Genomic DNA, 238,302 nt, shown 5'->3' with positions numbered 1-238,302 from the left:
TGTTAATGTTAGTTAATACTGTAAGAATAGAAAATGTCATTGTTAGTTCATGTTAGTTCAGAGTGCATTAAATAATGTTAACAAACACAAATTATATTAGTATATGTGTATAGTATATGTTAGTATATTTATTAGTATTGTATTACTATATGTTTAAATGAACATGAAATAAGATTAATAAATGCTGTAAATGTACTGTGCATTGCTAGTTTATGTTAACTAATGTTAACAAATTGAACCTTATTATAAAGTGTTACCTAATTTACAAGCATATAAGGGAGAGTGTATAGCTATTTTCTTGTATATATACCTTTTAACTTTTGCAGTTCACTTAAATAGTCCTGCGGTGTATCAATTATATGTATACATATATATATTAAAATATAAATATTCCATCACAAATAATATGAGGTCAGACCAACTGCATTCATAATAATAATAATAATAATAATGATAAAAAGAAGAATTAGACAATGCTGTTTCAGATTAAGTATAGCATGTCATTTCATTTCCCAGCTACTACAGCAGAGACTGCCGGACTGAATGAGTGAGACCATTTTTAAACATTTTTAAAAAGTCAAAAGTGATTTGATTAGCCAATATATTTAATGCAGAGGATATAGGTATGTTGATATTGCTTCAGAAAGTTTAGGTTATTAATAGAAAAACAAAGAATGTTAGCATATTTCCAGTATTTTCAAGCTAGATAAGAATTTTTGAAATCAAATAGAGATGTTTTGCTTTCACAACCAGAATCTATATGTTAGATTTATATGTGTTGGCTTGTTTGGCTGGGGAAAGTGGCTGGATATAAATGTACACATATGTGCGATGTAGTAGGAGGTGACGACTATGGTGAGAATGATGAGATCTCTGCTTTTCATTCTCATACTGTACTCTGGAGATGCTTGCTTCACTCATTAGATATTCATTGCACTCTTTATAAAAACACATTTCTAGACCTGTTTATAAACCATATTAGGTTAACCTCATTAAAGGAATATGCTGGGTTCAATACAAGTTGAGCTCAATTGACAGCATTTGTGTCATAAAGTTGATCACCACAAAAAAATAATTTAAACTTGTCTCTTCTTTTCTTTAAAAAAAAAGTACAAATCAAGGTCACATTGAGGCACTTTCAATGGAAGTGAAGGGGGCCAACTTTTGAGAGGTTTAAAGGAAGAAATTTGAAGCTTACAATTTTATAAAAGTACAAAAATTAATTCTTCTTTTAAAAGTTGCATATTATTTGAAAAGTAAGGTTGTTTAAATCATCGTTTACCAGGATTACAGGTGTTACATCATCATGGCAACGAAGTTGTAAAATTGGCTTTAACTTTACTCAGAAAATGTTAGTAAGCAATTTTATCACAATGAAATCATTTTAACACATATTGTTTTTGTCTTGTGGCTATACTTTTGAAATAGTGAGTATTTGAATGTTTATGGATTGGCCCCATTCACTTCCATTGTAAATGCCTCACTGGAACCCACATTTTTTACTTTTTAATTTTTTTTTTTTTTTAAAGAAGAGAAAAGTCTTAATTATTATAATTGTTATAATTTATAATTTTTTTTTTTTGTAATCACAATTATGCCACAAATGCTGCTGATTGAGCTTAACTTGTATTGAACCCGGAATATTCCTTTAAGATTTGGATGTTTCTTTTTTATGTTCTTTCTTTTTTTAAATGTTCTTTATCATTATTATGTTTATTTCATTATTGTTGTTAATACTGTGATATTTTTGGCATTAAAATGTTGCAATTACAGTAGAATAATATGTTAATTAAGTGCATTATTCTGAAATTTCTGAGGGCCATCAGCCCCCTGTTCTCTAGATATCGGCATCGGCCATTGAAAAACCCATATCGGTCGACAACTAATTTATATATTTTCTCATATGAAAAATTGTATATGAAGAAAAATAATGTGATTTGATTTATTAACAATAGCAGCAAAACACACTAACTGGCATTATGTGTGTAATATTTTTTAAAACATGAAGACAGATGAGTGAGAATTTGGTTTAAGAGTACTAATATGGGGATATAATATTCCTTCTCACAAGAAAATTGCTTCATATACAAGCTATTTTTGAATATTAATTTTTTTCTTTTTACACCAAAAAAATTTAGTAGATAAATTCAAGGACACTGATGTCTGCTTTCAAATGTTAAAAATGTGCTTCAAAAACCTCAGATACACTATACATGTAATTCATTACTGTAAATGTCATTACAGGTCTTCCTCTTGTTACAGCTGACTCATTTCACAATACAGCTCTGAACTTTTCACTAAACACTCTACACAGACACACACACAAAGGGCTCCATTCTGGTCTAATAGTCTGGTGAGTGTGTGAAGAGAGGTTCAGGGGAGGGCCAGATCTGTGTGTGTGTGTGTCTGTGTGTTAGTAGGTTTGACACACTCATTAGAGCAGATGTGCTGCTTCTGCAGTGGCGGCTGCCACTTCCTTCTCCTGGCTTGTGAACATGGGCAGCTGTTGAGCAAAGGGCCAACGTCTGCCTGACCCCTGACCTCAGCTCCACCCCAACCCCCAGCTCTAACGTGGGGCAGGGCCAGAGGCCCGCCAGATGGGGTTTGGCTGAGTTTAATAAGGGGGTGTTTATGAGTTTACAATACTGGCTGTTGCTTTTTGGGGGAAACTTGTGGAGTTAGTATTTGTATGTGGGGCATAAGGGGTGGGGGGTGGGGTTATGTGGAGCGACATTATGGACACAACACATGGCACAGAAAAACATTAGCCTGAGAGGGGTGTTGGAAGTGTTTCCAAAGAGGGGTGTACATTTTATTTGATCTTGCTGTATATTATAAGCCATGTGAGGCATAATTCAGTGCAGAAACCAGATACAATGACATAAATACTAAAAATAAATTATGCTTTTAAAGGTGAAGCATGTGATTTCTTTATGATGCTTTCTTCTATCCAAGTTTAATATGCATAACAACCAGAAGTTATCCATTCGTAGATTTGTTTGCCCAAAAAGTGTAAATACTGTGCTTCTGTGGAGCTATCAAAACATTGATCTTTTTATAGGAGCATCCCAACCAGCCTGACTTGCTCAACCAATGGTATGAGTTTGGGGTAGAACAATCTGTTTTCTGGTGGTTAGAGTGTTCGGGAAACCTTTTTGACCATTGACACAATTGACCTTTAAATTGTATCTCTTGTTGAAGACAAAACAACTGTAAATAAACATTTGTTGGCAGATTACCTACGCACATGCGCAATGGTGATCACTGCTGGAAAACAGAATACTTTGAAGCTGTATGGAAGTCCATACATGGAACACTTACTCTTCCCAGCGTGTCCCTCTATAAGTTTGTTGTCCACCCTGTTGCTTCAAAGTAGTGAGAGACTGTGGCCAGCTCTGCTTGGACATTTGCTTCTCCATGTCTCCAGAGCGGACAGGTGTCGGCGTTTCTGCAGCTGCCGTGTTCGTCCCCACACACACACAAATGCACTCTCATACACACCTCCCCCAACTGACAGATGTAGCCACACCACCCAACTAGCTTTATGGAGCCAGAGCTGTTTTGACTTTAAATATTTGCCCAGGAGGGATTGCCCTGTTTGGGCAAGGCTTGTAGAGCAGCATGTCTGGGTGTAATAGGACAAGAAGAACATGGGCTGGCCGATAAAAAGGCATGGCCTGCACAAACACATAAACCTGCCAACAGAACTGGAAGTCTGGACAAGTGTGAAGCTCTTGTAAAGTCTCAGTCTAAGTTCAGATGTTCGGCTATAGTGATATGTGAGGGATAGCTTATATCACTAACACACTACATGTACACCAGCAACTTATTAAAATGTGACAAGAGATGCTATCTGAAAATAGTAGATATTCCAAAGCAGCGGTTGTCAAATGGTTTTGTTTCAGCTGTGACCCAACATTATACCAAACCTGTTATCCATATTTAATGTAGTCTGGATCTTATAGTTTTGATCATGGTTTTCTAAGATGATGTCATGTGACGCACACCTTTTAATTTTTCCATCTGCCTAATTGCTAGCTTCGACAAAGTGACATTACCCAAACTACCACAGAGTTTGAATGGATGCACAACCTTTGATGTCAACAACAAAAGATTGTCCATGACCCTTTAAGAACAGATCGGTGACCATTTTTTTGGGTTGTGCCCTACGAGTTGAGATAGGCTGTTCTATAGAATACTGTCATTTATTTGATTTATATGTCAATTGAGAAATCTGTTTGTGGGTCATTGACAAATGAGTTTGTCTGAGATCTTTTAAAAATATAGTTTAAAACACGTGTCAAGAAGTAGAAATGTAATCTTTGTGTCCATGTTGGTTTTTATACATTTGAAAAACATTGATAGCATTTTCTAATATATATATATATATATATAGATATATATTTAATGACTTAAAAAGAACAGTTCACCCAAAAAATGTTAATTCTCTCATCATTTACGCACCTTCATGCCATCCCAGATGTGTATGTCTTTTTTTTCTTCTGCTGAACACAAACAAAGATTTTTAGAAGAGTATCTCAGCTCTGTAGGTCCATATAATGCAAGTGAATGGTAAGCAGACCTTTGAAGCTCCAAAAATCATCAAATAAAGGCAGCATAAAAGTTATCCATAAGACACCAGTGGTTTAATATATGTCTTCTGAAGAGATGCAATCACTTTGGGTGAAAAACAGATCAACATTTCAATTCCTTTTTTTTTTTTTACATTAAATCTCCACTTTCACTTTCGGGTCACCTAAACAAAATTGGCCTTTTCATAAAAAATATCAAAATATCTAATTTTCTAAAAAAAAAAATTAATGACCTTGACACTCAACTCTATGTTTTATCATTTTGTTGTCACATGATAAAAAATGGTTACCTGCATGTTGGTTACACCACCTGACTCTGATTTGGTGGACAAAAGTTTTTTAAATATTAAACATATTTTTAACCAAAATTCTATCACTGATTATTTTTGGTATAGAAATAGTAATGAAAGAGTATTCCAAACTTTTTACATAAACTTTCCTTTTTTCAAGAATTTCAGCTTTTCAGTCTCTAGACAGTTGCACCACTTATACACATATTTGACTTTAAACCCCAGGAAAAATATCAAAATGACTTTGAACTCTTGAACTATTCAGTTAACTGTTTTGTGTGAATGGCATTTTTTAAGTATTTTTGTATCACTTATATAATAGATAAAAAAGACTGTTACATCATTGACCCTTGTAACGCAAATGTAAGAAATTTCAAAGCTGCCCTTAAAAAGTGAAAGCTAATCCAGCTGGATTCATAGCCTAAGAAGAAGCGTTAAAAGTCTCACCATCTGGGCCAGTACACTCCCTTCCCATTAAGAAGCCACATTAAAGAGCAGGTACTGTAATTGTGAGAGCCGGCCAATAGGAGTGCAACCAGCAATACTTTCACTTGTCCAAAGAGAGAGGAAGGCAGAGGGGAAACAGAAAGGAAAAAACTTTCCTAGCACAGTGAATTCATCTTTCAACAGCTTCTAAGGACTGCCAAACAGATGCCAGTACAATTGCTTGTCTTTTTTCCCCTCTTCCCCTGCAATCTAAGTATGGCGCCCATATGGCTGCAGCTGAAGGAAGTGATTGTTAGTATTGCTCACTTTGTCAGTGATTCTGGGCGATGTGGGAGCAATAATGATAATGCGATGTGCAGATGTGTGTTGGGCGCAGACACCAACAGCTCATTGAAGTCGGTGACTCTTCACTTATTCAGTGTCTGTGGCCTGCTGTATCTCAGGCTGGGACAGTGAGTTAGGCCATACACACCCAGCAGATGACGTTTATTTGAAAGGAATCAACAGATGTATTTGTTGGTGGAACTTCACATAATGTACTGTATGTATTCACATGTGTAAATTTAGTTCTACACATTTCCACCAACAGTCTGTGGGTGAAAAATAAACTAGACACAGAGTCATTTAGAATATAGAAATGCAATACAGAAGACACAAAGCAAGGGGAAATCAAGATTTTCTGCCTTGAAAGCAGATTTGTGTAATTTCCAGATGTTAAAATACTTTCCTATCCCAGCTTAATATCCAGAGACATCTATAAGCCTTTCATAGGATGATTCCCCCTAAAAGTGTTAACATGGTGGATCTGTGGCACAGTAACATTGGCTTACCTAATGGTGTGAGTTTAAGGCTGGGACTATCTTGTTTTAAAACCGTCATTATTTTTGCAAATGAAATTTTGTACTCTTCAGCTTTAACAAACTTAAGAGTTGAGGTCATGCTACTGTTATTTGACAAAGTTGGGCAACACATGTTATTCCTGTGGTGTAACTAACTGTAAAGTCTGGCATGTGTCAAAATTTGAATACTGTTTAGTCTGCCAGTAATCTGATACTTAGAAGCGAATCAGTTTAAACAGCTGTAGGAATCAAATCTTTCTGTGAACTTGTGGCACTCGTCACAAATGGCCCATTACCTTACAAACACAGTAGCACGTTTTGCTAAATTACCTGCTACACAACTGTAAAATCCCAGAGCACTGCTAGACTCTGTTTACTGCAGCACAAGCCCTAGTAAATTTCAGCTGTGCACAAGAAAACGTTTTACTGATACGTTCTTGTCTAATGAAATGTAAGCGCAGCGTAGTTCTAGCGGGAAGACTAGCAGCTGTACATCATCGCACCATTAGCTAGGTAACTCCTAGCCAATCACATGTAAGCCAATGCTTTATAAGTCTGCTCACAATCTATCACAATGTTGTTCCAGTTGTGCTAACACGGCAACCTCCACCACCCCACCACCACCATTCGAGTCCCGTCCTGCACGGGGGTAGGCTCCTCGCCCCTGCCTCCTATCTCCAGCAGGATATGATGGTTCCGAGTACAACTTCTTCGGACCGCCAGACGGGGCTTACGCCAAAGAGAGACATTACATTTTCTGTTTTATATTCATCAAATAAATGTCATCTTGAATTTCACTCAAGTCTGCAAGTCTTCCTGATAGAAGTAGATTACCGTACCTGAAAAACAATTGTCGGCAATTTCAGCAATTATGACATGTGTTCCGTATTTCTGTCGGCTTTTTAGAATCAGAACAAGTGATTTCCATTCATGAATGAATCACTCTTTACAATTACAATTCTCTCATCATTTAATCACCCTCATGCCATCCCAGATGTGTATGACTTTCTTTTTTCTGCAGAACACAAACAAAGATTTTTAGAAGAATACTTCAGCTCTGTAGGTCCATACAATGCAATTGAAATGTGTCCAGAAATATGAAAGTCCAAAAATCACATAAAGACAGCATAAAAGTAATCCATAACATTCCAGTTGTTTAATCCATGTCTTCAGATGTGATATGGTAAGTGTGTGTGTGAGAAACAAATCAATATTTAAGTATTTTTTTCTTAACAATTTTCTCCCTGCCCAGTAGGTAGTGATATGCACGAAGAATGCGAATTGCCAAAAACAAAAGAAGAAGAATGTGAAAGTTATAGAGAAAGTGGTGATATATAGTAAAACAATTTATCTGTTTCTTACCGACACCTATCATATTGCTTCTAAATATATTAATTTAACCACTGTAGTTGTATGGATTACGTTTATGCTACTTTTTTGGACCTTAAAAGTTATGGCCACCATTTTTATTTGCATTTCTTCTAAAAATCTTTGTTTGTGTTCACCAGAAGAAAGTCATGCACATCTGGGATGGCATGATAGTGAGTGAATAATTAGAGATTTTAATTTTGGGTGACCTATCTCTTTAAATATTAATTTCATTAACAGTTTTTTTGGATGTGTACACTGGAGTACCATGTAAATACTATGGTACATGAATAAGGTAATAATTTAATACCATGGTACTTCCATGATAAAAATGTAAAAATGCTTCTCCCTCTGTGCTGTTTTTGAAATAAATAGATAAATAAAAATGACTCCCAGGGGAACATGTCCCTAGACCCCCTTAGATAATAAGAATAAACCTTTGTTTTTATATCATGGGGGACCTGTGCCCCAGTACTGCTAAAAGACTAGACATGCCCCTAATAAAATCTGAAACTTGTGTCATAATTTAAAACAAATTTTGTCAGCCAGTAATCTGATACTCAGAACCCAATCACTTTAAACTTATTCATAGAAATCAGACCATTCGTGGAGCTTGTGGCCCTCATCACAAATTCCCCATACTCTGCAAACACAATAGCACGTTTTCAAAAATACCTGTGAAATAAACTTAAATAATCAGGAGGCCTTTTGGAGGACACATCAATGTTAAAAGTACCAGTACCACATCCATCCTCCTTCAGGATTTCTTTTCAGCTCCCTGCCAAGGTTGCTGTGCGCGTGCGGTGGTGGATAATGCAGCATTGTGAGAGGGAATGTGGCACGTTGGCTGTGCCAGGTCCCACAGGCTGAGCCCACGTTCTCTCTCCCTAACCCAGTTCAGAATGTGCGCATTAATCCTGCGAGTCGGCCTCGGGCCACTCTGAGTTGCTGCAGGTTGGTGGAGGTGACAGATGGGGCCTGCGCTGCCGGACCTTGCAGTGAGCAGAGAGGTTAGCAACTCAGGCTGAGATGACAACACTCCTCATTGTACACAAACTAGCTACTGACAGAAAATGGTTCAAAGGTTACGTGGCATAAGATAACTAAGGCTGTATAGAGGATATTTTTTATTTCTTTGGGGTATTTTGGTCTTTTTATCATATAGTAGTTATTCATATTTATAAAAAAAATATACACACTTGATTAATCATTGTTTTTAAGGAATAGTTCACCTAAAAATGAAAATTCTGTCATCATTTACTCACCATCATGTTGTTCCAAACCCATATGACTTTTCTTCTCCTGTTGAACACAAAAGGTGAGTTTTTGAAGTATATCCTTCCCACTCTTTTAAATAGAATGTATAAAGTAAATGAAGACTGGGGCAGTCAAGATCCAAAATGACACCAAAAAGCAAAAAAGTGGTAAATATAACTTATATAGTCCATATAAATTATATATTCCATTATATTGGAATACTCAGTACACATATACACTACCGTCCAAAAGTTTTGAAACACTTACTCATTCTTTATTTTATATATATATATATATATATATATATATATTTTTTTTTTTTTTTCACATTTTAGAATAATAGTAAAGTCATCAAAACTATGGAATAACATAAATGGAACTATGGGAATTATGTTGTGACTAAACAAAATCCAAAATAAATCAAAACTGTGTTCTATTTTAGCATCTTCAAAGTAGTCACCCTTTGCCTAGAATTTACAGAAATGTACTCTTGACATTTTCTCAACCAACTTCTTGAGGTATCACCCTGGGATGTTTTTTAAACAGTATTGAAGGAGTTCCCATCTATGTTGGGCACTTATTGGCTGCTTTTCTTTATTATTTGGTCCAAGTCATCAATTTCAAAAACTTTTTATTTATTTATTACATTTTAGATTTATAATGAAATAAATTAATATGGTGGCACAATTATATTTTTGTCTACAAAACTAATTTCAAACATTTAAGCATACGCCTTCAGATCAAAAGGTTTTTATGATCATGAGAAACATTTCGGTCAAGTGTTTCAAAACTTTTGACCGATAGTGTATTCCAAGTGTTCTCAAGTTTTGTGTGAGGAACAGGCCTAAAAATAACATAATTTTTGTGGGTGAACTACACTGTAAAAGTGGTAACTAGCAATTGTTACCATAAATGGATAGTTTACCCCAAAACAAAAATTCTCTCATCATTTACTCACCCTCATGCCATGCAAGATATGTATGACTTTCTTTCTTCTGAAGAACACAAACAAAGATTTTTAGAAGAATATTTCAGCTCTTTAGGTCCATACAATGCAAGTGAATGGTGACCAGACCTTTCAAGCTCCAAAAAGCACATAAAGGCAGCATCAAAGTAATCTATTAGACTCCAGTGGTTAAATCCATGTCTTTAGAAGCGTTTTGATAAGTGTGGGTGAGAAAGTGATCAATTTTTAAGTCCTTTTTTCCTATACATTCTCCTCATTGCCCAGCAGGTGGCAATATGCATGAAGAATGCAAATAGCCAAAAACATGATGAGAGAATTATCATTTTTGGGTGAACTATTCCTTTAAGCAGATAGCTCTGCCTGATCTAACTGTTAAAAGTAAGCCATATCCCTTAAAACCCTTAAATAAGTTTTATTGGTGTAACCTTGTGTATTCAGGCTGATCCAGTCATGTTCAATAATATTTTTGACTCAAATCAAACCAGCTAATTTAGATGTTACCACATAAGCACATTTTTCCCTCCAGTGTATTCCTTTGAAATAGCCAGAGGGGTTGCAAGTAAACAAAATGTATTATATTTACTATAGTTTTTCTTTGACCATGTGTATTCATTTTATTATAAGGATGTTTCTATGAGTGCAGATATGATGAGTTCTGTACTGGCATTGCCATAGAGTATATCTGAGATATCCGAAGGTGTGCTATTCTGCTGTAACAGCATGTGTGTTCTCTGTGAAGAGTTTCAGCCACATGTGTAAATATACTGTGAGCCCTGCTGAGTCACACATTTGTGGTAGACAGGTGTGGGGTCTCCTTAGAGATGGCTATTGCAGGAACTGTGTCACAGAACACTATGGACAAGGCTTTATTACTGAACATACACACACACAACCACACACACTGAAAAGTGTCATCTTAGGGGTCCCACAGATCGTGTGTGTGTCAAGCTCACAAGAGCAGTGTCGACCATGTGTGAAGCATGACCTATTCATATTCTTTTGGAAAGTGAGGGCACCTCTGCTGACATCTCTTATTACTCATTCAAACTGCAAATTCATTCTGCTCATCAGTCACATTAACTTTTTATTTATTTATTAAAAGCCATTATTTACCCCCTGGAATTGATTATTAGTGGCATTTTTACCTATATGAAGAATGCAAAATACATCAACTGAATCAATTAACTGAAAAAAATCTGAACAATTATGGCTGTTAATGTTAAAATTGAACCATCATCAAATAAAAAAAGCAAACTGCTGTTTGATTGTATGTTTATTAATGTTAATGAAAGGAGATTTCTATCAAAACATGCAACAAGTAACCCAAATGTAATCAGATAAGATTACCTAAAAGGTGTGATTTAAAAGATTATGTTACTGATTACAATTTTAGTTGTGTAAAATTACATTTTACACAGATTACATTTCAGAAATACCCAACACTGTTGGCCGGTCCCTATGTTGGATTATATTGTACACCTCTCTACTATATACTGTCATATTCAATTTAAAAAAAAAAAAACTGTTTCAAGGTTTAGAGCTGTTGGGGATGTTTTCTTCACATTTAGTAATTGAAAAGATGATTTTAGCTTTATTTCTTAATAAATAAACACTTCATATTGTTTACACTTTCAACAACACCCGCATCTGAGACAGCAAATACTGATATTTGACAGCTACAGGTCACTGCAATAAACTCATAACTAGATAAGCCTAGAATCGAATATTATAAAATATATAAAATATTAGATAACATATTAAAAAAGAAGAGGCATTTTTAGCCCCAAATTTAAATATCTGGGGCATTTTTGAAGAACGCACTGTCCATTGACCTGTTAGTTAAACTTGATAACTCTTCTGAATTGGGTACCAATGAACTTTGCACAAAAAAAGAAGGTATTATTTAACAAGATATGGACACCATATTGTAGGTTTATAAACAGTGCCAGTTTGACCTCATAAGGTCACAGTGGTGAATTCTGGAAAAGTGCTGACTCGCTGCTGACTAAATCCTGCCAAGACACCCATATCGATATCCCATACCCTGCTGCCCACTTATCTACAGTGGGCAGAAGTGATACCAACAGCTGGTTCACAGAAAAAGAGACAGCCGACCAAACGTGCCACATCAAGGGTTTGCCATGCGTCCAATATGATGTGCTGAATGGCTGTATGGCTGGGAAATACTTCAATCATTTTATTAACCATGGTATAGGTGCAGAAAGGAATCCTATCTCCAGTCCAGTCTTAAAACATTTATTTTCAATATAATATCTAATGAAGTCTCGTATTACACTGGCCAATATAAGTAAGGCATAATGTACAGTTAGCCAGTCATTATCAGCTAATAATCATTGTCTGAAGGGGTTTTGTGATAATGACCAGAAGATTGTACATTATGTCACTTATTACACTGTTACTTACCGAATAAATAGACATGAAATATTGATTGAGTTGAAATTATTTTATTATGCAAGAAAAAAAAAGAGACTGCAGAGTGATGTGCAAGACATGAAACTAGTATAGCTTCTATGCTGGAAATCAGTTTCCTGCGGCAATGGTCAATTATACATTATAAAGTGGTCATTACACAGAAATATTTGACCGCAGAATGCAGCAATTAACCAATCAGTTTCAGAAAGCCATGTAAAAATTTATGTTAACAGAAAATGATATCATTAGGTTTAATATAAGTTTTTTTATTATATAAAAATATATGATCTAACTATATAAAAATGTAAGGCTTAGAATATTCACTATAAATTTATTACACAGAAAACCAATGATCTTCTGTCAGAAAAATAGTGAAGTGAAGGAGTTTCTGTTCATACTTTTTAGGAAACTGCTACAATCTCTTCACTTACATTCCAGTACCATTAAAGGCTTTAATTTGATTTCTGTAATTGTGTGCAAGACACTAGACTCATGTGCTAGATATGTGCTTCATGTGATATCATATAAATTAACTGGCTTGATTCACATCAAAAGCATTATTTAACATCACTAAATCAACCTGAATACATTAGGCTATACACCAACAAAACCAATTTTAATTTACATCATGTAGAAATCCTAAAAGGGATATTCCAGGTGCAATACAAGTTAAGCTCAGTCAACAGCATTTGTGGCATAATGTTGATTACCACAAAAAATAATTTTGACTCATCCGTCCTTTTATTTAAAAAAAGCAAAGATCGAGGTTACAGTGAGGCACTTACAATGGAAGTGAATGGGGCAAAATATTGGAGGGTTTAAAGGCAGAAATGTGAAGCTTATAATTTGATAAAAGCACTTACATTAATTCTTCTGTTAAACTTGTGTATTATTTGAGCTGTAAAGTTGTTTAAATAGTCATTTTAGGATTTGTTGACATTACATCGTCATGACAACGAAGTTGTAAAAATGGCTATAACTTTACACAGAAAAGGTTATTTAGTGATTTTATCAAAATAAAATCATTTTAACACATATTGTTTATGTCTTGTGGCTATACTTTTGAAACAGTGAGTATTTTAATATTTACAGATTGACCCCATTTACTTCTAGTGTAAGTGCCTCGAAACCCAGAATTTATTAATTTGTTTTAAAGAAAAGGATGGGCAATCAATATTATGCCTCAAATGCTGTCGATTAAGCTTAACTGGAATTTTCAATACAACTTTTTACATAGTAAGAAAGTTTAAAAAATTTTGTGTAGTGTACCTTATTTGTGCTTCATTTTTACTGATCTGTCTCCTTTATCATCTCACCCACCACTCAATCCAGACAGCCCCCCCAGAATACAAAAAAAAAAAAATTGTGTTTTAATCTCTGCACAAGTGAGCTCCACAGACCCCCAGAGTGTGCTTATGTGCTGGCTGGAGTGGAGAACCTTGTTCTGCACCCCTCGCGTTCTTACAAACAGCACCACATACTAAAGACACACAGACAACTATAAACACTCATACATTTAAGTTAGAGTTGCATCTTCTTTTGTTGGGGGACGCAGGGTGCACGGCGTACCCCTCCCTAAATAAAAAAAATTCCCCCATACAGACAGGCTGCAGGACCACTGCATTGTCTGAAGGGCAGAGACAGGCTGCTTGTTGCTTGCCTTCTGTCTGCGAGCGCAGGACGCTTGACAATGGCTGCCTTTTAAACTAAAGCAGACAACTGAAAAAGAGACTACGTCCTCCTTCCTGCCTGCTTTTCTCACCTTTTATCTGCTCAGCCCTTGTACATTTTTTGCCCTTTTTTTCCTTTCCTTTTTCCTTTCTCTTATGTAGGACTTGACGCTCCTTTCATTCCTTCAAAATCTTTACATTTTAATTTTCAACACTTTTTGGCTTATATTACAGTATGCTGTGGAGGCGAATCATTAAGTTTAGAGCGAATTTTCTTGAAGGAAATCATAGTGTGTACGAGTCTAAATGAAATATTTTACTAAATATTAATATTGAGAGTATACACTGTAAAAAATTTGCTTTTTGCGGTAACATCTAAATGAACTGTTTTTTTTTTTCAAGTAAAATATATATTCTTTAACGTCACTAAATCAACCTGAATACATTAGTTTACACCAACAAAAATAATTTTAATGGCTAGATCCGACAGAAATAGCTCCTTAAGGTATTTGGCAATTGCTGGTTACCACATTTACAATGTATGAAACAATATAATGCTTGATTATGTTTACCAATGTTTATAGTCATTAATTCATAAGATGACATAATGGCATAGATTGCTTACCTATCTGGTTTACCTCTTTTAGTTTAGCATGAAGTGTAAGTTAGTTGTGGCTTACTTGTATGTATGGAACGGACACCGCTTGCTTGTCTATATCAATTTAATTTTCATTATTACTTCTAAAGGGTTAGTTTTCACCAAAACCTGAAAATACTGTCATCCTTTACTCACCGTCATGTTGTTCCAAACTGACTTTTGTGGAAAACAAGAGAAGAAATTTAGAAGAATGTTAATGCTGCTCTTTTTTCCATATCCAGTCAAAGTGAATTATGACTGAGGATAACATTCTGCCTAACATCTTTTATGTTCCACAGAAGAAAGAACATCATACAGGTTTGGAACACAAAAACAAATGTATGAAACGCATCTGCAGCAATTCCTCTTCGAAAGCCACTACATGGTGCAAGCAAAGGCCATACGAGCATAAATAGTCCTCTTACTGTCTGTGCCCTAATCTTCATTATATTTTGAGCTGGTCACAGAGTATATGGTGACGCACTCCATAGCTTGGGCAGAATCAGTCATACCTCAGTGCAACGGCTGCCCTGTTGTGCCATATATGCTGCGCTCCCCCAGTAGGCTGGCATGCAGCTCCCTCTAACTTCTGTGGTGGAGCTACATATAGAAGGCCAAGCTTGTAATACACTCATCCTGTGAAGCCCACTACCCTTCGGCACAGCCAAATGTTTCCACAGCTGCCCCTTTTGTCTTTGCTCCTTGAGTAAACAGACAGATAGAAATTAATGACCTAAATTCATAATAAAAAAGAAAGAAAAGCATTAAGCCCTAACAAAACCTAAAATGTTCTGTCTTGCCAGATGTTAGGAACATACAAAATGTAAACGTATCCACCAATTAAATTTAAGCTCTCATGAAGTTAATTAAATGATCATTGAAAGAGCTCTACAAGTGCAAGACTATCTAGAAATAATCTTACTCAATAGAACAATAAGACACTCATCTATTCAGACAATAATATAACAGCAATGCACACCCACCGGAAAGGGGTTCATAAAACCAAAAAGCATTCAAAAACTAAATGCAATCTTGCACCAATTAGGAGGAGGTGGTGTGTGTGTGTGTGTGTGTGTGTGAGAGAGAGAGAGAGAGAGAGAGAGAGAGTGGGGAGGGGGCATTACAGCACAAGACCATCTGTGACTGTGGCCTGTTGAGTAATGCTCGCCGATTTAAAAGTGGTCAGCCTTTAGTGCATCTGTAGGCCAGGTTTGCCGAACAGCGAGACATTAGATAAAGCTGATTTGTTTGCTGGAAAACTGTACTTGAGGAGCTTTGGACGCAGGCTGTGTGTGTGTGCAGGGAAGGAGGGAGGCAGGGGGAGGGGCTGGTCTTCGACAAGCTGCTGCACATTTTCCCAGGTCCAACCCACGCCTTTGCTGGTGCACCAGCCAGACATTAAAGCAGAATATACACAAGCCATGTAAGATTGCGTACACACACTCATCCGGACAGTATACTCAGTGCATGTGGTTCACAGACCACACGCGCTGGAAATTTTTTTCCCACCCACTCAAATATCTACAGTAAATAAGATTATTTAACTGAAGGCAAATACAAACAGTCTCACCAATCTGTAAATCATCATGTCTTTGGCAATTTTGACAGAAGTTTTGACAGAAAAATGGCACAGCTCAGATATGAAGGTTCTTATAATTTATTGCAGTTTGCACACAATTTAAAAATTTCACCAACAGCACACCAAAAAGTACAAAACTAAACAGCCTCATAATTTACTTCCCTTGAAAAAATGAAACATACTATGATTGTCAAAGCTAAATGTCTAAATTCATAAAAAGAACAATGTCAACATAGCAAAAAATCTCAGAAGTGAAGCAATTACATGTGAAGACAAATCTTCTTTTTGAAACAGCAATTGTCCTTGAATTTAACAGATATTTTTTCTTCAATTCTATTCTCTCCCGTTCCCTACTCATCCACTACATTTGAATTGTTCTTCACACTGGGGTTCCCGGGTTTCAAGTAAACTAAAGGGGTGTCTAATTTATGGATATGCTTCATAGGCCATTTCACAGCTTAATTTCCATTGAAGAAAAGTCAAAGAAAAACATCCAGTTTTCCAGCGTTTCCAGTTTTCACCCTCTGAGTAGAAGTAAGCTGATAACAGTAGTTAAAGGGGGTCAAGTACAATAGTAGAAGCCAACATACAACATAAAGAAAAAGAAAAGCATAGAAAACAAATCAACCCCACAGTTGATATTTTTTTCTGTCACATTTTAGAGTGCAAAAGGTAAAAGTACCACCGTGCAAAATGCCATTAGGAGCGTGCGCTGTTGGCAAAGCTCAACCTTTTCACAAGCAGTTGCACCAGCCAAATACATGGTAGGCGAGTTCCTGAGGCCTTTGTAGGCCCATGTGCAGCACACTTCTGCGCTCCCCAAAACATGTGCGGAGCCCACGGTCCTCTTTTACTAAAGTAGTTTAAGCATTCCAGCACTATGTGAGTGACTCTTCTATGACTACAGCGCTAGCCCATATATTTATCCTTTATCTTGGCTTTTTATTTCTAAATTTGACATTGACAGTGTTCTTATTTATTTTTTTGTGAAACAACAAAAAAATAGAAATTTCACATTCTTAAAATAAAATAAAAGAAACCTTAATATAATTTTGCAAATGAAATGATTTTAAAGAAAGAAAAAAAAAACATTTTCAAAATCAATCATTTTATATACGATAACCATTTAACTCTTTAACAATCAAGTTTTTTGTTTTTTTAAAATGTAACAATGTTATTTCAGTAATTCAATTAGGTTTATAATTAGTCTTATCAATTACTTAAAGGCCTCTTTTGCACAATATTTTAATTTCATTAAGCTTCGAAGGTGCCACCAACCTTGCCAAACACGTTCTACCCAGAAAGAAAGTCCACTTATGCATTGAACACATACACACGCACACACAAACCACTCAGAACAGAGTGTGTCGAGCTTTATGCTGTTTAAAGATCCTTCAGCTTTCTCCATATAGATGTGCGCTGATGAGGACACCCATAAAGAGCTGTACCATCAGCCATGCAAAAGTGTCTACATGGCATTCGAATCTGAAGCAAGTGCCAATTGAAAGATAAATAAATAAATTACAAACAGAGCCGACATGATTCAAATGACAACAGCCAGTAAATGGGACATTCTGAGATAGACAGCAGTTGAAGACCTGGCACTGGGAAGAGCAGCGTGTGAGGAAACGCTAGCAGGGGCCACGCTAGCTTTCTAAACAATAACTATAGCAATTCAGCCTTTGCTGACACCTGGCCCCTCATTCACCTCTGCATCCTACAGTGAGCATAAACTGATTCACTTTGTGTGTGTAGATACTGCAGCCTAACATCAGTGCATTTCCACAATCTTCACAGCCCAGAATAATCACATCTTCCCAGAACCCCAAATTAATTCTCTAATGATCAGGAGTAAAATCAAATCTACCGAGGAATCAAATTAAGTCATTAATTCATTAAAAAATACACTCTCTGATGCAAAACAACAACGAAAAATTAAGCAATTAAAAATAAAATTCATGCAATTTCTACAGCGGTAATATTAAAGGTATTTTTCTTTTAACAGACAGGTGCCCTGACTGTAATGAATCATTCAATTACAGCGTACAGCAATACAGCAAGTCACATCTTTTTCAATATACAGGTCAGACATCATGCAACAACAGATTCCATTTTAAAAAACGAAAAAATCTTAAAACACTACAGAAATCTCTAGAATGCAGCCAATGTGAAAAACAACCTCAGTAGCAAACAAGTAATGGGGAGAGACGGCAACTAAAAACCAAAAATGACATCAAATGATATTAAGAAAGGATAAATGCAGTTAAACTGATATGAAAAAGGAGGCTATACATTGCATGAGTGCCTTTTTTGTCATCCATCAGTCAAGTTTTCTATAACAAGTGAAAAATGTACAAGAGCATAGGTAATGCGAGCTTAGAGCTTCTGTTGCAGACTTCCTTGTGGGAATTAAAGGACTGACCTGCTCACACACCGTGTGTATGTGTGTGTGCAAGCACATGAATACGTATGCACGCATAACCAGTCAGGTGTGATATTTGCAAATTATAGTAGTGCACTATATATACACACATACTCAAACATGAGCTGAATGTGTACAGGTAAATATATGACCATAGTACCCGTTTAGTGTGTCCTTAAGTTTTAAACTCCTCTATCTATTACCTGAAATCTTCACATGCTTTTCATGGCAGATGTTCCTTGAAAATTTAGGAGTGTATAGAAATGTACTGTAAATTATATACAGTTTAAATCCCAATGCGTTACTGAGACCAGCACCCATGTTTTATAAAAATCTCAACCAAAAAAAAAACCTTAAGAGACCAGAAAATATATTAAAAGAAAATCAGTAGTAACATTTTCATGTGCTAGTAAAGTGCAATTCCACAAGATTTGCAATGTACATACAAGAAAAATGACTGATTTAGACGCTTCTGCCATCATTCTGCCCCACTCTTACCTCTCTGCCCCCACCCACAAAATGCCACTCAGATCTTTCTTATTAATTTAACAAGCAGTTCAAACAGCCTGCCATTATATGAGTCTTCATTTCCAGAGTTCTTGAGAACTATCTTCCAGTGCCCAGTCTCTGACAGTGGGCAGATTGAGTGTCTCACTCTTCACTGAAAGCGAGTTGACAAGTTCGCAGTGAAATTTGCGAATGTGTCGGTAAAGGTCCCCTGACTGCGTGAAGCGCCTCTCGCACCACTTACAGGCGTGTGGCTTCTCACGCGTGTGCACGACGGCGTGTCGGCTCAGGTTGTGCGAGTACTGGAAGCTCTTGCCGCAAGTGGTGCAAGTGTAGGGCTTCTCGCCTGAGTGTGTTCGCTCGTGGCGCTTTAACGTGTACATGCAGGAGAAGGTTTTGCCACAGATAGAGCAGGTGGGAACATTGACGTCACCGGCCGGCTTGGCCCGTACGCCTTCCTGCTCACGAAAATGTGTGCTAAGGTGGATCTGCAGGATGTGGGGGCTGGGAAAGACCTTGTTGCATAAGGGGCACATAAAGATCTGAGTATGTGGGGCCCCCAGCATGCTGGAGACATAAGGCAAGAGGGAATTCTCAACCCCCGCAGCCTCCTGCACCCGCTCGCTGTCTCCTCCTAGGACATCCGGGTCTTCGTCGCCTCCTTTGTCCTCCCGCTCGCTTGCTAGCGAGGCCTCGCGCAAGGCGGAGAGGTGAGCCTCAAGGCCCAGTCTGCGTTGTGCTATGAGGCTGATGTGGGTTCCGTTGGTGCTAGGTGGCTCCTTCACACCGCTGTGCTCCATATCGTAGACTCCACTTACAAGTTCGTCATCCTCCGAGCCCGTGTCCTTCTCCACCTTTACCCGGACAAGGGTACTCTGAAGACTATCTGGGGTCACTGAGCTGCAGAAGTAAGGGTTACCAGGCATGGTCTCCCCAGGACCTCCGCCCAGGCTAGACTTCACAGAAAGGTCCAGCACACAATCTGCGTCGGCAGAGACTCTCCGAGATGCCGTTGAGCGTCGGGACAAGGAGCCGGTGGAGCTTCTGGGGCTGCCGGTAGGGGATTTGCCAGTGCGAGGCTCTGCCTCCCTGGGGCTAGTCGTGGGAGATGTGGTCCGATCTGAGGGCAGACGCATCCACATGCTGCCCGGCTCCTGAGGGCTGTCCCTCTTGTTCTCCATGTCCTCGTCGTCGCTCTGCAGCAGGTCTGCGGTGGCCGGTCGACCCGTGCTTCCGCCCTCAGAGAAGCTCTCCACCTTGTCCGAGCAGCTGGAAGCATCCTCCTCTCGCTTGGTGCTGTCTGCCTCGGTCGTGGCCTTCTGCTTAAGCTTCTTCTTGCACACCTTGACGATGTCGTACATGTGGAGGTAGCTTGCGGCGGCCAGCACATCCTCCACCGGAAGCGATTTGAACTGGAGCTTTCCTTCGTACATGAACTCAAGCAGTAGAGCGAAGGCTGGGGCCGTGACAATATCGCTGTTCAGATGAACAATGTCCCTTTTGTCTAGCTGGTCCTTGTAAAAGAGATGGAAGTACATGCTGCATGAAGCCAGCACTGCACGATGGGCTCGAAACTGGGCATCACCGACCAGCACAGTGGAGTCACAAAGGAATCCCTGATGCCTCTGCTCGCTCAGACACTGTAGTAAATGTCTGCTGTGATCTGGAAACTCCATGCTGTCTTCATAACCTGCAAAAGACCGCAGATGTTAGAGCGGCTCGGTAGAACAACAATTGTTTTGTCTGCAGCTCTGTGTGGAACTTTTCCCTTTCCCACCCACTCCGTCCCTCTCTCTCTCTTCATGCACACAGACATACTCTCACACTCCAATTCTTTCTCCCTCCCCTCCTTCCACCCCTCTGGGAACACTGGAAACATTTTCACCACAGTCCTAACATAAAATGATTAAAAAAAGCACATTCAAGGAGTATTACATCACAACAAATATTATGTTAATTATCTTTACCTCCCCTGGGCACTTTAATTTGGAATGTTTTATACCAATTTCCAAACTAATTGTTTTAATTTACCATGAAAGCTGGACAATAAATACAAAAATTTAAATGGAAAATATCATTAGTGAAAATTAAATGCAATAAAGGGAATCAGCCGTGTGTATCCCGCTGGAATTATTTAGAGTCTAATGGTGTGATGTAAGAAGCTGAGGTCCTGATTCCACAGATGCCGATGCGAGAGTATCTTTCCTGTTTTTGCACTCTGTGATCCTGGAGCAGTTATTTATAATAACCCACTTTGGCCAGGACACCAAGTATAGGTAACAGACTTACAGGTACACAAACAGCTCACCATCATGGGCACACAGCATAAGTATACTAAGAACCATGATCTCTAAGGTTATGACAGCTAACATCAGTGTGACGTGTGTAATCGGCCAGTCAACAAATAAATGAAAAACTTGTAACCTAAAAATGCAACCAAAAATGTAAAAATTCATATTAAAACAAACTAACTAAAACTTAAAAACAGAGATCAAATAGATCTAAAGAAATATAAAACACACCTGTTACCCGCCGAGATAGTTCCTGTCTAAAAAAATGCACAGGCATCATGTTCAACGAGCGGACTTAAATGAACTCATTTGAATCTTCATTTAAATCTTATTGGAATACCAAGCCAAACTCCCCGCTCCCCCCAAAATAGTATTCAGACCCTCATTAATGAGGGGCTTATGGGGTGACGGGGGGGATAACAAACCTCTCGCCAACCCTCCCCCTTTTTCCCCTCCCAAAATTTTTGGAGAAATTAAACATCCTCCCCAAAGAGGCGGTCCACAGCAGATTTACAATACAATCACTTTAAGTGCCCCGTAGTCCACATCAATCTTAATCCTTAAGATGTCTAAAAATAAAGATTGCAGGACAGCTCACAAGGTAGCAGCGATCAAATTAGGAGACTGAGAGGACAGAGAGGGACGGAGAAGAAGGCTTATGAACATCTGATCCAGCTGACTGAGACCATATGGCAGCTGCTGCCCAGATAAAGAGATTAAGACTAGGAGGAGTGCGATTACAGCTGTCTAGCCAATTCAGGCAGCGCAAATCTGCAAGTTCTAAATTAGTCATTACAAACAGAAAAAAAGGAAAGAGTTGAGCAAAAGCCTGGCAAAGGTAATTTGAAAAAAAAAAAAAAAAAAAAAAATCTATTTAAAAAGTTGCAAAAACATTTACTACACATTACTTGGTCGCTTTAAAAGACTTTTGTTTATATGGATGGAAAATCTTTTTTGCGGCACAAATCTGCCCCAGTCGGAGCACTGTTAAACAATATTTAACAGATTATTAGCATAGACCATAAACTCTTTAAACAATTTTTTACAAATAGGCCTAAACTACCAACACTAGTGTGCCGTCACAACAGAGCAACAATTTGCCATTGAGAATGAAGTAACCGACAAACCAGTAAACAATTCAATAATGAAAAGCTTGCCTGGAAACCTCTTCATGGCAATAAAAAGTGTCACTCATCCCCAGCCTGGTTACGCTACACCAGCACAAAATCCTACACTTCCCATGTCACACAACACACACTTAGCTGAAGGCAGAGGTGCGAAAAGACTTAACGAAAGCCTAGAGAGCTCCCTATTCAAAACACATCCCTGTTGCCCAGACCCCCTGGTACAGTACCTGCAGTACGCATCAACTTGATTAAGTCCACTGTTGTGGTAGTGCCGGCTGTAACTCCCTTCGCAGAATCAATGAAAGGGGTAGAGGGAGGTGGAAAGGAGAAGAGAGAGAGAGAGAGAGAGAGAGAGAGAGAGAGACAGAAAATCAAACTGTGAGGGACAGATGCAAAGTGGAGGAGATGTTGGAGGGGAATGCGATGCCTCCTCCTGCACACAGATCCGCACACACACTAACTCCCAGTCTGTGCGTTAGAAGAAAAGACTGGGGGATGGCAGCCTGTCAGCTGCTCTGACATCATGTTCAGATGGAAATGCTACCTCCAGCTGTGCTCCTTTTAGTGCCATATGCTACTCCTCTACACTCTTGCCACCAGCCTCTCCTTTATACAACTTTGTTTCTCTTTCTCTCCCTTTTAAAAACAGGGAGGAAGGGAACCGTTTTGAGGTGATTCTGTGGAAAACTAGCCAATTCGCACTTTACTTGTAATTTCTCAGCAATGAAGAACTTGGAAATGGGTCTGTCTGAAAGCCGACACTTTTTTTCTAACCTAGTTTCCTGCACAGAGAATTTAAATACCCTCAAGTCGTCGTCCCCCCTTCTTCCAGTAACCATAAACAAAGGCCAGCATTGCACAGTTGCAACTGACAGATCCACGCAGCTGATATTGTTTTCGACTTCTTTATGGTTCACTAGCCGCGCCATTACTGTCATTCATTTTACTAACCCTTTGGACAACTGACAGAGGACAAAAATTAAAGAAATAAGAAACAATGGGAACAATCATACAGGCCTTATACGTACGCTTTAAACAAAAGGCACTGTATTCCGTATTAGGCCAAGTTTGACTTACAAACCACTTTTATTTTTAGAAGTAGGCTATTCCACGTTTAGCCTATCCGTTTTATTTTCAGAAACTTTTTCGTATGAGCTTTTTTTTGTTTTTTTGTTTTTTACAGTTTTCTGTTTACGTTCAGACTCAACCACAACAACAACAAAAAAAGATATATGAGATAAACACGAATCGAGGTATCACAGTCATTAAATAATCTTTTTTTAAAAATAAGGATAAGAAATAAACGTGTATCTAACAGGTAGGAGTAACAACAAAAGAATGAATAGTTTCCTACATCTGTCAGGTATTCCGGAAGCGCACACAAACATGTAAATTGCACCTGGATTCGTTCACTCGCGCGCAGAGACTTTATCGAGAGTTAACGAGAAATGTTCGACCTTAATAAACAGGCTTGCTTATCAATAATATAATATATTTTGTTTCACAAATCCATCGGTCAAAACGAAAAGTGCATGGTTTCAAATTATAACATGTCGAAGTTACTTCTCTTGAAAGACTTATTTGAATAGTGCATAGTAAGCCCTCGACTTCTATCACTTGAACTCATACAACAATAAATAAATAGTTAGATAAAATCAACTCCAGATGTCCACCTCGTCTTCTAGGCAGAAATGATATTATAGCTACACTCGCCGATCCAGCAGGCTACTCCTACACAAACACACACACAGCACTGCCGACGGTCTTTCTCTGGATCCTGACCCAGTACATTCAGAAAAAGCTAGCTTGTGTGGCTAACAAATAAAAAGTAACCATTCAACCAGCGGTGTGACATTTCTGCAGCAGGCCCCGATGATGCCACGGCCAGTAACGCGACATGCTCTCGAGCAACTCATTTTGCGCGTGCAGACAAACAGTCGCTTGAAAAAGATCGTTACTTTCCCCAAAACAATCCACCCCGTGCCTCTAACCCCCCCTTCATCTGCTTAAAGAGGACCTCGTATCAAAAGCACTTACAGACAACAAGGTCCACCGTCTTCCTGCTTCCTCCGTCTAATCCTCTCGGCGAGAAAAATAACTCGATTGACTTTCAACAGCTTTCCATAACAACCTGCAGTGCAGGAAAGACGGAGCAGGCGAGCGGAGAGACGAGAGCTGCGGCAGCCAGATGTTTCCGAGCTGTTGCTACTCAACTCTCCTGTGAAGAGGAAGCGCTTGACTGGCAGCGCGAAAGCCAATGGAAGAGGCGATAAGAAACGCGAAGGCAAATTGGAAGCTGCCGCCGAGGGGGGAAGAGGGAGGGATGTCTCTTTCTCGGCGTAGGTTGACACCAGGCAACAGTGAGAAAGCAGAAAAAAAGGCCGAGCGAACTGGTTCCTCGAGCAGACTGGCGCAGAGCGCTGCGCGAGGGAGTTTGCGCAATGTTACGTGGGTACTGTAGTCACGGGTCGAGCAGCGGTGAAGAACAGGTGCACTGCACTTCCTTCTGCGCGGGCCGCGGCCACACTTGAAGAATGTTGCCATTTTAAAGTATTGTCTGTGGATGAAGCACATTTTATGAATTACGTGTAGGCTAGTCAAAATAAAATTAAAAGAAAAATAGCAAAGCTATAACAATTGCAGTTATGAACAGACAATGGAATATTTGCGCTTTTGTGAACAAACAATAATAACAACAACTATAATACGTTTATAATAAACAATACATTATTACTATTGTTAATAATAATAATATATTTATTATTATTATTATTATTATTATTATTATTATTATTATTATTATTATTATTAAGCAGGCTAAAGATGTCCAAATGGTTTACTGAAATGCTGCCAAGGTGTTTCCTTTGATGGCTACTTTAATTGCAATGCTACCAGGGGAGATCATTAATAAATTTATTCACTCTCCATCCGTGAGCAAACTGCATTACTATACATAGATAGAAAGCCAAGGGGGCACATGGGCATTAAGCTGTGGTTGTGCCGTTTCTGTTTACAGAAATAATGTGTTGTCGTTATGACCGTCATAATTTTTATTTAATTTGTAAAAAATAAAATAAATACATTTTTTTTAACATAACCAGTAATGCTCTTTATACTGAAAACATTAACCGAATTAATAGCTTCAATTTAATACAATTTGATCTGAGTAGATGGATCAGTTGATAAGGAATGAAGCTAATAAATGACCTTCCTAATTGGAAAAAATGACTGCAAGACTGTATAAAAATTGTGTACAAAGAGAACAAAACATAATCAAGTAATGAACTCAAGGGCAAAAATCACGCTTTTCTCCCGAGATTTCTGTGCTTATATTATATTTCATATAGCCTACAGTGCGTGTCATAAGCGTCAACAGGTGAATGTTTGCAATGCTAAGTATGTGCAATGGTCCACAGATGCGCCAAGTTCACTCAGGACCTTGTGAATACAGTCACGTGTTTGGCATATTTGGCTGCTAAACGCCAGCCCACCCATCAGCATCCCCGGTCCCACACTCACAGCGCTGCATTTGTCCCAGTAAACTAATTGGCGTTACTAATACATTTCAAAACAAACCACTGTCCTACTGGTGCTGGAATCTTGACATAATAACATTATAATATAATGCAAATAATGGCCTCATTAAGCTGATGTGGCAAATGAGTCGAGGCGCGTTTGTGATGGTTTTCAATGTCGTCGTCACCCAACAATGTATTCCTTGTTCTGTACCAGAGTTATCTGACCATCATCTCTCACCCTCATGTTACCTTAAATAAGTATTTATGCTTGGTGAACCCTTTAGAAAAGGTTTCCTTTAATCTTTGATTAGTCTGAAAGCATGAATACTATAGCCTACTAAATACTGAATTTTTTAGTCAATAAATCTATGGTTATGTATAATTTCAGAACAAAAGATGTTGTTCTGGTACACAAGGTACACATAGTACCTTTATTAAGCAGTAAAAAGCACTCCCCAAACAGTTTTTATGGCAAAAATGTGATTCATAGTTGCAACTATTAGCATAACTGTTGTTAGTTCTCCGCTCCAGTATAATAATAAGCATTTTTGATCCCAAATGTTTTTTGGAGATGACAGTCCCTTGAATATGGCTGTGCCATCAGCAAAAGCAAGGCTGATATTTGAAATGTTATTTACTGGCACTCTCTCCATCTGTTCAGACTTAAGTCAAAGATGTGAGGCCTCATCTACTGTGCAACTATAGAGCAATGCCCCGAAGAAGGATAGAGGACTATTAAAAGTCATTTTATTTTATTATTACAGTCATATAAATAGTCATTGTTCCATTTATCAGTAAATTAATATTTGAATATTTAGTCAAAATAGATAAAAATGCATACAATCAATTTTATTTGAGATATGATTACATTTTACACTCTAAATATGAGGGTTATTCCACACAAGTGTGTGAAGCGTAATTTGGAAGAAGTCTTCCAAGTGTTTATGTATTCATACTTATTACTTACATATGCTTGAAAAATGAATGCACACTCATTTAGAAAATGTGAATTCACAATCTATGTATTTATAGACTATAACGACTTATGCTAGGAGAGTTGCCGAATATACATTGACTAATCAGGTACTTCTGCATTCCCACCTCTTGAGGTCACTACAGAATCCATGTTTGTGCATGCTTTATTGCACCAACCTAAATATAGTAGCTAAAGCTTTGAATTTATTCTAACACACATATAACTGCGCATACTTTACAGTTTATAATATGCATATATTAAAGTAAGGATAGGAAAAATAAGGAATAATATAAGGTATGTGGCTATGTACAAGTTATTGTACATGCTCCTCCTAATTATGCTAATCAGTGTTGCCTGAAGGCAAGAAATTTAATGTGGACATGTGCTATAAAACGGGCATGAACAGATGTTTATACTCTGACATTTTTGATGGGATTAACCATGTTCATGTCCAGCCACACAGCTGCACCAAACCCTTAGTAGTATGAAATGGATAAATAGGACCCAAAAATGAAAATTCTGTCATAATATACTCATCCTTATGTTGTTTCAAACCCAACTGACTTTCTGCATTCAGTAGAAAACAAAATGACAGGTTATGCAGAATGTCTGTTGCTCATTCAACATTCACTTTCATTGCATACTTTTTCCATAATGAAAGTTTCTGATGTTTTGTAACGCAAATATGTTCTTCCCTTCCTTTGAAGAGTCATGAACAAAGACTGACTGAAACTATAAGGCTTTTTTTATCTTTTGTAAGCAGATTTGCAAGCAGACAATTCAGTTGAATTTTACAGGAATGTACACTCACTGAGCACTTTATTAGGAACACCTGTACACCTACTTATTCATGCAAATATCTAATAAGCCAATCATGTGGTAGCCGTGCAGTGCATAAAATAATGCAGACACAGGTCAGGAGCTTCAGTTATTGGTCACATCAACCATCAGAATGGGGGAGAGAATGTGATCTCAGTGATTTCGACCGTGGCATGATTGTTTGTGCCAGATGGGCTGGTTTGAGTATTTCTGTGACTGCTGATCTCCTGGGATTTTCACACACAACAGTTTCTAGAGTTTACTCAGAATGGTGCCAAAAACAAAAAAACATCCAGTGAGTGACAGTTCTGTGGACAAAAAGCCTTGTTGATGAGAGAGTTCAATGGAGAATAGCCAGACAGGTTCGAGCTGACAGAAAGGCTACGGTAACTCAGATAACTACTCTGTACAATTGTAGTGAGCAGAATAGCATCTCAGAATGCACAACACATCGAACCTTGAGGCAGATGGGCTACAACAGCAGATGACCACAACTGGCATTTTATTAGGACCATTGTGTTGTATATCCATTTTCTTTGCACCTACTGTAAGTATCGTATTATTTCAGTGCTGGTAGCCATATGTGCATATTTGTGTGTGTATGTCAGTGCAGTGATTGAAAACATTACTTTTAAACAAATCTGATTAAAATATGGGAGCTTGCAATCACAGCTGGAACTGGAAGAAATAGTTGGCTTTTGTGATGCACTGTGCATTCAAAAGGAAGGTTTTCTCAAGGAGATATAACAGTAAGTTCTGTTCTCAGAAAGGAACCCAAAAACCATCATAATATCTAGTTTAAGACTAGCTTATGAATATGAAGAACTGGACAGCTACCTCCTATACATGAATGACATGATGCTAGGATCCCAGGAGGGCAAGGAAACTTTACTTACTGATCTACCAGAACTAGTGGTAAGGTATGGTCGCACATACACAAACAAATATAAACCCAATATCACATCTGCAGCAGTGGCACGATGAAACATCAGTCTGGGAATGTCACCTTACTCGACACCCAGCACAGACAGGCAACAACAGAGAAACTTGCTCCCAGAGGAGAGGAAGAGCTGGAGAGATGAAGCCCTATCATCAGATGGGCGATCACACAGTCTCAGGAGAACAGTGGGATTGTTTATCTGGAGCTCAGTCTCTTTTCTCCTCTCTTGGGACGCTGCAGCAGCACATCACCCAGTGCACACAGCAGCCTCAAAATTATTATACCTCATAATAATTAGCATTTTATGAAGCACCCAGCCATATGGAGGAATTCATCTTTAACTGGTGAAAACATGCTGATAAATGAAGGTTAATGCTGTGTGATAAATAACACAGCTGGAAAAGGACTATGGCTCTGTGCTGAAGTACAAATGTGCAGAGCATGACAAAATAAATCATAACTATGTCAAGTTTTTATTTGCACTCAAAAAGTTGGGTAAAGTCGGTATACTTTTTCCAGTCGAAATAACTCTTTTTAACCCTCCGATGCATTAGTTATTAAATCACAAAGGAACAAAAATGCCTTAAACTTTACTTTAAAATAAAAATATTTTAATTTCTATATTTTCATTTTTCCCAAAATTTCACATTTTAAGAGTTACTCATTTGTCCACTGCAGTTAAGTATGGTAGCAAATATTCCAATACACTGAATAAAACATTTTTAGCACAAAAGATGTGCTTCATGTGATAACATTTAAATTAACTGGTTTTATTCAAGTAAAAAATATTAACTAACATCACTGAATCAACCTGAATACATTAGGATACACCATCAAAACTATTTGTAAGGTTTAGATGAGGTAGAAATGGCTTCTTAAGATAACAGGTTTTGCAAGATCATCATCCATGGTGGTTTGGATGTAATGCTGCATTCCATCCAAAGTCGGAAGTGGAAAATTCTGACTTGGTGCATCCCAAAATGCACACTTCTGCACTTTTCTACGTCATTTTGTAGTGTTAATAGCGTAATTGGTAACACTTTACAATAAGGTTCCATTCGTTAACATTAGTTAATGTCTCAGTTATTATGAACAAACAATGAACAATACATTGTTTACATCATTTATTAATCTTTGTTAATGTTGGTTAATAAAAAAACAATTGTTCATTGTTAGTTCATCTTAGTTCATAGTGCATTAACTAATATTAACAAACACAACTTTTGATTTAAAAAATGTATTAGTATATGCTGAAATTGACATTAACTAAGATTAATAAATGCTGTAAAAGTGAAAAGTCTTACTGCGTAATTAGTATGTTAACACTGAAAATACATAAAAAAAAAGAAGAGTACTATGAGTACATGGATGATGCACTTCTTCAGCAGTCAAAAAGGAGTCTGGAATGTTGGACGCTTATAATAAAAATAATAAATTAATAAACATTCATACACTACATGGCTGAGTGCATAGTTTACAGAATATTGTAAATGCATTGTGTATAGTGGGTCATTTGTAAGAGTTAGATCAGGTAGAGATAGCTCCTTTTTTTACTTATGTTGTCATACGTAAAAAAATAAATAAATTCCAATGACATATAAAGAGGACAGTCATTTGGAATTATTGGTAAGGGTCAAAGGTCATCACCCATGGTGGTTTGGATGTCATGCTGCGTTCCATGCAAAGCCGAAAGTGGAAAATTCCTACTTGATATCTCTGATCTCCAACCATAAAGGCATTCCATTGCTTGATGCTCGGAAGATGACGTATAAGCAAACAACACTGCAACCCTTCTGTTAGCTTAGCAAGTGTGATTGTTACCAGAGATGTCTCCTAGCAACTGTCACGAGTCCTGCTCAACATGCTCTGAGCAGGATTTGAACCAGCGTCTCTGGAATGGGAGGCGGGCACACTAACAAGGAGTCTAAAGCTTCTAGCATCAGTCACTAGTGTGCCTCTTGAGGCCAGGGGAGTGAGGTTTACACAAACCGCACAGCACGTACCAGCTGACTACCGTTACACAATCAAATTGATATACAGTGCTGCAGTGCTAGCATTTGTTATGCAGGTGTACGATTATCAAAAGACAGTATAATTTGCCATATTTTGAACACCTACTGTATCTCTGCAAATGTTTACCAAATGGGTGTTACTATCATGTAATTTCGGAGCTTTGACTCGCTAATGGATAATATTTAAAAAATTTAGACATTTATCATTAACTTTGTATATCTCCCTGGGGGCCGACATGCTTGTGTGATGTCACACACCTGCATCTCGGGAAAATCGGAGTTTAGGATTTCTGAGCAAGTTTTCCAATTTGGAAATTTGACTTCAAGAGGCGTACCATTGCACTTCTCCCAGTGGGAAGATGGAAATTCCGACATTCCGAGTTGAATGGAACGCAGCATAACATCACACCCTGATTGGTTAAAAATGGCTTGTAAAAATCTGATCACTGTAGTGGACACTATCAGAGGGTTAATCTCAAAATGATTGAACCCCAGACATCAAAAACAATACATAAAACATAAGAAAGCATATACAGTATGTAATAATAATAAATATGCATATTTTTTGTTTTGGAGATTGCCAGATTTCTTTAAGAGAAGAGAGACCCCCGTCTCTTTTCTAATAAGTGGAAAAAATATTATACATCATGATATTAGCAAACTTGGTGATGGCAAATCAAGGGCTCATACTCCATAATCTGCCAACACAATTTATGAATTGCAGCCTCCTATTCATAATACATAGTTAAGTGTAATGAACGTACCCTAAAGTCGCTTCCTGCAGCTCGTAGGATCCAGTGATATTTTTAACAGAAGCTAAGAACGATAACATTTCAAGTAAATAATTAATGACCTACCTGTCTCACTTGCAACCCTCTTATTAGGCAGGAGAACAGCTGTTCTTTCCCACAGCTCACCCGAAGCCTCTGGAGGTGCTGCATCTGTTTTGGGGGAGGGCACATCCTCTGGGGTTCAGGCATCAGGGGAAACTGCTGTGTGTTTAACTTGTTTATCCACAGATGGTGAAGATTGGGCCACAAAAAAAAAAAAAAAAAAAAGTTGAAATCCACAATACTTCTCTCTATCAAACAATTCCTATTTACATGCATACACAAGTTCTGATGACAGCAATCGAGATCGAGTTATTGCTCTTGGAGTGGATCATATCTGAAAACAGTGTAATAAATATTGCTGTAGGTCTAGGCTATTAATATGCGTTGGGTTATGATTTCAAGGTCTGATACACATTCACATTTGCTTGTCTAATCACATCTGCCTATAATTGAATCTGGAGCAGTGTGGGGTGCTCTATATGCCATTGGTATTTCCAGCAACCCTTCAAAACTCATGTACAAATATTCACTCTGCATATTATGTCCAAATCTTAAAGCAGGCCAATGTTCATTTGGCACCATCTTGTATTTCTTTATCTTTATAACATGGTCTTAAAACCCACATCCTGAAATGCCTCCCTCCAGAGTCCTGGTTTTGGACTCCAGCTTTTTCTCAGGCCTGTAGGGGGATGTTTTCCTAGGGTAGGTGGAACACAGATGCGTGGCAGCTCTTGCATTGCTGGGAGAAGAGATGGCTGACTACCTTTTGGCTTGGAGGCACCATTAACCAGTTTGCTATCCAGATGTCCATCAGTGAGCAGTGGCCAGCTTTGTGCCAGTCTGAGCAGTCCAGACACATACATCTGGGCAAGACCATTCACCATATTCACAGTCTCAGATTCAGCCCCCCCCCAATCTGTTATTGTTCTCTGTCTATGAATTCAAATGGATGGCTGTAAAAAAAAATTATATAAGTTAACTTTTTGTAAGTGTACTGTATAAGGTGGTAAGATGTAGTTGTTACCCTAAGTATCTATACCTCATCTCATCTAACCCCTAAAGTTTATTTTCTTGCTGGTGTAACCTATTTTTAGTGAGGCTGATTTAGCAATATTCAATACGATTTTTGAGGTGAAGAAACAACACAATACTTGACGCAATAATTTAAATCGTATAGGTATAAGTGTGTCTTTGATTTTGTTTATAATAGAGTTACAGGATACTCAATGGAGTTGAGCATTTTTTTTTTTTTTTTAAAATAGAAAAAAATAGTTTACTAATTACATCATATTCAAAGTATAAACTGTAAAAAGTTTTTGTCAGGTAACTTAAAAATGTGCTTAAAGTCATAACATCTAATTTAACTGGTTTTATTCCAATGCAAAATATTATTCACCTTGACTAAATTAATTTTATTAGGTTACACCAACAAAAGTAATTTATAATGGTTACATCATGTAGAAATAAATCCTTGAGGTAACAGTTCCACATTACCACCTTTTATAGTGTAATTCCCTGCAAAGGCTAAATGCAGTAACTACACATTTAGTCTAAACTGAGTAATGACCTGATTGTCTCAAGTCTCAGGGTGACATCTGTAAAAGTAAATTTGCATGGCTCCTCTGTGATAAAACTCATGTGTTCGGATGACAATTAAATCACGGGGACGAGAGAGTTTTGGGAAATTAGCTTCTCACATGGTCAGACACATATCTGACTCACATGTTCAACATGGCGGCGAGGAAGCGATACTGGATGCGTGAAGAAACTCTGACTTTAATTTCAGTTTGGGGTTATACAAAATTTAAGAAAGAATTCGACAAAACAATTCACAACCAATAAGTATGGGAAGCGATGTGGCGAATGTAAGCATGAAGTATCTACATCAGAAGTGACCAAACTAGGGCCCACGGGCCAAAGTTGGCATGTGATGACCTTTGATTTGGCCCGCCTTGCCATAGATGGGGTGGGGGGGGGTGGGGGGGGGGTGAGTGGTGGGGGGGGTGGATATGGCATTGATGCAGCTCTTAGTTTTTAATTAATCATTTTGTTTTAAAAATTGTTTGTTGTTTTTTTGCATACAAAAACTATAGCTTATTTGAAAAGTAGAGAGTATAAGTGATTTAATCACTGGAAGTTTGCTCTATTGGCCAACCCAGGTGCCACCCCAAAATCTTCACTATGATTGGCCAGCTCCAAAGTCGGAGGTGGCCATTCAATACCGCCAGACTAAACCTAGTTGGTTTAAAACGGAGCGGGAACTGAAGCAGTGTCAAGAAATGACAGGTAATTAGGTGGACTTGCGGAACAATGCATACAGTCATCCGAAATGATATATGACTTGAACGTGCACTATACGTTGTGCAGCATTTCACATCTGCGTGAACTCGACCACTGAAGCGCGTGAGGGAGCATTTCAATATAAACAACGGTTCCGTTCACTAATTAAAAAATATATATGTGTAAAAGGTTTTAAAACACTGTAAAAATAGGGGGCCTGGGTAGCTCAGCGAGTAAAGACACTGACTACCACCTCTGGAGTCGTGAGTTCAAATCCAGGGCATGCTGAGTGACTCCAGCCAGGTCTGCTAAGCAACCAAATTGGCCCAGTTGCTAGGGAGGGTAGAGTCACATGGGGTAACCTCCTCATGGTCGCTATAATGTGTGGTTCTCGCTCTCGGTGGGGAGCATGATGAGTTGCGCATGGATGCCACGGAGAATAGCATGGGCCTCCACACATGCTATGTCTCTGCAGTAATGCGCTCAACAAGCCACATGATAAGATGCACAGATTGACAGTCTCAGACACAGAGGCAGTTCTTCAAGTCACTACGCCACCACAAGGACTTAGAGCTCATTGGGAACTAGGCATTCCAAATTGGGGAGAAAGGGGGAAGAAAAAAAGAAAAAAAAAAAAAAACACTGTAAAAATGTCCAGAACGAGTAGAGAAGCGTTACATTCTCACTTTTATAAGTGAGGCACATTGATCATTTAAACTGTAACATACCAATTAGTTGATGTGATCTGGGAAGCTAAATGAACTCTGCAATCTCCTTGTCGCAGACTTGTGTTGTAACATCAGGGAATTTGTTATTGTTTGCCAGTTTACTGTCACACATTTGGCATGTTACTTGATTTTAATCCAAAGTAAAATACCAGCAAACAATACAGGTCTGGAAAGCAGATATGTTGAAGGGCTTGTGTGATTGCGAAACCAGATGAGCAAATGGAGCAGATTTACAGATGTTGACAGACTACAAAAGACTCAGAGTCAGGTTAATGATCATTAAGATGCAGTCATTTTATAATTCTTTTGTAAATTGTTTTAGTGCAGTTAAGCTAGGCTTCTGAAATGTGTAATAGTTCAGTGGTCAAGGAAATAAATACAGTCTAAAAATATCAGCCGGTTTCCCTGAAAGTAATCGACTCCAGCTTTGGAGTCGATTCCAGCATTTCAAGTCGATTCTCGATTCCCAATGCCTCAGAATCGGTTATTGTTGGAATCGATTTTCAGCCCTAATTATTAGACACAGATTGCACATAATGCTGAATAATGCGCATGCCTGATAGAAACTCAGGAAATAAGTATTATTGCTTAATATTATTATTGCAAAATATTGCTTTGTGGCTATTTGCGTCTTTGAGGCTTCTTTTGTGTAAAGGATAGCAGAAACAGAGCTTGTCAAATCATTAGGGCTGTTCATGTTTTCGCAATAATCTGCTGGGGAAGGAATTCAGACACTGTCGATATAAAGATGCTCAAAATTCACATAGAGTGAACATATGAGCTTTGACTGTGGAAAATAACCAAACCATCCTATCTGCAAAGATCTCTGCACTCTAAGAGGTATGTGTTTATATTCTTTACATTTGTTTACAAATATATTTCATGGTGTTGTGTTTATAGGCCCTATTTAAAATAGGCAATTTTATTTATACATTGCTGTAGTTACCTGATGTTCCCTGATGTTTTAACTTTTATTCACTTTTGCACACATTCTGGCCAAAAAATTGTTTTCAGTGATTTTGTTGCTCTAAATAAACATTTACATATATGTGGGTTGCTGAAATGGAATTTCAAGCATTGTCAGTTGTGTCCTATACTATTAAAAATATCTACAACTATTTTAAACAGCATTTTCTTATTTTTTGTTACTTTAATGAGTAACGCTTATAGTTGTATTTGTTAACATTAGTTAACTACATTAGTTAATATGAACTAACAATGAACAATACTTAATAATCTTAGTTAATATTAATTTGAATGATACCTAATGCAAACCTTGTTGTAAAATGTTACCCAGTAATTATCATACTTACTGTTTCCATGACCTCATTTTAACTGAAACACTGGTTTATTTGCACTTTTAGAAAAAAGTTGAAAGGTGATCAAAATAAGGTGATAAAATGGTGACTTGTCACAGCAAATATTCTTATGCATGCATGTACATTTTAACCAAACATCTTCATGTTGGGAAAAAAAAGCTATTGGACACGTTATTTGTAATCTACGGAGCTATACAGTATAGTGCTTCTTTTTTAGTGCTTTCTATTAAAAAGAACAAAATCTGCTCATCACATTTGCAGTGGTTCTAGGATGTTTTAAATTTATGACAATTTTCACACCAGGGGGCCCGTTTTCATGATTTCGCCTAGTGCCACACACACCCACGGGCTGGCCCTGGCTGAAAATAATTTAGTATGAGATACCTTGCAAGACTGTGAGTCTGTCATAATCAGACAAAAAAAAAAAAAAAAAAAAAAAATGTAGGCTAAAGAGAGCAGACATTTCAGAAAAGCAGGTAAGAATTGTAATTTCCTGAAAGGGTTAATGTTTTTCTGAAACTTTAACCATAATGCTTTTCCTGAATGTTTGATATGATACACAGTGTATAAATATTTAAGAGTATGCAATGAATATAATTGACTATTTATATGTGCATTAATTTGAACTGTTATATGCAATAATGTGTTGTAATGACCCCCACCCCCCCACACACACACACACACACACACACACACACAACCTCTGCCAGTGTGAACATTTGCCTTGTGGTACCAATTCCCAGGAATGCCTAACCTGTGCCAGCTGTTAGAGACAAGCTACCTGTGCCAATTGTGGCAGGAACCGCCCACCACATCATCTGTTCCAGCATTTCCATCTGTAGCATTTGTACCAATCCTCCTCTCTCTGCATCTGGACCCTTCAAAGAATGCTTTCCAATAGTGCAGGCCTTGACTATGGCTGCCAACCAGGCCAGATGTTCGAGCTGTAAGCCCCGGGCTAAATCAATGTAGTTCTCCGCTCATTATTCCAGGCCTGATGAATTGCAAGTGGCTGTTTTTTTTGTTTTTTTAGCTCACTCTACAACAAATCATCCATCAGCAAGAGAGAGAGAGAGATTTGAAGAGATGCAGTGGTGGAGCAGTCTAAGGAGGGAGTTGCAGATGTGTCTTTCTGGACATTTGGCAGATGATGTGAGTGCTTTTTGAAAAGAAAAGTCTTCCTGAAACACAAGGGAATATACTGGTATGTCCTAACACAGAAGACTAGGATGCCTATTTTTACTTACAGTACAAACAAATATTTTAAAGCATTATGTTAGCCATTTAACTAGCTGATTGCAGTACATTTGTTATATAGCAACTAGTTATGCAGGCAAACATTATGCTCAGTATTCACATTTACTCTATTTGGCTTTCATTTATCCCTTTTGTCATCTCTGCACCACTAGCGCCACATGGTACCTTGTTTTTCCATATATAGTTTTAAAGACCAGCTGTAACACAAGTATAAACCATCTCATGTTTCCAGAAATATATAAATATAGCATGAATAACATAAAATAACAATAATATTTTCAAGGGAATGATGGAAAGTGTTGGATATTTCCTCTGTCTCAGTATGCTGTTGATCATGGCAGAACCATATGGATACATATATTCACACTGCACAAATATTAATATGCGTACAATGAGCAAGTACTGTGCACACACATACACCCTTTAATGATATGCTCTGCAGATGCACAGACATAAACAAATATTCAATGCTTGTTTGAAGATCTGGATCGACACCTGCTCATGTATCATTATCAACATTTTCTAAACCTACAGAATCAAAATAATTAAAAGTGAACCATCAATTTTCACAGATATTCATAATTCAGTTAACCTGTTCTCACAGCTTTCTATACTCAGAGGCGACTTGTTATGCAAATTTCATTAAAATCTAAAATGGGAAATGTACTCAGTGGTGCAATAAAGAGTTAAAGATGCTTATTTGCTCATTTCTTTCTGTGAAAAATGCATAACATTACAGTTGGCTGAGTTATAGAACATTTGTCATAATCCCAATGTTAAAAAAACATTTAATAACTCATTGCTGTGACAAAGCATACAAAATGTGATCAACTTCCTGTGTGAAGATTCACTTGGTAACTCACCAAGATTTAGAAGAAAATATTCTCTGCATCACGGAAAGCTGCATGCGATTGTGCCTCCTTGAAGATGAGCCAAAACAAACATTTCTCAAGACGTGATGAAAAGAGAGAAGGGAGGCAATGTCATCCAGTTGTTCTAATTCAAATACAGTCTGGGCCTCCAGATGTGTATTTTTCAGCCCTCTGGTCCCCTGCAAAGGCGTGTTGGGCCCTCAGGGACAGTGAAAACCAATATCATTGTTAAACTTATTTGAGTCCAGCTGTTCCCAGTTGTGTTCATCTCGAGGAAGAACACATCACAGTGACTGAAAAAATATTTACAATGACAAACAGTCAATGCAAGAGAGATGCCATCCCTGTTCAAATCTTTGGTTGTTTACAAAATAATTTACTGTATAATATAAAAGGAATAGTCCACCTAAAAATTTTAATTCAAAAGTCATTATTTACTCACTGTCATGTCATTCCAAATCCATATGCTGTAATTTTTTTCTGTGGAACACAAAAAGAGAAATTCTGCAGAATCATCACACATATCTTATCCACACAATGGGCCTCATTCATGAAACTTTCATAAATATATGAGTAAATTTGGGGAAATTTGTGTGTAAAATTGACCTTCCAGAGAACATTCCCCCTGATTCACATATGCTGCGTAAACCTCAGAAATGTTCGGAGATGAGATGTATGTTAATGATTACCAATTATTCGTAAACAGGGTGCACGTGCACACTCATTCACAATTATCATAATCCATGCCCACAAATCACAAATAACACTCATATAATGATGACATCATATAGGTGAGTATTATAATTTCAACATGTCTACACAAAAGAGGTTAAAGAAAAAAATATTCTCGGATGCTGAAATAGAAGTTTTCTGGCTTTTAAGTTTTAAGTGCATTCAAAACGCAACATTTTGTTTTCAAGTGTGCACAGTGGTGCATCAGGTCCCAGAAAAAAGGAAGCTTGGCAGCAAGATGCTGTTAACGTGATTTCATCCATTAACTGAACTGTCCAGGAGGTTAAAAGAAAATGTTTTGACATGAAACTCGACTGTAAAAATCGCATTAGCTTACACAGACAAGAACTTGCACGAACTGGAGGAGGACTGCCATCATCAAGCTTATCCGTGTCCGATGAACGCATCGCCAGCATCATTGATGAAACCTCTCTGTCAGGTATAGCTAAACTCTCTCATGGTGAAATCGTAAGGATTCATACGACTTTGGCTAATTCATATGAATTCATCCGACTTTCACTACAGCTAATGGTGTCGCTGGACATAGTTTCCATCTAATACGTGACAATTACTTGCTTCTGTCACACAACAGCTTCCTATCATGTTTACACACTCTACTAATTGGTTAGGTTTAGATAAGGGGTTTGGGTAAGGGCATAATTTTAATAAGCATGTCTTTAACACTTCGTGCACGAAACTCGCGCTTCCGCATTAGACATCCAGGCATTTGAACGTGATGAAATCATACAAATTCATACAAACAAACTCGTACGAAATAGCCAACTCGTAAAATATGTAAGGATTTTTATGAGACTAGGTTGTATGGAGATGGAATTGTTTCATATTAACATACAAATGGAAAGAGATTCACAAATAGAAAGTTGGTTCACAAATAAATTAAATCAGATCCACAAATAAATGTAAGGAGTTTCACAAAAATTAAATGAATTCACAAATAAAAAGAATGAGATTTATAAATTAAAAGTTAACTCACGTGGACTGTGAAACCGGCTCCCGTCTCCTTCCTATTCGAACCCCTCAACACTGGTGCCGAAACCCGGGAATTGCAAAGAAGACTGGCTGCCATGGACACCTCACCACTGGGCGAAGTCATCCGTGGAACCGGGAAGCCTGGGCCGGTCTGTCGGAGTTGTGGGGAGCAGAGACACGTCCAAAACCGGTGTCCAGCAATGGAGGTGGATCCGAGTCCCCGACACGCCACAGACTGCCCCCGATCGAGCAGGGATGTACCATATACTGGTAAAAAATAAGGGGCGTACATACTAAGCCCTAGTGGATTCGGGCTGTAATCAAACCTCGATCCACCATGACGGGGCTTTGGGTACAAAACACAAGGTGATGGTGAGGTATGTGCATGGGGATGTTCACAAATATCCGGTAGTGACAACCGTCATTCAATTTTGGAAGGTAAAGCATAGAGTGGAGTCTGCGGTTAATTCCCGCCTCACCCATCCACTGATTCTGGGGACCAACTGGCCAGGGTTTAAAAGATTGTTAAAAGCGTTGTGTGTGGATGGGTCCTGCAAACCGAAATCTCGGTGTGTGATGTGTGCCACGATGGCTGGGGAGGCAGAGCCAGGGTCGTCCACGTCTGCTCAGCGTCAGGATGATGCAGGAGGGGAATCCTCTGGCACTCCCATCCTGAGAGAGTTCCCGGAGGGGGATTTCCCTCTAGAGCAGTTGCGTGACGAAACACTTAGGCACGCGTTTGACCAAGTGAGAGTAATCGATGGCCAGCAGCTCTAGCCTGATGTCGCCCTCACATATCCATATTTTTCAATTATTAGGGACCGGTCGTATCGAGTGACGCAGGACACTCAAACGCATGAAAATACAACCCAGTTATTAGTCCCGAGGAGCCGTCGAGAAACACTTTTCCAGGTGGCTCACCATAATCCGATGGCGAGTCAATTAGGACAAGAGAGAACACTGCACTGTTTAATGGCCCGCTTTTATTGGCCAGACATTCATGGGGATGTACGCAGATGGTATGTGGCATGCTGTGAATGTCAGTTGGTGAATCCACCGGCCACCCCAAGAGCGCCATTGTGCCCATTACCATTGATTGAGGCCCCCTTCGAAAGAATTGGTATGGACCTTGTCGGGCCATTAGAGCGGTCAGCACACAGATATCGGTTTGTATTAGTCCTGGTGGATTATGCAACGCAATATCTGGAAGTGGTGCCTTTACACAACATCTCAGCATGCAGTGTTGTGGAGGCACTCTTCAAAATTATCTCCCAGATGGGGATTCTGAAAGAAATCTTCACCAACCAAGGCACAACTTTTATGTCATGTATGCTGCGCGAACTTTATTAATTACTAGGGATTACATTGATTCGCACCAGCGTTTATCACCTGCAAACTGATGGGCTGGTGGAACAATTTAATCGAACCCTGAATAATATGATTTGCAAGTTCGTACACGAGGACACTAGAAATTGGGACAAATGACTGGAGCCCCTATTATTTGCAGTCAGGGAGGTCCCGCAAGCCTCCACAGGGTTTTCCCCCTTAGAGCTCCTGTATGGACGTCGGCCCCGCGGGGTGCTTGACGGGAGGCATGGGGGGAAGGACCTTCCCAAAGCAAAAATGAAATTCAATATGTCCTTGATCTTCGAGCAACGCTACATACACTGGGTCGGTTGTCACACGAAAATTTGCTCCAAGCTCAAGAGACACAAAGCCGGTTCTATAATAGGGGTGCCCAACTACGGGAATTTGCACCAGGAGACAAGGTACTTGTATTACTCCCCACATCAAGCTCAAAATTACTTGAGGTTACACAGCTAGTCGGGATCTCAATTATGAGGTTAAACGAACAGATAGAGGCAGAGCACGTTAAATTTACCACCTCAACCTCCTTAAATTATGGAGAGAGGCGGTCCCTTTGTCCATGGCGATGGTAGTTCCGGAGAGGGTGGCGCTCGGGCCGGAGGTGAAGTTCAAAGCCGATCCATTCACCCTGGTTCCTTGTGGAGACCACCTGTCACCGTCCCAGCTCGCGGGGGTGGCCAAATTGCAAAAAGAATTTGCAGACGGGTTCTCTCCTCTTCCCGGTCGTACTAACCTCATACAACACCATATCGAGACCCCACAGGGAGTGGTAGTGTGTTGTCGGCCATACCGCTTGCCCGAACATAAGAAAAAAGTGATTCAGGATGAATTGGAGGCAATGCTCGAGCTGGGGGTAATAGAAGAATCGCACAGCGATTGGGCCAGCCCGGTTATTCTTGTACCTAATGGGGCTTTTCCACTGCACGGTACAGCTCAACTCGACTCTGCTCGCTTTTTGGGGGTTTTCCACTGTGAATAGTACCTGGTACCTGGTACTTTTTTAAGTACCACCTCGGTCGAGGTTCCAAGCGAGCCGAGCCGATACTAAATCTGACGTCAAAACCCTGCAGATCACTGATTGGTCAGAGAGAATCGTCACTACCAGCGTCACTGGATTTACGACACGGGACATCAACCTGCTAGTTTTAAGTTAGCAACAGCGATAGCAGTATCATTTGTTCACACGACTTTCGAATTGTAAAAAGAAATGGCTGTGCGCAAAACCATGTCATGGTCAATAAACGAGGTGCAGACGTTCCTCTCGTTAGTGACGAACGAAAAGACACGAAATGAAGTCTTTCATTAAGTGTCTCAGCTGTTGGCCGCACACGGACCACAACAGCCGGAGTGGTTCAAACAGAAGAAAGTGGAAATTGTTCAACCAAATGGATGCTATCTATGGCAATAGACCAGCGAGCAATGGGAGGGAGAGTGCCCTGGACTTGGCCATGGCGTTGTTGGAGTCCACGATGGAGGATGATACGTTTTGTTATGTTAATTCTATATTCTGCTTGAAAGCTTCACTTTATTTAGTTGACCAGCTACTGGAAAGCTTGCTTCTAAAACAACCAGGCCAATTTAACTGTTACACTTGTGTAAAATCACCATGCAACAACTGCTTTATGCAGCACAATGAGCTAGTAGCTAACAGCTAGCGGTCGTGCTATTGTTTATGGTCAGTAATGTTTGTGTCGAGTTTAAGATGTCACGGCAGTAGAGGCGGCGCAACTATGACGATTAGCCTATAATCCCACCCACATTGAGGCGGCACTAAACTGCAGTAGAAAAGCAAGCTCAGAAAAGTAAAGCGAGCAGAGTCGAGTCGAGTCGAACCATAACGTACAGTGGAAAAGAGCCATGAGAGTGACAGGTCAGTCCGGTTCTGTGTGGATTACCGGAAAGTCAACGCAGTGTCTAAATTTGACTCATACCCAATGCCCCGAATTGATGAACTGCTCGATCAGTTGGGTGCGGCTCAGTTTTATTCGACACTGAATTTAAAAAAGGGATATTGGCAGATCCCCTTAACTCCCCTTAATTATCCCGAGAGAAAACAGCATTTTCCACACCATTCGGATTACACCAATTCGTCACTCTTCCATTCGGTTTGTTCGGGGCTCCCGCCACGTTCCAGCGCCTCATGGATAAGATTCTCCGAATGCACGCTGCATATCCCACTGCCTATTTAGATGACATCATCATATACAATAATGACTGGCAGAGGCAGATGCAGCACCTGAGAGCCGTCCTGAGGCCGCTGAGGAGGGCAGGACCCAGGGCAAACCCGAAAAACTGAGCAATTGGATGGGTGGAAGTATGGTATTTGGACTTCCACTTGGGTTATGGGCAGGTACGGCCTCAAATTGATAAGACCACGGCGATAGCGGCCTGCCCAAATCCCAAGACCAAAAAGGAGGTGAGACAGTTTATGGGGCTGGCTGGCTACTACCAAAGGTTTGTGCCTAGTTTCTCTGGTGTCACCAGCCCCTTGACTGATCTCACTAAAAAGGGGGTGCCAGGTCCGGTCCAGTGGACAGAGGCGTGCCAACAGGCTTTCACGAGAGTGAAATCTGCACTCTGTGGCGGACCGCTCCTACATGTTCCTAAATTCTCTCTCCCATTCATTTTGCAGACAGATGCATCAGAGAGGGAGTTGGGGGCCGTGCTCTTGCAGGAGGTGGAGGTTGTGGAGCGGCCCATGCTGTACATTAGTTGAAAGCTCTGTTTTTCTGGGAAACTAAGTACAGCACGATTGAGAAAGAGTGCCTTGCCATCAAGGGGCGGTCCTAACCCTCCACTATTACGTGCTGGGGCTGGCCTTCATCCTATGCTCGGATCACGCCCCGCTTCAGTGGCTCCACCACATGAAGGATACCAACGCACGAATACCTGGCACTTCAGCCCTTCAAATTTAAGGTGGTCCACAGCCCGGGGCCACAGATGGTTGTGGCTGATTTCCTCTCCAGGAATGGGGGTATGTGGAGCGGGACATGGTTGTGTGTCTGTCACTGGGGAGAGAGGAAGCGGTAAGGACCATGACCTGGTGATTGTTAACATTAAACACCTGTGTCTCATTTCAGTGACGATGGAGACGGGCTTTAAAAGACCGCCAGAGCGACAGACCGGGAGAGAGACCAGAGACGCTATGTGTGTTCTGAAAAGCCAATACTTTGTTGTGAAGCTGAAAAGCCAATACTTTGTTGTGAAGCTGAAGACAACTGCATTAAAAGTTGACTCACGTGGACTGTGAAACCGGCTCCCGTGTCCTTCCTATTCAAACCCCTCTACACATATATTTATAAATCTCATTCTTTTTATTTGTGAATTCATTTCATTTTTGTGAAACTCCTTACATTTATTTGTGGATCTGATTCAGTTTATTTGTGAACCAACATTTTATTTGTAAATATCTTTCCATTTGTAAAGTTGTGCTCAAAAGTTTGCATACCCTTGGAGAATTGGTAATATACTGTATGTACCATTTTAAAGGGAACATGAGTGAGCAGGCAAAACACATTTCTTTTATTTCTTATGGGATTCGTAGTCAACTGTAGGTTATAACAGAATGGCACAATCATAAAACAAAACATGGCAACAATGAAAAAAAATTAAATGACCCCTGTTCAAAAGTCTGCATACCCTTATTTCTTAATACTGTGTATTGCCCCCTTTAGCATCAATGACAGCATGCAGTCTTTTGTAATAGTTGTCTATGAGGCCCCAAATTCTTGCAGGTGGTATAGCTGCTCATTCGTCTTGGCAAAATGCCTCCAGGTCATGCAAAGTCTTTGGTCGTCTTGCATGAACCGCACATTTGAGATCTCCCCAGAGTGGCTCGATGATATTAAGGTCAGGAGACTGTGATGGCCACTCCAGAACCTTCCCTGTGCCTTTAGAGCTCACACACCCCCAAAACATCAGTGAGCTACCACCATGCTTCACAGTGGGGATGGTATTCTTTTCACTATAGGCCTTGTTGACCCCTCTCCAAACATAGCACTTATGGTTGTGACCATAAAGCTCTATTTTGGTCTCGTCACTCCAAATTACAGTGTGCCAGAAGCTGTGAGGCGTGTCAAGGTGTTGTCGGGCATATTGTAACCAGGCTTTTTTGTGGCATTGGCGCAGTAAAGGTTTCTTTCTGGCAACTCGACCATACAGCTCATTTTTGTTCAAGTATCATCGTATTGTACTCCTTGAAACAACCACACCGTCTTTTTCCAGAGCAGCCTGTATTTCTCCTGAGGTTACCTGTGGGTTTTTCTTTGTATCCTGAACAATTCTTCTGGCAGTTGTGGCTGAAATCTTTCTTGGTCTACCTGACCTTGGCTTGGTATCAAGAGATCCCCAAATTTTCCACTTCTTAATAAGTGATTGAACAGTACTGACTGGCATTTTCAAGGCTTTGGATATCTTTTTATATCCTTTTCCATCTTTATAAAGTTCCATTACCTTGTTACACAGGTCTTTTGACAGTTCTTTTCTGCTCCCCATGGCTCAGTATCTAGCCTGCTCAGTGCATCTACGTGAGAGCTAACAAACTCATTGACTATTTATACACAGACACTAATTGCACTAATTGATCAGGGCCATTTGGGTGATTTCTGTTATCATTATGATTTAAAAAGGAGCCAGACAACTATGTGATAATAAATGGCATCATATGATCACTATCCTTAAATAAAAGACAGTTTTTTTGCATGATCAGTCATAGTTTCAAAATCAATGCCAAAATTTCACAATTTCTGCCAGAGTATGCAAACTTTTGAGCACAACTGTATGTTAATATGAAACAAAAATAACCCAATAGGGCTGGCTTCAGTTGATCTTTTTCCTGAACAGTAGTCTAGATCAGTGTTTCTCAACTGGTGGCTTGCGACCCAAAACAGGTCTATTCAGACTGGGTCACAGACAGCAGGGAAAGAACAATGCCATGGTTCTCCAATTGAAGATATTTTGGTGGCTGCCCAAGTGTTAGCCTATTTAGGACTGCCGAGGCAGATTTAATGATAATCTCGCAATCAGCTAAAGGCTTCTTATCTGCACTTTCGCACACGTGTAACGGAACCAGCTCGCGATCATGATCTGCTCTTCTCTCTGGTGTGTGCGTGCAACAACTGGGCTTCCCTCGATATTGTGGAGCGCAGACCTCAAAAATGATGTGACCAATTTCAATTCTAGTGAGACTTTTCTAGTTTAAAGCATTACGGAGGAAGTCAAGTCAAACCTCTCAAACAGTAGGCAGCCCTGACATGCCAAACAGCACTGAGGAGGAAAAGAGCAACACTATGCTATGTGCTAATTTTTTTTTCATTATACATCATCACCTTTACAGAATTGTTTCACGATTTTACATGAGTAAAAGTAACTGTTATATTTTGACAAAATGTTATAGTTTCAAATGAAATAATCTAAAGGTAGAATCTATTAGACCTCATTTTATATCAGCTGTGGCAGTTGTAGTTAAAGTTTCAAGATGTGTTTCACAAATACGAACTTTTACATCAAAACTGTGATTTATGACAGTTCTACATCTGTCAAGCTCCAAAAAGGATAAAAGAGCATCAAAAAACACAAAAAAGTGAACAACTCTCATATTCTATAGACCGCAGCTCTCAGATCTTGTCCTTCATTCCTCATTTTCAAACCATTGCATTGTGCATTGCATTAGATTACAATACATGAGAGAACCAGTGTTTTTATGGTGTCAGTGATATCAAACCTGTCGCAGCTATTTTTTTTGGATCTGAACGAAGACATGAATATTTAAGAGCTGTGGAGGAGGGGAAGATTTTAGGTAGTGATATAACGTTCGACACTGAAGCTTCGAAGCTTGTTGAAAAAACAACACATTTCATATATGAAGACCTTTAGGGTTGAACATTCAATTTGTTATTCGTTTTTTCTTTGTAAACACTTAAGTAAATAAAACAAAACGACATCATAGCGCTGATAATACATTTTATTTCTTCAAAACGTTGTCAGCCACAGCGGCTTACTAGGTGCGCTTCATTTTTTTGACCTACAGATGGCAGTAAATTGAACCATGTACAGAAGCTTTGCGTTATGAACCTATTTTCAATACATTTGTATTGAAAGCCGCATTGCTTCAGGAAGATTCATTTTCCCATCACTAATTTTAGGTGTATAATGAATTAAAATTTGCTTCATTTCACACAAAAAGCTATCGATTGGCTTCAGAAGACATATACAGTATAGGAGTATAACGCACAAGTCATATGGACTACTTTTATTAAGATTTTATGGTGGGATATTTGTCCTTTTTGGAGCTTGTCTGTCAAGATACCTATAAAATTTTGTGGCACATGTGAAGAAGAGCTGTATGAAGATTCTTTAAACATCTAATTTTGTATTGTATGGAAAAAAGGAAGTCAAATGTGTCTGGAACAAAAATAGGATGAATAAATAATGATAGAATTTCCATTTTGGGGTGAACTATTCCTTGAATAGTTGAAATGAAACAACGGCAGATCTATTTAGTAAATTATTGACTTTCCTTTAAATTGGCTAGTGTTAAATGCTTCTCAGAGAAGGTACAATGTAGTTCTCTCTCTTACTCAGACATGACCTTGACATATGGCTTGGCTCCCAGTCTGAGAGCCTTGGCTGCAAGGCTGTGATATTGGATGGCACACCATGGCAACCCAGCATGCATCTGGAAAAGAAGGATGAGCAGGGGGTGTGGCCTAAATGTTGTGTGTGGCACCTAGGGGGGTTTGTGGCACCACTGGCATCATGACGATCTATCAAGCCCAGATTTCACACCCCAGTAACAGCTGCACTGGCTGAGGGCAGTGAGAGACTGCCTTCCTCATCCAGTGGACCTGCCAGAGGCCACCGTGTCAAATACAGAGCACAGCAGAGAGCACACTGAATCTGAAGAAGTGCCACTTTAACAAAATATACACTGTTTATGTCAGGCAGGAAGAATCCAAAAGGCAGATGATAAATTACACAAAACTTCATTTTAGAGCCAATAAAGAAGAACAGACTGGGAGAGAAATTATCCAATAGCGATGGCGATGGCAGACCAGCAGGGGGTGCTGAGGACCAGGGTGAGGGCAAGAACAGTCAAAAGAACCCAATGATGGGGGATGAAACAAGGGGTGAGAGACCCAAGGAAAGTGGGGGCCTTCACCAAGCTAGCAGGTAATGGGTTGATACCCCGCCTGGGGTTGGGCAGGCTGGGAGCCAGGGGGAACCAGATTGGGAGATAGGAAGAAGGGAATCCACTACTGAAGAGCTCAGAGGCAGCCTGGGCAGGAGTCTGGAGCTAGTATGCAGCAGAGACTGGGGTTGGGAACCAACAGGCAAGAACAAAGAAAAGAGAGAAAACAGATAGTAGTCTAACTTTGAAACACTGAGTAACTGATTAAATACTAGCAGACAAGAACTCTCAAGAGAGAGATGGCACTGATCAAAACACAGGACAATCTGGCACTGAACTGAAGAAATAAGAAGGTATATATAAAAGGAGAGGGGTAATTAGGGAGATGGGGAACAGGTGTCACTGAATGGGAAGCAGCCATGAACAATCGCCCCTACGAAGAAACCCCAGTTCATAACCACCACATGGCACCTGTAAACAAACACTGACATGTGAGGAAACACAAAGCACGCAGACAAACAGGGAAAGATAAAAACCAGGCTGATCAGTCTGAAACCCCAACAGCACCTTCCTCCCAGGAGAGCTACCTGGTGCTCCTAGGTGGACTGACCTCAGACGCTGACGGAACTCGTCAATATCCCAACATCTGTCCTCCAGACCGTACCCTTCCCAGTCTACCAGGTACTGATAGCCACAACCCCTCCGCCTCACTTCCAGGAGCCTCTTAACGGTGTAAGCATGGGCCCCTTCACTGAGCCAAGGAGGATGAGGGGTGGTGGCAGGGGGACACAGAGAGGAGCGAAACACAGGTTTGATGCGTGAAATGTGAAAGACAGGGTGAACACGCTTAAAAGATAGAGGAAGGCCCAGGCAGACTGCGACCGGACTCAGAACCTTGACTATCGGAAAGGGTCTGATATATTTAGGCGCAAGCTTTTTGGACTCTACTTTAAGAGGGATATCTTTAGAGGATAACCATACCCTTTGACCAGTAACATACCTAGGGGGATTGGAGTACCGCTGATCTGCCCAGGCCTTAACGCATTCCCCTGTTTTAACAAGAGCTGCCCTTACCCTCCTCCTGGTGCATTGGCAATGCTGGATGAAGGCATGGGTGGAAGGCACTGTGATGTCTGGCTCCTATGATGGGAAAATGGGGGGCTAGTAGCCCAGGCAGCATTGGAAAGGGAATAAGCATGTAGATGACACTGGCAACGAGTTATGGGTGTATTCGACCCATGTAAGCTGCTGGGCCCAGGAAGAAGGATTCTGCGAGGCCAGACAATGGAGCACCCATTCCAGATCCTGATTCGCCTGCTTGGTCTGACCATTTGTCTGGGGGTGGAACCCAAATGACAGACTAACAGTCACCCCCAGCTGTCTACAAATCTCCCTCCAAATGTGAGATACAAACTGGGTGGCCCTGTCAGAGACCACGTCCTCCGGAAGGCCATGAATATGGAAGATGTGGTCAATAACAGTGGCCACTGTCTCCTTAGCAGAAGTGAGCTTGGGCATGGGAATAAAATGTGCTGCTTTCAAGAACCAGTCCACCACCGTTTACACCACAGTATTACCCTGGATAGGGGGAAGCCCTAAAACAAAGTCCAGGGCAATGTGACCAGGGTCTCGAAGGCACCAGCAGAGGATAAAGCAGCCCAGCAGGGGATCAACTGGAAGGCTTGTTCCGAGCACAGACTGAGTAGGCCAACATGAACCGGCAGATGTCCACCATGGTTGGCCACCAGAACCATTGTCTAATGAGGACGAGTGTGCGTCTAACTCCTGGGTGACAGGCAACATTGGAGGAATGCCCCCACAAAATAACAGCAGACCGGACTGACCTAGGAACAAAAAGTCATCCCTCAGGACATCCCTCGGGCACATTCACTACCCGCAGCGCCCCTGAACCTGTGACTCGACCTCCCATGAACAACACCAACCACCCTGTCAGTTGGAAGAACAGTTTCAGGGAGGTCGGGACAGCTGGGTCCCGAAGAATAGGGCCCACCGGGCCTGCCGGGAATTGAGCAGATTAGCTGAACGGATATTCTAAATTTTTTTGGTCGGTCCAGACAACGAAGGGCTCCCCTGAGCCCTTCAATCAGTGGCACCACACCAAGGCTAATCTTACATTCAGCAGCACACGGTTGCCAATGTCATAGTTCCGTTTCACTGGTGTGAGGTGAAGGGAATAGAAGGCACAGGGGTGCATCCTCCTATCCCTAGGGGAGTGCTGGGAAAGGACCGCTCCGATGCCCACCTCTGACGTATCCACATCCACCACAAACTGACGTGTTGGATCCGGAAACTCAAGGACCGGGGCAGTAGTAAAATGGGACTTGAGGGTTTCAAATGCCAACTGAACCTGGTTGGACCAGAGAAAATCACACTTAGTGGAGGAGAGACTGGGCGAAGATCAGTATACCATCCAGGTACACAAACACAGAACTGTTTACCATGTCACGAAGCACGTCACTGGCGAGTGATGGAAGATGGTTAGGGCATTAGACAACCTGAAGGGCATCACCAAGTACTCAAAATGCCCAGTAGGGGTGTTGAAAGCCATCTTCCACTCATCCCCCTCCCTGATATGCACCAGGTGGCAAGCGTTGCAGAGGTCCAACTTCGTAAAGATGGTCACCCCCTGATACAACTCGAAGGCTGAAGACATCAGCGGTAAAGGATACCTGTTCTTAACAGTGATGTCATTCAGCCCCCAAAAATCAATGCAGGGATGCAGCAAACCATCCTTCTCCACGAAGAAGAATCCCGCTCTGGCTGGTGAGGAGGAAGGGCGGATGAGGCCGGCAGCCAGAGACTCCCTAATGTACTTCTCCATGGCCTCCCACTCTGGAGTGGACAGGGAGTAGAGCTGACCCCTCTGTGGTGATGTGCCAGTCAGCAGGTCGATGGCACAGTCATAAGGATGGTGAGGAGGGATAGACGCAGCCAAGGACTTACTGAAGACCGCTCTGAGGTCATGGTATATTGAAGGTACCCCAGACAGAATGACCAGCTCTGCCTGCAAGACAGAAAGAGAAACAGTGGGAGACAAGGCAGACTCAAGACAATGTGCATGGCAAAAGGAGCTCCAAGACAGAACATTATTACCTGCCTAGCCAATGTGTGGATTGTGCTTTACCAGCCAAGGGTGACCCAAAACCACAGGAGAAAAAGGGGACCTTGGCACGTAAAATGTAATCTCATCCACGTGGTTGCCTGACACCCGGAGACTCACCGTGACTGGAGTCTGGGAGATTTTGGCCAGAGGAGCCCCACTCAGAGCACTGAAAGAAAGAGGTTTCCGGCTCCAGGGGAAGGTCCGGAATACCCCACTTGCAGCCAGGTCTTAGTCCAGGAAGTTAACTTCAGCTCCAGAGTCAGCCAGGGCTGAGACATGATGGGCTGCTTCACGCCACTGCAAGACTGCTGGAAGGAGAATGTGGTGTGCAGGGTCGTTCTTCAAGGGGGTAACACTCACCAGTATGTCCTTCTATACTGGTGGGCATCCCACACAGCTGTCACCCACTACTGGGCCCAGCCTGTGAGCAAGGTTATAACATAAGCCATCTTGGAACTCTCAGTGGGAAAAGCAGATGGCTGTAATGATAACACCAGGGAACACCAGGAAAGGGTGGCCCGGCAAGACTTGGGATCCCTGGAATAGGAAGCAGGAGGATTCAGTCAGGGCTCAGAGGGCGGCGCACGGAGTTGGGGAACAGAGGGAGCCTCAGCCAGAGGGGAAACTTCAGACTCTGACTTGTTGAGGAGCTGTTCAAGTTGAGCAGAGAACTCAGAAATCTGCACCGCCATTGCCTCCATAGCTTGTTTGGATGCCACGAGCTGCTCGGCATGATGACCAAGAAGGGCTCCTTGCTGGGCTAGGGCTGTCTGAAGAGAGGAATCATCTGCAGGATCCAACTTGGTCAGATTGTTCTGTCAGACAGGAAGGATCCAAAAGGCAGATGATAATTACACAAATAAACTTTATTTTAGAGCCAATAAAGAGCAGACTGGGAGAGAAATAATCCAGGGCAGGGCAGTGGCAATGGCAGACCAGCAGGGGGTGCTGAGGGCCAGGGTGAGGGAAAGAACAGCCAGGAGAACCCAATGATGGGGGATGAGATGAGGTGTGAGAGGCCCAGGGAAAGTGGGGGTCATCACCAAGGCCAGTGGGTAATGAGTTGGGGCTGGGCAGGCTGGGAGCCAGGGAGAACCAGGCTGGGAGATAGGAAGAAGGGAATCCAAGACTGGAGAGCTCCGAGGAGGCCTGGGCAGGAGTCTGGAGCTGAAATGCAGCAGAGTCTGGGGTGGGGAACCAACAGGCAGGAACAAACAAAAGAGGGAAAACAGATTGATAATCTAATTTAGAAACACTAAGTAACTGAATACATACTAACAGACAAGAACTCTCAAGAGAGAGAGACGGCACTGATCGAACACACAGGAGCACTTAACTGAAGAAATAAGGAGGTATGTATAAGGAGAGGGGCGATTAGGGAGATGGGGAATAGGTGCCACTGATTGGGAAGTAGCCGTGAAAAATCGCCCCTGCTTGGAAACCCCAGTTCACTGCCACCACATGGCACCTGTGAGCAAACACAGACACGTGAGGAAACACAAAGCACGGAGACAAACAGGGCAAGATAAAAACTAGGCTGATCAGCCCAAAACCCCAACAGTTTAAGTTAAAGCTCTGTTAATTTTTTTAAATAAAACTGCCTTAAAGTGATAGCTCACAAAGAAGGGAAATTCTGTCATAATTTACTCATCCTCATGTTGTTCCAAAACCTAATGACTTCAGTGGAACACAAAAGAAGATGTTAGGCAATATGTTAGTGTCAGTCACCATGTACTTTCATTGCATCTTTTTGCCATACAATGACAGAGAATAGTGTCTGAGGCTAACATGGTGCCTAACATCTCCTTTTGTGTTCCATGGAAGAAAGTCATATGGTTTTGACACAACATGAGGTTGAGTAAGTTACATCATAAGTTTTTTGTGGTGAACTGTCCCTTCAAAGGTGAAGTGCATAATTTCTGCACCACAAGTGGCATAAAACAATATTGAAAAAATAATATAATATATAAATCTTGTTTTCGAACAGGTTTCCCGAACTCACCCTCCATCTGCCATTGGTTAGATAAACAGATAGCCCCAGCCCAAAATTAATCCATTGGCTAAGGCAATGTTGCTATGCCAGGCTTGTCAAAATGCTCCAACTAACAGAGCAATGTTTTGAAAGCACCAGAGAGCTGCAGTGTTAACGCTTAATAGGGGTTCAAGCACGAAGTGCCCAAACCGTAAGGCATAGAGACATGAAACTTGGTCAGAAGGTAGTACTCACTGTCGCTACTCAGGCACAAAGTCTCGCCCCGATCGGCCAGACGGTGGCGCTATAGTAAGCAAAACAAAATTTTTTAGAAAAATGGCCGTAACTTTTTAACTGTTTGTCACAAACCAATCAGCTTTCAGCAGCTATTAGACAAGGTTAACAAAGGTCGATCGGAATGAAACTCAAGTGTCTTATATCAATGGAATCTGTGGCTCAAGACGAAAAATATGCCATCTTGGATTTTTTGCAAAACCTACTTTTGCAAACTAGTCCTAGGGCATTCATCCGATCGGGACCAAACCAATGCCAAACGATTCTATGGAGTGTCACTATCAATAATTATTAGAAAAAGTCTGAACTTTCGATTCATGTTAGCTATGATACGCATATGGCTATAACTCTTGAACGAAATTAGATATCTTCACTAAACTTGACATACTTATATATGGGCTCTATCTGAGGACGCACAAAAAATATGCGCAGTTTTGGTGGCGCTATAACAGGGAAAAACATGAAAATGGCTGCAATTATAGAACCGTTGGTCCGATTGACTTCAGTCTTTGCATGCAGTGTCTTTGTCTCAGGTGCCATCAAGACATTTGCGTATGTTTAAAAACATGGCCGCCATCGGCCAATCAGCTTTCAGCAGCTATTAGACAAGGTTAACAAAGATCGATTGTAATGAAACTCAGTGGACCTATTTGACTCTTGGCCTAAGAGGTCAGTGCAAAGTTTTTAAAAACTGGGTAGTGCTATCACAATTTTTGTGCATGTTAATGTTTGTATATAATGCAGTGTTTTAAAAAACCACAAGTAATTCATATCATATGATAGCTCTTCTCATTGTGAACAACTTTGCCTCAAGAACCACTGGTGTCTATCAAACCGTTCATTAATTATTTGAGATTACGTTAAAAACCTACTTTTGCGAACTAGTCCTAGGTTTTCCTCTCACTCCCAATTAAACAAGTGCCACAAGTTCTCTGGAGTCTATTTATGAATAATTATCCAAAAAACAAATTAACTTTCGATTTTACAAGTCGATGGCATGCAAAATATAAGTAGTTGACTTAGCCACTGCTACTTAAATAGCTATAACTCTTAAATGGAATGAGATATTGTCACAAAATTTGGCACACTTATGTAAGGGATCATTCTGAGGACAAACCTATAAAGAAATGGGGCTTGGCCACTTGGTGGTGCTATAACAATTACAACATTTAAAGTGGATGAAACAACGTTACCGCTTTTCCGATTGAGTTGACATTTTGTATGCAATTTGTGCATTGTGTTTGTTGCATAATGTTTGAGAAATGCCTAATATAGTCCAAAACATGGGCTTAAAGGCCCTACGGCGCTTGAACCCCGATAATTGCTGCTTGCAGCTATATTTATAATTAATTTAGCAAATTAAATTGGGATAGGAGAAAGAACAGTACCTAAAAATCAAAATAATTATACCCTTCACTGTTAATTGTTGAGACCTAAGTCCTTCTACCTCCTAGATATGGGCAGAAGTTAGGATTTAAAGTAATATTCATGTCAGATCACTCACACCTGTGCTCTCCCTCCTGTAAAACAACACAGGCCATAAGTGTTCTTTAACGTACCATATGCCAATAGCACAATGTAAAGTCAGATATATTGGGCCATCAGGTCAATAGCCAACTCAAAGTATAATATAATATTGCTTTATCTGACACATAAATAGCTCTTGACAAAAATATTAAATAAAAAGAAAAACGAAAAAAGATCTTAATACAATAAGAACACCTTGGTAAATTGAGCTTTTTGTTCATAGCCATTTTAATGCTGACCTTTTAAATAAGTGGCATAATCACTAACTCTTTCTAAGTCAAAGTAAATCTATATGATATAATTTGCTCCAGTAGCACATATTATGGTAAATAATAACACATTATTAACCCTTTGTTGGAATATGGTGTTAAGTGTAGAAAAGGGGTCTAGTTTGTGACTAAGAAGAAACTGTTCCTAATCAAATAACTTTTTCGGTAACACTTTACCATAATTTTCCATTCGTTAACATTAGTTAATGCAGTAGGTATCATGAACTAACAATGAACAATATATTTATTACAGCATTTATTAATCTTCGTTAATGTTATTTAAAAAAAAAAAATTGTTCATTGTTAGTTCATGTTAGTTCATAGTGCATTAACTAATGATAACTGTGACGAGGAGGAGGGTTAATCAGCCAAGGAGAGGGATAAAGACAAGCTGGATATGGCAGTTTGAAAGAGAGAGAGAGCCACACGCAGCTGCCATGTGTGTGTTTATGTTTGTGTCTTTTTGTTTAAGTTTTCATTAAATATTACTTTGATGGTTCGTCTGGTTCCCGTCTCCTCCTTTCCCCTCTTAAATTGGTGCCAAAACCTGGGAAGGAGGAGGGATGCACTGTCGTGGAGTCCTTGCCACTGCCGGCCACCTGGATGCAGAGGAACGCCCATCGTCCGCCCATCGTGCCTCCAGAATGCGGAGGGGCATTCCATCCACCAAGGGTCGGAGGACTCGCTACTGTCTGCCCGGGGAGGAGCGGCTGTGGTCCGTCAGAAGGGTGGAGGAGTGGTCGAGGACCAAGCGACTGCGTGTCTGGGAACCGGCGAGCAATTGTTTTTCTCTCTCTCCTCTCTCTCTCTCTGTCTCTCACTGTTGCTCCACCTCACTCTTTCCCTCTACCCTGTTCACTCACTTGTCTCCCTCCCAGGTCACGAGGAAGGTGGGGAAAGCCTGCCGGCAGATGCGGCCAGAAGGGCAATGCCCCCCTCGGAAAAGGTGGGGGGGGGGGTTGTACGTCATGCCGGGAGTTCCCTGGCCTGAGGCAAAGGAGGGAGGAGTGTGATGAGGAGGAGGGTGGGGCCGGGCTGTGAGTGTGCAAGCCTGGGCCCTGATCGGGCTAATCAGCCGAGGAGAGGGATAAAGACGAGCAGGATGTGGCAGTTCGGGAGAAAGAGAGCCACACGCAGCTGCCGTGTGTGTGTTTATGTTTGTGTCTTTTTGTTAAATATTACTTTGATGGTTCATCCGGTTCAAACGGTGCAAACATTATATATTTAAAGACTAAAGTTATCGAGGGGGTCACGTGACGCCATGCGAGGAGCAGACGTGTGAGCAGCTAGCTCTGCGCAATTTGTTGTTTTTTTTATTATTTTCATGTTATAACCGGTGAGATTCGATACATCCAATTACATATTTATTCTTTGAGGTAAACATGGCAAAGAAGTCAAAATCCTCAGACTCTGGAGACATTAAAAGACACTTACGTGTTCAAGCTGAGGCCTCTGATGGGTCCGCGAGCCGGGGACTCGATTTGGAAGGCACGTCGGGAGATGAAATCCAGCATCAACTGTCCAACATCTCGGTGATGCTGATGAAGGTTGTTGCTGACTTGGAGGATCTCGCTGTAATACGTCGATCGATTACGGTGATGGAAACAAAATTTTCTGAATTGGTCACAAGAGTGACAGAAGTTGAAAAATGAATCGATTATCTGGAATCATCAGAAAGGGAATTATCTGCTAATCCACCCGCATCCAAAATAGACTTGGAACACATTTTGGGAAAACTTGAACATTTCGAAAATATGAACCGAAGGAATAACATACGAATTGTTGGAATTCCTGAGCATGAAGAGGGCAGAGATATGGTGAAATTCCTGGACGAGCTCTTCCTGAGTCTGCTCGACATGGCAGGCCATAAGCTGGAAATCGAGCGAGCTCACAGAGTCCCGGATCGCAGATCTGCTGGGGGAGACAGGCCCCGATCGATTCTGGCCAAATTTCTGAGATCATCCGATAAAGATCTTGTGTTGCGCCAGGCGAGGAGCAAAGGAAAGCTTTCTTGGAAGAATCACCATATTTTCTTGCTCCCGGACTTTGCGAATACGACAAGAGAGAAACACGATTGGTTCAAGGAATGTAAGAAATTCTTACATCAACTGAAGATTGCTTTTGAACTGATGTTTCCGGCCAAACTGAGAATAGACACCAAGGACGGCAGCAAAGTATTTTTATGCCCCAAAAAGGCACTGGCCTTCATACAACCTATGGGTGAGTAAACCATTGGGCGTTTCTTATGTGAGTGGACTAACTTGCTGTTCAGTGTCTCGATTGTCTGAGGAAGCTGGGCGCCATTTTTGTTTATTTCTGCATTGGCTCCGCCTGGCGGCTGGATTTTGTTTGTGGCATGACACTCCAAGAAACCTTTGCATTGATGGAAGATCACTTTTACACTGAAGTTCCCGGCCAGATTGAGAATGGACACTATGGATGACCGCAAAATATTTACATGCTCACATAAACGACATCTTTTATAAAGTTGTCGGACTGAGTAAGTCGTGATGTATATTTTTTAGGTGGCCTCCGAGTGAATTTGACTCGCTCAATACACACTTGATCATCTGAGGAACCGGAATGCCTGTTTTGTTTCTTTATGTGCTGGCTCTGCCTAGTGGCTGGAGTTTGTTTTGTGGAATAATACTCCTTCGGGTCAGCTGTGGATGAATCTGATCATTTTTTGTGCTTACACCTCCTGTTGGCAGGAGTTTGTTTTTGTGGAGTATTTTTAAGGGACATTAGAATGATTACATCATCTGCTGAACTCATAACATCCAGCTCACTGAACAATTGTCTGTCTGTCCGAGGAAACTGAATGGCTTTATATCAGCTGGAGTTTGTTTTGTGGAGGAACACACCTTCGAGACAGTTTTGTGAATGAATCTACACTTTCTTTGTGTTTATTCTGCCTATTGGCTGGAGTTTGTTTTACAGAGTATTTTCCATTATGCAATTTTGCCTCACAAAACCTGTGCAGAAGCACCAGACTTGAACAATCTGACGGCAAAGTTGTCGCCAATCAGAGGGCACTGATCTCGGAAGTGGCTCAGGTCTCCGCACCTCCAGCAAGCCGGCCCAGGCACTATGCCCGCACTTGCGTCGGCGGGCGCCCCCCCCTGAGGGGGAGAGTGGCAGGGCATTGGAGTAGGGGAAGGTGTCGCCTCCCACACCCGGGGAACTGGTCTCAGGGGCTGAGTTCCTCCTCGTCTGCGTGGGGTAGGAACGGGACCTGGAGAGAGAGCAGACGAGAGAGAGAGAGGGGAGGGGGAAGAAACAGAGGGAGGAGAGAAAAGGTAGGAGGGATCTTCCGTCCTCGGGATCGCCGCCATGTGGTCCTCCGCAAGTCGGATAGCTTCCTCCAACGATGCCGGGCGGTGGCACTGGACCCACTCCGCCGTTCCTTTTGGCAGTCGAACTATGAACTGTTCCAGTACCACCTGGTCGATAATTCCCTGGACGTCGCGATCCCCCGCTAGCAGCCATCTTCGGCAGGCGTCACGGAGCCGCTGGGCAAAGGGCGGTCAGAGCTTTCCAACTTCAAGCTCCGGAAGAGTTGACGACTTTCCTCCGGAGTGCGACCAACCCGTTGCAAGATGGCTTTTTTTAGATCTCCGTAGGCCAGGAGGCTCGACGCTTGCAGTTGTTGAGCCGCGAGCTGGGCTTCCCCGGACAATAGTGGGATCAGTCGGGCTGCCCATTGGCCGAGCGGCCAGCCCCAGATCTCGGCGTTCCACTCAAACAAATCCAGGAAAGCCTCGGGGTCCGCCGCCCCCATTTTCTGTAATGCTGGCGGGGGTAACGGCGTGGGTGTGTCCGGGGTCGCGGCTGAGGATGTCCCCTGGCTGAGGAGGCTCCGGATCGCCTGCCGGTCCTCGGCTTGAGCATGCATGAGCTCGACAAACCGGCGGTCTTGATCTTGTCGGAGCTCAAGCAGCGTTTGTTGGTGGTTCCGATGTAGGCTGGCGAGGGCTTGGAGGATCTCCGCCAACTGGGAGGACTCTACGGGACGACCTCCATCCATCTTCGACCCAAACTTCAGTCTTGGGTTTCGGCACCAGTGTAAAAGAGGACGCAAGAAGCAGTTTTCCTTTCTCAGGTGACGCTTTATTTCCCCTCTTCCTCGACACCACTTTACAGTTACCTTTATACACTCTTTAAACACTAACACACACACACTGTTTCTACAAATAACTTTCACTACTCGGGAATCGTTACTCTGGCTCGGCTCTGTCATATCCAGTCTCCCACACTGAGCGTTGTGTCGCTCTCTTTATGCCGCTCTCCCCGTGCTCACTGAAATTAGAGACAGGTGTTAGACAATTTAGCTCAGGTGTAAGCGCCCTTACCGCTTTCTCTCTCCGGAGAGATGCTTGACCACGCCCCCGCTGCCACATATATCAATATGTCAACTGTTAATGTGAATGGGTTATCTCTCTCCACATGAAATGTGAATGGGTTGGGGAACCCCATAAAAGAAGGGAGGTTATTTCTTTTCTTAAGCGTAAGAAATGTGATATAATGTTTCTTCAAGAAACGCTTCTTTCCCCACAGGAAGCTGAAAAATTTGGGAAGATATGGGGTGGACATATTTTCTTTAGTGCTGGCTCAAGTAAGAGCAGGGGCAAAGGTTGATTTTAGCTAATATTTACGCACCTAATGCTGATGATCAGGGCTTTTTTATAGATCTTGAAGGGATGTTGCAAACCGTTGGCACCCCTCATGATATAATATTGGGAGGAGACTTTAATTTATTGATGGACTCAATCCTTGATCATAGTGAAGCAAAAGTGTGTAAGCCCCCTAGAGCAACAATGAGTGTACAGATCTTGGTCTTGTAGATATCTGGCGACTTTTGAACCCATCTGGTAGGGATTATAAATTTTTTTCATCAGTTCATAAGATTTATTCTAGAATAGATTTTTTTTTATATCTAAATCCCTCATTCCATCTGTTGTTGACTGCTCAATTGGAAACATTTTAGTTTCAGATCACGCCCTGGTGAGTTTAGAGATGTTGCCACATACAGAGAAAAAGAAATCATATAGTTGGCGCTTTAATGTATCCCTTTTGCAAAATCCTGATTTCCAACAAATGTTAAAGGGTGAAATCAGTGTTTATATGGAGACCAACTGGTCCTCAGTATTCTCAGTGGCCGTGGCTTGGGAGGCACTTAAGGCTATTCTTAGGGGTCGGATCATACAGTATGCCTCATTCATCAAAAAATCTAAAGCACGAGAACTCATGGAGTTGGAAGGGACCATTAAAAGTGCCGAAGCAGAGCTGAAGCACTGAATGTCATCTGATGGCCTCAGAGAATTGACCCAACTGAAATATAATAGATATAATACTATTTTGTTGCGGAAAGTAGAGTTTTGGTTATTTAAGGCAAGACAGTCATACTTTGAGTCGGGTGACAAAGCAGGTAAACTTTTGACTAGATATATAAAGCATAAAGAGTCTTTGTCTACCATTCCCTCTGTGAAATCTGCTGGTGGTGAAATTTTTACCTCAGCCATTGATATTAATAATGCTTTTAAAGAATTCTATATTGATCTTTACAGTTCCACGTCTTCGTCTACTTATGACGATATTAGAAACTTTGTGGAACCATTAGTTCTCCCTAAATTGACGACTGAGCAAAAAAATTATCTTAATTCTGAGATAACCTTGGAGGAGCTTGATGAGGTAATTAAGTCCTTACCTACAGGCAAGGCTCCCGGGCCAGACGGCTTTGCCGCTGAATTTAGATCTTATGCTACAGAACTGGCTTCACTTTTGTTAGAAGTTTCTACAGAATCATTAAAGAATGGAAAGCTTCCCCCAACCATGACACAAGCCCAGATCAGTCTGATTCTTAAAAATGACAAAGATCCAAGCGAGTGTAAAAGTTACCGTCCAATTTCCCTGATCCAGCTAGATGTAAAAATTTTGGCAAATATTTTGGCAAAAAATTTGGCTAACCGATTAAGTAAAGTTATGACATCTCTTATACATATAGATCAGGTGGGGTTTATTCAGGGCCACAGCTCTTCTGATAACATTAGGCGTTTCATCAATATCATGTGGTCAGTAGTGAATGATCAGACTCCGGTTGCTGCCATCTCACTTGATGCCGAAAAGGCGTTTGATATGGTAGAATGGGATTATCTTTTTAAGATTTTGGAATATACAGGTTCGGGAATACTTTTATTGGATGGATTAAGTTACTTTATAGACACCCGGTAGTGGCAGTACAAACAAATGGATTAATTTCAGATTATTTTACTCTGGATAGGGGCACCCGGCAGGGTTGCCCTCTTTCCCCATTATTGTTCTGTCTTGCCCTGGAACCATTAGCAGCTGCAATAAGAAAAGAGGATGATTTTCCAGGGGTGATGGCAGGAGGAGTGGCGCATAAGCTTTTGCTTTACGCAGATGATATTTTATTATTTGTCTCTGACCCCACTAGATATATGCCTTGCCTCCACAGAATTATTCATTCCTTTCCTAAATTTTCGGGATACAGAGCTAATTGGTCTAAATCCGAAGCTTTGGCTTTGATAGCGTACTGCCCAGTAATGGCTTTTCAGCCGGGTGCCTTCCAGTGGCTCAAACATGGCATTAAGTATTTGGGCATTTTATTCCCAGCAAATTTATGTGATTTAGTCAGAGTTAATTTTGAGCCTTTAATAAAAAGGTTTTTGAGCGATGTGGGCAGGTGGGCTTCATTACATTTATCGATGATTGGGAAGGTTAATGTTATTAAAATGAACTGCATTCCAAAATTTAACTACCTGCTGCAGTCTCTCAGTGTAGATGTCCCCCTCTCTTATTTTAAGCAATTTGATAGCATAATGAAGTCCTTCATTTGGAATGGTAAGCGTCCCAGGTTACATTTTAATAAGTTATATAGGCCGATTGACAAAGGTGGGCTAGGCCTACCCAAGATTTTGTTTTATTATTACGCATTCAGTCTCAGATATTTGGCCCATTGGTCGCTCCCACTTGAGAGAGCCCCTCCCTGGTTTGTTACTGAACAGGAAGTTCTTGCCCCTATTTCGCCATTGCAAAGCCTTTCAGTCAAACTAATCTGAGAAGTTAAGCCACACCCACTCTCGCAAATGCACCTAGTTTGGACGAAAGTGTCCAGAGTGTTTAATTCGGACATTTATTTAAGTGTTGCCTCAAGCATATGGCTGAACCCTAAATTACACATTAATAAGTCACCTTTCTGTTGGTCAGAGTGGATTGGGAGGGGGGTTACTACACTTGGTGACCTATATGAGAGTGGAGTACTGAGATCTTCTGATAATTTGGTTCAACATTTTAAGATTCCTAGATTCCAGTTCTTTAGGTATTTACAGCTGCGCCACTTGCTCTGTATTATTTTTGGGAGTAGTGTACACCCCTCTAAAGTGGCAGATACTCTGGAAATGGTGATTACTGATTTTGGGAAAGGTCATGAAGCATCAGTGCATACTCCCTGTTGATTCAGAGTCTGGGGGATAGAGTTTTGTCTTCTCTCAAGAGATTATGGGAGAAGGATTTAAACTTGGTATTGGAGGATGGAGTGTGGGCCAGGATCCTAAAAAGCATCAAGTCAGCATCTAGAGATGCAAGGGTCCGTCTAATGCAATTTAAGATTTTGCATCAGTTCTACTGGACCCCCTCTAGATTGTATAGGTTGGGTCTTAAAGACACACCCACCTGCTCAATTTCTTATGTTGTGTTTGTATGTTTTATTTTTGGAATCAATAAAATTGTTAATAACAAAAAATAAATAAATAAATAAATAAAAATAAAAAAAGACTAAAGTTATCAGTTAGTCAGGGTTCACTATTTTAAGTTTTCATGTTTCTTTTTTTCTTTTTTTTAATGCAATGTCTAAAGACACATGAAAGTATTTAGAACACTCAAGTTTGCCATTGTGCATTGATCTGTCAATCACACACATATAAATACACCCATGCAGCTTCACCTGGCCAGGGGAAGGTTATATGTGGATCTCATATGAAATCCTCTTTTCTCACACACGCATTCCCCCATTCCAGATGGGCAGCACAGACGCACAACCCTTCCCCTGACAGTGCATCACTCCTGGGGGATAAGATGAAGGTATACCTTGCTTTATCACTCACCATTTACCCACCCCACTCCTCCCCGGTCCCACTCAGCCTCTGCCCCGTTCATACTGACCCTTCCCAATGGACAAGAGGGCACTTTGCCAGCTGAACCCTGAGAACATTCAAGGATGACAGAGAAGCTCAGAAGATTCATCCATAGCTGCTTTTATGTATTTTCAGGTCTGTGGTCGCCAGAGCCTCTCGTATGTGGCCCTGGATGGAGAGAGGGACAGCTGTAGGTAGAGATGGTACATGAGATCAGGCAGAGCAGCTGTAGCCCCAATCAAAGGTGTGAGGACAGCTTTATCTTTTCAGATGAGGAAACATACGGCCAAAAATGTCCATTCTGGTTCACCTAACTGCATTCAAGTGGCTAATGTGGCCCCAGATTGATGGATGACAAGAAAGTCAGGATACACCTATATTATGTTGACCTACAAACTGAAACGTTTTCTGTTAGAATGTCAGATAGAAAACTGCTCAGGTTTCATTCAATTATTTTCAAGAGTGAAACATGACACAAGAGTAAATGAATGTTGACATGTGTCATCACCTTTTATTTGAGGTGAACTTGGCAGTTCTGTTCAAAAAAGTAATTTGTTCAGTAGAAACTCAAGGTTCAAATCCTGATCTAACACACAGTGTTTGTCAGGATCAAAGAGGCTCATGACCCAAATGCAGAGTGAAAAATAAAGGTTTATTTAATACAAAAATAAAATACAAAAATCCAACATAAACCTCCCACAAGGGGTAAAAAACAAACGCAAACAATCCCGTAGGGGAAAACGTAAAGTAATTAATCCAGGCTGGGGCAGAGGTTACGGGGAACAGGACCGACCGGACCGAGAACAGGAACGGGGATGAAACAGGACCGATTAAACACCACCAGCATACAGACAAGACCGACTGGAAAACAAGACGAACTGGCACAGAACAGCAAATGCGAGGAGACTAAAATAGGGAGAGAAATCAACAGGTTAACAAGACAGGGCAGGTGTGACTAATAAACTAATAATGGGCAAACAAGGAGGCGGGGTATGATGTAAGACAGAGAGACACGTGGCAATGCAGAAACAAAACAAAGCCACATGCTCTCACAAGACACAAAACACCCGAATGGCATGAGCGCACATCACCAATGAGCGCACATCGACAATAAGGCAATATATGCACATGCCAACTGACACACAAGATGAGGGAATGCGTAGCAACACCAAACAAAGTGATGCCATGCATTCTCACACTAAACAAAACCTGAGCGTACATCTAAAGGCAAACACCACGCAAAAGCGCAAAGCGAGCGCAACACGCGTCCGCAATTATGAGAGACAGACATAGATTATTGCCGCGAGAGCATACTGCCAAGATGAGTGTCATGAGTGTCCGCATCCCGACACCGAAAAACCAAACCAGACAGAAGGGTCAGGATCCAGAACGACTGAAGAGCGCACGGCAGGGAAATCAACCGAAACCATGCGCTCACACCAAGACAGACAACGAAACACAAGACAGACATGGGACGATGATGTCACGGTCCTGTCAGACAGAAACCCAGACTGATAGAATGACAGGACTGTGACAATGTTGGCTTTCCTCTGTTACCTTACTTTTAGAAGCTTCTCACCTACAGCAGTGAAGTTTCTTGGTGTAACAGACTTTCATCATGAGTTCCCGTGCAAACCCATGTGTGTGCAGCAATGTCCAGAGTACTATGGGGAAACTACACTCTCTCTTTGTAGGCATGGACAGCTGATGGAGGGATGGACAGGGGGATGTCTGCCAGGCCTGCTTTCCTGTGGGTTTAAACAGGCCGTTCACCACCTGTGTCACAGCACAGGACTCTTGCCTTACCTCTGCTGTACCTCCCACTGCCATCTGGAACAGTCAGCATGGGCAGGGGGCTGAGCTGAGGCCAGAGCCTTGGACCGACCACTCACAAAACAGCTTTAAACAGAGATGCGGAGCACTTTGTCAAGTGGGATCAAAAGCCTGACAGAAATCTTCCATTTCAGCAATGCCCAGGTGATAACTGGACAAACAGTTCTGCTCTGAGAATTACTCTGGCCTCTTGTGCATTTAACAGAGAGAACAGAAACAATTTAACAAAAAACCTGCACAGAAATAAAGAAAAACATATATAAACCTTAAGATATGCATAGATATACACATAGGCCTAACATATTGATAAAACAACATTAAAACAACAGTGAAAGCAAAGAAAAACACGAGTTCAAATTATTAGGTTGAATATTAAAAGAGAGATGAGTAATGCAAGGCAAAATAATATTTTTGTGTATTAATGGACGTTGTATTTTACATTTTTGTTAAAACTCAGTGTAAAAGACAACAAAACATGAAACATCTAAAACTTTCAGTAATATTGCGGAAGTACAAGCATCATGAAATGACAGATAAGAGGGTGAGAATCCTTGTGCTGTCATCTTCTAATTCAGGTAATTACAGGTAATATTATCTTGTTCTAACTTCTGCTTCTGTGCCCTTGAGGAAGACACTTGACCCCTATTTCATCCAGAGGTGTCATAGTTTGACTTACTCAATAATCTGACTAATCAAGGTGGATAATTATACCTTTATTTAAAGTACAGTTAACAACAAAGTGAAATCATAAATGTAGTTACAACAAGGCTGCATAAAAAGACAATGGCGATGCGGTGGGCATAACTGACTAAAGGTCTCGAAATAGAACTTGCAATGCAAATGAACCACAACAACAAATAAATGCAAATGTGTTATAAAATGCACAGGATACAACAATGGTCAAGTGTGTTTAAATTACTGTATTTATTTATTTTTTAATCTGTTTTAGGTATTGTAGGTGTAATATAATGCTAATTTATAATTATTTCACTAATATGCAAACACACCAACACATGATTTAACTGCTCTGGTTCTAAACAGGTGAATTGCAAAAGGGTTTTGGCTTTCTTTTACCAAAAAATAAATAAAAATAAAAAACAAAAATAAAATAAAAAACTAATAAAATAGAAAAAAATGTCCTTATAGCAACAAATTCTTACAATGTGCTCATCTGTTGCAGTTCCGTCTCTGACCACTCCAATGTTTGGTGCAGTTTTGCCAGCCTAGTAGCCTACAGTAGAAAGTCTTTCGAGGAAATGGGAGATTTGCTGTAAGAGGTCCAGACACGTGCAGCTGTGATGTAGTAATCAGATTTTATTACTACATATCACAACACTTTAATAAAAATTAGTGGGTAGTGAAAATACAACAATAGCACAAAATATCACAAAAGCATATAGTCTGAAAACATACCTAAAACATACAAATATTATACCGTAGTACATAGACATGCTGGAGCACAGACAGAAAAAACTTTCGATACCACTCATAATAATCTGTTGTAGTGTAATTCCATATTTAAGGTAGTTATTAATTTATTTTAATCATCAACATATCTTAATTAGAAATAAAATAATATCTTAATTTGATTAACTGAATCTCAAATTCGTGCAGTTTCTCCCTCCTGCGCGCGCGCACACACACACTACGTACTAAATAAGGCTTGAGAAACTTTCAAAGCAATTCACACCCAGCAGCCTATTAATCTATTTTTTATTTCATTTCCACATTACAAAAACAAACAGTAAGCACTGCATTAAAGAAATACATGAAAATAAAAAGGCCAGTGCATCTAAACTATTAAATAAGGAATAAAATAAAATGTGTGTATATATATATATATATATATATATATATATATATATATATATATATATATATATATATATATATATATATATATATATACATATAATCAAACTAAATAACAGAAATGTATGAATCAGTAAGAAAAACAAGGTCATAATATCTTAGAAATTTGTTATTCTTTGTAATTATTTTAAGAGAGTTTAAGAGACTGTTTAGTATGAGATATTTCAACTAAAACGACTTCGAATCTGGTTAAAGAATCACGAAAAGTACTGCAAAGAGAAAAGAAAAACTCAACATTTCCCACAGCGTGGTTTTACATAAATAGGCCTAACAGAAGAATAATCCTTCGATGGCAGTATTAACTCACAGTTTATAAAAGGAGACACATAAGAACTCAGATACTCAGAATGTGCATGTTTACACCCATAAAACAAATGATGCAGACTTTCTCCTATCTTTAGTCTATGCGCTCACGGTATTACGTAACATAGCTAATTCAAAACACACTCAGCATTAGGTTGATGTAAATTAATGAGAGAGAGAGAGAGAGAGAGAGAGAGACATCTTATTCAGTAACCGGGTCTCAATTCATTAAATGCATCAGAATTCTCCTCCATCCACAATAATGACACCGAATGATGCAGAAGAGACGCATCTCATGTCAACTGAACAGCTCTCGCGAGATTTCCCTGAGTCTCACCGCACGCGCAGCCTGGAGCGTCTATGGAGCAGTGAGAGCGAGCGAGAGACGTAGCAACCGAACCTGGCGCGTGCACTGTAGCGGGAGACGCGGGGTGAGAGAGGGAACCGTGTCTGTGACGTCAGGAGCTGTCCTGAAAATCGTCAACTCGCTAACTCGCTGTGTTGGCGTGCCAGACGCTGAGAGTCGGAGGCAAGGAACTACCGCAGCCTTTTCGCGGTTAGTACCATCATACAATCCCCTTTCGAGACAACACTTTAGTAGTGACCACTTGAGAGCGTTCTCTCTCTGTAGGCGTGGTTCTCCGACTATTCCGTCCATCCATGCTCCATTCGAGCTTTTAAGGAGGACGCGCACATACTCAGGGAAGCTGCGAGGCGAGGGAAGCCCATTGGTCTCCCTACCAACGCCAGGTAAAAAAATCCCGCTCTAACTGCAACACGAATGTTAAATGTAACACTTGATGGAACGCCTGGCATACTGTGACGCAGCTTCGATACATTGTAGCATTAAATGACTCGATTATTCAGCGCATAAATACAAAGCGTGCTGATGATGATGATGCTGCTGCTGCTGCTGCGGCGGCGGCGTGGAGGTTTCGAAGCAGGGAGAAATTATAAGATGCAGCTCTGCTAATGGCTTTGCGAGATTATGCCTAAACCCACATTTTCTCCCCAAAACAGCCCTACCCTCCATTGGCAATTTAATTTGGATAAATGATAAAGCATCCACAACGCAGAAGCGCTATTTAAATTACTGTAAATCGTGACAGGTACAGCAAGCCAGTTGCTTATTGCATCAAATGGAATGACAGCTCAAGACAATAAGAAAACCGGCCAGCAGGTTGCAGTCCTGTAGTCCTGGCTTTTCAACGAAGTAAAAATCAAATTTCCCGCATTGGCTTTAATGTTAATGTTTCTAGGTGTCACGCCCTCTTGTTTACATACTGTGTGACGCCTCCCTCAAGCAGTATCTGTGGAATAATAATGATGGCATATCTGTGAATGACCATCTGTGTGTTCTGTTTCTGCTTAATACGAACATAATTCGTCCTTTTGTGTATGTAATTCTGTGTAAGAATGAAAAAATAGAAAAGTCTTATTGCAGCCATGGCAAGGTGTGTGTGTGCTCATGAGTAGTGATTAGTTTAGTGGTGAGTTTTTTGAGGAGCAGTGTGAGTACTTATATAAGGCTTGAGACAGAAACCTTAACACATAAAATAACTGAGAAGCACATAAGTGCATTCCTTGCTTGGACCAAACTTGACCTGCATGTATTATTCCAAGTTCACTTTAACGGAGGGATTATTTGCACTATGTCTAAATATCACCTGCCACACAGTGCACACTATTTGCAATCCAGTAGTCTGGTAGAAAAAGAAATTGAAGACAAAATTAGAGCCCGACCGATATGAGATTTTTGAGACCGATACTGATTTTAGAGAGGGAAAATTCACCGATTACCGATATGGTGACCGATTTAGTTAATTTTTGAGCTTGAATGAAAACAGACCTTTTCTATGTGGATTTTTCACCGATTTTGCACCGATATGACTATGCAAAGGTACTCAGAAGGCTGCTTTCTTAAACAAATATTTTTATCAAAGAACATTTGACATTATTATTATACATTGTCAACAAATTCTAGAAATGAACACTGAGAAAATAAAGAATAAATAAAAATCAAATAAATAGCTTAATAAACATCAGTAATGTTAGTATGTCAATTGCTGACCATTAAAATAAAGAATAAGTAAAATAAAAATCAGTACTGTATGTTTAGTATCAGTCAATTGCTGACCATTTAAATAAAGAATAAAAATGCAATAAATAGCTAAATAAAAATCAGTACTGTATGTTTAGTATCAGTCAAATGCTGACCATTAAAATAAAGAATAAATTCAAATAAAATAAATAGCTTAATTAACATCAGTACTGTTTAGTATCAGTCAGTGGCTGACCATTTAAATAAAGAAGAATTTAAAATAAAATAAGTAGCTAAATAAACATCAGGGGCCGGTTGCACCAGCTATACGTACGTTACAACTTAGTCTAGTTGTGGCATAAATGGGCACTAAGTCACAATTTACGCTCTACTAAATATTTGAGCGTTGCACCATTACATTTATGTAGGATGTAACCCTACGTATAAACTTAATATATATGGCAGCCTCCGATCAGGAGTAACTGATGGAATAAAAAAGCAGACTCATTTAATGACATCAATGAGCTCATGTTTTGGTTGACAGGCATCAGTCCTTTCAACATATATGATGGTGATGGCATTTACACTCATTTACATTTACGAGAGAGAGAAAAAAATAACCTTACTTTTAAGCGGCTCTTCAGCATGAAACAGATCTAACGGTGCCGTTTTTAGGGTGCGTCGCCCAGTGTCAAGTTTCAACACATTCAAAATATATATATAAAGGATATTAAAATGAATTAATGTCTATTTTTCCAGCCTGTTGTATTAGTATTTATCACCCCTTATTTATTTTAGATACCGTTCCTATATATTAATATTTACACAGGGCGAATATACTATTTATTAAATCACCTTTTATTACGCATCCTATTTTAATGTCTGGAAAACCAGACTTTTAAATATTACATTTTATAAATGCAACACCTGGAATTCGGTTGAAGGGGGTAATAAACTGTGAATCCTGAACAAAACAGTTTGGTGAATACATGTTTACACGCTGACAAGCAATGAATGTAGCTACGTGGTTAGCTAGTTAGCTGTAAGCTCTTTGTCACGGAGAGTAAAAGATGGACTTTATTTACTTTCCAGCATTGTGTCTCACCAATTAGGTAACAGCGAAGCATGAAATCAACACTCACCACACACAATCCACCACCGCACCGTTGTCTGCTGAGCTGCAAAAAGATGCTCTGATGTTTACCTTTCAATCTGTTACATTACTGACTGCACTGACAAAATATAGCTGGCTAACAGCAAACAGATGTGATAAACATGAGTGACATGATTGTCAGGGACAGGGTTAACGTTATATTAGTTATATAAAATGATGGGGTAATTTTTTATTAACTTTCCAGTATGTATTTCACAAACTAGTTAGCAATTTAAGGAGAAGAGATCACTCAAATCCGCACCGTTTAAATCCGCCCTGTCTGCAGAGCCACCGACAGCTCAGAGTCAGCTCTGTAAACAATCGGAGTGCACTCTGCTGGAAAAACTATGCTATGACACCAATTCTAAAGCTTTGTTTTCTGCATCATTTGTTCTGAAAAAAGTTTTCATATCGGCGCATATCGGTAAAATATATGCTGATACCGATATATTGGTGAAAGGCTAATATCGGCCGATATATCGGTCAGGCACTAGACAAAATGCGGCCACTATTGTTGAACAATATGTGCACTAGTTACAGACATTTTAAAACTTGCTTAGATAACTTGTCTTAGAGTATTGTTGGTTTGTTGTCTTTAATCAGCCCGTCTCATTTATAACTTTGCAATGTTGTGGTATCTTTCATAATTTCTATCAATATTTTGGCGTACATCAATGCAGCCTTTATGTATAATCTAGATTTTAAAATGACAAGACACAGGGGAACAGTTGAAATTCTTCTGGGTGCTATGTACTTCACGAAAGCATAGACAAGCTTGACGCGTTCTTTGAATGTCCTGTGAGCCTTATTAATGGAAGAATTATTTTGAAGGAAGTCTTTGAGTACCTTAATATAAAACAAGAGAAAAAGACATTATTATATTGACCTCACATTAAGTGCTGTCCAGCTGTATGGAGAGCACTCTTGATGGTTGCAGCAGATTAGCAAAGGTCCACAGAGTCTTTAGACATCCGCCGGTATTCATTCACAAATTTCTCATTTCCTCTTTTCAGGTTTTTAGATAGACCACAGGGTCCTTTTGGTTTCTGTTACAGTGTTTGTGGCTCCAGGATTGGCGGATGTCTGCAGACAAACTTCTCATTATTCATGAATCTCTCTGCAGTATATACAACTCTTTTTTTTATTTATTTATTTATTTTTTTAAATGTTGCATGCAAACAGAACCAAATGCTGAGGCTCTCTGTGGCTTCAAGTAAATAGGTTTGTCTTGTGAATCTTGGTTTGACTGTTCACTTTAATTGCAGTGATATACTTAGCGAGACCAGTCAGCATCAATATAATGATGTTCTGTACTCCCATGGGTGACTAGTATAGTATAACTAGGCCTACATATTCAGATTTAGGATATTCAGTACTTGATTGTTTTGAATATAACTATGCAGTACATTGCCATTATATTCAGAACATTTTCTTCTGGATGATGCATCACATTCTTTGCATTAGTTAAAAGAATAGCTAAAAGAGAAGAAAACATTTTTAAAGGGGCATTAAAAGGGCTTGTAAATAACTTATTCTGAATGAGACTTTATTGAGAGTGTAAATATCCATGTAAATGTAGTAACTGACCAAGGTTCTTGTTTACCTGTCTCGTGTGTTTAGTATTCTCTTTGAGGCGAAAACTAGCAGCAGTTGTAACGGGAGCTCATTTGCTTTGCTTAGCACTGATTAGTGAAATTAGATGTATTGCTTTGAATGGCCAAGGTTTCACCTTCAGCAATTTGCTGTTATTACTCGAAAGGAACTTAACCATAAGTCATAAACTCTTTCGAGAGTGGTTATAAACTTTAAATATTGTTTGTGGGGATTTTTTGTGGTAGAGATTCAGTTATTGAAAATCTTAATCCACTGTTTGCATTCCACTGTTTGTGGTCCAATAGTGCTGATATTTCTTATAACAGCACTGGAACATTTCAGTGTTCATATCCCTCTGCTTCTCGTATTTTCATAATGTCTTGAGACAGCTTGCACCCTGGAGTTGGTGATGTGACATTTGGAGCTGGAGTGTTGCATTGACAATCTTAATTTTTTCACTGCAGGAATTCATTAACTTCGTCTGTTTCCATAAGCAGCACTCTGTGTTTTCCTAATAATTTAGGATGATACTATATTGAACAATTGAATACAATTGAGAACAATATAGCATGGGTAAATCGTGTTGCTCTCTGGCATGCTGAGAATGATTGATGCTGTGTGTCTGTGTTTGTCTGGGCTTACCAGGAGAGCCCCTCCTTCTTAGGCCTGCTCAGGAATTAAATGATTATCTCAAGGGTACTCCCCTCATTTGTATGGAAAAATTGTATTTGGTGTCGCAGCTTTGGGACATCCCCAGATAGTGCTGCAGCGATAGGCAGTGATGCAGTGGAATTGTGTCTCCTGTCACTCAAAGGAAGCTATAGAGGAATGGAACATTTGTGTTACTGCCATAATGTAGAGGAGATGGAGGCTTGGTTGGTACAGATGAATAGCCCTAGTAACAATGATTTATTTTTGGGACACAGCTTTAGTGTCCTTAAATTTAGTGTCTTTTGCGTTTTTCTTGTCGCTTTATAGTGACTAGGCAATTTTACAGCCTTTTAGGTGACTTAGTGCTGGTGTAGTCTTGCAACTCAGTCTTGTATGTCAGTTGTGGATGGTTTTTGAGTCTGTTATTTCCTAGACATTTCTCTTTTTGTGGAGTTTCATTGTAAATGGTTGTCTTTCATTTAATATCAAACCTCAAGCTTTATTACGTTGAGGCATTTTTCTAGTTTTGATTATTTGTTTTGTGTGAAATATTTATCGCCCCCACTAGGAATGTCAAGATTCAGAAATTTTCATTATCGATCGTTGTGGAAATTAACGTTCAATTAATTGATTAATCGTTAACATCAGTACTGCAAGAGTCACGAGAAGGGCTCCAAATAATATATGCATGTAGCCTACTGTTTTTATTTATTTTATTAAAAAAAATAATAATTGGGGGGGGGGTATTTTCTCCCCTTTTCTCCCCAATTTGGAATGCCCAATTTCCAATGGTCTCTTAAGTCCTCGTGGTGGCGTAATAACTCGCCTCAATTCGGGTGGCGGAGGACGAATCTCAGTTGCCTCTGCCTCTGAGACCGTCAATCTGCGCATCTTGTCATGTGGCTTGTTGAGTGCGTTACCGCGGAGACCTAGCATGTGTGGAGGTTTCACGCTATTCTCCGCGGCATCTACGCACAACTCACCATGTGCCCCACCGAGAGTGAGAACCACATTATAGTGACCACGAGGAGGTTAACCCAACGTGACTCTACCCACCCTAGCAACCGGGCCAATTGGTTGGCCTGACTGGAGACACTCAGCACGCCCTGGATTTGAACTTGCTGAGCTACCCAGGCCCCATGTAGCCTACTCTTTAAATATTTTGAAATTAATAAGAAATGCAAGTATTGGCATTTTCTTAAAGCATTCTTAGTTCAGTGTATATTAATACATTTAAGGCTATGTTTAGTACAAATTTGTGAATTGTTTAATTACTGTTAATGAATTACTGTTAATAATAACTTGTATACAAGATATATAACATATATGGTATATCATATTTGAGTTTATTAAAACTTCACATTGTGGATCGTGGGATATTTCAGACCTTTGGACTTATTTTATTTTAAATTAAGTAAAATCATAACACACTGCATAAACACAGTAGCCTACATAATATGCCATTTCTCTGGTGCTGGTGAAAATTCAGATGAATGTGCTTTCCCAGCGATCACTGACGTAATTGTAGGTTGGGATGAAATGAGGAGAGCAACAGATCAAAAGTGCTTGTTGTCATATTGTACTTTAACACTATCACGGTGTATGCAGAAAACAAAATGTTAATTTATAGAGAAATGCTCCAACACTGATTACATAGAGCTGTTCAGCCATGACGTCAATTTGTAGGTGAATCCGGAAGTCTATTTTGCCACGAGTTCCCTTTCAAAACCTGGAGTGTGAAAAAGGTCTATTGAGCCCGCTTCATCTCTTCATCTGTGCATTGTCTACTGTGATGCGAAAAAGACGTGATGCAACATGCAAGCACCCTCTATCAGTGGATGACTGTATAGACAGCCTTATCAAAGTCTACTGGCATGATTACTGAACACATTTGTCCTGAAATTAATTAATCGAAAATCTATAAGCTTTGTAAGTCAAATTATTAACGACAATTAATCGATTGTCGATTAATTATTAACTTCCCTAGCCCCCACAGAGCCTGGATACATGCATTCCCTCTTAAAGCAAACAATTATGAAAATTGGGAAAAAGACAAAATTCAAGACAGTGTACTTTAATCTTTTAATGAGGCAATGAACACCTCATCCCATCAAGCACTGCAAATTATGTAATCGAATAAAAAGTAAGGTACAATATTAAATAATTGATTATAAGTTTATTGCAAATATCCACCTTTTTCCTGGGGGTCTTACTGGGGAAACGAATGTGGGTGGGACTTCTGCCGGAAGTCGCTCTACAGCATTCCCTAGCTCTGGCTGCAGTCATTTTAGACCCTGTTTACAGCTGGTAATGAGGCACGTTTCGGATGATCCAATCACAAATGGTAAGCGCTAAATATAGTTGTAAACAGGGTGGAAAATGCTTTGTGATTGGATCACAAAAACATATACAGAGGTAGTCAAAAGCCACATCGCATTTGAGGTTTAAAATGGCGTCCTGATGCGTCCTGGACGGCAGTGAAGCACCACCTCTCACCAGTCAATTACCCGCTGAACAAAAGTTTAAACTTACTTACGGATTTAAAAGGAAATAACCGTCTGATTGGAAAAATTGAAAAAGCAGTTACATACCCAAGTATGAGAACTTCCTGGCTCTTCCTCAATGTGTCTGTCTGATTTGAACATGCAGGGTGACAAGTACAAGTACACACATCTGAAGCTGAACTAACAAAAGTACTCCACTAAAACAACCGATAATTTTGCTCGAAATGTTGCGTTTGTGCTTAGATTAAATCTCAACTGCATCTGGGAGAAACAGTGTGCTGGTTTTGTTTGCGCTTCCTTTGTCTTTATTACTTTTTTTGCAGTTTATTCGGTAAAGTTCAGTAAAACACTGATATAGTGATTGATGTATGTTCTCATGAAATCAGACATGCTCTCCTCAAAATCCCAACACCGCAATGAAAGAATGAATGGACGAACACCGCAACAACAGCTGTATTAACTTGACAATGGAAGTAATGCCCACATTTCGCGGTAAGCATCACGGAACGTAGGAAAAAGGTGGATAGTTTGAGTGAAATCAACTCAATATTGTCATTCACAATGTTTCATGTGAGTGGGTGGTATAATAAATCTGTTTCCTTGGTAATAGTGACTTCTTTGATAGGTGGAGCTCGCTTAAGGATTATGAGTAGTGTAGTTCTTTTTAGGAAATTTGACTTAAACATAAAATAATCTCTAACTTCTACAGAAACATACTGTATATAATTGTTTAACAACTTCTGAGCTCATGGTAGGTCAGTCATAAAAAATATGATATGTTATTGTTAAAAATCAATTTCTTTATGGGACTGTTTTCTTCCGGAACCCTAATGTTACGTTCTATTATTATGATTATTATGACTTACCTCCATGGAGTTTCCTGCTTATGTTAAATGATTAAGGACTTCACTGATATCTCTTTGGTCCTTGAATCACCCATGCGCTCTCCTGACCATACTAACAGCAGATTAAATTCAGTTGGCACTGCATTAACTCTGACCTGTAAAGAGGCCCTTGATTTAGCATGCTCCATATCACTAAACTGTTCTTCTTTTTCATTTTTAATTCTGAGGTCGATTGTCTACTATTACCAAATGAAAGAAGAATGCTCAACATTTCTTTTCTGACCCACAACTTGTTTGACTTAAAAAGTATGAATTTCATAAAAGAGCCTTGAAGAGCATTTTCTTTGGGTTATTCTCATGACACTGAGGACATTGGCATGGTCTCCATATCTTTAGGGGCTGCTGCATATCCAGTGACCCAAAGATCTAGGACAAACATCATGTGTTAATTATCTCTAAATGGGTAGAGTAAAATGGGACTCTTTCAGACATTTTGTTTATAAGTCACAGAGGACACAACATCAAGATTTCATCAGGATTGTGCCTTCAAATTTCTCTTTAATGTGCATCACACTCAGTGGTGAGAGTGGTGTTGAGGGACACCTTCCTTTTTTCCCCTCAGAGAATGGTTGTCAAATGTAGAACAGTCTCTGATTCAGCTCAGGTAAAGACTTATTCTCTTTTTCTTCTCTTCTGTTTAACTATTGGACGTTTGTGCTCCTAACATGCTGGCTTCCCTTTTCTGTACTCACAAATTTGATTGCGTAGAGTTAACACGTATGGCTGCTACTGCAAAAACAAAACATTTTGACTGAGATAATGTTACCTTTCTACCGTTCAATTTAGCATTGTCAAGGCAAAGTAATGCAGGCCAATATCTCCTCAACCATATTTCTGTTTGAAACCGTTTGAATATTCTGTTTTAATTTTGTTTATAATGTGAATATATTTCTGCCGAAAAAAACCACATAGTGATGTGTGGATTGAAAAGTCTTCTAGTTTATGTCTGTGCATGAATTTCAGTGTTCTTTCCTTTTCATCTCATCAGTGCTGTTTAGAATGTCAGGCCCATTTAATAGGGTTGTAAACTAGTCTAATCACAGAGACATTGAGGTTTTCATGGGGGTTTGCAACAGAAAATTCTGTGCCGAATTCAATTGTGTTCCGCAACTCGTGCTGCTTCTCAGCTCTTCTCACTTCATAATAATTTGCTCTGCGTGGATAAGACCGGGTCACAAGTAAATGCACCTGCTCCACTTTTTTAGCTGCCTGGGTTCCGGAAGTTTTTTCCCATTCATTTCTTCCATAGACTTTTCATAAAAAATCCTTCACAAAAGAGTTCTAAGCCATGAACCAAACCAAACAGCTCTGAGGTGAATCACAACATAACAAACTTTGTTTTGAAGCAAAAAAGTATTTGAAAGTCGGTGAAAAAGACAAGGTAAAAGACTGTGTACTTATCTTTCACGGGGGCATGAACTACAATCCCATGAAACATTGCAAATGAGGTAATCGAATATAAAATGGAAATATATAAAACTCTTGATTTAAGGATGTTGACTATAATGTAAGCATAGAAACGATATAGTTTATGTTTATTGCAAAATATTCCCATATATACAAATATGTAAATAATTTGAGGGTGGAGGGAATTTGCATCATTTGTGTCATTCACATTGTCATGGGAATGGTTGGTTGCGCCCGGGCTTGTTTGGCAGGCTTTCGTGGTCGCAGTTTTCTCATTGGAGACTTTTTCTCTGCTGGACCACAGGTAGTGTAGTTTTTTTACTAGGAACTCTGCTATTAAAAATGATTTTTAAACAATGAAGTTGAAATAATGCAGACAGATGGCTTCAACAGAGGCATATACAATCGATGAACAACCTCGGAGCTTATGGTAGGTCTGTCTTTAAAGGTTTATAAATTATCTGTAAAAATCAATTAGTCCATGGAAAAACTGGAACCAGACTGTTGTGCTCTATTGAGCCATGCTGAAAGTTTATCAGGGTAGAGGATAGCGAAGTTTCGTTCCACTTTTGACATTGCTCATGCGCAACAGAAAACGGCAGCACACAATCAGAGAGAGAGCTGGCCAACTCTGTAGTCCCAACTGTCCGACCTATATCAAAATGTAGTTGCACCATCAAGAAAATTCAGTAGCAGTCTAGAGCCCTGCATGAGACTATGTTGTGGCAAACGCCATTTGTTCTCACGTCACGTGATTGATCGCGACAAGTTTGAAAAAACAAGCCTGCAAAATGAGAAATTAATTAGAAATGATGACAACATTTTCATTTTTGGGTTAACTATTCTTTTAAGCATGGTTCATTTGCTAGTAGACTCAATTCTGACACCATATTTTAAACAGCTTTGTAAATATAGGCCTGCAGTAGCAATCTGTTTGTGAGCTGTCTGATTTGATAAATGAAAAAACAACAGTGTGACAAAGACACTTTCATACAGCCCAATGCTCTCCTTCAGAAGAAACTACATCTACCTCGAGACTTCATGTTTGCTTATTTACTCTCACAGTCATTTGCCTCCCTAACTTTGTTTGAAGCAACTGTGTTGCTCGTAAGTGTTAAACCCTTGTGCATGTTGAGAGTGAGGATAAGAGAGAAAAACAGACACAGACAGGGAAATCAGAGAGGCAGCAGGGGGCTTGTATGTCTGCTTTTACAATGACTGTCTGTCAGATTGTGTAAGAATGAAGGGGGAGTTAAGAGGAAGAAAAGAGTGAAAAACCACACGTTCCTTTTTTTTATGTTTCTTCCAGGCTGAGTCACTGTCGAGGAGTGGGAAGATCTAGAGAGGAAGAGAGAGACAGCACCACGGAGAGAGAAAAGCAACGGAAGGAGGGAAAAACTGCTATACTGTGAGGCAGCCAACGAGTAAAACAACAGTGAGAGAGCAGTGAGGGAGGGAGAGAGAGACTCTGAGGCTGGGAGAGCTGACCCCCCCCCCCATCCTCTCCTCTCCTCTCCCCCCCCCCTTTACTCCTTCAGGAGCTGGTGCGTACGAGCGGCGAGTGCAGTGTGACTGAGCCAACATGAGCGATGTCACCATCGTTAAAGAAGGCTGGGTGCAGAAGAGGGGTAAGTAGCTTGTCTATCCCTGCGTCTCGTTAAAGTAAGCAGGTCGTGGAGTGTGTGTTTGTGTTTCCGCGTGTGTTTCTCCAGGTATGGCTCGCGCTGTCATGGGTGGGCCATACTGCTGTATCGTGCCACGGAGTGGTTTGAGTCTGTGTCTGTGGGAGCCGGCATGTGGGTGTGCCTCTTTACGCGTGTGTTTAAGATGCACACGTTGTGTGGGAGTGTTTTAGAGAACATATGTGCATGTTTAAAGGGATGGTTCACCCAAAAATGAAAATTCTGTATGAAACCTGTAAATGAAAGATGTGACTTTATCTTCTGTGGAATGCAAAAGGAGATGGATGAAAAAAAGCAATGCATGTGAATGAAGACTAAGGCTAACACCTTGTACTAACCAGACGCGACATAAGATTCCAGTGATAAGCAATCTGTCTGACCGTGATATTCATACACTAAAATGAGGATAATTGACAATAAAATTTAGAAAAAGGAGCAATCACAGACGGAACAGTCTGTTTATTGAACGCAACTCATTTTCTTACATAAGCGCCATAATGCTTTCTACGGCAAGCCCTGAGGGGATAAATACACAATCACACACATACACAGGACAAAGTTATGTTATGAATCGCATCCTTTTTTTTTAATTAAATTTTTTATTGATTCCATATAACATATAAAAAAAATAACAGAATATTTGGAATCACATTATATTATTTACAACCCTTCCTCCTGAACATTAACCACCCCACCCCACCACCCAACACGAACAGATACCCCAGTGGTCAAATACAGTTGACAGAGACACACAAACAAACAATAAAACAGAAGAAAATATTTAGAAATACATTTAAAAAAAGTATATATTCAAAAACAAAAAGGCTACAACATACACATTTAAAACAACACGTCTCCCTCCACTGCCCCTCCCCGAGAGCCCTCCAAAAAGGCCAAATAGCTGCCCCAACTCCTGATGAACATATCCATGTTGCCTAGCCTTCTATATGACAACTCTTCCCAAGCTGCCACCCTGCCCATCTCCTCGCACCACTCACGAAACGAGGGGGCTCCAGCTGACTTCCATCCTCTAAGGATAACCTGTCTGCCCACCATAACACCGGCCAGGATCCAATTCTTCATGTACTTATCTCCTACATCAATAACTGCCCCGTCACCCAAAATACAGAGCCTGGGGCAAAAGGAGATCCGAGTACCCAATACGTCAGCCATAAAATTCTGGACCCTCAACCAGAACTCCTGTATCTTACGACACCCCCAAAAAACATGGGTGGTGTCTCCATCTTCTAAATGGCATCACCAGCAGGTTGGTGTGTCCTTAAGACCAAGCCTATACAATTTAGAAGGGGTCCAATAAAATCTATGTAGAATCTTAAATTGCATAAGGTGCACCCTTGCATCTCTCCCAGAGTATCTGCCGCACTAGGGGGGTGCATGCCACTCCCAGAAACAGTGCAGAGTAGGTGGCGCAGCTGTAAATACTTATAAAATTGAGATCTGGGAATCCCAAAACTTTTAACCAAATTTTTAAAAAGTCTCAATACTCCACTCTCATATAGGTCACCGAGTGTATTAACCCCCCTCACAATCCAATCTGACCGACAGAAAGGGGACTTATTAATGCATAGTTTAGGGTTCTGCCATATGCTCGAGGCTACGTTTAAATAAATATCTGAATTAAACACTCTGGACACTTTTGTCCATATCGAGTGTAAATGCAAAATAACGGGGTGTGACTTAACTTCTCCGATTAATTTGATCGAAAGGCTTTGCAGAGGCGAGAGGGGCAAGAGCTTCCTTTTCAATACAAAACCAGGGAGGGGCTCTCTCATGTGGAAGCGACCAATGAGCCAAATGTCTGAGACCGAATGCATAATAATAAAACAAAATCTTGGGTAGGCCTAACCCACCTTTGTCAATCGGCCTATGTAACTTATTGAAATTTAACCTGGCACGCTTACCATTCCAAATGAAGCACTTCGCTATGCTGTCAAATTGCTTGAAATAAGAGAGGAGGACATCTATAGGGAGAGATTGTAACAGGTAGTTGAATTTTGGAATACAGTTCATTTTAATTACATTAACCTTCCCAATCATCAATAAGTGTAATGAAGCCCACCTGTCCACATCATTCGAAAACCTTTTTATTAAGGGATTAAAATTAACTCTGACTAAATCAGACAGATTTGCTGGGAATAAAATTCCCAAATACTTAATGCCCTGTTTGGGCCACTGGAAGGCGCCCGGCTGGAAGGCCGTTACTGGACAGTACGCTGTCAAAGCCAAAGCTTCGGATTTAGACCAATTGACTTTGTATCCTGAGAACTTGGAAAAGGAATTAATAATTCTGTGGAGATCTAGTGGGGTCGGAGACGAATAATAAAATATCATCTGCGTAAAGCAGAAGCTTATGCGCCATACCTCCCGCAATCACCCCTGGAAAATCATCCTCCTTTCTTATCGTGGCTGCTAATGGTTCCAGGGCAAGACAGAACAATAATGGGGAAAGAGGGCAACCCTGCCGAGTGCCCCTATCTGAAATTAATCCATTTATTTGTACTGCTGCTACAAGGTGTTTATAAAGTAACTTAATCCAACCAATAAATGTACTCCCGAACCCATACATTTCCAAAATCTTAAAAAGATAATCCCATTCTACCATATCAAAAGCCTTTTCGGCGTCAAGTGAGATGGCAGCGACCGGAGACTAATCATTCGCTACTGACCACATGATATTGATAAGATGCCTGATGTTATCAGAAGAGCTATGGCCCCGAATAAACCTCACCTGATCTATATGTATAAGAGATGTTATAACCTTACTTAATCGGTTAGCCAACATTTTTGACAATTTTAACATCTAGTTGGATCAGGGAGATTGGACGGTAACTTTTACACTCGCTTGGATCTTTGTAAAACAAACCCCAGCCAATAGGCAGAATAAACACAAAGAATGTGTAGACTCATTCACAGAACTGTCTCAAAGGTGTTTTCCTTCACAAAACAAATTCCAGCCGATATAAAGCCGTTCAGTTTCCTCGGTCAGACAAACGAATCTTCAGTGAGCCAGCTGATGAGTGCAGCAGATGACATAATCATTCCAATGTCCCACGAAAATACTCCACAAATCATACTCCAGCCAACAGGAGGCATAAGCACAAGGAACTAACAGATTCATCCATAACTGTCCCGAAGTAATGTTATTTAACAAAACAAGCTCCAACCACTAGGCGGAACCAGCACAAAAGGAAATGAAACACGCATCCCGGTTCCTCGGATGGTCAAGAGTCAATTCACTCGGAGGCCGCATAAAAGTATATCCCATGATTTACACAGTCCGCCAACTTTATAAAAGACATCCTTTGTTTTGGCATGTAGATATTTTGCGGTCATCCGTTCATTGTAATAGTGATCTTCCATCAATGCACAAGTTTCTTTAAGGAAAAGTGATAATCCACAAAACAAACTCCAGCCGCTCGGTGGGCCAACGCAAAAGGAAACAAAAATGGCGCCCAGCTTCCTCCGAAAGCCAGAGCATGTACAGTGAGTCAATCCACTCACAAGAAAAACACCTAATGGTTACTCACCCATTGTTTCAATAAAAGACATTGCCTGATTGGGACATGTAAATACTTTGCTGCCATCCTTGGTGTTTATTCTCAGTCTGGCTGGAAACATCAGAGCAAAAGTGATCTTCCGCTGATGTAAGAGTTTCTTGCATTCCTTAAACCGATCGTGTTTCTCTCTTGTCGAGTTTGCAAAGTCCGGGAACTAGAAAATATTGTAATTCTTCCAAGAAAGCTTTCCTTTGCTCCTCGCCTGGTGCAACACGAGATCTTTATCGGATGATCTCAAAAATTTGGCCAGAATCGATCGGGGCCTTCCTCCCTCAGCAGATCTGTGAGCTGGGACTCCGTGAGCTCGTTCGATTTCCAGCTTGTGGCCTGTTATGTCGAGGAATTTCACCATATCTCTGCCCTCCTCATGCACAGGAATTCCAACAATTCGAATGTTATTCCTGCGGCTTCTATTCTCAAGATCTTCAAGCTTTTCAAGAACACGTTCCAAATCAACTTTGGTCACGGGCGGATTAGCGGCTAATTCCCTCTCTGATGACTCCAAATAATTGATTCGTTTTTCAACATCTGTCACTCTTGTGACTAGCTCAGATAATTTTTTTTTCCATCCCTGTAATCAATCGACGTATTATAGCGAGATCCTCCAAGTCCGCAAGTACCTTCATCAACATCACCGACATGTTGGACAGTTGACGCTGGATTTCTTCTCCCACCGCGCCATCCAAACCGAGTCCCCTGTCCACAGGCCTGTCTGGGCTTTCATCTTGAACCCGTAAGTGTCTTTTAATGTCTCCAGAGCCCGAGGATTTTGACTTCTTTGCCATGTTTACCTCAAACAGTAAATGTGTAACTGGGTGTATCGAATTTCAGCAGATTATATCATGAAAATAATTAGAAAAATTAGCAAAGTGCGCAGAGCTGTCTCTCACACGTCTGCCCTTCGAATGGCGTCACCGTACTCATGAATCGCATCCTTATTCAGTCTGTTACTATTGTTTATGTTCACGCGGTACTCCTGTTGTTATTTCGCTGATCTCCATGTGACAGGGAAGCAGAGAGAAAGTTATGAGCCGGTATGTCTCCCCTCTGCCATTCTGAAACTGTGTGTGTGTGTGTGTGTGTGTGTGTGTGACTGAAGAGAACGAGACCTCAAGCACAACATTCAGTAGTTTTGTGAAAACCTCGGCCAAAACCAAGTTGTTCTGAACTGGCTAGTGAGATGCAGGCTTTAATATACTGTAAAAAGAATAATTTTAGATCCATTTTTTGACTGTGCTGCCTGGCGCGATGTCACAGAAGTAGAAACCATTTCAAAAATAGAAAGCCCTGTCGCTGTCGCTTGTTGTGTGTCATGGCTGGTTAGGACAAAATATCTGATTAACATGGAGAAGATTCCTTTTATCGTGTGTCGCAACATCACGTCTGGTTAGAACATGGTGTAACAGTCTGCTTAACATCTCCTTTTGCATTCCACCTAAGAAAAAGTCATGCAGGTTTGGAACAGCATGAACGTGAATAAATGATGACAAGAGTTGTTTTTTTGTTTTTTTTTATTTTGGTGAACTATCCATTTAAATGTGTCTGTCTGTGTAGGAACTGCATTCAGACTGGCATCCATCATTCCTCACTGCACTGCTCTGACACGTCGGGCTGCTACGTTTGATGGGGTTTTCTGCATGCCCGCATGCACTCACTCATTCTTTTATAGAATGATCTGTTTAAGTAAAGTATGGTAATGTTCTATTGATTTTCATCAGTATGTCTGGAAAGCGAGTTGTTTTGGTAATAAAGCTTGATTTATATTTGAGCCTTTTTCGTATTCCATTTGGAAGTATAGACTGCAAGGACTGTTGTGTAGAAAAACACTCACTCACTCACTCACTCACTCAAAGATATGTGACATTCATGTGGGAAGCCACTCTGTTAGTCAGACTTTGATCCATATATACTGACAATAGTATAGGGTACCTAAAATGGTGACTACTTTGGATACTCATAGTTTATCTGTGTTTTTGTATCTCCTTCCCTTTATACTTTCTTGTCTTTTTCTGTCTCATCGTCACCATCTTAATGCCTGTTACTTTAGCAGTATGTATTCTATGCATATGTGCACCGAAATTACCATGAGCAGATTTACTTGCAGACTTGTGCAAATATCTATACGTGTTTTCATACATTTGTGTGCATGCAGAGTTTCATTGGCTGTTGATGCCGCACTGGGCCAAATGCTGTGCCCCCCTGTTTGGATGAATAGCCATTGGACCATGTCTGACACACTTGAGTTGATTGAGATGTGCCTAGGTACAAACTGGCTCCGTCACTTTAGCAGCTCAAATACATTTTTTATGGGGAAAATACAACCTGCAAAGTGAAGGGTCAATAGCTATGTTTCCATCCAAGTTGCGAATAAAATGTATGCGTAAACCATAATATCGCAAAAACAATGTTTGAATAAAGCAGTTTCCATCCCATGTGTTCAAAAGAACAAAATCGTCACTTCCAGAGAAATTGTAGCCACTGTGACTCTTTTCTTAATAAAATATTACGGTTTAGAGCGCACAGACAAAACACTCAAGAAGAACTTTGTCTCCATGTCTTGGAGCGACATCACATCACACAGTTCTGTGAGAACTATGTGTGTATGTTCCTCCTTCCTTATGTCTTTGCTGTGAGTATATTTATAATATGTTTTTCAATAAACCTTGAAATAAAGTGTCAATAAACCTGCTCTTCAGCACAGTTCAGGTTTGTATTCAAGTTATTTGCTCTGCAAACACTTTGCAGGCTTTGGATTATAAGGACACTGTTATTTCAGGATGACCAGAGCAACATTTCAGATGCAATGATTGGTCGTCTGGTTAGTCCAGTTATGAACGAGTTATTTAGTCACATGCCTTTTTTATGTGCATCTTGTATACCTAATAAATTCAATAGAAGTTTATTCGGTGAATGCATTTCCATCATAGTTTATGCGCATTTCTTCTTATCTAATAAAAAATGTATCCACCTCAAGCGAGCATATAGGTTGTTTTTTTGTGTATATTTTATTCACAGCTTGATGTTTCCATACAACAGTTTTTATGCGATATCCCAAAAATACGTGGATTGAAACCCAGTTAATGGAGCTTAAAGGAGCAATATGTAACATTGACATCAAGTGTTTAAAATGGGTACAGTCCAAATTCAAAATACTGGAGAGAGTTGTCTCCCCCGCCCCCTCCTCCCTAGACTCGAAGCTCAAGCGGGTTGCCAGGTTGAGAACATGCAACAGGAACGAGCAAACTGACAATGGCAAGTGATGAGCCTTACACTGTAAATTGATCAGCTAATGTATACGTTTGCAAAGTTGTTATGTTTGCAAATGATAAACTAGCTCATGTGTATTTTTTAAAACTCTATGTATTGCTGGCTTCCATGGCTGCAGTGCGCTGTGTTTGCCTACTAACTTGTGTCAAATCTGGCAACCCGGGGTGTCGAAAATACTACTGGGAAATGGGCAGTGGGCGGGATCACACGGGCCAAAACATAAACAGAAATTCCGGCCTGGAACGGACATTTCAAAGTAGAATATACTGGCTGTAGCATTGTTTTCAGAGAAGCCAGTATTTCAACTTGGCATGTTTCCTTAATCTCTGATAATATATTATGATAATTTTATGCTTTAGTACAGTAAATATATTACATATTGCACCTTTAATGCTGGACGTGATATGTAGCTTCTTTCCTATTTTCCCCACATATACGTTATACCACTGCAACTTTATTTTCAGAAGTCAAGCCTCGTGTAAGCCACACCTTTTCTGTGTATCTTGATGTTCTCCTGATTAGTTCTATTTGAATTCTTCCTTTTAATTCAGGGTTCCCACGGTCATGGAAAACTTGGAATTTTATCAGTATCAAGGAATTTTTAAATTGTGATTCCTAGGAATGAGAAGGTCCTGGAAATTAGTAAAAGTCTTTCAAAATTAATGAAAAAAAAAAAAAAAACCAAAAAATACACATACACTGTATTGCCAAAAGTATTCGCTCACCCATCCAAATAATTGAATTCAGGTGTTCCAATCATTTCCATGGCCACAGGTGTATAAAATGAAGCACCTAGGCATGCAGACTGCTTCTACAAACATTTGTGAAAGAATTGGCCGCTCTCAGGAGCTCAGTAAATTCCAGCGTGGTACTGTGATAGGATGCCACCTGTGCAACAAGTCCAGTCGTGAAATTTCCTTGCTACTAAATATTCCACACTCAACTGTCAGTGGTATTATAACAAAGTGGAAGCGATTGGGAATGACAGCAACTCAGCCACGAAGTGGTAGGCCACGTAAATTGACAGAGCGGGGTCAGCGGATGCTGAGGCGCATAGTGCGCAGAGGTCGCCAACTTTCTGCAGAGTCAATCACTACAGACCTCCAAAGTTCATGTGGCCTTCAGATTAGCTCAAGAACAGTGCATAGAGAGCTTCATGGAATGGGTTTCCATGGCCGAGCAGCTGCATCCAAGCCATACATCACCAAGTGCAATGCAAAGCGTCGGAAGCAGTGGTGTAAAGCACGCCGCCACTGGACTCTAGAGCAGTGGAGACGCGTTCTCTGGAGTGATGAATCATGCTTCTCCATCTGGCAATCTGATGGACGAGTCTGGGTTTGGCGGTTGCCAGGAGAACGGTACTTGTCTGACTGCATTGTGCCAACTGTGACGTTTGGTGGAGGGGGGATTATGGTGTGGGGTTGTTTTTCAGGAGCTGGGCTTGGCCCCTTAGTTCCAGTGAAAGGAACTGAATGCTTCAGCATACCAAGAGATTTTGGACAATTCCATGCTCCCAACTTTGTGGGAACAGTTTGGGGATGGCCCCTTTCTGTTCCAACATGACTGCGCACCAGTGCACAAAGCAAGGTCCATAAAGACATGGATGAGCGAGTTTGGTGTGGAAGAACTTGACTGGCCTGCACAGAGTCCTGACCTCAACCCGATAGAGCACCTTTGGGATGAATTGGAGCGAAGACTGCGAGCCAGGCCTTCTCGTCCAACATCAGTGTCTGACCTCACAAATGCACTTCTGGAAGAATGGTCAAAAATTCCCATAAACACACTCCTAAACCTTGTGGAAAGCCTTCCCAGAAGAGTTGAAGCTGTTATAGCTGCAAAGGGTGGACCGACGTCATATTAAACCCTATGGATTAAGAATGGGATGTCACTTAAGTTCATATGCATCTAAAGGCAGATGAGCGAATACTTTTGGCAATATAGTGTATATTTTCTTATTTTACTTTGCCTTAAAATGTTGGATTGCATGTGAAGTAAAAAAAAGTTGCCTGCTAGCCTGTGTGGTAACATCAGTCTGTCGACAGTTTTATTGGTGAAATTTGTACACTAATATGTAATCATCTAATAATTCTAAAATATTTTTACCTGACCTACAATTGAAAATCCACCTCAGCAAAATGACTTTTAAAAATTCCTTATCCAGTAATTATAAACAAATTGAAAGGTCATGGAATAGTCAAAAGTGTGGGAACCCTGCCAAATAAACAGTTCTACATAGTTTCCAAATGTCAGCAGAACCACTTATGGCCAATTTTGTGCTTTCAAACGCATGTGTGCAGAAGCCATGTTGAGTTCGATTTGAAATTCCCGCCAGTTTGTGAAGTCAGGGCAGGGTTTCAGGATGGATAATTTAGAGTTTGTTATTGTGTATGTGTGTATTTGTGATGGAGGGGTTTGGTGTAGCTCTGGGCTGGGAAACTGGCTTCATTCTGTTTGCGTTGGCTGCCTGCCAGGACAACCCTCTTCTCTTCCTCTCTTTTTTCCATTTTGTCTCCGCTATTTCTGTTTCCATTATAGCTTTTACTTTCTCTCCCCGTCTCTCTGTCTGTGTCTGCTTGTACTTTTACATTTTGTTGCTGTCTCTCTGTGTCTCATCATCTCTTTCTCTAGTTCTCTCTCATCTTCTGTTTTTTTCTCTCCCTCCCTCCTAGTGGAGTGTAGAGCACCAGTGTCGCAGTACAAGTTTTTCGCCCTCCACCCCCTCTCCTCGGCTAGGACTGGCCGGTGCATCTTAGCTGTGTTTTTTAGTTTTTTGAAAAAAGGACTGTGTGTGTCAGAAGGAGAGCATAACCAAAAGGATGACATAATTTCCTGTTTACCTCAGTAATGAATGGGTCACAAAGAAAAGGGCCATCTTAAGACAGTGGAGCCCCTCTATTCTAACTCTGCCCCCTTTCAGACCTCTTTATCAATTCTTATTTTCTAAACATTCATCAAATCATTGACTGCAGCTTTTAATGCATCGGTCACATTTTTATTAGTCTGCTTTCAGAATACGTTATCATAGATCTAAAAATCATGAAGTTTTATTTTAGAGTCTTTAAAGTAACGTGTGTGCTTTGTGCTCCATTAGTGTCACCAAATGGAATTGAAAAAAAATCTAAATCAAATCAGTTTTCTGAACACTCCCCCTGTCTTCCATTGGTTGGACAAACACATAGTACTGCCACAAACGTTTGCCATTGGTTGTGCCAGTGTTGCTGTGTCGGGCTGGTTGGGATGCTTAAACGAACACAGAGCGCCACAGAGCCACAATGTTTACACTTCTTGGGGCAATCAACCTCCAAATGGCTTATTTATAGTTGTCTGTCCATATTAAGCTGGGGTAGGAGAAAGTAAATTAACTTTGAAAAAATTGCATTGAAAATATTCAGCTTTAATTTGACAGTTTTGTTTTCCTGTGCTCTGGTCTGCATTAAATTAGTGCTGATTGCGAACAGACCTGTTTATGAGAGTACTTTGAATGTCTGAATAGTTGTTAGTACTGCATTTGTGTGTATCTGTGATGTGGAGGTTAGCTGTCAGGCTCCATAGTTGAAGAGCAGCGCAGAGGAGTCACATGGTTACTCTGCTCTCTCCTGCAGGACCACTGGAACACTGTGTTCTGAGGAAAGGATATAGGCACACGAATGAAGCTGCTCTCACTTGCTCACATGATCAATGAAGCACTCGCTGACTCTTTCACTCACAAATACACTCACAATTAGTGATGGCCACGATGTTTGACAAGTTGCCTAGCTATCCAACTATTGCTGGTTGACTAGTTTATACTGTATATATTTATATTTTCTTCAAAAATCTAGATAAACTTTATTAAGCTTAATTTTTTTTAGTGTTGCCGCTTTAAAGAGGATGAATGTAGAAGTGCAAATTCTTATGTTTCTGAACACCAAGAATGCTTCACATGTGAACGGCACCCAGAATCGCATCTGATCAGGGTGTAGGGGACCCTATTTCGTTCTCTCAGAGTTATATTCGCTCTGTGTAAATAATAATATATAGGAACTGTTTCTAAAATAAATGAGGGGTGATAAATACTAATACAACAGGCTGGAAAAATAGACATTAATTCATTTTAATATCCTTTATATATATATTTTGAATGTGTTGAAACTTGACACTGGGCGACGCACCCTAAAAACGGCACCGTTAGATCGGTTTCATGCTGAAGAGCCGCTTAAAAATTTGTTTTTCTCTCTCGTAAATGTAAATGAGTGTAAATGCCAACATCATCATATATGTCGAAAGGACTGATGCCTGTCAACCAAAACATGAGCTCATTGATGTCATTAAATGAGTCTGCTTTTTTATTCCATCAGTTATTCCTGGTCGGAGGCTGCCGTATATATTTAGTTTATACGTAGGGTTACATCCTACATAAATATAATGAGGCAACGCTCAAATATTTAGTAGAGCGTAAATTGTGACTTAGTGCCCATTTACGCCATAACTAGGCTAAGTTGTAACGTACGTATAGCTGGTGCAACTGGCCCCTGATGTTTATTTAACTATTTGTTTTATTTTTTATTTATTCTTTATTTAAGTGGTCAGCCATTGACTGATACTAAACATACAGTACTGATGTTGATTAAGCTATTTATTTTATTGTTATTTATTCTTTATTTTCTCAGTGTTCATTTCTAGAATTTGTTGACAATGTATATAATAATGTAAAATGTTCTTTTGATAAAAATATTTGTTTAAGAAAGCAGCCTTCTGAGTACCTTTGCATAGTCATATCGGTGCAAAATCGGTGAAAAATCCACATAGAAAAGGTCTGTTTTCATTCCAGCTCAAAAATTAGCTATATCGGTCACCAGATCGGTAATCGGTGAATTTTCCCTCTCTAAAATGGGGAAATCAGTATCGGTCTCAAAAATCCCATATCCGTCGGGCTCTATTCTCGATACCGCAGTAAAAATTTGCTAATATGATAATGTGCTATTGAACACACTCCTTTAGCCTATTTTAAGTTACATTTCAATGTAAATAATAAATTAAAAGATATGCAGGTTTCCTTCAAGTATTTATAACACTTGTTCAGCAGGGCTTTGTGTCTTTGTGAGAAAAAAAAACAGAAGTTGAGAGAGAAGTAGAAAGAGATGATGAGACAGAGAGAGACAGCAACAAAATGTAAAAGTACAAGCAGACACAGACAATGTTTTATTTTTTCCCCAAATCATTATTTTTCCAGAATTCCATGTTTTAAAGTTTAATTTAATTTCATTATCAAAATGGTGTCTAATCAAAAAATGTTCCTTAACTATAAGTAAAAAATAGAACAATTACTTGTCAGCATTCCATTGCATTTTTTTTAACAACCTTTTCAGTACAAAAGCACTCTTGTTTGTGATATATTGCGTAATTATTCATTAATCATTATTTATTATTATTATAATAATCATTATTATAATTTCTACAGTGATGATTACATTTTACTATACAGTTATAATATATTTAATTTGCCATTTCTTCAATTTCAGGCGTTTAGCTTTTATTAATTGTGCTTTTATTTTGACGTGTATTTTTGACAGAAGTTTAACGTCTCCAGATAAACAGTTCGCTACATGGCTCATTGTTATCATTAAAGCACAAATGCTGTGATTTAATTATATAAATTGTATAAAAATAACACTTCAGAGTGGATTAGTGCTCTGCTCTGTCATCTCTCATTCAATGTGAATGATTCTCATAGTCTGTGGAGTTTCCAGTGTATGAGCGGTCTGCTTCACACATTCATTTAAAGCTCATGCAGCACATACAGACTAAGATTGCAGCATTTTGCGGTTTAAGAATCACACTAGGCCATATCACGATTTTAATTTGATTAGTTGTGCATTTCAGTGTAAAAGGAGTAACAGAGCACATGCTCAAATAAGTGTGTGAGCATTTTAAAGCAGCCGTGTGTCAGTCATAATGCATGCTGGTACCGGATAGAGTCTGTGCTCGGTACTACCGGTACTGTAGAACTGGTATCGTTACATCTTTATCATTTTAGTACCGACTTGTTACTGAAGTACCGGTACTTTTGACAACACTACACGTAAGATAGGTTAAAGAAGCTGCTTTAACCACTCGATGATGATTTAAGTAATATATATGCAGTAGATAATGTGTAACTTGTCATGTTTACATTCTGCATTCATGACGCTAATAATAACGCTAACATGCTGTGGCCATAATATGCACCAGTTATCATCTGTTATTGTATTTTATAGACCTTTGTCTTGGAAAATGTCTCTACATGAACGTACCAATGTAGTTAAATTTACACCAGCTCGGCAACTCTGCACGTCAATGTATTCATGTTAACTGATCTAGATTGAGTGAAGAAATCAACTGGAAAAAGACCTATGACTCCGGAGGCTGCTAAAGAATTTTCCGCGCCATGGAGTGCCACTCACATAGTTGTCCATTAAATTCAACCCAAATTGTTATTAAGGGACATTTATTATTATTTCATTATAAGATTATTTACTTAAGCCATGAATAGAAGATACATTGTCTATATATTAGGGGTGTATACAAATTTCATTTGAACAATCTTGAAATCGATTCTTAAATCCCAAGGCCGATCTTTTACTCTATGCGCAACCCTCTACACAGTGAGAGGAAATCACTCACAATTCCAACCAAATTTCGCGCTATCTGACTAAAAATGTATATACAGGTGCATCTCAATAAATTAGAATGTCGTGGAAAAGTTCATTTATTTCAGTAATTCAACTCAAATTGTGAAACTCGTGTATTAAATAAATTCAATGCACACAGACTGAAGTAGTTTAAGTCTTTGGTTCTTTTAATTGTGATGATTTTGGCTCACATTTAACAAAAACCCACCAATTCACTATCTCAAAAAATTAGAATACATCATAAGACCAATAAAAAAAACATTTTTATTGAATTGTTGGCCTTCTGGAAAGTATGTTCATTTACTGTATATGTACTCAATTCTTGGTAGGGGCTCCTTTTGCTTTAATTACTGCCTCAATTCGGCATGGCATGGAGGTGATCAGTTTGTGGCACTGCTGAGGTGGTATGGAAGCCCAGGTTTCTTTGACAGTGGCCTTCAGCTCATCTGCATTTTTTGGTCTCTTGTTTCTCATTTTCCTCTTGACAATACCCCATAGATTCTCTATGGGGTTCAGGTCTGGTGAGTTTGCTGGCCAGTCAAGCACACCAACACCATGGTCATTTAAGCAACTTTTGGTGCTTTTGGCAGTGTGGGCAGGTGCCAAATCCTGCTGGAAAATGAAATCAGCATCTTTAAAAAGCTGGTCAGCAGAAGGAAGCATGAAGTGCTCCAAAATTTCTTGGTAAACGGGTGCAGTGACTTTGGTTTTCAAAAAACACAATGGACCAACACCAGCAGATGACATTGCACCCCAAATCATCACAGACTGTGGAAACTTAACACTGGACTTCAAGCAACTAGGGCTATGAGCTTCTCCACCCTTCCTCCAGACTCTAGGACCTTGGTTTCCAAATGAAATACAAAACTTGCTCTCATCTGAAAAGAGGACTTTGGACCACTGGGCAACAGTCCAGTTCTTCTTCTCCTTAGCCCAGGTAAGACGCCTCTGACGTTGTCTGTGGTTCAGGAGTGGCTTAGCAAGAGGAATATGACAACTGTAGCCAAATTCCTTGACATGTCTGTGTGTGGTGGCTCTTGATGCCTTGACCCCAGCCTCAGTCCATTCCTTGTGAAGTTCACCCAAATTCTTGAATCGATTTTGCTGGACAATCATAAGGCTGCGGTTCTCTCGGTTGGTTGTGCATCTTTTTCTTCCACACTTTTTCCTTCCACTCAACTTTCTGTTAACATGCTTGGATACAGCACTCTGTGAACAGCCAGCTTCTTTGGCAATGAATGTTTGTGGCTTACCCTCCTTGTGAAGGGTGTCAATGATTGTCTTCTGGACAACTGTCAGATCAGCAGTCTTCCCCATGATTTTGTAGCCTAGTGAACCAAACTGAGAGACCATTTTGAAGGCTCAGGAAACCTTTGCAGGTGTTTTGAGTTGATTAGCTGATTGGCATGTTAAAATATTCTAATTTTTTGAGATAGTGAATTGGTGGGTTTTTGTTAAATGTGAGCCAAAATCATCACAATTAAAAGAACCAAAGACTTAAAGTCTGTGTGTCAGTCTGTGTGCATTGAATTTATTTAATACACGAGTTTCACAATTTGAGTTGAATTACTGAAATAAATGAACTTTTCCACGACATTCTAATTTATTGAGATGCACCTGTATTTAGCAACTGGCTGGTATATGTATAGATTTCACTCACCAGTAATTGTGTAGTATTGTGGTGGAGTATTCAGCAGCGAGATCCTTTCACTGCATGTTGAGAGTAAAAGTTGTTCTGTGTAATGTGTGTCCAAAGACGAGATCCATGCAACCCATTTGTCTTTGAGTAATGTCTCTTTTAATACCCTTTCTGTTCTCTACATTCAGTTGTTGATGACAAACAACAAATATTAATTTTATATAACATTAAGATTTAATTCTAATCACGCATAACATGAATGAGATAAAGCCATTCAAGTCTCTCACTCTTTACAGAAATGCCGGAATTCTTAAAGAGAAAGTACCGGAAGTTTCTGCAAACTTCCTTCAAACGTACTTCTCTGTCTGCTCATATGAATGTAACACATCATAAGAAAGTGTTTCATCGCTGTTCAAATGCACTTTGGATCGCATCATTTATATGTATAAATGTTTTCCAACTGAAAGGACTAAATATTAAATGAAACAAATGACAATAAAATGCAAAGTAATCTCTTCAGTAATCAAAATACTTTTTGAATGTAACTGTATTCTAATTACCAATGATTTAAATTATAACTGTAGTGGAATACAGTTACTTATATATAATCCCGTTATATGTATTCCGTTACTCTCCAATCATATCTAACCGGCAAACTCATTAAGTCACTTAGTTTATTCTTAAAGAATTGCAAAAAGCTTTGTAACCTTTATCTGTTTACGGTGACTAGATTCACAGTTTTTGACTGCCACCTGCTTGGCATCGATGCATCCTGTGTGCAGTACTTGTGGCTTGTCCTACCCACGGCACGACGTGGCATGCTGCTTCTTGTCCGCTGTGCGACTGGCTTTAAATGTGACATAAGGGACCGTTACATGACAAGCCAACATGATGTAACTTTAGGATTGCAAGCATCAGGGGTTTGTAGTGTTGGTAATCATATAACTTTTAAAAGGGACATGGAAAACAGGATTTCCTTGCTCTTTTAAAATAAGTGTTTCTTGTACTATGTAGACTCCAACGTTCATAACGAAAAGCTCCCTCGTCAGTCCACCTATATCATTTATGGAAACTAACACTGTGTCCTAACCAGCTGTGACTACGACAAGTGATAAGCAACTGGACATTTTGTCAGTCGTTTTGGTTTCTTCTACATGCCCCATCCACAGTGAAGTCTGAAAATGTTATTCAAAATGTAATTTAATTAAACATCAAATATGTTCTATTTGGTTGGGATTTTGTTCCGTTGCATTTTTTCTTTCAGTGTGGACAGACAAATTATGTGTTGCATCTGGTGCAAGCTTCAAAAACGTCATGGTATTAGTGTCAAAACCATACAAACATACAGTATTACTGTCCACTTTTACATATCAACACATAGTCAATAATTAAGCAACTTTGCCCACCCCAATGAACTACGTCAAAATATAGAAACCAATCATAACAGAGGCCATTTACTTAGAGAAGTATTAAAGTTCAGAGGGAGAGTGGAGAATGACCATGTAAAGCTAAATTAAGACTTTTTTTTTTTTCATAACAAAAATTCTACAAAAGTGTAGGATATGGACCCTTTAAAAATCATGTTTGATGTGGGATCATTTCACAGTTTTTGTAAATAATTCATCTTTAAAATGGATAGTTGAGAAGGTACATTTTGATGGTGTCTCATTTCAACTTTGTTTTAAACGAGTGCCAAATTGAGTCAGAGAGCTGTGGAGGATCATGAGCCGCTCCTCTGCATCATCCTAATGCTTTTTAATTTCACGTCAGCTTTACACAGTCATTCATCTGAAGTCCTCCCACCTCCCTCAGCCGTGAGGGAATAGCCTCCCTGTACCCAAACATATCTGCTGCTGTGTCCTTTGGCAGAGGCACACCTGCACTGTCTCTCTCACACACTAACGGCTGCCTTCCCTGCTCTCCTGCTAGTGTGTTTTTCAGACTAGCATCAGCACGTATGAAAAGAGGTACTGTGGCCCCCTCAGTCACGACTCAGTGGCTTTGTGTGTGTGTGGTTGTTGTTCTGTTGATTGTATAAGTGTGTGTTCAAGAACAAGGACAGGATGGCATGCTCGCAGAGGGGCTGATGGCTCTGGGGGTCAGACGGTATTGTAGCAGCAGGCCGAAGGGTCATGGGCTGACTCACTGTGTACCTCCAACTGACTGACTGACTGCAGAGTTAGTCATCTTACTAAATCGTGCAGAAACCAAACCCAGAGAGAGAGAGACAGAATGAGACCTTGAGGTTATGAAAAGCAGATGGAGAACAAATAAGGAAAGAATGATGAAGTGGATTAGGCACTCATAGGGTTGGGAATCAACAATCGTAAATACTGGAACCAAACAATTTTCATGACAGTCAGTTACACTAATAATTCTTAAACGTCTACAATTTTTTGCTGATGTGGACAGAACACTACCAAAATTCTCAACTGAATTTACAGCAAACACACAATAAGAACAGTCGGTGTGTTTACATGAACACCAAAACACTGATAACTACCAAAAATAAGCCCATTCAAAAAATCAGACAACACCAGATAACCAAGTTTACATGAGATTTGAAATCATCGGGTTATTCTCTGCTTTTGATGTAAAAACGTAAACAGGCATGCGCAAAACACTTGAGAACGTGCAGTGTCTTTAGCTATGTGATTTAAATTAATTGTTTCTTTTTTTTGTTGCTTTTAATCAACAATTGACTGTAAAGAAGAAAAAGGGTATTAAAAGATACATTATTCAATAACAAATGGATTGCGTGTATCTCGTCGTGCTAAACTTGTTGCCACTATAGGCTACTTCTCAATCACTAATGGGCGAAATCTGAAAGTTGACCAGCCAATGGCTATTCACACACATTTTTAGTCACATAGCGTTAAATTTGGTTGCATATGCAATTGATTTACTCTCATTGTAGAGGGTTTCTGCATGGAGTAAAAGATCGATCTTGGGATTTAAGAATCAATATTGTTCAAACGAAGATCGCAAAACATTGGAAAATCTATGTTTTTACCCAGTGCTTTTGGATCGGCCAGTAAGAACTGCGGTATAGGTGTTTTCATGTAGCACAAAATCTGCGAAATGTGTCATGTCGATCGATCAAAATGTGTTGAGCCTTTTTTGTTTAAACCATTTATGACTTAACACGTTGTTGGCATATTAAGGATAATCGGTGTAAGATTGTGCATGTAAACACACTCATTGTCCCTCATCAGTGCTGTTCAGATTGATGGGGCTGTCTAGCCATTTTAAATGGTTGAGTTGCTCTTTAGCGCTTTAAAATAGAAAATTCTCAGTAGAATTCAAATGGGTCGCTTAAGTTTTGTGGTCTGCACCATGATATAGAGAGAAAACGATTTACTTGAGCATGTGATGCGTGCGCACCTTTGCACTCATGAGATACAGTTATGCAAAGCTTGTCACTTGCGCAAGCGATTCTGCGGTGGATCACGCAACACACACAAAACCAGGCTTGAATGGCCTGGTGCACATCCGCATTTGACATGAAACTCATAATATTTAGCGCTTATGAAGCAGCGAAAGCAAGATGAATATAAAGGAAAAATCCTGATTGTCAATGGTATAATATACTGTAGTTTGGATCAATTATTTGGGGCTTCCTCAAAAGTATTAAGAATTGTTAATGTAATCATTGTTGAATTGGAATTGGAATAAAAATCATTAAATTCCTTATGATTCCCATCACTAGGCACACAGCATTTTGTTGTTATTCTTTTTGGAGAAAGTTAGACAGAGGTTTAAGGCAGGAACTGAGTGTATGAAAGAGCTCTACTTATGGTCCTCCTCATATCATCCCTCTTAGGCAGAGAGAGAAGGAGAGGGGAGATAAAATTGCATACTCCGTGCACTGTATTTGGTAACATTTTTCCAAGCCTCACAGTGATCTATCCGGCTGTCTTGCGTCTTGCGTGTTTTAGTGATGAGGCAGTGATGCACGGGGCGTGTGAACGTGTGCAGACCTCTGAATTAAGGAGTGTCTGCGGAATATATGTATGTTTAGGCAGCAGCAATCTGGACCAATCACAGATCGGTCCTTTTAGAATTCCAACAGCACATCTGTATTCCGAGAATGTTTGGTGAATGGAGGTGAAGCTTGTTACTAGGTTGTGTCTCCAGCAAATTTTGATATCAAGCATTGTTGTGTAATAGTGGAAATCAGCTGGATTTAAGATTTGTTCTGGTTTGCCTTGAAGCTCTATAAACACAAATATGGGAGGGATCTTCCTTCCATCTTTAGAAAGATTACATTTGTGTTTGTATTACAGTTTGTTGTTTATGCGATAAATTCAACAAATATGAACACCATTCTCTTACTAATATTTCTCATATTTTTAGATAATCCTACTTTGAAAATAGAAAACTATCTTTTTTTGTGGTGCCTGCTAAAAGGGTTTTATGAAACTTCTAAACCTAAGTATTTTGACACAACTCATCCCACGCTCTTCGTGCTATGGTCATGAATGATACCATAAATCACACGGCTAGTTTAAGAGAAGTGAGCTATTACTCTCCTAAGCTGTCAGACCTTTTTTTTTTTTTTTTTTTTTTTGCCTGGCAGACTCCTTAATGCAGCTAGATTATAACGTGATGGCTCACGACTTATTGAATCATAATATACAGGTGCATCTCAATAAATTAGAATGTCGTGGAAAAGTTCATTTATTTCAGTAATTCAACTCAAATTGTGAAACTCGTGTATTAAATAAATTCAATGCACACAGACTGAAGTAGTTTAAGTCTTTGGTTCTTTTAATTGTGATGATTTTGGCTCACATTTAACAAAAACCCACCAATTCACTATCTCAAAAAATTAGAATATTTTGACATGCCAATCAGCTAATCAACTCAAAACACCTGCAAAGGTTTCCTGAGCCTTCAAAATGGTCTCTCAGTTTGGTTCACTAGGCTACACAATCATGGGGAAGACTGCTGATCTGACAGTTGTCCAGAAGACAATCATTGACACCCTTCACAAGGAGGGTAAGCCACAAACATTCATTGCCAAAGAAGCTGGCTGTTCACAGAGTGCTGTATCCAAGCATGTTAACAGAAAGTTGAGTGGAAGGAAAAAGTGTGGAAGAAAAAGATGCACAACCAACCGAGAGAACCGCAGCCTTATGATTGTCAAGCAAAATCGATTCAAGAATTTGGGTGAACTTCACAAGGAATGGACTGAGGCTGGGGTCAAGGCATCAAGAGCCACCACACACAGACATGTCAAGGAATTTGGCTACAGTTGTCGTATTCCTCTTGTTAAGCCACTCCTGAACCACAGACAACGTCAGAGGCGTCTTACCTGGGCTAAGGAGAAGAAGAACTGGACTGCTGCCCAGTGGTCCAAAGTCCTCTTTTCAGATGAGAGCAAGTTTTGTATTTCATTTGGAAACCAAGGTCCTAGAGTCTGGAGGAAGGGTGGAGAAGCTCATAGCCCAAGTTGCTTGAAGTCCAGTGTTAAGTTTCCACAGTCTGTGATGATTTGGGGTGCAGTGTCATCTGCTGGTGTTGGTCCATTGTGTTTTTTGAAAACCAAAGTCACTGCACCCGTTTACCAAGACATTTTGGAGCACTTCATGCTTCCTTCTGCTGACCAGCTTTTTAAAGATGCTGATTTCATTTTCCAGCAGGATTTGGCACCTGCCCATACTGCCAAAAGCACCAAAAGTTGGTTAAATGACCATGGTGTTGGTGTGCTTGACTGGCCAGCAAACTCACCAGACTTGAACCCCATAGAGAATCTATGGGGTATTGTCAAGAGGAAAATGAGAAACAAGAGACCAAAAAATGCAGATGAGCTGAAGGCCACTGTCGAAGAAACCTGGGCTTCCATACCACCACAGCAGTGCCACAAACTGATCACCTCCATGCCACGCCGAATTGAGGCAGTAATTAAAGCAAAAGGAGCCCCTACCAAGTACTGAGTACATATACAGTAAATGAACATACTTTCCAGAAGGCCAACAATTCAATAAAAATGTTTTTTTTATTGGTCTTATGATGTATTCTAATTTTTTGAGATAGTGAATTGGTGGGTTTTTGTTAAATGTGAGCCAAAATCATCACAATAAAAAGAACCAAAGACTTAAACTACTTCAGTCTGTGTGCATTGAATTTATTTAATACACGAGTTTCACAATTTGAGTTGAATTACTGAAATAAATGAACTTTTCCACGGCATTCTAATTTATTGAGATGCACCTGTATGTCACTGTGTATTTTTCATCGTGAAGAAAATTGGCAAAACACAGCTTTATTAATAAGAGAGAGTTTGTTTTTTCTGAGTTAAAGATGTATTGAAGTGAACAGAAAGGTGAAAGAGGGTAGTCTTCACCCCATTATACACCGCAACAAAATACGTTTTTGATTTTTGTTTTGGCTTGTTTTCCAATATAAATATCTAAAACTCCTTTAAAACAACGTACATTTACTTTAGCAGCTATACTGCAGAATATTATTATTATTTTATGTTGAATATAATATTAAAAATACAAATATTTCAAAATATCTAAAAATTCTTTAAAAAAAGATGCATTCACCTGAGAAGCAGCATATAAGATATGTAGACTTGCTTTTAGAGAATAGATCTTGAATATGAGTATATTTTGTTTTTACTGAACTCACAGAAATATAAACAAGTGAAAAAAATACACTTATATACAAAATACACTTATATACAAAATACACTCATATTTAAGATACATTCTCTTAAAGCAAGTCTAAATATCTTAAATGTTGCCTCTCAAATAAATGTATCTTGTTTTAAGAATTTTTAGACAATGTTAAATGAAAAACAAGACAAAAACACTTGATCACAATAGGATTTTATTTGTAGTGAAATGTTTACTGAATTAAACATAATAAAAAGTATTTTTTTTCCTTTAATTCAGTGAATGGCATTTAGAGGTATTTTTAAAAGATGATTTTGTCCTCTTTATTGTTAGTAAGCATGTTTAGTACAACCTTTTAAGTCGGGCCACAAACTGAATAATCGGTTAAGAGCTAATGATTAATCGTTGCAATAATCGACCGAATAGTAGAATAATTGTTCTAATAATAGTTAGATTAGTCGATTATCAAAATAATCGTTAGTTGCAGCCCTAGAAAGAACTAGAGCCCGACCGATATGGGATTTTTGAGACCGATACGATACCGATTTTAGAGAGGGAAAATTCACCGATTACCAATATGGCGGCCGATATATTACATTTTTGAGCTGGAATGAAAACAGACCTTTTCTATGTGGATTTTTCACTGATTTTGCACCAATATGACTATGCAAAGGTACTCCGAAGGCTGCTTTCTTAAATATTTTTATCAAAGAATATTTTACATTATTATTATACATTGTCAACAAATTCTAGAAATGAACACTGAGAAAATAAAGAATAAATAAAAATACAATAAAAAGCTAAATAAACATCAGTACTGTTTAGAATCAGTCAAATGCTGACCATTAAAATAAAGAATAAATAAAAATTAAATAAATAGCTAAATAAACATCAGTACTGTTTAGTATCAGTCAAATGCTGATTTTATTAATACTGCTGAGTCAAGATAAACAGATAAGCAGCGGTGTTGCACCGTATTCTGCTATACACGTTCAGGGGAAACTTTCAAAGGTGGAAAACCAGACTTTTAAATATTACATTTTGTAAATGCAACGACTGGAATTGTTCGGTTGAAGGGGGTACCAAACTGTGAATCCTGAACAAAACAGTTTGGTGAATACATGTTTACACATTAGCTTCCACTCAGCTGACAACTAGTTTCCATCCACTTTTCGCTCTATTTTGTTATCGACAAAGTGAAAATGCGTAAAAATGTTTTTGAGAAATTTGCTGTCTTCTGCTTGTTTCCATTCAAATGGCCTTATTTCGATAAAAATGGTGTGCGTGATGACGTCATGCTTATAAAAACACTTTGTCACATAAGTTTTGGTTTATCGCAAAAGAAATCTATCCTGAAGCCGTTTCCAAACAGAAATGTGTGTTTATCGCTAATTCGCCTCCCAGATGTCCCTAAATTTTTTCCTCCGAAGTTTTGGTAAAATGAGGAGAGTATTGAGACAATTCATTGAAATTTGCCAGCTAACTGTCATTTTAATTTCACAAATAAATGCAATCAGATGACGAGGAATTGCAATCAAAAGGGAGCAGTTGCCCTTCTGATTTGACTGTAATATTGGTCCTGATGTTGCTCCTATCGCAGTTTGCCACTGGTTCTGACCCGAAAGCGAATCGTCATGGCCCTGTTCATGCTGGCAACCTGCATCAAGTAGTGGGGGAAACTGTTGGTCTTAGTATAAGGACCATCCATCAATGTTTATATGCTGTGTGCACAGCTATTAAAGAAAAAATTATGCGGTGTAATATCAGGGTTTACATATATGATACATTCCTGATATTCAGTAGACTATTTTGAACAATCATCTAATCTAAAGCATTGCCATCACAACTGCATTATGTCCTGCATATTTGTCCAGCAACTTTTAACGACCAACTGAACTTGATTGTCATCTAAAATTAATTTTAGCGTCATAATACAATTTACATTTTCTGAAGAAGCTCAGCAAATGCGATCCGAAGTAAAGAGCTTTAGATTTAAAATATTTGAAAGTTTTAAAATGTTCAAAAGCTCGTTTTCTAAAAGTGAACTCGGCATTGGACAAATAGTTCTGATAGTTTATAGTCTTGAAGTGTAGAAAATGTAATTCAGCCGACATTATTCGTCTACAGAACAGGGTACAGCTAATTTAAGTTTGTGTAAAGAAAAGGCATATATAGGTCTAAAAATATAATTTTTTTGTTTGGTAATTTATTATTTTAATTTAATGCATTTTTCGTTTGGTAATTTATTGAATTTAATACAGCGAATTCTGACAGCATTTTTTCAAAAGTAAACTAATCAATAATTTTATAGAATTGGGCTATATGTTAGTGTTCCAAAAAAGCACACTGATGTTTTTCTCCTAGTATTGTGTATTTATTTTTAATTTAAAACATCTTTGTGCACAGACATGATATGTTTTTTCATATTGTGGGCTAATTCCATGACTGCCATCTATTATTTTGAATGGTGTGGAAAAGCAACTTTAATAAATAAACGGATGACTACTGTGATTAAATTAAACACAAAGAGTGGCCATTCATTTGTTCTCCATGCACTTGTCAATGTGCATGATATGAGATATTTGTGTTGGCACTCCTGAAAGTGTCATGTTTGCAGTGATCGGATCTTTATGCCGTTCAGATCAACCCATAATCGCGTACAATAAATTGGCTTTTATGGATGTATACCTTGTCGTCATGATTGGGGTAAATTCTGTCATGTGACACTACGTTTTTGCGTTAATGGCAATTTTCTCGACAAAATCTTGTGTTTCCAAACCAGTTTTTCACGACATTTGATGTATCGACATAGAGTTTATGCACTAGAGTTAAATGGGAAAATATTATGTCGACACTTGTGAAATTTTAGTGATAATATGCGTTTCTATCAGCTTTATTTTGATGCGCTAAAACTTTTTCGCAAAAAATCCTTGGATGGAAATGTAGTTACTGAAAGTAGCTACATGATTAGCTAGTTGGCTATAAGCTCGTTGTCATGGAGAGTAAAAGACGGACATTGTTTATTTTACTTTCCAGCATTGTGTCTCACCAACTATGTAACAACATAGCATGAAATCATCACTTATCAGACGCAATCCACCACCGCACTGTTGTCTAATGAGCTGCAAAAAGATGCTCTCTTAGCTTTCAATCTGCTACATTACTAACTGCACTGACAAACTATAGCTGGCTAACATAGCAAACAGACATGAGTGACATGGTTGTCAGGGACAGGGTTAATGTTGTATTAGATATATTGAAAAGGGAAAATGATGGGGTCATTGTTTATTAAGTTTCAAGTATGTATTTCACAAACTAGTTAACTTACCGTGACACCGCTTAACTCCGCCCTGTCTGCAGAGCCACCATCAGCTCAGAGTCAGCTCTGTAAACAATGGAGTCGGAGCGCACTCTGCTGGACAAACTACGTTATGACACCAATTCTAAAGCTTTGTTTTCTGCATTATATGTTCTGAAAAAAAGTTTTCATATCGGCGCATATCGGTAAAATATACGCAGATACCGATATATCGGTGAAAGGCTAATATCGGCCGATAATATCAGCCAGCCGATATATCGGTCGGGCACTAGAAAGAACTATAATATTAAAGGAGGAAGCTAAGCCACGTTTAGGGACAAGAATATCATAGAGACTTGGGTGTACAATTTTTTTTTTGACTTTATCAGTAAACAATCAGCAACCATACATAACACCCTAGTAATGCAGTAGCAATTGCATAGCAACACCCTGGCAACCACCCAAAACTCCCTGTCATGGCGGAGAGCTTTACAGAGGAAATCATCATTAGACTTTATATTCAGAAAATGTAATAATCTAGTTTACAGTTATTTATAAATTTCAAGCCTCTACATTTATGTCTGTATTTTAAGTCTAATGGCTGGATCTAATGTTGTTAGTGGAGGAATCAGGGCAAACATGTGCAAGGACTGCGAGTGGACTCTGTTAGCCTCTGGCTTCTCAGAAAGTGGAACCTCTTTGGGACATTTGGAATGACAGCACCTCAGGGGCAGGACATTTCTGTCAGGGTGAGCTAGACACCAGTGGACTGTTTGATACTGAAGCATGAAGGATCTCATTGAGAGCAAGAAATTGCTGACACCCGCTGCACTACGGGCTAAAGTCAGTGTCATTGGCCTCTGGGCTGGGTTGATGCTATGCATGTCAATGAGGTTTGTGCTCTTGAAAATGGATGGAAATGGCCCTTATTGAGCTTTAGATGAGTTTTCTATCTGATTTGATTTGTCAAAAGAATCTTCAAAGGCCTAGATGATGCACGGTGAGCTGTGGTGCTCATGCAGGCAATGCAAGTTCAAATCCGGTTCACAACATTTCTTTGTTTCTGTGATTCCCTTTTATTCCACATCTCTTCCTGTCATCTCTATACTCTCCTCTAAAGAAAAAGTGGTTAAAAGGCAATAAAAACAACAATAACAACAACTAAGAAAAAATGTTGAAGAAAGACTAGCAGATTTAAGGGACTGTTCACACAGGGCAGATTTGTGTGTTCAAAAACAGCTGGATGGACCGAAACTGAATGGGGAAAAAAATTCAGGAGTCTCGGGATTAATTAGTCTTTAATCGGACAAGTTGTTTCCTTAAAAGCTATACTCTTACTTTATATATTATTTATTTAAATAAAAAATGATTATTCATTTGCTGTTATTTGTTGTTGTTTTTATATACAAATTCTGAAAAAATCCTTAGTTTATATTCATGTAATACCATGAATGAGAAAATGTCAATGGTATGGCATCCGTTTGTTTTAAAATCACAATATACAGTGAAACCATTACATCCTTTCTTGGAATGCATTTTTAAACTTGGCACAGAATCTTAAAAATGCAACCCTCATGGTGAGAGATGCTAAAATCAAGATGCATTGCGATGTTCAAAGACATGCGTCAAGCACATTCTCACAGAAAAACAATTAAACACTTCAGACTGACACTTCTTGTTTGAACGACCCCCAAGTATGTCTAATATATATGTTGACTATTTGATTTAGATGCTTTGGCATCCATCTAAAGTTTAATGTAACATGTATCTGTAGAGGCATACGTATATCAATTAACATGTTTATGTGCTCACATTAGGGTTTCTCCAATACCAAAATTTTGGCTTCGGTACGATACCAGCCCTGGTACCTCGGTATCGATACTAACTCAATACTTAGGCAACAAATAAAAAATAAAAAAAACTCAGATTCTTTATGAAATTACACAGAAAATTATTGACAAAAAATTATGCTTTTTCTGTTTTAGTTTTTCTGGATTCCATGTTAAATGTTTTAATTAAATGTTATGATCAAATTTTGTTTAATCAAATACATAATGTACAGCTTTGATCAAATGAAAATAAAATCATTTATAAATAATTATTTTGGGTAAAAAACAAAAAAGATGCACAACAGAGCTTTACAGTATTAATGAAAACATTAAATGAAAACAATCTGATTACCTGAGGCTGCCATGGCTGAATCACATTATGCTGATATTCAGTACTGGTATTCAGCTTTTGTGATATTGCTTACAGATAATAATACTAATAATATAACCATTTAATATTATATTATTGTTACTATGAGTATTATTGCTACTCTTTGAGTATTACACTTTTATACATTAGTAATATTTTTATGTCGTAATGTCTTTTTAATGTCAATTTCAGGCATCCACTTAAATAAAGCTCTCATTTCAGCAGAACTTTTATTTTGAAAGATCTTTGAAGTTCTTCCTGTTTCTGAAGGGTTTGTTATATCAAACTTCCAGCGACTCACGAGTTGAAATCTCTGGTGAAAAAGGTCATTTGAGAGTTCACAGCCATTTATACACTAAACACACTGCTCTGCGGCTCTGCAGATGGATACTATTGGATACACTGCATGAAAATCAAGTAGTAGTAGTGTGTGTGTTTGTGTGCACGCTCCTGCGTGCCTGTGTATGTGAAGGAGATGACAGAGCAGAGCGGAGTCTCTCATTCATTCTGTGGCACGCAGTGCATGTGACTGTATATTACCTAATTAAATGACATCCTTCTGCTGTTTAATGATCACATTTGGCCATATCTAGACTTTTTTTTTTTTTTATTATTATTTTCAAATAGTTTTTGATTTCATCTCAAAACTCTCACATTACATTCTATTTTGCTAATGGCAGCATACTTTGATATGGTACCGAAACAAGATGATATCGTACCATTTCAAATATTTTGGTATCGCAGTATTTCGTTAGTACCGGTATACCGCGCAACCCTTGCTCACATATGAGGGTGTTGGTTTTAAATTACCTCTGTCCACTTGTGTGGGGCTTTCTCTTGTGTTGTAAATTGGAGGGTAGTGTTTCTCATAAGTCAGTGATGAACCCAAGCCCATTAGGAAATTGGTAAAGCATGACAGAGCTGCTCATTGATGCTTGTCACACTTACACACATGCCCTCTGGACTTGAGTGATCATCTTACCCCCAGCAATGGATCCCCAGTGTTGACACATACCTGCATGTGCTGTGGATCTTACTAGTTTCACCTAGAGTTTTATCAATCTTTCGTGTGAAATCTCATCACGAGTCTTGTATGGACAGGTCCAATGGTTTCTTTCTGGGCTAAAGGGGGCTCAGTCAGACTATGGGGGCTCATGGAGGGTTGACCAGAACATAGTTGTATTTCAGACTTGACTTTCATGAGGCAGACTGTTGGTTCTTTCCATCAGCATGAATTACAAAATGAATACCGGAAGGGAGATGGTGTAGCGTGTAGGAAAACATGGTTTAAGCATTTTCTTGGATATGTCAACAGAATCGTTGGACAGAATCATGCATCAACTGCCACAGACAATAATTTTGACTTGTACCTCAGTTTGTTGAAGGTTTGGGGGCTTTACACAGTGTGTATTTTTTTAGTGTGCATTTTAATGTTTATCCTAAGGTGATATATTGCTCGATAGACTTCCAGAGTAAATACATTACTGTAAATGTGATTCTTGCTTACTGATTTTTCTATTAAAGATCAATAGATTATTTTTGAGCATGCCGCAGATGCTGTCAACAGATTTTTACTTTTATTCTTTGACTCAAACTTTGAGAGACACACATGCAATGCAATCCAAAACATAGACAGCTCCAAACAGTACTGAAAGGACATTGTGTTTCAGAGAAATGTGGTGTATTAAATTCAGTATTAGAGGTAGACCGATATATTGGTTATACGAGCGAATCTGTGCCGATAGTTGTTTTTTGGAACTATCAGATATCGGCAAAAATATATGCTGATTGTTGTGGGAAGTGTTTATCAATAAACCTTATCTTGTGAACTCTTCATAAAAAGCTTCATTTGGTAATACACACAGAACATTGCAACAAAGGTAGTTTCTGTCATTTCAAAATAAGAGTCCCCGGTGTATTTCATGCTTAGTTAAATGTCCCGCATTAATCACCAAATCTTAATTTTTCTGGTTATTATTGGGATTTTGGTTGCACAATACACTGCTTTTGAGATGTTATTCATTTTTGAGCCTCAATGTCTATGCCCTTCATAGTAAAGAAAGACTAAGGCATATTTTTTTATCATTATATAAATTGATTTATAAAAGAATTATCATGCGATTAATCTTTATCTGCCTTTTGCACCACCTAAGTTATTGGTATCGGCAACATCCACTATTGGTCGACCTCTATTCAATATGATTAAAGAACATATTGTAGGGGGCCTGGTAGCTCAGCGAGTATTGACACTGACTACCACCCCTGGAGTCACGAATTCGAATCCAGGGCATGCTGAGTGACTCCAGCCAGGTCTCCTAAGCAACCAAATTGGCCTGGTTGCTAGGGAGGGTAGAGTCACATGGGGTAACCTCCTCGTGGTCGCTATAATGTGGTTCTCGCTCTCGGTGGGGCGTGTGGTGAGTTGTGCGTGGATGCCACGGTTAATAGCGTGAAGCCTCCTCACGTGCTACGTCTCCGCGGTAACGTGCTCAACAAGCCACATGATAAGATGCGCGAATTGACGGTCCCAGACGCGGAGGCAACTGAGATTCGTCCTCCACCACCCGGATTGAGAAGTCACTACGCCACCACGAGGACTTAGAGCGCATTGGGAATTGGGCATTCCAAATTGGGGAGAAAAAAAAAAACGTATTGTAGAATTTCAAGAAGCTCATTTTGGAGTATTCACTGGTACCTTATTAGTATTACTTAATTTTTTTTTTTATTACCAAATAGAATATTTACTGTATGTACATAACATTTCAGATGGAACTTTACCAAGAACTCAGTTGATTTATCTTTCGAATACTCAAGCAGTCAAAATGACCAAAATGCACATTCTTAGAATCTAAATTACATTTCTGATGTCATCTGGTTTGTCTCAGATCTGACGTCTGATTTGTCGGGTGTATGATGGCAATCGGCCATTGTATCTCCACGTGATTCATAGAAACATGTTGGTGCGAAGGATATTTGGCAAAGAATTTTAAGATTGCATCAATATGAATAGTCAAAACCCCTAATGCTGGAGGTTAAGTCTTTATTAGGACTTAAGGACTTATTGCGCATAACTGCAAATATCAGTGGTTGCGAGTGCTGTCGTGTGTGTATGTGTGTGTGAGAGAGAGAGAGAGAGAGAGAGAGTGAAGGGGAGTGAGTGCAGGCAGGCATTGACTCCAGTCTGGGCTGCAGAGAGTTCAGTGGGTTCAGTTCTGCTACTGCCGGAGCCGGCGCCGATCAGGTGGCTGTGTCGGAACACAGAGATATCAATCACCCCTCAACTGTCTCTGTGTCCTCATCTCCTCTTCTCTCAACAGCATCGCCTGTCAAAACATTGCTCCTCTCTTCTTTTCTTAATTCTTGCTACTAGTCATGTGCAAAACTACATATTTTCAAAATCAACTAGTCGGTGGGTTGCCTGTATAACTATACAAATAGACCTCGATCGGACATGTTTCTTAGGGGGCATTTGCACAAGGTGCATACTTCCATTCAACAGATAGACAGATTGCAACTGAATGGAACAGACTGCAGGGGTCTCGAGACACATTTATAATAGTTGGACTTTTTTTTTTTTTTTTTTTCTCCCAATTTGGAATGCCCAATTCTCAATGTGCTTTTAAGTCCTGGTGGTCGCGTAGTGATTCGCCTCAGTCTGGGTGGTGGAGGATGAATCTCAGTTGCCTCCGCGTCTGAGACCATCAACCTGCACATCTTATCACATGGCTTGTTGAGCGCGTTTCCACGGAGACATAGCGTGTGTGGAGGCTTCACGCCATCCAACGCGGCAACCACGGCCAACTCACCACACGCCCCACCGAGAACGAACCACATTATAGCGACCACGAGGAGTTTAGCCCATGTGACTCTACCCTCCCTAGCAACCAGCCCAATTTGGTTGCTTAGGAGACCTGGCTGGAGTCACTCAGCACGCCCTGGGATTCGAACTAGCGAACTCCAGGGGTACATTGTCAGATTTTTGAATAAGCTTGTTTTTGTTACTAATGAGCATCTTACTCAGTGTCATGCTCCGTGTCGTCTGGGAGAGGTGGCTGTTAAACTTGCTGATGCTGTTTCTGCATCGCAAATCCATGGATTTGTGCGGTGATGTCAGCGTAAATAAAATGATATGTTTGATGTACTGTAGCACTGGGACATGACAGCGTTGTTTGGCAAATTCGACAAGCTGTAATGCTACAATTTATTTGCCATTTGCCATTGATCTTCTCGCCTGTGTACTGTGTAGATCTGTTGCTCTGTTTTCCTGTGAGTCCTCAGCCCGCCTCTCCGGGGAAGCGGCTGTTCCGCAGCTCTCAATATTGCACTGCTTGGTTTTAATTACACTCTATTGTGTTTATGTATCATACGATACACATGGTATTGTATAGTGAGTGTCGTATCGTACGATATGATACGATATTGTTTTACACCCCTAGTTTGGATGTTTGTTCTTAAAAGGTTAACAGGAAGTGACTTATAGTGTAATTTAATTGGGTGTGCTTTGCAAATCCAGTCTGTTGCGTTAGAAATGAGACCTGGTTTGTCAATTAAAAAAAAGCCAAGAATGAACTTCAGGATGTCCTTTGCAATATGACACATTCACTGTCTGCTCTGGGCACTTCAACAGCAGCAGCAGGCAAGCCTCTTACCATGATCCCTTTGTTTTTTGCACACCTCTCTGGGTTAGGGCTGGGCAATATATTGAATATTAACAATATAATCAAGATAATTTTGCTGACAATGTAAAATTGACCAATATCGTGAATATCGCGATGATTTTAATGTGCTTTTATTTGGCCATTAAGTTTCATAAAGAGCGCATCAGGAGACCAATTTCATGATCCTTCAGGGCTACACAATTAAACAAAATAACATCAGCATGGCGAGTTGGTCATATGTGATTATTAATCCACAAAAGGCTGCGATTTAAAGACAAATAAACATGGTCTGTGTGTGATTCAGAACAAACCAGTGACGCACTGATCTGTGTGCATGCGCATGACGGCGCTCTCAGATCAGTTTGCGTGCATTGTGAAATCAAAGTAATGCAGGTTCAAGCATTCGTGCAATTCCAAACATTAGTAACAGTTACAAATTATTATACAAATCTACAAACACGGCACAGAATAACAGAAAAGGAGGAGATTACAGTGTTTCAGGAAATGCAGAACATTGAAAATGGTCAAATACACATTGCCTTTTCTGTGTCATGATAAAAGCTCCTTGTGAAGTTGAAGTAAATACGACAGCACTTTCGGTGTCAAAATAAAAGCCCCCATGTGAAGATGAAGTAAACAGGACAGAAATATATTACTTTTGTATAACACAAATCTAATAATCAGAATAATAATGATAATTCAGAATTATATTATAATAATCAACCTGACGTGCCATACAGTAATAATTTAGTATTATGCAATGTTCAACTGAGGTTTCAAAAATAAGTCAGTGAAGTAGCTTTGCACAGTAAAAACATTTGAAGGTAAATAATGCTTTTTATTTAGCCATTATATATCATTGTGTATGAAATATAAATATAAAGTGCACATCAATGAAAATGATTGAATTTCATTCTCCTTTGTGTTTATTTAATGAAAAACTAATTATTAGATTTTTATTTAGTGTGTTTAAAATATTTAATCTACTTGGCTACAATGGCTGTTTGGATGAAATTATGGTTCCTCTGATAAAAAAACAAACACTTGAGCCATTTTAGAGAAAATACATAATTATCGAGATATATATCGAATATCGTCAATAGGCTGAAAAATATTTAGATATAATTTAAGGCGTATAGCCCAGCCCTACTCTGGCTCAATGCTCCGCCAAGGGTTTATGCTCTCTTTGTGGTAGTGTCTGTGTCCTGAAAGAAGAGGAATCCTCATTACCTTGTGAGGTCTCAGAGAGCAAAAGGCTAATGGCATTAGGAGCTCACGTCTAGTAAGCAGATGAAAGATTCTTAGAGCTTTTCTTGACCACTATTTGTCCTACTACTTAATACTACTCTGTGGCAAGACAGAGGTCACGTACCAGGACAAGATGCAATGATAATGTCCAGTGGGATTAACTGGTCTTTAGCATTGGGAATTGAAAACTGGTAAAAAAAAAAATTATTTTAAAAAGCAGAACCTAATCATTTTAAATGATACTCTGTTCTGTTAATGGCTCTTGAATCTCTGCATTAGTCCACCGATGCAGACAGAACACTACTAAAATTACTGTTTTTAGCACCACGGTGAAGAAATTGTTTTAGCTGAGTTGTGAGTAGGCTGGGGAAAATATTTTCAGATTAATCACAACCTTTATTTGAATAATCCTGACATTGATTCTTAAAATCACATTGTCAATCTTTTACTATGCCAGGAGTGCTCATTATATAGATGGACAGTGTTCAGTTCTGTTAACTGTTCCGTTAACTAGACAGTCACTGGATTATCTCGTTTACATGCCAAAAGGAAGAGAGAGTAGAGAGAGAAACTTCTAAACAAGAATCTTAAAGATCACTTTATATTTACTTATTTCGGTACCCACATGCTGTTCGCTACGTTTTGGCCTTCCATCCTCATAGAGATGGTGTTTTTTTTTTTTCAGCAAAAAGGAGCTTTTCGAAAACACTCTCCCAAGTGGATACGTTTCAAAACACCGTCATTCTCGTTGTAGTGTGGACAGGGAAAACTGATTTATTTGAAAACGATGACATATTTGTTGTCATGTGATGCAGTCATGTGATCCATTTAACCCAAAACAATCAAGATGGTGGCCCATGTTGTAGCGGAATTGTTGTGCCTGCTATCCACTCTGATAGTGTTGTTAAATATAAATGTTACTTTGTACAACCTTCACATTACATTCCTTCTAAGGTGACAGGAAGTTTACTTGGAATTGCCGTCCGGTGGCGGAACACAAGAACAATTGCTGTCAGACTGAGGGGGCCTGGGTAGCTCAGCGAGTAAAGACGCTGACTACCACCCCTGGAGTCGCGAGTTCGAATCCAGGGCGTGCTGAGTGACTCCAGCCAGGTCTCCTAAGCAACCAAATTGGCCCGGTTACTAGGGAGGGTAGAGTCACATGGGGTAACCTCCTCGTGGTCGCTATAATGTGGTTCTCGCTCTCGGTGGGGCGTGTGGTGAGTTGTGTGTGGATGCTGCGGAGAATAGCGTGAAGCCTCCACACGTGCTATATCTCTGCGGTAACGTGCTCAACAAGCCACGTGATAAGATGCGTGGATTGACGGTCTCAGACGCGGAGGCAACTGAGATTCGTCCTCCGCCACCTGGATTGAGGTGAGTCACTACGCCACCACAAGGACTTAGAGCGCATTGGGAATTGGGCATTCCAAATTGGGGAGAAAAAGGGACAAATTTGCTGTCAGACTGTACAAGGAAATGATGCAGGGCCATGCTTCTTACGATTTTTTGCATGCACAGTATGGACATTTGAGTGTTTTCCTATGTTTCAGTGTGGATAAGCAACTTTTAGAAAGCGTTTGAAAAATGTTTTCAAATTTATCCGTATTAATGTGGACGTAGTCTAAAGTGAACGTAAAAAGCGGATTTGTATCAAAACACCGGACTTGATGTGTGAATGCAGCCTAATAGACCTGCTGCTGTCTAGTATGTCATTAATATGAATCAAACCTCAATAAAACCAGAGAAAAAAAAAGTAGAAAACCACTCACTGCTCTTGGCTGGAAAACTTTAAAAAAGCATCAATTTATTATCATACTGAGAAGAGCAGTAATTTAAGTAGTTTTAACTTGAATAATTGATACTGCTGTTAAAAACTTCAAGCACTGTTTTTTTCTTTGTTCTAATATTTTTCTTTGTGCTATTGCTTGTAAAGGTCCTACTTATGACCTTGCAATCTGAATTAAATTTGATGAGAGAAAAAAAAACTGGGCACTGCAAAATAATACAGGTAGAACAAATAGATACAAGTGTCCTCTTTGCTGATTTTATGCAACAGCTAACATACAGCACGACAAGGGTAGTCCAATTCACAAACAAATTTCTGCTTTAGCCATTCAGACTACTGCTACTTTATCACAACTAAATTGGATGAGAAAGAGATCTGACTCCAATTTTAAGGCTAAGGATTGTGTGAATGAATTGGGTTCTTATTTACTTACTCTGATCTCTTGATTTTAGGTCAACTGAAAGAGGTCTTAGTTTCTTATAAAGAGGAATCAAGTGTGTACAGGGTAACTACATTATTTCTGCTGGCAGCAAAATTTACAGTATTTGGAGACAAAAGACATAACAGTAGTATGTAGTTTTTGCACAGCCTGTTGAATGAGATATACAGCTTTCTTTTAGCCTTGATATATAAGCAACGGATATCTAAGCAGCAGCAATATGAGTGCTTAACAAATAAGCAATACTTAATCAAAATGTTACCAAAATGTGTAGCCCTAGTATGTGTTCGCTGCATGTCTTTACAGCTTGTCCTTTCCCTTAGTGCTTTTTACACACACTTTCTCACACATAAAAATACATATCATCTCAGCCACAGCCTTCTGTCGCCTGTGTGGCTGCTGTCACCATCACCATTATTCTCACATTAAATTACCTTAATCTCATCTCACCCACAGTGCAATTCCTATTCCAGTCCTGGCCAGCAAATAGAATTTGGATAGTGCAAGAAAGGGTGGAACATCTTGTATAACATTTTTAGGAGGTTTGGAGGGTTCTACTCACCATTTCAAATCACTAGTCCTAGGTGATATACCGGCTATTAATATATTCGCAGTGATTTTGCTGCCAATATAAAGAAACATTGAGTATTGGCTAGATTTAAATGTGCTTTTTGTTTTGCCATAAAGAGAAAATCAGTACACAAGTTTTTTAATCCTTCCTGAGAATGTTAAAGGGTTAGTTCACCCAAAAATGAAAATTCCCTCATCATTTACTCACCCTCATGCCATCCCAGATGTGTATGACTTTCTTTCTTCTGCAGAACACAAAGATTTTTAGAAGAGTATCTCAGCTCTGTAGGTCCATACAATCCAAGTGAATGGTGATCAGGCCTTTGAAGCTCCAAAAATCACATAAAGACAGCATTTGTTTTAAATGTGCTATAGAAATAAATGTGATTGATTTGATTGATTGATTGATTGATTGATTGATTGATAAACATAATCCATCAACTCCAGTGGTTAAATCAATGTTTTCAGAAGCGATCCAGTTGGTTTTGGATGAGAACAGACCAAAATATATATCCTTTTTTTTCCTGTACATCTTAGCAGTCTCCTTGCCAATCATGATTTCAAGCTCGATTATATTTTCTAATGCGCCATCTAGCATGCTGCGTATGCGTCAATCACTAGGAAGTGCAATCGAGCTTGAAATCATGATCGAGCCTAGAGACTGCAATGACAAGATGTGCAGTAAAAAAGGTGTTACATTTTGGTCTGTTCTCACCCCAAACCAACTGAATCGCTTCAGAAGACATTAATTAAACAACTGGAGATTTATGGATTACTTTAATGCTGACTTTGTCTCCTTTTTGAAGCTTCAAAGGCCTGATCACCATTCACTTGCATTGTATGGACCTACAGAGCTGAGATATTCTTCTAAAAACCTTTGTTTGTGTTCAGCAGAAGAGAGAAAGTCATACGCATCTGGGATGGTGTGAGAGTGAGTAAATGATGAGAGAATTTAAATTTTTGTGTGAACTATCCCTTTAAGACAGATGTTGGGTAAGATAGTAAGTTCAATTAATTCCCGTTAATCAGTTAAAACTGTCCATTTCAATGAATGGATTTAAAACTCTGCATCATCACTCAAATATATAGCCCTTTAAGCAATTTCATGGTAAATGTGTAAGTATCGCAGTGTATATTGATTATGTTTTAGCCATATTGCCCAGCCCTAATCCTCACTCTGTCTGCTTTTGCTCTTGTAACAGAGTACGCTTAAAATTTTAATTGCCAAAGCACTAAAAGTTTACTGCTCCATTACTGTGGCAGGCATGCAGGCAGGTTTCCCTTGTAAAGAGTGGCACAGGGACGGGCCAAAACTCATATCAGCATGCAGACGACATGGCCTCATCGATTGATGGGGCTGCTGCCGCCAGCCGGTAGGGCGGAATTAGCTGCTGGTGCTGCTGTTGATGTGTGTGTGTGTGTGTTGCAGCAGGGCATGGGCTTCCAGCACGCCCCATTGGCCGTGCCTGTCAGCTTGTTTACGCACCAGCTGAAGTGATGACTAGAGGTACAAGGACAGGCCCTGCTAGCAGGCTTTAGCCACTGCAGGCAGCCCGACCCAAAACAAGAGCTTAGACCGCACACGCATCCATCACATTGCTGGCCTGGTGGCTGCTGTTTGGGAGCGCTCCTACAGGGTCATTAGAGATTGAGGGACCTGTCAAATTTACGATGCTTGCTGTTCTGCAGATACATGTTACAAGTTGATAACCTTAGCACTGATCTGTTGGGACATGTTTGGCCAGGTGGCCAGTTTTCTGTCTCTGGCAGGTTGCTGGTTAGCTGTACATTGGTTTGATTGGTCTTTGTAAGAATGCTGGCACAAGAAAAAATAAGAAATGTCTATTTTGCCATTTTATTTAGGGGTTTGAGCAAACCCCTAACTCGAAGTACCATAAGTCATACTTCACCATTTGTGCTACAGACATAAATAATATCTCAAATCTTGTGACTTGATTAAAAGGAGTGTGCTATTGCTTTTCTAAGACCCTGTTTAGACCTGGTAGTAAGATGCATTTTGGGCAATCCGTTTGAAACAGACCGACTTTTATGACCGGTGTAAATGGAGTCCAAAATGTTTTGAGATTTGTCCATTTCAACCACACTCGGATGTGGTCGAATGGGGTCAAAAACTTATGTGACCACATTGGGGTTGTAGTGATGCTCCTCCTACTCACCTGTCAATCAACCAATGTGCTACAACAAGTGTTTTAACCTTTGACAGTAATGTGCGGCTTTAAAAGGGAAAACAGTCTGATTAAAATTTGTAAAAAGAGCATACATATACAATGGCAGCCAAAAGTTCAGAATAATGTACAGATTTTGCTGTTTCAGAAGGAAATTGGTACTTTAATTCATCATTGTGTCATTCAACTGATCACAAAGTATAGTCAGGACATTACTGATGTAAAAAACAGCACCATCACTATTTGAAAAAAGTCATTTTTGATCAAATCTAGACAGGCCACATTTCCAGCAGCCATCACTCCAACACCTTATCCTTGAGTAATCATGCTAAATTGCTAATATGGTACTAGAAAATCACTTGCCATTATATCAAACAGAGCTGAAAGCTATTTGATTTGTTAAATGAAGCTTAACATTGTCTTTGTGTTTATTTTTGTGTTGCCACTGTATGCAATAGACTGGCAAGTCTTAAGGTGAATATTAGGTAAAACATTGCAAAAAAGAAACAGCTTTCTCTAGAAACGCATCAGTCAATCATTGTTTTGAGGAATGAAGGCTATACAATGCTTGAAATTGCCAAAAAACTTACAGTTTCATACAAAGGTGTACACTACAGTCTTCAAAGACAAAGGACAACTGGCTCTAACAAGGACAGAAAGAGATGTGGAAGGCCAGATGCACAACTAAACAAGAGGATAAGTACATCAGAGTCTCTAGTTTGAGAAATAGATGCCTCACATGTCCTCAGCTGACAGCTTCATTGAATTCTACCCGCTCAACACCAGTTTCATGTACAACAATAAAGAGTAGACTTGGGTGCAGGCCTTATAGGAAGAATTGCAAAGAAAAAGCCACTATTGTAACAGAAAAACAAAAAGAAAATATTAGAGTGAGCAAAGAGACACAGACAATAGATAATTGGAAAAGAGTGTTGTGGATTTTAACCCCATTGAGCTTTTGTGGGATCAGCTAGACTGTAAGGTATGTGAGAAGTGCCAGACAAGACAGCCACATCTATGGCAAGTGCTACAGGAAGCGTGGGGTGAAATGTCACCTGAGTATCTGGACAAACTGACGGCTAGAATGCCAAGGATCTGCAAAGCTATCATTGCTGCACGTGGAGGATTTTTTGATGAGAACTCTTTGAAGTAGTTTAAGAAGTTCTGAAAAAAAAAGAAAAATTGTAATAGTTATTTTTCACGTTATTAATGTCCTGACTATACATGTGATCAGTTGAATGCCACTTTGGTGAATTAAAGTACACATTTCTTTCCGAAACAGCAAAATCTGTACATTATTCCAAACTTTTGGCCGCCAGTGTACATGCACAAGAACTTCACAGATTTTCTTCATTTTGCCTGATATTAACATACATGGACACAGGTGTGAGGCATGCACACACCTGAAGCGCAGTTAATACAGGTAATCCACTAAAATAACTGAGAATTCTGCTCTAAACGTCATGTTTGTGCTCAGAAATTCAATTATAATTGGAAGAAACAGTGAATTTTTTTTTTCCCCTGCTTTCTTTTTCATTTAACTTTTTTGTACTTGATTATCATGCAGTAATATACGTTGTGATTTTAAATACAGTTGTGCTCAAAAGCTTGCATACCCTGGCAGAAATTAAACTGAAAGTATGACTGATCATGCAAAAAAACTGTCTTTTAAGGATAGTGATCATATGAAGCCATTTATTATCACATAGTTGTTTGGCTCCTTTTTAAATCATAATGATAACAGAAATCACCCAAATGGCCCTGATCAAAAGTTTACATACCCTTGAATGTTTGGCCTTGTAACAGACACACAAGGTGACACACACAGGTTTAAATAGCAATTAAAGGTTAATTTCACACACCTGTGGCTTTTTAAATTGCAATTAGTGTCTGTGTATAAATAGTCAATGAGTTTGTTAGCTCTCATGTGGATGCACTGAGCAGGCTAGATACTGAGCCATGGGGAGCAGAAAAGAACTGTCAAAAGACCTGCCAGTCAGTACTGTTCAATCACTTATTAAGAAGTGGAAAATTCTGGATCTCTTGATACCAAGCCAAGGTCAGGTAGACCAAGAAAGATTTCAGCCACAACTGCCAGAAGAATTGTTCGGGATACAAAGAAAAACCTACAGGTAACCTCAGGAGAAATACAGGCTGCTCTGGAAAAAGACGGTGTGGTTGTTTCAAGGAGCACAATACTTGTTGACCCCTCTCCAAACATAGCGCTTATGGTTGTGACCATAAAGCTCTATTTTGGTCTTGTCACTCCAAATTACAGTGTGCCAGAAGCTGTGAGGCGTGTCAAGGTGTTGTCGGGCATATTGTAACCGGGCATTTTTGTGGCATTGGCTTCTTTCTGGCAACTCGACCATGCAGCTCATTTTTGTTCAAGTATCATCGTATTGTGCTCCTTGAAACAACCACACCGTCTTTTTCCAGAGCAGCCTGTATTTCTCCTGAGATTACCTGTGGGTTTTTCTTTGTATCCCGAACAATTCTTCTAGCAGTTGTGACTGAAATCTTTCTTGGTCTACCTGATCTTGGCTTGGTATCAAGAAATCCCTGAATTTTTCACTTCTTAATAAGTGATTGAACAGTACTGACTGGCATTTTCAAGGCTTTGGATATCTTTTTATATCCTTTTCCATCTTTATAAAGTTCCATTACCTTGTTACGCAGGTCTTTTGACAGTTCTTTTCTGCACTCTATGGCTCAGTATATAGCCTGCCCAGTGCATCCACGTGAGAGCTAACAAACTCATTGACTATTTATACACAGACACTAATTGCAATTTAAAAAGCCACAGGTGTGGGAAATTAACCTTTAATTGTCATTTAAACCTGTGTGTGTCACCTTGTGTGTCTGTAGCAAGGCCAAACATTCAAGGGTATGTAAACTTTTGATCAGGGCCATTTGGGTGATTTCTGTTACCATTATGATTTAAAAAGGAGCCAAACAACTATGTGATAATACATGGCTTCACATGATCACTATCCTTAAATAAAAGACAGTTTTTTTGCATGATCAGTCATATTTCCAAAATTTCACAATTTCTGCCAGGGTATGCAAACTCTTGAGCACAACTGTATGTCACCATAAAATCCAACACCCTCCCCTCGAAATCCAAACACCAGTGGTCAAAAGAGAAGCATATTTCGACCCAATTAAAACAGTGATGTCTTCTGTCCACTTGTGATCAGATCACACAAAACTCATCTTAATACAGGGCCTAAGTGATCAGATGTGTTTTTTTGGACTTTCTAACTACTAAAACTATAGGCTAAAAATGAGCTAAAAAATCCCATGAACTTATGTTTTAGGAGGGACTTGATCCATATTCTTAAGAAATGTAAAAATGTAGTTTTATCATTAATATTAAATGTTTGTTTAAGGTTTACTTGATACAGAGAATTGCCTCAGACAGGGAATGATCAATAAGTAAATGTGTGTGTGTTCTGTGTTTGTACTCATGAATACCTTCTGTGGGTTTATTATTGCAGCTCTAAACACAGTGGAGCTCAGTGGTGGGTCTGCTTTAAACTTCAGCTCCTGCAGGCTCTCTCGCTTTCTTTTTCTCTCATAGAGTATACACACATATGCTCTTTCTCTCTCCAATCCCCACCACACACATAAATATGCCTGGAGTCCTTTGAATAACCAAAAATGTGCTGTATTCTTCAGCATCAGTCTCCAGCTGTGATGTCTCAGGTTAATGAATAGTAAAATTCTGTAATGTTTGGTGTCACTCAAACACTCAACTACATGGTATTGTCTTCATACCACAGTCACAAAAGGCCTCTCTTGGTACCATGCACTTTGGCTTATGCTGATTTCCCTATGCCTTTTCATTAATGTCAGTATCTGTCCTGCTCTGATTAAAGGCCCATAGATTCTTCATATGAAATCGAAGAATGAACGGGTATGACGTCATTTAGAACAAAATAATCAAGAAAGGTGTTTTTTTTGTTCATTTCGGTGGTTTGTAACTGCTTGTCTGGGCGAACTTTTAGGAAAACTTCTAACCGGCTGCTAAACACCTTCTTACTGCCATTGGTCCACGTCATAGTTAGATGTGACCTGGAGCTCCACCTACCACTTTGTTTACGTTTTCAGTCAGTATTCAACTTGAAAACAGCAGTAAGACCATGTCATGTGATTTAAAAAAATAACACTCATGTGACATTTGCTGCGAAAGCCATCCACACATCTGCCCAAAGATATGCCTCTCTTATCAACATTCCTTTGTCTTTATTCTGAACATTAACTCTCTTTTGTAATCCTATCTTTGCAGTAGTATCAGTGTCATCATAAATTACAATAACAGAGTGTAATTGCCGCATATTATTGCCACGTATAGCGTGTTAGCGCATTAGCACCATGAATTTCGAATCTAAACAAGACAAATTAAACATTTTCTACTGCATACATATCACTTTAGATGAGCAGAGTGGTTAAAACAGCTTCTTTTACTGACCTCATGTAAATTCTACTCATAGAATGAGGCATATAGTCATTGATAACACATTTTAATGTCAGATTAGTTGAGGTTTTACTGAGCATCCTCATATTTAAATGTTCTTCTAAACGCCTCCCACAGTGGTGTGACCGGTGTCTGAATGTTCGAGAACAGTATACCATTGCCCGGCTGTTTAGAACTTCTTTTTACATGAAGAACAAAGAATGAAGAACTTCTCTGGATGTAAATCATGGCCTTTAGAGGGCAGTGAATGTTCAGCATGTTCCTATTGACCCCTGGCAACCGTGGCACCACTCATTCAATTTAGAGCTCACTCAGTAACTCTGAACTGCTCCACTGGCCAAGACAGTATTTCCTCATCAGCAAAGAACATTTTACCCATGCCGTCATTCATTCACTCACTCTTAACCTAATACTGTATTGCAAGACATTATGCAGAGTAGTGGATGAAAACTTTTTTTGATGGCCAATGCCAAAATCTGCAAAGCAGACCGGTCAACAGTCTGGACACACTTACTAATTTTTCATTATTACTATTTCCCACATTTTAGACAGCAAACATTGTCTAGATTAGAGCTCTGGACACTCTGGGTAACTTCATGGAGGTATCCACCTGAAATGCTTTTAAACATTTTGAAGGACTTCCCATTTGCTGGACACTTGTTGGCTGCTTTTCCTTCACTATCCACTCTAAATTAATCCATTAAAACATATTTTTACATAACATTTTTGTTTTGTAAGGAAATTCAAATGTAGGTACAGTTTATATTTGTCTACAAAACTAATTTCAAGCATCTAAGAATAAGCTGTAGATCAAACGATTTAAAGGGATAGTTCACCCAAAAATGAAAACTCTCATAATTTGCTCGCCCTCATGCTATCCCAGATGTGTATGACTTTCTTTCTTCTGGTAATACCACAAACACAAACAAAGATTTTTAGAAGAATATCTCAGCTCTGTTGGTCCTTACAATGCAAGTGAATGGTGCCAAGACATTTTGAAGATCCAAAAATCACATAAAGGCCACATAAAAGTAATCCATATGAGTTCAGTGGTTTAATCCATGTCTTCAGAAGATAGGTGTAGGTGAGAAACAGATCAATATTTAAGTTTTTACTCTAAATTTCCACTTTTACTTTCAAAATGTGAAAGACTGTGAAAGTGAAAGTGGAGATTTATGTCGCCCGTGATGCCCGGGATGTCAAAGCACAAGGCTACGGCTCTGACCACGTTAGTATTTGGGAGTGGTAGAAGGTTTTTAGATCAGCAACCCTTTATGTCCTCATGTGAGCATGAGGCATGTGATGGAGAAGTGTTTTTAACCCAACAGGACCCTGTGGCTCAAGATCTGCTTACCTGCTCTGCTCACCTTAACTGCTTGAGCTCTTGAGTCCTTCCTGACCTCAACTCACAGCCATCATCTGCCAGCCTGACCTGTTAGCACCTTTGAACTTCATTTGTGCGCCTTGAGTGCTTATCTGTTGTGATGGTCTATCAGGACCCGACCTGTCTTTTCCTTACCACAGCATGCTTTCAGCATCTGAAATAATTAGACATTTATTTGCATTAATTCTTAAATGTGATTTCCTGAATTTTAATATTTAAAAACTTTGCACATTGTGGTTTGAAGTTGAAGAGGAACATCCCAGATCATTGTTCATTTCACTTATCTGCAAATAGAATATTAGAGCATTGGTTTTGCTTCAGGACACAGATTTTACTTTGGGCATCAAATGGTGACCAAACACAGCTCAAATATTTTCTCATACAAGTAGCTAAAAATGTCCTTATTTATTATATCAAACACAAAAATGTATTAGGAGTGTAATGATTCACTTCAGTTCATGATACTGAACTCATGGTTCGGCTCACCATTCTTTAAGCCTGAATCAAGAAAAGTTAAGATTGAAAGTTGTATTTATTATTACATTAAAGACATATGCAAAACAGTTCCTTTAAAATTTAGCTAAAAATACTGTTCTTAAAAGTGCTAAATGATCCATAACAGATGTACTGGGACAAAAAATCAGCCCAGAACAGGGTAATGATGACATCAAATGGAAATATTAGCTAATAATTCTACTTACTGAAAATACAGATACATATGATGCTTACTGTCACTGACATTTAAAATATTTTAAATTAAAATGGTATTTTTCTAAAATAATTTTGTCTCTGATGACATCTAAATATTCTTTTCAAAAGTACATATTAATGGAAGTGCATGCTTATCCAGTTAAATAATAATAATGTACTGATGAAATCAAATCAGGCGTGACATTTGACATTAGCATTATATTCCCTTATAGCATTATTATACATAATGGGTGAGTTCATATATGGTAGTATTGCATACTACCATTCTGCTCGTTCTACATTTGCCATATCTGTCTTTGGCAGAAATAGTAGTATGGTAGTATGCAATTCCGAACTCAGTGAATATTCAGCATTATATATTGTAGATTATTATGGGACTATCGTTAAACATCTGTAAACTTAAAATTTCTCTCACGCAGTCAGAGCAGATCACTCTCACGCTTCAAACGGACATTTGATCCTTTGCGCTGAAAAGGCACATCTCTCTCCTATTCCACACCTGTGGCTGCTTGTGTGCAATTGTATTTTAGAGCTCCTTATGTGCAATAAAACGATTTACGTTTGTATGCCCACGTTACGTAGTCTCAGGACATCATGCGTATTGGATGAAGACGCTAAAAAAAAAAAGTTAAATCTCCACAGTGTGCATCGTCACAGTTTTGAACCACAATGTATTGTGCTACGATAAACCGTTACACACCTAGTTTTATTAATATTACCATGAACTAAATTGGCCCAAAGTACACAAATGCTTGAATGTACAGAACTGTGCAACATTTTTAGGCAGTAGTTAATAATTTATAGTGATGATGGTTTCAAATAATAATTTTGATTTATCAATTAACTTCATACAAAGTGCAGTAAACAACATAGGCGTCTCTACATTAGGGGCAAATGGGGCTAAGCCCCACCAGAGGTGATGCTGTTGTGCAAATTGCATGGGATCATCATACATTTATTTTAAGAAATAATATATTTTCTGCAGCTTAAACTTGTTTTATGTCCATTATACAAGAAAAAAGTAGATGTTATTTTGAGAAATTCTATTATTATTAAGGTATGTTGGGTAAAAGTAATTTAATCGTTCTCATTTGCAGTTACGTGCTGATCTGTGTGCACGCGCATGACGGCTCTCTCAGATTAGTTCGCGTGCATTGTGAAATCAAGTTAATGCAGGTTCAAGCATTCGTGCAGAATAAAAGCTCCTTGTGAAGTTGAAGTGAATACGACAGCACTTTCGGTGTCAAAATAAAAGCCCCCATGTGAAGATGAAGTAAACAGGACAGAAATATATTACTTTTGTATAACGCAAATCTAATAATCAGAATAATAATACTAATTCAGAATTATATTATAATAATCAACCTGATGTGCCCTACAGTAATAATTTAGTATTATGCAATGTTCAACTGTGGTTTCAAAAATAAATCAGTGAAGTAGCTTTGCACAGTAAAAACACTGAAGGTAAATAATGCTTTTTATTTAGCTATTATGTATCATTGTGTATGAAATATAAATATAAAGTGCATATCAATGAAAATGATTGAATTTCATTCTCCATTGTGTTTATTTAATGAAAAACTAATTATTAGATATTTTTTTAATGTCTTAAAAATATTAAATCTACTTGCCAACAACAATGGCTGTTTGGATGAAATGATGGTAACTCTGATAAAAACAAAAACAAAAACTCTTTTGAGCTATTAGAGCAAATACATAATTTTCAGTATATATACAGTGCATCCGGAAAGTATTCACAGCGCTTCACTTTTTCCACATTTTGTTGTTACAGCCTTATTCCAAAATTGATTAAATTCATTATTTTCCTCAAAATTCTACAAACAATACCCCAAATTACAACGTGCAAGAAGTTTGTTTTAAATCTTTGCAAATTTTTTAAAAATAAAAAATGAAAAAAATCACATGTACATAAGTATTCACAGCCTTTGCCATGACACTCAAAATTGAGCTCAGGTGCATCCTGTTTCCACTGATCATCCTTGAGATGTTTCTACAACTTGATTGGAGTCCACCTGTGGTAAATTCAGTTGACTGGACATGATTTGGAAAGGCACACACCTGTCTATATACGGTCCCACAGTTAACAGTGCATGTCAGAGCACAAACCAAGCCATGAAGTCCAAGGAATTGTCTGTAGACCTCCGAGACAGGATTGTATCGAGGCACAGATCTAGGGAAGGGTACAGAAACATTTCTGCAGCATTGAAGGTCCCAATGAGCACAGTGGCCTCCATCATCCGTAAATGGAAGAAGTTTGGAACCACCAGGACTCTTCCTAGAGCTGGCCGCCTGGCCAAACTGAGCGATCGGGGGAGAAGGGCCTTAGTCAGGGAGGTGACCAAGAACCCGATGGTCACTCTGACAGAGCTCCAGCATTTCTCTGTGGAGAGAGGAGAAACTTCCAGAAGAACAACCATCTCTGCAGCACTCCACCAATCAGGCCTGTATGGTAGAGTGGCCAGACGGAAGCCACTCCTCAGTAAAAGGCATATGACAGCCCGCCTGGAGTTTGCCAAAAGGCACCTGAAGGACTCTCAGACCATGAGAAACAAAGATTGAACTCTTTGGCCTGAATGGCAAGCATCATGTCTGGAGGAAACCAGGCACCGCTCATCACCTGGCCAATACCATCCCTACAGTGAAGCATGGTGGTGGCAGCATCATGCTGTGGGTATGTTTTACAGCGGCAGGAACTGGAAGACTAGTCAGGATCGAGGGAAAGATGAATGCAGCAATGTACAGAGACATCCTTGATGAAAACCTGCTCCAGAACGCTCTGGAACTCAGACTGGGGCGAAGGTTCATCTTCCAACAGGACAACGACCCCAAGCACACAGCCAAGATATCAAAGGAGTGGCTCCGGGACAACTCTGTGAATGTCCTTGAGTGGCCCAGCCAGAGCCCAGACTTGAACCCGACTGAACATCTCTGGAGAGATCTGAAAATGGCTGTGCACCAACGCTCCCCATCCAACCTGATGGAGCTTGAGAGGTCCTGCAAAGAAGAATGTGAGAAACTGCCCAAAAATAGGTGTGCCAAGCTTGTAGCATCATACTCAAAAAGACTTGAGGCTGTAATTGGTGCCAAAGGTGCCTCAACAAAGTATTGAGCAAAGGCTGTGAATACTTATGTACATGTGATATTATTTTTATTTTTATTTTTTTATTTTTTTTTAATAAATTTGCAAAGATTTCAAACAAATTTCTTTTACGTTGTCATTATGGGGTATTGTTTGTAGAATTTTGAGGAAAGTAATGAATTTAATCCATTTTGTAATAAGGCTGTAACATAACAAAATGTGGAAAAAGTGAAGCGCTGTGAATACTTTCCGGATGCACTGTATAGAATATTGTCAATAGGATGAAAAATATCTACATTTTAAATACCATAATATCGCCCAGCTAGTTCAGCCCTAAATAAAGGTCTAAACGGGGTCTAAAATGTTTTGTGATCGGATCACAGAAACCACATATGAATGTGGTCAAAAATGCATGTGACAAGATCGCATTTGATGTGTACACAATAATCCATCCTGAATGCATCCCGGCAGCATTGAAGCACCGCCCCTCACCTGTCAATCAACCGCTGCCCTAAAACAAGAGTTTAAACTTTGCCGTTTACGAGCGACTTTAAAAGGAAATAACAGTCCGATCGGAAAATTTAAAAAAGCCAATTCTGCTCTAAAAGTGATGTTTGCACTTATGCATGCATAATTGGCTGAATTGATGCACTGCTTTTTTGTGTGTTTTCTATTTGTTATTCTGCAGTTTGCCCTTCATTATCATGCATCAACACACTGAAGTAATGACTGATGTATGCAGTCATGAAATCAGATACCCTCTACTCAAAATTACCTGGTGGAAATGATGGTGGTGCCTGTTAATACGCATCTTAATGCATATTAATACCAGGGAATAAACAGGGCACAGCTGGAATGTGAGAGACAAAGAGTGAAGTCAAAACTGATATTCTAGGTTAAAATGTTTTTCTTGTTTCTTCTTTATCTGTCAAAATGATGGACAGAATTTGGAATTATCTGTCAAAGTTTCAAAGATCGGTCAAATAATTGATTAAGTGATTGTTTGTGCCCCACACTAAATAATTACGATGAGACGTATTCATTGGTAAACAAAAAACTAAATCAATATTTGGTATGACCACCCTATGCCTTTAAAAAATTATCAGTTCTCCTTGGTACACTTGCACACAGTTTTTCAAGGTTGTTAGCAGATACAGTAGGTTGTTCCAAGCATCTTGGAGAACTTGCTACAGTTCTTTGTATTTAGACTTTGTATTCTGTCTCTTCATCTAATCTAGACTCGATGTTGAGATCTGGGCTCTGTGGGGGCCATGCCATCTGTTGCAGGACTCCTTTTACTAATTCTGTTCTATTCTATATGCAAAAGAAATGTTTGGAAATATTTAATTGATATTTTGCAATGACATACTAAAGCAGAAGATATAAAATAACTGTCTTAAGACAAATGTTTTTGTGAAACATCTGATGTGCGTAAGACTTTTGTACAGTACTGTATGGTAAGTTGCATTTTATTATTTAGACTTGTGACCATTTTTTGTTGAGAAACTCTGGATTAGAGGATCTCCTGCTTGGAGGTGCAGGACATGTCATTTGATGGCAATGTGCTGCCTTTTGTCCCATCATCACCTTCACACTGATCCAGCAGATGTTGTCTCTCTTGGAAAGCTTTCATGGGAAATCCCTCTTTCCAGAAATTTGGAGTCATTTGAGGTTAGGCAGAAGGAAGCGAGTCCATTAAGCTGTGAAACCTCAGAATCCCGTGGGGCAATGCCTGAGGGAGCCACGCCTCCTCCTCTTAAGCGATCTAATTCGCTTGGCAGGATGGGAAAGGCGTAAGAGAGAGTGAGAAGATGAAGAGCGAGAGTGAGGAGGGCAGAGGAAATGCACTTATCGTGAAAGCCATCAGGAAGCTGTTTTCCTACTCTGCCAGAGATGAAAAAGAAATGTTTAATGGTTGAAGTGTTAGCTACAGGGCACTGTCAGGCCACTTGACCCTGCAACATGTGTCCGTCCCAGCAGGCTGCAGGGGCTGTGCAGGGTGACATGTCACTCCTCTCACAGTCACAGCGTGGGACAATCCACTGTCACTTCTTATCACACATCTCGCTTCGCCGAAATGTATTCACTAGATGTGCCTTTATTCAGTCTCTCTGTTTCAGATATGTTCATTACTTCCCTGCTAGCATCACACTGTCATCCATGCACAGACCGCATTAAGGTACCAAGGGTAAGAGGCCATACATTATTTTTTTGTCTGCTACAGCGGAACCCTGCCAGCCTGCTTGATACTGGGCTTTTGCAGCTCATGATCGCTCTCATATCCCCTGATCACAATCAGATTTATCCACAGTTGCCGATAGAAAACTCTTTTTCGCTTCATTCACACACAGTCTGCCGATGCTTTTGAACTTTTCTAGTTGATTGCTTAAGCTTTTACACTGTTATCAGCAAGCCTATAGAAGCAATGACTGCAGAACTCCACAGAAATAAGATTGCCTGACATTCATAACATTTTACACAAATCGTTTGTGTGTTTATTATTATTTTTGGCTTAAGCCTTTGTTCTTTTAGCTACAAAAAAAGGCACTTTCCCATTGCAGGGACTAAAGCCCTTTTAAGGTACTTTTCCCCAGGATTAGTACTTTTCGTTGTTTTCGCACCTGAGGAACAATAGTTCCTCGTAGCCGTTTTAAGGGACATTTTTAGCTCCTAGCTTGGAGTAGGTACTTTTGGGGTTATAGAGGGACTGGGAGGTGCTGCAGCCTGTGATTGGTCAAAAACCTAAACCATCATGAAATCTAGTTTAAGTATTGCGTGCCTGTTACTGCGTGGTTAACTTGCATCAAGACGTCTTTTTTAAGTCAATGAATGAGTATTTCAGTACAGTAATTTATGTTGAGTCATACAAGCTTTTATTGTAAAAGATTGTGTTGATGGGTTTATAGTGCATTTTTAACATGTTTTCCACTGAGTTCAGTGTGTGCAGGATGCAGCATGGCACGCATGGCTCACGCGGCCAGTGTAAAAACTGTAACCTGAAGACACGGACTGCGTGTGAAAACTGGAAAATGCTGCCTTCTGAGGCTGTACAATGAGGTAGGGTGAAATAAGTTGCTTTTTATACTGTTCATAAACCAGTTTCCTTAAGAGTTCCATTAATTAAAAAATGCTGTTGTTTAAACCATTAACTGATTAGGCAGCTGCCTACATTTTCGGATGTAGCAAAAGTTCGTGTAAAACAGCCCTAACAAAAGTGTAGCTCCAATCCTGGCGTCTTCCATATGTGTTGTTGATTTCATTGTTGCTATTTAATCGCTCATGCAAACAACGTCAGAAGAAAAACGGTGATTAGTTGATGTCACTAAGGGGGTTACTTTGTGAGTGTGAATGTAAGAAGGAAGCAGTCTCCTCGGGTGTGCCGTTCCTCTTAAAAGTTCTCATCTAGAAAGTTAGTAAGGGAAAAGTACCGGGACTGTAGGTGGGAAACTGGCTACTAAGAGTGTAGTAGCTCTGATTTTTATATTTTACTGTTTAAATCCATTCCACAGATTCCCACCCAAAATTAACTAAAAAATGTGAAAACAGTTTGCAGGTTCTATCTGGGCCTAGTTATAAGCCATTTCATGGATAGCTTTTGTATCTGACTAATGTTTTTCTTTCTAATCAACTCATGTGTATGGACACATAAGAGAAAGAATCTCCATAGGCTAGTGTTGTTTTTTTTACTCACCATACTTTTCTTGACAACTCAATGCTGCTCTCTAAGAAACCAGAGTGAAATCTGTCTGTACTCATCAAGAAAGACACACTTTCTTTTTTTTAAAATGCATTGACCCACATCAGCCAGAACTGAAACAACAACAACAAAGCATTGGAGAGAGTAAAGTAGCAAAGGATTCTGGCTAGGTGTTTTGATCAAATGCAGTGAACTGCTGTCTGTGGGGGGCTATTTTTATATTGCTGTATACTCCATGCTCTTCCCTTAGCTGTTGCAGTGCTAGATTAATGCTGGGAAATTGAAGTCTTCACATACTGTACGCAGCGGCTCACTCGCTCACTCTAAACTTGTTTTTCCATTTGGATCCCTGAATCAGGAAGTCTTGAGTATGATGAACTGCTGCTGTAAGACAGCATTATGGATCAACATGTATGGCTGCTGTTGCTGTCAGAGCTATCCTTTTCTCCCCATTTCTCCCCTCTGGCACTATTCTATGCCAGAGCTTCATCATACGGCATTGCATCGACAACAGAAAGAAAAACTTGTATTTTATTTATTTTTTTACTTTTTATGCAGGTCTAGGTTACGGATGCTTCACAGTGATCGACTAGTCGCACAACAACAGTCGTTTATCTAGAGTTTTTCTTATATTCTATTTTTAGTTTTGATATTTTCAATGTGCTGTGCTTAGCTGCTAGACAGTTTGCACGTAAAACCCTGTATGAAAAAGTTGTAAAAATTCATCTCCACGAGCGCTGTTTCAAAACCGTTGTATTCTGTTCCCTTCTGAAGTACCCTGTTTAGCTGTATTTGAACACAACACGTTTTATGTAAATGCCTCCTAATGGCCTAAACACACTATACGCAAGTATGTGAACGCAGATGCTTCAATCTATGCAAGCTCAATTTCATGCGTTGTTGTGTTCTAGAATGTATCAGACATTTAGTGTGAACTGTCTACTTCTACGGTGAGTTTTTTTCTTTAAAGCCTACTGTCATGGTGGAGCGACAGTTTGAAGAGAATATTGCTTAGCAAGGTAAAGTCAATTTATTCATAGCAACTAACCTGAAAAATAACATCTATTTTAATGGCACAAACTTTTGAAGATAACTATATCGCCTCGTTGAGTAATGATGTTTGTTATTGCTACAGTAATGAAAAGAAGCATGCTATGTATGTTTAATCTGACCTCGCGTTGGTAATGTGTGGCCAAGCTCTTGAACATTCATGCGCGTACTTGTGTAAAGTATGTTTTTGGTCTAAGAATGGGATCCGGTCAAGATCAGGTGAACCCGAAACCAGCCTAATTATGAAGGGCTTCCTTAACACCGATTACTCAGCTAGTTGTTCAGGCAACAACTAATTCTGACATGTACATTTTTAAAATATGTAATTTTGCTAGGTTTATTTGTCTTCTTCCAAAGTGTAATCACTCACCATAAACTGTTATTCACCGCTATGTTTTGTTATTTTACATACTATGTTCCTGAGCTCTGTTACAGTAATATATTCATTTTTTTGCAATGCAAATCAGACTTCGGCTGCTACTTGGGGATAAGGAATCTGTATTTATTGCACAGGATGTTCAGTTTAACCCTGCTGTTCTGTTCAGTAGCACTGACTTCATTTACACAGTTGTTTATTCAACTGCTCTGTCACAAATCCTTTTGCATGGATAAACAGGCAAGGGCTCTAACATCCACTACCCCATGAGGAGCACCCTTCATGTAATGTCTGACCCAGCTGCATCATTTAGGCAGGTTGCCCCCCCCCCCCATGTCACCTTGTCCTGGGCCCGGCTTTGGATCACAGCAGCTGCTGGGCTGTTGTGCCCTTGAGATGGGGTCTGGAGAGGGTGGGCAGGCCTCTACAGATGAGAGAGGACAGCTCCCCTTAGTGCCGAAGGGGCCAACCTGCTTCTTGCATGTGGACCTCTTTGTGTAAAAGCTCTTCCAGGAACAAAGTGGGCAGCCGGATGTATAAAGCCCACAGATGCCACTAAGCGAAGGGGCCATATCAATAATAATGGACAGCAGACAAAAAGCTGGGCCCGCTGTAAGGATTAAGCCCACTTGGGCCTCCTTCACTCCTGTACAGTGTGTCTGGGATGGGGTTAACCCCTTTCGAAGGGCACCATTGCGCATCTGCTCTCGGCCAACTCGTGCCAAAATGTGTGTTAAGTGCCTGGAATTCTACTGCATTATGCACCCCATGACGTTGCCAGGGAGATGTTTGCTCTTCCAGAGTTCAGGCTCTATTGTTCACTTGAAGTGTCTGAATAGACAACACAAACAGTTTCACTTATCCATTGTTTGTGTGTGCTTGGTGTTCCACATTTCTTGTGGAGTTTGACATTGATGCCTATATATTCTTTAGTTGTGGTGAATATAAATATAAATTCATTTTTATTTTATTTATGCTGGCCTCAGTCAAGTCCTCTAAAGGTCCTGCAGGCTTTAAATTATTTGAGCTGTTTACTAAAGTGAGTTTTGCAGCTGGTAACAGCTGATACATTAAGCAAAAAATCAGTCTTAAAGCTTTCTTAGTGTCCCTTGTAGGGGTGCCAGATGCTTCTTTCACCAACACATTATAGAGGAAATCACAAAAGTTTTGAAGGAAGAAAACTGGCCAGGTGGCAGCCGAGGATCTCTTGAGAACTGAAGATAATCCAGTGATATGAAGAGGTCTTGTACTGACTTTCTTATAAATTGTTTCTCAATGTGTGTTTTTCTGTATGATGATAACACAAGACCATAGATTTTCCAAGTTTTCCCAATTTTCAGACACAGGCTTAAGGCTCACATCTTTCAAGATATTACTCCAAGTAGATCTGTCGCTATTATTAAATAATTGTCTAATTGCGGTTATTTGAGAGAACCATGATCAATCAAAAAAAGTCAATCAAGTGCGATTTACCTTTTAATTTTAACCAAGGTACGATGTGTATGAATAATTACCAGTGCTCATAAAAATTTCTAACAATATTTATGTTCTGGGTGGTTGCTAAAGTGTTCTCTTTGCTTATTAGCACATTGATGCTACAAGTATGTGGTTACTAGGTTATTCTGGATGGTTGCTGGGGCATGGTATGCAGTTGTAAGGTGATCTGCCGTGTGTTTTAGCGAATTGCTATGGTATGTGGTTGCCAGGTTGTTACTATGCTGTTGGTAAGTTGTTTTAACTGTGATTTTAGCACATTGCTATGCAGTTGCCAGGGTGTTCTGGGTGGTTGCTTGGTGGTTGCATACTGACCCAAATGAAATGAGTCCAGTCTCTATTCTGGTCACTAAATATGACTCAGCTCCTTCCTTCAATGTTACAGTTTGTTATGGACTGTTTTTTCATTCTCAATCATATGTCTAATCCACATATTTTTAACACATAGCCAGTATAAAAACTATTTCAGTTATGTTGTGGTTTAAACTGCATTCAAGTCCTCCTGGGAAGTTCGTACTTACAAGTTCAGTTCAAGTTTAGTTGGACAGAATGGGCCCGTTTTGTAATTTTTCATCTTTTTCACTTTCTGAAAAAGCAGGAAGCTTTTTCAGCGCCAATGCAACAACATGTACTGTACATGTATTTACCTACACACTGCATATTAGGTGTGTCTTAGTTGATCATTCTTGTGTGGCCACATATACTGATGGGAAATGTTTTTCTGTAAGCCTGTTATCTCACATAAACTAGCTAAATTAGTCTTATTTTCTGGCAAGCTTTTTTCTTCATCAATTGGACAAAAAATACATTCAGTCTAAACTGTACAGTCACCTATTTGCTTGATTCTTGCCATGCTTCTTAAATTGACATGCCCCCATCTCAGAAAATTGGCACTCCAAGACAATCTCACTGGATTTATGACTTTGTGGTGGTGTTCATATACACTAATCTCATAAATATGATCATTCTGATGTGACTTGAACACATCATTAAAGGGATAGTTCACTCAAAAAGGAAAATTCTTTTTTTTAGAAGAATATCTCTGTTCTATATGTTCTTTCAATGTAAGTGAATAGTGGCCAGACATTTGAAGCTCCGAAAAGCAAATTAAGGGTGCATAAAAGTAATCCATAAGACTCCAGTGGTTTAATCCATGTCTTCTGAAGCAATCCATTTGGTTTTGGGTGAGAACAAACCAAAATATAACTCCTTTTTCACTGTACATGTTGCCATTACACTTCCTATAGCACCATCTAGCTCTCTGAGCATGTCAAGCACTAGGCTTGAAATCATGACTGTGCCTTAAGACTGCAATGGCAACATGTACAGTGAAAAAGGAATTATATTTTGGTCTGTACTCATCCTAAAACAACTGGATCTCTTCAGAAGACATTACTTAAACCACTGGAGTCGTATGGAATACTTTAATGTTGCCTTTATCTCTGTTTTGGAGATCCAAAGGCCTGATCACCATTCACTTTGCATTGTATGGACCTAAAGAGCTGAAATGTTCTTCTAAAAATCTTTGTTTGTGTTCAGCAGAAAAAAAACACAAGTCATACACATCTGGGATGGCATGAGGGAGAGTAAATGATGAGCATCGCCAATCAACTAAGTTGCCATGGGTTTAATTAGCTTTTCCTTAATTTATGCGATTTACTTGTACCTTTGATACTTTAAAATCAGTATTTTTCTCATGAGCTACTTTAACTTGAGTCAGTTTTCATGAAGGTATCTTTACTTTTACTTAAGTATGACGAATGGATACTTTATACAACACTGATGCATGTGCTGCCTGCAGATGTCAAACCCCAATGAAAATATAAACTAGGGTTTTGATAGTGAACGCAAAGTGCTCTGGTTTCACTTCAGTTTCATTTAATGGAAAATGTTCTTTGTCATTGTGGGTTCATACACGCAGTGTTAGGCTAATGACATGTAGTGACACAGAGGAGATGGCCACTTACTCTATTTCTGTGGAGATGATAGAATGAAGAAACAAAATATTTTAAAATATTTAATACTTCATGCAAAATAAGGGTTATTTTAATCTGAGAGCCTTAAAATAACATGTGAAAGTGAAGGATTTAGGATAAATATTTTACAATTGCATAATATAATATAATATTTTATAATATACAGTTGACGAAAAAGAGAGACCAATATTTTAAGTACTGTATTTGGAAATATTTTGGTATTTAAAATATAATTTTTCATGTCATTCAAAAGTTTTTAAAGTCTTAAACTGACAGCTGTCCTTCTGCCATGAGAACTACTTAAAGAGTTCAGCTTGATGTTTGGAAATAAAAGGATATTATTTAGTCACTAGATCCAGCATACTGGCGTATGTATGAATCCATTTAGACAACAGTGCTTTCATGTTGCTTCGCCTCTTTGTTTATCACTTCCTGTTAGCCAAGCTGGTCTGTTTTGGACTTGCTGTTGTCCTACTCTGAGAAAACCACAATACCTCACTGTCTCAATGCCAGGAAGTGTAACTGCCGTTAGACAGCTTTCAGCTTTCTCTCAATTAAGAAAGTCCGTCCTAAGTAGCAACAACAAAACAACTAATCATCTCTCCTCAGCATGATTGACCTAATAAAGTAAACAAAATGTTTTCTGGTATGTGAAAAGTATATGGGATTTGACATGATGCCATTTATTGGATTTAAAACTACATAGTACAACTGTACACACTTTAATATGCCTTTCTGTACCTCTTTACAGTTCTTGTAATTTCCGGTGAAGAAATACATTTTCAGACATACTGTATTATAACAACACAAGGCCACAGATTAATAGGTTGCACCAGTGCAAAGATCCTCCAAAAACTTCATACACCTTTCCTATATGGCAATAATACCATGTTATAACAAGCTTTTGACTTGAGATGAGGTGTTACATAGCAAAAACTCAAATTAATTTGACACAATACATTTAGACAATGACTGGGTAGAATAACACATATACAGCATCATTGTTTATAACATCTGCAGCAAGCACCAAAGAGGAAACTGACATTTCACTGCTGAAGCATCTGAATGAGAAGTGGTTATTTTGGGCTTTGCTCAGTTGAAAGTTTCAGTTTGAAACAAGAATGTGTGTGAGTAATGTTAACACCATATTGAGGGTAGACCCCCTTCCCTCTTAAACAAAGAGTTTGATTGTTGGTCCAAAACACCAATAAACCCCACCCCGTCTTTGTGTTCAGAAGAGGATTTTCTTTTCATTGGGATGCAAATGAGGAAGTCCATGGTGCCAGTCTAGCTCAACAAAACAAACATTTATACGCCTCTATCATGGTTTCCTGTTTTCAATGGGACAACTCCACTCTTGGACAACTTAATAAAATTAAGGGGACAACAAAAAAGATAATGAACAATAAACCAGTCACTGGTTGTGGTCACAGTGCACTAAAAACTGTTTATATGTCTCTATTCAAGCCCTTAAAAGCAGGCTGAAAAAACATCTCTTATCAGTGTCTTATGTTTCAAGACTGCAGATTGACGAACTTTAAAAAAAAAGTTGGTCAAACAGAAGCTTCTTGTTTGTTCATGACCTTGCTTGAACACCAACGAAAAACCAAAGTCAGACATTTTCATTTGCAGGCTTCCTTGGACTGATATGAAATCAGCAGCCGCAATCCAAATGTATCTCATTGAGCATAAAAATTCTTAACAGTCAGGATTACATGGACATCAACATGGACCAGAAAATGTTGTGCAAGTCATTTGACACAAGAAAGAGAATGAAGTACAGTAAATCCTGCTCACTTGCTTTTATAACACATTGCTCTAACATTACCAGAAATTAATATTACCCTTCAATATTTAGTGATATATTAGGTGACAACAGTATTTTGCTTCATGTAAAAATTCACAGCCCTGTCTAGTTGCTTGAACTTTGCATGACCTCACATCCGTAACTATGGCTCATGCATAGGGTTTGGGATTTGAACAAACCCCTAACCCTAAGTACTTAACTTGTCCCGCGCTGTTTGGCATGAATAATACCTCAGATCATGTGTTTTTTTCCAATAGAGCGAGATTTTTTTCCATAGGAGAATTGATTATAAATGATTTCTTGTAAACATTTAAAGACCTACCATGAGCCACGAGGTTGTTAGTTGATGCTTCTGTTAAAGCCATCAGTCTGCATTATTTCAACTTTAATTTAGTAAAAATCATGTTTAATTTGAGGAATTCCTGGTGAAGAAATACACTACCCATTATCCCAAGGGGGAAATCCACCAATCAGTGAATAACGGCAAACAAACCACAGTCTCCCTTACACTCTCAAATTAATAGGTGAATATTTTGCAGTATAATTTAAATATATTGAATAAAAGTTTTTAATTTGTCATTTTCAACGCTTAATGGGATTGTAGTTTATTTCCTCATTGAAAACATTAAGTACACAATCTTGTACCTTTGTCTTTTTGTCCGATTTTCAAATACTTATTTGCTTTAAATAACATTTTGCACAATCAGTAGTGCATAATGTTTAAGTCAAGCAAATGTCCATAAAATCAACCGATTCAGTTGTAATTAACAACATCCAACGAGGTCTTTTTGTCAGCATGTGGAGGAATGAGATGACTTTTCATTGAGTCCTCTCACCCAGTGTGTAGGACGGTAGAGAGAGGGGCTGTGATTGTGAGGGTAAACAAACCCGTCCTGGCTGTAGCCCTGACCCACACCAGCCCTGACCCACGCCTGCTTGGGCAGCCATTGATGCAGCTCGCGTGCCTTCGTTCACACATTGGGGTCAATGTGTTTTTAATGGTGGTTAAGTGTGTCCAGACAAGCTAACTTTTGTAGGGGGGTGGTGGTGGCGAAACAACAGACCTCTTATCACCCCTGCTTTGTCCAAGCTGTTGAAAGCACTGTGAGTGGGACACGCCAATTTTTGATTTACTGCTGAGAATTAACTTGCTAAATTCTGTAACAGTAGAATCATTATTAACATTGGTGTAGCAGATGGTTATATTTGGAGTTTTTATTTTGTTTTGTTTAGGTCTTTCTTACGGTCCCTGCACTCCCTTAAGTGTTTTTAAATTTGTTTATGATTTGGTCAGTTGTCTGATTGAAGCCGGCATGCATCATTTCGTGCTGGATCTACTCGTAGACAATTTTTTTTCCCCCCTTTGCGATCTCTCTAGTTCACCTCGGATCTCCATAAAGACCATCTAGCAAGTAGAATGCTTGTTTCATCTGTGTTACCTGAATGCTTTTGATGTCTGATAATTTTGTGAGGTTTTTTTTTTTTTTTTAATAGAGTGAAGAAGTACTCTTTGCTGGAGACGGGAGCTACTATTGTTGTTTGTGAAAAATTTGTTGACGAAACATTAGCCCGCCCTCCTCCCCCGATGTAACCGGTTCCTGCGTGGAGACCAGCAAGCTTTTGGGGCCAGTGTTGAACCAGGTTTTTGGCCCCGGAATGGCCTTTTCTGCGGTGGAAATGCACGGAAAAGTTCACGAATTCTGGCCCAGGAACCCGCCCCCAAACCATGTCAGTGGAAAAGCGCTATGCAAGTCAGAGCACGTGCTCAAAACAAGTTAGGTAGGCCTATTTATTTTTTCATTAAATACAAACCCAAACCTGACCCAAACCTGAAGTCATACTTGGAAAAACTGACCCGAACCCGGCCCGAAACCCGACAGTTTCTCGGGTCCTGTCAGACACGAGTCGGGTTGCAGACCTCTACAATAGAGTGCAGCAGTGACCTCTCACTTTTTCAACTGCCTTGGTTCCAAAAGTATTTTCTCCATAGTGAAATTAAAATTCTTTAATAAAGACTTCCCAGACTGTTTCCACAAATTTTGAAGCACACAGTTTGCAAGAATGTATGGATTAAGCTTTGTTCTGACAGAAACTTCTGGAATTGCAAAACTTGTTAATTAGAAGGGAGTGTATACAGTACTGTGCAAAAGTTTTAGGCACTTGTGAAAAATGTTGCATAGTGAGAATGTCTTCAAAAATAATGACATAAATAGTTTTCATTTATCAAGTAATGTCATACAAAGTCCAATAAACAAAAAAAGCTAAATCAATATTTGGTGTGACCACCTTTGCTTCAAAACAGCACCAATTCTAGGTACACCTGGACACAGTTTTTCTTGGTTGTTAGCAGATAGGATGTTCCAAGCTTCTTGCAGAATTTGCCACAGTTCTTCTATCTATTTAGGCTGTCTCAGTTGCTTATGTCTCTTCATGTAATCCAAGACTGACTCGATGTTCAGTGGGGGGCTCTGTGGGGGTCATGACATCTGTTGCAGGGCTCCCTGTTCTTCTGTTCTTTTCTATTATATTTGCAAAAGGAATGTTTGGGAGTCTAAAATGTATATTTCCTATTAGTATTGACATACTAAAGCTGAAGATATAAATAACCATCTTATGACAAATGTTTTTGTGAAACATCTTATGGGCCTTAGACTTTTGATCAGTACTGTACTTTTGGCCAAATGTTTTAGGAACTACAACACAATACATTGTATACAACTCATTATGTGAACAATTCAATTTTTTTTTTTTTTCACAACTTGCATGTCTCGTTGGAAAATGTACCATGAGAAGTTTATCTAGGATGCTGAAAGTTTTATTTCTCCAGAACTCTATGTGACAACACATGACCGATGCAGCTTCAAAAATATGCATGAAATAAAACAGCTAAATAATTCCATTGTCATAGGGACAAACATATACATAAAAAAACCAATCCAAAATTAATGGCTGGTAATTTTCATTAATTTCCTCACCATTGGCAGGTATGGCAGAAATTTCATTTTGGACACTGGATATGACATATCTATGATAATGTGAGTAATGTTAAATAATCTGCTTTGATATTTAACCTTTTAAGTGCAGATGTCTTTGTTCCAGTCCTAGGGAATGTAAAATATCCAGGAAGACATTCTCTAATTTTCAGATCTATACTTTGATTGGTGAAGCTGTATTTAATGGCCCTTTAAATGCTAGACCTAGTTCACTGGTAGCGGTGCATATAGGACAGCTGATTCATGCTGAATAGAACTGGCTGTCCTGTTTAGCTCCATTAAGATGAAAAGGAACAGAAGGCACTGTTCCTGCCAAACTAGTGCCCAAACAAGGTGGCCGTAGACAAGTTTGACAGAGGAGAGAAAGTATTCCGTCTATGCCTAAAAGGTATTACTCTGTACATGGTTACTGTTCTATCCCACGTAATTCACGCACCTTTATGCATGTAGCAGTCAAGGTTGTTGGAGTAGGTTTTTTTATATTCATTCCTTGCACATCTGTGACTTAGTTAATTTATTTTACAGTTCAATTTCTATGACTTTGTTGTGCATTTGTTACTGTAGCTCAAATAGTAGAATACTAGAAATGCCAATGTCATGGGCTTGATTCCCACTTACTGATGAAATACTTTGAATTCAATGTAAGCCTCTCCACACTTAATCCCAATGGAATGGATTTAAAAATGGTAAAAACAGAATTGAGAGACTCTCTCAATCTAGCATAATTTATTTTTTATTTTTTTTATTTTTTTTATTTTTTGCCAAAATAGGTAATAAACACTTAAGGGCTGGGAGATGTGTAGAACTTTGCAGCAGTTTTGCAGAAATTTTCCTTTTGGAGCAGATTCCTTGTGGGCTTGTTTACAACTGTTTTTTTTCTGCCGTTTCTCCTTGCATGACTAGGATTCGCTAATCATATAGCTCTTTGTGGATATACTTTACCTCCTGCATGGTTGGCTTAGTGTCAATAATTCACAGCCCCTTTTCTCAAAATCTTTTAGCCCAACTTTTACACAAAGACACACACTCTTGTTAATTATAGCAGCAGCTGCTTACAGAGTGGCCTCCCTAACAGCTTTCTCTATGGGTTAGATATGTGTGTGTATGTGTGTGAAATGGAACACCTGTTTGTTGTGGGGTCTCCAGATGACTGTCGTTGTCAAAGCCCACAGATGGGGGAAAGCTAAGGAGACCCGGCTCCCACCCATACGCTATTCTAGCCCAGGTTCCCTGCTGATCTGTCTCGCGGTCAGGCTGGAGAAAAGAATGAGACGATCAGCTGGCTCACCCCAGAAATACTGTAGCAGACTCTGCTTTTGTCGTCTGTTACATCCTCCCTCACTTTCTTTGGTAGTGACCCATACTGTAAATCTAAAGACAAAAATTATACCAATACTCATTTATTTTTCATTGCATTTTTGGGCTTTTGTCACAGTTAGGCTTTTATTGATGGGAACAGACAGGAAGTGATACGGAGAAGAATGGGGAATTGGATTTGGAAATGATGCAAGCCGGAATTGAACTTGTGTTGCCCATATGAGCACTACAGCTCAATGGGCATATCTGGATTGGTGTTAGCAAGCTAGATGTCTAGTTGAAGCTCTGCGTCTACCTACCCATGTTATTATATTTTATTCAAGCTGAGCTCTCCTAGTGACATTGAGACCTTATAACCAAACAGAACAACTGGTTTAGAGGAGCCACTGTGAGAATTCAGACACTGCCCTATTTTTGGGAGAAGATAGTTACGAAACATCTGCTTGCATGAGGCAGCCTGACCGTCTCTTGGTTCTTAAAATCAACAAGAAATCAAAATTACCCTATTTACTTTATGTTAATGTTTGTTCCTGGTCTTATGTACTCGATCCATCGGTGCGTATAACAGGTGATGTTTTTGCAAAGGAAAAAAATTGTCTTCGTATTTTATTTTTTTTAATCAAAATTTACTAACTTTCCCGCCTCTAAAACAACCTTTTCCTTTTCTGCAGATGTCACCAAGCCCTCTTATTTTTCAATCCCTCACCTCCAACTACCGGTTGTATCTAGGCCACACCCAGCTAACTGCACTGGTAAAAAAAAAACATTCTCATTGAAAATCCTGCTTCACTCGGAAATACGTCACATTATGGTGGTAAAATGTGTTGTGCATGATGCCGTCCTTCAATCCCATCCCATTTTTTTTACTGTCTGTTAATTGTATAGCTCAATAGATCGCAACAGTCTGGTTCCGGAAGAGAAAATCCCATTAACTTTCTCCATAGAGATATTGATTTTCAGTGATAACATATAACCTAACAACACAGACTTACCATGAGCTCTGAGGTTGTTAAGCAATGATACATGCTTGTGTAGAAGCCTCAAAAAAATTTCAACTGCATTTAAAAAAAAATCAGTTTTAATAGTTGAATTCCTGGTAAAGAACTTAACTATCCATGAATCCTGAAGAGAAATACATCAATCAATGAAGTCTGTTACTTCCATAGAAAAGAAAAAATTGCAACAGAAGAGCTCAGCAGAGACCACCCACTCCCATAAAGCATTGTGAATGATGTAATTGCCTCTCCGCACTCTCAAGCTTGTTATACAGTATATTTGTATATATCTGAATTAAAAAATATTGCTTTTATACTTAGAATCTATAAATCAGTATTTTTATATTGTACAGTATTATTTTATTTTATTGTCATTTGCAATGCCTTGGTTTTGAAGTAAATTTCCTCATAAAAAGTGTAGTCTCTTACCTTTGTCTTTTTTCAGGTTTTCATGTTTTTATTTGCTTTAAATCAAAGTTTGTAAAGTTGTGATTAATCGCTAAATTATAGCATTTTCATGTTCTGGTCCGGTTCAGGATTAAAATGACGGTACCAGTCGGGTTTGGGCTTCATTTTAAGGTCCTTGCAGATCTCTTCTGAATTGGCATCCAGATTTATCGAATAAACTGCAAATCATTATTCTGATTTAGCATTTCAACTAGGATTACAACTAACGATTATTTTGATAATCGATTAATCTAATGATTATTAGAATGATTATTCGACTATTCGGCGATTATTGCAACGATTAATCATTAGCTCTTAACTGATAATTCAGCTTGTGCCCCGACTTAAAAGGTTGTACTAAACGTGCTTTCTAACAATAAAGAGGACAAAATCATCTTTTTAAAATACCTCTAAATGACATTCACTGAATTAAAGCAAAAAATACTTTTTATTAAGTTTAATTCAGTAAAGAAATTCACTGCAAAAAATCCTGTTGTTATCAAGTGTTTTTGTCTTGTTTTCCATTTAAAATTGTCTAAAAATCCTTAAAACAACATACCTTTACTTGAGAAGTAACATATAAGATATATAGACTTGCTTTAAGAGAATGTATCTTAAATATAAGTGTATTTTGTATATAAGTGTATTTTTTCACTTGGTTATACTTCTGCGAGTGCAGTAAAGACAAAATCTTCTGTAGCTGTGAAAGTTTAGAGTGCATCTGGACTGTGATCTGTGTAATTCTTCCTCATTCAGGCGAAAGCTGCAGTGCTGCTCTCGCGCATCATCATTATAGTTTAATGTGATCTCTTGTTACATTAAATGAGATCAAACGACTATTAGACAATGAACAATTTTGTCAACAAATTTTTTTTGTCAACGTTGTCGATAACGTCGACTAATCATTTCAACCCTAATTTCAACTAATCTAGACTCAATTTGTTGTAATTCTTTGCTTTTGTTCTTGTGCTTACATTGGTGTCGTTTTGATAGAATTTTTCTAGATTTACACTTGGCATTCATGAGTGAACTACTTTCCTCTTTCTCACTGGCCTGATGTTTTCAGTGAGCTGTACGAGTAGAGCATGTCTCAAGAGAAAAAACTAGACTAATCCTTGGATTAAAAGGCTACAGTTTGTGTAGGCTAGATTAGGAGAGTGGAATCTGTTTTTAACCTTCAATAAAGTGGCCAGTGCAAAAGCCACAGAGAGGTTGGTAATCCAGAATGTTTGAGAGGGGTAATTTGAGTAACGGAATGAAGGACAGTGGCCAATCCCGGCGGCTGTGGGGTAGGCAGGTGTGTGGGTGGATGCTGGGATTTGTATCAGCCAGGGGCTTGTGGGGGTTGAGAGAGGCTTTACTATAGAGTGTGTGTTCTGTACGGTCTGCGTATGTTGCCCTTCTTATATCTTAGGTTTAAGGCTGACTGTCTGCTCTGTTCGATGCAAAGCTTGTAACGAATGGCGGATAGTTTATGGAAATTTCTCAGCAATACAAGAGGCATACGTTTTAGTTGTTAGTGTTGAGGGCGCAAATATAATTACATTTAACATATGCCCCCTCAGTTCAACATGACAGCATTAGTGGTAGATTAGTTCCACATGGTCCTGACCTTAATTCCGTGTAGCAAAATTCGACCCTGTCACCCAGTGGGTGTTGATGGTAATTTTATTTGAGGTACAGTGGTCCACCTTGGTCCAACCCAGTGTGTAAGTAGACTAATTAGGTCAAAGAGAATGGGATCTAGTAGCTGTAGATCTAGACTAGGCCTGTTCTGTGTGTGAATACACTAACCAGGTGTAAGAGGTCCAGAATTAGGTTATGGTAAGGGGTTGAGGTTAGGTTAGGGTTATTCTAATAATTTGTCTGAAAATGTCTGGTGAGAATTTTACTTAAATGCAAAAACTGTGGTTATTTTAAGGCACTTACAATGAAAGTACTCTGGGCCAGGCAATAAACACTAAAATACACACTGCTTCAAAAGACTTAAATGTTATACCTACTGTAGGTGTTGACATAAGGCTAGTGTTATAGATTTGCTTATTGACCTTCTCTGTGGAAATTTATATCCAATATTGCAACTTCATTGTCATGACCACATAATGCTGGTGAAGCCGCTAATCCTGGCAACTTTTGCACAATATGAGCAAAAATGCCAGACAGGGACGTAACATAACATTCTGTAAAGCATTGTTGACATGGAATAAACTCCACCCAGTTACGTCGGTAACACAAAACCAGAATTTCATCCACCTATAAAAGTATTCCCATCTCAAAAAAAGATTATTTAGACAACTTTACAACTATATTTAGACTACTTTACAGCTTATACAAACTTTACTTTGGTTTACTTCCATTGTAAGTGTAATCGCGATTTTTGCTTTAGAAAATAAATGTGGCGATTAATTTCTGTTGTTATGAAAATTATGTAACAAATGCTCTTGATAGACCTTAACTTGTATTAAACCCGGAACATGCTTGTAGAAAAATGTGTATAAATTGACACCATTGTACAAAAAGGAGTACACCAATGTACACTAACAAAAATTTCCCCTCTCTATCTCTGTCCTAGCTAACTCTTTTTTTTTTTAAACCTCCCCTTATTCACTACCTTTCACTCACTGAATACCTTTTTTTGTCCTTTCAGAACACTCTGATACAGTAGTGACGGTCACTGTGACACAAAGTGACATTATTTCTCTTCCTATTCTTGATAATCTTGAGTGAGGGAGCGAGTCTCTCTTTGGGGGTCTCAGTGACTGTGCTGTTTTTTTCAACGACAGACAGAATTGCTCTGCTAGAGGCTTTTACAATGGACTTATCCATAGGCTGAACCACCCTCTTAGATTTTTGCTGCATTTACAAACTATAACATTGTACCTTACAAGATAATACTAATCCAAATTGATCTTTGGTTAAAAAATTGCAAAATTTTTTACTCATGCACTTGCTTGGGTGGCTTATGAGGCGTTCGCTCACCCTTTTCTGATGACCATATAGATATGATTATTAATCAAATTGCACAGAATAAATCCTTGGACTCATTTATCCTAGCACAATGTCTCTAACAATTCCTCCTCTTCTCAATTATGCTTGTAGGCAGGACAATTTAAGTGATCTGTACATATAGTGCATCCACTTACTATACAGTAAAAGCTTTGCAAAATAAGCTTTGCTCTCTCCACTTACATTATGTACAGAATGAGACAGCGGCCCTCACAGATGCTTCCAAGTGTCTGAACACACTGTCATTTCTGCTTATTTGCATTTAATTAGCTTATTTCCCCATTTCATTGCATGCCATTTGGTCATACTAAATATTAGCAGAATATTACCAGTGTTGTGTTTTGGACATGGTACCATGCTAGTATGATGTTTCTGTGGATATGTGCCATTGTAGAGTCCCATGATAGAGCATGGCTCTAGTGACACTAAGGTCATGAGATTGATTCCCAGGGAACACATGTACTTAAAATTGTATTGAGAAATGTATCTATATAATGTGTATTTAAATATTGAATACACTGTAAGTCCTTTGTATTAAAGTATGTAATGGTAATATCAGATTTCTTTGGACATGTATCATGATAGTACTATTATGTTTTTTTTTTGTTTTGTTTTTTTTAAGTAGCATGTAAATACCACGGTACATTAATATGGAAATCATTCAGTACCATGGTATTACCATCTAATACCATCACTGCACCACTCAACATTATCACATTGTGGTAAAGAAGTTTTTTTTTTTTTTAATCTCATGTACTGTACCCCTTCAAGGCAGAGATTGTGTTAAGGAGGGGTGGTATAAGGACTACAGAATTCCCTTAACAATTCTCTCCTTACATCACTTGCCAATTTAGTAGTTATTAGTTTGGCTCTTAGATATGTGAAGAGATGGCGGAGAGGAGAAAAACCTCAGCAAAAGTAGGATCTTGTACTAACCATGTAAATGACGGTTAGCATGGCTTTCAGAGGGGATAAATGCTTGCCATATGGTCTGCAGCCTGTGTCCAAGTTTTGAAATCAGCAGCTCTCATCCCCCTCATTACTGCTGTTCCTAATAGGGATGGGAGGGTGGGGGGGTTCGTCCGCTGCACGGGTGAGGTGGAGACTGACGTTCAGCCGTCCAGTGACTAGTCTGGTCCCTGAGAGTGTGAACGATATACACGCAATCATAAATTAGCAGATAAGCTGTGCTGGCATTAACTCACTGTGGAAGCTCCTGAGAGTCTGTCTGGCAGCTTCTGTCTCACACTTCTGTTTTTCAAATAGCTGTAGAGTTTTAATATCAGACTTACTTACTAGAGAGCAACTGCTTGGGTTATTGCTGCTCATAAGGGTGAATTGGACTGGTCGTATTAGTCCAGAAGTGGAGCTATGTTTTTTAGTGAAGCTGTATGTAGGGCTAAAATGATTAGTCGACGTTATTGACAACGGCGACATAAAAAAATTGTCGACAAACATTTTCGTTGTCGAATAGACGTTTGATCTCATTTACCGTAACATGAGATCACAATAAACTCTAATGATGACGTGGGAGAGCAGCACTGCAGTTTATGCCTGACTGAGGAGAAGAAGAAAACTGCTCACAGTCCAGATGCACTCTAAACTTTCCAAACAGCTTCAGGTGATGTAGATTGCAAAGTATGAGGGAATAATACAAAATAAGTAAATACAGAAGCACTCTCATTGTGGAATAAGCGGAGCCGGAGCTCTTTAAAGGAAACACCCCGGCGTTACATCTTAAATGCTATATTGTAATGCTATAAAGTTATATTGTGGCAGCGGGGGTGTGGTCAAGCGTTCGTCCGGAGAGAAAGCGGTAAGTGTGCACACACCTGAGCGTTATAATGTCTAACACCTGTTTCTGACCAAGTGAAAGTTTTGATGGTCAACGACTCTGTAGCGCGGAGGATGGCGAGGCCGGGCCGGAATGACGCAAACCCGGACCCCAATCAGCCTGATGAGGCGAGCGAGGGATAAAGGCGACTGGAGACGGCAGTTCCAGGGAGAGAGAGAATTACAGGCAGCTGCCCTGTATGTGTTTATGTTTGTGTGTATTTGTTTAAGTTTAGTATTAAACTATTATTTATATTGTCAAGCCGGTTCTCGCCGCCTCCTTTCCCTCTAACCCCTTTACAGACTCCAACCAAACATCGCACTTTCATTTCCATATTTTGCTATTATAAAAGGGCGGTTGTATCGAGTGACGCAGGACGCTCAGACAAAAGATGATACAACCCAGCTGATAATACCATGCAGCCATCGGGAAATGCTATTCCAGATGGCTCATTATAATCCGATGGCGGGTCACTTAGGGCAGGAAAAGACACTGAACCGACTAATGGCCCGTTTTTATTGGCCGGGCATTCGCGGGGATGTTCACAGGTGGTGTGCGGCATGCCGTGAATGTCAGCTGGTGAATCTGCTGGGTACCCCAAGAGCACCATTACGCCCCCTTCTGTTAATCGAGGTCACCTTCAAAAGAATTGGCATGGACCTCGTCGGGCCATTAGAGCGGAGAGCACGCGGACATCGTTTTGTATTGGTGCTGGTGGACTATGCAACGCGATATCCGGAAGCAGTGCCTCTGCGCAACATCTCAGCATGTAGTGTTGCGGAGGCACTCTTCAGAATGATCTCCCGAGTGGGGATTCCGAAAGAAATCCTCACTGATCAAGGCACTACATTTATGTCATGAACACTACGTGAACTGTACGAATTATTGGGTATTAAATCGATTCGCACCAGTGTTTACCATCCACAAACAAGACAGGTTGGTGGAACGATTTAATAAAACCCTGAAAAATATGATTCGTAAGTTCATGCATGAGGATGCTAGAAATTGGGATAAATGGCTCGATAAGTCCTACAAGCCTCCACAGGTTTTTCCCCATTTGAGCTGCTGTATGGGTGGCGGCCATACGGCATGCTCGACGTCATATGGGAAACTAGGGAGGAGGGACCTTCAAACAGTAAAAAAAAAAAAAAAAAAAAAAAAAGAGCATAACTTCATTTTGGGGCAACTAACACAGGAGACCCGGCTGAGGCGCACTCTGTCGTGGGGACGCTCATCCCTCAAGCGCGCACGCTTAACTTTATAAGATTATAACATGATGGCTCGCGACTTATTGAATCATAATATGTGTCACTGTGCATTTCTTATTGTGAAGAAAATTGGCTTTTATTAATAAGAGAGACTTTGTTTTTTATGAGTTAAAGATGTATTGAAGTGAACAGAAAGGTGAGAGAGGGTAGTCTTCACCCCATTATACACTGCAACAAAATACGTTTTTGATTTTGTTTTTGTTTTGGCTTGTTTTCCAATATAAATATCTAAAACTCATTTTAAACAACTGTAGGGCTTTACTGGTTGTTTAGATCAGTGTTACTATCAGAAATAATTAATAATTATTTCTTTAGTTATTAATTAATATTTAAATTAATTAATTTAATCTAACTCATTAAAACCTCATATGGGGCTCCAGTAAATGTAGTGCGCTACATTTAAGAGCGGGTTTGGTTATTAGCAATAATTAATAATTATCAAAGACAATTATTAATTATTAAAATCAATAGAACATTGATGAGAATCAATGTTAGCTTTTTCTAATCCTTTAAATCAACAATTATCAAAGATAATCGTTAATTGTTAACATCGATGAAACATTAATTAAAATTAACACTAGCTTATTGATCATTCAAATTCAACAATTATCAAAAATCAGTAGAATATTAATAAGGATTAACATTGATGGGGCACCACCCTGGAATCAGGGACTAATAACCAGATAGTAAAACAGTCTCAATATTAGATTGTTTTCTTAGGAAAATCGACATCTGAAGAATATCGATTTTTGGGAAAAAAACAATGAATGAAGTCTTGAATCCGAGCACTGGCATCCCGTCAGCATGACACAGGTGTATGCAAAACAAACCAAAACACTTCTCTTTGTAATATAACAAAGTTTATTTATGCAGTAGTATCAATTAATAATTAATACAATGCAGTCAATAAACTTCCGACTTACAACTACAAACTAAACAGTGATATGATTAGATATGGAAATCAAAATAATCGTATAACACATGAGGGTGTGTGTGAGAGTGTGTGTGTATGTGTGCAAGGAGGGATGCACACAAAATGGTGGACGTGACTCTCGTGGAGAGTATGTCACGCGAGACTTCTGTCCAGGGAATATGACCGCGAATGTGGGCGGAGAGAAACCAGTCAATGGTAGCTTAGGGACAAAGCTGAGCTATATCACAAAGCTATCTACTAGCCAAAAATGTTTGCCAGAATGTTTGTGAGGGGTCGCGTGTGTGTGTGTGTGGTTAGTACGAGAGAGAGAGAGAGAGAGAGAATTAAGTGATGGCCCCAAAGCTGATTTTGCGATCATGGGAGAGAAAGCAGCTGTTAGTTTATCACTCAGAGGCGCGGTGGACGGCTCGTAAACAGTCCCACGTTCTTTGATTCTTTAATGGATAAACTCGGTTTGCCGGTCTCACCCACGATGACGGAAATGCACAACGGCCCACTGTGGTTGGACCACAATACAGCAAATCAAATTCGTGATAAATAATACCCTGAGTATTAATAAAGAGCGGACATGGCGGTCTATAAACTGTACAAGCAGAAACCTTGAAACACAAGAATAACACACTATAATATTCTATCTCTGCCCAGACGTAAACCTCTTACTTGAATCGTACGAGGACGTAGAATGTGCGTTCATCCGTCCTTTAACTCAGACTCGGTTCCTCGAGGCTTTGGTGATGACAGGAGGCCATTTCCTCGCTCTGTCGGCGGGCGGTACGGCTGCTGATTCTCGGCGGGCTGGCGGAGAAATCAGAAACGTCGACTATGATGGAAGATGGAAGAGAAATCTTTAATCTCTTCACTTCTGCAGGCAAACGGATGAAGATGCGGATTGCTCGGCGGTCTCCTTCTGATCCGTTAGAGTGTTCGGTTGAACACAGAGTAATCTCAACTCGTCCAGCGAGATGGAGATTGTATGGCCACAGTTTCAAGTCGGACGTTACTTCCTTGTGCCACGAGACTGCACTTGAGAGCAGCGATGAGCTGCGTCTACCCACGGCGAGCAAAGTTGCTGGAAGCAAATCCCGCAAGCATTTCAGAGGTATTTCAACTCCTGATGATGTCATGGTTGAGGTGCGTTCTGTCGTGTGCCTCATCCAATAGGAGTTGAGAGTTCGATCCTTTAGTGAGCAAGGCTTCATGGATTTGTAGTCTGTTTTGGACTCCCTTTGTTTGATTTTGGCACGATTTTTATCAGTATAATTTATGACCTGGAATGTGGGGGCCTGAGTTAGGTTTTACGACTGTGTTAGGCCTGCCTTTGTCTTATATCTGAATACATGAGGCCCAACACAACGTACATTTTCTTTATCAGCTGTAAAGCAGAAGAAAAATTTTTATCTGAAAATGTTGACTATAATATTAAAAATACAGATATTTTAAAATATCAAAAAATCCTTTAAAAAAAAAAAGATGCATTCACCTGAGAAGCAGCATATAAGATATTTAGACTTGCTTTTAGAGGACAGATCTTGAATATGAGTATATTTTGTCTTTACTGCACTCGCAGATGTATAACCAAGTGAAAAAATACACTTATATACAAAATACACTTATATTTAAGATACATTCTCTTAAAGCAAGTCTAAATATCTTATATGTTGCTTCTCAAGTAAATATATCTTGTTTTATGGATTTTTAGACAATTTTAAATAGAAAACGAGACTAGAACATTTTTTGCAGTGAATTTCTTTACTGAATTAAACTTAAAAAAATTTTTCCTTTAATTCAGTGAATGTCATTTAGAGGTATTTTTAAAAGATGATTTTGTCCTCTTTATTGTTAGTAAGCACGTTTAATACAACCTTTTAAGTCGGGGCACAAGCTGAATAATCGGTTTGGAGCTAATGATTAAAAATTTCAATAATCGCCGAATAGACGAATAATCGTTCTAATAATCAAAATAATCGTTAGTTGCAGCCCTAGCTGTATGTAAACTGCCCTTTATGCAGCACACTTAAAAGGCTCTAATAGTAAAAGATTATAAGATGAAAAATCTTGAGTAGCCATCATTTATAAAAAGGTATTATGGTATAACCATGTTTTTTACACTTTGCACCAAGGTAATACAATGTTAATACCATAAATACGGTAACTATGGTAAACGTTCAATACCATAGTACATATCAAAGTACCAATGGGTGCTGTCTCTGCACTATATTAGTTTAAATAACAAAAGAAATTAAGCAATATTGTTTTCTACCTAATTAAAGGAATATACCAGGTTCAATACAAGTTTAGCTTAATCAACAGCATTTGTGGCATAATGCTGATTATCACAAATTATTTTGACAAAAAAAAAAAAAAAAAAAAAAAAGCAAAAATCTGGGTTCCAGTGAGACACTTACAATGGAAGTGAATGGGGCCAATCCATAAATGTTAAAATACTCAATATTTCAAATATACTCTCACTAAGCGCTTTACTAGGAACACAGTGGTCCTAATAAAGTTCCAGACGTGGTGTTCTGCTGTTGTAGCCCATCCGCCTCAAGGTTTGGCATGTTGTGCATTCTGAGAGGCTATTCTACTCAAATTGTACAGAGGGGTTATCTGAGTTACCATAGCCTTTCTATTAGCTCAAACCAGTCTGGCCATTCTCCGTTGACCTCTCTCATCAACAAGGCATTTCTGTCTGCACAACTGCCACTCACTGGATGTTTTTTTGTTTTTGGCACCATTCTGAGTAAACTCTAGAGATGTTGTGTTTGAAAATCCCAGGAGATCAGTAGTTACAGAAATACTCAAACCAGCCCGTCTGGCACCAACAATCATGCCATGGACGAAATCACTGAAATAAATTTTTTCCCCATTCTGATGGTTGATGTGAAAATCAACTGAAGCTCCTGACCCGTATCTGCATGATTTTATGCACTGCACTGTTGCCTTAAGATCCTCCAAAAATTGGCCCCATACACTTCCATTGAAGTGCCTCTCTGTAACCTTGATCTTTGCTTTTTTTAATGAAAAGGAGGGACTAGTCGAAATTATTTTTTGTGGTAATTAACATTATGCCACAAATGCTGTGGATTGAGCTTAATTTGTATTAAACCTGGAATATTCCTTTAATCCAGACTGAACTTTTAAAGTTCTACTTTATATAGACCATGTAGGGTACAATCTGCATTTAAAAAGGGGAGCAAATACCCTAAATTATCGTTCCATGTGTGTATACAGATTACAGGAGTAACTCCCAAAATTGCAATGGCTAGTAATAAGTAATAACCATATCAACATTTAGTGTGAAAATTGGTGAATAAATATGCATGCTGGATGTACTGTATAAATATACTGTATATGTATGCTTATATATATATACAGTGGTGTGAAAAAGTGTTTGCCCCCTTCCTGATTTCTTAATTTTTTTGCATGTTTGTCACACTTAAATATTTCAGATCATCAAACAAGTTTAAATATTAGTCAAAGATAACACAAGTAAACACAAAATGCAGTTTTTAAATGAAGGTTGTTATTATTAAGGGAAAACAAAATCCAAACCTACATGGCCCTGTGTGAAAAAGTGTTTGCCCCACCTGTTAAAACATAACTTAACTGTGGTTTATCACACCTGAGTTCAATTTCTCTAGCCACACCCAGGCCTGATTACTGCCACACCTGTTCTCAATCAAGAAATCACTTAAATAGGACCTGCCTGACAAAGTGAATTAGACCAAAAGATCTTCAAAAGCTAGACATCATGCTGAGATCAAAAGAAATTCAGGAACAAATGAGAAAGAAAGTAATTGAGATCTATCAGTCTGAAAAAGGTTATAAAGCCATTTCTAAAGCTTTGGGACTCCAGAGAACCACAGTGAGAGCCATTATCCACAAATGGCGAAAACATGGAACAGTGGTGAACCTTCCCAGGAGTGGCCGGCCAACCAAAATTACCCCAAGAGCACAGCGACGACTCATCCAAAAGGTCACAAAAGACCCCACAACAACATCCAAAGAACTGCAGGCCTCACTTGCCTCAGTTAAGGGCAGTGTTCATGACTCCACCATAAGAAAGAGACTGGGCAAAAATGGCCTGCATGGCAGAGTTACAAGACGAAAACCACTGCTGAGCAAAAAGAACATTAAGGCTTGTCTCATTTTTGCCAGAAAACAACTTGATGATCCCCAAGACTTTTGGGAAAATACTCTGTGGACTGACGAGACAAAAACTGAACTTTTTGGAAGGTGTGTGTCCCATTACATCTGGCGTAAAAGTAACACCACATTTCAGAAAAAGAACATACCAACAGTAAAATATGGTGGTGGTAGTGTGATAGTCTGGTGCTGTTTTGCTGCTTCAGGACCTGGAAGACTTGCTGTGATAAATGGAACCATGAATTCTGCTGTCTACCAAAAAATCCTGAAGGAGAATGTCCGGCCATCTGTTTGTGACCTAAGCTGAAGCGAACTTGGGTTCTGCAGCAGGACAATGATCCAAAACACACCAGCAAGTCCACCTCTGAATGGCTGAAGAAAAACAAAATGAAGACTTTGGAGTGGCCTAGTCAAAGTCCTGACCTGAATCCTATTGAGATGCTGTGGCATGACCTTAAAAAGGCAGTTCATGCTCGAAAACCCTCCAATGTGGCTGAATTACAACAATTCTGCAAAGATGAGTGGGCCAAAATTCCTCCACAGCGCTGCAAAAGACTCATTGCAAGTTACCGCAAACGCTTAATTGCAGTTGTTGCTGCTAAGGGTGGCCCAACCAGTTATTAGGTTTAGGGGGCAATCACTTTTTCACACAGGGCCATGTAGGTTTGGATTTTGTTTTCCCTTAATAATAACAACCTTCATTTAAAAACTGCATTTTGTGTTTACTTGTGTTATCTTTGACTAATATTTAAACTTGTTTGATGATCTAAAACATTTAAGTGTGACAAACGTGCAAAAAAATAAGAAATCAGGAAGGGGGCAAACACTTTTTCACACCACTGTATATATACTTATTTACTCTTGGCAATGAAGGGCTGGTTGTGTGTTACATAAATGGAAAAATTTCTGGAATATAAGATTTTGATTTTTTTTTTTTTTATTATCATTGCCCTGGCCTGTGATCTCTGCCACATATGTGAATTTACAGCTTACCGCCTTCCATGAGCCCCTCCATATGGACCACAAAACATCCAGATTTCATCAGATTATTTGTGGAAAGAGGATTTTAAATGAAGGGAAAATCTTTAAATCAGATGTTTGTTGACTGTGCAGAAAAAAGAAAAAAGTCTAACAGCATTAAAGATTTATAGTAAAGAGAATTAGAATTAAAGATATACTATGGTTTTGTAAATATGTGCTTAACAGCAATTGGATTATGAGCAGAAGCAGCTCTTAAATCAGCGAGAGAATCCAGTGTGTCATTTCACAGCCTTGCGTGACTTTTTTTTAAAAATATGTTTTTGGGATACGCCCAATTTATCATCAGCCTCATGATGCTGGTAAGTGCAGTAGCGGGCTGTGCATTTACAGTCTAGGCCTTCAGTGTTATTCATGCCATTAAGAATACACAGTTTCACAATGAATAAGACACCCTATGCCTTTTGGCATCATACATTATGTCGCAGCTAACTAGTAATACCAACTGACATTTTAAAAACACGTCCACACACGAAAGCCAGAACATGAAATGACATTAAATGCTCAAGCAAGACTAATTTTAACTGCAGCATGACTGTTATGTGAAATGAACGTCTCCAGAACAAACATTCAAAAATCATAATTTTTCATATGAATCTCCAAGGAGGTCTATAATACCTGGAAAAATCTATCTAATAATATTTGTGATTTAAATGTTGCTTGCAATAAATTTCGTTTCGTCAGTGTACACGGTTATGCTGCGTTCCATTCAAGTTGGATGTGGGATATTCCTACTTGATATCTCCGACCATAAATGCATTCCATTCCCCGATATTCGGAAGATGACGTTTAAGGAAACAAAACTGCAACGCTCCTGTTAGCTTAGCAGGGGTTTGACTCTCATTAGAGATGTCTCCTAGCAACCCAACTGATAAACAATGCTGCAGCGCTAGCATTTGTGCTTCAGGTGTACGATTATCAAAAGAGTTTATAATGTTTTATACACCTGTTTCTGCAAGCGTTTGTTAAACAAGTTTTAATATCATGTAATGTGGAAACAAACTAATTTATCGATATTACTTAATAAAGTGAATGTTTATCACTTATTTTGTATTATCTCCCTGAGTGTCGACATGTTTGTGTGACATCATGCACCTGCATCTGCAGTTAAAAATTTTCGCACGAGCCTACAAGTTGTAATTCTGACTTCAAGATGCATTCCATTGTACTTTTCCTAGTAGGAAGTTGTAAAATCCAACTTTCCGAGTTGAATGGAACGCAGCACTACTTTTCAAAACTTGATCCGACACTGAATGCTCAAGCAGCCTAATTTACACTTAGAAAATTCCTGATGTTGCTATAACAATGCAAAAAGCACTTACCAATTTACTTGAAGTGAAAATCAGCCCTCCCTTCCTGTTTAATTAATCAGTTGCATGATCATGTAGAACATCTTGTGTTTTTAAATCCATAAGGATCTCTTTCTCAACGGTGATAGCGGCAGTGATGACAGCCGTCTCGTCAGACAGCTTGATCTTACTCTTTTCGCTCTTGAATTACGTACATCACTTAGTGTGATTGCGTCACTCAAGGCCAGCTAGAAGGCCTCGACCGGGACATATCCTGAAGATCACACCCACCAAGAACAAATAAATAAATCTGATTGGCTGATGAATCTGACAGTCTGACTTTAGTTGCTCATTCATATGCACTGTTGAGGGATTCTGTGGAAATTCTGAAGGCCTGATGGTGTGGAGCTCAGGCTCACACACTGCTTCGGATTCGGGCATGTGATTTGTGAAACAGTTGTCACACTTCGCTTGTAAGCATCAAGGAATAAATTCTGACTGGATAAACTTTTCGTTTTTCTCTATTTGTTTGTAGATTAATTAAGAGTGGAAAGCGATTAAAAATACATAGGCATAAAGGTGATTGAGAATGAAAGGATGAAAAATATTTATTTATTTGGCATGTTAGGCCAGCAGAGAAGGCTTTGCTGGCCCTGAGAATTCACCACTGGGTAAGTGGTTTGTACTCTGTGAAGTGATGTCAAGACGAGATGAGACCTGTACTGTAGCAGGACAGATGTGGGCTTGTGTGCAGTGCAGCTGTGTTGCTGTGAACTCAGCCTGGGGTCACACACCTCGGCTCTTCACCCTGCTGCCACATCCATCAACGTCTCCGCACGTCCTCAGCACAGCAAGCTGGGAACTCGCCACTCCCTTCAGCACTGTGCAGACAGGAGGAGAAGCAATGAGAACAGAGCAGAACACTTTGTTTGACACTGTATGACCAAAATCTCATGTCACAGTATGAGTATTTTACATCACAGTACCTGAATATAATGCAGTATAATTATTTTTGTTGGAAATTCAGCCCAAAAATGTTTAAGATGTTATACACGATCAGCCACAACATTAAAACCACCTCCCTAATATTATGTAGGTCCCCCTCGTGACGCCAAAACAGTGCCAACCCACATCTCAGAATACCATTCTGAGATGCTACTCTTCTCACCACAATTGTACAGAGTGGTTATCTGAGTTACTGTAGACTTTGTCAGTTCGAACCAGTCTGGTCATTCTCTGTTGACCTCTCTCATCAACAAGGCGTTTCTATCCACAGATCTGCCGCTCACTGGATGTTTTTTGTTTTTGGCATAAATTCTAGAGACTGTTGTGTGTGAAAATCCCAAGAGATCAGCAGTTACAGAAATACTCAAACCAGCCCATCTGGCACCAACAGTCATCCATGCGATTATCTTATCAGCCAATTTTGTGGCAGCAGTGCATAAAATCATGCAGAAACGGGCCAGGAGCTTCAATTAATGTTCACATCAACCACCAGAATGGGGAAAAATTTGATCTCAGTGATTTGGAACATGGCATGATTGTTGGTTCCTGATGGGCTGGTTTGAGTATTTCTGTATCTGCTGATCTCCTGGGATCAGCTGAATTCACCTAATTATAATCTCGGATACTGTTTAGGGCGGATAGAGTGCGGATTGGGACGCAGGGATTGATTTTGCTTAATAGATGCCTCTCAACCACCCTGGAATGGCATGTCCTCCCAAATATGGAGACTTTTGAAAATGCTTTGTAGTACCCCCATACTACAAAACACTGATTTTAGTAAACAGAAAAACTTTTTCAGCCAAATTTTTTTTTAAAATTGGAATCAACGAAGCTGTCTACATCGGAAGCGTTTGTCTGCAGAAAAGTTTTCAGAATAGACTAGGCCTAAAGTTTTCTACTTGGCGTCGGATTTTAAAAATTGTGCTGCGGATATACCATGGAATAAATAGTATAGCAGAATCTCTACCGTGCATGTTGACACATTTTTGTCAACACAACAACATATAGTGTCTTGCTGCACAGCCCCACTGTAGAGGACTGGGAATTCATATTTTTGAATTAGCCTCCAAAACTCTCACGAGTTGTTACAGACTCATCTCAAACCCGATCTAGTTCAAGTTGTTTCAGTTCCATAGTTTTCACACGGTCTCCCACAAGCACAGTTCAAGCAGCACATCAGACCATTTTGCATTTCAGGCAGGTTTTTTTTTTTTTTCCACACTCATTAATGACCCCTCTTTCACACCCAGATCCTCTCTGAGAATCTCTGCCCAGCTGTGCTACAGTTCCGGCTGCTGCAACGCACACCAGGGCTGACAGAAGGTGTGTGTGTGAGTGTTCAAGGATGATTTGAGCATATGTGGTGTAGCAGAGTGGCCTTGCACTGGGACGGCTTGCGCAGCTGTATTGTGGGGGCAAAAACAAAGAGTTATTATTGTTTCTGGGGTGAGATGTTGTTATGAGGGGTGAGACAAGGGGGTTTTGTGTGTGTGTGTGTGTGTGTGTGTGTTGGGGATGCTTCTGATTGTGTGATGAGGCACCGCTGCTGTTGGAACTAATTGTTAACTTGCCATCTGCCATCAAGAAAAGTATAGCTGGCTATTGAGTAGTCTGTGTCGCGGATAGACAAGGTGGGAGAGATGGAGTGTATGAGAGAGAGAGATGCATAAACATGCAGATGTCGCACAGCATAATGACTGGAACTCCAGACTCAATTTCAGGCCGTTGCCTGTATGTCAGAGGAGACTAGAGGATTTTGTCTGCGAGTGTGTGTGACACTAGAGTTGTTTGCACTGTACACATCATCTCTTTAAATTGGAAAATGATACAGTCTGCTATAGGGCTGCAACTAACGATTATTTTGATAATCGATTAATCAAACGATTATTAGAGCAATTATTGCAACGATTAATCATTAGCTCTTAACCATTTATTCAGCTTGTGCCCCGACTTAAAAGTTTGTATTAAACGTGCTTACTAACAATAAAGAGGACAAAATCATCTTTTAAAAATACCTCTAAATGACATTCACTGAATTAAAGGAAAAAAATACATTTTATTAAGGGATGCAGTTTCAATCTCTCCCCCTTAGATCGGGACATTCGCGCAACTCATAGAAGAGGTGCTGACCGCACAGAGAAATGCCAGTTTTGGAGTTTGTAGTTATTTACATGATCTGCTTCCATATTATTTTAACTTTAATAAAGCTATAATGCAATAAATATAACTGCATTAAAGATGTAACGTCGGGATGTTTCCTTTATTAACGTTTGACAGGCAAGTTTTGCTCCAGCTCCACTTATTCCACAATGAGAGTGCTTCTGTATTTACTTATTTTTGCATTATAATTCCCTCATACTTTGCAATCTACATCACCTGAAGCTGTTTGGAAAGTTTAGAGTGCATCTGGACTGTGAGCGGTGTAATTTTTCCTCCCCTCAGTCAGGCACGAACTGCAGTTCTGCTCTCGCTTGTCATCATTATAGTTTAATGTGAACTCATGTTGTCGATAACGTCGACTAATTGTTTTAGCCCTAGTCTGCTATACACTAATCTATGTTAAGTAAGGCCTGTATAATTAAGCTGGTTTTAGGTTCATCTGACCCCAATCACGCATGTTTCTGTACGCATTCACATATGGTGCTTTATTGTATTCAAAAACAGCTGGATGGCGTGTAACAGAATGGAAAAGAATGCAAGTCTCAAGACAAGTTGAAATATATTTAACTTGACATTTCATCTTATAAATACGCTCATGGTGCAAGACACTCAAAAACAACTTCAGCTGCCAAAGATGTCAGTCTGCATGTGTATGGCTGTAGCGGCAGTGCTTTAAAGGGGATAAATTTAAAGACCCAACTAATCAGGCACCGTTTCACTGTGGAAATTGTCTAAGGGGCTGTTCAGACTGAATGAAGCTAGATGCAGCACAGCGAATGGAACAGAACAGGGTTTTTAAAGTTCAAGTTCTTTTAACTTGACACGGCAGATGCACATTTGTTGTGAACTGCCCTTAACAGCTAAAGCACAGAACACTGTCAGCATGCTTATTAAATAATTGCTGATATAAAAGTAAAACAAAACAATTGAAAATGTCCAGAAATAGTTGACCTCACTAATCGACTATCTGGCTTTTTGACGACTAGCCGGCCATCGCGTACCCATCCCTATTGGAAGTTTATTTAGGAAAATACCACTCTAACTGGATGCTATTGAAGCAGTGGCATCTTTGGCCACCTCTTTGGCACATCACTTACAGCCAGTAGCGGTTCTAGCTTGTATACAGTTTTCTTTAAAGCGGTGGTGGGCTCAAGCTCGGACGAGGGGTCTTACGCTTGGGTGTTAATAACTTTAATAACTTATTGTAGAGCTTTACTGGTTGTTTAGATCAGTGTTACTATCAGAAATAATTAATAATTATTTATTTAGTTATTAATATTTAAATTAATTAATTAAATCTAACTCATTAAAACCTCATATGGGGCTCCAGAAAATGTAGTGCGCTACGTTTAGGAGCAAGTTTGGTTATTAGCAATAATTAATAATTATCAAAGATAATTATTAATTATTAAAATCAATAGAACATTGATGAGAATCAATGTTAGCTTTTTCTAATCCTTTAAATCAACAGTTATCAAAGATAATCGTTAATTGTTAACATCGATGAAACATTAATTAAATTAACACTAGCTTATTGATCATTCAAATTCAATCATCAAAGATAATTATCAATTATCAAAAATCAATAGAATATTAATAAGGATTAACATTGACGGAGCACCACCCTGGAATTAGGGACTAATAACCAGATAGTATAACAGTCTCAATATTAGATTGTTTTCTTAGGAAAATCGACATCTGAAGAATATCGATTCTCGGGGAAAAAAAACAATGAATGAAGGTTTGAATCCGAGCACTGACATCCCGTCAGCATGACACAGGCGTATGCAAAACAAACCAAAACACTTCTCTTTGTAATATAAGCAAAGTTTATTTATGCAGTAATATCACTTCCGACTTACAACTACAAACTAAACAGTGGTATGATTAGATATGGAAATAAAATAATCCTATAACACATAAGGTGTGTGTGTGTGTGTGTGTGTGTGGTTAGTACGAGAGAGAGAGAGAGAGAGATGATTAAGTGACAGCCCTAAAGCCGATTTCGCGATAGTGGGAGAGAAAACAGCTGTGTTTAATTGCAAAACAGTCCAATTTGGTTGGACCACAATACAGCAAAACAAAACCGTGATAATTAATACCCTGAGCATTATTAATGAGCAGACATGGCGGTCTGTAATCTTTAATAAGCAAAAACCTTGAAACACAAGAATAACACACTATAATAGTCTATCTCTGCCCAGACGTAAACCTCTTACTTGAATCGCATGAGGACACAGGTAGAATGTGTTTTCCTCCATCCTTTAACTCTGACCCGGTTCCTTGAGGCTCGTGTGATGACGGAAGGCCGTTTCCTCGCTCTGTCGGCGGGCGGTACGGCTGTTAATTCTCAGCGGGCTGGCTGAGAACTCAGAAATGTCGACTTGATTGAAGATGGAAGAGAAATCTTTAATCTCTTCACTTCTGTAGGCAAACGGATGAAGATGCGAATTGCTTGGCGGTCTCTTTCGGATCCGTTAGAGTGTTCGGTTGAACACAGAGTAATCTCAACTCGTTCAGCGAGATGGAGATTGTATGGCCACAGTTTCAAGTCGGACGTTACTTCCTTGTGCCACGAGGTTGCACCGGAGAGCAGCGAAGAGCTGCGTCTACACACTGCAAGCAAAGTCGCTGGAAGCAAATCCCGGAAGCATTTCAGAGGTATTTCAACTCCTGATGATGTCATGTTTGAGGGACGTTCTGTTGTGTGCCTCATCCAATAGGAGTTAGAGAGTTCGATCCTTCAGTGAGCAAGGCTTCATGGATTTGTAGTCTGTTTTGGACTCCCTTTGTTTGATTTTGGCGTGATTTTTATCAGTAAGATTTACGACTTGGAAGGTGGGGGCTTGAGTTAGGTTTTTACGACTGTATTAGGCCTGCCTTTGTCTTATATCTGAATACATGAGGTCCAACATTCCCCCCTTTGTTCTGAAGAGTTGGTTGTTGTCCAGCATCTTTAAAGCAACTGAAGGGCCGAACAGTTCTTGTCGGTTCACAGTAACCTGTGGGTTACGCCATCCATGTATTCCTGATAGGAAAGAGAAGTGGTTGCACAGTCCATACAGTCCATTAGAGTTCACAGAGGCTTTATCGTGTGGACAGAGATTGAGGCACATCTGGGCAAAGAACTTCTAGCTAATTCTAAAACTACATTCATCACACATAAACATTTCAAGTTATTGGAAGGCACAGCATTAACCATAACACAATCCTTTGTTGTTCTTTGGTCATAACACAAAATCAAAGTAGAACCTGACATTGGTTACTAGGAACAAAATGTTAGAGGAAAGGAGGGTTAAAGGTTAAAAGGCTTTTCCTGGAAATGATGGGGTTAACCTTTGGGATGGGCTCAGACTGGTGTGTAAAACGCGGCTGTATGAGAAGTGAGTCCAGTCTGGCCTGTAGGTGTTGAATGTACCTGTACATGGCGTGTGCAATAATTGCGATGATGATCCAACCACTAAGGAGGAGCCAGAGGGCAACCAAACTGATATGGTGTTCTCGATAAGATGATGATCTGCTTATGTGACTGAAATATAGTGGTCAAGCCAGTCGGTTTGAGACTGAACTTCACTAATTTCATCCCTTTAGCCTGAAGCTGCTGTTGAAGGGTGTCATCAACGGTGAGGCTGTGACCTCTAAATGCATCCATGATCTCAATTTCTGCGTCATTTTTGTCAACGTTGAGATGATGGAGGACAATATCGTCAATGTGCATGGTGGCTCTTTGGGGAACCATTAAGAACACCGTTTGGTTTGGTAGCCTTAGTTTAGTGGCTGTATCATGGCAGTCGTATGACTTCGGTGGCTGGTGTTAACGAGCCAGCGATTGCCTGCTCGCTCTACCTTTGTCTCCGTTCCTTCATCTTTGATGGACATGCTACCATGACACTTGTTCAGGGAGGTAGTTAGTCACCTCTCTAACAAAGGGGTTGAGTTTTGACAAACCCAATTAATGTACTTTGTCTTGGTACACATGTTTAGGTTAGAGATAAGGTAGAGCGAGGGGTCCTCATCATGGTCTGCGAGTGTGGTGTTTTGAGGTGAATATGTGCATTACCTCTCTGAAAACCAACATTAAATATGGACTTTAGTCTGTATATATTCTGCCTATGATGGAAGATTGAGGATAAATCCTATTTTGAGGTTCTGAGAATTTACATGGATTGGAATTCCAATGCCAAAACTATATGCCATGTGTATCTGTGAAGGTTGTACAACGGAGATGGTAGCAGATCTAAGGATTTGTTCGACAAGGTCTAGGGAGACCAGCTAAGCTGGAATCCTTCCACCACTCAGACTGTTGACTGAGGAGCTAATTTCCCTGATGTCCTGCATTAGATCTCTAACGATACACGCATAAGTTGTTTTCTCTGACAAAGTCCCTAAAGCATGCAAAGTGTTATTGATAAGAACAGAGTGCAAATTTACAGTGACTATAGTACCCTGAAGGGTTTTATTCAGGCCCTGTAATTGTTCTTATTGGAGTCGTCGTCTCTGCTGGATTTTTGGACGATGGCGACGTGTGCATCTGAAGCTGGCGAACTGTTTTCTGGACCAAGTGGTCTCGGTATGTCAACCTGAGCCCACGTGTCCACAACGGCAGTCAATGAGCGGAGCCAATCGATTCAGTAGGTCCTGGCCAACTAACAGTGGTTCCGTATTAATGGGACATATGTGTCGAGTAGTGTGTGGGAGCTGAATGACCCATGTGTCAGGCGTTGCCCTTACGGTACAGATCGCCCAAGAAGGTCAGAAAAGGAGGGTGTGGCATGTTAGGAGTGACTGTTTTGGGGAGCAACTTAGACACTGTTCCTCTTTTCCCGACCTACAAAGTAAACTTTGGCGTTAACGGGAGGGGGTACATCATCTAGTCATACTGACGAGGTTTCAGCGCTGTGTTCCTTTGAGGAGGTCGGCGGACCTGGTGAACAACGGAGCACGTCAAGCTTAGTTACTAACTCAGTCAAGCGTCTCCTTATATCCTCCATTTCCTCTCTCAAATCTTGTTCTCTGAGGGGATTTGAAACCTTGCCTACCCACTCACCTTCTTGTTTGGGTTTTCGTTCGGACCGCGCATTTCCTTTCGGCCGGCGAACGTTTTGTTGTTTAGGCCTGCCGTGACCCTGGGGGTGTGTCTGGTTACCACCCCCTGGTTCTGTTGCCTACCCTGCTGGCGGGGTGATCGACGCCTCTGGGGTCCTGTTCTAGCATTCACCTTAACGCGAGGCGTTTCGTTGCCTTCAAACGCAAGGTCTGCATATGAGGCTTGGATCCCCAGGGCTCTGGCGTCGCCTTCGTGCCCTCGGGCAGGGCGCACGCGTGTCTCTCATGTCAGTTGCGCGTACTTTCTGATTTCCTGCATGGTGGGGTTGCCCATTCTGCAGTGCATCGTGACGTCATATCGCACGCACTCGTGGAGGTTGTGAAGGAAAAGAGACTTGAAAGCTCGTTCCTCCTCCAGACCTGGTTTGTTACTTCCTTGGAAGTACGTGGTTCTCAGGCATCTATAATACTCACGCGGAGGCTCGTGCCTCTTCTGGGTGATGGCGAAAGCAGCTATGGTAGCGGAGGCTTCGTCGATATACAGCGAATACTCCTCGTGTAGGGCTTTACACAGAGCTGAGTAGCGGTTTCGTGTACCAGTCGGTAGCGTTTCCATGAATGCATGGACACTCCTTACCGTGGTCTTCCATATAAGCTTGAGTTTTTCACGCGACGAAGCATAAGGCAAATCAGTCAGGCAGTGCTCAATTTCCCTAAGATAATTGTCGATGTTTGAATCTCGATTACTTGGATCAAAGCGTTCTATGTCCCCTGCGAGTGACTCGAGTTGTCGGATATGCAAGCGTTGGTGTCGGTATGACCACAGGTCGTCCGAGTCATCCGAAACACCATAGTCACTCGGATCGCTATAGTGATGAGGACGACTTCCTCCCCTTCGTGGTGGGGAAGGAGTCCAGTCGACGCATGGGGGTGGACCCCGGGTTGTGTACGGCTTCCTGGCTAATGGGATCTTCGAGCCGCTTACACCACTCTGGGCTTGAAAATAATTGTCAGAGAGGCCTGAATGGATTTGTTCTGAATGAAAGCTGGTGGTTGTGCTCATCCTACACTTGAGTGTTGGAGTGTGTTTGGCGTTGTGTGTGTGTGTGGTAATGTCTGGTGGGTTGATTGGGGGTTTGAGGATGGGATGGCTCGGTACAGACAGGATTGCGAAGTGCTAGTTGTTTACTTCAGCTGTGGTGCTCATCTCTGGGGGAGATGGGAGGCAATGTTGGTTACAGGAAGAATAGAGGATGAGGGATGCTTCAAAAAGTTGTGTGTGTGTGTGTGTGTGTTTGTGTGTGTGGGAGCAGAGGCTGGGACAAGGGCTGGTCAGACAATAGGGCTGAGGGGTTTCTTGTATTGTACCCCCATTGCCAGCTGTCTCCCAGCACAGCGGTCTGCTCTGGTGGATGCACTGCTGAATAAATAATAGTAGCAACCCCTGCCACTCGCCTGTGATGGCCATTCAGAGGAGCAGGGGCCAGAAAGTGCACACTTGGAAGCTTTTGCACCTGTTCACCACTGGCCTGATAGTGTAGCTCTGAATGAATTTATTTGTCACCTTTTTGCATAGATATTTATAGCTCTAATCCATTGAAGACCTTTTTCTACCACTACTTACTAAGAAACTAAAGCAAATTTGTTTTATTTGGAGCTAGGGGTTTGTGGTTACTATGCATTTGATCGTCACTTAAGCTAACTTGAAATTGCCACTGTTTAAAGTAGTTAAAGAAGTGTTCCAGGTTAAATTCATATCGGTGTTAAAATACCTTCTCCTAACCAAGTATAATATGCAAAGACAACTATAAGTAAGCCACTTGTAGTTTGATTTCCATCAAAAGTGTAAACACTGTGGCTCTGTGTTGTGCATCCCGACCAGCCCGAAACGGCAACACGTGCTCAACCAATGGCTTGAGTTTTAGGCAGAGCTCTCTGTTTGCTGTGGAGTGTTCAGGAAACAGTCGTTATTTTGGGCCAGTCACGTAGAAATTACATGCTTCACCTTTAACCTTGTGCGACCCCGCGTCCTTCTGAGTGAACATTGTGTTTTGGCTTCGCTATATGCAACGCATAATTTCATTTCATTTCAACTGACTGATCTCAGTTCTGAAGACTCTGGTCAGTAAAGGGTAAACTTCATTCATGTGACCAAACAATATGGCGCCGATCCCAGTAGAGTTTGTCTTTGGGAGAAACGCCAGCAAAACTACATCTGGTAAGAAACCTAATTAAGTTTTTCATTGAAACCTGTTTGAGTCAAAAGGTTAGTCTCTAGTTTCATCTGATATGCCTTTTGTTTTTTTATTTGAGCAATTTATCACGAAACGGCACACTGTTAAACACAGTGGACAAAGAAATCCCATATTTATTGTGTGTTTTCACACTGAGAAAAAAATTGCTTTCAGAGGCTTTATATGGAGTAAGAATGGAGAAAAAAAGATGCGAGACCAGTGCAGAAAGACAGCACACTGGAGGTTAAGTCATTCGCGAAATAGGGAGCAAGAAAGCATCCTATAGATTTCCTATGCAGCTAAGTGCATTCAATCCTTTTGAGATTTTGTTGCCAAAGTAGAAAAAAAAAAACGTTGTATATACATTGTACATCTATAGCTTGGTATTATTTAAAATTTCACAAATTAGTCCCACTGTCCACATATGTGGACATCTATTTTTAGGAAAACTATTTTATTTTTATTTATTTTTTTGCATGTTTATTAGGTGCTACTAGTGGGGAAAGGGAAATGGAAACTTCACACAGCAGTCACACGCTGGTCTCAGGAGGTTAAGCACTATTGATTACGTCTGTTTATTGCCTTAGAAAATAATTTTTACTTAGCTTGTGAAATACAAATAGAAAGTGAATTCACAGAAATCCAATTACAATATAAATCAATGAGACAGTCATTGCACGTTACCCCATAGGCTTCTGTTGTAAGTGTTTTTTGTTTTGTTTTTGTTTTTACAAACTGAGGGATAAGTTGAAATTAGTTTCTGTTTGCCACAGGTGCTGTTGATAGAGCGTAACTTCTATTTAAATGAATGTTCTAGGTTCTATACAAGTTCAGTTGACAGCATTTTTTATATAATGTTGATTAAGACAAAAAATTATTTCCCTGATTATTTAAAAAAAAAAAAGCAAAAATCACATTTTCATGGAAGTGAATGGGGCCAGACCATAAACTTAATGTTTTTTTTTTCTTTTTTTTTTTTTTTTAAAGTATAGCCACAAGACAAACAATTATACATGGTCAAATAATTTTAGTGTGATGAAATCGATTGCTAACCTGATCTTATATCCAGTATTACAACTTTACTGTCATGAAGATGTAATGCCGGTAAACCTGTAATCTGTTATTTATTTATTTTTATTAGGGATGTTGAATTTTTTTTTATTTTTTTTATTTTTTTTATGTAATCAAAATTATGACACAAATACTGTTGATAGAGCTTAATTTGTATTTAATAGGGGTGTGACGATACACTTAGCTCACGAGATGAGACGATACACGATACTGGGTTCACGAGAACGAGACGAGACGATATTTTAACACTATATACACTACCGATCAAAAGTTTTGAAACACTTACTCATTCTTTATTATATATATATATATATATATATTTTCACATTTTAGAATAATAGTAAAGTCATCAAAACTATGGAATAGCATAAATGGAACTATGGGAATTATGTTGTGACTAAACAAAATCCAAAATAAATCAAAACTGTGTTCTATTTTAGCATCTTCAAAGTAGTCACCCTTTGCCTAGAATTTGCAGACATGTACTCTTGACATTTTCTCAACCAACTTCTTGAGGTATCACCCCGGGATGCTTTTTAAACAGTATTGAAGGAGTTCCCATCTATGTTGGGCACTTCCTGGCTGCTTTTCTTTATTATTTGGTCCAAGTCATCAATTTCAAAAACTTTCTATTTATTTATTTATTTATTAAATTTTAGTTTTATAATGAAATAAATTAATATGGTGGCACAATTATATTTTTGTCTACAAAACTAATTTCAAACATTTAAGCATACACCTTCAGATCAAAAGATTTTTAAGATCATGAGAAACATTTCAGTCAAGTGTTTCAAAACTTTTGAATGCAAATGCAGGTGCATTTTGAAATGTTTTAACTAATCATCTTGTAATGAATGTCACTTCAGTTCTACTTTCTGAGTATGAATTATCATATGCAGTAAAAGACAGAACAATATGCAAGCACTGTAAAAGTTTTTGCCACAAACTCAACTGACTGGCTTCTCTCCTGTATGATTTCACATGCGTCTCTTCAGACCTGGTTGATTTTAGTTGAGAGCTGCGGTGGTTCTGTAGGTGTCTTTGCATAGTGCTTGTGTTAGCTGCGGTGTATGGCACTATTTTCTTACAGTGCTTACATATTGGCTGTATCTCGTTTGGAAGGCTGCGTCCTCCGGAGGTCGCATTTGTCGGCCGCATACGTCATTGAGGCTGTCTCCTTTCATTAAAAAAAAATAAAAATAATTTTTTATTGGGAATGCAAAAAAGGTTAACAGGTGTATACATTTAAGTGCATATACATAAAAGGCATTGACAATAGATAAAAATAAGAAAAAAAAAAAAAAATGAAACTAGACGAGCCGATAAATGCGACCTCCGGAGGATGCAGCCTTCCAAACGAGACACAGCCTTTGTTCGTGTCTTGTCTGTCACTCTGTCGCCATTTATTGTTTCCACCGGGTACCTAAAATGCTGCCACACAAACAATGTAAAAGTGGTGGGGGCATCTTCTATGCTAATTTCACCCTCACACTCAACGAGAAATATCGTCACGTTTTAATACCGCGAGATCTCGTGGCTCGAGATCTCGTCACACCCCTAATATTTAACATGGAAAATTCCTCTTAAGAAACTTTGTTGTTCGACCTTTTGTAGTTCAGCCCATAAGGACAAAACTAGCTCCATGATTCACAGTTTGAAATTATAGATTTATGATCCTCACATATTTGAATATGTGTTTAGAATAACAAAAACTGCATTTCAAACAGTCCCTGAGTTTCAGATGTGTGGAGCCTGTATGTATAATGCATGATCCAGAGGCTACAGTAACATGTGTAAGTCACCGTGTGAGACGGCCCTAACTTGATGAATTAATTATGACTATAATGAGAATCCCATCAGTGTGTGAGCAGGTTTAGGCAACTTGTTGATATTCTGAGCCGACTGTCTCATGAATTGAAATGAACATTAAAATGGGACCAATAAAATCGGCAAGAAAGCTCCTTTGATCTAATCTCGGCTTCAAAGGGTTTGACAGAGAGCAGCGTTACTCTCACTGGAGAGCACTGTAATCCATCGCACACACAGACACACACTCACACACATGTATTTTCAATGCGGCCCCTCACAATGGCACAGTGTAAAATAATCTCGCCTGCCCTGCTCCTGGGGGACACGCCTTTCTGGCTGCTATGGCAACAGTTGGGAAGTTCTTCGTTGTTGTGTTGCCTCATATTCTGAATGATTCATGGATCGGATTCTTCACAGCAGATCTGTTTAGTGTGACCCGCTATACTTGCCCTCACTCAAGCATTATGGACTATGTCCAATTGGCATGAAATGAACATTAAGTTCAGTTATAATTCTTAACTTGCTATGTTGAGCATTTCATACTTTTTATTTTGCTTTATGACATGAGATAGAGAGGGCTTTGAAGCATTATACAGTGACCCCAAAATGTGTCACACTTAAAAATTCACCTGTGTTGGGTGTTACTTATAATATCCACTACAAATGACTAATTACTTCTCTAAAATGTAATCAGATAACTTCACTGATTACTTCATGTAAAAAGTAATCACATTACTAATTATTTTAATTTGAAGTTACTTTCTAAATCACTTCTTCTAGAAAAAGTTTTTGTCTATATTTCTTCCTCATTCATTGTCGCACACCCTTCATTTGTCATAGAAATGCAAACAGATGTACATATGAATTCATATTTTAAATGTATTATACATATTTTTAGCACAAGTAATATACTTAAAAGTAATTACTTTACTGAAAGTCAGTAACTGTAATCTGTAAACAAGTATTTAAAATGTAATGCATTACATTATTTTTTGGGGGACTAAAAGTAATTAGATTACATTAATTACTTTGTAATCAGATTACACCCAACACTGAAGTTCACACAAGTGTACTATCAGAGTAACCACAAGTTATTTTATCACATTAACATAAAAATGTTCCACTAATGTTTGACAACCAAACACAAAAGTGCCAAATACTTTTTGTCTTAATTTTGAACAGTATATCTATTGTTTAATACATAACCAACTTTTTTTGTTTTGCTTGAGAAGCATGCTGTGCTAGGTTCCTGTAGAATAAATGCTTCTGCGTTTGATATTTTGTTAGATGATGCAAAGACATCCATACATTTTTTAAATGTGGCTTAAACATTTTTGGGGGCTGCTCTATGTATCTGTGCTTATCTGTGTTGTCCAACATTTAAAATTCAGGTGACCTTTGGTTGTTCCTTTGCATCTTGGAATGCTTTAGAAAGAAGGCAGCCACTGAAGATGACTGCACGACTGCAGATTATGCCGCAAATGATGTAGCCCTTTTAACTTGAGCGACAGATAAATTAGATTGCAAAATGGATAGTCTGATCGAGTTCAGTTGCTCATATTTGATTAACCGACCAAAGTTGCTGCCAGTTCCTCCAATAATATCATTAATTAGCCATATTTTATTGAGGAAACACAATCAGAGGTGAAGGGCAGGTTCAGGGGATTCATCCTAATACTCACCATGACATCATCATTTGATGTAATAAAGCCTTTCTGTTGCCACCCTATAATCTTTTAAGAGGCATTTACAAAAAGAACCCTTTCAAAAAAGTTCTAGTTATTTGGAGGAGAGATGAGTGTTGCATATATCTCTCTTAAAGGTAGAGGCTCACCGCACCCCTCTTGTCTGAGCGTCACTTTGACATTTCTCTCATTCTCATTTTCATTTTCTCTCTCTCTCTCTCTCTCTCTCTCTCTCTCTCTCTCTCTCTCTCTCTCTCTCTCTCTCTTTCTCTCTCTCACTCACTCACTCACTCACTCACACCCAAAAACAGGCACAAAGAGAAACTCACGGTTTCGTTCAGATACTCATGCTGAACCATCAGGCTGTACAGTGTCTGTAGTTCAGTGTCATCTAGTGGCTGCTTATGTTACTACACTGTAGAGTTTACTTGACTAGAACAAATGGAGTACATTACCAATGAAAAGGTTGGACACACTCGACTGAATTTGTTTCTTGTGATCTTAAAAACCTTTTGATGTAAAAACTTGTTCTTAAATGCTTAATATTTTTGTAGACAAATATAAATGATGTCTACATACTGTATGAATTTCTTTATAAAACTAAAAAATAATATCAATAACTAACAAAACTTGTATTTATTTTTTAAATGGATGAATTGGACCAGATAGTGAAGAAAAAGCAGACAACAAGTGCCCAGCATACATGGGAACTCCTTTACTGACTTTACTATTATTAGAAAATGTGGGTAGTAATAAACAGTAGTAATAATAAAGAATGAGTAGGTGTGTCCAAACTTTTGACTGGCAGTATATGGCCTGATGTACTTAGGTTTGTTAAGAGAGTTGGCCTTGAATTAAATGTTCAACATTTGTATTTTTTAAAAAGCTGATCCTAGTTTTTTTTTGTTTTTTTTTACTAAAGGAATTACATACTTGTCATATTATGTTATGATTTAAAAATCATTTAATGTATATATCTTACACATAACAAAAACAAACATATTACAGCAACATACATGTAAGCATACTTTTTTATATTAAAAAAATATATTTTCTAAATGTGCTTTATGCTAACTGGAGAGCTTTGTAGTGTTTTGTAGCTATAGCAATTCTAACTAATTCTGCTGTAAATGCTGTGTGTTTTCTTGTAAAAGGATTAAACCTTAGGCACAACTCCATCATTAATAATTTGATGTGGAATGTTCGAGTTATTCTGTTACACACTTGAGTTTGTGTGTGATCTTCATGTGCGCGTATGTGTGTTAGCGGGATGGCCTCTCTGTACGGGCCCAGTGCAGCAGCTCTCTGCACCAGCTGGGGGGCTGGACGAGCACCAGGAGGGCAAGCTGTGTGCAGCTGGCGGACTGAAATCTGTGCAGGCCTCATGGGAGTTTCCTGTCCCTGGGCACCATCGTTTCCCTCCCTCATCCCCAACCGGCCTGACGGCTCTCTAGCCGCTCATAGTCACATGACTCAACTACCGTCATGCAGGGGTCTGCAGCCGGCATCTGCCCTCACTCAAACAGACGAGTCCCTGATGTAGACAAAACGGCCTTGGGGAAGATTGGCTGCGGCACATGAGATGAACTGTTGTCTCCATTTTACATAATGGTACAAGTAATGTAAAGGTAAAGTGGCACATAGAAGAATTGCAAAAACAATTGTTTCCAAATGGCATTGTTTGTACAAACAGGTAGTCGTGCCCCAAATTCACTCCATTTGTTGAGCCAGAAGTTGACATGTCGGAAGCTCAAACAACAGAGACATATTTTGAAAGGGCCACAGTTTTTACACCTTCATAAAGCCAGCATACAAATGGTTTACTTAGAGTTGTCTTTGCATAATCATTAAAAAAAAACAAAACAAAACAAAAACAACTACCCCTTGTGTAATTTGTTTGTAATAATTTGTTTTAGACGGATGGTAGGCCTATATGGATATATATGGATGTCAGTTAACTTTTATTCTTATTAATATAATATTTTAGCTTAAAATGTATGTGACTGTATAAGGGGAAATTTAGAATAATTTTATATTTAAATTTTTTTTTTTTTTTTATCCTTTTTTTTTTCTCACAATTTTTTCATTCTTGTTTTGCATTCATTAGATAATTTTATGTGGTCCTGTGGTGACAAATGCATTTTTAAAAGTACAAATATTTCATACAGCCTTTTGTTATTTATGAGCTCATAAAATCTGCATGTAAAATAACTATAGAAAATTACCAAAAATGTATTAAAATAATTTTAGATGGAGTTTAGCATGACACACCTCAGGACACGTCAGCTACCCATATGCTGTATGTGACACATGTAATTTAAGTAGTGTGTTCTACAGATATTGAACAGTTGTTAGGCTTCACTGTAAATGTGATGTGTATCCAGCGAGTCATTAGTTACTCTCAAACTTTCAAACTCTTTAGCTTGTAAGGCCATAAACCCCAGGCGTTCTATGCCTGTATGGTCCCTCTCACAGGCATACTCCTAATGCTAGCATGCAATGAGGGTTACTCCATGTGCACACCCATACAGACACTCCTTCCTGCTGTGGTCTAATGACACTAATTCAGGTTAAGTGGATTGGCTTGAGCCAGCCCTGGATTGCATATAAGTTGTCTGAGAGCCTCATGTCGAGTCCACGACTGCAGCACCACTGGCTCAACCTGCTGTCCTCACTGAGGACACACAGAGGACACACACTCACAGACAGTACACATAGGCATGCAAACATGTCACAATAGTTAAAGACATCTGTTTATGTAGAAAAACAATAATAAAAACAATTTTAAAAAAAAAAACTGCACAGACGGACACGACGCCACATCCTTTATGAATGAGCATGGTTAAACATTTCTTGAATGTTCTTACCTGTTCTGATGTATAAAAGAGCACATGACTTAATTATGGAAATATTTGCTGATTGCTGTTATGTAAATCCAGTTTTTATCTGAGTTGACACTACATTGATAATAATGGCATGCAACTCTATGCAAGAATTGAAATTCTATGTAAAGTCTGCATATCTAAAGGTAATATATTGGGTAGGTAGATGAGGACTGGTCACATGCAATTTTCTTCCCTTATATACACTTTAAAATGTCCTTAAGGGGTCACCTTGGTGTAAGTGTGGGGTAACGTCCCCTTGTTTATGCTTTCTCTGTCAGTATAACAATGGTGAATCAGACACCAATCTGTCTTGTTGTGTCTGGCTTTCTTAGGTGATATGACGTCCGTCTTTGTAAGGGGATCAGTCTTTGCCCACAATTCAGGCAAAAATACTGCAAATCCCTGGAGCTTTGCCACCACTAAGTATTGTCAGTTTTACTCCTCCCCACCTTGGCTAAGCCCTAAAATTGCATTTGACAACTTAACAGCTGCATCACCGTCCAGTGGAGCTGATTAGCATGTCTGAGTCTGTCCTGGTGTTAGTCACGTTTGACAAAGTACAGTTACATAAAGAACTGGTTGAGTCATTTGAAAGTCAGTTGTCCAATTTTTTTCTATTTAAAATTCCCATTTTTTTTTTTGTGGTCTGTATTTTACCACCAGACCAATGCTGAGACCAGTCTAGCTGTGAATTTTCTTTAACCATTAAATGAAAAGGAATTTCACTAAACGCTCTTACAAATTCATGTCTTTAGAGACCCGGCACTTATATCTATTACAAATGGGCCTGTAAAATGCCCAGATAGTGTCAAATTTTCAAATCTTTTTCAAGACAGTTAGAAAATAATAGAATAAAACATATTTGATATATTTTGATGTTTTATTTTTCATATATCAAAGAGAAAATGCAACAAATCAGGACAAATATAGAACAGCAATTATTTTCACCCTGAAATTTCATGATATGCAACTGGCTGTCAAAAACACATCGAGCCACACATAACACATAACTACACAAGTATTTTCTCTGGCATTTATTGAGTCTAAATAGATGCACAACATACATAATTTCAGTAGTACACCCAAATAACAATAGTCATATCAACTGTTCATGTGTTGTACTTGCTATTACTTCGATATTGTTTCTTCATCAAATAGCATTGTCAAAGTCAGTCACTGAAAGAACAGGGTCACCTTAAGTAAGAATTAAGTATAATATGTCCATGTACATGCATATGGAATACTAATTCACAATTGTTGATAATTTATTAGTGCACAGAAAATCAATATGATCTAGTATTTATTTGTATGAATATAGTATTCATTTCTCTTGTAATAAACAAACAGACATCCTGTGATAGTAAATTTATATAGATATAAAATAATCATAAAAATGTAATTCATGGAAGTGCAAAAAAATGAAACCCCGACACTATTACATACCTAGGGTCTCTAATGACCCAATACACTTTTGGTATTCGCCTGTTTCATGTGACGTCACTGTATGACCACGGCGCCATGTTTGTGACCAAAATTCCATATAACTTAAATGTGCTGCGCTGTGGAATGTGGCAAAGCCGGTGAAAATGTTGTTGCTATTTATAAATCTTGAAAAGATGATACTGCTGTTTAATTACCAGAGGCAAAATTAAATTTTTCTTTCAATAAAGGTATATATAAAGTTATATAAAGTTTATATTTTAAGTGGCACGGGTCCATTTAGCCAAAGTCAAGCAAAGAGCACGGTCTTTCCTCATTTATTCAGACATGTCAGTTATCTATACACATGTCAACTATGTTTAATATAATTGATAATTAACATTGAGTCGGATACAATTAAACTGGAAATGCACATAGGACGATGTTATTCATAACACCCAGGCTGTATAGAGGTATGTCATAATTGTAACACATTATAATGAATAAAAAGCACTATAATGTGAATATATAGTACATAACTAATGTGTATATACTAATATCATGAAGCACAGACTTTATTTACACCACCAGACTAACACTAATATGCCTCGGTTGCTTTCTGTGTGTTCTTCTTCATGAATTAAAAGCAGCTCTTACATTCATACAGATGGGATTATCACAAATGTTTTGTAATATTTTGACCAAATCAGAGCATAAAACAACACAAACATTTGTAACTTCTGAATTATGTTCACGGTGATGTACCGGTAGGCGTGTGGACTCGCCAGTCACACATCAGACTTGCCAACATGGTTGGGAGGGATACTTTCTAATGTAATCCGTTACATATTACTGATTACTTACCAATAAATGTAATCGGTAACGTAATCAAATTACAGCAATATGAAAGCAATGTAATCAGATTACTTTTCGTTACTTTTTGATTACCACAAGGGCACATATGTAAATAAAGTCAAGATAAAATCAATATGATCTCTAAAACTTTAAATTATGCCTTGAATGCAAACAGAACATGTCTGAGTAATATTAGGAGTACTGTTGTAGCTGTTATTATATCTAAGAAAAAGAAACATGGACACTGCACCCTACCAAGAAAACTAGGTGAGTTCTCTGTCTGCTACAGAAAAATAAAATTTCTCATAAAGCAAAGTAAGTAGAACAGATGCACTGAATTATGTCTTGGTTAACATTAAACATTAACATTAAATCTTACAGGATAGACCTCAGATTCAAAAACAGTGTGTATAGGCAATTGTAATTTACACTATTCATTAACTTCAGATGCTATTCAATAGGTAGATCACATGGTATCATCATCATCATCGTTACTATTTTCATTATTAAATGCTGGAGAGTGTCTTTCCTCTTCTTGCTCATGATCCAAAGTCAAACATCACCAGCCAACAGTTTATGGCTGATTTCTATGTTTCTGTTTCTGTTTATGGAGGATTTTAAAGTGGAAAATAAGTTTTGATTCCAAAAAGAAAACAAAATGTAGTTTTAAAGAATAGATCAAAACAGATTTAAACTTTGAGTGTGTCTTTTCAGTGACATTCCTAATTACTCTAAGTGTTGAACATTTTACATTTGTCAAGATGTCTCGCTCACCCAGACATTTGAACTGATCTCAACAATAATTGATCAAAATCAGATAAATTCTTCACTGAACTTTCTTTCCTAAGAACTTAAAACACATTTTCAGTTAATTTGGTATGTATGTGTACAATTTGGATTTGTTAGTAATGATCAGGGATGCAAAATCATGAGAGGTGAAAAAGGAGAAGAAGTCATAGCAGGTTTTCCAGGGGTATTTTTTCAGTTGATATTTGTATTGTTGTATTAAAAACTTTTTTTTCTTAATTGATGATGGTTTAAGTACCATTGACCTGGGGAAGGGGTCATTTTTTCAGCTTGAATTTGGAACGGAACAACATACAGGACGTCCTGGCTAATATAGTACAGTTCACATTTGCGACCATGCAAACCAGGGGATTTCTATGTCGTAACACCAATGATGCGCAAATCGTGTCAATATTGGCAGCTATTCCTGCTCCCGCCAAATGATGAGGGCCACGGATTTCTTTGAGCACTAAGGCTAACTCATTTTAACACATTTTAATATTAACTAATTTTAACTAACCTAGCTAATGTGATTTCTCTGTGGCTCTTATTACATTCAAATTCTCAGGTTGTTGGATAATGAGAGCATCTTCACAGCTGGAAGGCATAAATTCCACTGAACTTTGATGTTGTTTCGCTTTTCTCTTTTAAAGAGTGTATAATGTTGAAATTTCAAGAAAAAAAGGCATGTTCTTCTGTGGCCATCGCAGTGAAGCAGCTGTTTGCCCCGAGAGCAGAGTGCTGATGTGAGACAGGTATTATTTGCGCATGCGACATTAGGAGATGCTCCTGACTCAAGTGAGCCATGAGAGAGAACCTGAAGAGAACGCGCATCTAAAACAAACAGCTGTCTGTATCACTTTATGTCTGGAAAATTCACTATTTCTTTTGTCAGAAATTAAAACTTGTAATCCTGACAGTAATCCCATTTTTTTTTTAAATGTAACTGTAATCTAATTATGTTGGCTTTTTATGTAACTGTAAGAAGATTACAGTTACCTATTTTTTGTATCCTGACTACCTAACACGTTACAAGTAATCCGTTACTCCCCAAACCTGCTCGCCAGCATACGGAGATAAAACGTGGATAAAATATATTTAAATGTCTGCGAAAGTCAAACCTGTATACACCTTTCCTGGGACTTTGCATGGCTCAAAAGCATTTTTTTATGTTTTTTCATGAAATAATTTTATGGGTGTTTTTCTCATTCACCTACATTATTTTCTCCCGCTGATGGTCACAAATATGGCGGCTGCGGGGAAAAAGTGAGCAAATTTTTGTTTATTTATTTTTTTGCAATTTTTTGCATTTTTTTGTGTAACAGTATTTATACTGTAAAAGAAAGATTGAGTAATATTAGAGAGGTGTGGGCACAACTCAAAAAAAAAAAAAAAAAAAAAAAAAAAAAAAAAGGATGAGGTACGGGGGCGGAATGAGGTCTTGGGTATCTGAAGACTGGAGGTATGTGTTTAGGGGTTAAATTGTTCAAAATATGTTATACTTGTAATCAGGGTTCCCATGGTCATGGGAAACCTGGAAATATCAGAGAAATTTAAAATTAAAGAAAAATTTAATTTAAAATGAAATGATAATTTATTAATTCAAATGTAATTTGAATTTTGCAAATTAAAACTTTAAATTAAACATTTAAATACAATACAATTTTAAAAGTCATGGAAATTTATATAGTCAATATAATTTTGACTAGTTTTGCTTAGTTCTGAAATATTTCATCAGCTAAAGATTGCTCTTTTTGAGTGCAATCTCTATAAAATGATTTTTAAAAGGAAGCTTATATTCCGTCATATTGTCAGTGAAAAAGCATTTTGCTTAGTGACAGTGTATTCCGTCAGGGCACCACATTTTAGCGATCTTACTAAGTAGCGATTTTACAGTCTTTTCCCACTTTTTATTTGATAGAGACAGTGGAGATGAGACAGGACTTTAGAGGTAGAGTGAGAGGGAATTGGATGGGAACATGATCACAGCCAGAATTGAATCCATGTCTCCACATGAGCATGAGAGCTCAACATGTTGAAGTCTATGCAGTAACCACTAGGCCATAGCTCAGACTAAGAAGCAATACTTCTGACAATACTTTCTCTGAGCAACTGTTTGCTGTATTTGTTTGTGTGTGTGAATGAGTCAGTGTGAGTGTGTCCATGCTGCAGCCATCTCTGCCAAACTGCCAAACTGACTCCAGCGCTCTCCTTCAGCAAGCTGCTGTGGTACTTGGTGAACAAAACACACACCAATCCCCAAAACCAGCCAGCTCTCCCTCCTGCGCATTCTCTCCATCCATACCACACCACCTAATGCTGCCCACGTCTCCGACCATTTGCTGGTGCCCGGGCTGCACTGTAGCGGCTGTGAGGGCCTGTGCCCAGGCGCGCTGGTGCTGCTTGGAGTGCCCGGCGTGTGCTAGAAAGCAACAGCCTGCCGGTCCCAGGGCACCCGTCACATGCCCATCTTTAAGCCATCTGCAAAGCAGAGCGCTTCCCGCCAAAGCATTAAATTAAGTCCTTGTTTGGGCTGATTAACAAATGGCCTTGTTTTTCCATGTTCCATGGGCTTGTTTTTTCCTCCTGTCCTGCTAAAGCTTCATCATGTCGGAATGAGCGTGGCAGAGGCAGCGAGACTTCTGCAAGTCTCAGGAGTGGTTCGGATGTTTTGGGGGGAAGTTTGCTCAGGATCGCGTCTGTCTTGAAAGTGGTCCTTCCAATTCCCCATCCCACAGCCATCAGGCTGTCACAGACAAATGAACAATTAATCTGGGCTTGTAATTGAATGGCATTTAGTATGATATTTTAATTGTGCAATTGGAGCCATTTGGAACTCAGAACTTAATTGGAACAGAGCGGCAGGGACTATAGAGTTCCTGTTGCATATTTGCACACAATCGGTCAGGTATTATCTGCAAGCTTGTTAGTCGGAGGATTCATATCATCGTACAACTTCTACAATACTGCTTGGCAGCAAGTTTGTAACCACATGTTCAGGATTCAGACAGAACAAATGTATTAACTTATGAATCACCCATTGTAAAATCCATATTGGTCGAAATCTCATCTGAATATTCAGGAGGATGTTAATGGTAACCAATAGGACTGTTTTCTTTGACCAAACGTTCTGGAAACTTAAGGGTAGAAGCATCACCAGTGCTTGCCAGACCAACTGTCCGCCTACTGTTTTGGATCTAAGGAAAGAAATTTCATGTTTGAGAAGCCAGTGAAAATGGTTTGATGAAACAGCACTGGCTGGGTTCGAACAAAATTTGCTTTTAGTCACGCAGCCCCTTCTGTTCAACCCCTGGCTCTGTCAGCGGCACATTGATTGTGCTCTACACTGCTTAACAGGACACTGTGACTCACCAGGATCAGATCATTGCTTTAATTCTATTCATGTTTTCCATTTGTATGGAACTGATCCTCCAACGACATGAGTAATGTTGTGGGAACAGTTTGTGCTAACTTTAGAAAAGTATTTTATGATTTACTTTTTATATATATTTATATTTTGGGGATTTTTTACTTTGTGGGAATGGGATCAAGACATGTTGTGGGCTGGAATCGAACCTATGTCTCCCACATGAACACCACAGCTCAACATGTCTGGCCACCTTTTTTAGTATTGGACTTTCTGACTCCAAGACTTCAGGCAGCATACCACTTCTGTTAACTACCAATAATGCCTCTCAGTTAAGTTTTATCTTTAGAGAAAATGCAATGGTCAGTGGATGGATAAATTATTGCAAGATTCATATGACAAGCAGCTGAAACAATTTACATGTCAACTCGCAGCCTATTTTTATTTTTTTGCCATCATTCCATTTCCATTCATTTTTTACCTTTCGATAGGAAGGCGTATGCTTCTGTTCAGCTGTTCCATCCTACCCAGCGATTCCTCGTCCTCATTGAGGCATACCAGCGAAGACCTCCATCTCCTCAAATTAACATGAGCAGGTGTTTTTCTCTGATGTGTTAATTAAGAGAAGCTGGTGTCATTATGCTTAAAGTGGATGTTACAAATAGAACATGTTGTTTATTTTCTCTTCTGCTGAAAAAAATTGATCAGAGCTGTCACAAGGCTCATGTGTCACTTAGAGAAGATCGTGGCTAATTACCAGGAGTTCAAAATGAGAAAGTACATGTCCGTGGATTCTCCCGCATCTGCGCTTTAGTGAATACCAGATTGTCGATCTTAATAAATAAGAACTCTTTTAAACAGTTTAGTTCTGAGGTTAAATTCAGCATATTTTACTGAACAGCTGTGTGGTGTTATGTCTAACGAAAGGATAAAAATAAGATGTTTTCTGTTCTGATAGCTCTTCATTTAATTTTGTGCACTTACATAGAGCATTTTGCTGTGTATATCACTCAAACAGCATGAATAGGTTTTGCCCAGTCCAAATGATAGGAAACTAAAGATCTACACGATCTAAAATAAACTAAATTTGGTGATGGAAATGGTTAAGGATAATTATAATATTTTCTAGACTCATCAAAAGACAGGAAATGGTTCCCTAGGACTGTTCTACTTCATTTTATTAAAAGTATATTCTGGGTTCAAAACAAGTTAAGCTCAATCGACAGCATTTGTGGCGTAATATTGATTACCAAAAAGATTAATTCCGACTCGTCCCTCCTTTTCTTAAAAATTTAAAGCAAATTGAGGTTACATTGAGGCAACTCCAAGAGACAACACAAAGTCATTAAAAATATCTCTGTACGACACCTCTGACCATCTTCTCATGCCACTCATCCATCACGTTATAGTTCAGATGAGAAGACACACACACACACACACACACATAAAAGTCTAAGTTTTATTTTATATTGTGTTTACAACTATATTAATCACATTTAAGCCTCTTAAAAATGTGGGGTGAAAAATGTATTTGAAAAAGTACAAATAATTTCCTTTAATGTCATGAACTTGTAAAATAAATGTAAAATAATACGAGCTGTCCTGTTTGAAATTTCATGCCAACTAGACTAGACATTTTAACACAAATTATTAACCAGTTGAAACCATAAAACATTAAGCAGAATTACACGTATAACAATAAAACGCTTGTATCGTGAAAAAGTGCAGTGTCATAGCTGTCTGAATGTGATATGCCAGGTCCAATTTACCTCTGTGAGTGTTGGAAAACAAACTTGTACAGTGACAGATAAACACCTCACAAGCATTTTCACATAGTAAAGGGGTGCTGTAGACTCACACCATCAATTCTTGGTGAAAAATACTTTTTGTGCTCCCATACTTAATCAGTTTTGATCGACTCTTCTCAGTAGCTTCAAAACAAACAGGAAGTTAGATGACAAAATTCGGAAGAGTGGAGCGCTGAAGGTGAATAATTTTAAACAGTAAAAGAACTTACATTAAATCTTCTGTAAAACGTGTGTTATTTGAGCTGTAAATTGTTTAAATCGCAGTTTTACGGCATTTGTAAAATTTTATATAAAGTTGTAAAATTGGATATAAATTTACACAGAAACTTAACTAGTATTGAATCCGAAATATTGCTTTACTAGGTTTGTTTATAATAAGTTATTAAAGGACGCTTCACCCATAAATAAAATCATCTTCTGTCATTTTCAGTAAAAAAAAAAAAATACAAAACATTTACTAATAAGACATAGTGAACTACTTTAATTTGTGCATTTATGGTGCTTTTTGGGGTTTGAGAGTCACTGGTCACAATATGCTTTCATTGAATGGAATAGAGTGATGCGGATTCTGCTAAATAGGTTTTGTCCCTTTCATTTCCTTGAAAAAAGTCATAAAACTTTTGAATGGCATGGTGGTGAGTAAATGTTGACAGAATTGTCATTTTTTGGGTGAACTATTTTTGTAAGGAAAAATGGACTGTGTTCTGTTAGTCACATGGTATGATTATGAAATGTTACAGACAATCTGCAATTTTTTTCTTACGCTTACAAACAACATTATTTTCTGTTTTGTTATAGATCATGGCTTGTATTAATGCTGTCAAACAACCAACTTTTAGTTTTCAGGATATACTAAATTTCTAACTTAATTACATTTTTCGGTGTAAGAAATTAGAAATGAGCAAAATGCAGTGTGTTTGATTGCAGCATGCCTCACTCAGCAGACAGATGTGATGTACATTATCACTCTTGAAGCCTGTTATTGGACCGTGTGTGAGTGCGGCTTTGCCCCCTGCGTAGTGATGCTGACACCCTTGTAATCCTGCTGTTTATTATTAGATAGCACAGGCTGTTGCACCAGAAGTTTTGCATGATAATATGGTGTGACCAGCTGCTCAGCAGATGTTGTTTTTTGTGGCTTTAGCATAGAAAGGTTAGAGGTATCTCTGCTGCCCCCCTGTGAGGATTCTCTGCCCCCCTCCATAGCGCACTTCCCTGCACATTTTACTGTTAGCCGACTTGGTGCTATCAGCCCTGGTTTGGGTTGTTCTAACACCTGCCCCTGGTTTAAGGCATGTGATGCAGTATCTGACATCTGGACTAGCAGTGGTAAACATGTTAACATTTTAATCCCAGTGTTTAGTCATAAGCAAAGTCATTTTTGTGGCAGCCCCAAACAAAGAAGCTTTCTCAGTGAAAATAACTTGTTCTATTGTTTTCATTTTTTTTTTTTTTGGAAGTATATCAAAGCAAAGTTTGAGACATTTGTTCTCAATTGTACTGGATGGTGAAGCTACGGTTGAGTTGTTAGAAACTGTGCACTCATTTAAATACATAGTTTGAGGTCATGTTTTAGTATTTTCTACATTTATCTATATTATTCATTCATATATTACAATCCATCTCATCTTCTTTTCCAGGTGAATATATTAAGAATTGGAGACCTCGCTACTTCCTCCTGAAAACTGATGGATCATTTATCGGATACAAGGAGAAGCCACAAGATGCAGATCTACCCTACCCTCTCAATAACTTCTCGGTTGCAAGTAAGTGATACTTTCAAAGAAAGACATTAAGAGTTTGTCCATTCTTGCCCTTTTATGACACTAGAGTTGAATCTCCATGAATTAGTAGAAGAGTGGATTTCTTGATCCATTATCCTATAAACATGTATTGCTATCGCTATTATTAATGTGACAGTCTTCCTCCTTTTTATGAACACAACGGAATAATTGCCATAACTGACTTTTCTATGAAAGGGTTCTTCCTCACAGCCAGGAATAGCATAACATTGTTCAAACTTTCCCAATGTTATCGACATATATTGGTTGTGATGTCACAACCATTGCGTTTTTTTCAACAAGCTGTTTTTGCACCTTAGATTTAAATCAGTGGAGTTTTGTGTTCTGAAAGTTACAGTATGTCTACATAGTGCATAACTCTTTTATTTCTAAGTTCGATTTTACGTGATATGGCCCATTTAAAGTCAGCAATGTTTGAATCCCATTTTACTTCCATAATCAGACACATTTCCAGGTAAACTGGATATTGAACAAGAAAAAATATAGGACGGACTTTGTTTTCCTTCTGGAAATTATTTAATTTTGAGAAGTAAGCATTCCATACCAGAATTGAGCCAGGTGGTTAGAGGGGAGGGGTTGAAAAGTAAGAGGTATTCATGAATAAAATTGAAAAGGGAAGTTGTTTCAGAGGCAGAGAAAGTTAATATATTTTGATGAAAGTTTTTGAAGACATACGGAAGTAAAAAATATACAGCGTTGACTTTAAAGTTGTCATCATGGACAATCAAATTTTGAACATACAGTAGGAAGTTAAGAGGGTAAAGACTTTAATTGACATTTAGTTTACTTCAGACATTTTCGGATGTTGGAAATAATGTGTGGAGTGGGGTATTTTTGAACACTTACGGTTTTTGATTTCTATTTGTTTTGGCAAATACTATATATGGTTTTTAACAGGATCTTCAAGAATGAATGAAAGGGTTTAAGTGTTTGCATGCAAATTTTTCTAAATGGCAAGTGAGGTAATAGGTAGTTGGATCTATGCTTCTCTCTTCACTAATCCCAGATCTGTCAGTGTCAAACTAATGCTGCAAAATAATGTGACCATAATTATTTCCAATATCACGTTCACAATCATTATCACAGTTCATTTTCAAAAAAATATTGCAACTATTGTATATAAATCCTCAACAAAGTGAACAAAACCTCAGCCCCATTCTGGCAGAGATTTGCTTTCAGAAATAGAATTGAAACACAACTCAACCTCAAGCGCCACAGCACTGTGTGTATTATGCTCACAGTGCTGGCTTCTGGACACATGCTACGAGTGGCTCCCCAATCCTCCATCCGTCAAAAGGCCCAGCCAGGTTTTAATCTAAAGGCTGGAGGAGCTAGGGGTGGCCATACATCCAGCCTGGGCCACTTGGCAGTGGGAGAGGATTGCCACATCTGTTGCGGAAAGCTGTAAGGCCAGGTGGTGCTGGGAGCCTGGTAGCCTAATGCACTCTCTGAAATGGCATCGCTCTCTGCCACCAGACTGCTTGCCTACCGGCCTCCGGACCACTCTCAGTGAGTCCTGTACACAATCTAACCAGCCCTGCATCTGCTCCTTTGCACACCGTAGTCCATAGCCACCGATTAGTCTTTTTTAAAGAATGATAGCAACATATGACAAATCGCTTTGCATGTTCCATTTAGAGCACCTCCCATCACCAAAGATGGAAAAACTGCTATACACAGTGGCCCAAAAAAGTATTTCAGGGTTCCCATGGGCATGGAAAACCTGGAAATATAAGAGAGTTTTAAAATAGAGATTTCCAGGTCTGGAAAAGTCATGAAAGGTAAAAAGGTAAATCCTTAAAAGTTATGGAAGTTTCTATAGTGAATATAAACTGATTATGACCACTCACAGGTGAAGCGAATAACGTTGATCATCTCCTAACAAGTCCATATGTAAAGGTCTGGGTAGATTAGATGGTAAGCAAACAATCAGTTCTCATAGTCAACATGTTGAATGCAGGAGAAATGGGCAGGAGTAAAGACCTGAGCGACTTTGACAAGGGCCAAATTGTTATGGCCAGACAACTGGGCCATTGCATCTCTGAAACGGCAAGGCTTGTGGGGGACTCCCAGTCAGTAGTAGTGAGTACCTACCGACAGTGGTCCGAGGAGGGACAAACCAAAAACCGGCGACAGGGTGTTAGGTGCCCAAGGCTCATCGATGCATGAGGGCAACGAAGGCTATAACGTTTGGTCCGAACTGACAGAAGGTCTACTGTGGCACAAGTCACAGAAAATTGTAATGATAATTATGGGTGGAATGTGTCACAACAAACAGTGCATCACACCCTGCTGCATATGGGGCTGCGTAGCCGCAGACCGGTCAAAGTGACCATGATTACCCCTGTCCACCATCGAAAGCGGCTACAATTGGCACACGAGCATTGGAACTAGACCATGAAGCAGTGAAAGAAGGTCGCCTGGTCCGATGAGTCCCTTTTTTTTTTTTACATCGTGTGGATGGCCGTGTACGTTTGCGCCGTTTACCTGGGCAAGTGATGGCACCAGGATGCACTGTGGGAAGACGACAAGCCGGTGGAGGGAGTGTGATGCTCTGGACAATGTTCTTCTGGGAAACCCTGGGTCCGGCCATTCATGTGGACGTCAATTTGACACGTGCCACCTACCCAAACGTTGTTGCAGTCCAGGTACACCCCTTCATGGCAATGGTATTCCCTGATGGAAGTGACCTCTTTCAGCAGGATAATCCACCCTACCACAGTGCACACATTGGTTGGGAATGGTTTGAGGAACATGATATAGAGTTCAAGGTGTTGCCCTGGCCTACAAATTCCCCATCTGTGGGATGTGCTGGACCAACAAGTCCGATCCACGGCGGCTCCACCTCGCAACTTAGAGGACTTGAACCACAGAACAACTTCAGGGTTCTTGTAGAGTCCATGCCTCGGCGGGTTGGCACTGTTTTGGCGGCACTTGGAGGACCAACAGCATATTAGGCAGGTGGTCATAATGTTTTGGCTCATCAGCGTAAATGTTTCAAGTTATGTTATGCTTCAAAGCATTTAATTGGCTAGAAATTGCTCTTTGTGAGCGCGGTGCCTATAAATTGTTTTAAAAATTCTCATCCAGTAATCCAAGCGACAGAAAAAATAATGGAAAAATCATAGGAAATTCATGAAAAATTAATTGGTCAAAAGGTGTGGGAACTTTGTGGTATTAGGACACTGCAACCACACTAAAAAAATTATGAATGTCATTGCATTACATAAAATATCAAACCAAGTCACATGAATTTTAAAGAAAGGTACTACAAACACACTTTTCAAGCAAAGCATTTTAACTAAGCAAAACTAACCTAGAAGTTTGTTAGCTTTTAAATTATAAAACAAATAATAGATGTTCTTTTCAAAATTAGTAGAACAGGAAATGTTAGTACATATTCAATATGATAATTTTCACCCGTGGTTACTCAGCTAGGACACATTTTAAAATCAGCTATTGAAAATTGACAACTTGAAGAGCTGACAAAAAGCCATTTAGTTTGATATTTTGTTCTAATGCAATGAAATTCATACATTTCCGTCATGTTGTGTGACTTAAGTGTCCAAAAGTGTCCAAACACTTTTTAGTGCCACTGGATGTACAGCTGGAACTGAATTTTTATAATGCTGAAGAAAAAAAAAAAAAAAAAAAAGATTTTCATTGCATAAAAATGGTCACCTTTTTCTTCAGGAATCGCTTCAAAGTAAATTCTCACTAACATCTGCGGCACCGACTGCAATATTTTGTCTCCTGGTGTTTTCATGTGTTGCTACCCTCTCAACCTTATTTTGTACTTGAGAATACCTTCAAGAGATGTTCCGTGGTGCGAGTGGTGGAAGTCGCAGCTTCTAGGCTATTTAATTGGTATTCTAGCTTTGCTTCGCGACTTGCTTTAAGCAATGTCATCTGTGATCTAATGTGGCAAAGCAAACAATACTGTCAGCTCTGCCTCCTCTGCTCCTAAGGTGTCACATTCTGGCTGCTGTGACCTTGTTTTTCTGCACTCATCGTGGGACTCCATTTTCCCCGTACTGCCCAGGTAGACGATCTGTACAGTGTGCGGCTTCGTGACCTTTGTGGTGTCGTCATTAACCTACCTGTCTAATTTTAGGCTGTGCCGTCAGTCAGAGGTGGCTGAAATTGGCCAGCTCATTACAAGGCTGGCAGCATGGGCCACAGTTGGGTTTCACCTGTCATCTGGGCTTTGTCCCCAAAATCTGCAGCGACAATGAGCCCCGGCCTTGCATCAACTCCATTGCCTGTGACTTTGAACGCATCACAAAGTAATTGAGAAGTGAGTTAAACAGGATTCCCATGTTTATGGAAAACCTGGAATTATTCGGGCCTGGAAAGGTCATGGAAATGAGAAATATCTTAAAGTTTTTTAGTCTTGCAGCTGTTCTAAAATATTTAATGTGATGGATTTTTCTCTTTGGGAGTGGTTGTGTTGAGTAAGAGCTGAAACATACTCTAAGCAAGTACGTGAACGCAGACACATCTGCAACGCAAGTTCGAATTCACAGGTCGTGGCATTCTGAAATGTGTCACACCGCAATTCATAACACAGTGCAACTATTCATTGCATTCTGAATATTATTGAGCAAGTAAGTTAGTCATTATATTTATAGCAACTTACCTGTATAATAACACATCCAGTTTAATGGCACAGATGTTTGAAGTTAACTCTGTTGCCCCCTTAAGTACTATGGTATTTCCTGCCACAGTAATGAAAGAACGCATGTTATGCATGTTTAACCGCGTGTTTGCACTGCGGTGGCGTAGAGTATATTTCAGCCTTCTCTGCAAGCCAGTATCGTCTTACAGAAGGTTACAGAAGTCTCCAATAAATACAATTATTTAAATCTGTTAGTTCAAAATAGACCTGACATACAATTGAAGTCTGGCACAGCAATCACAATAAAATGATTTATGAAAAAAATAACTATTAGAAAGGTGAAATGTTTAATTTTTGCACCATTAGCATAATCAAATGGAACTGCAAATATAATCACTGTTTTTAACCCTTTAAGCTCTGAGTTTGTTTTTAAAGATTTCCTGTTTCAGTGGCATAATAAAAGTTAAAATTAAAGAAGGGTCACGTGTTTGGTATCATTTAAAGAAAACTTCAATTTTTTTCATGATAGAAATTATGATCGATTCTGAGAAAAACTTGAGCCAAAAATAAGTTTTTCTTATTTTTCCGATTTGACATATACCTCAGGGTGTAAATAAAAGGTGGCTCCAAAAAAACTGCTTTTGTTTTATTCCCAATCATGTCATGTCAAAATATTGTGTTGATACAACAAAGCAATCAAAAGTTATAGCATTACAAAAATAATTTATCCTTGTTTCCAAAAGTGTGTCCAAGTGTCCAAAAGCCTCTCCAAACACATAAAACATAATAATTGTACAGACTAAATATACATGCAAACACAACAATGACTAAAGGTTTGCACAGCATGCAGACATGATTTTAGTAATGAGATTTCACAGAATGAGTTTCATCATTGAGCCATTGAGTCATCATTTTGTCTGTGTCATGTACTTGGCGCCATCTCCTGGTGGCCAAATGTAATTACAGTGATTGATCACATGACTCTCTGACCAAATATGGAGGACTGTCAACACTGGTTGGAGCAATCTGAACCCAATCTGATTGGTTTAGTGTTCCATGACACAACAGCATTTCCGATGACGTCATCTGATCCAGGAAAGCTAACGTGTTTGTAGCCAGATAGCAAGATAGCCAGATGCTGTGTGCACTGTGCACATTGTGCTTTGTGTGGTTTATCTAATGATCTATGCATCAAATTACATTGTGTGTGGGCTCGTTTTAAAGATAATCACCTTTTCTAAGTAATGGTATGTGATATTTTATGTTCTGTTTATTTATTGTGAAGCGAAAACCCAACATATGAGCAACACCTGTTCACATGTAACGTTTGTCAAAGACATGAACTTAGCTATTTCTCGCTATATTTTTTCTGTTAGTAAAACAAATAGTATGGTTGTATTCTACTCTTTGAGAGCTTTCCAACAACATATGACACATGGATATTTGATGAGATTGATGTTGTTACTGATTACAATAATATGTACAGTGCAAATTTTTTTTATAAATTACCAAAATTGGGGTGGCCTGGTAGCTCAGCGAGTAAAGACGCTGACATACCACCCCTGGAGTCGCGAGTTCGAATCCAGGGCATGCTGAATGACTCCAGCCGGGTCTCCTAAGCAACCAAAGTGGCCCGTTTGCTAGGGAGGGTAGAGTCACATGGGGTAACCTCCTCGTGGTCGCTATAATGTGGTTCACTCTCAGTGGGGCGCGTGGTGAGTTGTGCGTGGATGCCGCGGAGAATAGCATGAAGCCTCCACACGCGCTATGTCTCCATGGTAATGCACTCAACAAGCCACGTGATAAGATGTGTGGATTGACGGACTCAGACGCGGAGGCAACTGAGATTTGTCCTCTGCCACCCGGATTGAGACGAGTCACTACGCCACCACGAGGACTTAGAGCGCATTGGGAATTGGGCATGCCAAATTGGGGAGAATAAATAAATAAATTACCAAAACGCAACACTTCTGATTTGTCGGCAAATTTCAAAGCACTTTCTGGTTTTGGTCATAATGCCTACATGCATTGTAAATTAGAGCTTCTAAGCTTTAAAACGATACCTACTATTTTGTTTTGGTCAAGACTGTATTTATTAATATTTTGAAAATTATTTGTTTTTCTCGTAGGCCCACCGACGGCCCTGGAATACCCACGGGCCCGTCCGAGCTTAAACAGGTTTCCCAAACACTCATCATCTTCCATTGGTTGGAAAACAGATAGTCCTGCCTTAAATTCTTACCATTGGTTGAGCCAGGGTCGCATTAACTAGAATGCTTAAACAAATAGCAATGTTTTGATAGTGCCACAGTGTTTAAACTTTTTCAACTATATCAACTAATAATGACTTACTTGTAGTTACTTACATTTGACTATTTTCATATTAAACTAGGAAAGGATGAAGTATTTTACAGGTTTAAGTATTAAACCAGCAAATATCAGGGAATTTTAAAATTGATATTTCCAGGCTTAGAAAAGTCATGGAAATTAATAGAATATTGAAAAGTCATGGAAGTTTCTTGTAGAAGAAAGTTTTCTAGTAATGCTCAGCTGTAATAATATTATTGGCTTGAAATTGCTCTTTGTGAGTTCAATCTCTATAAAAATAAAAAAAAAATTCATTCGTTATCCAGTTAACAAGAACAACTAGAAGTGTCATGGAAATGAATTTCTCAAAAGGTGTAGGAACCCTGATTTTAACACTGAAGAAAATTACACATTTTACTGTAAGTTCCCACTGACTGGGCAATGGCTGTTGTGGCAGATCTAAGCGGCATATATTAAATGTTGTGCCACATTCCAGCAAATAAACCTTTCATTCATTTATCTCACTGTGGCACTCTCCCACCCCGCTGCCTCCTCTCTGCTAATGGGCATTTGTTTTACATCGGACTCCCTGCTCCCCTCTGTTTATCAAATAAACGCATTGTGACAATAGCAAGCAAACACAGCCGGAGTTTGAAGTTAGAAAATGGGCTGAGTTCACTCTAGAATTCAGGTCAGATGTTAAATTCAGCTTTCTCTCTGGCTGCTATTAAGGAATGTATTTTTTATTATTGTATACGTGAAATTTAACATGGCTACAATTTCAATCTGTCATCTATTGCAATTACATTTACATTTATGCATTTGGCAAACACTTTTATCCACAGTGACTTAGGTGCTGTTCACACAGGACACATATTTACAACCATCTGCAGTGTTTTGGAATTCTCTTTCTATGTAAACATAGACAGATGTCTTTGACCGTTATGACACGTCTCACTGCTTTTTCATACAATGTGTAAAAGAACTTTGACTTTTAAACGTGTCTTGAGACACCTGCATTATTTTCCATCTGTTGCACTTAATCTAAGAATGCATTCTGTGCGAACGGCCCCTAAGTGCTTTTAAGTTGTACATTTTATCAGTATACTGTACTGTATGTGTTCTCTGGGAATCAAGCCCATAACCTTGGCATTCGCCATACTCTACCAGTTGAACTACAGGAAGATTATATCTATTGGGTTCTCTCCATTTCAGAATGCCAGTTGATGAAAACAGAACGACCAAAGCCGAACACTTTTATTATTAGATGTCTACAGTGGACTACAGTCATAGAGAGGACCTTCCATGTGGACACGCCAGAAGAGAGGTAAGACCAATCCTCAGTGTATAAGACATGAATATTGACAGCATAATTTTTGAGGTTATACATTCACAAAATACAGTTGTGCTCAAAAGTTTGCATACCCTGGCAGAAATGTTGAAATTTTGGCATTGATTTTGAAAATATGACTGATCATGCAAAAAAAATAAATTAAAAAAACTGTTTTTTATTTAAGGATAGTGATCATATGAAGTCATTTATTATCACATAGTTGTTTGGCTCCTTTTTAAATCATAATGATAACAGACATCACCCAAATGGCCCTGATCAAAAGTTTACATACCCTTGAATGTTTGGCCTTGTTACAGACAAACAAGGTGACACACACAGGTTTAAATGGCAATTAAAGGTTAATTTCCCACACCTGTAGCTTTTTAAATTGCAATTAGTGTCTGTGTATAAATAGTCAATGAGTTTGTTAGCTCTCACGTGGATGCACTGAGCAGGCTAGATACTGAGCCATGGGGAGCAGAAAAGAACTGTCAAAAGACCTGCGTAACAAGGTAATGGAACTTTATAAAGGATATAAAAAGATATCCAAAGCCTTGAAAATGCCAGTCAGTACTGTTCAATCACTTATTAAGAAGTGGAAAATTCAGGGATCTCTTGATACCAAGCCAAGGTCAGGTAGTCCAAGAAAGATTTCAGCCACAACTGCCAGAAGAATTGTTCGGGATACAAAGAAAAACCCACAGGTAACCTCAGGAGAAATACAGGCTGCTCTGGATAAAGACGGTGTGGTTGTTTCAAGGAGCACAATACGACGATACTTGAACAAAAATTAGCTGCATGGTCGAGTTGCCAGAAAGAAGCCAATGCCACAAAAAAGCCCGGTTACAATATGCCTGACAACACCTTGACATGCCTCACAGCTTCTGGCACACTGTAATTTGGAGTGACGAGACCAAAATAGAGCTTTATGGTCACAACCATAAGCGCTATGTTTGGAGAGGGGTCAACAAGTATTGGGCTCCTTGAAACAACCACACCGTCTTTTTCCAGACGCCGTTTGTTTGTCCTGTTTTTAGTAATCTTTTTCCAGTCAGTTTTAACAGAGACGAACAGCTGAACAATCGACAGCATATACCAGACAATCTTTTCCCGGTTTTCGAATATTCATATGTTTTGCTAGACATTTTAGTTGGAGGCGCAGCTCTGCTGTTCAAGAGTCGCAGGCGAGGGAGACGAGCCGGTGCGCTGGTCAAACTCCGTCGGCACGGATTTTGAACAGCGCTGCAGAGTATTCACTTAGCGAATCTCCGCTCTCTTCCTAAAAAAACGGACGAACTACATCTCCTCACCCGCACAAACAAGGACTTTTCAACCTCTGCTGCCTTGTGCTTCACAGAAACCTGGCTGAGTGAAGCCATTCCGGACAGCGCGTTACATCTGCCGGGCTTCCAGCTGTTCAGAGCGGATCGGATCGCGGAGTTAACGGGGAAAACGAGAGGCGGTGGAACATGCTTTTACATCAATGAAAGTTGGTGTACAGATGTAACAACGTTAAAGAGGATGTGCTGTCCTAATTTGGAAGCGCTCTTTATTAATTGTAAGCCTTTCTACTTGCCGCGGGAGTTTTCCTCGTTTATTGTGGTGAGTGTGTATATCGCATCAAATGCGTGTTTGAACACAGCGCTGCAACAGCTAGCCGGTCAAATCACAGACATGGAACAACAATACCCAGACTCAGTTATTATTATTCTTGGGGATTTTAACAAAGCAAATCTCACACGTGAACTGCCAAAATACAAACAGCACATCACATGCCCCACCAGAGACAGGAACATACTGGATCACTGCTACACAACAATAAAGAATGCATATTGCTCTGTCCCTAGAGCAGCTTTGGGTCTCTTTGATCACTGTCTGGTTCATCTTCTTCCAACCTACACGCAGAAATTAAAATCAACCAAGCCAGTAGTAAAGACTGTAAAGAAATGGACCAATGAAGCAGAGCGGGAACTACAAGCACTGATTTGAGTGTTTTTGAGGCTGCAGCCACAGACCTGGATGAGCTCACAGATACTGTTACATCATATATCAGTTTCTGTGAGGATATGTGCATTCCTACTAGGACTTATTTAAAGTTCAACAATGACAAACCGTGGTTTACAGCAGAGCTCAGGCAGCTTCGTCAGGCCAAAGAGGATGCTTAAAGGGGTGGGGATAAAGTCATGTAAAATCAGGCCAGGAACACACTGAACAAGGAAATCTGAGTGGCTAAAAGAAGATACTCTGAGAAGCTGAAAAACAAGTTTTCAGCTAATGACCCTGCATCAGTGTGGAGTGGCATGTCACAACTCACAAATTACAGGACTCCTACCCCCAAACCTGTAGGGAACCAACAACCGGCTGATGACCTGAATGTGTTCTACCGCAGATTTGAACATTTACCCAATCTCACACCCCACACCCAATCTGACCTTCACTTCACACAAACACCAACACCTCCTGCAAGCCCCCTCCTCCCCCCTCCTGCTACTCAACCTGCACTTAAGATCTGTGAAGATGATGTGAGCTGCGTCTTTCAGAATCAAAAGACGAGGAAAGCTTCAGGCCCAGATGGCGTCTCACCAGTGTGTCTTCGATCCTGTGCTAACCAGCTGGCTCCCATCTTCACACAGATCTTCAATAGATCACTGGAGCTGTGTGAAGTCCCATGCTGCTTCAAACGCTCAATCATTATTCCTGTCCCAAAGAAACCAAAAATCACAGGACTTAATGACTACAGACCTGTCGCCCTGACGTCTGTGGTCATGAAATCATTTGAGAGACTGGTGTTGGCCCACCTGAAGAACATCACTGGACCCTTTCTAGATCCCCTTCAATTTGCTTATCGAGCAAACAGGTCTGTGGATAATGCAGTCAACATAGGATTGCATCATATCCAGCAGAGGTTGTACTTCCTTCGCCAGCTGAGGAAATTCAACCTGCCACAGGTGCTGCTGATACAGTTCTACTCAGCAGTCATTGAGTCTGTCCTCTGCACTTCAATAACTGTCTGGTTTGGTTCAGCTACGAAATCAGATATCAGAAGACTACAAAGGACAGTTTGGAGTGCTGATAGGATTATTGGTTGCCCCCTGCCCCCCCCCTTCAAGAACTATACACTTCCAGAGTGAGGAAAAAGGATGGAAAAATCACTCTGGACCCCACTCACCCTGCCCACTACCTTTTTGAACTGTTACCTTCTGGCCGATGCTTCAGAGCTCTGAGCACCAGAACCGTCAGTCACAGGAACAGTTTTTTCCCCTCAGGCTATCCATCTCCTGAACAGTTAAAACTGCCCCATTGAGCAATAATTGTGTGCAATTCACAGTTTAGTTTTTTTTTATATTTATCCAACACATCCAACCTCTTCTGCCATTTCATTCCTCTGAAGAAAAACAAAACAAAACATTTGCACTGTACATAACAGATTTTTATTTGCACTGTACATAACAGATTGTATTAGATTTGCACTACCCATGTGTGTCTGTACGTATGTGTATAATTATTTTTTATTTTTTATTATTATCTATGTCTTGCTGCTGTTTTTGTTTTGTTCTACACTGGAAGCTCCTGTCACCAAGAGAAATTCCTTGTATATGTAAGCATACTTGGCAATAAAGCTGATTCTGATTCTGATATTTACTGTTATTAAGATAGTAGTCAAGACATTTTTATTTGTATAGCGCTTTTCACAACTTGCATAGTTTCAACGTAGCTTTACAGAAAATTATGCTATAACAGACAATTAAGCTGTAATATCTGTAATGTTTTCGAGTCATTATAGTTACAGTGGCCCCAAAAGTATTTAGACACTTAAGTCACATCGAAAATGTATGAATGTCAATGCATTAAATAACAAAATATCAAATCAAGTGGCATCTGCTAGACTTTTTCTCAGAACTAACTTCACTTTTCTGATCCATTTTTTAGATTTATTTTAACCACCAGATCTTGAGGTGAATTTCAATAGTTATAATGGATAATGCAGTGATTGCATTTTGTGTACAAGTTTAATGTAATAATGATCAAAGTAGGAAGTCAAAAAAAGACAAAAATGTAGTATTTTAGCAAATTGAGAGGCTTTTATTTATTTATTTATTAATTTTTTTTTTTTTTTTTTTTGTGAGTTGGCATTTACAGATAGCACAGCACTTCCCATAAGAACTAAAGTAATAATGAGCTGTTTGTAGCTGGCAGTGAGAAAGAACTCACATATTTATTTATTCACTCAAATAGTTGAGAGAGAACCGGAATAACCGCTAGAGTCCAGTAGCCCAAACAGCTTCTCTGACAATTATACGTATCCTGTCATTCTGTTCTAGGGCTGGCATTATTGGTCAGGTCGTAATTGGATCATTGAACTTTTGGAAGGTTAAACAGACCATATACAGTAAAGTCAGCACAGACAGAACAATTAAGAAATGGTATAAAAGAAGGAATTTTTTGAGATGCCAAACAAAGCATTTACTGTAAATAGATAGGGCTGGGCAGTATGACAGTATATATATTATACGAAAGTAGAAATATGTCAACTGGTGAACTGTTTCATATCTTGTTTTTTAAAGGAATATTCCAGGTTCAATACAAGTTAAGCTCAATCGACAGCATTTGTGGCACAATGTTGATTACCACAAAAAATTATCTGGACTTTTCTTTAAAAAAAGCAAAAATCTGGGTGACAGTGTGGCACTTACAATGGAAGTGGGGCCAATCCGTAAACATTACAATACTCACTGTTTCAAAAGTATAGCCACAAGACGTAAACAATATGCATGTTAACATGATTTTAATGTGATAAAATCACTTACTAACCTTTTCTGTGTAAAGTTATAGCCAATTTTACAGCTTTGTTGCCATGACGATGTAATGTCTACAAACCCTAAAATGACAGTAAATATTACGATTTAAACAACTTCAAATAATACATGAGTTTAACCGAAGAATTAATGTAAGTGCTTTTATAAAATTATATGCTTCACATTTCTGCCTTTAAACCCTCCACAAATTGGCCCCATTCACTTCCTTTGTTAGTGCCTCACAGTAACCTCCATTTTTGGACGTGGGACATGTCGAAATAAATTTTTTGTGGTAATTAACAGTATGCCACAAATGCTGTTGATAACTTGTATTGAACCCGAAATATTTCTTTAAGTATGTTTGTTTCAACCTTAAAGTGTTGTATAATGTGAAGATGTTTTGCACTGATTCAAGACGTATTTATTTGTTATGAATAATCTTATCTTTTTATTTGCATTCATCCAGTTTAAAAAAATGAAATTAGATGAAGTAGCTTTCATTTTAAAAGTAATAAAATCTCTGGATTGTTAAAAATTTAGGGAATTCTACATGGTTATGTAATGTGCAAAGCATTTTGTGTTTGTGGGTTGAATTTCCAGCAAAATAACTATATCATATACCATTAACATGATATGAAATTACTTGATTTACCATGATATAATACTTTGGTCATACCACCCAGCTCTGTAAACAGATAAGCAGCATCTAAAACAGACAAAACAATATAAAGAGTCAGAGACATTATAATTTCACTGTGCAGTTTATTCTCATACATTCTACTCCTAAATTGCATGTCTATCTATCACAGCACACTGCAGTCCAATGAGCACTATAACACACACACACACACACACACACACACAGCTCTGAGCAGGAGTGGGACAGCGCACTGGCAGAGGCCCAGAAACGGCAGGCCTACATGTGAGAAGGAGAGATGTGGCGGCAGCTGGCTCCACGCCAGACTGTATTCAAAGCCTTTATCTCTCATTAGCAAAAAACGCTCATTATACACCAAACCACTCCACACCCATTCATCCGCATGACCTTGAGGGGGTGCACGGGGCTCTTCATATACATGTTGCTGTATTAACCTTCTGAGTCTTCAATTCAGCTTGGGTTTGCAAATTCATATCGATTGAAAGGTAGTTTCCACACCAAAAAGTGCAAGAACATGAATAAAAATGGATACATTATGTTGGTGATAAATATTTCCATCTCTTATTATTTTTGAGGGCTCCCCACTATCAAATGGAAAGCACAAGTGTTCAAGTTTGGAGTTTTTAGACTCCGTAAACTTCAGGTACTTTTGTTCCAAGTCAATACTTATTAACGATACCAGTCTTCACTTTCTACAGGATCAGTGGTACTAAGAACTAACTCAATATACCTGCACACAGTCTGACTGACAGGCTACTGTTTTTGAACACAACATGCATATTTGTCGTGTGCTTTGTAATTAGTGCTTGTATCTCACCATAACGTGGCTGCACGTGATCAATCAAACGCTTTTCTGTGTCAAAATATATACGCCTTGGAGAGGTATTAATGTGAACATAGTCAATTAAGTAAAGGTAAACAGTTGGGGCAAAAATTCAGATACGTGTCAAAAAATTGGATCAGTTGTTTATGCCTTGCAGTGTAAATGCACCTGCTGCTGTCTATTATGTCATTTATGGTAATCCAAGAACAAATAAAAAGAAAACAGAAAAGCACTCACTGCTCATAATTTATTTCTTTGTTCTTTACAACTGAATATTTACTTGAATAATTACTAAAAAGCAGTGTGTTCATTAGAGAAAGTGTTTTTTGGTATGGACAACTGAAATTTTGGTATTGTGACAACACTAGTTCAGCATGCTGCTGTGAAACAATAATAAACTATGAGTTTCGCTCAGATGAATTCATCATTATTAAACTAACACATGCTCACAAACATGAACGCACCACTGATTCTGTACAACAGATGTTGTGCTGCATGACAAATTAAAACTCAGTGGAGGAAGACAGTGTTTGCAAAGAGGGGTGGCTTCCCCACTCGCATTACATTATATTGTTAGCTAGTGAGAAGAACCTTATGAATTACTCTGATGGTCCAGTCTGATGTCTTCAATAAAATTAAAAGGTTGCAATTACACTGTCAGATGATTTGTGTCTTGAAAGCAGGACAAATCGAGCTGTAACACTTTACAATAAAATTGTATACATTAATATTGATGCAATAGTTGACATGAACTAACAATGAACAATGGTTTTACAGTGTTTATTACTCTTGGTTAATGTTAGTTTCTAAATATACGAACACAATTGTATCATTAGAAGTTGTATATGCTAACAATGATCAGTAGTATAAATGACATAATTAACCAAGCTATAACTGAGTTAGGTATACTCTTGAAGTATGAAGCCGTTGTTTATTTGTATTTTTAAGAAATGGCTTCTGTCTGAGATATGTGGACTTTGTGTATGTGTGTTTCCATAGGGATGAGTGGGCAGAGGCGATCCAGATGGTGGCAGACAAACTCCAAAGACAGGAAGAGGAACGTATCCAGTGTAGTCCCACCTCACAGATAGACAACATGGGAGAGGAGGAGATGGACACATCTATCAGTCACCACAAACGCAAGGTGCCTTCAAACTCTCCGCCGTAATGCCTAAATATGATTTATTTGGGTGGCTGTACTGGGCATCATAAGCCTGGGACACTATTATTGTCAGATAAACATCTGAACAAAATGATTAAACTCTCATTCTCAAAAAAAAAAAAAAAAAAGAAAAATCAGTTTTAAAGGAATAGTCATCATTTACTCACACTCATGTCCTTCTATACCAGTTTGGCTTGCTTGCTTCTGTAGAACACAAAAGGAAAAATTGCCCTCCACTGTAGCTGTCAAATCAGTTATTGCACCGTTATGTGTCATATCAGTGATGTCAAAGCTGATGCATTGCTTGTGAACGTGCCTTATTTGAATGGATGCAGACAAGATTTTCTGTTAATTATGAATTAAATTTTAGTTTGTTAGTCACACAAAGCTATTATATAGCTTCAGAAGACTTAATAAATTGCACAAGTCATATGGATCACTTTTATGGTGCTTTTTCATCACTTTTGACCTGGAAAGCCCAAGTCCCCATTACAGTCTTCACTTTTTATATTTAACTCGTTATTTCTCCTTTGTGGTCCACTGAAGAATAATGTACTGTATAATTAGAATAACGTGTAAGTCATACAGATTTGGAATGACATTTGAGTTAGTAAATAATGACAAAATAATAATTTTGGGTGAACTATTCCTTTAAGGCTGTGCATTTTTGTGAGTTTCATCATTTATAAACAGCAAGCTAATGGACAAATATGTCAGTGTGTTTAAGTAGCAGTTGAGTCTCTGAGGGGAAGGAAGCTGATTTGTTGTATTTTTAGATATGAGGGCATGCATGTTAACAAAATACAAAACTAGAGCCTAATTATCTCCATTATATTTCAGTATGTCTGAAAATTTAATGCTTTTTCTTTTCTTTTCTTTTCTTTTTTTTTTTTTTTTTGCAGACAATGAACGACTTTGACTACTTAAAATTACTGGGAAAAGGCACTTTTGGTAAAGTCATTCTTGTAAGGGAGAAGGCCAGCGGGAAATATTATGCAATGAAAATTTTAAAGAAAGAGGTTATTATAGCAAAGGTAAGATTCATCAGCACTTTTTTTTTTCTGTTAAAGAATTTAATTAGAATATGTTTTGCTCTGCTCGATCAGAACAAAAATCTTTGAAATGATGCATTGTATCGTCTATTTATTGCCTAAGTTTAGAGTGTTATGGTTAATGATACTCTTCCACTTCAATTTTGTAAAAAATCAGTTATGAAAGTATCATTTTTACCCCCTCTTTATCAGAAGTTCCAGGATCCTTTGCATTGCAATCTGATTCAAAAAAATGCCTTCACTGTTCATTTGTACTGTAATTAAACATGGCTCAGAATGACTGAATTTCTTCTCTTGACAAGTTTTCACATTTTGTCTTTCTTTTTGTAGGATGAAGTGGCCCACACGCTCACAGAGAGCCGAGTACTGAAAAACACAAGACACCCGTTTTTAACCGTGAGTGCACGTTTACTAATGAATTATCATACAGAGCCCACATTCAGAGTAGATTTCCCGGCACCTTAAAGCTTCACAATGCTTTTGTATATATGATTGGCATTTCCCTGGAGCCTCATTATAATGCAGAGAATAAACTGTAATAAATTAGCGGCCTAAATGTAGCTGTGCATCTGTTGAGAAGTCGCCAGTGAAAGGGAATTTCTCTGACACTCCAGATGCTGTTGTATGCCACGCAACGTACACAGCAGGTTTAGCAAAACACTTTACCACTGTCACTCAAGATGGTGTTCCCTCGTAAACTTCACCTTCCCTCAAAGTTAGTATCAAGGCCTGCAAGAAAGAACAAAGCTTTCGAAAATGCTCCTTTCTTTGTCTCTCGAGACGAGCGTTTCTCTCACTGCATATATTTTGATGAGCTCTCATGTTGCGTATGTTTTAGTTTTGTGGGTTTTTTCTTCTAATGTTGTTTCTTCACCTGCTGTTTCAGTCTTTGAAGTATTCATTCCAAACAAAAGACCGCCTGTGCTTTGTGATGGAATATGTCAATGGAGGAGAGGTACGTGTGTCTTGTCTGACTGTCTTTTGCTCTGCATTGATAGACAAGCTATTTCTGTTCAACTGCTGTCACGAATTTGTACTTACTGCAGTGGTGAGCGAAAATTGTAAATCTGATCATATCTTATGATGCATTAAAGCAGGGTCAGAAATAAACTTTTCCATTAAGGGGCAATATTTGCCCCCTCGGATAGATTTCCAGGGGCATTTTTTCTTTTCTTTGTAAAGAAAATTTTTTTCTAACCTTTTAAAATGACTCTGTATCATCTTTTTATGTCAAATACTTAATTTCAGTTGAATCAATTAATTCAATTTGAATCATGAGATACTGTAGACTGTTACCAATAAAATTAAATCAACATCAACTAATATTGTAGGGCTGGGTATTTGCATTGATTTCCCAATTTATTTTGATTCAATAAGATTCCAATTTTGATTCGACTGAATGTCAATCCATTTGGGAATATTTCAGTTAGAATGTCAACAGGCATGTTTCCATAATTACTTATTGCCTGATCTCTACACTGCATAATGTGCATAACACATTCCAGGATCACTTTTTTTTTTCGCATTCACGTATTTCCAAATATTTTGTTGTAAGTTAACATAGCCTACAAAACGTATATAATGCAGCAAAGGATTATTGTATTATTAATAAAGTTTTATTTAACAATAGGGTTATTTAACATTTTGAGATTAATTAACATATTAATATTAAGTAAATTTTAGCACTTGGTTACATTATATTTTGTGATTTCCCATACTTAATTAACTTAATAAATATATTACATCCACCACTCCTGCACTTTTGACCTGTAGCAGGTGAGGAGGTTTTTCAGACAGACATTGTAGCAGGATAAGTGAGATGGGCTGATAGGCAGGGAAGTACAGCACAGGGAGCGAAAGTGTTACTCGCTAGGACAGTTTATTTTGATTGAGAGGAGCAAACGGTCATGGAATTTAGCGTGGGAAAACGACACCGAACTGATGCGGAGGAGAAGCGGAGTGCCTGTCTGTGTGGGTCAATGGTGCGATGATTTGCCACTAGACTCGGCAGACGTGGCAACATCTGCATGACAGACAGTGCGCTGCAAAGAATCATCAGCGAAAATTCAAATGAAGATCATTATATATGTATTTGTAACTATATCAGATATTATTAATAAAACAACAGGAACTAATTGCGGGGACATTTTTGCCCCCTTATTTTGAATTTCGTCCCTTATTAATTTCCAACCCTGATCTACAGTTTAAAGAGGTCTTTTTCACATCTTTTGATAAAAAAAAAAAAAAAAAGACCCTAGCCCTAACAATTAGAGATTGACCAATGTTGTTTATTAATGACAGAAAACAGTACAGATTATATTATGTCGCAGTGTGCGACAATTGGTTTGTAGGACCGATTGCTGTTTTTTTTGTGTTTTGTTTGACAGTAATAACTAGATTAAAATAATCATTAGACTACAACAGTAAAAACTAGTGATCGACCAATATGGGTTTTTTAATGGCCAGTCTTGATATCTAGAGAGCAGGTTGTCCGATAGGCCGATATAATGCCGATATATTTGATATCACTCAATTAAATATGATAGTAAATGTAATGTACATAAAATTGCTAAAAATTAAACTAACTTTTATTTAGCATTATATTTACAAAAAAATTCACACAAAAACATTGACTTTATAAAATATATAAAAAAATATTTTTTAAAAATTGCATTTTAGATGGTATATAGCAGCTTCTCCTGGTTTCTGTTTAATTGTCCAAAGAAACTGTTAAAACATATTAAAAACAGAAGGAACACAGTACTGCACACTGCACATAGTAGTCCAGTAACCACGGAGGGTATGTGCACATGAATAATCACATTTTCTCACAAAAAGACTGCATCATGTTAATTGTATGTACAGTTCACAGTGAATATTGCACTAATATCAGCCAGTTACATGTAGTGCACTTGAAGCACTTTGAATTCAAGGTTGCTCTCTGAAGCAGGTCCAGCGAGAGCAGCAATCTCCTGACCATTTCCAGTTTACACGGCTGGGATCGCCACCTTTGAGTGTCACGGACTGACCATTACGCATCATTCATTAGTCAGAGCTCACAGATTTGATCCAGGCTGATATAATATGTGCTTCAGAAGATGATATATGAGAGCTGCTCAGGACTTTTATGCTTAAAATTCTATGTGTTTCTTGCTTTAGAATGAATGGCCGTTGCATAAAATTATTTGTAATTATGCAAACAATATTTAAAGTAAAAAATTAAAATTCTCTCATTTACTCACCCTCATGCCATCCCAGATGTGTATGACTTTCTTCTGCAGAACACAAATTAAGATTTTTAGAAGAATATTTCAGCTCTGTAGGTCCATACAATGCAAGTGAATGGTAACCAGACCTTTCAAAATCCAAAAATCACATAAAGGCTACATAAAAGTAATCCATATGACTCCAGTGGTTTATATTATATTAATAAGTCTTCTGAAGCAACGCAATCACTTTAGGTGAGAAACAGATCAATGTTTCAATCATTTTTTACTATAAATCTCCACTTTCACTATCGGAATGTGAAAGTAAAAGTAAAGATTTATGGTAAAAAGTGACTTAAATATTAGTCTGTTTCTCACCCAAACCTTTCATATCGCTTCTGAAAACATGGATTTAACAACTGGAGTCTTTTTTTACTTTTATGCTGCCTTTATGTGATTTTTGGAGCTTGAAAGGTCTGGTCACTATTCACATAATAAATATAATGAGAGTATTTTCATTTTTGGGTAAAATATCCTTTTAAGTAGAAAACTGAATAGTTATAAAAAGAAAATCTCTTGGTCAAATCTTTAATTAAAATATCAGATTCAAATTGTCGGTAATATTCCTCTGATGGTAATGTGTTGTATTGTGGTGTGGTTTTATTAAAGGTTTGTAGTCGCTCAAGATATAATTGAAAAAAGTTTGCCAGTCTCAATGTCTTGATGTGGCAGAGCTCAGGATTTCATCTTGAGGGGCACAAGTTTTGATAAATGAAATTCCACCACCAATGGTGCTGTTTAATCAGAGAGGCAGCAATCACACTCTCATTCACTCAGCCTGCAATGTCACCTGCTCCCCTGCCTGGTCCAGCCAGAGCTCCTCACCTCCACACACTGTGCAGAGCCCATCCGTCTCTCCCCTTTCAGCCTTGCCACATTCACAGCTGCCAGTGCTCTGATGAAGGCACACCTGTCCACGGCCACCCCGCTCTTCCCGGCACACTCCCCCCTCCTTCAGCTGATCAGCAGAGCCGTTAGCGCTCCCCGGACAGCCATATTCAAACATCCCATAGCAATTAATAGGCACACTCCCCTCAGCGGGCTTCTGTGTCATTTCTATAAGGCAAGATCAAGTGGAGCTCAGGGCCAGACAGTTGACAGAAACCCTTGACATCTGAATGGGGAGGGGTGAGAGAGAAATTGGGGAATACTCTGTAAAAAATATGAGGGAGATGATTGCAGGGGATGGAGTGCTCGTGCCACTTTAATGGAATGTTAGCCCATGAGCATGCAGTGCTGCCTTTAACAAGATTGGTGTATTGATTAAAATGCTGATTTAACAGGCCGCGCCGGCCGGTCTCTGGAAAGCCGGGGATGATGTGCCAGCTGCTGTCTGGGTTCGCCGGGCGTCCTCGGAGGGCCCCGCCATCTATCATCTCAATATGGCGATGTGAGGCAGTTTGTGTTGTGTTAATTTTCTCCAATAAATCAGTAATTATTGCAATCCTGTCCCTGCTGTTTACCCTGCAGCTGTTTTTCCATTTGTCGAGAGAACGGGTGTTCTCGGAGGACCGCACACGCTTCTACGGCGCCGAGATCGTTTCCGCCCTCGACTACCTGCACTCTGCCAAGATAGTGTACCGGGATCTCAAGGTAAACACAAAAAAGGGAAAGAATTCATATATTTAGAGAGACAGTTTTGTTCCGTTTGCAATGCCTTTATCCATGTGTATGTCATGGGACTTGGAAAATGTAATTAAAAGCTCTAGAGTTTGGGGCTTTCTTCTTAATTTTTTTGGAAACATCCAACTCTGGCGGCTGTGGATGATGACACAGTGTTTTGCTTGCAGTCTTGGACCAAACCAGTCGTGAAAGTGCCAGCAAACTTGGACAAACAGCTTAGCCATTAAAATTGAAAGGTTAAATTAATGTGGCATGAAGTTTCTTTATTCACTACAGTGGAATAAATATATTATCCATGTAGGCATAAACTTTTTAACTACCATTAACAACTTTGAAACTATATGGTTACAATGCAAGTAATTTTTTTTAACATACCGATTTTACAAGATTTTGTTTAATTTTTTACTAGATTTGTAACTTACAAACTTTACTTTTATTCAAATACTTAATAGCATGTTTAATATAAGAAGAGTGATGAAGCGGTTATAAAGATGCTTACTTAAAACGTAATGAAACAAAGGAAATAAGGAAATTAAACTTAATATAACTATTCAAGCAGCCTATAACTTAAATAAATCCCTTATATTGAAAGTGAAACATGTGATTTCAGTATACGATTTGAAATCCATGATTTGGAGTTTCAGAAAAGCTTAAATGTGATGTGTGTAATTTTATGTTGAAGCACAATGTTCTACCTGTGGTACATTGATATTTACTGCATATTGTACCATCCACAAATGTTATTCATTTTGACAAACTATATATCATTTGAAAGGTCTAAGTGTTTACCTTCGATATCTGATCACTGTTTTATGATTAGAATGTTCCAACAACAGTTGAATAATAATATGTGACAGAAGTACAAATGAAAACATGCAAAAGCAATGTGGGAATTCGCACCTTCATTATGAACTATCGAGCCACATATAAATCCAGTCTGTCTCACATAAGTAAACTTTCCATGGCAATCATCAGTGTATAACACTCGATTGTACTTTTAATCCAAAAAATATATAATGATAAAATGTCCATAACATAAACGTCCATGCATAAACGTTCACAACACAACGCAACCTGGGCAGCATTTTTGTTGTAAAAATGTATATGATCTATTCCCAAGTCTTATAAACAAAATAAGCCCGCCTTCAAATTACTTTCTTTTTATTCAAAAATAATCAAACAATGCAGCCGGCTGTTCTGATGTCTTGATATATGCCTAGACATAGAAAAAGCTTGGAGCTTAATTTTTTTGTGCAATCATCCTCAAATTTTAAACATAACTTATTGAGACTTTGGCTTTAAGACCATTGCTTTTCTGGTTTGCTACGGCACATTTTAATATATATACACAACATTCATCATATCAGCCACAACATTAAAACCACCTGCCTAATATTGTGTAGGTCCCCCTCGTGCTGGCAAAACAGCACCATCCCGCATCTCAGAATAGCATTCGAACTGACAAAGTCTACAGTAACTCAGATAACCGCTCTGTACAATTGTGATGAGAAGAATAACATCTCATAATGGTATTTTGAGATGCGGGTTGGCGCTGTTTTGGCGGCACGAGGGGGACCTACACAATATTAGGCAGGTGGTTTTAATGTTGTGGCTGATAGGTGTATGTATATAATAAAAAAATATTCTGCACTAAACTCTTCAGCTCAAATATACTTAGTAGGCTTTTCTAGCTTTTTTTCTTTTTTTTTTTTTTTTGCCTTTTTACTTGTGTTACTTTAGGAAAATAAAGCACTAAGTGTCCTCTTTCAGAAGATACCAAAATTATGTTCTGAAACTGCATGCATTTTTGTTAGGGTGTACCATTTTTATAGTATGCTCCAAAAGGGGATTGCCTTAACGGGTTTTTAACATACTTTTTTCAATCTAGAATGCATAGTAAACTAAGCACAGTAAGTAGCTGATTTCCCCAAAAATGTAACACTTTTGCTTTGTGGCTCTATCAAAACTTTGCTCCGTTTGTTTGAGAATCCCAACTGGCCTGACATAGCTAAATTGGCTCGACTAGTAGTGTGAGTTTGTGGGCGGGACCAGTGGCGAACGGGAGAAATGTTTAGGAAACATGTTTGAAGTTTCTTTTTTCTTTTTTTTTTTTTTTTTTTTGCTATTCAGTTGGGTGATGCTAGTGGCACAAAATTACATGCTTCACCTTTAAGCAAGTTTTGGGAGAGTTGTGCCAATGGTCAGTCATTTTTAAATCTCAATTTTGAACAAATTGACACTCTTTTCCTCTCTGTCCAGCTGGAGAACTTAATGCTTGATAAAGATGGTCACATCAAAATTACAGACTTTGGCCTCTGCAAGGAAGGAATCACTGATGCTGCTACCATGAAGACCTTCTGTGGGACACCAGAGTATCTGGCACCAGAGGTAAAGACATCCATCAATAACAAATCCTGCTACTATCCTAGAAAGAAACTATCAGTGTTAATCAACAGAACATATGCAGGAGACCTAAACATGCTAAACCGTTTTTAAAGTAGTCAGATTTATGATATCAAATAATGTTATGAAATTCTAGTTATGATGGCTTGAATAATTGAATGAGTTCCAAGTAGAAATGTAGCTCTAGCTGTGATGACTGTGGTAATATTTCATTTAATGTTATATAAGTTTCCTGATTTTTCTCCGTACTTTCTATGTAATTGCATTTTCAAACTGTATCACTATGATGCGTTCAAAGGAAATACAAGTATTTGTTCATTTGGGGAGTAGGGGGTGAGAAAAGCCCCCTTTTCCTCACCTGCTAAATACAGGTGGTGCTTCTTTTAAAAATAACACATATTAAATTAGGGTTGTCTGTTTTACAAATACAATCTGATCTGTTAGGGAATAGTCACTTTTGCCTTTTTCTTTGAACTGTTTGCATGGCATCACAACAGAGTCTCTAAGTGTCCTTGAAATTACATTTAAGAAAAGTTACATGTCACTGTATAAGAAGGCTGATTCTGCATTTGCTTATCTAATTGTATAAAGAGGTACTGTATGTAATATAATAGTTACTTAATATATTAAGAGTCATCATGAACAAAACACTGTTCACAAAGCATCAGTAATACTCAAACATATTATACAAGGGGTTTCAAACTGGGGTCCAGGGACTGCAAGGGTGTGTTAGGGTGTCTGTGGAAAATTTTAGAGAAGTGTAAAATGTATTTTTCTTTTTTTTTTTTTAAATGTAACTTTTACCAAATTTGACATTGTCAGTGCTCCTTGGCATATTTTTCTGCCTTCTAAAGACTAATCATGAGATTAACCACAGTATTTTTTATTATTGACAGCCATAGTGCCTTTATATTTATATTGCCTTTATATTTTAGGGTGGGGGCCCCTCCCAAGGGGATCATCATATTTGGGGATCCTTGGTATCAAAAAGTTAAAAAACCCAATTAAAATGTATTTTATAAAATGTTCTTGGTAGAGAGATAATCACGAGCACATCACTGTAAACCAAATTTTAATGCACATCAAGCTCTATGTAACAGTGCTATTTAAAAGCTCCTTATAATGTATTGTGTTATATTATGATACACATTATAGTCAATTGTATGTTCTTATAAATGAGTGTAGGGAATAATATAATGCATTGTAATACTTTATTTTTAGATTACTGCTGTGTTATGCATAATGCATACATAAAATACATGTTAATGTTACTGCTATATGCTATGTTTAATGCATTAAAACACATGACCAACACCAAATTTCATATATCATGTGTTATAATACATTATACATCTTAAAGGTGCAAGTATTATAATGTATTATAAGGATGGCTCCTATTATTTCTGAAACAGTATAACAGATACCAAAGTGTATTATAAGGCATTATGAATAACTTAATTAAGCATTAAAGATACCCCTATGATACATTATATATCCAGGCTTCGTGAAATGTGCTACCATCATTTTTTATCAGTAATAAAAATACATACCACCCAATGAAACCAGAGCACAGATCATGTTTTTCAATGGCATAAATAAGGATCACACTTTTTTAATTTCATCTGTAGTTTGCTGTTCAACCTTCTGTCCAAGCAGAGGTGTGCACAATGCCCAGATTGCAGTGGCTAAATCCATATTTATAGGCAGGAGGGGGATAGTGGGCAGGGGGCGGCAGCGGGAGTGAAGGGGGTTATAGATTCCACTCGAAAAAGTACGGAAGACAATTTGGCGCAACATTTTGTTTTGCTCAGCCCAGCCGCTGTGCCAGAAGATGATTTGAGTGTTGGTTATTTTTCACAAGAGTATGTGATTGCACAAAAAAGTACATGCTAAACAGAGGCAGATGGTGGCAGATGGGGAAGGTTGGAAGAAGGTGGCTGGGAAACCTGGAAATCTATACTGCCGTACTGGTGTAAAAATAACAGAGCACTGCCTGAGCCAAGTTCTGGAGATGCAAAGTAGAGGGGGATTAGAGAGAGAGAGAGAGAGGGAGAGAGTGTTTGAAAGATATGTAGAAAAAAATATATTTTAGGGTTACATAGGTGAAATTGGAATAGTTTTGCTTAAAAAATTTGGCCACCAAATGTTTTAAAGTAAGTGTTAATGAGAATGAATCAAGATTCATTTACAGAAATACTACTTAATGACAGATAGTTTTTACAAGCTGCATGTCATCTGTCACATCTTGAGCATTTAGTAATTAAAACATTATTACACTGTGTTTGCAACCAGTAAACAGTATTATTGCTGATTTCCAGGTGTGATTGAGAGCACACATAAGCTTTATCTAAATGAGTTTACAGGACATGCATCGCAGCAAGTCCCTTTAAAGCAAGTCAGGTCACTCAGCTGCCATATTTGTAACCCCTCTTTCCAACTATTTTCAGTCATACAAGTACTGCTCCTATCGTCTTGAGTGGGGGAAACAGAAATCTACAAAACTGACAGCAGAGATTGTTCAAATCATTTTTTTTCAAATCGTGACATCACAAATTGTGCTTCTTTAGCTCAAACTGTGCAACAAAAACACTATTTTTCAGGCTGGTCTAGGTAATGCGCAAGTGCGTTCTTAAGTAAACATCAGGCGAATGGCTTTTTTGGTCCCATTGTCTACATATGTGTTGTTCTGCAAATCTCTCGCAAGATTCGCATTTGCTGCTAGCGAGGTTAGGTACAGGTAGGTTTAGGGTAAGTTTAGGTTTTGGGTGGTTAGGAGTAGGGTCAACACTGTAATTACAGATGTAACTACTTGCAGGTACATTAAATGCAAGTTCAATGTAAGAATATGCAAGTTCATTGTATTAAATGCTTAATTTTATGTTAGTGCATAGTTAAAGACATAGTAGTATAGAGTGGGTGTTTTTTAACTGTAAGAGGGGACTTCCAGCAATTTGATGCCTTTAACAAAAATCTGATTGCCTCTTTTAACTGTGAGGTGGGACTACAGCTGCCATATTTTGTGTTACTTTTTCTCCCATTCATATTTACAGAATATGAGTGACCCGTCTCATCCCCTTATGATGTCTCTGGTAGCTTTCATGCTACAGAATACATACATACTGCGATCATCCACACACACGTGTTTATGTTTGCATATATTTGTATGCACTTTGCACACCATGATCTGCGGGTCTGTGTGCATGTGCGTAAGCATCCTCATGTAGTCCAGGCCAAAGTGGGATAAGCTGATGGAGGCTGTCTGTTCCACTGCCCTGCTGAGGAACTGGGCTGGTGGAGCCACAGGCTCTCTGTCCCACTCCCTCCTCAGCCAACCTTGCCAACGGCCCCAGTCCTGGGAGCAGCAGTCCTGCCACATGGCTGTCCGAGCAGGGGCCTGTTCCTCCCCTGTGGCCACTCCTCCTCGCCTGTGGCTCTGGAACGAGGAGACCCCAACTGGCTCTGTGTGCATTAATCGCATCCCTGCCTGCAGCCGAGCTGCTCACGTACACTCCCAGGACAAACAGCACAATCCCGCCATACGTGACACACACACACACACACACACACACACACACACATAAACACAAACACAGAGCCCTAATGTTCCGACCTATACACATTTACACTCGTGTTTGGTTCCAGAACACACAGTCCTGGGCACATACTCAAACACTCCCTTTATGCCTGTATAGTTCTTTACAATTTTACAGGCTCTTATTAAAGCAGCACCCATTTACTGCGGTAAAAACACTAGAACATACAGCCTCAAGTGGCTTAAGTTCAAAGTATACTTAGGTTGTCCGCATTGCTGATCGCTCTGCACAGTGTTTGTGATGCAAATTTCGTCATCAGCAGTCTGCACAGACTGTCTGCACGCGGCCCAGAGTTTCTTGACATGCACAGTCCTCATTTGTGCGCATGCACCAGCTGTTGACTATACAAAAAGAGTCTCACATAGCAGTCGTAGTGCGCATGCGTAGAATGTGTTCGTATTTGCTTGTCGTCAAAAGAGTATACTTTGAAAGTTAACGTGGTAGACCGGGTGTGATTTGATCTGGAATGCAGAAAATGAAGTATACCTGGGCCTTTATAGTTTTTATTAAACAGTGGCTACAGCATTATGACTGTAAAATGTTTGAAATATAAGTAAAATAATAAATAAAAAGAAAAATAACAATGCACATTTCTTCCAAGTAATAGAGTTAATCAGAGTAACTGCAGGCGATATTGTAGATATATAATTTGCCGCACTGACATAGAATTTATCTAATGTTATATCTCATTGAATTCTACCCGCTCAACACCAGTTTCATGTACAACAATAAAGAGAAGACTCAGGTGCAGGCCTTATAGGAAGAATTGCAAAGAAAAAGCCACTTTTGTAACAGAAAAACAAAAAGAAAATGTTAGAGTGGGCAAAGAAACACAGACAACAGATAATTGGAAAAGAGTGTTATGGATCTTAACCCCATTGAGTTTTTGTGGGATCAGCTAGACTGTAAGGTGTGTGAGAAGATGTGACAAGACAGCCACATCTATGGCAAGTGCTACAGGAAGTGTGGGGTTAAATGTCACTTGAGTATCTGGACAAACTGACAGCTAGAATGCTTTTTTTTAGAAAGATTTTTTGATGAGAACTCATTGAAGTAATTTAAGAATTTTTTTTTTTTTTCAAATTGTAATCGTAATTATTCACGTTATTAATGTCCTGACTATACATTGTGATCAGTTGAATGCCTCTTTGGTGAATAAAAGTACCAATAAGAGCAAAATCTGTATATTATATATATATATATATATATATACACACACACATATACACACTACCGGTCAAAGGTTTTGAAACACACTCATTCTTTATTATAATTTTTTTTCTTCACATTTTATAATAATAGTAAAGTCATTAAAACTATGGAATAACATAAATGGAACTATGGGAATTATGTTGTGACTAAAAATCCTAAATAAATCAAAACTGTTATATTTTAGCATCTTCAAAGTTACTCACCCTTTGCCTAGAATTTACAGACATGTACTCTTGACATTTTCTCAACCAACTTCTTGATGTATCACCCTGGGATGCTTCCCAGGGTGATTCCCATCTATGTTGGGCACTTATTGGCTGCTTTTCTTTATTATTTGGTCCAAGTCATCAATTTCAAAAACGTTTCTTTTTTTAATTTTTTTTATTACATTTTAGTTTTATAATGAAATAAATTAATATGGTGGCACAATTATATTTTTGTCTACAAAACTAATTTCAAACATTTAATCATACGCCTTCAGATCAAAAGATTTTTAAGATCATGAGAAACATTTCAGTCAAGTGTTTCAAACGTTTTGACCGGTAGTGTGTATATATACACACACACACACTCACTGGTGACTTTATTAGGTACACCTGTAATAACTGACCTCTCTCATCAACAAGGCATTTCCATCTGCAGAACTGCAGCTCACTGGATGTTTTTTGTTTTTGGCATCATTCTGAGTAAATTCTAGAGACTGTTGTGTGTGAAAATCCCAGGAGATCAGCAGTTAAAGAAATACTCAAACCAGCCTGTCTGGCACCAAAAATCATGTCACGGTCGAAATCACTGAGATCACATTTTTTCCCCAATTCTGATGGTTGATGTGAATGTTAACTGAAGCTCTTGACCCGTATCTGCATGATTTTATGCATTGCACTGCTGACACACAATAGACTGACTAGATAATCGCATGAATAAGTAGGTGTACCTAATGAAATGGTTGATAAGTGTATATATACTGAATCAAAAGCCTTAGAAAGGTCAATACATTGGGTAGAACAAGTCTTTTAGCTATCTATGGCTTTAAAAATATCCCTGGTCACTTTAATAACAGCAGTGATGGTTCTATTGTTGTCTAAATCCAGACTGGAAATGTGACAAGATACAATTCCGGTTAACATCAACATCACATGACATTCTTTGACACTCTATATTTGAATTGAATGAGATTTGAGATATTGACAGCCACAGACCCCATTGTGAAAAAGAGCACTATGGACATTCTGCAAAAAATCTTATGTGTTCCACATAAGAAAGTAAATTACATGGTTTGGAACATCATTACGGATAATACGTTAAGAATGACAGGAAATTTGAAATTAACACTGAACATCCACGTGTGAATGCACATTGTGCTAGCTAATCAGACATAGACTAATGAAGACTGCTGTTGACTCATGCAGGTCTGCCTGTTTTTAAAGATCAGAGAAGAGACATCATTACAACACCAATCTGAGCATATGTTTAACTGGCTTTCAGCCAACCGGCCTTGCCATTATTCAAACATATTAATCACAACTCTCCGCTCTGAGGAGCTGCCTCTCCGTCGTACACAAACTCCAGTCACCTCATTTCTGCCATCTAGCCTCTGAAGGGTATGTGTAAGGTGTGTATGGTCATCCTCAATAATTGGGGCCGGGACGCTTGCCCAAAAGCACAGCTTTGATCTAACGGTGTCATGTATTTTAGGACTGTGCTTCCAGGTTCCAAGTGTATCGTTTGCTGGGTCATAATTGAGAATGTTATGCACCTTTTATCAGTCTCAAGTTGATTGGCCAGAGAGACAGAGCTGGCTCGTGCTGTCATGGGTTTGGTGAAAGAAAAAAAAAAAGAAAATAAACACTACAATGAGGGTGTGTGAAGTGCTGCCACTATCAGCTACTGATATACTTATGACTAATTCAGCAACGCTCAGAAAATTTAATAGGTGTTGTTACACATGAGCAACTTATTCTAAAACATTTGCCATTCTCTTCGTGTTGTCTATATTTTTGAGAGCTTATTTAGTGTTTATCCACTGAGAGAACAGTGCTTTGAACAGCAGCGGGCCGTGCATTTAAAGTCTAGGCCCTCAGTGTGATTCGTGCCATTAAGAAAATACAGTTTCACAATGAATAAGACACCCTATGCCGTTTGGCATCATACATTATGTCGCAGCTAACTAGTAATACCAATTGACATTTTAAAAACACGTCCACACACGAAAGCCAAAACTTGAAACAACACTTAATGCTCAAGCAAGCCTAATTTTAACTGCAGCATGACTGTTTTGTGAAACGAACGTCTCCAGAACAGACATTCAAAAATCATAATTTTTCATATGAATCTCCAAGGAGGTCTATAATACCTGGAAAGTTTTATCTAATAATATTTGCGATTTAAATGTTGCTTGCAGTAAATTGAATTTCGTCAGTGTACACGGTTATGCTGCGTTCCATTCAAGTTGGATTTGGGATATTCCTACTTGATATCTCCGACCATAAATGCATTCCATTCCCCAATATTCGGAACTGCAACGCAGAGATGTCTCCTAGCAGCCCGACTGATAAACAATGCTGCAGTGCTAGCATTTGTGCTTCAGGTTTACGATGCTGTGGAAATTCTGAAGGCCTGATGTGGTGGAGCTCAAACTCACGTGCTGCTTTGGGCATGTGATTTGTGAAAAAGTTGTCACACTTCGCTTGTAAGCATCAAGGAATAAATTCTGACTGGATAAACTTTTCGTTTTTCTCTATTTGTTTGTAGATTAATTAAGAGTGGAAAGCGATTAAAAATACATAGGCAAAAAGGTGATTGAGAATGAAAGGATGAAACATATTTATTTATTTGGCATGTTAGGCCAGCAGAGAAGGCTTTGCTGGCCCTGAGAATTCACCACTGGCTTTGAATATGTATCGAATTAATATAACATACCAATATTTAGCACTTAACATCTTTTATTAATAAATACATTTGGTTTTATGACTGGAATCAATCAAAAATTGTTAATAAAAAAAATACATTAGAAGTAAATGAAATTTCTTTTATGTGCAGTATATTTGCACATTTGAAAAGTATACACAATTGTATAACCGATTGTGAATGCACATATGTTTGAGTGAGTGTGTGACTATTCATTGGCCTCTCACTTAATGTCATTGTACTAGATACATAATATCAAACCAAGTGGCATCTGCAAACAAATGATGTTAAACCTTTTCCAAGGCAACTTCACTTTACTTAAACATTTTTTCAATTACTTTTAACTAACTGGCCCAAGTACTTTTGAATATTGATAATATATGTTGATTGTGTTATATATGTTATATGTGTGTGTTTATCCTCAGGTGCTGGAGGACAATGATTACGGACGTGCGGTGGACTGGTGGGGTCTGGGTGTGGTCATGTATGAGATGATGTGTGGCCGACTGCCTTTTTACAATCAGGACCATGAGAAGCTCTTTGAGCTCATCCTAATGGAGGACATCAAGTTCCCCAGGACGCTCTCTGCTGACGCCAAATCCCTGCTTTCAGGCCTGCTCATCAAAGATCCGAACAAGAGGTACAAACCACACGGCTTCTTTTCACTAGTAGCATTCATTGCAGTGAAGATCAATTTGCTGTCTTCATGCATTCCAGTTGCTAAACTTCATTAACAAAAGTATGTGGACACCCAGACACCACACCACTCGAAAACCATTGGCTTTATAGGGAGTTGGTCCTCTCTTTTTTTCTGCTATAACAGCTAACCTTCTTTTGGGAAGGATTCAGGTCTGGGATTTGTGCAGGCCAGTCAAGTTCTTCTACACCAGGCTCACTAAACTTTAGGGCTTTTCACACTGCGCTTAATCCCAGGTTAACGACTTTAAAAACCCTGCGTAAAGCAATGTTTCACACTTGTTATTTAGAATGTTTTAGAAAATTGTTTAGCAACACACAACCAATCATATAAAGCCTCATTACTTACCTCATGTAATATTCATACGCTTTGTACAGTCGTTGAAATTTTCCCCAAATTTCACTCATTGTTTTCATCTGAGGAAATCAGCTGAAGTGTCGAACAGTGATGGCAAACGCAATAACTGGTGTGATAAAGATATAGTATTCCGTGTTTTTGTTGCATATTTTTAGAAGACATTTCTACAGAAGAGCAGCTCCATTGACATGTTGCGTGTGTGTTGCGAGCTGTATTCGTCCAATCATTGTTATTGACATCACAGATATGCAAATAAGAATGTTAACCTGGGGTTTAGAAATGTACAGCATGAAACATCGGAACATGAATACCCAGGCTAAAGTACGAACGGTTTGAAACATAAAACAGTTTTACTTTACGTTTAACCGGGGTTAATGATTTCAAGTGTCATGTCTTTATCACTTTGTGCACAGGGGTATTATCATGCTGGAACAGAAAAAGTATGCCCTCCTTTATTAAAAATGTTTGTCTGAGGAGGTTGCATGACTGACTGTATGCTTATGCACCTTTTACAATGGGTGTAGCTAAAATGAGCTATTAATTAGAAGGGGGTGTCCACATACTTTTGGCCTTGTGGTGTAGTTTTTTTTTTATATTTCACTTCTATAACAACAGTTGTTTTAGACAGGAAACTGAGAGTAGAACTTCAGTTGCCTTTTTACTAAATATCGTATCCCTTGTGTTTATTTTTTCCTTGCATACTGTCAGACTTGGTGGCGGTCCGGATGACGCTAAGGAAATTATGCGACATAGTTTCTTTACTGGAATCGACTGGCAGGATGTCTATGATAAAAAGGTAATTGAAGATTTTATGCTGTCCTACCATTTAAACAAGTTTTTACCCAAAAATGAAAATTCTGTTGTCATTTACTCACTCTCTTGTCTTTCGAAACTGTTTCGAAACCAAATACTTTTCTTACTTCTGTGGAACACAACCGGTGTTATTTATTGCAGAATGTCCAAACTACTCTTTTGTGACCCCAAGTCCACATGTATGGACGTTGTATTTTGTCTTTGCTATATGTAACACATAATTTAAACCGACTAAATACTGTTCAAAAGACTCCAGACGGTCATTTAAGTGTCAAACCTCTGGCGCACAGAGTCATGTGTCACAACAACATGACTTCGACAGGCACAGAGTCAACAAAAGTAAGAAACCTCTACGTTTTTTCATCTAAACCTGTTTGGGTGTAAAAAGTGGCATCTCTAGTTTCGTTTGATATGCCGCTTTAAAAAATTAATTCATTTTTCGGTGCGTCAGCTTGCTGATAAACTTAATGCCAACATACGTGAATTTTGGGATATTATTCCCTCGGAAGTTGAAAAATAATTTAGTTATTTTGAATAACCTTCAACATTAACACACTTGTGTGTCATTTCACTTCATTTTAATATAACTGTTATTGTATTTTATTTTATCACTGTACAATATGGTTCTATTCATTAACATTAGTAAAGGCATTACTATATTTACTGTGCATTTTCACATTGAGAATCAGTGGGTTCATCCAAAAGCTAAAAAATGGCACTTTCAGAGGCTTTATATGGAGTTAGGATGAAATAAGGTGCATTTTGAACTTTTCTGAGACCAGTGCAGACAGACAACACACTGGAGGTTAAGTCATTCACTAAATAGGGAGCAAGGGAGCATCATATACAGTAGCTCTCTATGCAGCCAAGTGCATTCACTCCTAAAATCTGACCAAAAGTTCAGTTTCAGGCTGCAGATGATGTTTGGACCACTCAACATGTTTGGCAGACATGGGACAATGGAAATCAGTACAGAGATGTAGAATTGATATTGTATCATTTATTTTAACATGGTTGGCAGTGATTGGATGATGCTGGTCATTACTTTGAAACAGAATTATTTATTCAGCTTTACAGAAAATCATCTGTAATGTCTGTAACATCTTAAGAACATGAATAAACAACACTCCTGGAAACATAATAAACAATTTGATGGAGCAAAAAAAATCAGGCTTTCTATAGCTTGGTATTATTTAAAATTTCCCAAATTAGTCCCACTATCCATATATGTGGACATACATTTTTAGGAAAACTATTTGATCTAGACTTTTTTTTTGTTTTTTGTTTTTTGCTTGTTTATTAGTTGCTACTAGTTAAAAATCAAAAAGGGAAATTGAAAATGCACACAGTAGTCATGCTGGGGTTTTAGGAAGATACAATGAAAATGAATGGTGATCATGGTTGTCAGCTAGATTTTCAAGGCATGATTTTCAGTTAATAATGACTTTAACAACTTACTTTTCAGTCTGTTCCTTATACAAAGTGGTTTTATGTGTTTAGAAGGCTTGGAATATAGCACACAAGTCATATGGACTATTTTAATCATGCTTTTATGGTGCATTTTTGTCCTTTTTGGACCTTGACAGCCCCTGGTCCCCTTCCACTTTAATTGTTTGGAATAAAGCAGCTTGAAAATTCTCTGAAACATCTACTTTGGTGTTCCAGTCCACATGAGGGAGAGTAAATTATGACAGAATTGTCATTTTTAGTTGAACTATCCCTTTAAAGGCACAATACCAAAATAGTTTCAGTTATACATGTTAAAACAAAGCTCCGCTGCAGAGGTTGTGTATCTGTCACATGAACGCAATGGCAGTCAGAGGAGGTGCAGTTCAAAGGCGTTCGATTGAGCCCTCCAGCTTGCTATATTATATGCGGTGTCAGGTCTGCACAAACAGGTGCTCCTTGTTTTTTCATCCTGCTGTCTTCCTTCCTCAGCTGATACCTCCTTTCAAGCCTCAGGTGTCGTCAGAGACAGATACCAGATATTTTGATGAAGAGTTCACAGCTCAGACGATAACAATAACCCCTCCTGAAAAATGTGAGTTTCTCTGTTGTTTGTTTTCTGTCTCTGCATACATTGAGATTCATGTGAAAACACAAAAGTGCATGCAGACCACATATTTTACTCTTCTCTATCGTGAGAGGTATGTTTTTTTTTTTTTTTTTGGCACAAATCAGCCATTCAGAGCTCTCTTTTGACTTTTTTTCTTTATTTTATCTGACTGGTAGTCATATCATAGAGGTTAACTAATTTTTCCATAAATGACCTTAATTGTTTAAAACATTTGTTTTATTAAAATATGCTCATGTAATGTGAACAGTTTTAGGGGTTCATCTGAAAATCATGGTCAATCTATTTGCCATGTACTTTTATAGTCATTTTGAATACCAATTTAGATGGAAATAGAAGGCAATAATATTTTCAGCTGCAAAGCCAAAGCTTAATAGGTCTAGTCGATATTTAAGATGTGTGGGACCTATTAAATGGTAAAATGTTTTTTAATAAAGTAACAGCCTTGTTTTCGCCTGCAAACTGTTAAATCTTCCACATACTCCATATTCAACAGCTTGTTTCCTGTAAATGTGTGGGTGCCAGTTTTTTGGCATATTGCAGGCTTTTTATGACCTAAAAGTAGCACAGATAAAGTTTTCTTCACAGCTAACTGCAGAAAAATGTTATGTATATAAGCTTGGCTGTAAATGACCTGTGATGTTAGTCGGTCCTAACTGTTATGTTTAACTAGTAGAGAATAGCACCAGTAACGGCAAAGTCATGGGATATCTCGCATACCCTGACCCTTGATTAAAGGGCAAAAGGTCTGGAGCGTTTTGCAGCTTATTTTGGCCAAGAACCAAATGGGTGAGAAAAAAATAACCACTTAACTTGTATGCAAAACAAACTAGAAAAGCAAACGATTCTCTAGCAAGCAGATTTGAAAAAATAAAACTGATTTTTCTGCATCAGCGATGACGAGTGTGTTGTTGATGTGCTCAATGAGATAGAAAACGTTCGAGACACTTTCAGAAAATAATTTCAGTTCACCTGCTGGACAAGTTGACTGACAGTATTATCATGTATACACAATCTGAGGGGCTATTTAGAAAGAATTGAGTGTAAAAAATGGTTTAACGCTTAAAACATGTTATCATTTGGAACTATTTTAATTTGATGCCACTGTCATGCATTCTGTATATACTTGTGTTAAGTGCATTTGTTTAAAATCACTGCATAATGCACACTTATAATGTGTTAATAACTGTTAAAATAAATGTTTAAAGCAAATGTTTGACTGTATTTTATTGCCAAGTGCATCTACTGTTATATTTGCTCAAAACTCTGCATGTTACTAATTAAAAATGATGAAATTGAAATGCTGCAGGAGTGCAAGCAATAAAACACAGATCTCAACCAACAAAACCCATCTTCAGTCTGACCCATTATTAGATACTTTAATACTGCAATTGACAGACAAGGCTGTTAACAACTTTTAAAAATAGCACATCAATAATACATTTGTTTTTGGTTTTCAAAGGCACACAGAGTGTGCAAGTCACAGCAATAGTATTAATATTATTAATATTTGGCAAAGAAAAACACTTACTAGAATATGGCGCAGCAGATGGCCACCTGTGTGGAGTTCTCCAATTCTTTTGTTGTTTTTTTTTTTTTGTTTGTCCTGTGTTTAGTAATTTTTTCCAATCAGTTTGAAAAGGAATGAACTGCTGAACATTCGGCAGCACATACTACACAATCTTTTCCTGGTTTTTTACTATTCGGACGTTTTGCTGGACATTTTAGTCAGAGGCCTAGCTGTGCTGTTTAAGCGCACTATGAGACGCAGGCGGGGGAAGCGAGCCGATGCTCTAGTCAAGCTCCGACAGCGCAGCTTTCGAACAGCTCTGCCGAGTATTCATCTAGCGAATCTCCGCTCTCTCCCTAACAAAATGGACGAACTACATCTCACCTGTACAAACAAGGACTTTTCAAACTCTGCTGCCTTGTGCTTCACAGAAACCTGACTGAGTGAAGCCATTCCGGACAGCACATTTCATCTGCCGGGCTTTCAGCTGTTCAGAATGGATCGCATTGCGAAGTTAATGGGGAAAACGAGAGGCGGTGGAACATGCTTTTACATCAATGAAAGTTGGTGTACAGATGTAACAACGTTAAAGAAGATGTGCTGTCCTAATTTGGAAGCGCTCTTCATCAACTGTAAGCCTTTATATTCACCGCGGGAGTTTTCCTCGTTTATTCTGGTGAATGTTTATATTCCTCCACACGCGTGCGTGAATGCAGCACTGCAACAGCTGGCTGATCAGATCACAGACACAGAACAACAACACCCGGACTCACTTATTATTATTCTCGACAATTTTAACAAAGCCAACCTCACCCGTGAACTGCCAAAACACAGACAGCACATTACATGCCCCACCAGGGACAGAAATATACTAGACCACTGCTCCACAACATTAAAGGATGCATATCGCTCTGTCCCTAGAGCAGCTTTAGGATTCTCTGATCACTGTCTGGTTCATCTTCTTCCAACCTACAGGCAGAAACTAAAATCAGCTAAACCTGTAGTAAAGACTGTAAAGAGCTGGACCAATGAAGCAGAGCTGGAACTACAAGCCTGCTTTGACTGCACTGATTGGAGTGTTTTTGAAGCTGCATACACCAATCTGGACGACCTCACATATACTGTGACATCATATCGGTTTCTGTGAGGATATGTGCATTCTTACTAGGACTTATTTAACATCCAACAACGACAAACCATGGTTTACAGGAAAACTCAGACAGCTTCGTCATGCCAAAGAGGATGCTTACAGAAGTGGGGGATAAAATCTTATATAATCAGGCCAAAAACAGACTAAGGAAATTAAAGTGGCTAAAAGAAGCTGCTGAGAAGCTGAAAAACAAGTTTTCAGCTAACAACCCTGCATCAGTGTGGAGAGGCCTGAAAGACATTACTAACTTCATGACACCATCTCCCAACACTGTAGGGAACCATCAACTGGCTGACGACTTGAATGTGTTTTACTGTAGATTTGAAAAGCCCAGTCTTACACTCGCTCTGACCTTTACTGCACACAAACACCAACACCTCCTGCAACCACCCTAGATCAAAGGACTTAATGACTACAGACCCGTCACTCTAACATCTGTGGTCATGAAGCCATTTAAGAGACTGGTGTTGGCCCACCTGAAGGACATCACTGGACCCTTTCTAGATCCCCTTCAATTTGCTTATAGAGCAAACAGGTCTGTGGATGTCAACATGTGATTGTATCATATCCTGCAAAATCTGGACAAACCAGGGACATACAGTGCATCCGGAAAGTATTCACAGCGCTTCACTTTTTCCACATTTTGTTATGTTACAGCCTTATTCCAAAATGGATTAAATTCATTATTTTCCTCAAAATTCTACAAACAATACCCCATAATGACAATGTGAAAGAAGTTTGTTTGAAATCTTTGCAAATTTATTAAAAATAAAAAACGAAAAAAATCACATGTACATAAGTATTCACAGCCTTTGCTCAATACTTTGTTGAAGCACCTTTGGCACCAATTACAGCCTCAAGTCTTTTTGAGTATGATGCTACAAGCTTGGCACACCTATTTTTGGGCAGTTTCTCCCATTCTTCTTTGCAGGACCTCTCAAGCTCCATCAGGTTGGATGGGGAGCGTCGGTGCACAGCCATTTTCAGATCTCTCCAGAGATGTTCAATCGGGTTCAAGTCTGGGCTCTGGCTGGGCCACTCAAGGACATTCACAGAGTTGTCCCGGAGCCATTCCTTTGTTATCTTGGCCGTGTGCTTAGGGTTGTTGTCCTGTTGGAAGATGAACCTTCGCCCCAGTCTGAGGTCCAGAGCGCTCTGGAGCAGGTTTTCATCAAGGATGTCTCTGTACATTGCTGCATTCATCTTTCCCTCGATCCTGACTAGTCTCCCAGTTCCTGCCGGTGAAAAACATCCCCACAGTATGATGCTGCCACCACCATGCTTCACTGTAGGGATGGTATTGGCCAGGTGATGAGCGGTGCCTGGTTTCCTCCAGACATGACACTTGCCATTCATGCCAAAGAGTTCAATCTTTGTTTCTCATGGTCTGAGAGTCCTTCGGGTGCCTTTTGGCAAACTCCAGGCGGGCTGTCATGTGCCTTTTAATGAGAAGTGGCTTCCGTCTGGCCACTCTACCATACAGGCATGATTGGTGGAGTGCTGCAGAGATGGTTGTTCTTCTGGAAGTTTCTCCTCTCTCCACAGAGAAATGCTGGAGCTCTGTCAGAGTGACCATCGGGTTCTTGGTCATCTCCCTGACTAAGGCCCTTCTCCCCCGATCGCTCAGTTTGGCCAGGCGGCCAGCTCTAGGAAGAGTCCTGGTGGTTCCAAACTTCTTCCATTTATGGATGATGGAGGCCACTGTGCTCATTGGGACCTTCAATGCTGCAGACATTTTTCTGTACCCTTCCCCAGATCTGTGCCTCGATACAATCCTGTCTCGGAGGTCTACAGACAATTCCTTGGCCTTCATGGCTTGGTTTGTGCTCTGACATGCACTGTTAACTGTGGGACCTTATATAGACAGGTGTGTGCCTTTCCAAATCATGTCCAATCAGCTGAATTTACCACAGGTGGACTCCAATCAAGTTGTAGAAACATCTCAAGGATGATCAGTGGAAACAGGAATCACCTGAGCTCAATTTTGAGTGTCATGGCAAAGGCTGTGAATACTTATGTACATGTGATTTTTTTCAAACATTTTTGCAAAGATTTCAAACAAACTTCTTTCACATTGTCATTATGGGGTATTGTTTGTAGAATTTTGAGGAAAATAATGAATTTAATCCATTTTGGAATAAGGCTGTAACATAACAAAATGTGGAAAAAGTGAAGCGCTGTGAATACTTTCCGGATGCACTGTATGCAAGGATCCTTTTTGTGGACTTCAGTTCGGCTTTCAACACCATCATCCCAGCAGTCATATGGAATAAATTAGCCCAGCTCTCTGTTCCCATCTCTATCTGTCAGTGGATCACTAGTTTTCTGATAGACAGGCAGCAGGAAATTCACTTCCAGCACCTGTACAATCACTACTGGTACCCCCCAGGGATGTGTGCTCTCCTCACTACTCTACTCCCTGTGCACAAACGACTGCACTGCCAAGGACCCCTCTGTCATGCTCCTGAAGTTTGCAGATGACACTACTGTCATCTGCCTCATCCAAGATGATGATGAGTCTGCATACAGAAGGGAGGTTGAACGGCTGGCTCACTGGTGCAGTCTTAACAATCTGGAGATCAACACGCTCATAACGGTGGAGATGATTGTGAACTTTAGGAGGAACAACCCAACACTGACCCCGCTCACCATTCTAAACAGCACTGGGGCAGCAGTGGAGTCATTCAGGTTCCTGGGCACTACCTTCTCACAGGACCTGAAGTGGGAGACCCACATTGATTGTGAAAAAGGCCCAGCAGAGGTTATACTTCCTTCGCCAGTTGACAAAGTTCAACCTGCCACAGGCGCTGCTAATCCAGTTCTACTCAGCAGTCATTGAGTCTGTTCTCTGTACTTCAATAACAGTCTGGTTTGGTTCAGCTGCGAAATTAGATTTCAGAAGACTACAAAGGACAGTTTGGACTGCTGAGAAGATTATTGGTTGCCCCTTGCACTCTCTTCAAGAACTGTACACTTCCAGAGTGAGGAAAAGGGCTGGTAAAATCACACTGGACCCACTCATCCAGCACACTACCTTTTTGAACTGTTGCCATCTGGCAGATGCTACAGAGCACTGAGCACCAGAACCGTCAGGCACAAGAGCAGTTTTTGTCCCCCCCAGGCTATCCATCTCATGAACAGTTAAAAACTATACTATAATTATGTGCAATACACAGCCTAGACAATTATATTATTTAGCATATCTTACCTCTTCTGCATTACATTCCCTTGCACTGTATTTGTAAATATTATATATATCTTTTTTTGTCTTATTGCGTATTTCTATATATACTTATATTTCTGTTCGCTTTTTATTAAATTATTATTATTATTATTATTATTATTATTATTATCTCTGTCTTGTTGTATTGTTCTACACTGGAAGCTCCTGTCACCAAGAAAAATTCCTTGTATGTGGAAGCATACTTGGCAATAAAGCTCATTCTGATTCTGATTACCCATAAAGTTGTATATTAAAAAAGTGATGACAAAGATGCATCGAAATATATTACAGTATATTAAAGATACAAGAGAACTTATGTACAATTAAATGAAAAAGCAAAACAATGCAGCTATATGGAATAAATTATGAAGACAATCCACATAAGATCAAATAATTTTTAAAGGGGATGCAAGGCAGTGATGCAGGAATATCAAATACATGTTAAGAGAACCCAAATGAGAAAAAAAAAAAAAAATATATATATATATATATATATATATATATATATATACAGGTGCATCTCAATAAATTAGAATGTCGTGGAAAAGTTCATTTATTTCAGTAATTCAACTCAAATTGTGAAACTCGTGTATTAAATAAATTCAATGCACACAGACTGAAGTAGTTTAAGTCTTTGGTTCTTTTAATTGTGATGATTTTGGCTCACATTTAACAAAAACCCACCAATTCACTATCTCAAAAAATTAGAATACATCATAAGACCAATAAAAAAAACATTTTTAGTGAATTGTTGGCCTTCTGGAAAGTATGTTCATTTACTGTATATGTACTCAATACTTGGTAGGGGCTCCTTTTTGCTTTAATTACTGCCTCAATTCAGCGTGGCATGGAGGTGATCAGTTTGTGGCACTGCTGAGGTGGTATGGAAGCCCAGGTTTCTTTGACAGTGGCCTTCAGCTCATCTGCATTTTTTGGTCTCTTGTTTCTCATTTTCCTCTTGACAATACCCCATAGATTCTCTATGGGGTTCAGGTCTGGTGAGTTTGCTGGCCAGTCAAGCACACCAACACCATGGTCATTTAACCAACTTTTGGTGCTTTTGGCAGTGTGGGCAGGTGCCAAATCCTGCTGGAAAATGAAATCAGCATCTTTAAAAAGCTGGTCAGCAGAAGGAAGCATGAAGTGCTCCAAAATTTCTTGGTAAATGGGTGCAGTGACTTTGGTTTTCAAAAAACACAATGGACCAACACCAGCAGATGACATTGCACCCCAAATCATCACAGACTGTGGAAACTTAACACTGGACTTCAAGCAACTTGGGCTATGAGCTTCTCCACCCTTCCTCCAGACTCTAGGACCTTGGTTTCCAAATGAAATACAAAACTTGCTCTCATCTGAAAAGAGGACTTTGGAACACTGGGCAACAGTCCAGTTCTTCTTCTCCTTAGCCCAGGTAAGACGCCTCTGACGTTGTCTGTGGTTCAGGAGTGGCTTAACAAGAGGAATACGACAACTGTAGTGTCTGTGTGTGGTGGCTCTTGATGCCTTGACCCCAGCCTCAGTCCATTCCTTGTGAAGTTCACCCAAATTCTTGAATCGATTTTGCTTGACAATCGTAAGGCTGCGGTTCTCTCGGTTGGTTGTGCATCTTTTTCTTCCACACTTTTTCCTTCCACTCAACTTTCTGTTAACACGCTTGGATACAGCACTCTGTGAACAGCCAGCTTCTTTGGCAATGAATGTTTGTGGCTTACCCTCCTTGTGAAGGGTGTCAATGATTGTCTTCTGGACAACTGTCAGATCAGCAGCCTTCCCCATGATTGTGTAGCCTAGTGAACCAAACTGAGAGACCATTTTGAAGGCTCAGGAAACCTTTGCAGGTGTTTTGAGTTGATTAGCTGATTGGCATGTCACCATATTCTAATTTTTTGAGATAGTGAATTGGTGGGTTTTTGTTAAATGTGAGCCAAAATCATCACAATTAAAAGAACCAAAGACTTAAACTACTTCAGTCTGTGTGCATTGAATTTATTTAATACACGAGTTTCACAATTTGAGTTGAATTACTGAAATAAATGAACTTTTCCACGACATTCTAATTTATTGAGATGCACCTGTATATATATATATATAATTTTTTAGGCTTTTAATGCAAATGAACTACACATCCTCACTACTGGTTCAGGATTTCTTAATTGAGTTACTTCAGCGTTTAATGTTGGTGGTCAAAATAGCTTTCAGGTTTGGTGTGCAAAGGCCTTAAGACAGGAAAAGCTGTCTGACTGATTTGTACACTAAAGCTATCAATTCATATTGGTCGTACATGAATTTAAATAATGGTGCGGGAGTCTCCATGAATGATTGCACAGACACACTGAAATAGCGGAAACTGATTAGAGTCTCAGTGCAATGCAGCTAAGGAGTGCAGACAATTTCACAGATATAACTAAGAAAACTAAGTAGAATACACAGTTCTGCTTGTGGATATCTAGTTGACTTGCTACTAAGTGTCTTAAACTAAACTCTGAATATCTTTCAAAGATTTGATGTCACAAACCTGGCAAACTGTGGCAAATTCAGTGATTATTCCATTCTCAAAACAGCTTTTTGTATCAACCAGGAACCTTGCAAACAACTGTTTCCAAATCCTGTATGCCCATTGTGTCAGAAGTGTCATCAAACCAGCCAATCATATTAGTGCTTACTAGATAAAACGTTTTCCAGTTTTGTGTGCAATACTGCATCAGATGATTCTATTGGTTTGATTTCCAGGGAGCGCATTGTACTGATAAAATGTATATCCCAAAAGTCGCTTTGGATAAAAACGTCTGGCAAATGCGTAAATGTAATGTAAATGACTGACTTCTGTTCCTCTCTCTGCAGTTGATGAAGATGGGATGGACTGCATGGACAACGAGCGACGGCCACACTTTCCCCAGTTCTCCTACTCGGCCAGTGGGAGAGAGTGAACGCCATGCAGCCGACACTGCCTCAATCATCAAGGTGTTACCACTGGAACAAATTAGGTCTTCAGCTTCTAACAACCCCAGCCATTTTGACCTTCCATGTACTATCTTGGTTCTTTCATTTGTTTAGATACACCAAGGGAAACCGTTCTGTTGTAGAGTAATGGTAATTTGCACTTTGGGACGGACCGAGGTCCAACCCATTCAAACGTCCTCGCAGCTCCAGCCTAAAGGTTGGGTTCTGATGAGAGAACTTTTGTTGTTTGTTAGGAGTTTATTTTGTTTTGTTTTTTTTTTTGTCTTTTTGTGTCTCTCTTTGAGATTGAGATGTTGCTTCACATTCCTTATACATTGGGAACTGGTATCAAGATGTTCATCAGAACCTTTTTTCAGTCACTTCAGATGATAAAATATAACTGCATAGCTTAAAATTCACATTGGTTTTATGATTACATCTCTCGGTACACTTTACAATAATCGAAGCGGAACAATGACTACTACATAAAATCTCTCCTATCTCAGCTGCTTTTGTTGGTACTGTTTTTAAGGTTCGCTTTCTGTTGTATAAAGTCAGAACTGCCATATACAGTTTACTCAGGCTTCACAGAGAACGTCTGTGTTTGACTCGGTCATAAGGACTAGCTCTACCCACACACTCCTCAATCATTCCACAACTCAGTATTCCTCAGTATAAAGACCTGTGAACCTGAGCTATGCAGCATTAAAACACCACTAACAATTACATACATTATTTATAAATGTTATGTTCTCTAATTTGAGAATGTACTGTCTGCTTTTTCTTTCAAATGTTTGTATCCATGTGAAAGGCTTTATTTCTGACATATCATTCTCTAAGAAGCAGTTTTCTGCCATTACATTGGAAATGTAATGGCACATTTGGCTCATTTGGAATACTTTATGCAGCGTTACTGGGCAATGATACAATATTCACAGTTTAAGGGAAGCACTCCTAATACGCACCGATGTTCAGATTCTTCTTTCACAACAAACCTAATTTCCGAAAAGCCAAATCTGCTTTAAAATAATTTGTAAGAAACCCCTTCCACCCATTGCTCAATAGTGCAATCGCAAAGTGGAAAAAGAAAATGAAAAAGCCAGCAATAATGGAGCGAATGGCAGGGGAAGCACTATTATGTTGTTTTATAATAAGAAAAAATGTGACTTAAAACATTTAATTTATTTGTTCTTTTGTTTGTCCTTGCGTTCATTAAGAATGCTTTCTAAGTCTCCTTTTTGCGGAAATGATAAAAATGCACCTAAAAGGCTTACGAATGTAGATGGGTCAATGCAAAAGCCTTAGTTTGTTTTTGTTTTGATAAAATTGACCAGCTTTCTTTTATGCTAGTGTAGTATTGTTCTCTTTTCCCTACAAAGGAGTTTCATAACCCTCCTCAACATTGTAAGCAGTCTGAGTATTGTTGAAATATTTTGGTCGTCTTTCCAACAATGAAAGGGCTGTAAAAAAAAAAAAAAAAAAAAAAAATGACACTCCCAGCAACAAACTAAATGAATACCTACAGCTGTCATCTGGCAATAGGCTACTGTATGTTCAAGACTGTAACATTAGCATGGCAGTGAGCAAGCCACACTCACTATTGTGCTTTGCTTTATGGCATATCATTTGATTTCATGACAACATTGGAACAGAATGCCACACATTCTTGCTGTTGCTTCAAGAGGCAGGACTGTAAACACAGTGAATGAGATGTCAATGTTAAAATTTTGCGTTTGCGACTGTTACATGCTGTTTCCCAATACTTTCTAATGCTTCGCTTCATCTAACATGTGAAATATATGTTCACATTCCTTTCTACAACACTATATTTGTCCGCAAATCAAATATATCCAGGTGGTGGCATCACAGATCAGTATACCAATCAGATATTAGCATAAAAAAATCCTTAGATAAACATTTAAATACTAGGATATCTATTTGAATTATGAGCGGCAAATGTTTTTGATCGCAGACTGAGGATTTAACACCATTTGATGATGCTTGATGAAAATAGTGAAAATAGAGGGAGGCAATGTAATATATGGATATAGAGGATTCCAATTCAGTAATAATTCTATATATGCAGAACATTTCTTGATCTCTCAATAGTATTTGGCAATAAAACTTATGTTTGTTTCCTGAGTGCAGAGATGGTTCTTGTGCATGTTGCTATTGCTTTTGGTTTGAGTACCTGTTAAAGTCCAGGCTGTGTGTACTGGTGGCTATATTTTTTTTTCTCGCACTGGTCTCTAGTGATTTGGGCAGGAATGGCAAAAACTACTTCAATTTATATTTGGCATTACACAAGGAAGTTTAGCCAAGATTGAAAGCTCCATTATAGGGTTAGTGTGAGCACATTTATATTGAGCTGGGATGATAATGACGAAGGGATATAATGAAAGAGGAAGGAGTGTTTGGTTAAATTATCTGGATGGTGTTTGAGATTTAAACGTGTATATATGAAATGGAAGTGTTGGATTTCGTTCTGTAGTTCATCTGTAGTCAGTTACAGTGGGACAACTGGTTTCTTGCATGTTTGTTAAGGACTGTTGTGGATCTGATTATGGTTGGTTAAAGAATGATTCAGAAAGTTTCTTTTAATATCCCTTTTGCTGAACGCCCGGATATAATTTAGCTTTCCACCAAAAACCCTAATGCCTGCATTGATTGTCAGAATTGTGAACTGTCTACAAGTGTAATGTGAGATGCCGTAGCATGGTACTGTTACTCTATTGCCAGATTTATTCAGTCCCCAAAATAGTCCAGCTTAAGGATGTTCCTGCATTCAAACTGTGATGTCTCACCCAATAATGTTCTCTGACTACACGGTGGTACTGCAAGCAGATTAGCTGTTTATGTCATGCTCTGTCTTCCACCATGTACACATTTTCCTTTAGATCATTCTTTATCCATTCCATTGCTTCTTTTTTTTTTTTTTTTTTTACGAGAAAGTTAATGCAACTTCCTGATTTTATTTAATAGGCGTATACTGCTGAATGTGTTATTTTTAAATGCTGTTCAATTCAATTTGTTTTTTTTTTTATTTATTTATTAGTGAATAACTTGAATATTTGTCAACTTTTTTGTTTCGATCTTATTTTACATCTGGTTAGGTAACTTTGAAATTAGGAATACGTGGACTTTTTTTTTTTTTTTTTTTTGTGATTGTATGGACACATTGGGTTCATCCATTTCATTAACTTAAATATGCACAAATGAGTCCTGAGCTTTTCCTCAAAACACTGAGAGGCAGAGAAATGTTCATAGGGATGGTACCTTGCATGTTAAAGACTATTATTTGTAATACAGAATACCTTATTTAAATGGAAGAAAGGGCCTTTGGCTTTGGCCAAATCAATCATACACTTTTGTAATTCCATATTTTAACACTCGGCTTTGTATCTGCCTGTAGTAGCACTTTCATACCCATTGCCCTTTTATATAGCTCAGCAAAAAGAAAACAGGTCCCTGCTTTAGAAAAAAAATGAATAAAGAAAATATTTGAAAGCACAGATTTGCCCTTCATGGACCTCATGCTATTTTAAGTAATTTTGGTATGTTAAGGTGTGGGTGTAGACCAGGAGGCAAAACCTGGCAACACAGTGACTAACTTTTCCCAAATGCTCTTGTATTGTAGAAAAGCTGAGCTGTACCAGTGTCACCACTTCAAAAGTTTTAAAGGGAAAATTTCACATGGGGTGGGGGGGATACTGAACTAGTGTGAGGATGGGACTCATCCCTCCTAAATGCACACTGCTGCTACTGTTTGTGCTGTCTACAACAGAATTTCTCTATATCGCGCTCCTTTTAGTGTATTATGAATGAGCATGAATTGCAAAGTATTTATTTAAAAACAAAAAAGACAAATCTTAAAAAAAAAAAAAACATTAATTTTATGTCCATGTAGCTTTAGAGTTTGTGACATTTCTTGACCTTGCTAGCTCTGTCATTAGATCCATTTTAAGGACTAGTCATGTGGTTAAGAATTTTACACAGAAGGGATTAACACAGAAAACAAACAAAAAAGAACAAATGTATTATGGTCCATAATATAAAATGTAAAAAGAGGTTATTTCCTTGACCACACGGCCCACAAGGAGGCGAAAAGCTGATCTGCAAGAAAACTGTTTTTGTACACTGTACATCCTAGTATTTTTACACGTAAATGTATATGATAGGGATGCACATTATTTTCCTTCTTACAGACTGCTTAAATAAAGCACTATGTCAATCTGCTTTTGATTTAGGTGCGTCTTTTTGGATTATTTGCTCTTGAGACATTATAGAATTTAACCAGGGGTGCAGTAACCATCCCCATGTACGAATATGCATACTTCCATACAATATAGTATGCCGAAAGCAGTATGTCAATTGAGTAATCCTCAATATTCATTAAACAGTAGGTGAGAAATACTTGAATGACCTACTACATCCGGTGAGATTCTGAAGTGCACATCTACTGTACACTTTACTATCCAATAATGATATATTTAAAAAAAATAATAATAATAATAAAAAAAAAAAAGAATGGCAGAGAACCACAAGTCCAGTGGCTCTTTTCAACTGTAAGTGTTGTTTATCCTCATGCGACCCAGCGTACACATGCATAGACGTTGTATTTTGGCTTTGCTATATGTTAAATGCATAATTTAAATTCATTTAAACTGCCTGATCTCAGTTCAGGAGACTCTGTGCGTCGAAAGTTTAACCCTTTACTGACAGCACAGAGTCTCCTGAACTGAGATCAGGCAGTTTAAATGAATTTAAATCATGTGACCAAACAATATGGCGCCAACCACAGCAGAGTCTTTGGGAGAAATGCCAATAAAATCTGGTAAGAAACACTGAAGTTATAGTGAGAGTCAATAGTTTTATCCAATATGCCTTTTTGTTTTTTGGATTTTCTCCTTTTTCTCCCCAATTTGGAATGCCCAATTCCCAATGCGCTCTAAGTCCTCATGGTGGCGTAGTGACTCGCCTCAATTGGGGTGGCGGAGGAGGAATATCAGTTGCCTCTGCGTCTAAACCGTCAATCCGCAATGCTACAATTGTTGACATATTTGTGAGCCAAGCTGATGTTTTATGTCCCCCCCCCCGCCCCGCACTTTCCGTATTGTTCATACACCCCAGAATTCAACATTCAAATAATTTATTAATAATTTAATAATGCAAAAGTTTTACAAAATTGGTAAAACAGCACCAACAAATATGTCCCCTTGTCACACAAACAAATAAAATGATTTTTGAGAAACAATCTGTTTAAGAGCAATAAAACGAATGAAATTGAATGTGTAGCGTGAGAGGCCAAGTGTTTGACTCAAGAGTGCTCTTAGTGGAGGGGTCATGTGCCCTTTCACTCATTTAAAATGAGTAAAACATTTCTAATCTACTGTATAATATTAAGTACTCCCTCTGTCATGATTACCTTTCATTCTATGGTTGGATTAAATCTGTCATAATATGATCAGTTCTTCGGGACAGAACTAAACTTATGGAAGCAGCATTGATGTCGATGATCTCCAGTGATAACATGATATCCAAAAGGGTCCCTGACCTCATGGAGATGGAGTTACCTGCCCTCACATGGCCAGAATGTCCACTTTCTTCTCAGCATGCAACTGGGGAGAAAATGACACAGAATTGACAATGATTGAGACATTAAGACTTCTGACATGATGAGTTGATAACTATGGACCTTATTCACAGTAGTATTTTCTTTCATTTTTGATGGGAATGACAACAAGGCTGTGAGGGATAGAAAATGTACTGTTGTACTGTTTTGTTTTTTGTTTTGTTTTATTTGTATCCCCTTTTCTCCCAATTTGGAATGCCCAATTCCCACTACTTAGTAGGTCCTCGTGGTGACGCCACGTTACTCGCCTCAATCCGGGTGGCGGAGAACAAGTCTCAGTTGTCTCCGCTTCTGAGACAGTCAATCCACACATCTTATCATGTGGCTCGTTGTGCATGACACCGCGGAGACTCCGCATGTTACCACGTGCCCCTTTGAGAGCAAGAACCACTAATCGTGATCACGAGGAGTTTACCCCGTGTGACTCTACCCTCCCTAGCAACCGGGCCAATTTGGTTGCTTAGGAGACCTGGCTGGAGTCATGTACTGTTTTTTTTTATTTTATTTTTTTATAAGTGTTTTGGACCATTCCTCTGACAATATGGCTGGGAAAAAAAAAATCTCTTTCCAAAATATTTCATTAGACAAAAAAACTAGAAAATTTGATGTTTCATTCCCGTCAAAAGTCAAATATGGTGCTACTGTGAAACTATTGCAAAAACAAATCTCAAGTGTACATCTTTTCTAGAAGATTTTCTCAGTTGTTTAATTTTGATTGCTGCATAACAGTTTATGGCTCACAGGGATGCTGGATTTAATCCGGCCTTTGACATGTTCCAATACTATTCCTTCCCCAGACTTCCCAAACTTTTTACCAATGGATTTCCATGACTTTTCCAGTCATTTGTGATAATTGGATAACATTTTTTAAAAACATTTTATTTAAGATTTGCTAATGAGTCATTCAGACCAATTTGAGAACCAGTTTGTCTAATTCTTTGAAAATATCAACTTATCAACTGAATGATTTACAAACAAATTGAACATCACTATGGCTTCCAAACAAGTTCTACACAAATCTATCTAGCTGGCAAAATATTGTAGAGTAAAAGAACTACAAAATATATATTCATATACATATATATTCTATAGAAATGTCCATGATTTTTCTATGACATAAGAATTTATTCATTTCCATGATTTCTTAGGAAATGCAATGTAAAAATTGAACTTGACCAAGGGAACTCCCCAATAGTTTTCTGTCTCTCTCCACTTGTCCTATTATATAAACGCATTAAAAAGGCCAGAAATAAAAATAATAATAGCCATTTCAAATATAAACCATGCTGCCTCATATAACATTTTCATTTATTTCAAATCCTCTTTTAACACAGTTCCTAACTCATCTTGAATAATGCAATCTTCTAAGGCCCTTTTGGAAATGGCAGTAAGTGGTTTGAAAGCTTGCAGTGTGTGGCGGTCAGCGTGGCAGCATATGGGTGTGGTTAGACAAATGCTCAGAGGGAGAGTCTGAATTGCTAACTCGCTCTAATAACAAAACAACAGCATGGTAGTATTAACAGAGCCGAAAGCGGCAGCGCTTTGTGGAGCATCACTCCATTCGCAATAATCTCCAACGAATGTCAGCATTCAGCGATTCACTGTCTGTTGCTGACGTGCCTCTAGCAGCAATCTGGATGAGCATCTGTGAGTGCCTAGTCTAGCGTGATGTGCAGCCATGACTACCAGCTGCTGCGCTGCTTGTACGCTCTCTCTCTATTTCTTTCCCTCCATCTATCCGTGTCTCTATAAGTGAATGTCCGAAAACATGTCCAGGTCACTTTTCAACCCAAAAGAAAAATAAAGCCTATTTTAAGAACATTAAGATTTTTGCAATGTGACATTATTATCATGACAATTAAGTACATTTCCCCCCAAATTGTCATTGACTGAAATTGCGTTCACAAACAGCAGAAGTCTATTTCACTTTTGTTTAAGTAATTCCCAGTATTCTCAAAAAAGATTCTCAATACTTTAATAAAAAAACTTTTTTTTTTTTACAGTATTACAGTAAAAATTATTGTAATATGATTTGTTTTAATTTAAATGAATATAAATTAGAGGCAGTACAAATTCCATATTTTAGTATTATGTATAACTATAAATACTTTACAAATAAATATACTATAGCCTACTTTACTACTATACTAAAATAAATAATCATTTAGATAATCAATAATTACTTTTTTTCTTATTTTGCTTAATTGTCATGAAAATAATGCCACAATGCATAAACTCTTAATGGCCCCCAAAATAGGCTTCATTTTCTAAAAACAAAATATGTGTAATTTCTTTTTTGATTTTGGGGTAAAAAATGGCCTTGATATGTTCACGAGACTCACTCATGTCTTCCCTCTCTCAGATAACATGAAAGGAGAAACAAAATGTTATTGCTGGAATTGGATGACTGAAATTGATTAATTACTTTTATTTTGTAAGATTGGTACCTAATTTCAGCTTTCATAATATACAGTGGCAAGAAAAAGTATGTGAACCCTTTGGAATTACATAATTGCATTTATGTACTATATACATTTGTCTTAAACTCTGGTTTGATCTTCAAGTTACAATAATGAACAAACACAATCTATTTTACCTAATAACACACAAATTATTCTATTGTTCTTGTACATAATGAATACATCATTCAAACATTCACAGTGTAGGTTGGAATATGTATGTGAACCCATGATCTAATAATGTCAACAAAAGCTAATTTGAGTCAGGAGTTGGCAAACCTGGCATCCAATAAATGAAACCAGATTGGAGGTGTGGGTTAGAGATACTCATAAAAAAACACTCAAACATTTTGAGTTTGCTATTTACAAGCATCTGCTGACGTGGACCATTCCTCGCAAAAAAGAAAAGATCTCAGAAGACTACGGTCAAGAATTGTTGCTTTGCATAAAGCTGGAAAGGGTTACAAAGTTATATCGAAAAGCTTAGATATTCATCTGTCCACAGTTATACAAATTGTCTATAAATGGAGACGATTTAGTATTGTGGCTACTCTCCTTAGAAGTGGCCATCCAGCCAAGATGACTCAAAGGACACACCACAGAATGCTCAATGAGGTAAAAAAGAACCATAGAGTGAAAGCTAAATTCTTGAAGGAATCATTGGAACTGGTTAACGTCTCTGTTCATGAGTCTACTATATGGAAGACATTAAACAGGCATGGTGTCCATGGCAGGACACCACGAAGGAAGCCGCTGCTTTCCAACAAAATCATTGCTGCGTGCCTGAA

The 238,302-nt window shown here is 39.0% G+C and overlaps 2 protein-coding genes across 8 annotated transcripts; one reads left to right on the top strand and one right to left on the bottom strand.

Moving 5' to 3' along the window:
- Positions 1-4,647: 4,647 nt before the first annotated feature.
- Positions 4,648-24,843, bottom strand: LOC127411770 (zinc finger and BTB domain-containing protein 18-like). 6 transcript variants are annotated; one of them, XR_007892343.1, is made up of 4 exons: positions 24,464-24,843; positions 15,013-15,201; positions 8,802-8,838; positions 4,648-8,528 (listed from the first exon to the last, which is right to left on the bottom strand). XR_007892343.1 is itself a non-coding variant. In XM_051647510.1 (3 exons), exons 2-3 carry the CDS (start codon positions 22,664-22,666, stop codon positions 19,086-19,088), a joined length of 1,626 nt encoding a protein of 541 aa, XP_051503470.1. In that variant the 5' UTR covers positions 22,667-22,711; positions 24,464-24,801; the 3' UTR covers positions 16,142-19,085. The 6 variants fall into 6 exon arrangements, 4 of the variants coding, with proteins under 4 accessions (XP_051503470.1, XP_051503471.1, XP_051503469.1 ...); XM_051647510.1 differs by lacking the exons at positions 4,648-8,528; positions 8,802-8,838; positions 15,013-15,201 and adding exons at positions 16,142-20,698; positions 22,654-22,711 and having other exon boundaries at positions 24,464-24,801; XR_007892342.1 differs by lacking the exons at positions 4,648-8,528; positions 8,802-8,838 and having other exon boundaries at positions 12,155-15,201.
- A 43,010-nt stretch (positions 24,844-67,853) lies between these two features.
- On the top strand, positions 67,854-233,659 carry LOC127411771 (RAC-gamma serine/threonine-protein kinase). 2 transcript variants are annotated; one of them, XM_051647516.1, is made up of 14 exons: positions 67,854-68,102; positions 79,110-79,428; positions 184,742-184,867; positions 193,044-193,155; positions 200,438-200,582; positions 201,503-201,634; positions 201,983-202,048; positions 202,539-202,607; positions 206,389-206,511; positions 208,801-208,929; positions 217,082-217,296; positions 218,419-218,506; positions 220,462-220,564; positions 229,325-233,659. In XM_051647516.1, the coding sequence occupies exons 2-14, from the start codon at positions 79,383-79,385 to the stop codon at positions 229,408-229,410; spliced, it is 1,440 nt and encodes a 479-aa protein (XP_051503476.1). In that variant the 5' UTR covers positions 67,854-68,102; positions 79,110-79,382; the 3' UTR covers positions 229,411-233,659. The 2 variants fall into 2 exon arrangements, with proteins under 2 accessions (XP_051503476.1, XP_051503475.1); XM_051647515.1 differs by having other exon boundaries at positions 67,854-68,296.
- Positions 233,660-238,302: the final 4,643 nt, after the last annotated feature.

Source organism: Myxocyprinus asiaticus, chromosome 21 (assembly GCF_019703515.2).
Source record: "Myxocyprinus asiaticus isolate MX2 ecotype Aquarium Trade chromosome 21, UBuf_Myxa_2, whole genome shotgun sequence".
NCBI lineage: Eukaryota > Metazoa > Chordata > Actinopteri > Cypriniformes > Catostomidae > Myxocyprinus > Myxocyprinus asiaticus.
The sequence above is the reverse complement of the archived record's forward strand: the minus strand, read 5'-3'. Positions and strand labels throughout refer to the sequence as shown.

What these genes read in the sequence shown, in the direction of transcription:
- LOC127411771 (XM_051647516.1), top strand. Translation starts at nt 79,383, where the DNA reads ATGAGCGATGTCACCATCGTTAAAGAAGGCTGGGTGCAGAAGAGGG. An exon ending in GTGGACACGCCAGAAGAGAG is followed by an intron (nt 193,156 to 200,437) that starts GTAAGACCAATC and finishes GTGTTTCCATAG; the next exon opens with GGATGAGTGGGCAGAGGCGA. An exon ending in AAGAGGTTATTATAGCAAAG is followed by an intron (nt 201,635 to 201,982) that starts GTAAGATTCATC and finishes TTCTTTTTGTAG; the next exon opens with GATGAAGTGGCCCACACGCT.
- LOC127411770 (XM_051647508.1), bottom strand. Translation starts at nt 21,579, where the DNA reads ATGATGCCTGTGCATTTTTTTAGACAGGAACTATCTCGGCGGGTAACA. An exon ending in ACTATCTCGGCGGGTAACAG is followed by an intron (nt 20,699 to 21,530) that starts GTGTGTTTTATA and finishes GGTCTTTTGCAG; the next exon opens with GTTATGAAGACAGCATGGAG.